Genomic DNA, 214,727 nt, shown 5'->3' with positions numbered 1-214,727 from the left:
GAAGAAATTATTTCTTCCTCTGGCACAGCTTGACACTGTCCTCTGGTCCTGTCACTGGTTGCTTGGGAGAAGAGACCGACCCCCACCTGGCCACACCCTCCTTTCAGGAAATTGTAGGGAGCAATAAGGTCACCCCTGAGCCTCCTTTCCTCCAGGCTGAACAACCCCAGCTCCCTCAGCCACTTCTCACAAGAGTTGTGCTCCAGACTCCACCCAGTCTCACTCTGGACATGCTCCATCACCTCAATGTCCTTCCTGAGCTGACAGTCCCAGAAGTGGGCCCAGTAGCAATAGTGTGACACTGAAATGAGAGCCCCAGCCTGGGTGTGGATCAAGGCAGGGCTTCTTGATGGGGAAGGAGCTTGATTGCGAGCGAGGGGTGCCCACACTGGGAGCCAGGATTTGGGGAAGGAGCTTGATGGCGAGTGAGGGGTGCTCACACTGGGAGCCAGGATTTGGGGAAGGGTCCTGGATGGGCTAGTAAGGGACCCCAGTGGGCAGTGGGTAGGGGGAACTGGGAAAGACCTCTGATACCTCTGGGCTGTCTCCTGGATCACATTTGCTCAAAACTCACATTTGCTTTTTTTTTTTTTTTTTTTTTTTTTTTTTTTTTTTTTTTTTTTTTTAACTATATTCCTATGGTTTCTTTATTTTTAAGCACAGATCCTATGTCTATGTATGTATATCACAGAATCACAGAATTAATTAGGTTGGGAGAGATCTCTGAGATTATTGAGTCCGACCTATGACCAAAACCCATCATGCCCGTTAGACCATGGCACTAAGTGCCACATCTCATCTTTCCTTGAAAACCTTCAGGGACTGAGACCCCACCACCTCCCCGGGCAGACCATTCCAATGTCTAATCACCCATTCTGTGAAGAAATTCCTCCAGAATACATGTCACTTATAAAGAAAACACTTGTGCATTTAATTTACAGCTAATTCACACCGTATGTATTACTCCCTTGCAACTTGCAAATCACCTTGGTGCCTGAGAGCCCCTCTCCCGTGCCGGCTCCTGGAGTGGGCCCACTGCTGTGACAGTGCTTTGGATTGAGTTTGGCTGTAAAGGAGCACAAAATGTTTATGACATCCACATGTGCAAGCAACTGTTGCCATGTTGCTATTTTTATAACTATTTTACTGCATAGCACAAGCTGAAGAATAGAAAAAGCCATTTCCAGTGTGTGTGTGTGCACGCACTCATGTGCAAGTAGGACAAAAGAAAATGTTTGATCAAGCTACAACGAAAATATGTCTGAAAACTTGGAGCTTTATTTAGAATTTAATTTACGCCGAGTACTCAAGTTAGCAGAAATAGTCATTGTAAATTATGTGTAACTGATATACAAAGAACAAGAGTTGTGTGTGCAAATATATGAATAAGCTGTCCCTCGTGGAATTAATTATGTGCATGCCTCTGCTTGTTCAGACCACTGAAGCTAGATGTAGTGTGTATGATGGAGGAATGGAACTACAGTACAAGTATTATATTGCAAATATCTAATTTTCATAGAAAAAATTCTGTGGGTGGCTTCCATTTCAGCTAGGTAGCTTTAAACAAATAGAAACCTCAAATAAGAAAACTAGACACGTTAAAGGTATAAAACTGACAAGAGGAATTGCTTTAATCCCTTATTTTAGTTTCTAAAAATATCTCTAGGGTATTTAAAATCATGAAGAGAGGGACTGTAATGGAGAAGAAGAAACTGGTACAAGAGTTCTGTATTTTTTTCATTCTACATTCAAGTTCAGTGTTTTCAATCAACAAGATCGAGCTACCAGTTTAGAATTGTGAAAGGCAAGGTAGCTATTAAAGTCATGTTTAATAATGAAAGTGAAGTGACTTATCAATTTAGTCCAATTAACATGACAGGACAAGAAAATTCAGTAATTAAATAAGGGAAAAGAGAGAGAGAGAGGGAACTTCTGGAAGGTTTTTTGTTGTTTTCCCTCACAGAGGTGTGATGTACATGAGGTGAGGGGTTCACTTGATATGCTTTGGGGTTTTGAGGTGCTTGTCTCTATTAGCTACTGGTATTACAGACTTAATCTGGATGATTACAAAGAGACTGTCTCAAATTCAGTAAAGTTAATATCTATTTCTTTCTGCATTTGCAAACCAACTCTTAAAATTCCCAATGAGTTTAAAGGAATTTGGGCAGAGAATTTTTTTTTTTTTAATTCAGACTGAACTGTGACCATATTTTGCAGTTGCTTGGTATTGGTTTTTTTTCCCCAAAATACGTAGCCTATCACCTATTTATTACTATTCCTGAATTGAATTGCTGTCCATAAGTGAACAATCATTTTTCCTTTGGGTTACTCAGAATAATGGCTAATTTGTTATACATATTTTTTCATATTTATGTAGTAAAAGTATTTTAGGTGCTCATGCATGGATAAGCAGTTGCAACAAGACAACGTGACTTTATAGTATGTGGTAACAGAACACAGAAATAGGGGAAAGCACAGGCAGATCTGCTTTTACTGACAAAGGTGATAGGGCAGAACAGGAGGTTGCTGATTTTGTAAATGATCAGGCTACAGGTGCCTTGGGAAATGACACCCTTTGTTCTCTACCTCAGAGGCCTCCTAGTATGTCCATGCTTTGGCCAAACACCACAGATATAGGAGGTTGTCATTGTATTTCTTTAAAAACCACGTTACAGAAACACAGATTTGCTAGGGACAATAAAATTCAGATTAAATCTGTTTCTGTTGGATGCTGTCATGTTCTGCCCACATGCTTCACCATCTCTGAGGTAAACTCTTCTGTGGAAGAATTTTATCACTGTCTAGCAACTGACACTTGGACCATAATGATTTGCTAAATCATTCTGCCTTTTTTTTACTTCTCAATGATTTTGACAGTACTTTACTGAAAAGCCAATAGCACAATAGCTTTTTGTAATTTAACCTCTTGTTCAATGGCTGTGAAAGATGAAATATACTAAAACCAATGCCTAATATGTGATATTTTTAATCACCAGAGTTTATAATTTTCAGAATTCAGTCATTCTTTGCCAGTGATATTAGAAAAGGTACTGTGCTGTATGGTTTTTTCACAAGGGTATTTTTAAAAACTGCATCTATATGTAATAGACTCACTTAATTTACATTGGAAGGGATTTCTGGAGGTCATCTAGTCCAGCCTCCCAAAGAAAGTAGATTCAGCTAGAGAATTACTTTCCATCTCACATGTTTGTGCAGTTCTGCTACTTACAGAACATCCTTCAAAGAATAAAAACACAATCGGGGACGAATTTAAAATTGCCTATGTTATACTAATGATACATAGAAATTAGTACAATTAACTTGGTTTTGAGGTTATTCAATACATTTCACCTGGAAAGTGAAATGCAAAATATTGCAGATAAATGCTGGTTTCATTTTTTTCTTCTTGTAACCGGAAATATGTTATCAGTGTTTATCAGGTGAAAGCCAGAAGCCTGAGGAAAGATCAGTAGGATATCCCACCTGCATTCCAGCTATTGCTCCAGAAGAGTGCAGTAACCCTGTAGGTCCAATAGCTGCAAGCCCTGTGCAGATGTTTCAAATACTCAGCACTGTCTAAAGCATTCAGGAATTTGAATCACTTCTCTCACTCATGCTATTAATCTTCCTGATGGCACTGATAGCATCCCAGTGACCCTTTACCAAGTTCAGGAGCAAAATTTTGGGAGGTGTATTTTTTTTTTCCAATAAATAATACAAGTTGATCCTATATCTAAACAGTTCAGACTATTTTCAGTTTGAAGGTAATGGTTAACTGCAATGGTTAGGCTGCTGCCTGGAAACATTATTAAATTTTTCTAGTATTTTGTGTGATATAAGTTCATATATGATACACAATGATGGGTGTACAGAAAGAAGATAAAACAGTCCAGACGCAACCTATGACGAAATTGTCCCAGTAGACTGCATCATATGGATGAACCACCTTGTTTGAATCCAGCTTCACTCTGACTTGACAACTGAATACTACCCTGGAGAATAAAGACCACCATCACTGATGTGGACAAGCCTTCTGGAGAGGAGGTCCAACAGCTTCATAAATATTGTCTTATTGTTCTATCAGCACAATTTGGACATATCTTTAATTTCAATATAGCCAACTCTTGCCTTTGTTCCCTGGCCATTCTGCATGCTGGAGTGTTCCTGCAGTTTGGCTTCCAAGTCTGATCAACAGCTAGAAAAGAAATTATTGTCTGCTGCAGCTATTTTATGGGTGTGTAAACAACATTCTGCAAAGAACATCCTTATGGCAAATGATCCTGTTCCTCTGGTCTCAGAAATTTGCATCCTAATCTTTCAAAATGTTGTATGTGCACTTCCACAATGGTTATGGTTTATAACTATTTTAATATTTATATAAATATATATTTATATAAATACAAAATATAAATATATATAGTACTATTGATGGTATTTTTCATAAAACACATTTATGCATGTTTAAAATTTTTAATATGAGTTCCTAATGAAGTTGACTACCTTAACCTCTAAGTAATAACTGTTTTCTAGAAGAATATCTGCAGAGCTCTCTACAAGTTGAAGTCAATACTGTTCTTACTGATGACTGATCTGGTGTCTCTGTTAGTTCAGAGAATTTTCTGTCAGTGAGCTGTTTTGTAACCTCCAGATACTGAAAAAAGCCCTTAACTTTTCATTTTCAAATAATATTTAATTTTGATATCTGCCAATGTAATTATCAGATGTAAACTTTCAGTGTTCTGTCTTTTTAATATGCTGACAATGAGACTGTGCTTATGTGGTGCAAGACTGAAACACAGAGAGATGCACAAAAGCAGTTCTGAATCAATTTCCTTGGCTGTTGGAGGCTCCGTATCCAGTGCTGACCCCTAAACACTCTCTGTGGAGCCAGGTGGGTTTAGAGAAAGTGCTCAGAGACCATAAGCATCCCCAATAACAAGTGTAATAACTCAATTGGTCAGTTAATGCCATGAAGATGATACATGTCCTGTGCTGAATTCATACTGTAATATTAAATAGATACAAATGATTATATGCAATATGAAATGAAAATAAAGTCTGAAGAAGAGTTTGAATTTATACATGAAAGAACTTGCATATACATTCATTCAAGGGAAAATGAGTGCAATCTTAGTACCAGGACTCTTAAAATTATTATCTGAATTATAAAAAAAAATTATTTATATAATATTGATCATACATCCTTATCTAAATATGGGATACATTGTGTGTCTCGGCTACCTGGCACTGAAATTGGTTCTTCCTGTGTTCTGCCTTGGGAGAAACTCCAACTTGTCTCACTGATTTGAGATTTTGTTATCCTGTGACTGTTTAGTCTATCCAAGCTCTACAGACCTGAACTGTGTGAATGAATTACTTACACACTATGTTACTGCTACTGTTCTTATTCTACAATTCTTGCCATATACTCAGTACTGTACCTAGGCTAAAGCTTTGAAAAAGTAGCTAAACCAAGTAAAAGAGTTAGCAACAAGTGACTTATGGACTCCATAGCAGTGCATCAAAGGCAAGTAATGGATTAATTCTCCATTGTCTCTTAAATTTTTGTACATGGAAAAAGCCACCATTGCAGCACTGTCCTGCACAGAAAATAGGATCTAGACTTGGACCAGATCTTCAGGATCAAGTCCACTGTTTTCCTCTTAGGTTTATGTAATAACCTTAATAAATTTGTCATATTTTTGTCAATTTGCAGCAGTATGAAAATACCATAATTATGTTTCTGATTTTGTTTCTTCTTTCTTGCATTCATGTTGGAAATGAAGGGAGCAGGTAACATTGAATGGTGAAAAGCTGGAGGAGAGGCTTGAAGAGCAGTTTCATGAATTTCAAGGTTTTTCACAAACTACATAATTGTTACTGATTTAGGAGGTTTTTCTGCAGGTGGTAGGCATGATGATTTCCCTGTCACAGAGGAATAAAATTTAGACTAAAATTTTCTTTTGCCCATATTCTCATTTTTCACAGTGATTTTGTGCAATGATATGTAGGAGTATGGTATGTATATTGATATGTATTGGCATTATTTAAGCCCATGACTAACAAAGATACATGCTCAAGTTGACAAAACTGCACTAGGAAGAAAAATAGAGTAATTCTGTTACTTGAGCAAGTAATAGTCTGTGTAGCAAAACACAATTTGAATCCTATATGGACCCTTTAGAAATCTGCAAAACATAGAGGAATTGCTTAAAAAACATCAATTATAAAGAACATTTAGACAATTGGAATTCTAAGTACACTGGCACCTTTGAGAATTTTACTTTTTGTCTGTCAGCATAAATTTGTGATTTCTTTTTAAAAAGACCAGCACAAATTATAAAATCACATATCAATAGATCCCACTTCCACCTCTACAGAAAAGTCTGTGTTTTTAAAAAAAATGTGCTAGATGTGTTCTGTAAGTATGCCAGCAGATCTTAAAAAGAATTGTCATCCTAGACATTTGTTCTACCTTCATATAGTCTGGTGTATGAACATGGCTTTAATCCATACTACACCTCCTCTCCTCAATGTATCTGATAATTGCTCCAACACCACAGCAGGCTAACTTTTAAAACCCTCAGTTATAGGAGTTTGTTTTGTTGGAAAAAAGTAGTACTTCATGATTGCACAGTCTCTAAGCACCAGCTGAAGTATTTTTGATACATTTACCGTGTTTATATTTCCCCAGGCTCCAGTTTGATTCCTTCTTAGGTGAATGTTTACAGTAGCTGCAGGTGTCAGAGCTACCTGATTGTTTGCCTTAAGGGAACAGAAGATTTGCTGTTAGTTAAAGGTTATTGATACAAGGGAGCTCCTTGTTTTGTGTGGATTGAGGATTAGAAATATTTTTCCATTAAATAGTATATGTCTCATGCAATAAAAAGAATTCTACTCTCATACACACCACACACACACACACACAGAGCACTGGCTTTTTTTATTTAAGCTCATTCAAGGTGATATGATTTTTACCTAAAAATACAAACAATAAAATATAAAATATATGAAATGTAAATAAACAAATACATTCAAAATATAAACAAATATATTGTTTTGTGGAAAAGGAACATTTTTAGACAGTCCTAGAGACCCAGGAAACATGTAACTTCAGAATGGAAAGGAGAGTTGTAACAGTAGAACTTTCAGATTTCAAAAACATTCCTTTGGAAAAAAAGCATTTCATGTGTTTAAAATACTTTGTTCAACAGGGGCAGGAATAAAATACTGCCTAGTCTGTAATCTGATAGTTTTCTACAAGAGTTCCTGTGTCTGTCAGTGCATTGCTGGGAATTTGCTTGAGTTGGATATATATCTGCAAGCTTTTTACACAATATCATCTTAGCTCTCAGAACAGGCTAAGCCATATACCATTAGAACATTATTAACTGCCAGTAATATTTATAATTTTTAGTACTAATGTTAGGTCACTAGTAAGCAGTGCTGAATATTTAACTCCAGAGTAGATGGAATTGTAGTTAAAGACTGGGTTTTTTCCGAAATAATTGTCAGCAGAAAAATTCACCACAAATAAGAACAAGCTGAACTGCCATTCATTGCAACTGGCTTTCTGGTTTGGGGTTTTTGTTGGGGTTTTTGGTTTTTTCCCCCATCTCTATTGCTATGCTAACCACATATATAAACAACTCTGGCATACAATGTGTGTGCTAAAATTAAACAGTACATCCTGAACAATTTTGTGTGATGTTTTCCCATACTGCCTAAAAGAACCAAAGGAGTCCCAATTAATATTTTGGAAACAGTGTCAACAAAGGTAGAAGGCAATTCTACAGAATTCTCACAAAATTTCAAAAGTGATTCAAATTAATATATGGAACTGGCACCTGAGACTTGCCATGGTGAAATAAATGTGTGTTCTGTAACCCCAAAGCATCCTCATCCCCCTCATCAAGGCAGTCTGACCTCATGGCCCTCGCAGAATAGCCAGCATGGACAAGTGCCTTTGCAGCCTTCCTGATAACACCATGGTGTGACACCTCTGTCTTCAATGTTCTGATGGCCTTCAGAACTTCACTGCAGGGCTTTAAAATTCTTAATTGTGCAGCTTCTCATTATACCCCGACTCTCAGCAATGCATATTCATCAGCAATCCATTATCACTTAAGTTGTACAGCCCATGTCATTTTGTATCACAAGGATATTGGAGAAACAGTAGATAAGAAGAAAGAAAAAAAAATAAAGTAATAGACATAAAAGACAAGATAAAACCTACCAGAAATAAGTGTCCCTGGCTTAATAATCCATTATGAAATGTAATTGTCTGACGACTTTATTCAATACTCACAAGCAGAAGACTTTTATGGAAGGGAAACATAAGAGTTATAAAACTTAGTATTGCCTGACTCATGAAAACTGTCTCACTTACAGAAATTCATAATTTTCTGTGAACTTGCCATGCTGGAAAAATTAGCTGTCCTGAAAGGAATTAATTGAAATCAGTATGCAGTGCAGATTGTACACTGAGTAGCCAACAGAAAATGCAATTTGCAGCTCTGACATCTGCTAGGTGGCCAAAGCACCCCAGCACCCTCTTCCTTGCCTGTCTGGAATGAGAACGTTAAGAGGTAATTTTTGGGCAGTGGCATCAGTTCCCAAAGGGATTTAGTCTCAGAGGCTCTCCAGCATCAGCACAACATGTCAGTTCCATCAGTTCTTCTGTGTGTACTTTCCTCTGAGAAGGAGGAATGTATTATGCCCCAAGTCCAATGCGTGTAGAGGACTCCAAATTGTTCCTCTGTCAGATTTGTGGCAGCAATTTCAGTTCAAGGCTTCCATGAGCAAAATGTAACTGCTTGTTCACTGGATATACTGCAATGGTGAACCTACCCTAACGGCTTTGGTTTGGTTTTAGGTGTCAAATTTGTTCTAGGATATCTAGATAACTTAGAGCCTTTCTTGGGAGCCAGCAACCAACATTAGTCTCATTGGTTTCTGTGAATTGTTATTTCCATCAATAAATCCTGAAGCTTATTAAAGAATTTATTTTTATCAGTGTGAAATTCAAAGCACAAAATAGTAATGGTGGAAACAAAATTAAGATCTACTGACTCTCATCTTGATGCCCAAATAGTAGAAATCCCTGCAATTAGAAGGGAGAAAAAAGGAAGTGGATTGAAAGATATTTTAATAAAATAATTTTAAAAACTTTTAAAGCACTTGAATACATACAGTGAAGTTTGAACCTGAGAATAATTCTTTGAAGTGCCTGACAATTGGTACGTTATTATAAGTTGGTATGTTATTATTTTTGGTATGTTATATATATGTTATTGGTATGTTATTATTATTATTGGTGTGTTATATATATGGTATAACCGATTCAGCATTCTTGACTGGGACATTCACAGGTTATAGTGATGGTTCCCATGTTTTCTCAGAAATGTTTAAATAGCTTTTTATTCCAAATTTTGACTGTGAAGCAGGACATTTTTCAGAAAGACAACATACTCTTCCCTCAGCTTGTGCTATGGCAAAATGAATGTGAATCACTATTCTTGAAAGATGTCTCTGTATTTAACACTACCTTTGGGACAGAATTTTTAAATGGGAAGATTGCTTTTTTCTCTCGGTTTCACAACCTAAGAACTTCTTTTATATCTCATTTTGTAAGGGCAGACAGCTTACTATAAGAACATTTAAGAAAAACTGGAAATTTAATTGAATCCAAGTCCATACTGTGAGAATGTATTTTCATATTTATATGACAAAGGCACAACTTATACAAATAAGCAATTGTAATTAAAAAATGCTGTCAGAATCCTAACTATTTGGACTGGTTTTGATTTCAGACATAAAAGATCCTTAATTTTATAGAAAAGATGATGGGACCATGTATTATTCAAAGTTCTTAATTGTCAATATAAATATTGTGATCTTGTCCAACAGTGAGGGGATTGTATTCGTTTTGGCAATATTCAAAATGCAATCAACCATAGATTATGAATGCCTTTAGACACTGTGCAATGGTGCATAAAACCAATCAATTATCTTTTTTGACTAGGCTTATCTGGCACTGAGACTGGAAACCTGTCTTATTGTGAATTGTATGCACCTCAAAACTTCACAGAAGTTATTTTCTTGTTTCTGTTTGCTTAATTAGTATACATGACATTCCTAGTTGATCTGGGCATGGGAATCTTTACCATCCAATTTTCACATGTGTCCTACTTCTATGAAAGTTATCAAGGAATTAAAGAAACCCAGTATACCACTCCTTAGAACCTTATTGTACATATCTTCTTGTCTCAGTCTCATGAGATACCTCACCATATTATTAATCAAAGTAATGCTGCATGGAACTCATGATTGTGTAGCATACTATGAGATTCTTGCAGCATTTTGAACCTCACAGGAAAATAAACAACTAAATGTGTTTGCATTACAGTTTCCTGAATAATTACTTGAATTACTCCACCAATATAGGTCAGTTTGGATCTTTGCCACCATTGCTATTTGTAATTCAGATTAGAAATAGGCAATTGTGCCAAACTGTGCATACTGTCAATGTGCTCATATGAAACTCAGCAGCATCATCAGGGCATTTCCTTGAATGCTATAAAGTGGCCTCCCACAGAGCAATAAAGGAGCCAGAGAAAGATACTGTATTCTCTGAGCTTCCCGCACACCACTCTGCTTTATCCAAAACACAACCCCCCTCTTTTCTTGGTTAAATAAACCATTTGTTCAATACTTGATTCCAATCAATATTCCAATTCCCGGTTTTATTAAAAATGACACTTGGCATTTTATCACAACTGTAAGGCATGGAAGTTTTCTCCACATTCCTTACTATGTGTTGCATTTAAAGGATGCTCTCTTCAATCATACTATTACTGCCATGACAGTTCAGTCATTGTTATTCATGAGGACTTCTTGATGCTTATCTGCAAGTTGTTCAAAGAAGATCACACAGCGATGACCCTGGAATGAGAATGAATGAGGCCTTTGTGTTCTAGAAATCTCTAACAGCCAGCACAAAGCTTGTATTTTTCTCCTGGGAGGAAAAAAAAAGATAGCTACCTGTGGCCATAAGCTTCTGTGCTTGTACATAAAACCTGTTACTAATGCAAAATTAACTCTCTAGTAGATAAGGTGGAAAAAAAAACCCCTCAAATGAAAGTAAAAAGTATTTGGTCCAAGTTGCTAGAGCAGAAGAAATACTGAGTGTCAGAGAAGGCAACGAATATACATGATTCAGAGTCTTTGAGCAACACTTTAAAGACATTCCAGGAGAGCCTAACATAATTAAAAGAGCAGTAGATATAGATAAATGCACTAAAGGAATAAGCAAATAGCACACTGGAGGAAAGTGTAAGTATTCCTGAAGCACAGCTAAATATATTAGCCTGCCATAGCAAAAATGAGGTACTGTTTAAATATTAAATTTTAGGTTAATGGATAGCATTACCTATAAAATAGTTGTTGGAAATTAGTAAGGAGGAAAGTCAAACTGTATTCTCCAGAAGTAATTTTTGGACCTCTATGCATAAACAATAGGGAAAAGTTACCTGTCTTGCTAGAAAAGCAAGAATCAAATGGATACAGATGGATAATATGAAAAGCTTCAGTTTTCTTTTTGCCAGTACAGCAGTTGAATCACAAAGTTGATGAGAAGCTCTCAAAAAATTAAAAAACATTCTTGGCATTCTGTATAAAATGTGTAGCTCTAAGGGGAAGTTAAAATAATATGGAATTCAACGATACATTATGTGGAGAGACTAAAAAGATTGAGAATCTTCAGTAGTGAGAGGAGAAAGTGGGGAAGACAAGTGACAATGTCATGAAAATTCTGGATAAGGTAGAAACAAAATTTCTGTTCATTCTATCTTATAATATGAAAACTTGAAAATAAAAGAATATCAGCCTAAAACAAAAATTAAAAAGCATTTATTTAAGGACAAAGTAGTGGACTTCTGGCACTTGCTATCACATGGGATTTCAGGACATGAAGAGGTTCCAAAAGGAATTAGACAAATGGATGGACAGTATCACAACAGGGTGACGATGTACCTCTGACAGCCCTGACACAACAGTGGGGTGGTGTGTCATGGAAAGAGAAAGAGGAATGGACCTCTGAGAACTGCTGGGTTTGTTAATCTCTGAATAATTTTTTTTTTCCTGTTGCCACTGATAAGGACAGAAAACTTGGCTGGATAGACCATTGGTCTGACCCAGTAAAACCTTTCTTACATTCTTTAAATTAAATTTAGAGCTTTAGGTAAAGGCAAGGATCAATCTGTTAAGCATTATGAATCCTAAAAGTGAATGTAAAGCTTGGATAGTTCAGTTGTTAAAATAACTTCTGAAATCCATGTTACTTATTTTGGCCTCATAAAAGTCAAAATTGGGCTTGCCTAATAAAAGTAATTTCAGTAAATTATGTCCTCCCCTTTACAGGAATATTGTTGCTTTCTGAAGAGTAAGAATTTCTGGTTACTTAGTTTTACAGATACAACTTGTGTATTTTAAGATTCTTTAATGTATCATATAATAGGAAAGTACTACATGGTTGCATGTAGTGCTTACAGATTTACTGCCAAGTTTAACTTAGAAACCAGCATAAAAAATGTATGATACCTCTTCAGAATTACAGTGATGTTGATAATATTTCCCAACACTACTGCAATGTGGAGAAGTCCAGGCTATTTAACTCATTTGTTGGCACAAAAAGGGGTGATTGTGTGAGGTTTTGCTGAGGATGAGCTCACAATAGATCTGCAAATTTTCAGCACATCAGCTATAATTATACACAGATGCAATTCTGTCTCAATTTTTTTTTTTTTTTAGTATTAAGAAAGACACTCTAGCTCTCTCTTTGCATGCTTCATGAGAAATATAAACACAGCAGACAAAATGCATTTTTCAGGCAAATGCATAACATACATTGTCAATAATGCTGTCTTCAAAATTCTTTTTTTGCTGATAGAAAATTCAGTTGAATACTCTGTTTCTAAGGACATCTCAAAACATTCATCCTATGACACCAAGGGAGGAAAAAAAGCATATTTTAGAAATCAATTGTTCTGCGCTCGACTAAAGAGAAAAGTTTTGATCCAAGGCTTTTTACCTAACACAACTTAAGTATATGCAATGAATCCTCGAGCATAGAAGAGCCTGCCCCAGTTGTGTTTCCATTTTGTAGTTCACTTGGCTGGATGGGCTGAAATATCCGGTCAGATTGGCAAAGCCCATCTTGGTAATCTCTGCTCTGCAGGTAGATTGAGGTGAGACACATGAATGATTGATGTCTGCTTTAGTGAGCAGTGCAGGCTAATGGGAAAGCATTTCTGGCATGAGTTAGTGCTGAGAACTTAACAGCCACATCACACAGTTCAGAAAGGTATTTCTGGGATGGATGGATGGATGGATGGATGGATGGATGGATGGATGGATGGATGGATGGATGGATGGATGGATGGATAGATAGATAGATAGATAGATAGATAGATAGATAGATAGATAGATAGATAGATAGCCTGGATCTGTGCTTTTGGAGCATATATTCTAGATTAAATTTATCTAGAAGCTACCTGGTTTCTATGCTTTGAGATTGCTTTGTGATGTGAAAAAAAGCATGATAAATACTGCAGAAGCACAAGCTAAAATTTCAGTGATGAAATGCTGCCTTGGGTATCATCAGCATTTGAACTTTGTTACAATCAATGCTTTAAACACAAAGGTCTGATGGTCTGAGTTACTTAGAGGCCGTGCTTGAGAAGGATTTTCATCAGAATATTGCTTCTTACCATTAGAATGAGATTGAATATGGCTACAAAACTGTAAAATACCTGAGCAAAATCATATTTTATAATACAAAAATATGTATTTGAAAATATAAACATTTGTTTTAAGTACATTTATCTACCTTATGGATGGCACACAACATAGGCCTTGGGACCCACCTGAAGGAAAGAACAGTTTTGTGCATATTTCACAAACACCGACAACAGATTCTTGAAAGTCACAAACATATTTCGACACTTGAATGCTCAAGGACAAATTTTACAGTTTATTAAACTGCCATATCTGGAAAAAAAACCCCATGATAAACAGTGCTTTTTATCGCTGCATAACATTTTGTCCATTTTCATCTTTCAACAAGCAATGGAGTCAGGAAGATCTAATGTGTCCATATTTTATTACAACCAAAGAAATTTTGCATGGTTTAGAGAACATTGACACTAAATTAATCAATTCAAGCTGGTTTAGGAAAAGACCAAGCTTATATAAATATAAAATACTCAACAGTCTACTCAGTGACAAAATTTTGAAAAAGGGAGGCCACTAAAAAGTAGAAAAATAGATCCTTTTGAATAATGACTCAGTTGTGGAAGAATGTTGCCCATACCCATCTGTGTCCCAGACAGAGTGAAGAAGATGGTTTATCTCCTGCCAGGACAAAAGCCAGCACAAAAGGAAGATCTTACAATAGAGCATTCTCTTGAATCTTCACTTATGGTACCCCATGGAGTCTGTAGTAACAATAGAGAAAGGAAATGTGACAGACTGAAAAAATTTCACAGAAAACCACAAGATGAGAATTGAAGGTTTTTTACTGAATGGAGCTGTAGGTATGTGTTTGAGTGTAATCTGGTTGTGTTTATGAAAGAATACCGTATCATTTTAAATGCCCTATTCGCAAAACAGTAAGTCAGGAAAACCAAATAGAAAATAAAACTGAATCTATGAGTCCTATAGCGTGTCCTTCATTATCTATATGTCAGCTAAACTAAACTGTTGCCAAGGGCAATTTCTTTGTTAGACAAGTAGATACATAAATATGGGTAAAAAGAGATTGACTCCACACCACATAGATCCCCCACTCATGGTTGTGATTGATTTAGTTAACCTTGAAGGGCATCAGCATTTCTTTTCCTGGTGTACTCTCCAGCATCTGCTTTGGATGAGGAGGTAGGTTCTGGAGCTGTCATGGTTCAGGAGGTGGATTCAGTGTTTCATGGTCTCCCTCTGGCCCTGCTCTGTGCAGTCCTCCCAGCAGAAATTCCCCCAGCACAGCTCTATGCCATGTCCTTATCCATCTTTTAGCCACTTCTCAAGCAGCATGATTTGTGGGGAGTGACGTCCTATGTAGAAAACTGGCCCAGAATGACAAGTAAATAACAGTTACACAAAAAGGAAAAAAAAACCCCAAAAAAACCAAGGGGGGAGAAAAAAAGGAAAAGCCCAAGAACTCAGGATTCTTTTGTCTTTAAGTCATAAGATTTCTATGAAATGGTTAAGATAGAGCTCATAATTTGGTATGAAGTGCTTAGTGATGATGTGCAGCTACTTGGCATCCCATTTAATAGTATGCCACATCCTTTTATTCACTATATTCTGTCTCAGATTTTCTAATTAGTTTCCAATCTTTGTGTTAAATCCTTGTTTATTAGTAGAATTTCCAGGGTTTTTACTTTTCAGTGTTTTCTATAGCACTTATGAAGCATGAGGAACAATTACATGTACCCTTATGTGGTTTAAAATTCAGCATTCACTGCCTTTCTTCCTTGGTATGCTCCTGGACTGTCACACTCCACTGGTATGTGGGGCATCAGTATAATTGCTAAGGCCTTCTGCAGATTCATGTGTTTGCCTGATGAAATACAGAAGAAATATAGAAATATACCTCTAGGGGATGGAAATTTTGGTCTGAAACCACAGTGCTCGCCTGAACATGTAACCTTGCTCCCAGTTCACATCAAATGACACCAACCTTCATCCCACAAGTTCTAGGGAGGCATTTATTTCATGTCCATGAAAGCACCAACTTCCCAATTTGTGCACAGCTTTAGAATCTAAGACAATGTCTATAGAACTTATTCATAAACCAGTACAGTTCAATGAGATCAGTCTAATGAATCTGGAATTTACACTGCAAGAGGATTCTAGAGAGAATGCAAAATTGGATTGTGCAGAGGTACAAATTATCAGCATTCAGTGAAAAATTAGCAGCCAGCTTGAAATAGGCCCAGTTCTGGTTATATGATCTTTTTTAAAAAAACCCAAGAAACAGAGGCAAGGGGAGTCCACCTCAACAAATTCAGTTTCTAGAAGTACCTACCTGCATGATGAAGCAAAGCTTGTAAAAGATCAAGACAGATATAACTATTGTTATTAAGGTATTCTTCACTCTTACACTGCTCAGAATTTGACAGCACTGTTGTTATATTAGGTTTTTGTCATGAATGCCTTGATGTTTTGTACTCTGTGTATAGCATGCCTCATAGCATATTCTTAGAGATAAAAATAACTCCTTTGTGTTCAGCTGAGTAGCTTGGCATTGTCTGAGAGACTGAACAGTGATAAATGAGAGAAATAAAGAAGACTTGAAGATCTCTGAGACCTAGTGTGCTTTTACCTTTACAGGGGAAAGTTCTAGGTAGTATTGTAGTTGAGAAGTCTTTGTGGTCAAAAAATGAAATCCCAAACTTTCAGGCTGCAGATAAGATACATATTCTTAATAAGAAGGGAGAAGGTCCAGATTAGCAGAAGGGATAGATCCCATAACTCTGAAGAAATTTTCCTTCACATTTCAGTGTCCTTCTGGAACACATGTTTTGGTCAATACAGGTGATGAATTTCAGTACAAAAGAACCTGGATGTATTGTATAAAACCAGCTGGCAATATCTTCTTGCCCTTCAATCTTAAACAAGCCTTGAGAAATGAAATAACATTTGATTTATGTTCTGATTACTCTTCCATTTAAGAAATAACATTTGAATATTTTTTATGTGTATTCATTAAGTATTTTGCCATATCTGTAGCCTTTAGAATTAATAATTTACATATATTTTTGTGGCTTTCATAGTCCCAGATTCTTGGGCTGTAATGGAAAACAGTGGTTTAATGACTGTCTTTTTCAGATAAATGTCCAGGTGATAGAAAATAAACCATCCTTGTGAACCAGCTAAAGTGGACAGCTGATTTTCTTAATCTCTTTTAGAGACTTCATCCAAAATCAATTTTCCATTTTTTTGTGTTTCTCCTACAAACACAAAATCAGAAACAAGAAAAATTTGCATTTCATACACTTACAAAAAGAGTACTTATCTTCTTTTTCTTAACAGTTATCCCTGAAACAAAGCTATACTGTTAAGGAATTTACAGTTTGTGACACAGAACAACGTACTCAACTTGGCCGGTAGACCATGTGTGGAAAGCTAAAAAAATTTTCATGAATAACAGGTCCCAAAAAGCAACATCAATTGCAATCATTACTTTCTTTTAAAATGAACTTGGCCAATTTTAAGAGAATTCTTCCAAAAACTTGTTAAAAAAAAGAAAGAAAAAAGAAAGTATGTAGATTATAATTTACTTTTCGAAAGGGAAGAAAATATATATTTTGAAATGTTTTATATACATGTTTATTATCTGTACCATATGAGTTGTGTTTTGTCCCTAAGTGTTCTATTGATAATTTACATTAAGTGCTTGGATGAGGATGGGCCCTTTGGCAGGAGTAAGCTAGCATGGAGTACATAAACCAAAAATCTGTTTCATTGGGTGAAATACATCTTTTAGTTTCTTGAGACTTTTGCCTCAATACACAAAAGTGCAGTTTCAATTTGGTTTAGTATTTCTGATGCCATGTCTTAAATCCTTTACTTTTCCAGTCTTAACTAACAGCACTTCAGCATTTCAAGTTACTCTTCAGCAAGCTAGATCCTGCCTTACTTATGCACAATTGCAGTTGAACTGTGTGAGAGTTCCTGCTTCTAAAGAAGCACACATTTCAGTCCTGACTTGTGTCAAGCATTTTTGGATCTTCCAGCATACTGGATGCCAAAATACAATGCTACATGACAGTTCTGCAAGCAAACAGAAAGAGCACTCACTGCATCCTCCATTTTAATTCCACTCTCATTAAAAAGCCTGTGATTTTAACATATGCATTCACCCAATATTATTACTTGTATTAGTTGCTTGCATGAAGTACTTATTTTCTTTCAAAGTAACTGTTATTTTTAGTATTTTTTATTTTTAGCAAAACATATCAATCAGGCAAATGAATGCTGGTAATATTCAGTTCACTCTCCTGTGGGAAAGGACTTTTGCTTGTCTGCAGCCTCATGAAGGCTTTGTACCTGACAACAGTCTCAGTAGCATGCAAAACATAGGAATTATTATCCAGATATATCTGTCAAGCAAAGCCTAACACTCTAAGCATTAGCTTTAAGACACACAGACTTTTACTGTTCATATCCCAACCAAATAATTTCACTGCTTCTACCCTTCCAGGTACTTAGTGGACCAGTAAAATTTACAATCAACTGAATATTTTGAAAAATCCAGGGCCCTGACCATTTCATGTAAATAAAAACTGTAGCATTCATTCAATAGTGGTAGAGTTTTAGTCTCATGTTCATGGCCAAAACTTCTGTAGCCCAAGGTATGTGTTGTGCCTCCATGTCTGGTTGCTGCTCCCCATGCAGTTTAGTCATATCTAGGCAATTTCGATTGAATGCAGTTTTCAAAGTCTGTTGTGACTTTTCAGCATAAAACGTACTTCATAAATGTAAAATATTTTATTATTACAGCTGCCTCCAAGAGAGAAGCTATGTTTAGCTGAACGTTCAGAAAGAAAATTTACAGAAATTTATTAGAAACTTAAATTTTGCTTCCAAACCACACTCACTAGAGATTCAAACTATTTGTCTTGAGTTGTACCTGCCAAATTTTGATGACACGAAATTCCCCCTCCCCATTTAAAAGAGAGGGATTGACCACAGTCATACTGCAGACATTAAAGTAACCTGCATTATTAGGTTTTCTCCACATTCCAATCTATCTGCCTTAGGGTATTAAATCCTGCTTTCATCTCTGTGAGGTTCAGTATTGCCAAATCCAAGCCATAAGGCCATGTCTAGACTACAAACTGAAAAGTGGGTTTGACTGCACATATGGGCACCCTAAGCCACATGTCCCACAATTTTTCCATCTCTACTTTCATACATGGCCCACTCGCAGCTTGGTTTTAAATAATTTACACTGTTACAAAGAAAGCCAACCTCCCAGTACTAGCTGATGAACCATTACTATGATTGATTTTGCCTGGGTGTGGGCCAGGCAGGCTGCCTGAACAAAAGCTTGGCCCACACAAAGCCACTGAGTATAATCAACGTTTCTGAGAGGAGTGAGAGTTTTTCCACCTCCTGGCACTCATCTAAATAACGCCTCGGTATTAGTTTAAGGGCTTGTGGTGTGAGTTACGGGAGAGTTAAGTCTTGAGAATATTCAGAAATCCACACATGCCTGACAGTAGAGAGGCAAATCCTAGACATAAAATGCATCGTAATGGCCCCAAAATCATGAGATTAGATTAATGAAATATTTTCAAGTACGCCGCCATCTTTTGATGCTGGAGCCCAAACCAATTAAGGTTCAGGATAAAGTCTGAACTTTTACCATGCAAAGATTATGTGTGCCACAAAGCTGAAGGCTAGATTTGGAGAGCACACTCAGTGTTTCTGCTCCTCACACGGTAATAAGGTAATAAGGCAAACAATGACTGACTTCAATCCTCTGCAACACCCCTAGCCAAGAGTAATCCTGAAGTATGATTACATTAAGCACCCTCTGTATTCCTGGGACTTTCTTCCTGCCTTTAATCTTTCTGTGTGGGATAATTAAGATATTTTCAAGTTCTTTCAGGTATTATAGCTTCACAAACTGCAGTAAGTCTTATGTGGTGACGTGGCATTAAGTCACTGCTACATTACTTATTGTATCAAAATAAAGAACTGTTAGTGATACAAAAAGGACCAAATGGGAATGGGAGGATTCCCAAACTTCTCTTTCAAGGACAGTCTCAGATTTTTTTTTTTTACATAGTGGCATTACTGCATGTGGCATGAGGTTGAAATTGGAGCCTCAGTGTTGAGTGCCCATAGGAAGCAATGCATATTGGGGGGATGGATATGATACATTCACTAATGACCTCAAAACAGACTACACTTCTAACAGGAAGAATGAATGAAGTCCTCCCTCAGATGTTTGGAATGAGTACTTGGGAAGGACTGCCATCACATAATTAGCACAAGTCTGCTGACACTAGTAATAAACATAAAGTAATGGAAACAATGAAAAGATGTAAACTATTTAAACAAGTTGGATAAATTAAAAATTTTATAACCATGCTATTCATAAATATGATGAATGTTTCTTTTTAACATGAAAATGTGAATCTAGTGCTAATTGAGCCAAAGCTAGTAAAAAGACCATTCAGATGGCTGCATATAGACAGTTAAAGTTCATATTGGCCTTTAAGTCCAAACTTGTTACCTAAAAGCTTTCTGGGCTGGTGGTGACATATCATAGCTGTATTTACATTTTAGACTATCAAATCTCATGTGCCACCTATTGGAAAGATGTTTTGGGTTATTTTAAAGTGCGCACTCAGAACCTCAGAACACAGATCATCAGAACTTGGCCAGCTACTCCCTTGGTGAGTGTTTTACTGCATGGAGGCTCTAAACACAACTCCTGTGAGGTGACTGAAGGATTTCCATTGACTTCGGCAAGGATCCCTAATGCTGAAGCAAGAAGTATTGATGGCTCTTTCTTGTGACAGTTTAGAAAACAAATTATCTAACTTAAACAGTTTATTTTTTAAGTGTTTTCTAGAATGTACAATAAAATGCATTTCATGGCCATACATTACTCTGTCCTTAGTAACCATCATATTATTTTGGTTTTGTTTATACTTGTTGATTGAATTAATTGTAATAAAACAACAACTTTCCTCACTTTACAACAGAGAAAGGAATTAATTAATAAGTTCACTCCAGTACTTCAGATCTGGTCCTTTTCTTAACAGACCTTATACTGGTACTATGTCTACAAGAATTATGGATTGGGTTGACCAGAATAAAGAGTTTATTCTGTGTAAGAGATCCTCTTTTTGGTTCTCTATATTATTAGAAAGAGCAAAAGACATCTATTCTATGCACAATTTGTAAGAGGCTACATATATAAATGTGGTTAAGTTCAAATAAGAAGCAGTCATGAAACTTTATATCAGCCAGAGAGGGCAAACCCTCAAAGTTCAGGTAGGCATTTGAGCTATAACATTTACTAGCATCCTCTACACCTATAAAATACAAAACTTATGCTATAATTTCTTTTACATATAGAAGTAATTTTTAAGTAGTTTTCCTTTATGTGATTTGCATAAAGTAAGAAATCCATCGTAAATATGTTTCTTCACTGTTGTAAGGAACTCTATAGCAACAGGTACTTTCATAGGATCATAGGAACTTGTAAAATCTCCCCAGAATACCAAATCTATAAAATATGTCCCCAAATTGCCTCCTTTGATTAATCTTGACTTTTAATAGTGGCAGTTCCTAATCAACTGGCTCTTTCCTCCATTGTGCAAGTATGCAGCTTTTATAGGTATTTCAAATGCTTTTCCTTCCTTGAAAATTCAATTGTGAAAAACAAATCTCTGGAGAGAAACACTCCCCGAGTGTATGTGTCTCCTCTTTTGGTTGCTAAATGTGCTTCCCACACAGAGGAACCAGGTGGACAGACACAGGAATGCCAGGCAGTTGTTATCACCCTTCTCATGCTCCAACAGCTTGCCAGAGTTTGCAATGGAAAAAGAAAAGGAGGGAGTCGGCACAGGGCACTAATTCCATTCAGCTGTGCAAGAGGTGGATGGAAATGAGCATCTGTGAGGCAAAACTCTGAAGGGAGGCTGGAAGACAAGATTTCATGATCCTACCCTCCTAAGAGGTAGCAAAGGTACCCTGTAATGAGAAAAAACAAAAATTAAGCAAAATACTGTCTCTTACTGACTGTTTATACCAAGGCGGCTTGGTACATCCAGCCCTACAAAGTGAATGGGCATCTCCAAGACTGACAGGAGGCCAGTCTGGTTATCATCAGGGGAGAATCAGGCCAGCAATTTCCACCTGCAGGATTTTCCATTTACAGTAAATGTTTTGTTGTTCTAATCAGGCAGGCATGAATATGTGAGATGAGAGCTACATTTTAGATGAAAACTCCAAGAAGGAAGGCCACTACTCTGTTTTTTTTCAGAGTGAAAATTTATAAGAGATATTCCTCCTGAAAAACAAACTCAGATGTTGACAGTTATGAAAGCTTTATTTGTCTAACATTTCCATGCTAGGATACATTTTAGAAAAGCAACCCTTTGAAAAGCTCTGAAGAATTGCAGAAAGACCAAGTGAACAAACAGAATGTTCTGACATTTCCTTTCTTGAATACTGTTTATAAGTCATCTAAACCAGTTTGCCATTCCAACGACTATAGACTGAAGTCCCAAAATAAATGTTGGTCACAACAACCAGGCTTTGCATTGGAAAAAGAATGTCTTAGTTGCCTGAAGGTTACAGGCATAAATAGAGTCAAGATTTTGAATATTGTGTAACATGCGTTTGTTGTTGAGCCTGTTTAGTTCCTGGACAGTGATGTGAGATGCAACAGTGACAAGAACTACTGTTATGGCCAGTTTTGAGCAGAATGGACAAAGTTTAATTTTCAAAGAAGTAGTAATTTTAAAATAATCATTGCTGATTATCTCTGCTGACAGCAGTTTCAGTAAGTTGTTTTGTAACCATATAATTTTAACTACATTTTAATTCAAAGTGCTGATCTATTGTGACCATATAGATGTATAGAGCATTACATGAAAACTGAAATCCCACTGCACTTCAGGCCAGAGGATTGTTTTGCTTAAAACTCTGTGAAGCAAGTACTGCTAATAATTATTTTTTACCATGAAGGCATACTAAGTGACTTCTAAGCTTAGATAAGATGAGATAAATAATCCTTTAAAATCTAAGGCAAGGATTACCCTATTGCTGGTGAACTGCAACTATTAAAAGTCAAGTTTAATCAAGGAAAAAATAAGAATAGTAACATCTGGCTAGATTTTCTTCTTTCTCTGAATTTTCTTCTGTAAGTAGACTCAGAATGGGAAGACTTTTTTCTGACTTGGATTGAAGAAAAGATTTTGAAATCTTGACATTTATGGCTGCAAAGAATTGCCATTCTTGTTCTTTCCTGAAGTGTTTTGATATTAAATTTTACATAGAACCTGGAGAATGGGTGGAATGTACTGAATATTCATTCCCACCTCTCAACTTCATGTCAAAAACATTTTTCACACTCTTCACCAAACAGACTGCGCATGTGTTTCTATGTGTTATATTTGTGACTGGCATGACTCAACTCCAACAACAAAACGTTTTCACTGTAAAAATGCCTAAAAAACCATTAGGCATTTAGCCCTAGCATTTTGGAAACTTAACTCTCAGTGTGCATTTTTCCACTCTATTAGGTAAGGTTTGGTAGTCAAAATAAGTTCTATTAAGCTTTAGTTCCGTAAAAATGTAGTTTTAAGAGATTCGAGAGCATTCCACTGAGATCTCAATCAACTCTTCCTGTTTTATTTTCTTTTTACATGTGAATTCAAGGTAATGAAAAAGAGAAGTCTGGAATGGGCAGTAGTGTCTGTGTAGTCAGATGATACTTAGCCTTGTGTCTTAATTTCATTCAGATTGATTCATTAATTTATTGCATGAAACAGTTTGGGACTAAAAAAACAAAACTAGGTGAACTAAAAAAATTAGGTAAAACTAATTTCTGATAGGAAGGAAATATTCTCAGTAGCCAAGAGTTAAAACCAACACATCAAGATAGATCCTTTAAGAAAGAGACAGATTTCCATTTTAATTAAGGTTCCTTTCCAGTGTTTAAAACTGTGTCTGGGGTGATAATGTGAAAACATTTGCTGGATTGTAGCAGATCCCATATCTGCAAATAAGAAATTCTCAGTACTGACCAAATGCACCATCATATCTATCAGATGGATTAATTTTAATAAAATAAGCTCTATAGACTTTGATCAACTGTATTGCAGTTCATGGGTGAAACCCTGATACTGAGTGTGCGGTAAACCTGTGAATTTTTTGTGCAGGATGGGCCATTTTTGTCTCTTGGCAGGGAAAGGATTATACAGTATTACAATTATTAAAATTCTAATTTGGGGCCAGGTTTTGCCCTCAGGAGCTTCCTTAATTTCAGCAGGGACTTGTGCATGTTTATCTGATTGAAGAATTTGGACACTATCATTCTTGGTGAAGGTAACTTTTTTCTTTAACAAGAATGTGCACTAGTCAAAACTAAAATCTGAACGTAGCAGGGACAAGTTTCCTACCAGGAGACAAATGTCAGCAAGTGTTCTGTTTTGATAACCTAAAGTGATTTCCTTGTAAAGGGAGTGGGAGATGGAGCAGAAGGAAGGAAAGAGGGATCTTCTTCCAGATACCTTGTAGGCTTGTTTTTAAATTATGACTTTGGATCTAACAACAGGTTTGGCAAGTGTTTGCCTTGGAAATCCTGACACCGTGCCAGATTTTTTTTGCTGGTTTGTAGCAGAGTGTGCATTTTTTAAATACACTGTAATCATTTCAGACCACATAATTAGAAACACAAAGCAGTTTACTGAAACATAGTGATATATTAAGAGTTCAGTTAATTACACATAAAGAAACAAGTCAGACTTCAAAACCTTTACTCAGTTTCTGGTTTATTTGCAACTGGGGCATGCTGATGGGACTTTGCCTGTTTAACACTGAGTAGGAGTTTCAGAATTTTAACCTGAGGGTAAAATTTTCAAAAGCATTTAAGTGACTGGCTCACTGAAAATCAATAGGACTTTCACTCCTTAGGGCAACACTTTACAAAATATGTAGATACCAAAGTCCAGTTCACTTCAGTGTCTATGTGTGGTAAAAAAAAAATTCCACCTTTCCTCTCCTAAATTTCTTTAAAAGAAAAGTGCTACATTTCAGTGTCATCTAAGAGTTTCCGAAATGTTATCACCAATGAACAGGCTGTTATTCTCATTATTTTTTAATTTGTAAAATGTTTTGGTATTTTTTCTTCTTCAACACATGCAGAAATCATAAAATATGGTTTGGATGATAAGCCACATTGTCTTCAAACTTGTCTTAAAATCTTACTGCAAATGTTCAAGAAGGATTCTTCACTCTACTGTAAATTTTCCTAGAATAAAAAAAAATTTAAAAATCCCCCCTTTCAGTCTATTTAATGTCTTTTTTGATAAAAGTATAATTTACCTCCTTTGAAGCCACAGCCTGACCTAAATTATTTTGTCTACATTATGTATAAGAGCAAGCAGAAAAAAAAATTGTAATATGGCATTCAGGGAGATGAAGAAGACCTAAATCAGAACTAATTAGTAATTCTTATTAATGAGAATATATGTTATGTTTTCCATTGAATCTCTCAAATGTAATTTACTGAGAAAATTAAAAAGTGTCAGTATAGAAAAACCTCAGTATCCAAAAAATCTTTGGTTTCAGAATTTGCAGCATGGGAGGGTATCTTGGTTCTCTAACATGTTTTCTGTATGAGCTTTAAAACTATGCTAATGTTGCACAACAGCTTACAAGTTCTCAACAGTTGCATTTATTACGGTTTTACCTCACTTTCAGACAAGTTCTCTTATCAAGCTCCAAATCACATTTTAGGCAGCTTTGAAGTACATTACTAATATACTTATTGCTTAACAGAAAATATCCTGACAGTCCTTTCTGTTTTAAGGTGCAAAGTAATAAATGTCAGCTTATTTTTTGCAATCATTTATCTGAGCCTGGGCTTACTCTCAAAGTATCTGGCTTCAAAACAAGTCAAAAGTGCAGTGGTCTTCTTCTTGGAACTAACAATAAAAATATAAACACAAATTTTGAACCTTTCTTTCCAAGACACCTTCATTCTAATTCAGGCCCTATTCTGTCATTATTAAAATTGGGCAGGCCTAAGTTTTATGAAAAATTGAGGATTGCTTCTCTTTTTTTTGTGAACATTCTGTGATCATGTGGTTTGCAAGTCTCTCTGGCAGTCATTTGTACTTGTCAGTGCATACTCTTCTATTCCCTGTGGCTGTTTTGTGCTGCTAGACAGGTGTGTGCACTCTGCACAAAACTTTGCCCTTTGGACATCATTAGAGTGTCTAAGAAACATGGAGAATGGGATCCTGACAGACTTATAAATGACCATGAGGAAGGGAATTCTCTTTTGGGATCATTATGGAACGTATGCCTTATATTATTCCACATCCATTGAGAGAGTATGGTTTCTCCATCACAGAAAATGCAAAAAGCAAGATTTAAGGTGCAGATAACTCTGGATACCATTCTCTCTGAAGAGTGATGGATGGCTTTACCACTCTTTTTAGGTTCACTCAGAAGCAAGGCTGTTAATACAGGAGGAGCAGATAAGTTGAAAAAAGCGTGTAGTTAAATGTAGCACTTTATCCCTGGCTACATGTACAAGCATTTAAATTAATCTGGTTAATGGGTTTCTGCCCTGTGTCTTCCCCACAGTCACTTTTCAAGTACCTGAATAAACAAGGGTCTTTTGCACTATGCCAAGCAGCAGAATGAAGCTCTCTTGTATCCTTGGGAGCAGTGAAACCCAGACTCCCGGACCCTTCACACTGAGCACTCAACCTCTCCAGACACTCAGGTATAGTCAGTATGCCCCAGCTAATCTTAAGCATGATAATGGAAGATAAAGGAGAGGGAATTTACTGCCTAGGACTCAAAGCTCATAGAGTTTTATAGATCAATAAGAACATCCTGAGTTATGCCCAGGGGCAAAAAGGAAGCCAGCACAGACTTCAAAGACCTTGTGTAATATATTCCTTATGGCCAATATTACAGATTAAGCAGAGCAATGTTCGACACAAGCCATCAAATCTGACTAGAATGGGAACAGACTATACACTGTATGTCTGTTTCGGAGGCTATGAGGATAACTTAGAGTCTTCACTTTTGAGAACTTATCACAACATTTAACTAATGATAGCAAAATGTATTTTAAGTCTAGAAACTCATTCTGACTTAAGAAACACCTTTTTATTATGAAGTTCACTGAGGAAGAATGACCAAATTTATCTGATCAGAATTCCTTCAAGCAACTTCTAATCTCTCTCAGGGAGACTCAGAAAAAGTGAAAGACTGCAAGCTCTAGGTTTGATAAAAAAGAATGACAAACTAACTGACAAACTCCTCAGAAGCCTGCTTATCTTTCAAAGCAGGGAAGCTGACACTACTGACCAAGAAACTGAAATCACAATATTTTCATGCAATATATGTAACAAGTGGAAAACATAAATAAAATAAAAACAATGTCTACTCTGTGTCTAGTGCACAGAAAAATGAGGTAATCTGCATTATCTTTCTGTGGCAAGTTCAGGGCCAAACTTTTCCTTTAAAAAGGCAGTAAGAGGCTTTTCTTGAGATCTTCCTTCTCTAAGTGACAAGACCAAGAGATGTACCTGACAAACCTAATGGTTTAATCTAGACTAAATTTGAAAGGATACATTGAAAGCTTTCATTCAAAGTTGAAAAGATTGAGGCCCAGCAAGCTCCTTGTAGACCCAGCCCTATAACGACCCCAAAGTCCCATTCATTTTCCCTGTGAGAAGATTATATAACTTATTTCAAAGAAAACAGCTCTCAAGGTAACCTCTGACTTTTTAAAGACTTGTGTAATGTGGGAAAATCTCTCTACTAGAGATATCCTGACTGGTATACACAGGTACTGTGGATAACTGGAAAACTGGTTCCATGCTTTTAATTACAGTGGCTCAGTTCAGCACAGAGACTGCCTTCAGGGTAGGTGAGATGTGTAAAAATCTCTATGATCTGTGAATTTTGAAAAAAAAAATTAAGTAGAACTTCAACATCTACAAGGTTCACTGCTGTTGAAAAAAAAAAGCTCAAATATTAATGATCTGCAATGTACATTTCTTTTTTGATTATTTGCTTAAGAAAACTTTTTTAAAGGGAAGGTAAAATGGACATCTTTGCTTTTGGGGTTAGATTAGATTCTCCATGAGAGTGGAACGTGGCATTTTGTAAGGGGTAAGCAGTGATCCCATTCCTCCATACATTACCCTGCTGAAAGATCTCACTCTGCCTTGCAACATTCTTGTTATTCCAGAACTGGGTTGGGCTAGTCATAATAGATGCAGGCAATCAACTCAACTTCCCCACACGCAGCTCTGCCAGTAAAACTTACTTCACCTTGCAACACTCCTGTTCTTCCTGTGTCCTTTAAGCAGAAGCTATCAGTTTGGCACTCACTGAGGATGTGTCCTTACTCCTGCTGAAATCCAGGATAACTTTCTTAGTGATGCAAGAGGAAAGTGTTGCTAAAATAGACAAATGTCTGCTTGTGGCCAGGGTGAAACAAAGCTGTCTTCTCTGAATGACAGATTTTGATCCTGGCAATAGATGGAACTAACCTGTGTTCCACTTATGATTTTATTACAGCAATAAAATTCAGTGTGATTTTAGATACCAACTCAGTTACAGAGAGTGTAAATGAGATTATAGTCTAATCTTTACATAATATGGCCTTCTGCAAGGCTGGGCTTTTTCCCAAGAAAAGGATTTCCTTTCTAGTTAGAACACTAGAGTTTTCAGTGTTGATCACTGGTGTTTTATTTATTTTGAAAGTCTATGGAGCATTCACCATGATGCAGACAAGCATTGGCCTACTGGTAATATCTCAGTTTATCTCACGGGCATTTGGATCTGGGCTATGCAATCTTATATAAAATCAAGTGCATGCCACAACAAAAAAGTATGCCAAAGTAAGGATTATTCTTCCAAAATTTTGGGAAAAAAAAAGATTTACATGTTTTCTCTTTGTTTCCTTTATCACATGAAATAATACATTAAAATATAAGAACGCTCTAGGCAATGTAAAAAACGAAAAAAGACTAGTTTGGTGAACAAGCATGGTGTAAGGCTATGAATATGGATACTTTTGTACTAAGGAGCCTAGAGGAGACACTTTTTATGTGTGGTGATACAGAAATACAGACTTATAACTCTGCACACCAGGGAGAGAATATTCCCCTAAACCAAGTAATTTCCCTTGCAGTACTCCCTGTTGATCAAAGCTGCATAATTTAAAGCATCTAGAGGCAGCTTTAAATTATTCACAATATTTTTTAAAAATAATTTTGGTATATTGCAGACAGTATTTGTGTAACTAGCAGTCTTCTGTAAGTTCTATAAATTTGCATCCACATAGAGCTCAGCTGAGTTTGAGAAGAGGGTACATAACTTTGCATGAGTTGGGCAGGAGAGACTCATTCTGACACCATCTTAGTCACAGGGCATGCAGGACCACAGGGAATGGCAGGGCAGAGCCGGCAGCCTCTAGGTCTCAGCCTGAATGCTGCTGTGCGCCGGTTCCTAAGAGTTTTCTGATACCCTCAAAAGCCCCAAATAGGAATCCTGCAATTAGTGCATCTAACTCCTCCTTTGCTGCAGTCTTCTCTCCTATTGGTGAAAGGTCTTCGCAGCTCATGTAGGGACCCCACCCCTTTTGTGGGTTTTCATTCTGAAGCTATCCACAACTTTACACCTGAATGAATGCCAAACCTCTCTGAATATATAAAGGAAACCTGCAAGAGCAATTTCAGTTACACAGAAGGAGCAGAAGGAAAAGATTTCATCCAGCATTGTCAGACAGCCTGAACCAGCCATGCTTCTCCCTGCCATTCACTTCTACGGCTTTCTCCTGGCTTGCATCTCCACGAGAAGCTACTTGGCTTTCAAGAACGATGCCACAGAGATACTTTATTCTCACGTCGTTAAACCCGCTGCGGCGAGCCCAAGTAGCAACAGCACGTTGAATCAAGCCAGGAACGGAGGCAGGCACTACAGCAGCGCTGGATCCGACCGTAACAGTGAGTATCCCACCGGCGGCAGCCCCGCCCGGGCCGGCCCCGGCAGCGGCAGCGGCAGCGAGCCCCGGCCGGAGCCGCGCACCCCCGGCAGCGCCCCGGCCCCGGCCCGAGCGCGGCGTCCAGGAGCGGGGCCGGGCACGGGAGATGCTGCCGGTGCCGGTGCCGGTGCCGGTGCCGGGCCGGGATCTGCCCCGCCGGGCGGCTCCGAGCCAGCCGCCCCGCCACCCCCGTGCTGGGAAGTCCTGTAGGACCGGCTCGCTCGGGCAGGTTACTTCCTGAGCGAGGCTCATCCAGGAACGCCGGGCTCTATGGCATCTATCCGGCAGGGAAGCGAGATAAAGAAAAAGGAGAGAGAGGCATTTCCAGAGCGCTCGCTTTTTTGACTCACCTCCCACTGCGGGCAGGGGAGGTGTCTGGGCTACTTTTCAAGTGCAATAAAAAACTCTGAATTTTGTTCCCGCTGTTTAGTTTTACTTCCTGCCGTAGCACTTACCCGCTTAACACCTCCAGCAAAAGTAAACAAATCAGCTCGTAATTTACCTATGATCTCTGCTCTAACTTGCCTTTTTTATATCCAGTCTTTTCCTTCTGAGTTTTATGTACATAAGTCAGATATGTGGGGATGTGGAAACCTGCTGACTTTATCTGTTCCCTACCCTGCACACCTCCTTAAAATGGAAGAAATCCAGATAGAGAAACATACACACACACCAACCCACCCACAGCAACTTGATAAAAATAGAGTCATCCCTGGAAAGTGAAGGCAACAAGTGACACCGATACCTTTCAGCTAAGCCAGGTGTGTCAGCTTTTATGAATGCTAGAGGGTTTTAATGCACAGGAAACATCTCATCATTATGAGATTACTGGGACAGCCCAGTAGGTATTCATTGTCACTGAGCTGTCACTGGTGAAAAGCTGAGCCGGGGAAGACAGAAAAACAGAAGGAAAGACAAACTCAGATCTGTGACCAGATGCTTCCAGGTACATTCCTGAGTGCAGCTGCAGGAAGGCAAGCTTGGATCTTTTCTGCAAAGCAGGCAGTAGAGCAGCCCTGTCAATATTCCCTGGGATCAGCCTGCAGATTTACAGTCCCCTCTTCTTGCCCACCCTGAGACACAGAGGACAGGGTGAAGCAATCTTAACGCAGTGCCTCAGTTTAGAACTTGCTTCCAAAAATCCAAGTAGAAACAGAAGCAGCTTGTAGCTGTGATATGTAGATGCACCTTCAAAGCCTTTTATGATTCATTCTGAAATGTTTCTAGTAATTACTTCTATTTTAAAAGCGTTAGTTAATTGCATTGTGTGTAGAATCTGTGCCGTAATTGTCCTTCAGAAAGAGGGAGAGCACAGACAGTAAAGATTGCTTATTAAAATTAAGCACACTGTGGGCGTTTATTTCAAAGTATAATTACTGAAATAAACAGTTGTGTTTATTGCAGGGTGCAGAGCCGCACACAGAGACGGGTACAAACATGCCTGTGTGAGAAGCTCTGCATGTTGGCTCTGTCAGCTGCCTGAGAGAATTTGCAGGATCCTCTATGTTACATATAATATACAGACTACTACAGTTACAAAGACGGTGTTCTCTTGAGGGCAAAAGCACCCCTCTGAAACTGTTACTGCTAATCATTCAAACTTCATAGGCAGAACCCCATTCTGTGGTAACTTCAGCTGTTACCACTTCTGCAGTGTCTGCTCAGAGCCGCAGAGTTCATGGGAGAGTTCAGTCCACTCTAACAATGGAACAAGAAGAAACACACTGTTTGAAATTAATTTAAAAGCATTTCAACTGTTTCCAAAGCAGTGTTTTCCCCCTTGCTAATGATCCAACATAATTGTTGTAAACATCACAGAGCAGATTCCCTAGACTGAGAACGAGCAGGAAACATTTCTTCCCTTGGGGCATTTTTTCTCTTCTAAAAGGTATGTCCCTGAGAAGAAGTACAGAGAATAAAATTGCCTCTTCTACCACAACTGCTGGAGTGCATGTCATTAGGATTTCTTTATGCTGTGGTATTATCCAGAGATACCATCAGCACTTGAGGCCCTTGTGTTGGGGGACACAGCAGTAAAGAGATGTCCTGTAAAGATTACAGCCTGCTTTAACTTCTGTAAAACATACCTGGTTAATGTGAAAATGACTGGTTAAGGAAATCACTCCATTCTGATCTCAGTGTTTCTTGTTCTGTGCATTCTGCAGATCGCGTTCAGGTTGGTTGTCGGGAGCTGAGATCCACCAAGTACATCTCAGACGGCCAGTGCACCAGCATTAACCCCCTGAAAGAACTGGTGTGTGCTGGAGAATGCCTCCCTTTGCCACTGCTGCCCAACTGGATTGGAGGAGGCTACGGAACCAAGTACTGGAGCAGGCGGAGCTCGCAGGAGTGGCGATGTGTCAACGACAAAACTCGCACTCAGAGGATCCAGCTGCAGTGCCAGGATGGAAGTATAAGAACCTACAAAATAACTGTGGTCACGGCCTGCAAGTGCAAGAGATACACCAGGCAGCACAATGAGTCCAGCCACAACTTCGAGGGAACCTCTCAAGCAAAACCCATCCAGCACCACAAAGAAAGGAAAAGAGCCAGTAAATCCAGCAAGCATAGTACAAGTTAGAAGTCAAACATCTTCTGCTCTCTCATCTCCCTCTCCTTGTGCCAAAATTGAACTCACCTGTAACCATTTGCTTTACCATTCTGACTGCTTAAAGACAAGTCTGCCATTGCTGTGTTCTCAGTTGACACTACATGCTTATTGCTTTGACCAAAATCAAAAGGGGCATTCTCAGCATATGGACTTTTTGGGTGATTTTCCAAATGCTCAAGATGGGGAATAATACAAGCCTTCCAAAACCACACTATAAACTTTTACAATTTCTCCAGCCATGGAAGAAAAGAAAATTTGCCAAGAGTATTCACTGAAGTCAATTTTGCAAAATTATGCTTTGTTGTGTGTTTTCCTGAGAACATTTATCAGATCTATTGCCTTTTATATCATGTTTTATGACCTTCTGACAACAGCTTAAAATACAACACTGTGTATCTGCTTTCAGATTAATTCTAAAAAAAGTGCTTTGCATGCTCACCTTTCTCTTATCTCAGTATACCAAAAATTAAAATATGCATGGCAGCAATCAAAAAGTAAAGCTGAACAAACTATTTATTTGTTGTTGTAATTATTTAATGAGCTTTTATGTGTATTTCCCTTCAAAATTTCCTTATGTTTATAGCTTTTCATATGTCTCAAAGTATTTTCCTATGATTTGGGGCTGGATTAGAACATACATTTTGTAGATAATGTAAAATAGACATTTTAGCATTTAGGTATATATATTTTAATTTTGAACATTCATAGACTTAGGTGTTATTTTGACATGGCAACATAAACCTGTATTTTTCATTCTTCATCTTGTATTATTTTTGTTTAAAATGTGTGCAATCAAAAAACAGATATGACTTCCTTTCAAATTCATTGGTTTCTTTTTTTTTTACAAAAATAAACACTGCTAAAAATGGTATTGTCTGGCTCTCTCTATGAAAATGCACACATTTCAACCAGTCACAACACTTAAAAAAAGGGAGAATATTATTTGGTTTTAAAAGTCTATCCATAAAATTTAGCACTGAAACGATCTTTCTCAATGTAAAAATCTTATATGACCATTTAACAGATAGTGTTTATTAATGGTACAAGTCAGGTTCTTATTTAACAATTCTCAAGCTCTAGATTTCAGAAGAAGTGTGTATTTGAGGAATATTACAAGCTAGTGAGACACCACTATTTTTTTCTTTTCATTAGTAATGATCAAGTCAGTATAATGGTACAAATTACATATGGTTTCATTTTTCTATAGAACCAATAGAGTCCTGCACTTTTATTCACAAAATTCTTATAGAATGTACCAGAAAATTAGTAATTAATCTACTTTTCAACACATAGTGCATGAATCACCTGTTCTTAATCTTTCAAGCTGTATTTAGACACTGTGGGCAAGATTTCATCATGGGATTCTGCTGTTCTTAAATCATTAACTTTTACAATCCATTTGCACCCAAAGTAAAAATTACACAAGAGGAGAGTAATGAAAAATCTTACCTGATAAGGTCTCACCCAAGTTCTCTTTGACCTTCTTTTTATCTCATCCTATTTTGCATTTTAATTCCAAAAGATTCATCATCAAGTTCTTGGCAGAGATCTCGGTCATTAATGTTGAACTGCTTGAAAATCACTGCTGCTGCCTGACTCGACTTACTGAATCCTAATTTTTATTGACAAAATGTAATGATTTTCCCTCAAAGTTACTTTCAAGAATTCACGTTAAATTTGCCATATGTAAAAGAGAGATACACTTTTTTATTCAATTTAAGTGATTCACATGGTAGTACAGTTAAAAACCCCCATGGCATTAATGAAGTAGTTGTTCCAAATTCAATTTTGACTGTGAAAATATCAAAATTATGAGACCAGAGACCATTTATATTTAAATTCTCTGATCTTAAAGGTGCTTCTTTTAAGCATAAAAGGAGAGATGATGAATAAAGGAGTTAGCAGGGAGAGAACTGAAATTACATTGCTGCTAGGCATATCAGCTCAGCAGACTTAAAGATTTTTTTATTATTTTAAAAGACATTATAGTCTCATTCAATCATTTCATGACAGAAATTTTCTTCCAAATGCCAAACATCTATCTATTTTTAAATTGCTATCCAGCTACTTATTCAACATGATAAAAACATAAAATATTCAGATAATGGATTGAAATATAACCAATTTTAATGCCAACAGTCACTAAAAATCAGTAAAGCTGTTCTACCTGTTCTGTGTTTAACTTCCAGATATAAGAAGGGTAAAAAACTGCATATCTTGCTCATAACTCTTCTTCAGTCAATGAAATTGGTCTGTAGGAACAAAATACATGTTTAATATCAGTTTACATTTAGAAATAGGGATAATAACTTCTAGATTGTCCTTTTTGGCAGAACTACCCAAAGGGGAATAATCTGACACACTTCTGCTAAGATGACTTTATGAAATTTGGCTGCACATGCTATAGAATGACCATGGGGCCCATTTCTGAGTCTGGCGTATTTGAGGGAACATGAGGGAAGCCAGCAGGAGCTGTGTCCATCAGCAGCAATTTAATTTTGACGTGCCACTTGAGTTAGCTAAGGTCTCTTCTTTGGCCTCAAGTGGCTTTTGTGGGAGAGAGCTGCAGGAAAGCAGCATAGAATATGTTAATGTAGAATTTTCTGAGGGAATAATGTTTCTCTGTGATGCAGCTTGTAGCTCTGAATGCTTCAATGTGGCCTACACAGTCTGCCTTCTATTTCATCCTGTTACATGTGAACCCACAGGGGTCTGTCCAAGAATCCAGAAAAAAGGCATTACACAAGTACATCTAGCTGGTTTCTTGTGGAGAATCTCTAACATGTAAAGTTGCAGTGGGCAGGATATGGGCCTTTGCTCTTGTGAGGTCAGTGACCAAAATTTCTCAAAGACTCAGTGGAAGAGTATTGCTTAAACTGAAATAATTTTAGACATTATACATCTCAAGTTTGCTTCTGAGTTAAAAAGGAGAGAAAGCATGTTAAAATTTTCACCTAAAGTATTAAGTCAAACAGGTACAAGAAGTATGTAAATGTTTTGAAAAAGTACAGTGTAGAAGCAGATTAGATAATTTTTTTAATACATTAGACTATAAATAGTCTAGATTTATTACACGAAAATTATATAGAAGTTGACTTTCTCAGTGATGTTCAATCATATAGGCAGATCAGAATTCCACATGCTTTCTTAAAAAGCATTCAAACATCTAAAAAAGAACTTAATAATTTTATAATTTCTCATACTTGCTTCTTTAGAAAACTAAAAGTGAATAAATTAAAAATAATCTGTTAATCTGCCATCACTATTTCATTATTTTTGAGTTGATGAAATCTGCTCCCAGCTAAGGGGTAAATTGTTTTATAATGAGTGGAAATCAATTTTCCTTAGACATTACTAGAAATAAACTTAGCCAGATGCTGATTGTTTTGATAGCATGGAGGCACTCAGAGGCACACTTCTAAGAGGCAGTGGTAGATAGTATGTGCCATTAAGACATTTATCAACTGTGGAAGTCATAAGGGCCTGACATTTGCAATCTAGACTAGAAAGGCCCTTAACTAGTTTATTTATTCAGTTATTTAATAATAGTAACAAATCTGCTGCTCTTGCCTTTCCAGCAGCCTTGGAATCAAAATCACCCAATCCAAGCTCAGTCATTTGTTTGGAAATAAAGCAGACATTTGAATAACAGCCTTCAAAATACCTAACAGATTTCTGCTAGTAAATCACTTTAGTCCTTCTAACCTTGACCTTTATATCCTTCCTGAAGAGGTACAACATTAATCAAGAAAGGACTGTTCAATACATTCCACTGTGAAAGTCTTGTTGCTACAGTATTAATCTGGAGGTGTTCAGTCGAAAATTATAAGGAATCCTTAGAGTTGGAAGGTATCCTATTCTCATGATGCATTTCCTTTCCCGGAGGCCAGGCAAGGGGCTTTGATTTTAAGTTCATTGACATACATATAAACATCACTCCAGGCTAAACCTGAAAATTCTCTAGAGATTTATGAGCTAAGCAGACATTCTGTCACTGGATTTGCTAATTTTGCCTGAACGTCGCCCCCACAACAAAAAGCCTGCCCATGCATCTTTCTGAAAGACATCCAGCCCTTCAGCTCACTCCTTCTGTGACTTATGTGGACTGACACACTAGGAAAGTGTGATTTGCAAGAGTATTGCCTACCACTGAGTTAATATTCAAACATCTACCTTACTCAGTACTTCCATGACAAGAAAATACTCTTAATTTTTAATTAAGGCTTATTGAACAACATGCCATGAAAATAAGTAGTCTCTACTAATTGTTGAGAGAAATCTTTAGAAACACTGGATAGTAACTCCATTTTGGGAGTTTGCATTTTCTTACCTCCCTTTGGTTTGACATGAAAAGTGAAAAGAGGTGATGTTACGTTTTCTGAAGTTCAGGTCTTCTTAATGCTTCTTTACAATCACAAAGAAAGAGGATGTCTTAATGGAAATTAAAATCTGGACAACTTCTTTATAGGGATGTTTGTGGAATATGGTACTTCTTGAATGTAATGGAAAATGAAATGAAATAAAATAATTCAGCCATCAGAAAAGAGGCCTAATTTAAGATCCCCTGAAATGATAATATAGTTTTGTTTACTAAACTGCAATGGTAATTCATGTCAAAAAGTGATTTTTACTACCATCTGCTTAAGTAAAAAATACTAAATCACAAAAAAATGTTTTGACCACTTTCTTTACTTCTTGTCCCCTGCTCTATTTTAGTAGTTGTACAATAATGTATAATTGTCTCATTGTTTAAACTCTTAGCTGTTCTGAATTACATTACTACAGCAGATTTTGATATATAAATATTTAAAATCTGTTTTTAGAATATCTGGAAGCATTATTTTTTAATTTTGACTACTGAGAGGAAAAGCAATGCTGACTTGGCTTAGGAGTTCCATATTTAATTTGTTTTGTTAGGCCCGGTGAGAAGTGACTTAGTGAAGAAGCTGTAAAGCAACTTAATAAAAACATAAACTATTCTGTGAAGTCTGGTGTTTGGTTGGATAAAGAAGAGCTATCCAGGCACAGTCATTAAAACTCTTTTACATAAAACAGTGGAGAATTGAGAGAGGGCCTAAGGAGAAAAGTACTTGCCTAGCCCTACCACAAGAACTGAGAAATAGAGGGACTATGCAAAAACACTCTGCAGCACAAAGACTTTGTTTGAATTGCAGCTGAAGCAAGTTTAAGCATCTGTGGCTTGTTAGATTATGATTTTATTTATTTGCTTACTTATTCATTCACTTTGGGATGGCTTGGAGAAAGCCTTTTTAGAATCCCTATGGCCATTAATTTGGGATGGAGAACAGAGCCTGTTTCTAAAATGCAAAGCTGCAAAAATTTTGGTTTTAGCAAGGAACACTTGCTTTTGGTGTATTTTTGTTGTCTTCATTGAAATGCCTGCTGAAATTTTGCTTTAGTGCATCTTTATTGCAATTTTTAGGACACTAGCCAGAACAGCTTATAGCACTTGGGAACTGGTTGTATCACTGCACTGCATCTGTTTTCAGATATTGACATTCCTGAACCTGGGTAGGTCTACAAGAGGAGAAAGAAGAGAAGATGGATCAAAATAAAGGAACAAAATGGCAGGTGGAGGACTGCATATGTGTGTTCTTCATTTTATTCTGTCCTCACAACTTTTCATGAGACTTCAAAAGACTTGTTCCATCTGCAGATTGCCAAGCCCACTACCCCTGGGATGTAGCAGACTGTCAAGTCTGAATACACATGGCAGAAAACCATGTCTGACTGTCTCTGTGCCTTCACTTCCCAAGCAAAGGGAAGAATGCACAGCACAGTGTGTCTGTCCTGTTCCACACTGAACCAGGGAGACTTTAGAATCTGCTGTCTTCACAGAAATGCACATTCCACTGCACTGTTCATATCTTCTGATGAGTGACCACAGCTGCCTGTTTCTGAGGAGAATGAATACTGCCCAAGCTGACAAGATGCATGCACAGGTTTCTTAGAAAGCTATCAGTCTGCCACACATCTGGACTTGCTTGTTGAAGAATTTGGCTCAAAATCTTACTTATCACCTACATAAAATATATCAAATACCGTATACATGTATAAAATTACAGTAATCTGATTTTGTACACAAGACCATTAAGAATACACTAGTGAGTTATACATAAAACCTCTTCTAGGTGTTATGCAACTACTGTCCCCATATTTTGTTTTTATCTTTTTGAAATCAGTTATGAATCTTGACATGTCTCCCAGAAGAAAATGTCTGCAACATCTTTTGCCAAGAATAAGGTAAATATTAAGGATTTCCATTTTAATTTGCTTAATTTAATACTTCTTGGCATACGTCTTCCATAAAAGCCCATATTAGACACACCATTCAAGCCACTGTCTGAATCTTCAGAACATAGTAATTTGTGGTAGTCTTATCTCAAATACTGCAGTCCCTTGCAAATCTGTTCATTTCTGCCCTTCCCTTTGAAACTTCTGGCTCTAGCAAAATCAAATCCTCTTTCCCATGGTGTTTCAATGATCAGGCTCGTTTCTTTACAATAGTGACATTACCCTTCCCACAATTCCTTTTCATACACACACCCCACACACACACAGAGGCACAGGAGGATGCATTACTTGATCTATTTTCTGAAGCATCCAGTACTGAAGAAAACAAAATATGAAAAAACACAATAGTATTGGCACAGGTAAGTTCCAGGAAGAATTTTTAAAATAAAATTGGTTGGACTGCAATACTCAGAAAAACAGTAGCATGATAAAGAGCATTTTTCATCAAGTAGTTGGCTTGCATCCAGTTAGATTGGTATTCTGGAAAATGGTTAACCTTTGATGGTTGCCCAGCAGTGTATCCTAAACAAGCTGAGTCTGTGTAAATTGTTGGACGACAGGTAGCCACATTTCTGCAGCTGGGAAAAATCTGTAACCTTGATCTTTCTAAAAATTGAACAGGATCAAAGGATTGACCCTTTCCAATCTGACATTTTCATGCTAGAACTGCAAAAGTCAGCAAAGGATAAGGCAAAGGACTAGGACAAAATTACTGTTTTTAGGGACTACCATCCTGCATGTTTTGCTCACTATAAAGCAACTGTTTGGAAAGAGAAAAAAGATTCACATATCTTACCACAAGGCAGACTGCATTTTAAGGCACATCCCTTTACCGACTACCAAAAGGGTTAGAAATTAGCACTAAAAAATCAAAAGAAGAGGAGAAAAAGGACTACTTGCACTTGATTGTTTTATCTAATGTATACCATATAAAGAGGCAATGAAGACTAAGTCCAGTTTTTGTGTTGGATTGTACCTTGCCTTGTCTACTGCAACTTCAGTCCTCAATGGAGTAGTCAGAACCAGTCTTCATTTACTGAGTAAAAGCTGACATGAACAGAATCCCTCCTACGTGAACTCTGGCAAACCGACTTCACCTTTATTTCTTACACATGGGGCCAATGAATAACATTCCTGGTATTCTTAAAGTAAGGACAATTATTAACATGACAAGGGATGCAGAAACAATGCTTTCATTGCAGCAATAAACAGTAAAACGTGTATACCTATACATAACAAATCTGCAAATTTTCATTGGTGTTATTTGATTGTCTCAATCACTTGAAGTTTGGTGAACTGTTTAATACTCCTTCACAAACATTCAGTGGAAATAACACAGAAGATGGTAAAGAGTAAAACACAACATGATAACATACACACATCAAAATTAAAACAAAGATTCAGAGCCATGAAAATCCCAACTTTATTCCAAATCTAACTTCAACTCTTATGTACTTTCTCATGTTTGATTACATCATTCTATATCACTGGCATCTTGACATCTGTGGCTCAACACCACTTAACCAGTTCATGGACTGTGTCTGCTTTGAATCATCTTGGGGAAAGGAAACTACCATCCGTCTTTCCTCAGAGGTAACTGTTTCTTCAGTCATGACTGGACATCAGTCAAAAATAAACATTTGCCTTTTTACTGACATGATAGGGCACTATCCTCATGGCTGGTGTGGCTCTCATGTCCCAGTGACAGAGGAAAACAGCCACAGCCATTTCCATCCCCCAGCTTGCATGCCTTCATCAGTGTCACCATCCAGGGCACTGTGACAGCCAAGGACCCCAACCCACAGCTCCTATACACAGCACACTACAGGGTGATGTTAAAGCTGAGATGGGCCCACCCAAGCCTGGCGCTACTGAGCATGTGACCAACACACCTACAGTCTACAAAGACCCTTCCAGAGCCAAGTGTCTAAGACTAGTCAGCCATTTCTAAAGAAAAATTACAAGGCCTCCATCTCATTGCCTACCTGCCCAAGCACTCCCCAAAGCAGTAGCAGTTTTTTTTCAAATGTTTAATATTTCTGAATTTCAAAAATTCTCCTGCAGTCAGGGAATTTCACTCTCATGATTTATTTGATTACATACTAGGGTAATTCTCTTATCTTTAAATTCCTTTACTTTGTGTACACAAAATACTAATCAGCTCCTGAAATGACCTTCCTCATCCCAGAGGCCTAGATGATTATCAGATAGAGAATGGATAAACACTTCAGGGGAAATATAACATTTTAGGGTGAAGTTTTAAAATGCATGCCAAACATCAAAATCAATGTGTGTCAATTTTTTTTCCAGCACTTGCACAGCACACAAGCAAGATGCTTCCTCTATGCCTCAAGTATTCATAGAAGAAATTTAGCTATCAAAACCATGTAAAACAATGTCAAATGGGTTTACAGATGTAAAGCACACAGGACACAACAGGTGAAATGCAATGCATGTTTTTCAACATACCTACAATGACATGCAATCATGAAAAAACTCCTTTGTATTCAAAGGCCACATTTCCTTTACATTTCTAGCATCAATAATCTCTATTTACACTTCAACTAGTAAAAAAATATATTTTGCAGAATTGCCTATGAAGGAAATAGCACACAGAATTCCCCTTAGGGATCTGATCTATAGGTGGCTCTACACACACTGTATATAAGGCATGTAAGCAGTCTTTGATATTTGATAGTCAACATTCACATAATTTAAGTTATGCATGTGTGTAACTCCCTTGCTGTACATGCTGGTTTGATCTCAGTTCCACATACCAATAGGAGCAAATCAATAGCACACTTTATCTAAGTATTCCACACATCTATAGCATCTTTCATCAAAGAATCTCAGACCAAGAAATAACCCTTAAAAGTCATATTTCTAAAAATACAACTATAAATATATGCTAATGTGAAATAAGATAAGATTTCCCTAAAGGTGCTAAATATACTTGGCAAAGAAAATATTTTTGCCCTTTTCAACATTGCCCCATCTATTATACTGCCTCAAGCTCTGTGTTCCCTATGACACTATATTGGCTTGGAAACCACTGTCACCACAGAGCAAACACTTCAAGGCAGCTGCTGTGCAACAAAGATTGAAATGGTGAAGATGTAAGTCAGTCTTAAAGGAACATGTGGATGGCTGATCAGCCCTCAGACTCAGGCAACAGCTAGAAAATTGTGAAGAGCATAAAATAACGATTATTTCTTCTAGTGATCAGTCAGAACTGAAATAAAATATCTGGAAAAAAATAAGCATGCTTTCTATGAAGCCTAAGACTTGGAGATCTTGTGCAAAGTGCTACAAACAGCAACGGACATGCAAGATAAAAACTGAAATTCTATCCTTTGAGGGGCTTCCTAATCTCTTTAGATAGGCAAGGAACCCATGTCAGTTTCTGTAAATAGTGAATTCTAGTATTTGAGACAGTTATTGGTGGTTTCAGGAGAGCCAAGATTGCTGTCCTACTTGAACACAAAACCTGTCTAAAGAGAACTGGCATCCCACTTCCTTCCTTACAGCTCTGGATGTTCATTTTATGGCTTGCCACCACTGAAGTAAAAATGTATATATCTGGATAAAATTAGTGAAATACAATCCTGCAAACACAAGGTTCTGGTTAAAAGCCTGCACAACTGCTCAGAAGGCTATAGATACCATGTTAGCTTCAAGAAGAGCTCTCAGATTTGTAATATTTTTATCTTTATGCTGTCTTTTAGAAAAGATCCTGCACCTCCACAGTATATTATGGGGTTTTGTAATTTTGCTTTTACAATTTACTTTAACTTGCAAAATATTCTTCAATTGCATGCATTTCCCTTTAAAATGCTAGTGAACTTTGCAGCTTGTCAGGAACAGGCAAATTAATCTTATTTCACCTGCATTAAAAATAAAATGCTTCAAGAGTTTTGAGAAAAGGACAATTTCTCAGCTATACCCCACCTACAGAAGACTCAACGGCAATTTCAAATCAAGAAATTTTATTCTTTCACTATTTTTTCCACAAAAGCCTTTCAGAATGATATCTACCACTCCCATAGCTTAATGTTCTCTAAAAACCCTATTATGAGTTTCAGTCATAGAAACAGATGATTTTTTTCTCCCAGGAGTCAAATTGTCAGGTGCATTTCACTATTGTAATTTGATTCCAATTTGTACATATCTTCTTTCTCCAATAAAAAAAAAAAAAAAAAAAAAAAAGGAAAAAAGCCCACTTTTCTTTTCAAAGATATGATTGGCATATTTACTGCATAATTGCAAACTACAACTGTGGTTTCAGATGTTATACCCCTGCACAGAAATGATTGATTAGCCTGCTCTTTACTTGCTTTGAGGTAAATGCTGCCTCTGTCCCTTTTTATCCAGAAAAAAACTGTGCAAAATTGTTCTTCCAGTATGTGTGAATTTACATTTTACCCACTTCCAATGTCTATGTATGAGCATGCATATATATTCACAGCAACTAAAATATTATATTGATTAAATACAAAATGTATAATGGAATGGAACTGAAGATAAATTATGTATGCACAAAGTGTTGCTGCATTCACAAAGTGCTTCACTGCATGTTAATAACAAATGAATATTAAAAAAATGTAAACCCCCAAATCCCGGTTTTCTTAATTCATGGTAAAGCATAATATAAATATATATGAATGTTATATATGCTCTTCCTTCCACATCATTGTCTAAGAAAACAGAAAAAAAAAAGGAGAAATAGCAGTAGCAAGTTAAGTATAACCAAGATGCCAAGAATCTGATGGGCTTCTGGAGAAATTACCAGGGGCTATCAACACAAGTCAAGAATCTTTTGACTCCACAGGGACTGCGGAAAGCATGAGAACTTCAGAAACATTTCATGTTCAAGTGCAGCCAAAAGCAGCTTCAAAGTTCTTTTTGGCTGGATTGTAAAATCTCACCATGATATACAACAGATTTGAGGACACTGAAGTCTGCATGCAGCAAAGTCCACCCATCAAAAATAATTTATTCTGGATTGATCAAGTGTAATACCCCTAGCATAGTAAGGGAAATGGACTTCAGAGCAAGAACACAACCAAATTGGCACATGTTCCTTCACAGAAATTAATATTAATGAATGAGATGAAGTGGGGAAACACTGGCTGGACAAGAAAGAAGACACTGGGCACAACAGATTGTGGGTATAGGTGATGACATACAAAACCGCAGTGTCAAGAAGGAAGGGGAAAGTAGTTCTGAAGGCTGTTTTGGTGTTGGCAATGTCTCACTTACCTACTCCTCAGAACTCATGTACAGTGGGAGAAGTCATGGAACTAAAAAGAACTTATTTTGTTCCTTACAGAAAGTCAAACAAGAGGTATGTTTTTTATGAATGAATGCATGAAGACCTGAGGCAGGAATTCAGAATATGTTACACTGAAAAAAATTGGAAAAATGGGAATGCTGCAGAATAAGCTTCCATGAACACATTTGTATAGAACTGCTGCAAGAAAAAATCAGAATCTAAGATCATCGTGGATATTAAGAGGTGCCAAGCTTAAGAAGAAAAATTAATTTTGGGCATCTAATAATAATGAAGTGATGCTGACTCACGGTGCAAACTTGGAAGTCCTAAAAGAGACAACAAATATATGTCATCAAGAGACAACACACAAATATATGTCATCAGTCAGGAATTAGGTAGTGAAATGCTTTCCAAGAAAAGAAAACAAAAGACCTGCTAAAAAAGAACATAGTTGCTGAACCAATGGATTAAAAAAAAAATCCCACATGCTAAACTGTCCTGAAGACAATGAGACCAGCACTCATTGGGAGGAAGGCAGTTCAATTTCTAGCTAATTCCTTCTCTGGTGAAAAGTCTCCACTCCAAAAGCTTGACACCTCAGCATGCAAAGTGCCTGTGCTGTGCATGACTTTCCTGCTACTGCAGGTATCAAAAATACCTGTGGAGTCTTGCCTTTGCTAGGAGGGATCACTGCACTCCTATTGTATGGCTCCTACTTTTGATGCCTCTGCAAGCCCATATCATCATTTTACTCCAGTCTACTATTGGCATTGCAAAGCAGCCCAGCTGGCACATAAACTTTCATGCTTACTCCTCAGAAAGGTCTCTGTATGTGATTTTCTTAGGTTCCTCTTAACACAACTAAGAGAACCCTGAAAAGCTGTAAATAACCTATCTTCTCAAAGATATAAAGAAATTTTGCAGACTCTAAAGATTTTGCTTATTTGGTGCATGTAAGACATTGAAATTTTCCTAAAAATAATGTCAAAGAGGCAAGGGCCAAGGCCCTGAGTACCCCCACCTTCAAGCCTGGATTACTGAGTTAAGGAGTCCAACTTGTCAAGTACAAACACAGTCCTTCCACTAGTAAGAGCTGTAATGAAAAAGCTAGAAGCAGCCCTCTTCTCAACCCTCCTTTCCTTGTTGTGCTTTGGGAGCTGCTTTTAAGCAGTCTTTACTGTTGGCCTCCTATGTCTGCACCTGGTCTGATGCCTCCCTGACCTCAACCTGCACCCCCTGGCTCAGCTTCCTGGCTTGCCTGGCACCTGCCACCTCACTAAGGTCCTGACAGGTGATCACCAGGCTGCGCCTCCTCTGCCATTTAATGAATATCAGCCCTGGGAATTTTCCAAACATGTCTCAGCCATCACTGCTTACAGTAACACCATGAGACAAGCTGGAACATCCCAGATCCTAGCAGTGAGTTGACTACCACTGAGTTTTACCTGCAGGTGCTGGTTGATAGTGGCTGAACATGAGCCAGGCAGCCAAGAAGGCCAATGGCATGTTGGCTTGTATCAGAAATAGCGTGTGGTACTCTTGCTATTCTTGACAATGGTTAGGCCACACCTAAAGTGCTGCGTCCAGTTTTGGACCTTCACTTCAAAAAACACATTGAGGTGCTGGAGTGAGTCCAGAGAAGGGCAAAGAGGCTGGGGAAGAGTCTGGAGCACAAGTCCTGTGAGGAGTGGCTGAGAGAGCTGGAGAAGAGGAGGCTTGGGAGAGACCCCATCCATCACTCTACACTGCCTGAAAGGAGGCCGGACTCAGGTGGGAATCGGCCTCTTCTCCCGGGCAGCGAGGGTCAGAAAACGAAATTGCCTCAAGTTGCACCAGGGGAGGTTTATGTTGGATATTAAGAAAAAATTCTTCATTGAAAGGGCTGACATTAAAACGGGATGCCCAGGGAAGTAGCAGAGTCCGGATCCCTGGAAGTGTTCCAAAGGTGCATGGATGTAACACCTGGGAAATGTAGTTAAACAGTGAATACGGCCACGCTGGGTTAACGATTGGACTCGATGACTTAAGACCCAGCCAGCCTCTTGGGCTCTAGCGAACACGCAGGGCCCAGGGTTCCGGTTTGCTTTTCCCTGTTTATCTCCTCACCACCACAGGCTCCCCGGCCGTGCTCCCCGGCCCCTCTCCCGCCGGGACCGGGCGGGACGCGGCTCCCCCGCCCCTCAGCGCGGCCCCGCCCCGAGCCACCCGCGCGCCGGGCATTTAAAGGGCCCATGGCAGCCGTGCCCGGGCAGCGGCTCTGTGTGCCCGCCTCGGCCCTGCCGCGCTGCCCCGGCCGCTCCCTCGCTGCCCCGGCCGCTCCCTCGCCGCGGTCCGGGCGTTCCCGCGGGGCTGCCGGGCCCGGGGGAGCTCCTGCGGGGGCTCGCGTAGCGCGGGGGGGGCGAGTGGTAGGGCCCGGTGTGCGCCGGGGGCAGGCGAGCGGGCGGGCGCTGGATTCTTTGGATCGCGGACGTCGTGGGCGAATAAAACAGGCGGGCGGGCGGTTGCGCTGTTGGTGCCGCGGGGGGCGCGGAGCGGAGCCGCCGCCGGGCCCGGCGCAGATGGAGCCCCGCGGCCGCGGCGCCGCGCCCGGCGGCGTGTCGGTTTCGGCCGTGCTGCCGGCGGGCGGGAGCGGGGAGCGCCTGGGCGGTGCCACCCCCAAGCAGTTCTGCGCCGTGCAGGGGAGGCCGCTCGTCAGCTACGCGGTGCGGGCCATGGAGAGGTAACGAGCCCGGCGCCGCTCGGCTTCCGACCGCGCCCCGCCGGCTCCTGCCGGGCCCCGGGCCCCGGAGAGCCGCAGGCAGCCCTCGCTGCCCTCGCCTCAGGCCCTGGGCACTAGAGCAGGTCTAGTTTTCCTTGCGGTGACTCCGTCCCTCCCCGCCCGGTCACACCGGGAAGGGACCGAGGTGTGCCTGGGCCCCCTCACCTGGGACCGAGTCCCGGGCGGGAGCTGGCGCTTCCCCCGCCCCAGCCTGGCTCTAGCGCCGCCATCCCGGGTGGCTCTCCGCCCTCCTCCCCCAGCCTGTCCATGCTTCGAGGCTGTGCCGCATTCCTTGGCTCTTGGAGATCAGCTGTTCAGCTGCAGTGGCTGGTTTGGTGAGCTTTGAGCCCACCGCAGCTGTTGGGGACAGTCACAGGACTGACTGTCCATCAGCCCTGAAAAGGCATTTGTTCTGCCATTGGAGATGGTCTTTATAATGTCCAAAGGCTTCGAAAAATTAGCCACTCCTCACTATGAGATGAATGAACTCACTGATGTCCAGCACTGCGTTATGCTCCACTATTGCCCGTGGAAAAACACGGACATCAGTAGGAAGTTTGAAAGAAAAGTGTTTAAGTTATAGTTGCTGGACTAGAAGCTGGTGGCCTATGTAGTGTGAAGGTGCAAGTTTAACTTTTCCATGTTTATGTTGTAGTGATATCTCAAGGAGTAATGGGTACAAATTGAATGATGGGAAATTTAGGTTAGGTGTTAGGAAGAAATTCTTTACTGTTAGGATGGTGAGGAGCCAGAACTGGTTTCCCCAGGAGATTGTGGATGTCCCAACCCAGGTAGCATTCAAGGCTAGGTTGGATAAGGCCTTGAGCAGTCTGGTCTGGGGATGTCACAGTCCATGGCAGGGAGATTGGGGCTAGATGATCTTTAGGGTGCCTTCCAACCCTTAACATTCTATGATTCTGTGTTGGAGCAAAGGATTAAAGTAATGGGATTTCTTAGCAGCCAGGCTTTTCCTTTCCATAAGGCTGTTGAGTTCTAGGCATGGGACTGATAGTTAATAAATTATTGTCAAATGTTAACATAATATAAGTCTTGTATCTAGTGTCATTTGAAACACTGCAGGTTGGAGCCGAGTGTCGTGGGGCATTCTGGATGTGTTGCAGTAACCCCTAGGAAAACAAACCTTTAGATTTTTAGAGAGAATAAATGGGAAGGATTGGAGATTAGTAAAAGAAATAAAATTGCCAACATGTCCCAAAGTTCTTAACACATGGAAACTTGTACTACTTCAAAATTGGAACTCTTTTTCCATTCCCACCCAGGGAGGCTTCCCTCGGGTCACTTGTTACTTTATGAAAGAAATACTGCTTGTTTATTTAATTTTCAACAGCAGCCAGTTGCAAAGCTAAGCACATGAGTAAGCAAAGCATCCAATCCAAAGCTTGCCACAGCTATAATTTCTGCCAAAATGTCATGGGAATCTACAGAGAAGAATTATATCCTCACTCAGTGTATTGGAGACCTGGAAAAGAGAACAGAGTGAGGTTTGGGAAGGAAATGTTATGCATTAAAAAAACCCCAAAAAACAACACTTTATTTTTACTGCCAGTAAGCCCTGAGAAAATAGCCATACTTTGAGCAGCAGTATTATATTTGTCCTAAAGATGCAAAAAATTGGGTTGATTTCTTGTTGTGCAGTTCAGCCAAGTTGATTGTGACAGTAACAACTTGGTGCTTGTGCTCAGAAGCTCAATAACCCCTGCCAGTGCTCTGTCAGGCAGAGCTTCCTGCCACCTCTGCTGAATTGCAGTGTTGATTGGTATAGATGTGTATGAGGAGCTGGAACAGATCTAATCCAAAGCTAGGAATGGCTTTCATTTTCATCTCAACACTTTCACTTCTGGCTCTGAAACGGTGAAGGATGTACCTTGTTCTTACTTTGTGCATATGTAAGCACAAGCATGTAATATTGTGGAACTGCAGTTTATCACATAATCTATAATCTACCCAGAAATGGCAGATTTTGTGTTTAGTTTGATACTGTGTCTTATGCTTGTTGTTTACCTGATGTAACTGAATGGGTCATTGACTCATTAGCCTGTAATAACTTCTGTTGAACTGGACATCTGGGCTGGTGTGACTGTTTTGGAGCTTTTTTAAATCTAGAAAAGAGGTAGCATTGTATAGACAAAAACACACGAGCAGTTCAAGGATGTGCAGCTATCTTTGCATGTGCTTTTTAAAGATCAGTAGAAGAATATTTTTATGCTGTTCAGCTGAAAGTGGTGAGACTCTTAAATATCAGTGTGGGAAAAATGGGCAGCTGAGACAAGAGCAGACATGAATGAATAAGCACTGCATCCTATTGTGTAGGATAATGTAGGACATTGGCCTGCCAATAGTAATCACAGATGATACTCTGAGGAAGAGGAGATGAACAAAACTAGGGTAAGAAGAAATTGTTGGTTTTAATTGTCACTGCAGTGGCACTGATAGGAAGGTCAGGCCTTAGCTTCAGGCTAAAATTAAAATGTGTTAGAAAACTTAAATGTCTCTTTTTCCTATTGAATTTGTTCCTGCTTTTGTTGAACTATGCAAGGCTTTTGCAACAAGTTCCACTGATTTAGAGTGGCATTCCTTGTTTTTGCTTCTGTAACAACTAGCAGAGTTTTTCCTTCATTTGATTTCTTTTTGGTGTAAGTATGTTTGTTAGAATAGAACCTTTTCAATTCTTTCTCTGAGGCAGGGAGGAATCTTAGCTCTGTATGCACACATGCATGCATATTTTACTGATCTTTAGAGAGGAAAAAAACTAAGGTAAAGATTGATTTTAAAGTATTCTCGCTGTGCTCATATTTCACCAGCTGTTGCAAGTACAATGAGTGGTTATAAAAGGAAAGCAGAGCTGATGTCTTCACTGTCAGAATTAAAACTTTCCATAAAGGTTTCAGACAGCTTTGTTTTCTTTATTGTAGTATCTTAAAACAGGGGGAGGTATTTTAAAATCCCCTGGGGAAGCTCCCAGAGAAGCACCTCTTTGGAAGTGTCTTGCCTAGTTATTTGCCAAGTGTTTTTCTCCACTGACTGGTGCATATTCACAGGGTCTGTAAGTCACACAATTACAGTTTTGTGAAGTGGATCTACTCTAATACTTCTTTTTGTCCAGTTGTCATTCGCTTTTTTTTTCTTTTTTGAAATAGCTTAAGAGCAAAAAATAGTTACAGCAAATTTTATGGAGGTATCTTTTTTATCATGTCTGACTCATAAGAAGCATTTTATTTCTGGAAAAAGTTGAGTGGTTTCTGATGAGATGAGATGAGATCCTCCAAACTTTCTTAGTCTACTGTAAAAGTTCCTGCTTTCATTTTTGTACTGTAAGAGATACATTTGTTTGAATGTGTTTTTTCATAAATCAATAAATTCATAATGAAGCTTTTATGGAGCAAAAGGAAGTTACACTTGCATTTGGCAAATAGATTTTGTTCTTGATGTTTCTTTTTCTCCTTTGGTTTTTAATAAGGTTAGCAAAAGTAATACAATGATTTATCTTTCACCTCTGAAAGTTTCTGTGACAGTGAAAGATCCTGTCTAACACTGCTAAAGCCATCTCAGTAGTGACTGTCTGGTTCTGGCCTTTATTTGCTGGTCTCAGTAGGTTATATTGAAGAGCTTTTTAGTGGCAGTGAAAGAGTTGCAAGAGATTGAGCGTGGGTATTTGAGTCTTATATCAGATTTCAGCGCTGGTTTCTGTGTGAGTCAAGTAGAGGGTTAAATCTGGGTCACATTTGTACCTCAGCATGCCATTTAGGTGATACAGTTTCAAAGTGGGCTTGTTTCATTTCCTCTGCAGCCTGTGTTTTGAAGGAATACCTTAATCTGCTGCAGAGTTAAAGAGCTCCCCCAGTTTCAGTTCTAGCTCAGCTACTGTGTTTGCACTTCTGTTTGAAATTTATTGGAACAATACTATGTTTTACTAGGCAGTAAGTCTGTATGTAGGTGATGAGGAGAAGGATAGCTGCAGGAAAGAAATATATAGTCCTTTCTGCCTCATTGTTTGCTTTCTGCTAGTATTGGGATCCTCCCAAGGCAGTGGTGAAGTGATTGTAACTGGGCATTTGGTCAGACTTGATTTTCCACTTTGGATCAACAGCCTGTGTTGTATGGAAGCAATAGACTTGTGTGTTGTTAAAGCATGTTGGAGTACAGTATTGTCATCTTTTTCATGGGTCATGCTGATTCTTTCTGAAGCTTGATCCAATATTACAGTTATGAAATTGAAATAGTGTTTGAAATGGTGTTTTTAAACTGGATTTGAGCAGTAGACTGGAAAATCCAGTAAACTGGAATCTACGCAGAGATTGTTATTTTAGTATGAAATGTTTCTGAAGGAAAGGATGTGACAAATTAAGGGAGGGAAAAGGGATTCATTTATTGGAGTGTATACTACTTCTTTCTCCTTCTTTAAAACATTTGCAACAGTTCCATAAGCAGATCTTCAGAAGTGCTAGCAACCTGTGTGGTGCACAGCTCTCATTCATTAAAATTTGTAGCGTACTTTACTGGATTAGTACTTTTCATGAGTTTTAGTGGGACAAACCCTAAGCTGTTCTGTATGTAATTAATCTGGAGGATACCTTTATGCTCTTAAATGAATATGTTACATTCCTGAATCCAAGCTCTAATTATAGAACATGGGTCCAGAATGAGTTTAAGGAGGACATACTCAAGTTTACAAATGTGTTTATGCAGACACAGGGTGGAGCTGTGACCGCATCCTGTCACTTTTTGGTGTATTGTACCACTGGAGGCCTTGAGCCATTCCACCCCCTCTGTGCAGAGATTTATCACAGGCTGGCCAGTACTTGTGTTCTCTTCCCTGCTTCTCAGAGCATGCTGTGTACTACCCAGTTGCCTCAAAATCTGTTTCCTTTGACTCCAGAAAGGGCAGTGTCAGTGCTCTTCTGACACAGTCACTGTGACTGTGCAGACTGTCCAGTTTCTGGGTGCTGTGTAAGGCTTCAGTCCTTCTGCAAATCAAAATACAGAGCTCTTGTTCACGATTAGTGTGAAATAGCTCTTTCTGAATTTTGCTTTCTTAAATGACTGACTCTGTATTTAAAAGAACTGAGATGAATCCAGTTAGTTTGCCCTAGTTCCAAATTGAAGTCATACAGAAGTGCTGTGTTTTGTAGTTAAATATAAGAGTATGCCAGAAATCATATGAGAGATTTTTAAACCTTTTGATGGACCTGTGGTGAGGGATAAGTTGAAATGAAACTTGAAACCACATGATTCCAGATTTTACTTTTGGGCAACTTCAATACTTAAAGAATGCTGAGAATATGTTAGTTTGGCTGTATTTTCTGCCTTTGCTAATAGTAAAATGAACACAAGGACAAGTATTTTTCTTTTGAAGAATGCTAATAGAACTTTATTTTAAATAGTTATTTTACAATTCATTTAAACAGTTTTCCATGGAGTATTATTAATTACAACCCCCACCCCCATTAATAAGGTGGAAGATGCTCTGTTGTTTCACGTAGTTCTAGGCAACTGCTTTGTAACACAGATTAATTTTGCTTTTGAAGTAAGAATGGTTCCCAGGCAATGTCTTGTCATGTGTCATTGCAGAAATCAGTATCTTGAGCCTCTGTATTTCTGAACTGTGAATTTCATACTTTTATTTTTCTAACTGTAAATATTCAGTTCTTAGTACCTTCATTCTTTTTGTGTCTGCAATATTAGTTCCAGTAGCTTTACTAGTTTTAGTCAGTGTGTTGTACTTGTCTCTCTTTCTCCCTGGCTGGGCATGTAAGCTACATATGGATAATTTGAACATAGTAATTTATCTTTTAATCATTGCTCGTCTGGTGACTTTCTTGTCTGACATGCTAAAACGTTCTTCTGCCATCTGTGGGGACACAGGGAACACAATTACTTTTTTTAGTGTTCTCTATGTAGGTATTTAGAAAATAGGACACTACAATGGATTTGGATTATGGTATTTCTGTTGTTTTGAAGTACAGTATGCTCCATATTACTAGAATTTGTATTACTAGATACTTTGACAGAAGTATGATTTCAGCCTAGTTTCACTTGTGATTGGTTTTCATTTTGTGGTCTGTGGGTCATTCGCTTCCCCCTGTACAACCCCTCAGTTCTAAAGCAGGGCTGATGCCAACAGTAAAATCTTAGAGATCTCTGAAAATGTATTTTTGATATGGTATTATTGACTAACACAGCTATATTTTTACATTGTCTAGCTTCTTACAGCAGAAACCTTTGTGTTTATAAATATATATATTTTTGTCAAACTACAAGGTAATGCTTCTTGTCAGTATTAAAGTGTTACGGTTTTCATTCATTACCATTCTGTCAATTACTGCTCATGCCTGTCTTGATAGTGATCTTTGTTTCAGACTTTTTCTTGATTGTCTTATTCCCATGTACGCTGTGTGCTTCACTGGAACATGGAATATTCCAGGCCACAGGATTTACCAGTTTATTAGAAACTGACTAGAAAACTATTCCTGTTTGATTTACAAGTTCTGTTTGAAGTTAGGAATGATGCTGGAGTAAGAAAAGTTTTCAAGGCTTTTGAAGAGTTATCAGAATGTGCCCCTCTGCAAAGTGGTTGTTGGAAGCAAGTCCCTTCCCAGAACTCCAGTGTCATTGGTATAAATCTTCTGTTATAGCTCTCCCTTAAGGGGTGGAGTACAAAAACGTGGACTTGGGTATATTGAGAAGGGCTTTATTTAGCCATCTTGATTTTTTTATTGTTATGAATTTCTTTGTTTCACATATCTTCACTTTTATTTAGTCATTCATGTCTACTTTCTCTGGTTTTGTACTGATTTTTCTAGGATAAGTTGGATATCTGACATTGTTGTGGTGGTCTCTCCTGAAAATATTGAAACAATGAAGACTATCATTGAAAAATATGGCCACAAAAGAGTTACGGTAGTAGAAGGTGGAATAACTCGTCACCGGTCAATATTCAATGGACTGAAAGTGTTTGCAGAGAATGAATTTTCCAGCCATTTGCTCCAGAAGCCAGAAGTAGTGATTATCCATGATGCTGTGAGGCCTTTTGTTGAAGAAGATATTGTTTCAAAAGTGGTTATGGCTGCTAAAGAACATGGGGTATGTACTATACAGCAATGGAACTCTGTAATGTGCTTTATACTGTACAGCTTAAAATCATGATTGATAAATCAGGAATTTTCTAGCAATTTTATTAATGTGTGATGATTTTTTTTTAAAGTAGAACAGATCCAGATTCCCTATTACACAGAGAGGTCAGGTGGGGGAGGTTGACATTTTTAAATACTGCAGGTATTATTTGGTACAGGGAATAATTGTTGCCATGGAGACTGTCAGTAAGCAATTGAATCAATCAGCAATTTGTTAGTTGAAAGGTAGGTTATGTAATGATAGTTTACCCCTTTTTCCATGCAGAATTATCTCTAAATGCTAGAGCAGTTCTGTTAGTGAGTACTAATAATAGCAAAGAGTGTGTGTACTGCATTGGTTGACTTGAAGTACTTGTGCAGACTTTGTGCTTTCCTCTCAAACTTGTATGCAAATCCTGAATAAACAGCAAAACAGCTGTCTCTGTATTAATGCTAAATTGTTCTAGAACCTGTAAGCATTGCAGACTCTGGAAAACAGGGTATGTGGGAAGCCTCCAGCTGTAGATTGGGTGTTCTCCTGTTTAACACTGCATCTGAGGACTGGGATTACTCACAGAAACCAAAAAGATTTCTGACAAAGTAAGATAGATGAAAGAGAAGAGTTGGTAAGAAGTTGTGTTATGCAAGGTGATAGGAGAGGTATGCACTAGCAACAAGAGGAACTGTTAGATGAACTGCCCAAGTCAGAGATGTAAGAAATCATGACTTAGCCACAGGCTTGTTTGCAAAATTTAATTATCTTTAATTTGTTCTTGAATTCTCCATTAATGAGATGCATAATGCTTCCCTGCTTCAAGGACATGGTTTGAGGTAGAAGTCATTAGTGACAGCAGATTGTTTGGGTACTAGAAAACTCGAAAAATGTACCACTGCTTGTCTTCCTCCAGAAAATGTGGTAAAAGATAGTTGACAGGTGGTTCACAATGTGCACAGTGGATTAATGAGTCCAAAGAATGAACTGTGGTGTTTCCTTAGTGCTCCTACACTTTCATAGTGTAGAAGGGGAATATATAGCTTGTTAAAATGTTTATTATTGATGCCTTAAGCATTGTCATGAAAATCAAACTATGTTAAGTCTCTCTGAACATTATGTTGCAAAGCAAATCTAAATATATTGAGCCTCTTCTTTTTTAGATAGACTTAATAAGAAATGTCAATAAAAGAGAGACTCTGCACTATAGTTTTCAGTGGTCTGGAACATAGATTTCCAGTTATTAAAACTTAAATTCTGTTTGGTCAAAAATTTGTTAAAAGTCTTTCTCATATAGCACAAAGTAGCATTTAAGAATTGATTTTCTGCCAAAGACTTCTAAATAAATCCTCTTTGTAAATCAGTTTTAAATGTGATTCTTTGAGAGTGGTAGAAGAATGGAGTTAATTGTACTGGTTTTGGGTTGAAATGAGAATAACTTTTCTCAATGTGTTTGTGTTGTCTTTTCATGTTAAGGTATATCATACTCATTTGAGTTTAACTTATTCAGTTTTTCTTGAAAGTTTTGTGACTTTAGTGTAATATTTTCTCCTGGTTTTATTTTTAATTGAATTAAGGTATTTAAAGAAAAAAAGTAGGGGGAACCAAGGCAGTCTCCATGGACCTTCTCAAGTCAGTATTCTAGTTCATCTGAACTTCTGAGCAGTAAATATTTCCTAACCTGGATCACTGAAGTATCATTTGATCTCAAAGAGGTGATTGTGTACATGTAGAATAGTCTATTCCATTGCATGACATTTGACTGAAGTGTGTGTGGTGGCTTTCTGTGTCAGCTGAGATCCACTGGCTTCAGCAAGGCTGGGCCATCAGAGAGATGTGTGCTCAAAGTCTCTAAAAGCTGCCTGCTGTTGATATTATGTGACAAAGTAATTGAGTTAAGGAACATGAGAAGAATTTCATTTTATGTAACAAATTGGAAAACCACAAAACCACCTTCCCAGAGACAGGTGGCTATTTCTACTTGAGAACTGCAGAATTCTGAGGAACTAAATGGAAAGCTGTGACTTTCTTAAAACTGGTATGCATGGTTTTGAATATCAGAAAAAAATTGATTGAGAGCAGCTATCATATTTAGTTCTTCCTATGGTCAAATTCTTTGCATATCTAAAAGGATGTCAGTTCTTCAATCTTTCAGTACAAAAAGTAATTACTTCCTCTTGCATTATGTAGAAAGGTACAAAACCTGGCAGAAACATCACATTAAATGACTTATGTTAATAGGGGTAATGCTGTATTGTTATATGTCTGCATACCAGATAGATAACATAACTATGAGAAGCTTTAATGTTCTTTAAAATGGCAATTGATCAAGTAAGTTATTCACTTCTAGCTGCCAATTGTCAGACAAATAAACTGCTTTATTGCACTTACTAATCGGTTTGTTATTTGCCTGTGGGAATAAAAATGTGTACCTTAACCAGAACTAATAAATTATGCCTTAAACCCCCAAACAACTCCTTGATTATGTCAAAATATTACTTTGTAAGCAATTAAATTCCATTTATGTTTTTGGGGTAATTTTGCAATTAAAATTATATGTTTCTAGAAACAAATTCTTTGCAGCCAGTAAAAGTTGGGAAAAGTGGAAGCCTCAGAAGGCATCAGTCCAAAGCCTCTAGCAATATCTCATTGCCAACATTGCATTTTAAACAAAACTAAAATGAAAAATGCTTACATGGAAAAGAAATCAGGAAGGTGGGGGGGAACTTGTCAGTTCTGCTATTGAGAGTTTACAAAAAGTAGGCACATCCAAAGACTTTTTTCCCTCTGGTTAACATAAACTAGATTTGAAAGTACAATATGTTATGTTGAAAGGACTAAGTCAAAATGGCACTCTTAAAAGCTGGTTTCTGGAAGCTGTCTAACATCATTACTTTATTCTGAGCTTTAGCAAGGACCTGAACAAAGCTTACATGCCAATACAGCTGTGCAGTACTGCTCAGTCTTGTGGACTCCTACCCAGTGGCAGTTGGTGAAGGTAATACCCCCAGACAGAAAACACTTCGTGTTGTGCTCAGTCTGTTCCTCGCTCTTACTGTAGTAGAAGGCTGGAGCAGAAAACATGGAACCCTGTAGATCCTCTTTCACCCACTGATTTTGCTGTCCATGGTTGCTGAGTTACATTAGCAAAACTTGGTGGGTGGCAAACCAAAAACCACCTCTTTTTCTTCACTGACAGTAAAGGAAGATTTGGGTGGATAAATAAGATGATCTGGTGTAGTGTACTTGAATGGGGACAGAATGCTGTCTGACCTCTTACCCCCTCTGACCTTTCTTTGCACTTTTGCTCTTGGATCTTTTTGTTTTCTTATCTCCTATGGTTTTTCCATATATAGAATATTTTTACACCTGGTCTTTGTCCTCTTTGTTTCATTCAAAGATTGATTTTAGCAAGCAGCAAAGGCTGCATCAATGACAAGATTGTTTTTGATTCATATTTATACACTGGGTCATCTGAAGTGTTTTTGATTCATATTTATACACTGGGTCATCTGAAGTTATCCTTTGCTGTGTTCTCAGAAGTTCTGCTTTCATTGTATGCTTGGTGCTTTGCAGTGCTCTCCCTGTCTTGTCAGACCCCTGTGCAAAAACAGAATTAAGAACTGATGGCATACTACTATTACCATCTTGACTGAATGGAATGAGTTTTGTACTTTAGGAGAGTGACTAACATCAGTGTAAAAGTAATTATTAATGAATTGTAGGGGTGTTACTCGTCAATAAAATAGCATTTAAACACCTACATGCTCTTAGCCTACTAAAGCACATGGAGGACCGGGAGGGGATTAGAGGGTGCCATTATGGCTTCACCAAGGGCCAGTCCTGCTCCACCAACCTACTGGCCCTCCATGATGGAGTGACTACATCAGTGGCACGAGGAAGAGCTACGGATGTTGCCTCTCTCATCTTCCCTAAGGCCTTTGGCACAGTCATCCACAATCTCCTTCTCTTAAAATTGGAGAAAGATTTGACGGGTGGACTGTTCAGTGGAGGAGGAATTGGTTGTCTGGCTGCATTCAGAGGGTAATGATTAACACCTCAATGTCCAGCTCTAGATCAGTGACAAGTGGTGTCCCTCATGGGTTCCTGCTGCAACCAGTACTCTTTAATACCTTCATCATTGATGCAGACACACTGGCATCAGATGCACCCTGAGCAAGTACATAGCTGACACCAAGGTGAATGGTGTGGTTGATATGCCCAAGGGGTGGGTGCTCTGCACAGGGACCTGGACAAGTTCAAGCACTGGTCCTGTGCAAACACTGAGGTTCAACATGGCCAAGTGCAAGCTCCTGATCAGTAAAGGCTGGGGAATGAAAGGATTGAAGGGACACTTCAGAAAAGTGCGTACTTGTGGATGAAAAGCTGGTCATGAGTGACAGTATGCACTTAGAGCCAGAAAGCCAGCTGTGTTCTGGGCCAGGAGAGTTGTGGCCAGCAGGTCCAGGGAGGTGTTTATGCCCCTCTACTCAACTTTCATGGGAGCCCACCTGGGGTACTGCATCTGGCATTGAGGTCCTCAACACAGGAAAGATGTGGACCTATTGGAGCAGGTCCAGCAGAAGGCCACAGAAATGATCAGATGGATTGAACATCTCCTACGATGAAAGGCTGAGAGAGTTAGGGTCAATTAGCCTGGACAAGAGAGCTCCAGAGAGACCTTATTGTGCCCTCTGAGTACTTGAAGGGGGCTTATATGAAAGATGGTGACAAACTTTGTAGCAGGGTCTATTGAAATAGGACAAGTGGTAATGATTTTAAACTAAAGTAGAGTACATTCAGACTAGATAGAGACAAGTATTTTTTTTTACAGGGGGGTTGTGAAACACAGGAAGAGTTTTCCTAAAGAGACGATGGATGCCCCATCCCTTGAAACAGTCAAAGTCCAGCTGAACAAGGCTGAGTAACCTGATCTCACTCAGAGTTTAAGACATCTGTGCTCATTGCAGCAGGGTTGGACTACATGACCCTTAAATGCTCCTTGCAACCCAAACTATTTTATGATTCTACATTATTGTAAAGATCAGGAGCTCCTTAGCAGCCCTGATTGTATGAAGAAATGAAGTGTGATTATGCTGTTGTACAAAAAACAGGTATACAATGCATTTTTCCTTTTTAATGGATAACTATTGAAAGTATAATGATATTTCCATAGCTTATGGCATTTTTGGTCCCATAGAAATTAAAACCATCTAAGCCAAGTTGTTAATTGTTTTCTGTGTTAAATGGAGAACTAATGCATTGTTAGTAAATACTTGTAGTCTTAGTCCTAAGAAGATGTAATGTTTGATGGTGGGAGGACATTGGTAGGGGAAAAACAACTCTGTCATTTCCCAGTCTCAATTTAAGTGTTTTAGATAATTAATCACATTTATTATGAAGGATGCAACTCACCCAGCTGAAATACAGAAACTATAGACAGAAACTCAAATTGCAGTCTCCCTTTTTTCTTGGCATTATTTGTGTGTTGCACTAATAGAACCAGCCTAGTACTAACACAACTAGTATTTCTAAAAGGTGGCTTAATCCACCACTTTTTAGTTTCTGGAAATCTACACACATTGTTTTTTACCTTCCTTTCTTTTTTTTTTTTTTTTTAGATGGGCTTAATTTATTCTGAAAATACATTCTGAGCATAGTTTCCTGTACTTAAATGGTTGTTTGGGTCATTTTTTTGTAATGTCTATAAAATGTACTCCCTTTAAATTTAGAGATGTACCCCCTTTAAATTTAGAGAAACAGCATATATGGTACTGCTGTTTATTTGAGGCTAGTTAAAATCTGTGTGCTTTATCTGAGAAAACAATGTTGCATTTGGGAAATGAAGCAGCCTTATGCAAAGATCAGTCTATTTAGCACTCAGATTTCCCCTTCCTGCTGCAGATAAAAGGTTTAAAGAATAGTTCCTTAAAATAAGGGAAATCTTATCTTGTCCAGCATCTGTGAGAAGCTGAATAAAGGCCCTGGATCATTCTAGCAACTCCTACATTCCAAGATGTGGAAGAGGTTCTTAGCCATACTTCTCTGACTAAAGATTAGGCATGTAAATTTTACTCCTTTTCACCAAATATTGCATTGAAAAGAAAGATTATCTGAATTTTGAAAGAGATATGTTCTCAGCTGCATTTTGGCTGAGTTTGTAATCTAGGTGTTTGTGGCAAGGACAACACCAACCCTGCAGGTTAGGTGGAGCTTCTGAAAGCCAACTTGGCCTGTTTCATCTGCTGTAATCGTTTGCTGGACTGGTTCTGTGCTTATGCTCCTGTTTCCAAGAAGTCAGTGGGCTGTAGTACAGAAAGAACTAAAACTGCCTTGAGGAGCCCTGGAGCATGTAGGAGAGAATTCATGAGGTATCAAATCCCCACATACATATATTAAAGTCACTGTTTGAGCCAAACTGACATGGCAAGGTGTAGTGATCCGTATTATTAGGCCCTTTGTAACAGAAAGTGTTAGATGAAGCCTGTATAAAGAGGTGATTTGAAATTTTGAATTTAATGAATTCTAAGGGAAAGAAACCTGAATCCAAGGTTTGCTGCAAGGAGAGGCACAAGGAGTTCTAAGAGAAGCAGCTGAGCAAGTTCATAAGGCAAAGACATTTGATAAGCATGTGCAGAGTTGCTTAGGGCACTGTGTGACCACAAACTTTAGTGCCCACAGGGTTTGGTTGCTCAGGACTGTATGCGTGGGAAAAGAGTTGTTAATTAAACATTGCAGTTTTGCATTCAGTTGATTAAATTGTGCAAGAGTCTTCCTACAACACATTGAGCTTTTTTTCTTCTACATAAAATGATGCAAATCATGTGTTAAATGATACGCAGTGGATCAGTATCCTTCACATCATGATGTTGATTTTGTGATGATGCATGCTGTCTGGAGGTAAAATATCCTTCTTAAAATATAAACCTCCTAAAAAAAAAAGTTTAACTCCTGTGGCAGTTGCATCAAGATTTTTGCTCCACTGAATACAAGTGCTAACTTGTCCTTATATTGATTTACTGTAATATGCAAAATCCTTGGTGGCAGAGTGCACGCTCACTGATTGCTTTTTGCAATGTAAATTAGTATTTGGGGTATGAAAGATATCTTGCTGACTGTAAGTTGTGCTTCATTACTTGTTAGTGCAAGGTAATACTATGCAGTCAAAATAAAATAAACAGTTTTGTTAATTTTAGTGGCAACAATTATTGGGTTTGTGTTTCATTGATTTTTAGAGCAGATGTTTTGTTTAAATTTTGCCACCTAGATTTGTAGTACAGCACGAGTTAGAACAAGAAAGTTCTGGTAGCTCATCTTATTGTCAGTTATGTTGAATGAATGCCAAAATGTAAAGCTGTAAGTATGATTTAAAATGCTTCAAAAATTACTGAAAACTGATGGTGGATTACTGGCCATGTGATTTGCTTTGAAATATTTGAATTGCTTAGACCGAATTATACATCTTATGGAATCCATTGTAATTGTGTTTAGTGTACAACTATTGCTAACAACTGAAAAGAATAAATAGGTCATAAGAAAATCTTGAAACTCTGCACCAGCATGTGCTGCTCTTCAGGTGAGGGATGCCATGGGTGGTGTGTATCATATACTTAATATTAAATTGTTAGTAGCGTTATACAGACTCTATGCCAAACTTTAACATATTTTAAAAAAATGTATCTAGAAGAAAAATCACTTATTAAACAAGAGCATGTTGTTAAACATTTCCAGTTAATGCGCTGTGACTAAAAGAAAAAGTTAAATATGTTGACTAAGGTAGTAGGATCTTTTTTGGCTAATAATGTGACAAAAAGTATTTTATGTAATGTACTGTGCTGTTGTATCAATGGAAAACACTAACTTCCTTGACCATTCTTGGATTCTCACAAGGAATGCACAGATAAAGAATGCACTAGAAGAAATGCTATGTTATTTGTATGACACATTGAAAATGTATATATTGGTTTAATCCTGTGAACTTTTCTATTTTATGCTTTATTGTTTTAAAAATTTATGTCAGTAATTCATGATACAAGAACAACATAAATGACATTCTTATGACTTACTTTCAGTCTGTTTAAAAAAAAAATCCAATCTTGATATGAAATCAAATGTTCACATAACTGTTGTGTCATTGTTTGCAGTACCACTCTTCTTCCTTTTTCCTTAGTGCATATGTACTTGGTTTTCCTTCTTTTCTACTTATGGTACATTTTTGAGCTTGTTTTCAGTGCTATGTGTTGAAAAATTGTACCCTGTTATACATCTAGTTCTGCTTCTTTCCTCTGCTTTAAATATCTATATTTTTTAAAAAATATATGTATTCCTATTATTCTGACTTTTTGAGGGGAATCTTTTCTATTTTCTCTGAGAAATCTTATTTGTTCCACAGAATAACATTTAGAATTTAGCATGTGGTTGATCAGGCCAAAACAATATTTACTAATGCTTAGAAGTAAAGGCTTTAAATACAAAAGAACAGAAATTATGTAAAGTAAAAAAGAACATGTGCAATCTTAATTTTTGAGCAACAGTTGCTGTTATTGTCCTTAGTTTGCTCTAGCTAATTGGGGTTTTGACATGTCTATATGTACATGTGCTATCACCAATTACTCAGATAGTATATTCTGATAAAGGTGACCTCATTAGAAGAAATATTTTCTTTTTCTAAACAGTGTCATAAATATACATTACATTTGTTTAAGGCATCCTATGTCTTTGAAGTCATTTCAATGTACAACATAGTGTCAGCTCATTAACATTGGATCAAAGTGTATATTAAATTTCTGATTAAACATCCCCTCTCTTTCAGCTAGGAATAAACACAATTATAACTTCTTCCTTCCTGGTGTTGGTTTAAGATTAACATGTGCCCAATTTTAGTGAGTTTGACTGTTGCTTCTAGCCAGCTGGGTAAACAGACTTTAAGGAAATTAGGTGAAGTTTAGCATACAAACCTTTTTTTCTTAGTGTTCAAAACTCCTTACATGTGTTCTAATTAACCTTCTTTTTGTCTGGCTGATGATTAGGTTTAATATCTGTGTAAGACTAGGCTTGTTTAACATTTCAACCAATTCTGTCCTTGGGCAATTAAAAGCTGCCAGTGCAAATGTGTCAAGATAGCTGAAATTGCGCTGGCTGGTGATACTGCCTACATAAAGGAAATTCTAGTGCTCACTAATGAGACTCAAATATGGCGTAGCCATAAGGATTATGAATTTTGTCTTTTGGTTTTTTCTTTTGCCCAAAAAAATTCAAAATAAGGTAATTTAAGAATTATTCTTTTTGTTAAAGAAGATACCCTTGCAGAAAGAAGGTAATCCTTTTTCTTCAGACCTAATTTCTAATGGATACACAACCCAGGTTGCAGATTGTGCTTGTTTGTCAGTAGAAGGAATAGGTAGAAGGAATCCTGGCCCCACCACAGCACAGTCACATAAGTTGTGTCTCTCCCATGCTACATGGGAGAGTCTGGGTGTGAGTGTGGGTGAAAGTATGCTATGCCCTGGCCTCAAACTTACGTTTCTGCATGCTAATGAGAGCACCTCTACCTTTATTGTGGTGCACTGTCCTTTACTGAGTCATCTTGCTTGTCCTGTAGTCCTGACTGACTCCATGCTGTATCTGGTCCTTCAAGAGAAGTGTGCAGCTGGCTTGGGGGGTCTTTTGGACACAACATCTACAAAATGAGTTATGGGGGCAGATGGTGACAGCTTTGAGTTAAGACCATGCGACCAAACTGCTGCCTTGCCTTGCTATCCAGAAAGTAGGTGGGTTCTGGGTGCAGAATGAGGTTATGAACTCTGAGGACTATGTGCAGGCTTGTATTAGTTCAGTTTGGAAGCTTGGCTAGTTTGGGCTTGAACAAGTGTTCACATCCAAGTTTAGAAAACTTTGCTCGCGTGGTTGAGCAGTTGTTTTCAACTGCACTTCTGTAAAGGCGTGGTGGCTTATGGCTTGTGTCATGACTTTGTTTCTGCCTCCATCTTGTCCCTTGAAATAGAGTTGTTTTGCTAGGATTTCTATAGATTGGAAGAGGAAATACCCTAAATCTTCCATTTCTGCACTGGAATAATATAACTTATCATAGATTAAAATTTTGGTTATAGAAAAAAAAATGTAGTCCTAGATAAGAGCTGGATACAAAATACAGAAAATGAAAACCAAAAAAAAAAAAAAGAAACGTACGAAGAAAAGGTTAAAATATGGTATTTTAATGCTATACCGTAAATGTTTATTAGAAGTAATTCTCTAATTGCTTTATTTTACAAAAAAGGTTATGTGCCTTTTCTTTTATTAGATATAGAAGGAATCTGAAAAGAACATCCTCTTAAATATGTGAAATATTTTAATCTTATAATTAACTTTTTGAATTTTGCTTTGAAGGTTCTATTTGATAAATTTGAAATAGGAACTCTTTCAGTGGAGACAATTCTTCTAACTCAAATGGTAATTACTGATTGTGTCTGAAGTATGTTGATTACTGTAGATACAATTAGTTTGAATGTAAATGTCTGAATAGAAGTGCAGGTTTCTACCTGTTTCATGTATCAGAGATACTGTGTTTATTTCTGTATTTTTTTTCATACTGTAGATGGCTGTGAATGCCCTTCCTGGAAAGTAGTTTGATCTGTGTAAAAGAATACTCTCCCTGTAGTAACATGTGGAAACAGTTTGATGGAAAAAAATGAGAAGAAATTAATCATAGTTATTCTGAGCTTCTTTTGCTGGTTCATAGCCAGACCTAATTTAGACTGAAATCCCTATGAGATGGTAGTGTTTGGAAATATATAAACAGTCTTTCACCCAACAAAAACCATTCCAGGACATATTTGTAAACTGTTAGATACCTAGCTTGTCTAAATTAACATTGATTGTTATTGTTACGTAGTTCACCAGTGTCCTAATGCAATTCTTGTCTTCATGGCAAAGCAAGATAAAATTGCTTGTATGTTTACCAAGTTCACAGTTATAAAACTGACTTTAATGGTGTTCCAAGATAGATATAGTGGCCCTACTAAGTGTGACAAGCCCCACCATCTCCAGCATACAGTTTCAAAGAAGTTAGCTGCTTTGAAATGATGAAAATGTATTTCTAATGTACTTCTGTTTTCAGTGTATATATGCGAGCCAAATTTATTTTTTCTAAGGCAGGGTGGCTAAATTATTTGTGAGTCTTGATTCAGTCATATTTTGCTTGTCAGAACTGAAAACAAGTCTGAATAAAGAATTAAAATGTATAAATATGAATATTGAGAAAACATGTAAAAGCTTAAGAATAGGAACATTCTTTTAAACTTAGCACTCAAAGGCTTGTTTTTCTATGTCTCATGTCAGGCCTATTCCTAAGTAATATTAAAACATTGAATTGTTAGTTGGAATGATTTAAATATTAAAGAAATAAAACATAAAATATACACTTAATAGTACTAGACAGCTGAGAAGATAGCATAGGGAAAATGAATTTCAGGGGAGGCAGAGGCTATGAATGGAGAAGAAAAGTATTGTTGGTGTAATCAAAAAATGAAAAGAAGTCATGTTAGAGAGATGGAAGGCTTTGCTCATTTATGACTAGACTCTGTAAAGTTGTAAGCTGTCATTCCCACTCTCTTAAGCTGAGGGTTCCAGGCTGGTGGTGTGGCTGGACTTTTTGGGTCTGTGTTAGTACTTGGGGCTTACTGGGGACAAGGTAAGCATGCCAAAGGCACAGCATACTTTTGTTTTAGTAGGCTAGCACAGAGGATCTGTGGTTGTCTGAACTTGTTACCACACTGTTCTAAAACAAAAGTAGTTCTGACATTTTTTGTAAGGATTTTGTGCCACTGCAACTTTTTTTTTTTTTTTTTTTTTTTTTTTTTATTCCTAGTCCATGTCATTCAATTTGTTGAGATTTGCAGCAATTTATCATTGTTCTGTTTCAGCACTGGCTACCCAGAATGACCAAATCAGCGATGTGTGTTGGTTATCATGCTCTTTTGGACCTTTTGGCTCCATGATAACTTGTTCTTGGTGTGTTGTGCTGTAAGTGGGGAGTGCTGGTCCCTGTTGAATACTGCAGTGTGTTTTGGATATCTGTAAGCTGGATAATTTGTTGCTTTTGATAACAGCTCCATCTCCCTCCCTAATCCTTATGAAAATTTTAATGGGTTCTGTTTGGATTTTACTACCTAATATAACCTTATTATAAATAAAATGAGGATTTTAATTATTTATGAATTTTCAGTAAAAGTAAGCTGTACTTCATTATGTTAGCCAAATTGTTATGTTGTGTGTCAGCTTCTGTGATCTAAAAATTCATATTTAATTTTGTAATAAAACATGTCATTGATACTTTTTGGATTCAGCAGTCCTTGAACTGATTTTGCTGTCTGATCTTAAAGCTCATCCTGGTTATGGATTCGCTGAATACACACATCTAAACAGTATGATAAATTGAGAACAATATGTTACTGTTTAGTGAAAAGATGGGTTAGTACACCTTGGATCCACTGGAAACACTTGTGATGCTTTGTTATACTGACCTTCCTCATGCACTTCATTCTCTACCTTTTTTTCAGTCACCATTGAATCTTTAATTCTTGAATACATGTTATGGTCTAGGCAATTATGCAAAAAAATGAACACAAGAGACAGAACCTTTTTGTAAATGTTTTTGATTTGTACAGTTTAAAATGAGTCCCAAAAGACACCTGTTGTTTCCAAAAGCATCTGGAAGTGGGTTCAGTTACACCAGATCAATGGATGAGCTTGCCTCTGAGGGACAGGACTCTGTCCCTTCCCCTGAAGTTGATAGAATTCTGCATTCTTAGGACATTTTAGCATTGCTTTAAGGAAGTTATAGTTTAAAAAGTTGTTGTTTTCTTCCAATATTTTATTTGCAAAAGAAAAATAACAAGTTAGTGGTATTTGTTTCAATGTCTGTTATGCTATGAAACAGTATTTTAAGAGCTTGGTCACTCATATTTGGATACTTTAACTGATTTATTTAACAAAATGTGCAAAAACGAGGAAAAGAAATGCATTTCCTGGACATGCCAAGATTAGTGCTTGAATGTGTTTGAAGTAGGGTGGCTTGAAGGCTGTAAAGTGCACATTTAAAGAAATTCAGTTTAACTATCCACTTCACCTTCAGGAAGGGTGTGTGATGCATTTTCTGTGTGATTTTGAAAGCAAACCTACTTGAAGTCTGGCTTAAAATTATTAGAAATTGGAAGACAAGTACTCTTGAGTAGGGAAATGTCAGTATAAGACTCAGGCACTTGCTTTAGACTCACATATCATATGTATTTTCTGCTATGGTAATTCAAAGTGCAAAAAAGACTTTTAGAACTACAGTGACATTAGCAAGTACTTATAATTTTAAATGAGGATAGGTTTTCTTTGTTTTATTAATTTTTAAGTTCATGTCTGAACTCAAGTCCTCACCTGAGAGCCAGGCTAAATACTGAGAAAGTGCATTCCTGACGTAAAGAGCAAGTCAATACTTCTCAAATTAGAACAAATAAAATTCAAATACCTGAAACTCAGTATATATTCTCTTTTACTAATATAGAAATAATTTTTATTACTGATTTATAACTGCAAAAACCAACATGGCAATCCCCTGCCAAGATTAAAATGCTTGCTGTTGTAACTGAATAGATGTGGACTAGCTGAATGATTGTGTTCTCCACTTACACCCCACAATTATCAGGGACAGAAGTCCATTTAGATGCAATACTGCCTCATTGTAATATTGTCCCTACTGTGGCCTAATATTTAAGTTTCTGAATGAAAAAATGTAGTCTATAGCCTTGTCTTAAATTCCTAAACTCCCCATTCAGTTCATTGCAAGGCTGCTAGGTGGAATTCAGAAAGGCTTTGTGCTTTTCAGAGTGGGGGGAAGGTTTGTGCTAACCAGAAAGAAGTACTGCAGAATGAGGCATATATCCTTAAAACATGCCCCTCCTTAGCCTGTATATAAGACAAAACTCACAGCTCAATTCTTTTGATTTCCCATGCCAATTGTTGTGCCTAGATCACGAATGAAGATGCAATGAGCCAGTTTTGGAAGCAGAAGCACGAGTGGTGAGGTCTGTGTAAGCCAGCAGGGGTTTGGCAGCTCTGTTGCCTTATAGCAGCTCAGGGATGTTGCCAGCAGTACTGCAGATGCAAAGATTCCTGTATTTGGGACTCAGCTCTCTTGTGCCTTATGAAAAAAGTACAGGGCCACAGGCCAGTGTTTTCTCTTTCTTGGTCCCAATTTCACACAGTTTGAAAGTGGCCTTAGGAATTAATGCAGTTCATGTGTCACTGAGGTGGCAAATGCAGCCCTGTGATGGGTCACATCATCTAGTTGAGACAGCTCATGTGTGTTTGTGGGACAGAAAAAGGTCCTGTGGAAAGTGAGCCAGTAGTGAGCAAAACAGAGTCAGTTTCTGTACCTTGTCTCAAGATTTTAAGATTTTGACTCAGTGCTGCATCTTAGCAAGTGTGCTCAAGCTCAGCTTTTGGGGTTTTGGACTGCAGCTCTTTATCATATGAAATTTTTCTGAACAGTTGAAACTTCTTGGCTTTACTAGGTACCAGAGCTCTCCATTCTGCTTTCAGTCATGGACTGAGTTGTCTTTTTCTGGAGTAAAAGCTGAGGCTTTCTTTTAAATCAAATGACTGCTTATTGTCCTGTTTTTGCATACACAGAATTTCTCTCCTTTGTGTGATCAGAAGTCAGCCGTGAATCTTATTCTTTGTATTAAATTTCATTTTTTCAATCAGTGTCAGGTATAGTTTGAGGGGACCCGCTGCAGAAAAAAATCTTATTGTGCCCAACTTGTGATTTCCTATTGGAATGGCAGGAGGAGAGGGGGAAAAACTCACCCTGCCACGCTGGACTCAGTTATGGGGTATTGTAAAATAAAACTCTAGTTGTTTAAAAAATGCACTTGTTAAATGTTAAGTGCCGTGAAGCTTTCAATTACTTGAGAAGTTAATTGCAGAGTTTAAAAAAAATATTGCATTTGGATTTAGTAGAAATTAGGTCATTCTGAATTGTTTGGAAGAGCTAGGCCTCAGCAGAGCAGGAGTTGTGGTTCAGTATTGTCACAAAGATACCAATACAGATATTCATAATTTTTTATTGTGCAATAAACCAGATGGCAAGAAAACAATGTGTTTCAGAGTTCTTTTAAGAACATAATTCTGAGTATTCAATTTTATTTAGAATTGCAGTTTGGTTTTTTGTTCCTTAGAGTGCATGTTTCACTTGTGAGATTTGGTTACGCAAGTCACATTGTATTCTTCTAGCCTGTTTTATGCTGAAAATGTAACATGACAGGATTGTTAAAAACTGTAATAAAATATTGGATCAGCCTAAGGAAGCCTCTTTTGCTAAATGGCTTTCTGGAATGGTAACTGTTCCAGAAAAAAAAATTCAAATATATAGCTCATTACAGAAAAACTGTGGGTAACATGCTGCTCTCTCTCTTTTCCCATGACCTTCTAATTTTATAATTTTATGTGTATGTGTGTGTGTGACCAATTAAAGTATGACGGCACAGCAAAATAACATAGTCCAAATGCCCAGCAGCTGGGATATAGATGTAATAATCCATGTCCTTGAATCATAGGAAATAGAGAGGGGACAAGTTGCAGATAATTTAGTCTCTACTTCTGCTATGCATAGCTTTTGCTCTAAGTACATCTGTTAAATTTACACCTCATTTAATACACTGACATATTACTAAAATTATAGTGGTGTTTAGTTTTCTCAGTTTGTCTTTTCTATTAGAGAAATAAAATTCATCCTGGCTGGGACAGAAAGGTGGCCTAGATGACTTCTTGAAATTCTTTACAGACAGTTCTAATGTGATTGCCTGCTTTTTACTGACCTTTCTGTACCACATTTTGTCTTTGGATGATAGTGTTTTGCTCCATGTAGCTTTCGTATGGGTATCTCTTTCCATGTATTAGAAAGGAAAAGTGCTTTTCAGATTTTGAGAAAGTACTTCAGATATTTCTCTTCTCACATTTATCTTTTGAATCTTGACTCTTCCTTCACCCTGCCCTGGTTGGTTATGCATATCAGAACTATTTGGGCATGAGAAATTGGTTCACATCTCTGTATTCATTCTGTAAAAAAATGAACTGACAAACTGTAGTTTGGAGCTCATAAAGTGCTCAACATGCAAACTGCTTTTGCCTTTGTTTTATTGTTTAGTAGTGTAAAATGGGGAGGGAAGAGAACTTGTTCTTTCTCTTCTGAGGTTGCAGGAACTCTTTTGTCTTTTTCTGCCATTTTATGATTATCCGAGGTCAGAAATCTTCTAAGAATGGACAGGACTCATATTAGGGCAGGATTTGCCAACAGTGATAAGTAAAATTGCTCATTTGTAATAAGGGACCTATTTTTTTTCTGTGTCAAAATTCACTAAACCTCAGAAAATATGAGTCTGCAGTAAAGAGTGTCAGAATTCACCACTGGGAATTATTCTCTAGGCATACTCTTAAGATGTTGGATATATCCACATATGTTGAAATAGCATCAATTATTCTTTTTTTATTCATCTTAAAAATTCATAATTAACAGAATAGTGTGAAGATGCTGTTCTCAATGTTTAGCATTGATGGAGAGCATGATGGAGCAGTGGTTATCATTGATGGAGAGCATGCTTTTTTGCCCTGTGACTTGGTAAGCAGTGTTCTGCCATTACATTCTCTTCTTCATTATTGTATGGACCACTCTTGTCCCAAGTGTCTTAAGCTACAACCAAAGCACATGAGCATTTGATAAGTTACTGATGAATTGTGGGTAACTTTCTGCTATCAAAATGCCTAAAGCCATGTAGGAGAGTTCTGTTTCAGGGATGCCAAGATCTTTAATATTATATATTGATGAAAAAATCAAAGGTAAATAAATGTTCAGTTTATTTCAAACCTAAGCAAACTAAAACTGAAATATAAGCATATAAATATCTGCTCTGCAGCACTGTGCTGCTGGATATTGAGTACTTTCAGATGTATCTGCTGTGTTCCCTCTGATTTCACTGGTAAGTGTGGTAACTCAGTATTTCACAGGGTGAATTCAGCACAGAGGAACAAGCTCAATTTTCTGAAACTTTTCTTGCAGCTTAGTTCTGATCAATTCAGATCTATTTAGATCAAGTTGAGATCTGTGAAAGCAATAGGTGTTGTGGATTGCCAAGACTTCTCAGCTGTGTCTGCTGCTGTTTGCTCTCTGAATAGGCCTAGACCTGTCCTCATGGAAACTGCCTACAGTGTATAGAGAAGAAAGTCTGAAGAATGTATGTCTTAGATCTGTACATGTATTTGCAGTAGATGTTTATGAAAGGCTTATGGTTTCTTTCTTTTTTTGGTAAATTTTCCCTTGAAGTGTTCTTATACAGTCTTCCATTGCTACGTTAATCTTGAAAGTCTCATACAGACTAAGTAGCGTGATTTACAGATTATGACAAATAGAAAAGATAAAGAAGGAAAAAACTGAATTTTCAAGCTTTTTTTGACAAAAGCTTTGTGATATAAATTAATATGGATAACATTTAGGTCTCTCATTGTGTTTTGTTCCACAGGCAGCAGGAGCAATTCGTCCTCTAGTTTCTACTGTTGTTGCCTCTGCTGCTGATGGCTGCTTGGACCACTCACTGGAACGTGCCAGGTACAGAGCAAGTGAAATGCCTCAGGCTTTCTTGTTTGATATAATCTATGAAGCATACCAACAGGTGAGATATTAAGGCTTTCTAAGACCTTTTTTCCATTTATTTCAGTTAAAAAAAGAAAAAGGTAACTTTATTTCTCTTCTTTCAAGAATAGAGCTTCAGAACCTATTTCAGATTACATCAAACTGTATGCTTATTACTTCTGAGTTTTTAAAAAAGGCTTATAATTCTAATTTATTCAAATTTTTGATTAGTTACCTTTTAAATACAAGAGGGGGTGATAGGTCTAAATGGCTGGAAAGACATTATTGTGTATTAAATACTTAAATGAGTGGTTTATATGTTTCAAGTTAGGTGTCTGTATAAAGTATTGTCGACTGAGAGTATCAAAGGGTTTTGGATGCACAGTGTAATAATGACATTTTATAGTAATTTAGTGGGATACAGGCTGTTCTAAAATGCTGAGATAATATAACATGCTACATCTAGGTAAATGTTCATTCTGTTTCTTGTTGCATGTGTATTACATACTTTGATTAGTGGCTGAAAATAGTTTACTTGTCTCTGTTGTAATTTTTCATTTTTTCCTAATATATTACTTTGAAATTAACTTTATTCAGGAAAATTAAAGTTGTGGGTAATGTATTAAACCCTGACTCTTTTGCCTTAATTTGCCCTGAAGACTGCTTTCATTTGCCCCACCCTGCATTCACAGTTTACTGGAAACATTCCAGGCTTTCGTCTCAGCGCTGCTTCCTTTTCATTCATCACCTTGTGGAAATTGCCTGTCCAGGTATCTTCCAGACTGACTGGAAGCAGAGCATTTCTTCATTTGTCACTTGGAAGCAATTATTTTTCATGTTCATGCTGACAGTCATGCTTCCCATCAGTCTTTCAATTCTAAACAAGCCCAAGTTTCTGATACTCACTTTCAGAGAGTACAAAGCTTAGAAATCACTAACAAGAGAAAAATGTGAGGACAGGCAATGAAGAAGCTGTTACTTAATTGCTCAGTAATTGTTTTCCTTAGAAATGTTGGCACAAATTCTATATCATACCCTTTGTGCTTGATACTTGAAGATATTAAATGCTGAAGATGAAGGCCTATCCAAAATGAAGAGCTACTCAAGTGATTGGACTGGCTTCAACCTTTTTGCTTCTGACAGGAGGCAGGGCGTTGTTCTTAGTATATGACACACAGCTGATACTTCTGAGATTCTACCTTGAATCTAGTGGGTATACTTATAAGAAATGTATCTTCTATGTGCATAAGAACACATCTCAAGAAACCACTGCTGCTGTTGGTTATACAACCCTATTTGATGTGTGTATCTTTTAGCAAATTTCATGTTTATGTGCTGTTTCTTGCAACCACCTTCCCCTCCACCCCCCAAACAACCCAGTACTTTTTCTACCATGTTTTTTTATAATTTTCAAATATGGTAGAGCTGGCAAATACACAAAAAGCTCTTGTCCTAAATGCCTCACTAAAAAGACAGCTATATTTGCAGTTCCTATGCTCCTCTGAATAGAGTTTTTTTCTCACATATGCTTTCCATCAGTCTTCTTTTTTGTATCCCTGCTCTTTCAAGAACAAGCCACCAAAGTTGTTAGAAGCAACCAAGGCTATGGTTTCTTGTCCCCAGTTTCCTTTGCTTTGGCTAAATTCTGGTCATTTTAATGCTCTGTGCCTGGACCCTTGGGAAGTATAACACTTTGCTAAAATCTCTCAACTCATATTGTTTCCTAATAATTTATGTTTCAATGGTGTCTAGCTGTCCAAGTCAAGGATTAAGACCCTATTGTTCTGGGAACTGTACAAGCAAATAAAAAAAGACAGATAATCGTTGTCCTGAAAAACCTAGTCAAGCTACTGTAGGACAGATTTTTGTAGGAATGGATGCAGTTTATGATGCTTTCTAAATGTTAAGGTATCCATAATCACTTCCCATAGCCTGGTGAAGGTAAGTACCATTGTACAGATGAACAAAGACGAGAAACTAATTTTGTTAGTCATGTTGCAAGTCATTCACGAAGCTGGGAATGGAATTTGTTTTGGCTGACTCTGCCTGGGATCATGATCCCATGCCTGTATATTTTATACAGTTGTGACCTTTATGCAACAACAGTGTGGGGGAAAAACAACAGTCAAACATGCATTCCTTGGAAAGAAACTGTCCATTTGAATTAGTGCTTTGAGTAACACAAGCTTTGCAGTTACACAGTGGTAATGTGGAATACTGCTTTCAAACTCCATCTCTATTTAAGTGCACTGTCAGATGTGAGTAGGTAGGTTCAGACTGTTGACTTCCAGATATGTTTGTGAGTGTAAGATATCTGAATATATTTACCACAAGTTGCAAAATTTAGTTAAAGGTCACATACCTGACCCTTACAGCTTTGCTATCTGCAGTTTTTTGGCTTTTCTTCTCTAATAGCAATCTGGGAAGAGCAGTCTAGAGGTGTTTCTCCTTTTATAGCTGTTTTAAATTTGTCTAGAGGTGCTTCTCCTTTTATAGCTGTTTTAAATTTATCTAGAACTAGAACAGAGTAAGGTATTAACACTATTAATATATGGAAAAATATATTTGTATGATTTTTACCAAATTAAGTAATTTCCTTAGAAAACATTTTCCATTTCTAGCTCAAATAAAAAAAGGATAGTAGTGACTTGGGGAAAAATACATGCCCTGTTGAATCTCCTCTAATTGGTTTTATGTACAAATATCAAAAGTTTGATTTACACTAGTATCTTAAAATATATATGTACTACAGGGAATCCCCTTCACAATTGGTGCCAAAAATCCAGGGCAGATTTTGAGGAATTCAGTCAGGTTGTTCACCTGCATTTCATTGTGATGCTTTTAATTTAGTTTTCAGTCTTACATCTTCCCTGTTGCCTAAAACAAGTATTCCAAACAGATCTTTGTTCAGACACATATTACTTTCTGCTTTAACTGTTATGATGTCAAGACTTCTGACTTCATAACTATTAACTTTCAAATTTATACAATTTATAAGCTTTATAACATTTATAAAAGTTACCAATTTTATTTGTACAATGTGTATCTGGCTCAGGGTGGACAAGAGAGCAATGCAAATAACTGCAAGGGGAGAAAGAACTGTATTTATAGTGTTTGTGGGTCTTGCAGGTGAGAGGCTTTATGTTAGCCTGGGATTTTCCTCAGGATTTTAGGTAAAAGGACATATAAATTTGTTTAGGGAATAAAAAGGACATATAAATTTGTTTAGTGGTGTTGCATCACTACTCTTAGTTCTGCTACGTCCTAATTTGTGAGTTCTCCTTTCCTGCACAATGTAATGAACCATAATAAATGGACAAATAAAAAAATTTAAAACCAAAAATGCAAATCTCTAATAACTAGTAAAACCTCTGGAAAAGTTCCAAAAAATTGGCAGAATCTATGATTTACTTCAGTTCTGAACTATCTGGGACAAAATCAGCCAATTGAACTCTTTAAAAATTATTTTTCTTTTATTATGTTAATAACAATTTCCTAATCTTTAAAAATACTTGGTTTTTTTTCTATTTTTATCAATCCCAATGAAAATCAAGAAAGTTTAAGTGTTAATTGAAAATCCATCCTATCCAAAGATAGCAAATAAGGTATAGATTCCTTAGACCAGACTTGTTCATTTTTGCTTAAGGTAGTTTCATGTTTCTGTTCCACTTCTTAATTTAAATAGGAACAAATGTGGAGTATGAGCCTGCAAGCCTGGGAGGAGGTGGGTGGAGGAAATACTTCACTTTCCAGAAGTCAAGTGCTCCCTGGAGCAGTACCTTTTAAAAGAATTAGAGTATCAGGAAGTCAGGTAGACTACCATTTTCCTTTAATCAGAGTAGGCTGAGACTGATTTTTGTAATACTTGTTTTTGACATATTGTGAAATGCACAAAGATCTCAAAGGTTTTTTTGGTCTTTTACACAAAGCATCATGTTGTGTCATGTCATGTGTTCTGTACAAAGTAATGCACCAACTATACATAAAGGCTGAAATACTCAAAGCATTGAACACTTGAAATACATCTGCTAAAGCAAGAAAGCTAACAGGAACATTTAAAAAGCATTACCCTTCCATGATCTGGAAGAGAAATAACCAAAAATGGAAGCAGAAGAGGAGTGGAGTAGGTGGGAGATTCTGACCAGCTTCTATGTCAGATATGCAAACAAACAGCCCTGCTGAGATGTTGCAATGGTTAAGGAGTTGTCAGCATGGGTGTGGAGAATACCGGAGAGTTGCTCACCAGTGCCACCAGTCCAGGGAAGCCAAGAACCTTGTGAGAGGGAATAGTTACCAACAGCTGAAAAAAGAGCAGGATATGTTAGAATGCTGTGTGCAGGAATCCTTGATATGTGAGTGGTATGGCAAAGTCTGATCACTAATTCAAAATTAAGGGTTAGCTTTTTAAGAATCTTATTTTAAAAGTACACATTTTTGTTCTGCTGATAATTTATACATTATTTTACAATTTTCCTCAAGATCTGCTACATCTGTGGAAATTTATTGCAGGAATTACATACTTTTTGGGGAGGGTGGGGTGTTTGTATTACATGTATAGTTAGTTTAATCATCTGTCCATAGTAGACCTTTTGCAGAGCATGGAAGTTTATATTTAGCTAATCAGAACAATGAAGCTGAAGTGAAAAAAAAAATAGGAACAGGAAGCAGGAATACTCATTGAAGGAGAATGAGCTTCAACATGTTTAGAGACATTTCTCTGATTCATGTTTGTAACCTCCTTACAGATATCCACACAGATCAGTGTGATCTTAGGCATTCTCTCTAATCTGTGCAGAAAATATGTAGGGATTAGTACATTTTGGGGCTACACTGAATTAGTGTAACTCTTCATAGCCAATATTAAGCACTCTTTGAATATTAAGCAATTACATTTACTTATGGGCCATTACAACATCTGCCTGCATAGGAGAGAACAGCTATATATAAACATAGTAATGACAAGATACACAACAATAGTGTGTCAGAGAGAATCATTCGCATACTTTGATGCTGAATTCTGGGAGGCAGATGTTCTTCCACTCCCCAAAAAAATCATTGCAAGATGTCCATGGATTGGGTGGAGATGGGGAAAGAGATAGTCTGCAAACTGTCCAACCTGGTCATTAGTGGAAGAAAAGGAAATCCTAAAATGGTTCTCCTCTAACAAACCCCTAGAAATGTTCAGGGAAGATCTTGCCAGACTAAGAAAGGAAGTTGGCTATTGTTAGGGCCATTGTAAAATTATTTGCTCAAAGTATTGTCTTTTCTGTATGTAAATAATAGGGAGTGTATTCCATGTGGATTTTGTAAACTTCTAAAGTACTTTTTGAAAGGGCACAACATTACTGGCATTCTTTTTCAAACATGTGTGAAGCATTTTAGTAGCATTCCCTCTGTAGCAGGGAAATGGAGTCAGCTGTAGCAGTTTAGCAATATTTTGGCATAGGTAAGGCAAAGTCCTTCGAGGCAAAATGTCTAGACTGATTTGGGGATTTTCCTGTGGCTTCATTCTTTGTTAAAAACAGCAATGTCTGTCAAATTATTATTGCCAGGAGCAAAAAGCGATTAGATGAACGGTAGTAGACAAATTGTTGGCTAAAACCTTGGCAACTTTGGGAGAAAGGGTCAGATTCTGAAAAAGGACTGAAGGATCAAGATATAAATGAGACAAAATTTGGGCTTTTAATTCTAGTGCTGGAATCCTGAAAAACCACTGCTCATCTGCTTGCCAAGACTAAAGATATCTGAATCTTCAAGGCGCCTCAACCTTTATTTTTAACATTCACCAAACATGAAACTTTGTGTATATCAAGGCATGTAAGTTGTCATCAAGGTTTACCAACTTAATATTTTATCTCCTGTAAGCATTCAGTTGGGGATCACTTTTTTGTCTGATTCTCTTCTGTCCTGAGTTAGTGGTATGGGTCAGAGCTGTTCATATTTAGTGTAGTGTAAAAGCTCTGAAAAAGAGATCACCATTGTTTGAAACATATGACAAATAGTGCACAGAATATATGTTTTATTGTAAATTGTACTGGGTTGTTTCTTGGCCTTGGTCCTTTTTTAAAAAAATCAGGAATCTTTTATTAAGTGTATTGTCTTGTGATAATTTATATTCAAAATTCATTCTTATTCAAAGTGATTTTGCAGTTTTTGTATGCTCTGTGTGTGTGTAGGTCCACTTCCTTTTCCACATCCCCAGGCTCTAGTCACCCACTTTACTTTTACAGTTTATAGTTATATGTCCAGGTCTTAGAAATATATGCCATGTAACACCATTATTGTATTTGTCCTAATTCTGCATTCTAGTTTGTGTCTATAGGTATTCTTCCTTCTCATTAAAGGTATTTTGAAATACTGAATCAAGAAGTGATTTGTGAATTAGGCAAGAGCTGGCTAGACTAACAGTAATCTTGTAGTATGATTTGTATGAAGGCAGTACTACAAACCAGTGTTCTTTGTATGGAATCTTAAAGGCATCATTCTTCCATCTGTTTACAGTTTTAGTGTAACTACCTACTTGGTTGGTCCAAGTTAGCTGAATACTCAGCTGAATAGTTTTTTGAAGTTCCTAGCCCTGGTTTTAATTATTGGTGTACTACTTGTATGAAGATGGCAAATATCTGTGACTTTTCCAATGTACAATCTAAGCATATGAAATAATCTTACAAAAAGGAAGCATTTCTGATTTTTCATAAGCCATTAGGATTTTAGATATAATGGTTTGACAAGGAAATCTGTCTACTACTAAGTGTTAGGTAATCTATTTCTTCTTACATGAGAAATTTCACATTATCAACAGCACCCTTTCATTGTTGTGGTCCATTTCAGCTTTGATTTCATGACTTGTTTTAGTCACATTTGAAAAAAAATGTTTATTTGGAACTTCAGTAGAACCTGAGTTCTGTTCCATTTAATGCACACTGAAAGCTGGTAATTTTTTCCTTGTTTTGATGCAAAATTGCTATGGCGCTAATTTTTTAATAAGGCAGTTTTGCAGAGGTTCTGCCTTTCTCCATTCATCAGGCTGATGCATGCAGAGTGTTTAACTACAGTGCTGTCAACCTCACCTAAATGAATATCCTAATTTTTATATTCTGCAGGTTGTAACACTGAGATATTTTCCAAAGAGATATGCTATTCCATCTAGCATCTTTTTAACCTGACAACTTTACCCTGAGGAACAGGGAGGAATAAATAATTTTTCCTATCCTTAAAGCCTACCCAATTCTAAAGAATACTTTTCAGGGTAAATGTGCTAAAATAAATTTTGTTAGTAATGCTTTCTTTTATTCAAAAAGTGAAGCTAGATTGGTGGTCTGGAGAAAACTATGGTAGTTTAGATAGTTCTGTACTTGATTAGTTCTTTGGCACAATGGTAGAGCCAGGATATTGTCTGAATCCCCACCTTGCCCTAATTAAATTCTGCCACAAGAATGTTTGGAGAGATTCTAATGCCTTGCACAAGAAAAAAAAAGGTTTTTTGCTAATGGGATAATTACTTCCATTTTATGTCACTCCTCATCCTGTAGGATCTCAAAGAACTTTGCAAATTCACATATTAGCTCTTGGAACTGTTTGCTGCAGTGGTGCAAAGCTTCCACTCCATGGGTGAAATTTGGCATCTCTATGGCAGTGAAAAGACATTTTGTCTTCAGGTATAATTTGGAAGGTGTATGCTAAGAAGACACAATGCAAATATTCAAGTTGGAAGTTAGATTGGATTATGAGAATACTGTTGTGTTACTGGCTTTACCCTGGTAAGTGTCCTGTATCCATGAGAATCACCTGTTTGGCACAGGCTCAGAAAATGCTGAATACTGAGTGGGGATCCTGGTACCCTGTGTATGGGAGACCACCCACCTAAATTGTCATCTGCTGCGTGTTCTGAGAGTAACAGAGGAGACAAGGTAGTGAAGCTAGAGGTTTTAATCTCTTGTTATTGACAGTTTGGTGTATTGAAAGGCAAGGAAAAGGACCATTTAAAGTCTTGCATAATTCAAGAGGTGATTTTTCTGAAGTAAATTGTTCCAAGAACAGTCTTATCTGTTAAAAAATTTTAAAATTTAAAAATGCATTTTAGCTTGGCCTGAATTTGGCTCGCCTTTGCTTCCAACCTTGATTAAATTATCTGTTGGTTTCTTAATTTTATCATGTGATGTATTTAAAAATCTCTTTATTGGGAGAATGTGAACAATTACGACTTCAAATATTCTTAGAATAACCTAAATAATCTGTCTTTTCTACATGAGGGCAAGATTTTTCTTGTCTTTGTCTTGTCCAAATAATTGCTTCCCAAGTATTTTTCCAATTTGCAAGATAATTTAAAAAGTGTAAACAATGAGTCCTAACACAGTGTTTTGACTGCTATTCTTGTCACATAGAATATTGCCATTTTCTTATTTCTTCATGTTGTAACTAAAATATGGGTCTATATATTTAGTATACTTGGAAGCAGCATGAGTACCAAAATGTTGCAATGAGCAATCAGGAAATGTTCAGGGGCTTAATGGCAGATTGCCATGAAATCATGGCATGTACAGGAAAGGCACTTGCAGTTACTGCACTGAAAGATTTTGGGATATATATACAGATCGTGTAAAAAAAGGCTTGCTTAATTCTGTTAGGGAGTGAATTTCTTTATCTTTGTTCTCCTCACTAATACTGCATCTGGATGTTTGTCACAACAGTTTTACTAATTAACTACAGTAAAAATAGTTTCAGAGATGAGATAATCTGGTTTATGTTGATCTCAATGTTTCCTCATTCATGTTTCCTCCTTCTGTTTGCTGCTTCTGCTGTCTCTTATTTAGCTGTGGCATATTGATGTAGACTGAGTACTTTCTGCAAATCCACTGTTGGATTCAGCAATTTTTGGTTTCAATGGTAATGAGCATGGCAAAAAAAAATCTTTATAAAATATTATAAAAATGGGCCAATTCAGGTTCAGTGAGAGTTTGTGTCTACTTCTTTTCTTAACTCAGTAAAATGTTCCTGATGATGAATGTTCATGATGTATTCTGGCATGTCAGCCATGGAAACTTGATTTGCCAGGATCTGGAAAAATCCTAAGGCTCTGCTATTGTTGATTAGTTATGCATTTTAAGGGCAAGTGTTCTGATATTGTTACTGAATGGATTTACATGGGAGAATAAAATGGATAGGCTGCTGACAGTGGAAAAAGTGCTAAAGATTACACAGTCAAGGGTTAGGGAAGTGAAAACACTGTCTCTACACAGGCTTTAAAGATACCTGTATAAAGGAGCATATCTGAAATTTTTCTTTCAGTTCATGCATAAAAGAATATTGTTTTGTGTCATTATAAACTAAGGAATGATGAAAATATAAGAAAATAAGAGTCCTGTATTGAACCTTTTTTTTTTTATCTGTGCTGGTTCTGTTTTATGGTTGCCAGTTTCCATATAAAGATACAGTAAATTAAATACCAGGGACACACAGGCTTCATAGCTGCTCTTTTCTCTAATCTCTTATTCTATGTTTACACCTTGCATTTTAGGAAGTAGTAGTATTTTTCAAAATGTTTTCAAACAAATTTGGAGGAAGAGGAAGAAGACTTTGTGTATTCCTAAAATCTGTATCTCATTCCACTTGTAGCACTTTATTCAAATATCCACTCTTGGAAAACAAACAAAAAAAACTACCCACAAAAAAGTGTCCCCAAAGCTACCTATTAGAATGCCTTTGAATATTCAACAGTACAAAAGCATTTTTAAGTAACATATTTCCTTCTGTGTCATTTAAAGAGCTAAACTATTATGTTTTCTTTCTTTTGTGGATATGTTTTGTGCCAATATTTCCAGCTGTTTCCATCATTTCAAATCTGTGGTCTGAAACTTAAACTATGTCTATTGTTTCACAAAGCTATGTGTGCATGTCAAGTTCAGTTAACTGTACACTGTCAAACTTATGTTAAAAAGGCTTTCAGTAATAAAGGGGCTTTAGAAAGAATAAGAGTTTTAAACAGATTTTTGTATTGTTACTTCAATCTAGATGTACACTGAATTACATACAGAAGACTTAGAATGAGAATGGTTGTATACCTGGGTCAGTAAGAATTTTCTTCACAAGTATTCTGGATTTCTTGTAGAATCGTAGAATATCCTGAGTTGGAAGGGACCATAAGGATCACTGAATCCAACTCCTGGCCCTGCCGAGGACATCCCCAGTAGTCCCACCACCTAAGAGCATTATTGAAATGTTTCTTGAGCTCTGCCAGGCTTGGTGCTGGATCACTTCCTTGGGGAGTTTGTTCCTCCCTCTGGATGAAGAACCACTTCCTAACATCCAACCTAAAGCTGCACTGATACAGCTTCAGGCCATTCCCTGGGGTCTTGACACTGATCACCACTGAGAAGGGATCAGTACCTGCCTCTCTGATTCCTCATGTAAGGAAGTTGTAAGTGCAACGAGATCTGCCTTCAGTATCCTCTTCTCCAGGCTGAACAGACCAAGTGACCTCAGCCCCTCCTCATAGGGCTTCCCCTCAAGGCCCCTCAGCTCTTTGTTGCCCTCCTTTGGACACTCTCTCATAGTTTAGTGTCTTTTTTATATTGAGGTGCCCTAACACTGCCCCCAGCACTCGAGGTGAGGCCACCCCAGTGCAGAGCAGGGCGGGACAATCCCTGCCCTTGACTGGCTGGTGATGCTGTGCCTGATGCAGGACGTTTTTAATGGGTGCTCTTTAATAATGCTTAATTTGTTAACTAAATTTCTTAGGGCAGTATAGAAGCTTTTGAATTCTGCACTTTAAATATGGATTTAAAATTTCACATATGAAGATGTTTAGCATGAGATGGTATATAAACAGCTGGCCTTGTGCTGCTACTTCATTTCATTGTTCTCCTCTGACATCAGTGTATCAGACTTCGAGAACAGTACACTCTGGCAATATGTTTAGGTTGAAACAATTACAGATAATTAGAGTGGTAAATGTCATGATATACAAGTGTTAGTGAAATATGTTTTTAATTATTACTTTGCTTTGTGTCATATTTCATCCCTTGAAGCAAGCAATGCGCTCAAGATGCCTTAGACCATTTATGGAACTTCTCCAATCCCTACTAATTATCTGTGATTAATACTTTGCTAAAAAGTTGGAATTGCTTAGTTTTGTCCTAGTTGCATTAATTACCTGTATATTTAAAAATGATATATTTCAAATGATATATAAATTCTTCACAGCTGAATTTATTCCTGAAATTTTCTCTTCCATTCTGAAGCAAAAATAAAAATGCATGGTTTTCTTTTAGTCTGTATGTTGTTCACATTAGTGGAAATTTTTTGTGTTCTACCAGAAAATTTTCCTTAAAAAAAGTGGAAGAAGGAATAATTTTGGTAATAAATATTTGGAATTGAAAGTTAGTAGGCCATTTCTGGTTTTACTGGCACTTTATCTCTTCTTTACTTAAGGGATCACTGCATTTTTATGTATTTTGGAGATAGAGTTCCCTCTTCTTTTGTCTTCTTTATTGACCTTTTTTGTATCCTGTATATTTAAATTTCTGCTTAGTATAAAAATGTTCCAAAGTGGTTTTTTGAAATTCTTTCCTTTTTAAATTACTCTGTGTTCTTGTGTCCATTTTGTTTTGTAACTCAAGCTAAAAAACTGTAAAGAGCAATAACTTTTAAAGTACTTTTCTAAGTTGGCTGGCAAATTAAAATGTCAGAATTCAATGATTTAAATAATATAAAAGTGATAGTTATGTTTTTTTTTTCTAGGATGTCTGTGTGTATGAGTATTGGAATTCAGATGTGTAATGCCAATGAATTTCTTGAATTTCACCGATACATTATAAAACAAGAATAGAAACTAAAAATTTTCTTCATCTGTTTTAATAAACTTCTTCAGGAATTAATAGAATGACAGGTTGTATTGCAGTACTCTCTTTTGGTTCTTTAATCCACTGAAATTTTTACATGCTTGACAATTTTGGTTTCTAGAATCCTGGAGGGGACTGGAAACTATTGAGCACAGTATCTTTGAAACATGAATTTGTAGACATGTGGTTAAATTTGACATGGTGAAATTGTTTGTAAGGTAAAGGTTATGTATTGCAGAGCTGATTGTCATTCTTTAAGGACTTCACTGGCATCTTGTTTGAGGTTGATTGAGGTCATAACAACCTAAGTGCATTAATAAGATGTTTCACAGAAGCTTTTACTGAAGACTCTTGAAGGAAATTTAAAGATTTGAGACTTAGTAGAGTAGATTATTTGTTAGAAGATAAGAAACAAGGTCAAGTGCATGACCAGTTTCATTGCAGTAAATCACCACTGGAGTTGCATGATGGTGTGTACTGAGACTTCTGCAGTTATTTTGTTCATAAACAATTTGAAACAGGAAGTGGAGGTGTGCATTTTTTTTTTCCTCATAGTAGTGATGAGGGCTAACTGAGAAGGTTTGTAGAAGGATATTATGGTAAAACTCATAGTTAAGTGTAAAAGGGCAAAAGGGTTGATCAAAGTTTTAAAGTAGTTTCCACACATGAAATGACTGAATAGATATTGATCTCTTTATCTGTGGAAAGATGTGAGATGTGGTGGAATATTTTGAAGAGTTGAGAAGGTGTTTTTTCTGTCAGAATACCAGAGCATGTGATGAAAAGAGTGATGAATGAGATACTCCCTGCTGCAGTTGCTAAAAAATACTGCTATTCAAAAAATAATTGGGTAAATTTAGTTTTCCTGTAATTCACTGAGTGCTGTTAAGGCAGTTGCTTCTGGTTCAGTGTGTCCCTCAGGGACTTTTTATTATAGGGATTTCTGAAGGCAGAATAATAGCTTTATAGGAGGCAAAGGGAGTATTCTGGGAAAGTAAGAACATATTAATGCCTTGTTCATTATTACTTATTGTTGACAATTCACTCTGAAATAGAGACTGGACACAGTGGGCGAGCCAGCCTGTGATCTTCTGAAATTCCTCCTGTTTTTTTTTTAATACAAGATTTTATCTTAAGTTATCCTTGTTACATGGAATTTGTGTTTCTGGATGGACTGCTAATTTAGCAATATGAAAATAGAGTAGAACTTCCTTATCCTAGGCTAATTCATCTTGAGGTAGTCCTGACTGATAAACTCCCAGTTCCTGCTTTTTCACCTGTGTTTTGGCTCAGGATATTCTTCTCCCTACTCAGTTTTTCCTAAATGAGGTTCTTATAATCAGTATCAATAGGAAGCCAAACTGCTTGGGAAGGGTGTGTCAAGAGAATAACATATTTTCTAGATGACTAAAAGATAGCTAAACATTTGTTTGGTGTGGTTTGTTTTTTTTTTTTAATCAGTAAGGCTCACGTAGCTGCGTGGGACTGCTATTTTCTGTGCAGATAACTGGAGAAAAAGATAGAGGGAATCACATAAGGAATATGGAGGTTCTTAGTTACTACCATCCCTTTTTTGATGCTGCAATAACCAAAACAGCACTTGAAGGGTCATGTTTCTTCATCTATTAAATTGTTCCTGTACTCTAAAGTTGTGTCACTGGAAGGTCAGTGGTGTATTAGTGCGGCCTCTCTAAACTCCATCAAGAATATTTTTATTCATGTAACTTCTCATTCATTTATTTAACAATGTAAAGGTTTAGCAAAGTACTTGCAGCACCTAACTGAATTAATCTGTGCTTATAAAGTGTTTATTTACTTCTGTAGGACTTTCCTGAATAGCCACAATAAACTTCTTGGAATGGTTTTATTTCTGATCCATGCTTAACCTATGTGCCTAATACAGATGTGTTACTGTGGATAGGACTGTTGAGATGTAAGGTTTCATTAATGAAAGAAAAAGTGTTATTGCTTAGAAGTATCTAAGACTAATTTAGTATATTTTTTCTTTTTAATTGCTACAGTGTACAGACTATGACCTGGATTATGGAACTGAATGTTTGCATCTGGCTCTGAAATATTGTAAAACAAATGCCAAACTTGTTGAAGGAACAGCTGACCTCTGGAAGGTAAAGACAATAATAATATCTAGTTATATATATATATATATATGATTTAAAATTAATAAAATTTGCATATTACCATAAAATTTCAGATGTGTTTTCAATTGTAATTTAGGCTTTTATAGTTCATTTTTCAGAATTGGTTTTGTCTCGGCTCTTTTTAGAGCTCATTATTGTAGAGAGGCTTGGGCAGGTGTTACTTGAGATAATCAATGAGGACAGCATTTTCCTGTAAATAGGAAAAACATCTAGGTATTTGAATGACCTGAGAATCTGTAAATCTGTAATCTCCAAAACTAAGAATTTTCTTTTATGATATGAGCTTTCTCATGCTATTTCTAGATCTTTTGTCTATTTTCCTCCACTTTTCCTATGAGGACATCACTTTTTTTTTTTTTCTCATGGCAAATATCTGGCTATCAACAATTTTATTTTTAGGGTGGCTCATTACATTCAGTAACACTGTAATATTTAAGACTTCTTCAAATAATCTTTTACATATATTTAAGCATCGTTTACCTTGTCTGGTAATCTCGCAGTTTCCTGATGAGTGACAAAGCAGCTGTGTGTACAGATGCCAAAGCATATGTCCCTTCTACTTCAAAGTATTGCATGTCATTGATTTGGATGGTGGGACATAATTCATTTTTAGTAGCTGTTGCATCAAGCAGTTTTAAAGTTTTTTATATTTTATTTTATTTATTTTATTTAATTCATTACCACATTGAAGGAGCTGGAAGCAGCTTAAATCACTGCATCTGTCTTTGACAATAAATTTCCTCCAATGAGACATTATTTCTAATATTATAACCATAAATCTTCAAATCTTTCATGAAAAAGAAAGGCAGTTTCCTGAATCTGCAGTGCGAGTTTCCTGTGCACTTCAACAGCAAAATTTACTTGTGCATTGGTTGCATGCAGAACTTATTTTGATGTCTTGTTGGGGATATATAGCCATTCTGAAACAGAATATGGTCTGTTTTCCTATTTAGTCTTCTGAGGGACAGATTATGTCATGCGTATTTACATAACACAGTTTTTTGGATGGTTTCATCTTCTGCATTGCAAAGCATGGTACTTGTGTGAAGGGCAGCAAAATACACCACTAATGCTCATTTAGCTCATTAGAGTGTTCATCTGGTTCTTTGTTATCTGTAGGTACTACTGGTTTCCAGCTGATAAATGTAGCTTAGAATGACAGAATAATTTAAAGTCTGAATGAAATAGATAGATGTCATTGAGTCCTACACCTTGCTGAAAGTGGGACCAGGTTAGGCAGTGCAGGGCCTTGTCCAGCTAAGTTTTGAATATCTCCAAGAAGGGAGGTTTCTCAGGCTCTCTGGGGAAGACAATTCTAATGAGTATCACCTTGTATGGGAACTTTTTTCGTAATATTTCGTCAACATTTCCCTTAATCCCTCTTGCACTGGGAAAGGAAGAAGGGCCAACAGAAAGCAAGAAAAGTCCAATTTATTCCTCACTATGGCCATTAATTAACCCTTCCCTGCCTTCCATCTTCTGTAATTTGGGCTGAACAAGCCAAGTTCCCTCACACCATCCTAACAGCCCTCTACTGGCTTCCTCGTGTTCCTCTTTGTGTTGTACTGGGGAGCCCAAAGCTAAAAGCAGTACTCTGGAGTGTTCTCTGAAGGGCCAAATACAGGGGAATAATCCCTATATTACTTGTAATAAGTACTACTTCTGTACTGATACAGCCCTGTTGGATTCCTTTTCCCCACTGCTCCCCACTGCTGACTCATGCTCAGTTCAGAAGGTCCTTCTCTCTAAAGCTGTTTTCTGTATTTCAGCATCAGCATGGACTGCTGCTGCCCAGGGTAGTTCTGTCCCAGATGCAGGATTCTGTGCTTATGTTTGTTATAGACCACAAAGTTTCTCTCAGCTCCTTTCTCTAGGCTTTCAGGAGCCTTCTAAGTTACTGTTGGATCCTTGAGCATATTGAATGGATACTTGTTCATTTGTTATCATCTACTAGTTTTCTGAGGGTATTTCCCCTTTCTCAGGTTGTTAATAATGATATTTGTATTGTCCCCAGTATCAGGCCCCAAGGAATAGCACTAGTAACCATTCCCCAGTTTCATCTGGACTTGAACTTGTCCACATGTTGTGCCCATCTCTGTTAAAAAAGGGACTTGTTGAAGTGTCAGTGTCACCTCCAACACTGTTTATGAAAAAGTTAAACATCCTGATGCTCTAAACTTTATAGCATGTGGGATCCATTGCAGTAGCACTGGACTTTAGAGAGGCCTATAAACATTTGGAAAATGATAACATGTGGGAAGGGAAGTCCTCTCCCTATGCAGGAAAGAGCAGCAGAGACATTGTGTGATAAACTGACTGCAACCCCCATTTCCCATCCCCATGTGTCACTGGAGGGGAGGAGGTGGGGAAAATTGGGAGTAAATTTGAGCCTGGGAAAAAGGGAGGGGTGATGTGAAGAAATTTTAATATTTGGTTTTATTTCTCATTATCCTACTCTGATTTGATTGGTAATAAATTAAACTAAATTAAACTAATTTCCCTGAGTTGAGTCTAGTTTGTGTGATCTCTCCCTGCCAGTATCTTGACCCATGAGCCTTTTGTTATATTTTCTCTCCCCTGTCCACTTAAAGAGGAGAATGACAGAGCAGTTTTGGTGGGTACCTGGTCAACCCAGCACAGTCTCAGTGTTGACAGTGTTGTGCAGTGTGACAGTAGCAAGAGCACCCATTTATGTGCAGGCACTGTGCTGCAGGCAGTGCAGAGCAGTGAATATTTTACATGAACACAGAGGTGCTGGTGCCAGGCCATTGAAATACCTTCTTGCATGCTGTGCCCTAATTTTGTAGCTAAAACTTGTTGATGTCTTCTGTGGCTTGTAAAGACATTAAAAATGGAAGGCATAAAAATGACAAGGTCTGTAAAATATTACATTGTTTCTGCAGGAAATACTCATTTTAGTTTAGAGCCTACAGAGAAGAACAGCTCCTTCTTGAATAGCGCCTGGTGTTGGTCACTCTGTACTGAGGTGTTTGGCAGGTGACCTAGAGCAGTACCATTAAAGAACAGTCATGCTTGGTCTGCAGTTTCATGAAATGCAGAAGACTGCAGTCACCTCAAGTGGTACTTGCTTAAAAAATGATTTGGAACTATTGTTGTTACTAATCAGCTCTCAGAAACACAATTTTCTTTCCTTAGCTGTCATAATACTGTAATTTGTAATATATTGTTATTATTTTCTGATAGGTTTTTTAAACCTGAGCTAAATGAAATTTCATATGCCAAGGACTGATATTCTCTCAATGGCTCCAGTCTTATATTTTCAAGACAAGGCCAAGAGATGTTCCATTCAGATAAATAAGAGCTGAAATAAATAATCATTGTTCAGTTGAGGTTTCAGAGGATGCATAGCAGAAGGACTGCAGTCAATTAACAGTTTGTGTATTGAAAACCAGTTTCATCCTATGTGGACCATGAATTTTTAAAGAGCAGATCAGATAATTGTAAAAATTCAGTTTATGCATGAGGTGCGCAACCTACATAACATTAAATGACTCAAAGGTGTGGAAAATTGTGTGTGTTTATATATTCTTGAATTAACATTAATTATTCTACCTGAGCATTTGTACATTAGAAAGATTAACATTTCAAAGTCATTGTTAGAGCTAAAGCAGGAGATAGGTTTTTTTTATTTTCTGAGAACAAATTACAAAATTAAAATAATTTTTTGTAGTTAAAACAACCAAGTGATTCAAATTACTTCAGTGTTATAAATATTCATAAGTTCTATTTTAAAGATAGTTATTATATAGATAATTATAAGATACATGGGATCAGGATAGCAAAAAAAAAAAAAAAACATAAAGTCTCTATCAACACCACATTTTCAGTTTCTTTGTGTTTGATACCTTGGAAGTAAAATTACTTTAAATATTCTAAATAGGCTAAAAATTAACTGACAGAATGTGTTTGTTGTATTCTAATATGTGTGTGTGTGTGTGTATTGTAGATAAAAAATTCAGTATAATAACGCTTCTTAAAAATTGAGACATTTATAGACAATGTTGACAGTGTAAAAATTCCTCACTATTTTTAAAAAACAACAGTTTATTTTCTAATCCTACAAGACTATCTCATACAAAGGAGCTCTGTACGATGTTGTAGTATAAGAGGGGAAAAACTTCATTAAACTGAAATGCAGTACATTTGTGTGTGTGTGATCATAACCTTGTATTTATTGTGTAAAGAGTTGTATTTTTGCATTTAATGTACATTTTTGTAAGTCTGAACCATCCATCAAACTAAATCAGTTTGAAGAAGAATTTTAAACATCACATGGAAGTAATTTTGGGGAATAACTTCTAAAAAAACATCTTCCTAGGTAGTGAAAACTAGTAGTCTGACAATTAACAAAAAAAGACACACAGAGAAACAAACTCTTCTGTTGATTTTTGAGGCTTTATTAAGGTACAATAGATTGTTAATTATACAGAAAAGTAGAGATATTTAATAAGTAAGACTGTTCTGACTTTGCTTTAAGCAGGTCATGTTTTCATATTTTGTGAATGTGAGGTATTTGTGTTGAGTTTTAATATTTGGCCTAGTGATATGCTGCATTGCAGCAATAACATTCTGAAAATCTTGGATCACTGTATGTTCAAGAGGACAAAATGAAAATTAATATTTTCACATGAAAAATGAGAATTTGAGTAATTGTGAACCTGTGAGTTTGATATTGATCAACAAAACAAAAGGGTGCACTGCTACAGGCAAAACTTGATCAATAAAGTCATGGGATTAAAGTAATTAATGTCAGGCAACATGGAATTTATTTATTTTGTGAAATTGACTTCAAGACTTTATTGCAAGACTGTAATCTTGGCTGATAAAGATGGTAGTGCTGATACAACGTACAACTGGCAGAAGTTTGACTTGTTACTGCATGACATCTTAATTAAAAATAGGATGACTGTAATTGTACTAGTTCTTATTAAATAGATGAAAAATTAGATAATTGATATATTTCGAAAGATAATTCTCACCAGTTTCTGCAGAAACTGTTATTGTCTCTAAGGTATTTAACAGTTGTCTGATAGAGTTTGCAGACAAAGATTTAAGGATCTGTAAATAAAAATGTAATTGATGAGAAGTAACCTATTTATAAGGATTACTTAGAAAATATTTTCAACAAAGAGTATGCTTTTCATTGCAGCTAAATATAAAGAGCTGATGTTAAAAACAAATGAAGTGTAGGTCATATTTAGTGAATTGTTCTTGGAAGGCAGTGACTTTAAATGTAGCATAGGCATCCTATTCAGAGGACAGGAAGTTTACACTGTGTGTGGGCAAAATACTGTATGTCAGAGAAACAAAAATATGAAATTAGAAAAGAGATGTTCAAGTATTACCAGTGCATCTAGAATATTATGGAGAAATCTGGGCTCAAGCTCTGTGCAACTGTTATAAATAGGGAACATTTATGGCATTGAATTTAACATCTTAGTCAAATTGAAAGAGTTGTAGAGAAATTCTCCCTCCTTGACTGCTTAGGGGTGGTTGCAGATGGTATCTGGAAGGGTTTTTCTGTGAACTCTCCAATTTTCACGAAACTTATAGGAGCTTGTATCTGAAATTATCTTATAGGATTAAAGATTTGGAAATAATTACAAATGAAGGATGTGATATGGACTTTGTTGATTTATTTCTCTACAAAACAAACCATTTACTGATATCTGTATCAGAATTTCAGAAGAGATTTTTTTAAAGGTTTATTCTTTAGTTTTTATTCTTCTGTGTTGTTTTTCTCGAAGACTGCACCTATTATTTTTTAGATCAGACTGCTGAAAAATATTTTTGCACCTCAAAGAGACTAAATGTTAGTGTATGAGACCATTTCTAACAGACTTTAGTCTTGTTTTTTGATAGGTTTTGATATTGTAATCTGATTCACTTTACTGAAAGTTCAGTATAAAGGCCCTCGAGAATCTGGTGAATAGAAACTTTGCAGCAAAGTCAGTCACTCAGTTGCTCACTCCAGCCTTAAATCTAATTTCAAGATATTGATTCTTCCCAACAGTAAGTAGTAATGTACATGTCTGTATGTAAAGTCAGACTCCAAAGATTTATCTGGGTAGATTAATTCTCTGGCTCCTCCTCCTCCAGGACAAACTGTAGGGAAGTAAGTTAGTTTTTAATTTTAAAATAATATAATGCATTGGGGAGATCATGAGATGTTATTAGTCTGTGTCTGACTATAATCCAGAGCTTAATTTATGAGATTGAAAGGAAAGTGATTACAAGAATCCTTATGTTAAAATCAAGTAATCACTTGGAGACTAAGATGCTGCTACTGTTAGTGGTGTCCTGCTGAAAGATTTACCTTGCAGGACTAAAGCTTTTGGAATCCTGTTCAGTTCATTTCAAAAAGAAAGAAAAAATATTATTCAGATTGAAGAGAAAAAAATTCAGAAAGTCCAGTAAAATTTTATCTAGCATAAAATGAATTTACGGTAAAAACAAATACAAATATTTAATACTTGTGTCAGTTCAAGTCACTGCTTGTCATTGTGAAGACATTGCTAGCAAAGACTGCCAATGTCCTGGGTAGATGCTGACTTTAATGCTCTGTTATTTTATTTGCAAAGTCTATTATTGTGACTGTCAGCCTTCATGAGGGTACAAAGACAGTTATGAAGGGTGTTTTTGCAAGTACCAAGTAAATATTCAGCATCTTATTGTTCATCTAACTTGATCTTATTAATATCTTCAAGAAGAATTTGATGTTTATCAATTCTCTGAAAGCTCACACTGTTTACTTGTAGTCTCACTGACTCCCACTGGTTAATTGGACTCTCATTAGCAGTAACGGTATTGCGCTACTGAAGGATTGCACCTCTATTAGTAAAAGCAATAACAAGGTTTCTCCCTGGCTGTCAATGTGTCCCAACTCCTGTTAAAAATTTCTTCCTAAGTCCTGTTAAAAATTAATCTATTTGCAGTAAAATTACAGTACAACGGATGTGTAAAAAAATTGATGCATTATCATGTTTTCATGATTTTTCAAAGTATTGAAAATAGTTTTGGATTTCAAATGAGTTCTAAGCAGATTTAAGTGTTTGGGAAAGAGGTTTTCTCAAGTCTCCAGTAGTTTCTGCAACTTCTGTTCTCATAAATTGCCGGTGATATTTTACCAAATTTAAGAAATTGACAATATCACTTGTTTATGGTGTTTAAAATGTAAAGAATTGCCTTCAGGGCATTGTTTTATTGGTTTTACATTCCTTCTTGCTGTGTTAAATCTAATGAGGCTTGTCTGTCCTTTAGGTGACCTACAAGCGGGATCTGTATGCAGCTGAATCAATCATTAAGGGTATGTGTTTGTCCTTGTGACTGTCAGTTTGCATATTCCTGATTCTAATTAAGAGTTTTGTGTGTGATAGTTTGAAATGTCTTTAAGAAAAGTTATGTGATGGATAAAATGTGCTTAGGCAAGTTGTTTTAGCTTGTTTACTGGTATCTTTCTATTAGGCATATTTATCTTTATTTACTTCTCTCAGAATACAGAACCTTATAAAGGACTGTGTATATTACAGTCAAATAGAGATTAATTTTGAAGCACCTTATAAGGAGTAAGCAATTTTTTTTCTTTCATTTTCAGGTCAATTCTGAATATATTTAGTCTTTCTATTCTACATAGTGAAGTGAAAATGAAATATTAACTCTTTAGGGCTTCTTCACTGTTTTACATACAGGCAGTTGTTGCCTAAATTGATATAGCAGTTATTTGATGTGGAGGTATTTCATTAATTTCCAAATATTTTGTTGAACAGTTTGTTAACCTTTTTTTTTTTCCCTGGTGGCAGTGGTTTCATACCAGTTTAACACTAAGGCTGGATTTAGCCTTTATCTAGGTGGACTCGCTCTAAAAACAATGTAGGAAGGAAGAATTCTCAAATATTGTACAATGAGATAGTTATTGTAAACTGATAGGCAGTGATTCAGGGGACCCTTGCCTGACTCCTCGTTGAGAACTGAGGGATAAAACCCCAGAAACTGATGAAGAGAAAGGGACTTCCCTTTGGATTAAAATTTCCTTTCCAGAGAAATATTTAAGGAAATTTGAGGAAAACCTGTGTGCTATTGAGGTCACAGAGAGTGACTGGCTAGTTGTTCAGTCTCGTTATTACAGCGGGTAAATATTTCACATTAGAATGCCCTGTTACAACTACTTAACTGAATTTTTCAGGCACAAATCAAAAAGATGGAAGTGGAAAGCCTGGATATTTCTGGTTCTGACAAGCAATGGGTTCCAGTAAAGATGGAGCCAGACTCTTCCTCAGTGGTCAAAAAATTAGACTTGGAACAAAACTAACCTTTATCCAAATGAATTTCCATGCTCCTGTGTATACAAGGGCTTCAGTAATGTCATAGATCTTTAAAGGAGATTAGTTGTTACATTTGTTATATATATATATATATATATAGACTATATATGTATATCTAGTATATATAGACATATATATATGTATGTCATGCTACCACCTTTTTTTTTTTTTAAAGACTCTTAAAGTGCAGTCTTTTTTCAGCTAATGCTTATAGTAAAAAGCTTGTGTATCTTAAAGTAAAAATGAAGACTTTTGTGGTAGTCAGTCAGGCTAATCCCTTTACTTATCTAATGTCCCTTTGCTGTGGCAGCATGCAATATATCTGCTTCAGTTACCACAGTATTCTTATTATGGTGGTCTCTATGACAATCTGTACTTTAAGATTGTTGAAGTTTAGATTTGCTTCTTGCTGCATTGCATGAGTTCAGGAAGCAGAAGCTGTACATGTTCTTTGCTCATTACGCAAGTAGTATAATGAATCCTTCATAGCAAATTAGGACACTGCATAACAGAGCTATCTTACATCATTAATTATCTTTAATGGGGTTTTGAATTGGCACAGTTAGTCCTCCAAGACAGCAGTTTGAAAGTTGTGCCTTATCTATTTTGTGCCCTTCAAAAGGCTTAAAATCTCAGACCTTCAGGTGACTATAGCATGAATTATTTTGGTAGTGGACACTTGAGCCATGTAAAATAATATTAGGCAGATGATTTATGCACAGTTAATTCCACACTTAAATCATATTTAAGGGGAGTATGTATTTTTGTCCTTTGGAGTATCATCCTGATGTACCCCTGTATGGCCTTGTTTTGTTTTATGGTTGTTAGTTTTACAGAAGAAATCTTATTAGCTCTATTCTGCTGTGTTGTGCTGCACCTGTGGGAAACCTTCAAGGACAGGTCACCTTAGAGAATGGCAACCATCCCAACAAGCCTAGGCATGCTCAGTTAGGCCTTTCCTAGAAGCTGGGTAATTGACTATATCACAGTGTCTGCTTTTCTTAAGAGTTCAGAACCCACTATGTGGTGTTATATTGTAGAATCATGGAATCATAGAATGGGTTAGAAAAGACCTTAAAGACCATCTAGTTCCAAGCTCATGGCCATCAGCAGGGGCACCTTGCGCTAGACTGAGTTGCTCAGAGCCCCATCCAACCTGGCATTGAACACTTCCAGGAATGGGGCATCAACATAATCTCTGGTCAATCTGTTCCACTGCCTCACGAGCCTCACAGTAAAGAATTCCTTATTAATATATAATCTGAATCTAATCTAATCTCAGTTTGAAGCCATTCCCACTTGCCCTATCACTACATGCTCTTGTGTAAGTGATGTGCTCTTGCTTATCACTTCTTGTGCCATGTAGAGTGCCTCAGGGGGAAGTCCTACTTGACTGTCATGTAGAGCTGCAAGATACCAGCTCGCTAAATGCTGCCTTGCATGCTGTCAAGGTCCTCTAGAGATGGCCCAGAAACTGAATGCATGGGCTGGGAGGGTGCTGGGTACTAAGGGCTCTGACCTCACACTGCTCCCCACTGCTGTTTCAGTCTTCACAGCTGATTTGTTTATTATTAAGTTTATTATTGTTTATTTATTTATTTATTATTGTTTATTTATTTATTATTTGTTTATTATTAAGTTACTGTGCTGGATACATGTTTTATCTCTGGATGAGTGCAGTAGTGATGAAGAACTTCTGGGTGTACACATTTAATTTTGTGACTACGATTCCAAATTTTGTCATCTGCAGTTTATTAGTGATCAAAACTTTTGGTTTTCCTCAGGAATTCAACAAATTCTCCCTTGCTAAACTTGACTCAGGTGGAAGTAAGAAAAATATACATCCCTACATGCATTTGTTTTACCTTAAATATTATATGCATGCATATCATTCTTCAAGGCAACACAAAGATACATTTCACTGATGTAAATAGACTAATGAGTTATTTTTCTTTTGAGACTGTTTTCTTAAAACATTTCTTTTTAGTTTCCTGACTTCTTCAATTCTCTTTTATAACTTCTGTAAAAAGCAAATATAATGCTTTTCTTTAGTTAAGCAGGTATAAACTTGTAGAGTATGCAGACAAGGTGGTACACGCCTATTTTTAATAGTCTTGAAGTAAGAAAACATTGTCTTACAATAAGGGTGACTCATCTAGAAATGTAGTTAAGATCAGGCTAATACAAAACATCCTAAAAAAATTCCATTAGGATTACTGCCCTGAAGATAGATAACTTTGAACTCTAGTTCCAACATGTAAACTTAAATGGTGCTTCTCAGAAGTTTGTAACTTACAGTTTGACTCTCTGTCCTCCTCCTTCTTGTTTTTCTTTTCTCAAGGGCCTTACTTTATAAATTACTTTTTCACAAGAGCATGCATTTGCAGATTGGATAATTTGCCATCACATTTGGCTAAAAAAGTATCTGTTGAGGCAGATAAAATGATGATTTTTGCAAGTTTTTTTGCCGAGAAAAAGATTGTAATGCCTTCAAAGTGTTTATGACTTGTGTTCTGTGAAGAAACTATGTGACTGTTTATAAAAATAAAAATTGAGATAAGCCTTGTTTAGCAAAGACAGAGATTTTATCTGCATTTTCATGAGCATGCTCATGAACAAATGGCTGTTCTAAGCTCTGAGCCAAAGAAATAGACTGGCAGGTGGGGAATACTCATTGGAATAGCTACTGTCAGGTGAAAAGAACCCTCTTTTCTTGCCTTCTACCACAAAATGTTCCTTTCTTTCCTCTGTACTAATATTGATAGGGTCAGTGTCAAGTTTGATTTTTAGTTTTTGTGGCTACAGAGACATGGGGAATGGGTAAATAAAAAAAATTTTGTTAGATATTTTTGGTTACCTGTATTATTCAAATAACAACTTCAACTATTCTGTTAGGTGTGAATGAATGCTTGGCAGTATTTATTTAATTTTTCTTATATTTACAGTAGCAGCATTTCGTATCAAAGGTGTTTCTAAAGATGCCAGAGGAAACCATCCTGAATTTCCTGACCAGTGAAGCCATTGCTATGTAGAAAGTGCAAATGGAATTCTGATATATTAATTTACTACTTGGAATTCACTACAAACTTCAAAAGCATTTTGATGATTAGGATGTGCTTCCAAAATAATAGGAATTGTAATACCAAACTAAGAATGGTGTGGTACAAGCATGTTTCCAAAAACAAGTGTATGTACACATGTATATGTGCAATTAAGAGAAAAAAATTTATGTCTGTAGGCTAAAACCTATTTGCCATTCAGATGCATTTTTTTTCTTATGGTATTAATTCTCTAGGATATGATATTTATTATCTTTATTCAAACAAAGTATTATTTTAATTGCTGCTTGTTTGTGGCATGCTCTTCAAGGTAAACTTCTAAGTCTCCCATCAGAGTACACTTAATACACCATCTAACTATGGTAGTTCCATAAACATGAACACATTTTAATTTATAATTGTGTATGATTCTAGGATAAAGACTGTGGCAGGTGTTGCTGCATAATTATGTGATCTAAAGCTTTCAGCATATCAAAGGAGGGTGTGAAGAAATTGAAAATTAGGTTTTCTGATGTAGAAAAAATAGGTTTGATGGAATAAATTGTGAAATCTTGTATCAAATTTAACTTTAATGAAGAAAACCCCTGATAGAGAAATTTAATATTTAAATTTGACAGTGCAAAGTTTAAGCTATTTTTTATTTAATGCAAAAAATATGCTCTGAGCGTATGTTAAAAGTGTTGGTAGGGATCAAATGTGATCCATGTGAATAGGGAACACTACTCCATTATCAGGTACAGCTGGAATGAAGCTGGCAATAATTGGCTGATGTGTGTTAGCAAGAGGCATTTTCCAGGAAAACAGCAAGTTTAAATAAGTAGAGGAAGCCAAAGAAAGGTAGAGAGTTTGATATGTAATGTAATAGTGAGAGAAAACAACTAAAAAAAGTGTTGGGCAAATGAAGAAAAAGAAATTATGGCAGAAAGTAGTTAAGTAGAACTGTGGTTCATTGTGGGAGGACAGAAGGAGGCACTAAAACTCAACCAAGGGAAGTTCCAACTTGATAAAAAGAATTACATCTTTCACCCTTGACAGACAATCAAGTAGTGAACAGGTTGGCAGAGCAGTAAGGGGCTGAGTGACCTGGCCTGACCTCGTGGGTGATCCTGCTTTGAGAAGGAGTTTGAATGAGGGACCCTCCTGATGGCCCTTCCAGCCTCAATTATCCAGGGGTCCAATGGAAAACAAAATGTTTTTAGCTGAGTATTAAAATTCTTTATGACATGGCCATGTCATGGCTTTCCAGAATGGATATTTCATTCACCCGAACAGAATTCTGAAAACCAGGAATGAAATGCTGCACACAGTGAGTCTCACTGGCAGGCAGCAAAGCCCATGGAATCCCTGGAGTTACGAGCCAGCACTCCAGCTGGGCTCACTGCGTTCAGTGTGACTAGACTGAGTGACAGAGCTCCATCACCTTAGCAGAAGTGGGACACAGGCAGTCCTAGGGAGGAAAGCTCCACTCAGTCTTCCTTCCCTCAGTGCAGCCAAGGACCAGTCTAAATTAACATATGGATCTTTTTTGACCACTTGAAATAGCTTGGATTTAAATGGTAGTTGAGTTTCAAGCCTCAACTAGAACAGAACTGTTGCTTTACTATGATGATTTTATAGAAGATGATTTTCCAGACTTCCTTCATTCATTTCCTTGATCATTCAAAAGCATGCAGCATCTTTTCAATGTTTGTATTATCATTACTTTAAGGTTCTCCTACTTTATTAACATACTTTCCCCTTGCAATGTTTTGTTTCTTCTCTGGATAAAAAATACAGTTTTCCACACTTCATTGTGTTTTCTCTCTTCTTTATTAAACCCAGCCTGCAAATCTCAGTTGCTTTTTTGTAATTGCCTCTCCTTTCTCATTTATATTACAGGAAATTAGAGATCTAAGAGGGCTGGAGAGAGTAGTGAGATGGGTTTTTATAGCTGCAGCCTTTGAGCGGTCTTTTGTGAGAATACTTCTGACACTTGCTGTTGATTACAGACTTCTTTTTAAAAAGAACTGTTTGAGCCTAAGTTATGGTCCCTTTTTGGATTCCACAGCCTTCTTCCACATGTGAATTTTTGTAATAGCTCCAATCTGACCTTCTTCATTAAATTGCTTAGTTCAATGGAGTCTGAGTTCTTGAAATCTGATATGCTAGTCTGGTTTATTATGTATATCTATTTTGTATCTGCACTTTGTGTACAGTACTAAATTCAAGTGGCTCTTGCTCTGATTTCAATCTACCCATTAGTTTCTTTCTGCTGATAAGAAATTAATTCAATATGGTTTCCCATTTTTCAGACTGTAAAGTTATTCTCTATTAAGTAGAAGCCAACTGTGATGCATGTTCAGTATACTTTTTTTGCTCAGTGAATCTATGGGAAGATAATTTCTCCCACAGTTGTGGTATCCTCTGATTTCCAGTCCTGTGAGAACTGGCCATGCATTTTTTAAATTCTCACTTCCATCTGGTTGTGATGGTTTATAAGCAGATGTTTATTGTTCTCTCCCTTTCTTCCTCCCTCCCCTTCTTGCTAACTTAATACAAACTCAGTTGCCACCAGTATTTTTGTTGTCACATTATAAATATTAAACATAATAAATATCCATTATTCAAAAAATCATTCTAATTATCTGTTGGAATTCTCAGTGGTTAAATCACTTTTCCTGGTCACAGAAAATTGCTTAAAAATTGCAAGTCACTTTCCAATAGTGTTAACTCTACAGCAGTTTTAAAATTAAATTTCAGGTCTTTATGTCTACTTTTATAAAGAAGTCTATGAGTTTACAATAGAAAGTGAGATGTTTCTGCACTACTGAGGTTATGCATCTGATTGAACTTATTGTGTGGTATGTAATTATAGAAATAACTTTCCATATGCAACAAATACATATTGTTTATATCCAGATTTGTTTGAAGACCAGTTACCCCATCTTTTTATAATTTTTCTTGTCTTTCACTCCTAATTTATTTTGTGGTGGTGTTTGGTATATTTCTGTCTCTGGAGTTTCATTGAAGTCTGTTTTAAAAATAATTAGACTTTACATGTATGAAATTTCTAGTCACTTATGGAATGGCTATCCCAAAAGTATTGGGAATCTTGTGGTTTGTTCTCTGTGTTAATTCAGCTTCTAAAGGATAAAGGCCTTAAATAGACTTGAGAGTTTCAGACTTGAGTTTTGATTTGTTGGCTTAAAGAAAGGAAAATGTTCACTGAATCTAAAACCTGTTGTCAATAACAAGAGAAATTACTAATTTTGTGAAATACTGGCTTTGTGGAACAAATCAGGCAATAACTTGCAACTGCTGTTCCTCATAGCAACAAAATACTGTATTTTGCCCCTAGTGAAAGATCTAGGAAGTTGCCCAGGCCAAGATGTTTGTCACAACTTTGCAACTTTGCTATTGAGGTGAAGAGTTACCTCTGCTGTCTCCTTAAACAGTATCATTAATTCATTTTTTGTCAACTTTTTAGTATATATTGTTGAGAATATGACTTATATTATCTCCTGGGGTTTTTTTTCTTTCCCCCCCGCCTCCCCCTTTATTTACTCAATATTACTGACACTGCATTTAGTTATCTGTTGAAGTGATATGAGAGATAAAATTTTCAAAAAGTTTTCTTGGTTGTCATCTAGTGTCAATGTGGACCTGAACAAATATCTTTTAATAAATTTAAATGGGCTTTGGAGGCAGACCTGTAATGGTTTCATGTTGTACAAAATAATATAAAATATAATTTGAATTTTGAGATGTATATTATATAAATTATATAATTACATTAACTGTACTGTGTAGCCTTTAAATTTACAGCTGTTGATAATATTCTGTCAAGAAACAACAATATGTGGATTGAAGGTAATGTTTAGCAGATTAGTAATTTGGATTAATTTATTATTGCATGAAGTCTAAGGTTCTTTTCTTTATCACAGACAACCTATCACAACAAGTTTGTGTTATCACCAATGTGAAGGAAACTCTTGCACAAGTAGGTTTCCTCCTTCCTGAATCTCTGAAAAGCCAAATAAAAGTAAGTACAACTCTATGGCTCTCAACTGTCTGATTAATTTAATGTTTCTGGTTGTCACTACTCCTAAGAAATTATTTTAATAATGTGAAAACAGAAACTGAGACTTCCTGTGTCACTGTAGTATTTATCACAGGGGATTCACATCAGGTGTGGGAGTTACCAAGAAAGAAGCATCTTCTCTCCAGTTGTGCTGTAGAGGGGCATCTTACAGATCCACTTAAAATATCCATATTAGATTAGAGGAGAAACTGAATGCAGACAACAGAGAGGAAATTTTCTTTAGATTTTATGAATTTAGTAAACCCAAGTTGTTACAAATATGTTACAGTGGAAATGCTTTTGTTACTTTGAAGTCTGACTTGGGGTATGAACCAATTAGAGTAGGTTGTTTTCCTGCAGAGCTGTGAATGCAAAATCAAATTAATCAGCCTTTTTGTGGAGCAATAGGGGTACATTTCTCTCACAGTGAATGCTCATAGGAGTCTTTGCTTTAGGATATTGATGGGATGTTCTACTGGCATTTAACTGTCTTTTGCTTTTTCATTATTCTTTCTACTAGAGCTATCATATTTCCATTTTCCAAAGGTGATTGACATTTGGTAATTGCTTAGACTGGCGTTGGGGTGATTCCTAATTATATAGTATGTGATGATATCACATGTTCCTGTTACCCAGAGAAACAGACAGGAATAACTGTTCAAAAATTCAAGCTTTCTGATTTGCATAATGTTACTTCTGCAATGGCTTTATTCATGTCTGTTGATCCTCTGCATGGTTTGTTAATTATTAGAAGGATATGTTTCCCTGTGAACCTGTATTGCTGTCCTTTATCTGCAAGTGTCATTTGACATTGCATTGAAAGTTTTTGTTCAGGAAGAACTGTATTTAGCATGGAATCTTGCTTTATATCTATTAATTGTCTGCATCTAAAAGTGAAAAAAATTAGCAGACTTGAATAAGTCTGAATGGCTGTATGATGGGGCAGAAGTATGTCTCCATTTCACTGACACCAGATGCATTGCTAAATCTCTTTTTTATCTCTGTGTAAACTATTCTGCTGTTAGTAGGAGGACTCACTTATCCCTATGCTTTTAAACAGTAAAATCTCTTGAGTTAATTTTTAAGTTTACCAATATACAGAATTTCAAACCTTAGAAAGAATATATGCACAAGCCTATTTGTTCTCCAATGAAGCACAGTACCTTGTGTGAGAGAGATTTGATTTTTGCAAAATACTTATTTTAAGCAACGTAGGTGTACTGCACTGAAAGCTTTTCAAAGGTATAATTGGAAGGTAATTGATCTAAGTAAGAGACCAACAGGGAATCATTCTGTTGAGTACATATTATCTGGGACCACTGTTTTAACATTTTAGATACTTTTGACACTCCAGTTCTCTGTAGCAACCGTATTTATTTGTGGAATATTTGTTAACTTCTACATATGTCCTTAAAGAAGAATTAAAAAGAAATTTTCTTAGAAGGATTTCTGAGAGAGGCTCTACTAACATGATAATATAAATAGCAGGGGGAAAAAAAGAACTATAAATTTAACTAATAAGATAAAGAAAATAATTTCTAAAAATTTTTTAAGGCTACAGCTGTTTCTTATGAAGTACTTTAACAGTACTTTAGTCAGTGTTACTGTAAACAGTATGACTAATGAATCAATGTTTTGTCTAAGATATCATACTGTGAAAGACATAGCTTGAGTTTTCCCTTACATTTGTTGTTTATCCCTTTCCCTTACATTTGTTGTTTAGCCCTTTCTTTTTAGCAAACAAACCTAAATGGGAGCTGAAGGTATTTTCTTCTGTGACTGGGAATCATGTATTCCTGTTTCTTTAGTGACAAAGTACTGCTGTCACATGAAATGGAATCAACTGGATGAAGCTGTGTGCCATTTTTGTGACTGGATAATTATCCATGAGTAGGATATTAAAAAAATTGGTTGCTTTCAAATAGAAAAAGAGTTAGCATTTCACTAGTAAAAATTCACCAATTTCTTAGTGATTGAATTGTCCATCTGTGGCATTGGTGTTAATTGTGATTTTAAATTCTGATATAATTTAAATAAATTTGCAGGTTCCAAATGTTCTGGTATTAGTTTTTGACTTTATGGAAGTGGATGTTAAATAAAGTTAAAAATTCAATACAGGGCATCTGGTAACTAAAAAAATTTAAAGAATATCACTTTTTACTAGGACCAGAAGTAGTTAAGGAAATCCATATACTCCTTTCTATTTAAACACTGAAACATTATGTGAGAATCACTTTTTACCAAGGTGGTATTTTCAGGTAATTTTTCCTCTCTAATGTTGCTGGTAACATTGATGAATATTAATTATAATTTGAAAAAAGTACTATTGCATAGGATATTAAATGGCAAATAGAATAATAATTAATTTTAGTTAAATGATGATTTATTGAAGCTTCTACCTAGGCAATTGTGCTTCTTTTCCAACAAAAATTTTTTATTTCATTTTTGCTGGATTATGTGGCGCTCAAAAAATGCTAGTGTGTTACTTAATAAAATTGTTGAAGTTAAATCAAATTATGCACTGAAGGAATTTTTAAATGTTCAGCAAAACTTAAGTGTCATGTATTCTAATACCTCAAGGCAAAAAATAAAAGTAGGCCTTCTGCCTTGGGTCATGTTCCAAATACCTTCTGAAAAGACACTGGCTTGCAGTAGGCTCATGTTCATTGAAGTATGTGCAAGGTTGTAGAGTTACCAGGGATTTCTGCTTTTACATCTTCAGAGATTCAAGCCAGGTGAGCCCTGGAGTGCTGCATTTTCCGAGTAGTTTTGGAAATTCAAAGTAATTAGTACCTTCTGTGACTTTTTAAAAAATTAATTTTAAAATATTAAATTTCAGCTATTTGTTTCTATGCTATCAAATTTTGAGCCCAAAATGTTTCTAAAATATTTAGACTATCACTATCAACATCTTAGTTTCAAATCATCTTCCTTTGCAAACAAGTTAGCTTCTGATTATTACAAAAATTAACAAATACAGCTTTACAGAGCACTGCAAAGCCTTTTTAAATGTTGTGTTTGGTACTTTTGTTGGATTGGAGATTAAGTGGCATTTTAAGGGAGCACAGCAGTGTATTACTTCTGTTGCTTGCTGTGATACTTAACATGTGTTTTGGGAAGAAATAAAGCTCAGTTGTACTGTGAAACAGTGGGATTTGCGGATTTAATGGAAGTAATATGAAGATTTTTTTTCTCCTGAATTTCAAGATTTTTTATTTGCTTCAAAGTGTTATCTTCTCTTAGGGAACAGATTCACCCTCTGCTACCTGGTTTACTGTTGTACTTAAGGCAATATCAAAGCTGATAACGTAGTAGAATCTATTTTATATTTTAACAGAGATAAGATTATTTAGCTTGTGTTAAAGTTTGCAAAATACATATGTCTGTGCCTAAGAAAGTATTTTAAAATATTTGTTGAGGTAATTATTTCAAGGAGAAACTCTAGATGAGTCTTGTACTCTTGTTCTGGGCAGAAGCCTGGAATACCAGTGCACCTGGTCTTTCTTGCATACTTATTTTATTTTATTTTTAACTTCATGAAGACAAAATATATATATCTGAGTATTGTAGAGGTTTTCTCAGAATTAGAGGTCTAAAATAATTAGATAATTTTATGGACAGTGTTTTCATCTCTCGAAACAGTTGAACATCCAAACCCAGGCAGCAGCACTCATGTCTGATGCTTCCAGGGCTGTTTCTGGAATGCCTACCCTGGGCAGCATACTTCAACAAATGTTGTGCTCCTTGCTTCACTGTTGAGTGCCCCAAAATTTTGAGCAAATTTGTTTTTGTAGTGGAAGTAATAACTGCCAGTTTTAAATAATTTAAATGAACAACTTCTGCTACAGTGGTGGAAGCTTTAGCAGATAGTTTAGAATGAATTAGAATTTTTTACTTTTTTCTTTTTCTGTCTAATCAGGTTGAAGCTATTTCAATGTCTCTAAGCAAAAATGATAGCTGTCTACAAAACATCCTTTCAGGACAGTGCTACAATTTTGTTTGTGTAAATGTAAGTAGTGAGGATGCGTGCTTTTATTTTACACTTAAACTTACTAGTAATGGTAAATAATAATTAAATATTTGAGTAATAAGTTGTTTGTTATTTTTGTCATCATGTGCTGTGTTCATTCTGATATTTGGTGTTTCTAATGTGCACTAAAATCGACGTTTGAGATACTGGTCTGTCCATTCTCCTCTGGTTCCACACTTCTGTCACTGTGTTGTTAACCAGATGTGAATTCTTGAACAAGAGGGATAAAATCTGAAGTAGTTTAAAATTTCCTCTCATAACTATTGTATCAAAGTGAGTTATTATAAGGAGAGGCCTGTGATATGTGAAGTCACCTAACTGTGCATTCATTACTACTGTGTCTAAATTAGTGTTTCCCATTCTGCACATGTGCATGCCATGTGATCTGTATTAGGGTCCATGTATGGGAACAGGTTGATTTTTAGATGAACCATATCTGAGACCAATCAAGACCCTTAAGCTTTTTTTATTTGGTTGTGTATATATATATATATATATATACATGTATATATATATATGAAGGGTTATTAATATTATTAATCTCATTATTTTTCAAACATCTAACTTTACCAGAAAATATCATGAAAGTATATATTAAAAACATATTAAAAACAATAAGCTAATCAACCAAACCCCATCCCCCTCCCACCCCAAAAGTAAAAAAGTGATGTATATTCTTCTGGTAAATAACAGTTCTTCAAATTCCATTTTTATGGAATAAATGTTGTTTTCAGTAATTCTAAACATTTCTTTTTATTTAGGATAAAAGGTGGGCCACTCAAGAAACCCAGGAACTAGTAGATGTGTTGGAAAAATCAACTATTCCTCTCTTATATCCAGTTGTCCTTATTTTGGTAGGTAACTTCTGCAAGTTACTGTAGAAAACATCTCATTTATTCTTTTAAAGTATTATTTAATATAAATATAAGTAATATGTAATATAAATAATTTTAAAATTAGACTAGATTTGCACTGCTGCTAACTCAGAATAAAATTGTAAAATCAAACTGTAAATTGGTCTCCAAAGAAACTCATTTTCACTTCAACAAATGTACTGCATGCTGTCAGAAAACAAACTGACACTAGCAAATGACAGTTGATTAGTTATATATTTCTGGAAAGGCTTATTGTGGCTGGCTGGTTGTACTGAACTGTTAACTCCTGCCTTGCTGTTGTACTCTGTCTCTGTGGGGATGCTGCAAAGCTTGTGCTGTGCTTGGAGGCTCAGTTGGAACAGAATTAAGTGGCTTTCCCTTTTGCTATGTGTGTGTGGTCCTGATGGCTGCAGTGTTTTTCATGCAGGCCATGATGCCTTGGCCTTCTTGGCCACCTGAGCCCACGCTGGCTCCTGCTCAGCCACTGCCAACCAGCACCCCCAGGGCCCTTTCCACTGGGCACCTTTCCAGCCACTCTGCCAGCCTGTGGTGCTGGGTGTGGTTGTTGTGACCCGAGTTCAGGACCTGGCACTTTGCACTCTCAAACCTCCTAGCCTTGGCCTCAGCCCATGGATCCAGCCTGTCCAGATCCTTCTGTAGAGCCTAATCTATCATACCTATTATAGCCTCACCTATTGTATGCTGTTCTCTTGGAGTGAGTTGCTGTGATTCTATGAATATCAATATTTAGCATTTTGTTTCCAGACCATCTTATTTTCTTGACCCTGTTTCTGGGAAACTTCAGGGTATAACCTTATTTTACTGAATTATCAAAGATAAATTACTTCTGCCTTTCATAATCAGAGCAATTACATATCTCCAATTCTGTTGGTCATTTGCAAAGCCACTGGATGTGCAAAACAGTCCTTTTTGCACTACATTAATTTTCATTAGTCTTTTAGCAAGAATATACAAAACCATTTCTATCTTTGTTGTATTTTGAGTGTGAAGATAAAGTTGGAATTATTTATCAACTAGCTAATGCTAAGGTGTCAAAAGCATACTTATTTTGCCCAATTGATAGCACTTTCCAGTCTGGACTTTCAATTAAATACTTTTTTGAGTGTGATGCTGGGAATGTGAAAATAGTTTAATACTTGAAGCTATAAATATTCTGGTCTTAGTATCTCCTAAGAAATAGTAATGCAAGTAATTCTTACACTATCTCCCCATGAAACTCAGGTTTTGCCCCTGAGATACTAGGTCTTGAAGTCATTGTAGAACCCAGAACCATTTTTAATGAAAGTATATTTGCTTGAAAAGCCTGAAGCATGCATGAATTATTTAGGTAGACTCCTTTTAAAATAGGTGTAGGAGAAAATAATAAATTTAATCCCTTTAGTATACTCCACATGCATCAGTTGTTTCTGACAACTACTTGAAATTTCTAAGAACTAGACATTGGAAGAAAATCTCATAACTAGGTGGAAACAGTTGTGAATATTTAAAACACTGATAGAAATACATTTGTTAAAATTATGTTGCCTAATTGCACTTGGGCATCTGGTGGATGTACCACACTATCTTTTAGAAATACCAGAAGGGAAGAAGAAGAGATCTTGTAGGTATGTTTAGAGTGCCAAGAATTAGCTTAACAAATCATTGTCTCCTATTAATCACTGGAAAGTATTGGAGTCCTTTAAACTTCTGAGCTCTAAAACTCATTACAGATGTTATGGTAGACAGAAACTTCCTTCAGCAGTCTTAATTTAAATTCAGTGTTCGGTGTCCTCTTCTCTAAGGCTCATGAGTGGGATTTTCATCAACTTTATTCTTTCCTGTATATATACCTTTTTAACATAATAACTGAAATAATTGTTCATGAAAAATCCTGTAGTACACTTTCTTTCAATGTAAAAGGACATATTAATAGTTCTCAGACAAATGTGAATCAGAATTTTAAGCAGTGTATTGACATTTAAATGCATAGGTCTTAGGTACCAGCTATAAGGGAAACATGTTTTTTTACTCTCAAAAGTAAAACTCTTGAAAGAATAAATGGGGAGAGCAGCTGACTGCTTCTATTCCAAACTCATAACTAGGAACAGTCTAATGCAATTGTATTTGGGTAATTGGAAAGTTCTTGTCTATTTGATTTTATGACAAAAAGCAATTTCTTCATAATAATATGATAATTAAGGAAAAAGTCTTTTTTTTCCCTTCCAATAGTCATCTTCTTTAGTTGTAGAAATGACAGGTGTTATTATTGTGCCAGACTCTCTGTTTAACCAGCCCAGTGAGCATTGATCCAATAAAAAGATGAGCTTGCACTGGACACGATGACTTTTTTCATGTTCCCACCTATCAGTTGCCCCAGATTCAAAGTCTATCCATTATCCTGGTGCCTGACTGGATTGTTTCATGGCATTTGTAAGCTGAAGCAGCAATGGGATCACTCTATCTGGACAAAAAGGAAGATTAATGTTGCAGGAGAAATAGGCATCACAGAGGTAAACTTGAGGCAATTATTTGTTTGCATCAAGGCAGTACCTTCAATTATGCTGTAACCTGACAAATCATATTCTTAAACTGACATTGCTTTTTTGAGCAATACATTTTCATGTTTGTAAAGGGTATGAATGGATTTGATTTTTATGTTGTTGCTTTGCTCAGGGTTAAAAAGAAAGGAATGTTAGTACTTCAGCTCTGTAGTTGCAATTATTTGCATTTCAGTACCAGTTAGTTTGAGAAAAATCTCTTTTCAAAGCTGTTAAAGAGGTTAATGGTAAAGAAGAGCTAGGTTAAGTTCTCTCAAAATAATAGGTTTAATAATTTCTTGTAAATAGCTGTAAATGAGTAGTACTTACTTAGCCTTGTTTTGGGTAGAAAATAATGAAATAATGAGTGTGTGTGAAAATTAATCTCTACTTGTGTAGTAGAAGACAATAGCTTTGCTTCTGGTAAGTATGCATTTAGGAAATAAACAGCTTTTTTTTAAAAGTGCTCCAAGGGAAAATGAATGGGGACCTATTTTCTGTCAGTGTAAATGGAACACAAAGTACAAATAGAACTTGAAATAATTTTCCTTTTAGGAGTAAAGGTATTTCTGCTATTAATAGACATTGAAACCTTATATGTACAAATCATCATACTTAATTTTGATTTCTACAGCTAATAGAAGTTTTGGAGGGAAGCTGATTAAAATGTGGTATATGTAAGACTTGGGAAAGGATTGAGCTAGTTGGTACCTCCCTGAAATACCAGTTACAGAAGCACAGACTATTCTGAGTTGGAAAGGACCCACAATGATGATTGAGTCCAACTCTTGGCCCTGCACAGGACGCCTCAAGAATCACACCTTGTGCCTGAGAGTGTTGTCCAAACACTTCTTAAACTCAGTTCAGGTCCTGTAAGATCTGCCATGTTTGTGCAGCATCCTTGATGGAAATGAGACCTGCCTTTCCCTGCCCAAGGGCTCAGGCTTCTTTTGAGGTAGTTTCTGCTTTTTAAACTTGAAGTGTTATCTTGAAATTAACCCAATAAAAGCAACTAATTTGCTATACTGAAAGGATAGTACATTTCCAATTAAACTTTAAAGAATTTAGTTTTGTCTTGAAAACCTTCAAGATACTTATGAAAGACACGTGTATTCTATAGTCCTCTGATAGTAAAAAACCCAAGCAAAAAAACTCCTCTGAAAGTTAATCTAGAGCTTATAAAAGAATGTTGTTTGTTTTCAAATTTAATTGAATATTTTTAAGATGCATTACATGTTCTGGCATATTGGTTTCTTCTGCTTTGAAAAAAATAGTTTTCATGTCCCTAAATGTGTAAGCAGTGGAATTCAGTAGTAAATAGAAGCTAAGAAAAGCCTTTTTTAGTCTGTATTTTTATGTATGCTTAACACATAAAAATCAGATACTAAAAGCCATCAGTCTAAACTGGCACACTATGGAAAAAGTGGATTTTGTTTTTTCCTCATCTGTTCTTTTGCAGGTGCACTTGGATATTCCAGAAAATAATTCTTTCAGTATTGGGATGGAAGACCTAACTACAATCAAGAAATTTGCAAGAGAAACTAAAAAGAAAAATATTTTAGTTTATGGTCTCCTTATCCAATATAAGGTATGTAATTATCTTTCTGTGTGCAAATTATCTTCTTTTGCAGTTTATATGATTAATGATAGAATCTTCATTTAAAACAAAATCAAAGGGAAATAAAAATGACACGAAAAGGATTTTTTTGGAAGATTCTTGCCTGTTCTTGTTCAAAATTCAGACAAGCCTGTAGTTATGAACAAAAATGTAAGCTTTTTGATTAGAGAGGAATAAATGATAAACACCTTTTAGAAATGCATGAAAACATCAGGACCCTTTTTGCTTTTCTGCTTAGGAAATTGCTTTTTCTCAGCATTAGAAAAAGAGAAAAATAGTGAAATACATTCAGCCAGTGGTTCTGCAGTGTTTTATGTCCCTCATCAAAATGAGTTTGGTACTCAGGTGACAGGAAGGGCATGGTGTATAGGTGTTGAAACAGTGTCTGTAATAGCAGCAAATTGCCTCAGCTGGAGGCAAAAAGAGTTTGCACTCCAACATACTTTGTACTCACAAAAGCTATTTAAAAATAAACCATTTGCCTGGGAAACATGTTCTGTCAACCAGAAGAGTGGGCTGCCTTGCCTCCAGTGCAGATAAAATTTTTCAGCTTTTTAACTCAGCAAACTGAAGTTTGAAGGAAGAAGCAAACTAGAAATTTTAATAAAGAAGAATAAATGTAATTTTAACTGCTTTTTTTTTTAATTATATCTTTGGGTTTATATATAATTGACTACATGTGGCTTTAATTTTAAATATTTTTCTGGTATACCAAGCACTTGATTTTTTCCCATCAAATTCTGTTGCTTTATTAAGAGCTGTGAGTATCAATACCTATCAGTTTATGTTTTTATAGACTTTTAATGCCAACACAATATGAACATTGCCATTATATGACATTAGTTCATCTCTTGTTTGTAAAACACCAGTGGACATACAACTGATCAGTTTTCTTTCTGCTGCTATCAAATCCCATTTTTTCAGGCTGAATTCTGGCTTCTTTTGATAAAAATAATTTGAATAACTATTGAAATATAGCTCTAAGAGTCGCCTTATCATGGTAAAAAGGAACGCTTCAGATATTGCTGTGGTCTAACTGCAGTTTTTGCCTTTTTGACTTCATTGTGTGTATGTGATTTTATATTCAAGTGAATCAAATAGACACATGTGGATAGCAACAGTTAGTAAACCTGACTGGAAGACAGAAAAATCTTTTATAATCTTCAGCGGATTTTGATGTGCATGGCAACAAGACATTTTAATATTAATGGGCACATATAAGAGCAGTGGAGATCTGAGTGGGAATTCTTGATCTGTGGTGATAAGAGAATTGCAGCAGACTGCTGCCTCCATTCTTTGAAAATAAAAGCTAGAATCATTATGTAAGATCATTGTAGGGAGAACCATCACTTATTAGCATGGAGAAAGTCTTATATAGAGTAAAACACTTCAAAAAGTAAGTAAACTATTTCTAACTGTCTTGTTTTATAATGGCTTTAAAACATGTCCCTGCTCACAGAGACAGGAATATAGTCTTGAGTTCCTGCTGTCTACTTTGATCAATAACAAAAGAATAGGTTGTACACATCATTTGTATATATGTGATATATGTATCAAGTTTACTTTTGGCTGCAGATCTATATAGAACCTTATTGTTTCTAGGTAAAGGCCTATGGAAAGATTTGATGTATGAATCTAGAAATTACATAGCCCCAAATTTATTGCTGGTCTGGGTGGGACTGAGAGACTGTGAACAAAAGCAAATTTTTACATGAAAAAACATTTTTAAAATAGTTTCTTTTTTTTTTTTTTTTTTTTGACTCTGAAGTCCAAAGCATAATTTCATGATTTCAGTCACCAAGGTATTTTACTTCTAGTACAAGCCATTAATAGATGAACCTGTACATGAGTTCCATCATTCATATAGGCATGATGAGGAGTCCAGAAGAAGTAGAAACACAAAAAAGCACCTGTGCTAATGCAGGATACCCTATTATTGCAATAACTTCTGTCACTAGATGCATTCTAGAAGTCCCAGAAAGCTGTAGTTTATTTCAGGAAAAGAGTGATGACAGGTTACTTCATGGAGCTTTCCTCTAGCTGACAGGTTTATATCATCACTACCAGACATACACAGCTGATAGGTACACATTTCCTAATTTAAAAAAAGGGGAATTTATTGAGACAAGGCCATGGTAATGTTCAGGTGAAATTATGTTATGTTTCATAGGGTTATTTGATTAAGTGGGTGTAAGGATATGTTGATATAAAAGAAAATGGGGGCAGTCTTTTGGATTTTGCATTAGAAAAGCAAGTTTGTTGAAATAAATACATTTTGAAAATATAGCTTTTTTATGTTTTGGAAGTGGAAATTAAATGCTTGTAGAATCATGGAGTTCAGTTTTGATGGTATTGAAGGAGCTGTGAAGCCCTAAGAAAAAGTATGAGCCTTTACTTTCACTTCTTACAAGCAGTGTTTGTTTGGTATGTCGAAAAAGATGCAAAGTATTTTTATGATTATTTGATATACCAAGAAACTAATCAGGAGAATGAGAAGAAAAGGCTTTAATGTGCTGTATAAATGACCTGCTTTTAACCTTTCATTTGCCTATAACAAGTGCATGGTACACAAATAGTTATTTGTCTTATAAACATCACGCATAGAATACCACATTACTGATATTGATATACAGATCCACTTCATAAAATCTCTAGTTTGCATGCTAAAAATACAGTTAATTTAATTTCCATTTATGTTTTTTTTTTCTTTTCTAAAACAGTTCTGCAATGCTAGAAGTGGTTTACACATTCAAAATGCAAAGGGCCAAAGAGTATTCAGTATCTGAGTCTGAACTTAGGGAATTTGTTTTTGACCATTTTTCAGATAATTTGAAGGAAATAGCTGATAAGTAATGTGAAGTAAAAATAGGGAGAAAGGTCCATTTTTTTATGGATGATATTACTGGCAAGGGTTGATGAAAATGTTAGTAAAATTCCAATTCCTTAATTTAATGAGAAGTTCACATTGAAAATAACAGTGACTGGCATGGTATTATATATTAGAATAAGAATCTTTGTTTTAATAATCATATCAAGAAGGATGTAATGGAGAAAGCAAATTCTGAATATTAGGATGGAAACCTATAAAAAGATGCCAAATTATTAGTAAATAATGTCGTACTTAGAAGGAGACTTAAGAACTGCTAAAACCCCAAAGAATATGAAAGCGAATGTCAAACCATTGCATGCATGCAGGGATGGATATATATTAAAACTATTGATTTCTATCATTGGAGGCACAAGATTTAGGAGGATACCTCAGCTGCATGTTGTTGTTCTATGTTCTGAACAATGGAATTATACTGAAATTGGGCCTTGATCTCTCTCTCTCACACACACACACACACACACACATATATTATTATCTTTAAACATGTGCTAGGTAGTTAATGGGGTTATGCTTGAATATGACAGTAATGTTTAAAAAAAACCCCTATTTTCTTTATTTACTGCTCTTCTCCCTTTAAAAATATTCATAGTAATAATAATAACAGTCTTATGACTGAATTACAAAAATGATCAATAAAATAATAAAAAGAGACAAGTAAAAGCATTTCCTAGCATGGGAGTTCAAATTCAACAGCTTGTAATGTTTACAGAAATAAAATCTTGGCCTGTAAGTTTCAATAAAGACTGTTACTGTTTGGAGGGATTAAAAAGGAACAGTAGTAATCCAAAATAACGCACATTTGGATGTACATAGTAAACCACAGAAAGCTTTAAAATAAGAAAGTAACATTAATATATCTTGGTTATAGAACTGTGTGAATTCAAAATAATCCTACTTCAGAGAAGCACTGATAGAATGTTGTGTCAGAGCAGCAAATATGTGCTGGGCCTTGCCTAGGGTACAGTGGGCCCAAGTACTTCTGCCTCTGAAACTTCTGTTTGGTTAAGATAAAGGAACTATTCACTGACAGCCAGAAAAATCACAGTACCTACACTAAAAAGAGACAAATGATGCAATAGAATAATTGTTATGAAGCTGCTTGAAACTGAAAGGAACCTGAACTGTGGGTGTTTTCTTATGCAAACATACTGAACACTTACTGTAGCCTTAAAGATTTTTTGAAGACAAGAGACTCGTCTGCAGTGTGGTTGATGGCTCAAGAAATACTTAGTGTGCTAGAAGTGTTTTATGTCTGTCTTGGTAAACCCCAAAGGTAAACATTTATGATTTCTTTTTCATCAAAGATCCCTTAAAATAGTATTATGGGTAAACATTAAGGCAGTGTTTCTCAAAAGAGGGAACACACCCCTCAATGGGATAATCCACAAACTAGAAGTTGGTTTGGCAACCAGTAGTGCGATAATGAGCCTGGAGGGCAAATGAAGCAAAATCACAAAATAAAATTTTGGAAACTCATTAAAAACAAATAGGTTCTGCTGTACATGACCCCTGCGTGCTTCTCAATTCCTTAATAATCAGCATAGAATTGGTCAAATGATTGCAATCTGATTAAAATGACTGGGATGCTGCCTGGAGACAGCAAAAATGACATTTTAAAAAATTTCAGCTGCAATGATGTAATAGATTGTAATGCATTTATTTACTTACATTTATTCCTAGAAATCCTTAAGGCCAAGTAATTACTGTTTAGTATTTTCAAGAGGTAGAAGTTGAACTTTTAAATTTTGTGATCCTATGGACTATTCACTCTTTCACCAAGGAAAATTGTGCAAATTATGTGATGAGCCAGAGTGGTCTTGTTTCCATGGAGTTTAGGACAAAAAAGAAAACCAAATGAGTCTGAACCTTTCTATATGGATAGGCTCATAAAAATCAGAATCTGTAGCTTTCTCAATACAAATTCGTAGGCAGTCATTCACCAGTAAAACCAGAAACTGATATTTATGGAGGCTTTACACATTTTTATTCTTAATTATTAGTACTATCTGCAATCAGTCATGGATGCGTATTTTGCAATAAGTTAAACTGACATGATGAGAAAGATTTACAAACATGGCTTTGTATTTTGAACTGAAATCTATTTGATCAAGCCAGACTTTTGTATCTCTTTTGTACCATTCACAGGATGTCAAGAAATTAAAAAAAGAACGTCTCTGGAACATTAGTCAATTAAGAAATGTATAAGGTCAAATTTTACCAAAATGCTTTTGAAGTTTTGGGCTTTGAGTCAGGAAAGGTCATAAACACAGAACTTTGTAACCTCACTTTTGCTTGCAGCACTCTGGTGCATGACAATTTGGGGAGCACAGCTGCTTGGCTGCTCATTTTAGTAGATATCCTGAAGCTTGATACTGGATAATATTGATCAAAAAATTGGGATTGCTATTCTTTTATTTCAGAGTTTTGTTGTGTCTACCTTGAATGCATGCATATGTGCTCTTTTATTTCCTTGCTTTCTTCTCTTGACACCTTTCTCAGTTGTTCTCGTTTCCCCTCAAGTCTTCCTCCTCTTCTAGCCAAAACAGGTAACAAACCAGCAGATTTTCTCCAGATTTGCAACTCTTCTAAAAGCACTCAAATGAATATTTCCGCAAACTAATTTCTCAGTGCAGTACCAAATTCCCAGTCTGAGGAAGATGGGCTTTTAAGAAAAATAATTGGTAACCTTTAGGGCTTTCATTAAATAACTGTAGGTTTTTATCTCAGAAAGGTCAGAAAGTTGCTCAATTTGTCTCTGCTATTACAAGTTCTGGGAGTTTAACAAGCTGCACAGAAAACTATGAGGTTAATATTTTATGCCTTTTACACATGACCTTTTTAGACTTGCTTCAGCTATTGAACTTCTAATTGGAGAAATCAGAGTTCTTCCATCAACTTGTCAGTCAAAGTGATTAAGGCATGTAGGCATATCCTAAAAGTCGTGACTTCATAAATTGCCCTTTAAACATCCTTGCTCTTTTACCTCAGTTCAGCCATTCTGACAGTGTTATTCAATAAAGGTTGCCAGTTGTTTCTTTTGTGGACATTTTAATTGTGTAATACATATTCCTCTAAAAATAGCTCCTTAATATGAAGAATTTTGGGGAACAAGTGGATTTGAGGTGAACTACCAGATTCTCAAGTGAAAAGGAAAATATGTGATATACAATATAGGAACTTGAAAAGTATGTTACTTTAAATTATTCTGGATACATTATTGTAATAGGAAATAAACATTGAATTGGAACCATTTGCAAAAACAAATACTATGAGCATCAAATCTGAGTTTCATCTTCAAATCTGATAGTATGAGTTATTCTGATTTTTATTTCTTATTAAAGCTTTGATGTTGACCTCTTATCTCTTAATGGAAACATAAACATTTAAGATGAAAGGACTTCGACACAAAATTTTGTTTGCAAACAAATGCCTTTTAACTTTTCTTTCCATTGCTAGCCTGCCTGACAGAAACCTCTGAAGACCATTACATCTGTTTAAGGGCAGTTGCACTTTTGAGTTGTTAGTGCTGCAATTCTCCACTTAAAGTGGTGTTTGTACTCTTTTACTGTCTAAGCTGGACATCAAAAATGAATCTTCTCACTTGGCTTCTATGCTGTCTCCCAGAGGCATCATTTAGTAGGTGACTAAAATACCTATAGTACAGAATACTTCTGGTTTTTTTCTAGCTTAGCTCTGATTACATGAAACAACAGTAACAAAGAAGCTTTCTAAAATTGTTTTGTGTGCTTAAGAAGCATTTTGAAAATGTTAACAGCTTGCTGTTGTGTTGGTTTCCTAATGAGTTTTGTATTTTGAGTGCACTTTTTCAATTAAAAATATGGCTGAAATTCTTCAGATAACTTTTCCAGTTTCAAAGCAAAGTTTAGTTTTATGGTGAAAGTATGTAAATGTTGTAGCAATTTTCATCACTACATTGGACCAGGAAAACTTAGGAAGTTCTTCAGCCATTTAAACACAAAAATTCTCTTCAAGCTGTACATTTTAGTAGTTGTAACAGATCTTCAGGCTCTTATAGTGTGGTAATTCCTAAAATTTGTGCAGCAGAAGCAGTAACCATCAAATCTATATTGGGAGTATTAATTTCCTCTTTCATCCTCTACTGCTATATGTTAGCAGGAGTCAAGTAATCCAGCCTCAGGCTAACTTTGGGGTATTTCTTTGGAAGGGCTGGAAGACCGGTCGTTGGGGGTTCTGTATGTATTTGACACTAAGCCTCAAGTCTTATTTGTTGTTTATGTCCAGTTGTTCAGTGAAAGTCATCCATTATGCATCACACCAAATGCTGAAGTATTTAAAAATGTGATATAACACATGGCAAAGGCCCAATAATGTCAAGAATGAAAAATGCCCCAGCATGCACAGCCATCAGATCCCAGTGATAGCTGGTCTGTCCTAGTAGCTGCTTTGTACCCTTGGACCTTTTTCAGCTTTGTCACCCGTCGCCTGTGGAAGTATCTGTCCTGATACATCCCAGGTTTGGGTTTTGCTGCAGTGGGATTTATTATACTGCAAAATGTCAGCATCAAAGATGGCCATAATGGACCAGATCAGAACTTTCTCTAGGTCATTGTCTTGTGTCCAACAGTAGCTGTAAGGAAATCCCTAGGAGAGAATCAGACCAGGGCAAGCATATCTGACATCGCTAAACTTTCTCCTTACACTCAGTAATTCCTAAGTATTTCCTGAGCCAGAGAGGTTTTCTGTGGAAGTATTAGCCCTGATGGGTTTCTGCTCCATGCTCTTGTCTTCTGAGATCTGTGTAAACTTTTAGCCTCCAGTGTGTCCCCTAGTGAGCAGCAACATAGATTGGAAAACAAAGAAAGAGGTGGTTCTTTGCAAAGTAGTGCCCTAAGCACAGGAGCTTGCTACTGTATGCTGGGATCTCATAATTTAGAATTTGAAATAGAGATGAATTGTTTTACAATCACTTACTTTCAACTTCATTTATCATTTTATTGTCTAGTTACTCAGTTCATAATGAGCTTCCTGCATTCCATGCCAGTCAGCCACTACCCTAATGGACTTCATATCATAAGCAAACTCATATTATTACTTATTATTTTTTCCAATTTTTTAATGAATGTGTTGAACAACATAGATCCTATAACAAATCCCACCTGAACTTATGTGAGTTCTGTTCTGAGGACTAAGCATTTTCTCCTACCTGCTCTACTTAGTCTTTTGAGCAAGGATTTATCCCTGGCAGGTCTTCTGTCTTATGTCTTGGAACCTTAGTTTTCTTCAAAACCTTTGGGGAGGAATTTTGTTGAAAGTTTTGGAAATCCCAGTAAATTCAATCAACTGTCACCCACTCCTTTGAAGAAATATAGTGAGAATGCACATTCAAACTTAAAAACAAAAGCATGTTGACTTTCTCATAATCTTAAATTGCTCCCTGCTATTACTATTGAGTATTTAATTCTTTGTTAAATTTTCTGGTACAGAGTTACAGCTTTCTATTCTGTAGTTCCTGTATCTTTTCAGAATTTTCTTGTTTTAAATTGGAAATTATTACCAGGCTTTTGTGCCTGCTAAGGCAATTTTTAAACTAGAGATGATGCACACCACTAGGAACCTGGTGCTTCTCTTCATTAGTGATAAGGCCAGAACAATCACAGTGCATTCTGGTGCTGGCTTGTGGTTGCTGAGGGCTATTTATTTTAACATTCAAAGATAACAGGAGCAAATCTCGTGGCATCTTCATCTCACCAATGTTAAGTTTCTAAACATTTCAGCTGGCTTTCATCTCAATATGTTTTGGAACATCTGAATATGAAAATATGTTCATATCTCAAGACTGTGAGATGCAGAGTGTTTGAAGTTAGATGAAACTGTTCTCTTAAGACGTGGAAATGTGTGGATTGAGGCTTAACAGAAATCAGAGAAAGATCATAGGAAGTCTCCACTGGGTAGTGATTTTCATCTGAATTTTGTTGTGAAGTATATCGGGGAAGTTATTTTCCAGCTGAATACTTGGATTGAATAAAAGTGGAAAATGTCTACATTATAGATTTTCCAGCATTTTCAGTCTGAACTCATTAAATTTGATTTTAAAGTATTCTTTGAGAAGCTGCTTTCCTAAGCCAATTTTTATTTATCCTCAAAACTAATATTTTAACCATATTCCAAGCATTACAGTATACTTTCTCACCAGGTCAGAGGTCACATTTTCTATTGAGCATCATGGCCCATTGCTTTGCAATGTACTTATATAAATTGTCTTGATTTATAACTGTTTTGCTCTTTGAAGTTTCTACCCAGCAGCATCTTTTAAAAAAGGGGATTGTTTACATTTGAGTTTTATTCAACCTGCGTGGTACTGGCAGCAACATGAATGCACATTTTTGGCAGAACCTCTGCCTTCAATTTTTTCCTTGACTCAGTCTTTCCATTCTTATGCAGCTATGAGCTCAAGTGTTTTTCCCTTCTTTATTTAATTCCAGTGTTCTGTGCTTAAATTGAGTAGACCAGGTGTCGAATTTTGTAGGCAAAATTGTAGCAAATGATATGAAAGATGGAGATAATGTGTGATTTCTACTTAAACAGCAGCAGTATAATGAAGTATGCTTTGTAAGGCTCACTACATGGCAAATTCTATGGTCACTTGCTCCCAGAACTGTGCAATTATAAATGTTTTTCCTGTAAGGTCTTTCATTATTCAAAATGAAATAAAATGGGTTCAGAACTTTCCTTCAGCTAGGTCAGATACCAGTTCCATAGTTCAGCTTTTGATTTTTGTCATCCAAGTGTGCTCTATGCTTGCCATGTTCAAGGCACAGAGATTCTTCCACAGAACTATGGCATAACTATGTTTAAAAGCTCTTGAGTTCATAAACCAAAATATTGATCATGTCAAAAGGGAGAGCATGTGCCTTTTCCTCTGAAGTGAACAGTTATTTTTTTATGGAACTATATGTTCTCTGCATGTACTGTTTCTAAATCTTTTGGAGAGAAGATTAATCTGCTTTGTTTATAGAGGTTCAAAATGTTTTGGGATTATTTACAGCACTCTGAAGTTCCTTTAAGCATGTTTGTTTGTCAAAATTCCACTTCCTAAAGTTTACTCCAAACCAAATTTTAAGTAGTTAGCTGTTACTAAATGAGGGCTAACCATGCACCTACGTCCAGTTGATGTAAGATTTTGTTGATTAATGTACTATAACTCTTAATGGCATGTCATGCCACCCCACTTTTTTCAGGCATGAATTGAAAAAAACCTCTTTCTCTCCTAAACAATATAATCTCTTTGCTGAAGTAGTTTATCCCAAGAGTGAGAGTGGGGATGAAATTTAGTGGTGTAAGAAAACAGCCACTGAAAGTTTTCCTAGACAGGTTGCATGTCAGTCACAGCAATAGCAAAGGGAGGATGGCAGTTCTGTCAGCTGCACTGCGGCTTTTGTTGTTAACAGGGTTTGCATTTCTAGTGGAAGGGCCACTGTGGTTTCATGTGCCAGCAACTGCTTGTAGCCATGTCTCTAAGAGCTTGAGACAAGTATGCTTCTAAAAGAGATGGATTTCAATGTCAGTGCTGAACAAAATGAGTGGCTAATAATGTTGCTTTTTCTTCACGCATAGAAAAATAGGAATTAAGTGACAGAAAAAAATCATCATCCAACCCCTTCGCTCTACATGCAAGATTGTTCCTTTAAGGAAACATTGTTGTCTTTGCCTTCCTTCTGTATTGGTTTTAGTAACTTTATCAATCTTGCCTATGTGACTTGATAAATCTCATCTGAAACATGTTTGTCTTGTATACCCATCTATTTCAGCTATTCATTGCTTGGCAAGCATTGTTATGTAATTAACGCTGTATATTTTTCCTTTTCTAATTCTTTATAGTATGAATTAGGCCATTCTCTCCTTCTGTTTGAAAAGGGCATATTTTGTACTAATTGATATTATAGCATTAAGACAAACTGCTTGGAGACTCACTGGCTCCATGCCTAATTACCACCTCCATATTCTTGGTTAAGGGGAACATGAGCAGCATCCTTTTGAACACAGAGACATATAGAAATGTTCAGGGTTATTATTGAAAAGCAACTGCTCAAATCAGAGTAACATACTTCTTTTTTTTGTAAGTCAGGATCTTTCTTCATGTTGCCTTTTGAAAATAATGTTCACTCTTGCCTCAAATCCACAAACTAAGACCACCACAAACTAAAGTGCTACAAAGGGGCAGAGCTAAGATAGCTTTTTCATTACAGAAAAAGAGAGTGGGAAACTTGTTTTAAAATAAAAAGTTCTTAAAAACTGTGAAGCACTGTTGAAACTACCAAGGGTTGGCTTTGGCTTTTTTTCCCCCCCAAAGATTCTGTATCAATATTCCATTTTGCTAGAAGCAGTACAGCTGTGTTTAAGAGAGTACTTGTCAATATAATTAAGGATGTGAAGGATCAGATTCACTTGGGATGGGAACATTGGTCAGTGGACCTTAGAGTGCTAATTCATAGCATAAGCTTGCACCAAATTATGCCAAAATCAGAATAATATTCAGTGTCTAGCCTAAAACAATGCTAAATCATTTGAGACAGCATCAGTTTAGTTTGAAATGGAACATTTGCACATGGCTCTTAACATTGTTTCCATACAGAAGTGCAGCAACAAGTTTCATTTTAATCCTAGGTGAAGTGTTTTGCAAAAAAAGCCCTCTGTATCCTGATAATGTAGCAACTGTGTCTCCTCACTGATGTTTTTCAGCCAAAGAATACACGCATTCAAGTGTACAGGCAAAAGTGATGTTACTGCAAAGAAGCACTAGAAACTTTATTGGTTTTTAACTGAATTAGAGTTTTTTAGTTTAAATAGAGAAGTATTTTCACTGAGAGTGATAAAATTTTGGCACAGGTTGCCCAGAACCTGGAATCATTCACAGTCAGGTTGGACAGGGCTCTGAGCAATCTGATCTAGTTGAAGACTCATTGCAGGGGGGTTGGATTAGATGACCTTTAGAGGTGCCTCCCACCCAAACCATGCTGTGATCCTATGATTGTGTACTTTGGTATTGGGTTAAGCTAGTACACTTCAATGCTACTAGTCCAATGGCTCTTTTTGTTCCTGTGATTTTATCATTCATAGCAGCATGTTTATTATTTCTACAAGCTTTAGTAAGCACTGTAACTTGATATCTTTATAAATTGTGTTTACTCTAAATTCACGTTATCTGTAGGACCTGACTTTATTAGGTAATCAAGGTAAAAACAAGATGAATGTAAAATTTAACACAAGCTTTCCACTTAAAAATAGAATGCTTTTTTGGTGACATTAGGAAAAACTTTCTTGGCTGTGCATAGAGGTGGTTCTCAAAATTGAGAAAGGAATATTCTTATTTGTATAGTTTTCTTAGTAGATGAAGGTGGATTTACTCTGTGCAGTGTGATTTGTTCACTTACTTAAAAATACTTGTAGCCTGTCCTAACATTGTGTTCTGTGAAAAGTGAGCAGTGTCTTGGCTCTATATGCATTAGGCATGCTTTCTTATGTATCTGATGAACTCCTCCTTCTGTGCAGCCACTATAGTGTCCTAGCTTCTGTCCATTCACAGGGATCCTTGTTACAGTTCCTGCTACTAGAGACTGTCCAATCAGAACAATGAGCCCAGGTGGGGTTGGAATCTACAGTAAATGAATTAAATTTAATTTTGAATTCTTATTTCCCACTTTTCTTTGCTGAAGAAGGTAAGCTGCATCCTGGTAGGGAGAGCCAACATAATACTAGGAACAATTTTTACTGTTTTCTTGTGAGACAATGCTTTCAGGCACATGATGTAATTTTGGGGGTTGTCTTGTGATTTGGACTCAATGAACCTTGTCAGACTCTTCCAGCTGAGGATATTATATGATTTGATGATTAATCCAGATTTAGCCAAGTGATTCAGCTCTATAACCCTTCTCTCTTGTACATACACTGTTGATGTTAGTGGAAGCTACAGCTGTGAAATTTGCAGACGTTCCTCTGTATTCGTCATGGATTATTGTCCATGGGTTTCAGCTTTCTTTGTGGCTGCCCTTTCCACAAAGACTTTGAACAGACCCCACAGAGGCTTTGGCATTTTTTCCCCATTTTTTTCCCCCAGGGAATACACTGCAGCTCATTGCTCCTATTTGGTGGTAGTGTACAATATGTTTTAGTTGCAATAGGGTTTTCATGTGTTCATAACCACCCTCAGCTTGGGCACCTGGTGTCAAGAAGAGAGAATAAGGGGTAAAGAGACACCTCCCTTATGGCAGGGGGGAGAAAAAAGGCAAGACAGGAGGGAATGTTGCAGGAGAAAGAAATAAAAAAGACTGGGAATTGGGCAACAGCAATGAACTTGGCTTTTTATGGCATGGGTGGAGTAGACAGTGGAGTCCATGATCATTTTACCAGTCTTGGTAGTTTGCCACGCTTGTTAGTGCTGTTCCCAATGTGTCTTGTGGATTGAAAACTGAATAATCATATGCTATTAAAATGCTTTATGCAAAAATATCCTGAAATAGTCTGCACAGAAACTCCTTAATTTTTTGAGTTCTGACTTGTGTTAATCTTTGTATTTTACAATTGAAAACTGATACAGTGAACTGTTTATTTCCTCGCAATTTTCTCAAAAAGGCATCTAATGTAAAATTAATTATAAGCTGGCTCATTGAATGTAGAACATGGTCCATAACTCTTCCATTGAGAGCAGGAAAAGCATTGCAATAGCCGCATCATCTCTGAATGAGGGAAGGCTCTTCCACTCCTACTGCCGAAATTTGGAAACTCTATCAATACATACTTCATAAATATAGATGAAAATATCACTCACGTTTTTAATCTTTGTAGAAGATCTAAAGCATTTAAATTTAAATTTGCAGTTCAGATGATGTATCCCCACTTGGCAACTGTAAAATAGGTCTTCTTTTTAGTATTCACTCCAGGGATATTTATTTAGGATTCACTCCAGCGAGCAAAATAAGATTAAAGATATGATATTAAAATAAGATAAGAGGTTTCTGAGGGTTGTGCTTTGTAGGCATGTTTGGAAATATTTGCTCTAATCTACTGAGACAATATTTTACTACATATGAAAGATATCTTGAAGATGTGATTTAGGACAATGAGCATACATTTTACATAAACATGTTTTATCCAGTAAAGACCAAGTATTGTCTTGAATTGATGAGTTTATTATCATGGCAATAATATAGATCATAGTAAAAAGATATTACAGGAGGAGAAAGCCAGAAGATTTAATCACTGCAGTCCAGAGGTGAGTTATTTTATATACCAATGAGTAATTATTTTATATACCAATGAGATTTTATAATGCAGACTGGATTCTTAACCCAGTATAAAAAAGTGTTGATTTGCAATCCCTGCAGCATAAATAGTACATTTCTTCATCAGTCAGCAATACTTTTATTACTATAATTATAGTCAGAGGCAGTAGGATTTTAGGTATCTTTATCCAGATGATAATTATATATTTATTACTCAAGTTTCTAATGTTTATTTTAAACCAAGACATTCCTAAACATGCTCATCCATGCAGGAACACTCAAGGCCTACCAGGAGTTACAAATGCACCCTACACTTAAACATGGCATGCTATTGTGTTGATGAACAGTATCTGTTCATCATGGCATAGAGAAGGCTAAAGTGGGAGCAACTACAAAACTGTTCTTTTTTGCTTGATCAGTCAGATATAAGTGAAAGTATCAGTGACACAGATCATGTTCTTGCTATTCCATCTTTCTCACTTGCTGGAGTTTATCAGCACCTTTCGGTAGAAAAGAAACTAGGATGCAATGTTTTTAGTGTAAGCTAAGAGGAAGAGTGAGCTGTAGTAAAAATTCAAGTAGCAGAAAGGAGTTGTAAAAGTCAGAAAATAGGGTTCTCTGTAAAATTCCTGTGAAATTTGCCTACCACAATCCTTAATTTCTGTGCTTTTCTCCACCCTGGAACTGACATCAGTATCAAGTTAGCAAATACTTAGTGGCTTGCTTCAGCTGAAGCATTTTAGCTCAACTGCCCTTGTTGAAAACACCATGTGATGATGAATAGCAGTTTTTGGACATGCAGTGCAGTTAATTCGTAAATCTCCACACAGACACTCTCTTCCAGACGTATAGTAGCCCCAGGCCAGTATCTGCGGAGGAGTGGAATGCGTACAGATTCACAGCTTTACTTCACAAGTTTCTTGTGTGACTCCACATTTTCCTCCCCACAGCATTTTATGTCTTTTAAGTCTATTGTGTCTCAGAGTTTTTGAACTGTTCATGCTATTAGTTTTTTCTCTCCACACCCTGTGATAGGTGAATAGCCTTCTGCATAGCTCTTCATACATACTATTGCAGTTATTAATGCTTTCATTGTAAGTGAACATTATTTATGAGGTACTTGTGGAGTGATTTATCTCTTTTCAAGTATGAACAAGCTATCAGGTTTAGAAATAAGCACATTTATATTCATTTCTCTGCATCTGTGATTGATGACACGACCACGGATGCTATGCTCTGTGTGGGGGAACACATTCTAGGGAATGCTGTGTCTGGCCAGATCTGGAGATACAGATCTTAGTCTCTGTCATCCTTTGTAAGAAGATCTGGGAGGAATGAACATACAGGATCAGATTTGAGAGAAAGAAAAAGTGGTGAGGAATTCTCCATCATAAGCTTGGAATAGAGAAAATATTCTACCTCACTCTGAGCTTTAAGGCTGAATAATGGGGGTTTGGTTTCTGTTTTGTTTTGTTTTGCCTGTTTTTTACCTTGTAAGATTTTGATTTATTCCATTGCTTTGATATTCCACAATTATGGTGTTTAAGAAAAACATTCATTTAAAAATAAGTGGCATGCAAATTAATTATGCAGTATTTCAGAATTTATTTTGATACCTCATTCTAGTATTTATATATGTTTATAAACAATGTGGGGTTTGGATAATTATATTCAAGGAAGTTGAATTTAAAGTAAGCTGGATAGAAGCCTGGAACCTGTGAGTTCTAGGAGAATGGAGGTTGTGAGAAGCAGGATTTTGTTAGTGTTATGGTCCGTGTTGACATAGTAATGGTACTTCAGTTTTTCAATTTCATGGGGATAGCTTGGGAGCAAGAGTTTGAACAGGAAAGTTGTGGAGATTCCCTCAATTTATGCTTCTGTTTACAAAAATGGAATTCCTAACAGCTACTCAATTATGAAAATAATTGTGCCAGACTACTCATCATATTTCCCTGCATATGCATGTTAAAAAGCTTTCCTTAATGACTGATGAAGATGTTCAGTAGAGACCCAATTATTGTCTGAGATGCTGAGGGAAAAATAATTTCAGTATCAATCAACTGAGTTATGCAGTGATGCTGGTATATCCTATTGAAAAAAACCCCAGACCCCACTGTTATTAAAGACTGGTTGATGATGCTATAAAAATTAACATTAGCAAAGTAAAACTTTGAAAGACAATGGAAAGTTTAGTATTAGTGATGATAGCATTTTAAAGTAAGATTATAAAAGTGACATAAAGCAATGGTAGGGCCCTTTATTCCTTTGGAATTGCAAAATTTAACCCCCAAAATAAACACACAGATTTGCTAAGACTTGCAAGAATAAGAAACTTCTCCCATAAGACTTTTAGATATTTTCTGGACGTTTTAACTGTAAAATTCTGGGTTTATACTGTGATTCATCAAAACAAGCTTTGGAGAAGCCTTTTTGTTATGCATTGCTGCTTTAGGTTGTCAGATTAGAAATGTTTTCAGGCTGCATCAGTACTTGAGCAGTATAGAAGGAAGAGCCCCAGGTGGATCTCCCCAAAGTAACCCTCTGGTACTAGTGTTGTAGTATCTTAGCATAGCTGACAAATATTAAGTATGTTTACAATGTTTTGCCTCATTTTTTTGTTTGTTTTTTTGTGAAATTGTAACACTAGTATAACAAAGGGAACCTCTGTGAAATCATACTAGATTGTATTGCTCCATGTGGAATATACTACTGAAATATTCTGCTCATGCTATAGACCAATAAAACCTCATAGTCTTTGCTGTTGACATCCCTGTCAGTGGTCACTGTCCTTCCAGTACCAGTTCCACTGGAGTTTTCATGAGTAATGTGAGCATTTCTAGGTTCAAGACTTGATCATATCATACTGCTTCATGTGAGGAAAGATGTTCTCCATACAGAGTTATGTACACACTTTCAAAAAATACAGCTTGAAAAACGCCCCCGGCAGTCTTGATTATATCTTTGCCTACTGTAACTGAAAAAATTATAGACACCTGAAATTTATTATGAGCGTGGTGAAATCACAATGCCAACTCATAGCAGAAGGCTTTGACTGTAAGCCTCTGCATCTTGAAGTTCTGCATATGCTGTGTGCTTTATCCATGTCGCAGGGTGATGCTGTCTCATCCAGCTGGTACCAGACTAGAGTCAAAGCAGCAGTGGTGCTAAAGACTCCTAGAAAACGTTCTCTCCTCAGACTCAAGTGGCTCCATGAATTCTGTTCATCTGGGGTATTGTCACAGAGTGTTTACTACAGATGGAAGAGTAGGAAAAGGAAGGAACTCCTGATGGCTTTATGGTGGCAGTGTAACAAAAGACAGGAAGACTCAAAGTGGAAACAAAGATGAAAAGAAAGGACTGACTCCATATATGAGGCTTATAAAGGAGATTCATGCCATTGCTTCTGCCACCTGGTGTTACCATGTCTGACAGACAAAAGGATGATGTAGTGCTTCACTGAGTATCCACCTGATATATCTGCTCTTTGGAAACCAAAGATTTGTGACATAACTGTCCTTGGAATTGCTGGAGTGAACACACCTGATCTAGACCTCAGATTTGAACTAGACTGAAGTAAAAATCTGCAAAATGTGTATTGCTTAATTACAAGGTCCTCAGCAGCATCATTGCATTGGTCTGCTCTTACTGTGCTGCTCTACCTGGTGAAGACAGCTGAATTTAGGAAACTCCTAAGAAGATACTCTTTTCCTGGGTTCTTTGGGTTAAAATATTGACCTGAGTTTCAGTTTCCTATCCCTCCTGCACTGGAAAGTAGCAGCAACTCTCCTCTCCCTACAAGAGCTGCTTGCCTTTCCATCTTGCCAGGCAATCGTCCCTTCTCCTTTCATCTTTTTGGTACAGGAAATTCTCTTCTCCTCTCACCTGCAGCAGCATCCTTTTTATAATCAAATAGTCCCTGTCCCTTACTCCTTTCAGCAACAGAATTACCTGTTACTTTTATTATTTACTCTAAATTATTTTCATTTCCCCTATTTTCCCACCTCTGTCCAGAAGTTTCCACTCAGCTCCTATGTTTTTGGCTACTGGTATGGAGCAGAAGTGGTCTGGAATGGGTGTTTGGCTCAAGTGAAACCCAAAAAGCCTGGATGCAGCTAGTATAGAGACTCTGCTTGGGAGGAGACCTCCTCCAGCCCAGTGAGACACCCATCTGATTGACCTTCTACCCTCCGTGCTCCTCACACAAGTTGTCTGGTGCAACTGGTGCTTAAACAGATGTTTAAACTCTGTGACTCTTCCAGGGGATCCTGTGCCAGATGGCAGGATCCACAAAATGGATCCCTGTCACTCTCACTCGCTGTTATTGGACTCAAACACAAATACAATCTAAATGAAAACAGCATTAAACACTTTAGCTAAAAGGTACACAATGCAATTTCTTCTTTTACTAATTGGATGAACTCTTTGAATCAAGATTTTTATAATGTTAGTAAAACTGCCAGCTCTTATTTTATTGCTTTTTATTGCCTCAGGCAAATATATAATTTTGATATTTAAATAATTGGCATGAAAAAGTTGACAGTTACTAGAAAAGTTATAACCGTGAATCATCAACTCAGACAATAGCTTTTTTTTTAAACAGGGGTGGGGGATATAAAAGACTTCCAGATGTTATTTTGTTCATGTCCCTCATCAGATGAGAATATTCTGAGCAGGCTGCCCCAAGCAGGTAGTATTTCTCAAATACTGATTATCAGAAATTCTTCCTGACATATCCCAAAGTTCACTAAGCACTCTCCACTGGGTATGTGTGGTAATCTGAATCATTCTGCAAGAGCAGCATGATCCTAAGTGGAGCTGGTGGTTCCTTTTAAGTGCTGTTCATGTGCTTTTACAGTAAGATGAGCAGACTACACAGACCCGAGCTGCCTCGTGGATATTCAGGATTGTGCTTGGTTATGAGGAAGACAGTGCAGATAGTGAAGGTACTGTGTGCCTGAAATTGAGTGCAAAGCAAACTGTGATGGGAAATGCTTCATGAAGTTCAGTTCACAATTGATAAAAAAAATTATGTACGTAAGGATCTTGTCTTGGTAGGAACAGTCTTCATCATCTGCTTTATTCATGGCAATTAATTTTTATAGACTGAAGATGAAAAAAGTGTGAAAACAATAAGCATTGTTATTGCTCAGTAGTATTTTGGTCATTAACTAGAGAATGTTTTAAAATGTGAAGTAGTTAGAATGCAGTTACCAAAAAAGCATTTTGTCACAGTGTGCAGGGATATTTAAAGCCAGCTGGCATTAACATAGCAGCTTTGTACAGTTTTACCCAGTCTGCTTGTCAGCTCTAATGCTCAGAGGTCAGAATGTGTTTTTCTCTTAAGTGTAAACATCTATCTACAAAGGTAGCCAAGGCAGCTGGTGACTTGCTGGTTTGATGAACAATTGTAGGGCTTGTCTGTGAATAGTCACAGAGTCATTAAGATTGTTAAAAGACCTCCAAGATCATTGAATCCAGCCTGTGATCCAACACCACTTTGTTAGTTCATGGGACTAGGTGCCACAACCAGCAGTTTTTCTTGAAGACTTTCAGGGATGGTGATTCCACCACCTCCCTGGGCAACCTTTTCCAATGCCTGACAGCCCTTCCTGTGAAGAAATTCTTCCTGATGTCCAGCTTGAACCTCCCTTGGCACTGCATTTCCTCTTATCCTGTCACTGATTGACTGAGAGAAGCGGCTGACCTCCACCTGGCTACAACCTCCTTTCAGGCAGCTGTAGAGAGTGATAAGGCCCCTCGTGAGCCTCCTTTTCTCCAGGCTAGGCATCCCCAGCTGCCTCAGCTGCTCCTCATAGGACTTGTGCTCCAGACCCTTCACCAGCTCCGTTCTCTGGACACACTTCAGCACCTCAATGTCTTTCTTGTAGTGAGGGGCCCAGAACCTCAGCACTGGCCTCGCCAGTACAGGTAGATGGATGGTGTCCTGTTCTTGCTGGCCACAGTCTTGCTGACACAGGCCAGCATCAATAATAATCTTGTAACAAGCAGATAATGTGTTCTGTCAAGGGTTTGTTAAACACCTACATAAATGCCATTTAAACTTTCTTGTTGTTGATTGAAAGTTTTGCTGAGACACACACTCCAACTTAAGCAAGAAGGACTGTGTTTGATATGACATATAAGAGTAAACACCTCTATGCAAAATAACATTCTAGACATTATAAGAGAAGTAGGCAATTCCAAGAGGTATGTTAAGAGAGCATTGAGGATATGCATGTGCAGTGATTTCACTGGTGCACTGAGATGTGTTGTATAGCTGAGAACAGCACTGCTTAGAAAGTATGATAATAAAGTACATTGTGCTTTTGTTTTGGTGTTTTGCTCCCAGTTTTGCTTCATATGCTGATAAATGCTGACAGTTATGTCTCCAGGTTGATGCCTGTTACAGCACTGTCAGGAATGTTTTTCAGATTGGAAGGGATGTCTTGAGATCTGAGCAAGGATTTTAAACTGAGGAGTAGGAAAGAAATGCATAGCTAGTGGAAGCAAAGACAAGTAACCTTGGCAGTGTAGAGGAATGCAGTTTGGATGTGTAAGGATGGGATCAGGAAAGCTAAGGCACAGACTGAACTGTACTTGACAAGGGATGTGAAAAATACTTCCTGAGAAATGATTCAAACTTGGAAGTACGGGGAAACATGGTATGGCACAGGAAGAGTTGAGTTTCTTTCCTCAGGTGTGTTTGCTTCCAAAGTTGCCTGAAGTGAAGTTGACTTCAGGCAACTTTGGAAGTGCACAGTTAAATACTGATTGGTAGCAGAGGTTGAGCAGATTGAACTAGAAAATATTTTTTCATTAACAATTGTCTTTGCCTAACAGAGTGGATTTGATAGGTATGGCTTGGGAATAGACTCAATAAACTCATGCAGTTACAGATAATGCAGGGGGCATTTTTAGAGCTCTTTTCTTCATTTGTTAAAATGAACTTGTAGGTGAACTGGCAGTATCTGTGAGTTACATACAGTATGTGTCATTTATCTGTTGTTTCACTGTATACCTTCCATGAATTAAGCAACAGTATCTGGCAGGCATATTTCATTTTTCTGATATGCTCTGTCAATTGTTTAATAAATCTAGGCATTTAGCAAATGCAAATGAGATTAATATTAGGTTGACCCTCGCTGAAGCTTATGGAAATTCTTAAGTCAATTATGCTCAGTTAGGTGTTAGGATTCTTAAATGTTCATGTTTAATTGGTTTACCTTACCTTGGGGGACAGGTGTAGTAGTAAATACTGCAAATGGAGACTTCTAATGTGCAGAGCCACTCTTTTTACTGACCACAAGGAACAATGGAAACTTCTTCCATTTTAATTTGTTTTGTCTCCATCCTGATATTGGGATACTTCAAATTCTGCTGAATTCTTACTAGATATAAGTATCTAGATCAGTGTTTTCAGTTCCAAAATCTTCTATGCACAGTTTACAAAAGTTGTAAAAATAACACAACACAATATAATTGTAAAAATAAATTCTTCTAAGAATTCTCATTTTTTTTAATGTAAACTAAACCACCATATATTTGAACTTAATGCTTTGCATTGTAGAACCTTCTTTGCTACACTAAACTATGGAATCAAGATGCCTGGAATCTGAATTTCCTTATGTTCACATTATTTACAAAGATTCTGAGCAAATTAATTAAATTGAAGACAGACAATCACAGGTCTTTAGGAATATATCTGTTACTTAACGTGTAGAACTTTTACACAGACACTCAGTAAATGGGAAATTGGAAAAAAACCTGCAAGAGAACGGCAGGCAGAAAATACAAGGCTGTTTGAGTGAGCAGCTATAGCAACTGCTTTGAAGTACAATTTGAACAAACTCCAACCTCCTCTTAGGTACCATTTATAGGAATTTAATTCTATCAAGTTCTGTTGTAATTTTCAGTTCATGACTGACAGCTAATGCAGGCACAGAATTACATATATTTCTATTATGAAACAATATTTTTTACAATATATAGCTTTTATTTTCAGTGACTATTTAAGTAATAACTTCATAAGTTATCACAACAGACAAAGTGCAGCATTTATGAGAAATAAGAATCTGTGGGACTTAGTTTGGTGTTTTGCTGCTTATATACATCAGGGCATATTTGCCTTTAGAATAGATTTTTTTAAAATGCCCCTCTTCCACACAAAAATTTTTCTCTGCTAGATGAGATTTTCTCACAAATGCAAAGTTCTCTATGGAATGTTAAAAGGAGAAAATAATTTCTTTTCATATTATGGATTATTTGATTATTACATCCAGCTATGATATCTAAATAAATGGTAGGTGATAGGCTCCTGATCTGAATCACTGTGTAGGAAAGGAGAGTTTCATTTATATCTTTGAAGGGGCGTGAGGGGAAGAAGCTTCCTGATTTAGCCATCCACTTTATTGGAGGTAATGTTAGAGTAGAGTAAGTCAGACAAGTTAATACAGAGAGTTTTATAGATTTTTTAGGTTTAGTGATTCTGTGTTTTAGCAGTTTGGCTTTTCCAAAAGCAGAATATATCAGGAGCATAGTGTCAAACACATCAACTACTTGACTTGCAGGTATTGTTGGATTTTGAAAATTATACTTCTGAACTCACTCATCCTTTTCCTGTCCAAGATCTATTGAAAATAATGAAGTTTTTCTGTGAATCTGTGTTTAATTCTAATATATTTTTGGATTCTCTCATCTGATGTAGCAGTGAATTTTACTAGCTATGTTAAAAGCTGTTCTCCCATTGCCTAGTTTTGTAATTCTGACTTTTTTGTGGATTGTGTCAATCTGGTTGTCCAAATTTAAAGTTTTTGTAGCTACATCCCTTTTTCATCCCTGTAAGCACTCAGAACTGTTAATGTTGTACAAAAGGACATTTTAAAAACACTCTGACCCATATACAAGCCAAATTCCTCACCTTTCTTACATTGCCTTTGGAATCTGATTCCTGCTTTTATTTATGTAATGGAATTCTATAGTTTGCTCATTTAAGCTTCACAATAGTGTTACACCTTCTGGTCTTCATTCTTTACTTTTCATGTAATGTCTGAAGCTACAGCTGAAAAGCAGAATTTGCCAAAGAGTGAAAGCAATACACAGATAGCAGAAGTGGACAAAATATACTTTGGGTGAACACATTATTCATGCTGATTTCTGCTTCTGATGGCTGGCATTTGAAGATGTAATTGAAATTTTTTATAGTAGAAACAAAGGTATGCATTTTACATGTTTTATGAAGAATGATTTTAACTGTATCTGAGGTACAGATAATTGTCAATAATGCTTTGTCTTAAAGCCAATGAGATTTAGAATCCCAGATTAAGTACACCATGGATAAATTTGTGACAAATGAACAATTCATATCAGCCATTTTCACACCTTTCCAAGAAAGATGCTGTTCTTGGGATGCCATCAGAACCTTGCAATGCAGTGGCCAGAAGCCATCCTCAGTTATTGCAGCTGAAGTACATGGTGTTTGTTATGTGTGATATCAGAAAGTACATATCTACCCACTGTAAGGCTGAGGGAGTTTGTTATTCCCCACAGCCTCTGCTGGGACGTGGCTCCATCCAGAGAAATAAACAAAACCAAGTCTTGGTGATCTGCTGATGTTGAATCTTGGATGTGTCTCTACATAAGGTGGGACTGGCAACCTGGGCAGTAGCTAACTAATCTGTTCTGGTGATTTGTGATGCTTTTTATGTTTTTGCTGTTCTTTCAAGAAAAGGAACTGATTCCAAAATTAACTTTACAAGATTCCACAACTTACAAACCTTAAGTGCAGTTGCAAGTGACACAGCAGTCTGAATTACCTGACTTAAATACAAGGATTCATGTACTGTCTTTTTTAATGAATGCAAGCAATTAAGCTTCTTGAATTTTGACTGTTTGTTCATGAATGAGTGCTATTCTTTATATCTGAACTTTAAAAATGTATTATTTTCAGATTCTAAGTTATCAAATCAGATGATATTTAACTGTAAACAGTGGGTGCAGGCAGAATCTCACAATCATACAATTCTTCTGCTTTGTAATGCTGCTTATCAGACTTTTCTAGTTCTTTTCATCTGAACTGTATTTCTCTTTGCCTAACACTTTTAAGAAATTGAAAAGTAACTGATAGCAATTGCTTTTATAAGTAGCTTCAGTCTTCTTGATAAAATTAATGTCCTGGAACTGGTGTGCAATGACATGATTCAGTCTATTTCTTGTTTCCTTATTTTGATGTTTATTTTCCATTTTATATCAGTAATATAATCCAGGCATTTCAGTCCAAAACAGTACTTCTTGGGTGGTAAAACTCAATAGGTATTTAGTTCCATGCCTTATAAATCTACTAGAGGCAAATTATAATTGTCTTGAAATACAATGCTTGTCATAACTTATTACAGTTTATGTATTATCTATTGTGTAAATACAGTATTGGTTCCTTTAAGCACATACCAAAGTCAAAGCAGAATATAACGTCACAGTGGCCAACACAAGGACACAGAAAATTGTCTGGGGTCCATGGCAGATTTCTCAGAACATTATCAATTAAGCACAATAAAGGATTGCTTCTACTTACTGATTTGGATTTGAGCTCCTGGTATTTACTGACTCCAGAATATGAATTTGATTGTTACATATTTAAATATTAGAAAAGAAAATGTTTCACTGAAAGAGTGGTCAGGCTTTGGAATAAGTTGCCCAGGGAAATGGTGGAGTCACACTCTCTGGAAGTGTTCAAGAGGTGTCTGGATGTGGCACATGAGGATATGGCTTAGGGATGATTCTGCTGGTGCTGGGCTGATGGTTGGGCTTGCTGGTCTTGAAGTTCTCTTCCAGCCTTGATGACTCTGTGATTTGTTTACTTAGTATGATGGTAGTTGCAGAAACAAGGATTCATATACAATGCTTTTAAGTTTATTATTTCCCTAAATGCATCCTAATGAGGTGGAATTAATCTAGAAGTGCTTTGGGAAAGATGATTTTTGGCATATTTACAATTTATAAATAGCTCTGAATTTTAAAATATGTTTTTTCTGATATTTAGGTTGATGTTTAGAGATTTCCTGATTAATAATTTTAAATGTCATTGCAAAATTATAATGCCCCTAACTGATATTTATTATCATTTTGTACAACGCCCTTTTTATTTTAAAGTTTGTTGGAACAAATTAATTCTAGTGTACATTCATAAAGCTTTGAGATTGGTCATGAAGAAATACACACAAATTAAAATTGACACTTCAAATTTCCATCCTCAGAATCCTATAAAAGTATATTGAAAAACTTAAAAGGAAGAATAAGTCAGATAATTTACTCTCAATAAGAATAATACTCTTGGCATATATATGAATTGCCACTGAAAAAGATTTCAGTAGTGAGTTTGAACTTAATGATTCTCTCTGTAAAACTAAGACCTTTGTCTTGAAAGTTTAGATTATGGAACTCATTGCTTATATTGTCCAGGATATTGGTAAGAGAGCAAATATTTGGAAAAAAAATCAGGGAAGTGGAAGACAGGAAGTTTTTTCTCTTACATGTTTCTATAATATTGTCTAGTTTATATAGTGTAAAAATGTGTGCTGCACCATCACTGTTATAGGAAGAGTAAATCACTGATGCATGGACACAAGAATATTTTTTAGGTGAAAATTAGCCTAAACAGTTCAGGAAATCCTTTCTGCTAGTGTCTGATCTGGTTATACAGAAACCTGTTCAAAATAGTCAAAATGCAGTAACTTAGAAAGGATTTTTAAATCTGGTCTTTGGACTGGAACAAGTCCACAAACAAACTAAAGCAAAAGAAGCCTGTGTTTTCCTAATGGACCTTGAAGGGAATATGTTGCTGTTGGAGTTGTTTGACTGGGAGAATGGAATCTCATTTTGAGCAGCAAAAGTTGAAGTTCTTACCAGGTAAGCTTCAAGTAAGTAATGGAAAGAGAATCTCAGCAGTTATTGTGAAGGGGACATTGTGACTGAGGACAAGCTGGAGTGTCAAGAGAAGAGGCTGTGGCACGTCTGTACTGCTGCAGACATAATTCTGCTGACTGAATGGGCAGCAGATTTATGGAAGCAGAACCTGCAGGGTAAAAACTGAGGCCAAGAGCGGGCACAAGGGAATACAGTTTGTTGAAGACAAAAGAGATATTGAATCAAGAGAGGATTTAGTGGAAATGGAGTCTGAGATTACTTCTTTTGTCCAGAGGAAACTTTTAAAGCATGTCCATGAAAAGCCAAACCACACATTTATCTAATCAATACAGGCTGAGGAGATGAACAATGTGAAATCAGTGTCCATGTAAAAGGATACATGCGCTGCTAAATGCAGCTGTGAATTTGGAAGCAAATACTGAAGCTGGAAGGAAAAAAAGATAAAAGTGAGTCAAAGTAAGAGAAAAAGTAAAAGTTGTGCTTTCTAGTTGGAACTAACACCTAAATTATTTGAACAGCAGAACTGGTTTTTAATGCTGGATAAGGCTTAAACAGAGCTACATTCCTTTCCTTTTTTACCAAATAAATCTATGACATAATAACTCTGCAGGCTCTCATAACTGAGCTCACAGGGTGAGTGCTGGGATTCATATCTGTGCCATCCAGTGTTCCCACTTGACTAACTGACCTTTTCATAAGTATTATTTCCTCGGTAACTGTGGATACCGAGACCAGAACTCTGCAAAATTAAGCCACTACATTTCCCTTAAACATAAATGTTGTAATTGTTATGCAGTTTCTATTAAAAAAAAGTATTGACTTTTTAAAAGGAGTTTAAAATTCCTCAGCAGTATTATATCCAGGAACTGTAATGGTTAGATGCTATCAAGATTTTTGCTATGAGATTGGAGGCTACTTAGTGTTCTGTTTGCTTTCATTTTTGACTGTTCTATTCAGAGAATAAGCCAACAATTTTGTTAAACCCTCTAAGTTATTCTTCAGTTTGTTTTAAATATTGTTCAAAATTAGCATATTTTAAAATACTTTAGACATTTTGCAAGTGAATTATACAAGTCTCATGATAATCATGATTCTTGCATCACTTCTAAATAGTGGCAACAGCAATTTAGATGAATATTCAATTTTTATAGGGAAAGTTAAAAAAACCATTTCACGTGCAGGTAGTCTACAAGAGTCTACAATATCACCTCTTCTACCTTACTATTTTGGAAAAATGGAAGTCCATTTTCTTATGAAAAATATTAATGCTATCCATCACTGTGAAAATAACATTGGTCACTTGTTCAGCCCATGCATTTCAATTAGCTTTGGATGACCCACATTTTAAAGTAAAGACTGAGTGATGTGATAAACTCTTACATATCATGTTTAATCATGCCCTTGGAAACTTCTATAGATAGTTTCTTCAATGCCTAGTACAGAAGGTACTAGGGAGAACCAAACTTGCCTGTGCAGCTAGTCACAGACATATTTTAAGTTGCAAGTAGGCACAAGATGGTTTTAGAATTTTTGAAAGGAAACTTTGGTAACAGTTTAATTGAAAGTGTAAAAGGTCTCTTAGTCTCTTCTGTTATGCAACTCAAGATACAACATACCCGAAGAAGACGATTAACACTGAATGATAATCCCATAAAAACATATGTGTTCATAGCTAATAAAATATTTAATATGCCTTATTTTTAATAGAATATCTTAATTATAGGGTGAAATTAATCTATCTGCTAAAACAAGACTCATCCCCTTTTTATTCTTATTTTATTCTATTTCTTTCTGTTTCTTTTAAAATCTTTAAAATAGCATTTCTTCTAAAAGCACAATATTTTTTTTTATTTTACTAATTTTACCACTTGGATATATTTTCATTTTGAGTGCTTTTGTTTGTGTATAGACAGGCTATTGTGTTATGTGATTTGGGCTGATACTTGTTGGCAGAAAGAGAGAGAATTCTGTCTTGGCAAACTGATTTTTATGTAAAAGAACATCTGTGAGCTCTATCTTTGTGGTGTAGCTGGACCCTCATAGCCTAAGAGAAAACTAGAATCTACAGGCAAGCACATCTGTCCCTTTACAGCTATAAGGATTATACATTATGAGTTGAAGGATAAGGATTTACTGGTGAACCCTGAGGAATGCTACTAACTGCTTTATCTGTTTGCCGTGGTTTTGCTGCAAGGCAAGTTATGTGCTCTTTTCTGCCTGCCTATCACTGGGCTTCACTCAAGGGGTTTTTATGGAAACTGGCTATTTACCCTCCAGCTGTGCCATGGTTTAATCAGTAGCTATGGCAGGAGAGAGTCCTCCATTTGATTTAACAGTAGAAAGATGATCAGGTGGGGGTGAGACTCAGAGTAGCCATCAAAGCAGGAGCATTAAGGTTGGAGAAGACCTCCAAGTTCATTAAGTTCCACCTTTGATAGAATACCACAGTTCCCACTAAATCATATTGCGAAGTGCCACATCTAATAATTTTTTTTAATACTTCCAAGGATGGTGACTCTACCACTTCCCTGGGTAGCCTGTTCCAGTGCTTAACTGTTGTTAAAATTTTATTCCTGATTTCCAACCTGCACCTCCCCTGATGCAACTTGAGGCCATTTCCTCTTTGTCCTGTTACTGGTTGCCTGAGTCTGACCCCCACTTGGCTGCATCATCCTCTCAGGGAGTTGTAGAGAGCAAATGGCTTTACATCCATCCACACTTCCTTGGGAAGAGAGAGTGTCGGGTGTTCGCCATTCCTCTTGGCTACCCACTGAAAACAGAGCACTTTACCACAGTGGTTTCCGAGTGTGTTTTTATACTTTCCTGCCCCGTCTGTTGGATTAGGTGCAGACTGGTCACTGCTGCTCTCTGAACCTCTGCTCACACCAGATTTTAAGACTCATCCTTCCTCTAGGATTAATCATTCAAAATTCATATGCTCCCACTGTTGCTTAGCTGAAAACTTTAAGTAAAGGACAGATGCTCTATTTGCACTGACTTTAGACTATGGACTAAGGATGACAAAGAAATAAAGAATAGAGAAACTGAGAGTTTGGATCAACATTTTCAGAAGTTATTATTATTATTATTTCCTTGTGCCTTCTGAGTAGGGATTCATTCAGCTCATGTCCTAGAGTGCTGGTCAGATAAATTGTCCTGTCTTAAGTGAGTAGGTAAACATTGTGTAGGTAAAATACCTCAAGGAAAACAATAGAGTGCAAATGCACTTTCTCCATTCACAGCAGTTTTGAGTGTCTTTGAGCATACCTGTGCTTTGAGGTACTTTGCTTATGGAATCACTCATCCTTGCAAGAAATTTAAGTTCCTTTTCTGCTTATGACATTCACTGTGTGAAGACTGCTTTGCAGCTGGAACAAGTTTGTGTTTTGTGCAAAAGAATGTTGAGAACAATCAGAATTACTGCAAAATTGATGTGTTAAAACCTAATATTGGTGTGAGAGACAAAGGGAATAAATGTTATTACTAAATTCTGTTGTAACTTGTTTTACCCCTGCTGACTCCTCTCCTTTTACTCTCCAAGGAGAGATGTCACCTCATGTCCTTGTAACTTTTGTCTCATTTCTGGATGCTTTTTCATCACCCTGTGTTGGTTTTTTTCGTTGTTTTTGGGGTTTTTTTTGGTTTTTTTTTTTTTTTTTTGTTTGAGTTTTTTCATGTAGTTTGTGTTCTTCTGTTAAATGTAAACTTGCTTGGCCTTACATGAAAGTCTTGAATTGCAAGGAATTTATATTTTTGCATTCCAGCAGGGTGTAGAGCCTCAGTTACAGACAGGAAAATACAGAGATGGACATAAACTATGCCTTAACATCACAGACATGTAGTCAGAGAAGTAGAATCTGAGTGATGAAAGCTGTAGGATGGACATTCAGGTGTGATTCAAAGATGTTTGTATATTTCAGTGTGTAACTTGTACACAAAGTTTTTATGATTTATGCTGCAATCAATCTCTCCTCACAGAATGATGAGATGATGCAACTTGAGAGCCACTTTGTAGGCAACTAGCTAGATTCAATTAAGAGTATCAAATTAGGGAAATCTGTGATATCAAACGATTAACAGTGAGCTTCTGAACAGTCACTCCCTCTCACTGTGTCTTGCTGCCCAAAACACTGACATCTGAGTCACTTTAAAGCTGCTTTTGAAATTTTGAGAGAACAGTTTAAAACAAATTGCATATTAGATCTCCTGTAGCAAAATACAGAGTTTAAAATTGAAATTCAGTCTCTGCAACTGCAAAGTAACCAGGCTTGTAATACTGTCATTGCTTTTGGTTTGTATTTCTGTAACCAAGATTGGAATGTGGCCTTTACCCCACTGAACTGATTTTATCATCCTAAAAGTTTGGAAGCCACAGGGCTGGATGTGAACAATAGCCCAGCACATGTCTACGCATACTTTGTCCCTCAGTATCTCTTGGGTTTTGTTTACTTCTTTCCCCAAAGAAGAATTTCTGTTGTTGTTGCTTTTTAGAAGGCCATATGGTTTTTCTGAGCCATCTCAAATAAAATATCTGTAATCAAAAGGAATGTTTCCAATCAATTCGTTACTGCAGCCGTGTGCTTGTATTTCAGATTATTCACAGTCTTTAGGAGTTGTATAATGAAGATTTTAAAGACTGAATGGACACATGCCTCTTCTTATTTTGGAGAGCTGAATGTCTGTTATGCTTATATTACATATAAAGTTAGCACTTATAGAAGGGAAGAAAAATGTGCTTTAGACTGGAAGAAAGGGAAAAAAAAAAGCTCACATTTCCTCTGCACTGATTTTTAGCATCCCCCCAGGAAATTCAAATGCATCACTCATTCTTTCCAAAAACCTTACAATTTTGTCATTAATTAAAAGTTGTCCAGTCTTTTTATATAACCCTGCTAGTCACAATCACAAATTGTATGTCACAAAGTATATGAAACTGTTGCAGCACATTTGTATGCCAAGTTCTGTAATCTGTGATAGTGAAAGCATTTCATGTCTTGTACAATGTTATCAACTTAGATGTTTGTGAACTACTGTGTTAATTATTTTCTTGAAAAGTGACAAAACCAATCAATGTTGTCAATGCAATATGGTATAGAAAGGAAAAACCTCTAATAACCTAATCTAATAGAAAGGAAAAACCTCTCTGTTGAATATACCCTAAATATGTACTTTTTGCTTGTGCTAGAAGTTTATTGAAGAAGTGCTGTATTGTTTCCTCTATTCCCAATAGGTAGTTTTTGGAATTTTTTTGTAATTTATTATTTTTCTTTTGTAATACAGTTACACTGACGACCCCAGATCTCACTGGGTAGAAATGTCCTCTGTGCTTCTTTGAAGATTTTTTTAAATTACTGATTTCACCTGCAGTATATGGCACAGTTATCTGTCAGAGCCTCTGACATTGATATAATCTCACCTGATCTTTAGCAGTGGGTTTTTAAAAATATTTTCAGGGTGAGATAGTTGTCTATTAAAACTTTTAACGGTGATTTTCCCTTCTGACTTGCTCCCCTACCACTTCTCTTTGTCTTCTCTACAATCTCATTTTTGCCTTCCTTCTCATTGCCAGCTAGGGCTAAAACAACAGTCATCAAGTGAAACAGAGCTTGAAACTGCTGCATTTCTCTGTTTGTAATAGGAGAAAGCCAGCTAAGCTGTGCTGAGCTGCTTTTGCTCTGCTACCAGCCCCCATATGTCAAATGCAGTCGTACAGATCCGTAGCTGCTCCATCTTTGCTTGGTGCCTGGAGAAGTGCAGTGGTCTGTGAATGATTTGTGTGATGAGGATGTTATGTTTTGCAGGAGGCCAGCACCTGTTAACTCATTTTTTCTGTGGTGGGTCTGCTCTGTATTCCTGGCTAGCTGCAAAACTCCGTGCTGTAGCCAATGAAGTATTGATGGACTCTCACAGCGGACACGACAGCAGATAACTCATGACACAAACACTCTGAGGGGAATGCTGTTATAACTTCTTCACAAGGGAAGTGCAGGAGCAGGCACTGATCTCTTCTCTCTGGTGACCAGTGACAGACCCAAGTAATGGCATGAAGCTGTGTCAGGGGAGATTTAGGTTGGATAACAGGAAAAGGTTCTTCACCCAGAGGGTGGCTGGGAACTTAGACAGGCTCCTCAGGGAAGTAGTGACAGTACCAAGCCTGGCAGAGTTCAAGAAGTGTTTGGAAAATGTTCTCAGGCCCGTGGAGTGATTTTTGGAGCTGTCCTGTGCAGGCCCAGGAGTTGGGACTTCAATGATCCTTGTGGGTCCCTTTCAGCTGAGGATATTCTGTGATTCTATGTCCTGCTGCTGTGTGGAAGGCTAAAATCCTACTTCCACTTGAATTTATTAGTGCTATTGAATTGATCCACAACTTTCTGAAAACAGAGGAGTGACTTGCTACAGCTTCAGTCGACTTCAGACAAGTCTTAGGTTTTCAGCAAGTCACAGTGAGCAAGTTTTTCAGAGCAGAAAGCAAGGTTCCTGTGCCTCTGGAACATTTCAACTTTCCTGTACTGATGACAAGAATAATTTTTTCCTTCCCCTTAAAAACCCTGATGGTGTTGTTTTTTGCAAGGTTACCAGAGAGACACCTCACAGACCCTGTGGGTAGCACAGTAACATATATTAACATGAATACATATTATGTTAATATTAATATTTCATATTTGGTAACATACTGTATTAAGAGACCACCTTTAAGAAACCTCAAACACATAATATAGTTTTGCAGACAGCCACATCTGTTAAATGGCCTATTTCTGCCAGTACTTTTGTACCAGTCCCATACAGGTGGCAGACCTGCTGCTAGCTCAAGGATTAGGTAGCTTTTGGAGCAACTTAGAGGGCAAGATGATTCACAGGCATTGTGCTGTCACTGCTGGCACACTCACTCTTGTAAAGAGCTTCCATCAGATAGTGGCTAAGTGCTGAATGAAAACTCTTGCCTAAGATGCAGTGATTGAATGTACTGAAAGTGTTCTTCATAACAAGCTCTTCACAGAATTTTTTTGGTCCAGGAATTTTTATTGATCATTCGGCATGATCACGCAAGCAGTGCTTTTTACAGGGGGAAAAAAAGATTGGAGAACTGAAGGAAGGAACTGAATCCTGGCCACTTACATGCTGTAGAATATGCAGATAATGGAGCTGTTTTAAACCTGCTGGTCTAGGGTGAATCTGTCTATTCTTGTCATACTAAAGAAAGGAATCCTATTTGAGTTTTTGTTAGTTTGTTTATTTGCTTGTGCTGTTTTGTTGGACTTTTTTTATTTTTAACAAATGAGTAATGTTTATCTTCAGGTTTAAATCTGTGAATCTTACATGAAAAGATAAAAGCAAAAGCACCAGAGACTTAATCCTCACAGACTCCAGAGATTTAAAATATTTGTTTGTTCTCAGTAGATTCACACATTTTAAATTTTGATGGCTCTCCAATTTCTTTGTATAAGCTATAAGACACATGGCTGATCAAAAGTGTGAGAGAGAGTTACAGTACAGTATTTATGCACAATTTATCCAGATTTGGCTTGATTATCGTGAATGTATGCCCATTTAACTACAGGGAATTAACTCAGATCTATCAGAGTTCACTAATTAAGTGGTTTGCTAAACTTCATAAGCACAGTGACAGCTTGGTTCTTCCTGTGCCACTCACTTTTTTCCAATCCTCATTGCATCCTCAGTATCTAGATTTCAAAATTATTTCTATTTTGAGGAGTATCCACTAATGAAAAATTAATTGCATTTTCTTAGTTCAGAAAGGAAGGCTGTGTGTACAGACGTTCAATTATGAACCTGCTCTAGTAATTTTGATCCCAGCTACCTACCTGAACTCAAGTGCTACCTTAATTACTTATGTATTACTTGAAAGAAAACCTAAAAATATCCACAGAAATACTTTCCTAATCTTTTAGAATGATCTGCATAGCTATCTCCTTATTGAGATAAATTGTTGCATTGATATCATGTATGAGATGACACTTATCAATAGATCCTTTGGCAAATGGATTAAAAATGTGATGTGGAAGCATTTTAAGAAGAAAGGAGACCTCAGATAATTTGTACTATTACAGAAATGGAGGTTTCTTTAATGTGTAGATGCATGCCAGTACATATCTTGAGGGGGGAAAAATGCTTCTTTGTGAATCTACAGATGAATTCCTCCTGGTATGATTAAACAACAAACCATGTTAGGGCATTGATTTCTGGTAGTGGAAGAACCTCAGTCCCTCTTCAGAACAACTGCTTGAATTGAAAGTATTAATTGAGGAAGAACATTTCAAGTGTTGAGGTTTTAGAGGCTAGATTCTCCACTCAGTTTCTCTTGGAGCAGATGAAACACTCAGTATGTGATGTCAGGTGAGTTTTGGAGGGATCTGGTATAGCCTTAGTATAAATTGCAGCATTCTGTGGAGTTTTAGATTAGCAGCAGCTCCTCTTGTACAGCCGTCATAGTCCTTAGCAAGATGCTTCCCAGAACAGAGGCTGTTTCAGCACTTTTCTGCCCATTTCTCCTGGGGGCATGAGTTCCTTCTGTTGGCTCCAGCCTTTTCCCTAAGGTAGCAAGAATGTGCAGTACAGCACAGTTACTGTCTTGTAGTGTGGTTCATCCCTCTCTCCTTCTCTGTTTTAGTGGGAAAGGTGTCTACAGAGTTAGTTTTTGTTTTTTTAATGACAGTGCTTGGCTGTGGTAGCAACATGGAATTTATGCCTTAATCTGGGGGGCACTGTTTGATTGTGGCTCTGTGTATTCTTGATGCATCTGGTAGGGATAGAAAGGCTCAAGTGTCACTTCCCAGTGGTGTGTAGGCTGTATCCATATTGGTAAGAAAAACAGGCCAGGGATGGTTCTGTTGTCCTAGGGCTAAAAGGCACAGCATGCGTCATCTCCATATGGCTACATTCTCATTCCCAAAAGAGGGTGGCCTCATTCAGCCTGTCCCTTGGGAGCATTCCTTGGCCTGTGCTGTCCCCTGAACCGTGCCCAGCCATTGTCTGGAAACATGTTAGCTGTCAGGAGCCAAAACTGTGCCAGGGAGCAGGCTTACAATGGAACAGCAAGGGCAGGAGCATGCCTGCATGCCAGCACATGCTCTGACCCTCTTTGTGTTCCTGGTGCAAACATAACTGTGTTCATACTGATATTGCCTAAGTTTAGCAGTGTCTTTAAATCCTGTTCTCAGGCTTTCTGTCAGCCATATAATCAGGACTATACAATTCTATTAGTTTTAAAAAACTTTATTTAATGGAATGTCAAATAATATTAGAGCAAGACAGAGTGCAAATAATGGAACACAGCAGTTTATTCTTTCAGCAGTACAAGACAGAGGTGATACCTGCAGAGGCTTTCTTTTTTTTGAGCTGAAAAGGATAAGTGTGTTTTTCAAACTATTCTTAAACAAAGCTAGTACATATGTACATTGAAATGCCTATATGTGAAGTTTCAGTTGGGGAAAAAACCGAAATCCTAAACAGATTGAAGCAAGGAAATTAATTGTAAGGCAAATGTCAGTAAGTATTCAGATATCCTCACAGTTTCTTAAATAAATGCACATTTGTAAAATATCAGATTACATATTCCAAACACAACTTTAACTCTGTCCCTGTAGCCATTCCCAGTCTTAATCTGCAGACCAGAGAACCCCTACAGTCAGAAATTATACATCAAATAAATTCTGAGTATGAGTTACAGCCATCACACAACATGGTCACATTGGAATATTTTCACTATTTAATAACAGACAAAGTAGATATTTTATTTTGGAATCAAAGTGCTGTTATGTGGATTTATGGTTTCTAACATTGGCAGTGTTTCTGAATACTTTTTTTTCCAAAGTACATAAATATAAAGTGGTAAAAGTTTTGGTTTTAGCTTATAAATGTAGTTAATAATCCTTTCAAACAATAAAAATTTCTATTTATTAATGGCCAAGAAATGGTTGGGGGGTGGTTTTTCTTTTTACAGGAGAATCATTTCAGTCAACTGGATGAAATGAGTAGACAGTGAATATCACAATGGTTTGAGGGGAGTTCATGGCACACCAGTTGATCATGTGGAACTTCAGTTATTAATCCATTAAAGTCATTACTGCCTCCAAGTCTTCAAAGGTCACAGTCTTTTTAAAGGATTTCTTTAATGAGGGCAAGTGCTATTCCTGTTTTCTCAGAGCAGTGTGTGCAGGGCCGTGCAGGCACTGCCTGGCGCGCTGCAGGGTGCTCTGTGCCTGGGACTGGCCGTGCTGAGCAGTGGGTGGGCAGGAACGTGTGAGAGCTCTCGGGGCTGCAGGAGAGGAGGATTTGTATTGATCCTCCTGCTCTGACATCCTGGCTTTTATCCTGGTTACAATATAGGCAAACATGTCAGGCAATTAAACATGTGAGGACGTGGTTCTGCTTGGTTATTTGACTTCCTGCAACTAATAAGGAGATTTTTGAAAGATTTAGTGCTATGCCATTGAATATAAAAAAAGTTTGGAGGCCTGTATGTGCAATGGAGTTAGGTGTGGTAGATTAAGTTTGTCCTGGCATCCTTATTGAAGCTTCCCTGTAGGCACTATCAGCTGTAATCAGCATTGTTGCCAGAAATAACATTGCAGTGTCAAAACCATGAGTGTTTCAAGGGTATAGTCAGAGGACTTGAAGTGTTCACTTGTTTGTTTAACTTTAAATTAATAAGGGCCCACAGGATTATTTTCCTTTCCCGGGTTGTTGTTAAGTCCTGTTATTTTATTTCTTTTAAATTTTCTTTAGAACAGCTTCTGGTGTTCAAATTATGTTGAAAATAACTGCTTACAGGCAGAGTGATGGCCTAAAATAAATAGAGTCCTAGCAGGATTTTGAAACAAGACAATACCTAAAATATAGTTTAGCTGTTTCGTCAGTCATTGAACAATGTGTTACCTTTCAATAGCTAAAATTTTTGCTAAGTTATTTTCTGGTTTTTTGTTTGTTTTTGTTTGTTTGTTTGGGGTTTTTTGGTTTTTATTTTTTTGAGGGTGGGTGATTGTGATAATGACTAGAAATTATGAACAAAAGTTTTAAGTTATACCCAGGCAGTGACCATGAGATACTACGATAATGATTCTTATCATAAGAGTGAGTCTTGATTCTCAGAAAGATACAGGATAGACAAATTGAAATTCCTGGAGGAGTCCAGTTCATTGTGTTATTCACTACCTCCTTCCAGTGAGACTTTGGCTGTGAGAGTAAAGCAAGTTGAAGTCAGCACGTACTTGATTTGATTTCTGTGGCACTGATTTCTCCTGCACTCAGAGGCTGGCTCCTGGGCCCAGGTCCTGGACACTCTTCAGTGAATGGGTGACCTTGAGATCAGAATGGGATAATGTTACTGGGAAGGACCCTTTAGCACAAATCTAAAATTAATAATCCCTATGATAAATACTTCAGAGGATTGCCTCATTGAAATCCTCAGTAGGTACTTCATGAGGCAGTTAAACCATCAACTGGAACTGTATTTAAAAAAAGAATATATTTTCTATTACATTTTTACATAGTTTTCCTAAATGAGATGACATATACTCCTTTAAAGAAAAACACTTATGGTTATTTCCAAAAAACAGACATAGAGTGACCAATCCTACACAGGGGCCAGTAGGTTTCCTGAAGAGTTATAATGATGGTATTAATAATCAGATTATTAGAAGTGAAGTAACTGTAAAGCTTGCAGTTCTAATTTGTGCTGCTTACTTACTGTGTTTCTGGTTTTGAACCAATTTCAATTCAGCAGTCAGTTTCAGTGGTTTTTAGACAACTTCTACATGCAGGTTTCTGTGCATATTATTCTGCCACATTGCCTGCCTTCCAAATATTACTCATAATTCTTTGCATGTTTTTCCTTAAGAACATGGAAATTAGCACTAAAGCCTTAGATTTAGCTTTAGAAAAGGCTTTTTTCAGTCTAAAGGAATCTTAGGGTGTCACTTTCAATCTCTCCTGTGAAAGTTAAATTTCTTTCTCTTGCTTCCTTTTATGTTCAGAGACTTAAATAATTTATTACTGCAAAGGAATGTGCGGTGAATCCAGTAACCAACAGAGGATGTGGAAAGATTTATTGGGAGAAACATTAAGAGCATTCTGGGCCAGGTGTATTTTATTTCTTTTTGTGAAATGGAAAAAAAAATACTATACACCTCCAGCCAACTTCAGATATGGCTGGAAGCCCATTTGGAAGACAGTGTCTGTAATTGTGAAGTGCTTCTTGAGATAGACTGAACAAAAAGTGATGAAGGGCACAAGGAGCTTTGGCACTGCTGAATAGCAAGAGCTGCATTGCTGGATTCTGAAAGCAGCTGCAGCGTTTGCCATCTGAGTGGTTGTGCATGAGACTTCTGCTCTCCTTGTGCTTTATCCAGCACTCCATATCCATGGGAAAAGAGGGACTGAGTGCCCTGCTGAACCACAGCAATGGAGTCTGAGTTTGCCTTTGCACCCTTGGCCCATGACAAAGGGTTCTGAAGGAGCAGGACCTCAGCAGCCTTCTGCACTCCTTGTTTAACTGAAAAGGCGTCACTCGAGCAAGGCACATGTCATGAACGTTTTTATTCTGCCACAGTTTTGTAGAACTCTAATAAAAAAATTTTACTGCATATTGAAATATATAACATGAATTTGTGAGAAGTGTAATCTTTTGCGAGGTTACAAATTTAATTATTTGATGATATTTATGACAAAATGCTAGGCAAATACAAAAATAATTTTTTCAAGAATGATAAAAAAATCAGTTATAAACTAGCTATTTCTAATTCAATCCAGTTAGAATCTCTGGCATGTTTAATTTCATTTACATAAGTAAAAAAGTTAATAAGAGCATTATCGTAGAATCATAGAATAGTTTGGTTTGGAAGGTCCTTGGAAAGTTAGTTGCCTATTCAGACCCTGCTCCAGTAAGCAGGAACATCTTCAACTAGATCAGGTGGCTCAGAGCCCTGACCAACCTGACCTTGAATGTCTTGAGGGGTATCCACCACCTCCCTAAGAAAACTGTTACATTGTTTTACCTGCCCATCACAAAAACTTTCTTTGCTATATCTAGTCTGAATTGACTCTATTTTAGTTTAAACCATGCCCCTTGTCCTGTCACCACAGACCCTACTAAAAGATCTGACCACATCTTTCTTGTAGGCCCTCTCTAAGTGCTGAAAGGCTGCACAAGGTCACCCCAGGGCCTTCCCTTCTCCAAGCAGAACAATCCCAACCCTTCTTCATAGGATGGGAGGTGCTCCAGCCCTCTCATCATTTTTTGTGACTCTCCACTGGACCTGTTTCCTCACTGAGAATGTTCCAGGGACGCCTTTTCCCATTCAGTTTTTTCTTCTTCACCTGCAACTTCTTAGTCTCCAGTTCCCCTCTGTGCTAGCTGAATAGGCAGGTCCCTTCAGCAGTTGCCTTATTTATTAAAGAACATGTTTTGATATTGTGTTTTTGTATAAGTTGTGGAAACAATTTCTTCTTTGTCCGTTAGTCCAAATTTCTTAAGTGTTCTCTACAAATTCTTCCTTTGTGCAGCATCTTAGAAAAAGAGGTGAAAAGATGTGGAATCAAACTGCTTCATCCTCCTACCCAAGGCAGGAAGATCTATCTGTGTCACATTTTACATGGATGTGAGTCTTATGTTATAGGACTCTCCTGATGAGTTTCCTTGATGTGTCCAATAATCTCTTCCACTGTATACTCGTCCTGATCTATTGCTTCCATCATGGAATAAATGGATGGATAAAACCTATTGTTTTATCCATCATGGCCATGGAGAACAGCTCTTGATTTCTCTTTGTAGATTCCCGCTACCTCTAGAGTTTTGTAGACCTTTCTTTTTCTCTGTTGCTTCACAGAAATTGTTCTCTCCTATTTCTCACTCCAGGGATGTGTCCATGCCTGACTATACCTATTTCTATTTCCCCAGTGCACAAATGGAAATCTTACTGGTAGCAAGAGGCCAACCTTTTATAGTCCATACAATTAAGAAAACTTGGTAATTAGACACAGGAATCTTTCAAATATGAACTGGAGTGCTCAATTAATCAGTGTTTCATTTTATTGCTGTTTCCTGTGTTGGTTTCTATACTTGCCTATCAAAACCAGACTACTTTTTGAAGTTATTTGATACAAAAATCAACCTAAACCATTGAAATCACAGTGCTTGAATGCCTTTGTGAATTCAAGTAGTTGGTAGACTACAGATGGGACTCAGTAGGTGCCTAAAGTTGCAGGTCTTTAACTCTGCCAGTCAATTAAATCCTGTATTTTGTTCCATGTTTTCAACCCCAAAAATTTTAATGCCTTTTAGATTTTAAAATTCAGTTAGGAAGCCAGTGACAGAATCAAGTTTTTTGGTGGTCTCTGAGTAGATGGAATTCTAGCAGTTTTGCAACAAGAAGATTGGAGAAAACAGTTATTACCATGAAATTGCACTTTCTTAAAATAAAAGTTTTAGAAGTTCTTCTTCTAATAAATAGCTTTGTTTCTTCAGCAATAATATGGTAATTTGGCATAATTGAAAATGGTTTTTAAATATTTACTTTTTCCACTTTTGTAAATACATTGTTTTCCCTACTCCCTCATTTTTCCTTTTCTCTTTGTTCCAGGACCCTTTGCTGCTTCAGGAGACAGTAAATTCTGCTGCTGCTCTTATCATGGCATTGATAAAGGACAGAAACCCAGAGCTTATTGGCCAGCTGCTGGTAGCATAAGACCATAAATCATGTGTAGGTTTTGGAAATGTTAGTTTTCATCATCTGTTCACCAAAGGTCTTAAGTAATTTTATTCTTTGTTGAAAACTCTGGATTTATGCCATTTATTATTAAGATCATTTAATAGCATATTTTTGATATTTAAAATACAGTCTAATATTATGCATAAAGTGTAAAAGGAAATACAAATAATTCTGAGATACACTGGGTATATACTGTGAGGAATGATACTGAAATGTTTCTCAAGGTACTGATCATTTTAAAGGTGCACAGAGGACACCAAAGCATTCATGCAAAATGGTCTTTAAGTATGTATGTGTGTTGTACTCTAGGACTGCATGAATTAAGTTTTATTTCAGATAGAGCACAGCTCAACTTTATGTGAAATTATTTTAAAATTGCTGCTGTAATACCTCTTAGTGAGTGAAGAGTTCCTTACAGAGTGTGGCTTTCCTGCCATAAAGAGAAATGCAAATTGCAGGAAGTATTGGAAAGGTCAGGTGCCCGTTCTCTGTGGAATGAAGGTAGCCTCAAATCAGAGAAAAGATACACATGGGTACAAGGAGGTGCCAAGCCCCAGTTTTCCAGACGCAGTGAGCTCTGGCTGTAGCCTCCGTGGTGCTGCACTTCTTCCAGTGCCCGTGTGCCATCATTCAGAGCTCCTGTAGCTCCACTGAAATAGGAAGAGTCTGTTAATTCATGCATAAGAATACAATTCTCATCTCTTGCTGGTTAGCAGAGGTCTGTAGTAAATAGCAGCAAGGAGAGCAAGCATTATGAACTCAAAGATACTCAGCACTGATAGTCAAGTGCAGACCATTGGGACAGGAAGATGAAATGGTGAATGGTTATTATGTGGAGTGTCTCCAGGTATCACAACCACTAAGAGCAATACAAGCAGCGTCCCTGAAAACGTGTCTTTCCCTATGCATCAGACCCAGGATTTTGTCTCTCCTGCAATTTATGAAGGGGCTAGGTTAGTGTCTTACATATTTGATATGAATAGTCTTGGAGAAGCATCCCCACTAGAATTGTCCAGTGAGTCCCTGATTCAGTCTATCACTGTCAGTTCAGCAAGTTTCCCTCTATAAACAGCATCCCTCCCCTTACTCCCACCATGTTCCACTCCCTCTGGTGCTCAGACAAAACTTAGGATAACAAGCTCCCTGCTTGGTCCCTTTCCCTTCACATGACTATTTATATCTCTGGTTTAAATCCATTTTAGAAGCCAATCTTGGTCCCAAACTTCCTTCATTCCAAAATAAAATAAAGAGTTGTCAGCTGATGGTTCTATACCCAAGGCATACATTTTATTCCACACACAAGTCATGCAAAGATAACTAACAAATTTCTTGTGCATCATCTGCTTTCTTCTTTGCTTCTTTCTTCTCTCTGCTTTGATTAATAATTTGTCCTTTTCTGACATTGTACAACATAAGCATTCATATTAGCTCTGTGTATGGCTATAGAATAGGCATATTTTATTCATACATATATTCATGTCTGTCCATATGCAGAGCACACAAATAAATGAAGAACTAAAGAATTTATTACTGGTATTCATAATTTAACAGGACAGCTCTCACAAATAAGTTTTCTGAATGTGCTTTTACATTAATAAATTTATGAAGGAATTTGTCCCACAGGCTTTTAAAAGACATGATGAAAGATGTCTCTTTGACTGTATTTTGTTATTCTTGTTTGCTTGAAGACAAAAATGCAATCTGTGATGTGTTTTCCACAAATAATAAGAAGGTGAATTTATAAAACCCTTCATGTTTTCTATCCACTCTGATTTATACACCGTGATACTACATTAACATTGGTTTGTGTGCAACATCATTTGCTTAAACAGAGCTTTTATTTTTTAGGGTTGTTTTATTTACCTCAATCTCCTAAGAGGATTTCAATCCAATTAAAAATGATACCGCAGTGAAGTGCTGTAATAAAAAAAAAAAATATTATGGTTGTTTAGTTGTTTATAGATTTATTTTTGAAAAGAGAACAGACAATGCACAAGAAAAAGTAAGTTTTGGGTCATCCAATATACTTAGTACTAATCCTAAATGGAAGATAATAAGCTTTATTAGTGTACTGTTAATCATTGCATTATGGCTTTTTAATCTTTAGCAATCTTTTAAAATAATCTACAAAGACTGAGAAGTCCAATTTGCTGGAAGCAAATACACCAACAACAGAACTACTAGAACAGATCACAAAATACTAAAACTGCAGTAAAAAAGAAAAGAAACTAGGCTGTGATTAATGCTATTGTGTATCCAAACCAAATTTAAATGGTTTTTGGGTGATTGTTAGTACTTACAATGGGAATAAAGATATAAAATGAAATTAAGAAACTGGCTGATCGTTTTTTGTCTGTGCATAGCTTCTCACAAATAGCAGTATACATGAGAAACTTGGCAGCCTTTTGTACACACATGCTGTTTTGAATTTAACTAGTGAATCAGTCACCACCCATATTGCTTTGAACATTTGGACAGAGATAACAGAAAGTAAATAGAAGCTCAGACTCTGCCAGCCTTGCTTACCTTACTCCTTAAGCACTCTAATTAGTATTCCTTGGGTAGTGTTCATCAGAAAAGAGAATGCAAAATGTGGCCCAAGAAATGCTTTTCACAAATGCAAAGTTGAGTGAATTAGATTTGTATACTGAAACTAACCCACTTCATGCAAAATCTGAAATCTGTATTACTTTGTCTTCAGTCAGTTAGGTAGAAGATTTTCTATTCAGTCTTTTTTGTTTAGCTTTTCAGACAACCTAGCTTGAAAAAAAAAGGCTTGATGGTACTCTGAAGAAGAAATGAAAAGAATAGAAGATGGTGGCATTATTAACAAAAAAACCCCAACACCCCAAAACTATACCAAAAAGCAAAGAGAAAGAAAGTGAGATGTTACCTATTGTAATAAGTGGCATAATAGAGTCAACTTTCATTAAGCTCATCTTAAAAATTAATGTAGGCTGCAGAACAAAAATCTTTTGGATCTCATGGAGCCTTTGGTGTATTCAGATTTGTATTTCTATGTGACATCAAAATATCATCATCCCCACAGTGTTGTTCTATGTGCCATCCAAAGAGAAGCTTCTAAAGACATAAAGTTTCCAATCACTTAGCAATTTCTGAAGATACAGCAACTTCTCCTGTCTGTAGGTCATTCCACCAGAGAAGGGTCACACTTTGGTTGCTCTGTTCTCCCTGCCTCAGACACTTGCCACTCCTCACTGCTTTTTGTTTGGCTTTTGTTTCTGAAGACAAGCACATTCACTTTGAGACCTGAAAAAGTGTTTTTTTATTTTGTATCTCCTTCCTCTTTACCCATAACATTGATCTGAAAAATTGTAGTTCAGCTTATCAACCATCCACCAATGTGCAGACAATCCCTTCATTGCTGTTGAGGGAGGTTTGGGAGTTCAAGAATAGGCTGATGCTAACAGTGTTCCTGTAGGCCAGAGTTTGCAGCAAGATTATTCCTGCCCAACTCAATCCAATTTGCACCTGATTTTGAATAGTCTGTAAAGGCACACAGTTTGATGACTAATGCCCTGCTCTGGGTGCCTACAGTGAGATACCAAAGGCAGAGTGAAAATGGGTTCAAATCTTTGTGCCCCAGTGCCTGCACTTTCAGCTTCAGACTGGTAATTTTTTATGACGTCTGTCTCCCTCAGCCCATTTCCCAGCCCAATTGTTTACCAGAATTCAGTTTTTCTTGTGCTTCTGGCAAGCACCAAGGAAAAGAAGCAGTCACTGACACTGCATTTTTTCCCAGTGTAGCTTGATTTTGATTGACAGGGCTGTAAAGCATTTGTTAAATATTCATTTTCCTTCATTATTTCTTCCAGGAATACTCAATTAGCTTAGAGATCTAAAAAACACAATTTCAGCGCCTGTGCTGAGGAAACAGTCCCAACTGTGAAGATACTTTTTGTGATAAAGTTACTTCTCTTGCAAACACAAACCTGGGGAGCAAAGTGGCATTTCTTAATACATTTATTCTAAGGTTAATTAAAGTATGCTTTCAATATTTAGATTGAAATGGATCTTGTCCTTCATCCTGCACCTATCCTGTCTCAGAAACTAAAATTATAATTCAGTTAAAATGCCACAACACCGAATTATATAACACAGTTACCAAGATAAATGAGAGAGCAAGAGACTTGGACAAGAAAAAAGTGACGTGAATTTAAATAGCATAGAGAAGAAGGAGGTAAGGGAGAATATACCAGAGCTCCACCAGATGGCAAAACCTGCAGGGGAGACCCCTTGAATGGCACAATGGGCTAAGGGCTGCAGGCAGGAATGCTCTCCAGGTTCAGTAGCACTTCAGATGGCAGCTCAACAAGGCATTTCTCTCTTCAGCAGCCATTTTAGATAACTCTCTCTCTTGAGTCTTTCTTTGTTGTTACTTCTGCATCTCTTTCATTACTCTGCCTCCTTTGTTTTTGTGCCTCACACCAGTCACTTCAAATTTCAAATTTATTTTTCATTTCAGCCATTCCTGTTTTCTCCTGTGCTCTTTTCCCATCCTTTCCCCTACTTCTGTTGCTTATTCTTTCTCCCTGTATTTGTCACTCTTTTTCCATTCCTCCCGGCCCACCATGGTCGAAAGGGACGATCCCCCCTCCCTTCCCTTGCAAGACAGGCCGTGGTCTGGCATCAGAAACCCTTCCTCGCTCCTGGATCGAGAACTGAGGCGCTTGGGCTTTGGCACCTCCGCGCCGCTCACAGCTGGGACTGAAAACAGATGTCACTTCCGCTGCCAGCTGCGGGCAGATGAGCAGCAGCTGCCCCAGGGCCAGACCTCCTGCATGGCAGCTGCTGGGCTGACACTGAGAGCTGCCTGTCAGCCCGAGCCAGGCTGCAAGCAGAGCCATCCCACGGAGGGGGGACAATCCGCCCCAAGGCCAGACTCCCCTTCCCCTGCCTCGGTAGCCAAACCAGCGTTTGTAAAGTCAGCGCCTAGTCGAGGAGCCAGATTTGCAAATCTATCAGAATGGCAACAGCAACAAAAAGTGAAAGAAAAAAAAGCCAAATCCAGGTATGGCTTACAGTCCTGGTGACTGGAAAAAGTGTGTTTTCACTTAGTAACCAGTGGTTTTGCCAGGAGTTGCTCAGAGACAAAAAGCAAGGAACCCCACGACGCTGTGTTCAGCAGCTCCTTTCCACAGCAGAGACGTGGCCTCACTGAAGCCCCACCGAAGTCAGTGGGACTGAAATTTCCTTGCAGTGCACTCAAGAATGCACGGCATCCCCTCCCTCCAGGCATCTTCAGCTAAGTCACACATAAACATGCTGGTTATGCTAGGGGCTTATTATTATCATCATCATCATTATTTTTATTGTGCTGCAGTTCTAAGTGTGTATTTATGCTGTGCTCAACTCCCTTTGCATTTTATGGGGAACATTATGGTCTTCATTATGCCCACTATGTTTTGGAATTTAGTTGTGACTCCAGCTTAAGTACCCACAGGCCTGTGGTACGTGGGGTTATAGGGACACTTCTGAAGTTCAGAATTTAAAGTCTGTCTTGAGCACTCACTCTGAATCCAATGACAGCACAATAAGCCTAAAACAATGATTTTGTGCAGGGCTAGAAAAAGACTTGGCCTCTTTTGGACACTGTATTTTGTCCCTCTCTCCTGTATTCTGGCATTTAGGGCTGTGCTGCTGTGTAGAAATTCAGACAAGGAAGCTGAAAAACTGTTACCTGTCTGCAAACTAACCCTGCAAAAAGTGGCTAGCTCTCAGCAGAGTCACCAGGTGAGATGCCTTTGTGGGAGAAGGTTCATTGTAATTCCTGCTGCAAAGGGATGTGCTGGAGGCTTGTAGGGCTGCAGCAGCAGAATCACAGATTTGCCTAAACGGTGACTCAACTTCAGGGCAAGATGAGAGTGTGTTACTCTGACAGTGTCGTGCCCCTTCGGCAGACAAGGACGTGTATCCATGGGTGAAGCACAGGAGGGTCAGGCACTGCTGGGTGTGGCTCCTCTCCTGGGCTGTCAGTGCAGTCTTTGTGAGCAGCAAAGGAAGCCTGGCTGTGTGTTGTGACATGCAAACCTCTCTGAAAATGATAAATCTGAAAATGCTCAGAGGTGAACTGCATTCCAGACGGGTAGGTCAGGATAAGAAAAGGAAGGAAGGAAACGAGGTGTCTCTCACCCCTTCTGGGAGTGGCTGCTTACAGCAGATCAAAGAAGCACTTTTATGATGGATATTTCAAGAAAAGCTGCAAAATGCCTTGAGTGCAGAGCAGAAAATACTGATTACTTCTCCTTGGTTGTTTGGTTTTTACTTAATCTTTAAAGCAACTGGCTTCACTGACTTTGGTCTTTAATCCTGCTACCGATTGTGCAGCTTTATGTAGGCAGCTCCACAGCCTTGGAATGTGCAGAATTTGTCCAAAGCTTTGCAGCACCATGGTTACTTTTGGTTACTTACAGTATAAGAATGGTCATTACAGCGGCAGCAATGCACCCTCTGCTGGTGTTCATCAATATTTTATCCAAAATCTTCCCCAAGTTAACCACCAACAAATACTGCTGATGGCAGAGGAAGGGTCAATGTTTTTCTCTCCATCTTTTCAGATTCCCTCCCAGCAGTGATAAGCTAAGGTGTTGAGATGGGATGAAAAAACTCTGGGCATGGTGTCGGCTACAAAGTGAAAAACAAAGACGCAACTACCTTCAAGAGGAGGCTGGAAAACACCCTTGGCATGTGGGCTAATGGAAAAATGGGGATTTATGCTAATCAGGGTGTGTGGGTGGAGGATGGCAAAGCATTTGTTACTGTCTGGGACGGCTCCTGCCAACAGGTATCAGCCTCAGGCTGAATTTTTGGTAGTGGTTTTTGCAGACCTTTTTCATTCCTCTCAAAACACACACTGAGTAAGATTCGTTTCAGCTTTCCGGAAAACCCTAAATTACAGATGAAATGGGCATTTGAACAATTCTGTGTTCAAATTATGAATATTCAAGTGGTTGATTTGAATTCTATTTTGTACTTTAGTGAAAACCTCGGGTCTTTTCCTTTTTTTAAAAAAAATTTATTGTTTTAATAATTATTAAGCCAGATTTGATAAAAACCTTAGAAGCATCAGAAAAAACCTATAAAATATTATCTGTACTGCACTGTGATAGATGTGGTCCATGACTCAAATGAGCATTAATGAATGGCTGGGCATAATGGCAGTAAGTGGGAAACAGATGAATGTGAGCACAGCCTACACTAACAATCTTGTATGCAAATCAAAAAACTCCTGTTTTGAATGTGAAGTAAAATGGGAAAGAAATCTCAGTAAGAAAAGAGATCCACTAGATTCAGCGAGGATAACAGAATGATTATCATAAAGAAATATCCTTTAGAATGAGTCTAATAATTTATGTTCTTTATTATGTTTGTGTTTTTCTGCAAGAAAGGATTCACATGGATCCTCAGAGGATCTTTAGAAACAAAAATGCCATATTGTAGATATTTAGTGTGGAAAAAAAATAAACTTGAATGAAATTTTGTTGCGGGTAATAATGCCTTGGAAGTAAAGAACTCTGCTCTTCAGTAGCTCTTTCATGCCCTCTGCAGTTAAAACTCTGTTTTGTATCTATGCAGTCAAAGTCTGTTTTTCCTGGTTGCAGAATTCAGTACCTAGGGTTAAGGAAAACTGTAAAACTGTTGCAAATTCTTTTGGGTTGCCTGTAGGCTAGGTTGTGACTTTTATTATCCACTCATATTTTACAAGCATTGCAGAAATGCAGATGATCCTGTGCTTCCACAGAGGTGCCTCTTTCACAGCAAGAGCTGAGAGCACAGAAATAAGCAGAGATGCCCTCCCATGTGAGATCCTTGCTCTACATGCAGGCCATCCATCTCAGATCTGGAATTTCATGCATATTTGCTGTCAGGTAGGAGTTATGTACAGATAACTGTATAAACTACTTAAAAGCTACTGTGAGTCTCATCATTACATGTGACTTTTTTTAGCATCGCTTTCAGAAAGTGTTGATCATATCTTTGCATAGAATTATCTGAAGTGATTCATCCTACCCAAAACAGTTATAAAAGCAGGTGAGAAAAAGTGTCTTATTTCAATTGATTGTACCTCCATTGCATTCAACTTATTTCAAAGACATGTCTGACTTTTGGGCATAAAAAATTGTGAAATAGTGCACCATAGCCCTTCTACTTATATTTGGAGAGAAATGTGCATAAAAATTTCATTGGATGAAAGAAAAATAGTTTCTACAGTGCCAAAGGTCAGTCCTGAAGTATCTAGAACAGGACTCTTGGGGAGGAAAGAATAAGCATGATATAATTAGGTGAAAGAATGAATAACAATAACAATAGCAGTAATAATAATAATAATAATGATTAAAGGAATTAAAAGATGCAAAAGTCAGAAATGCTGAGAAGGTGATCTGCTATTTAAAACATCAAAGATATCTTATTTTTCATAGCAATGACATTTTCAAGAGTGACTGCTCGTTACTGATTCTGGCATGAGCTTCCACTATATACTAGAACAGGTTCAAACAGGTATATTTTATATATGTAATTGAAAAAAGGATAACTCCTGCAAGCTATCAGGGCTATGGCTCTCACTGCCACTGCTGTGTTCATTAGTAGAAACAAAATTTGAACCCTAACACTTATCTAGTGAAAGTATCTCCAAAGAAACAAATATATTGCTATACACTGAATGTATTGCTTTGGGCTCCTGATCTTCACTGAGACATTAAAGTGCCAACCACTTTTACAACAGTGACTGCTCTCCAAGGAATTCCACAGCCTAAATTAACCATCCAAGGAGTGAGGCTGGGCACAGATGCTGTAAGGAGGCTGAGGAAGGCCAAGAACCCAGGCACTGCTTCATGAAACACAAAGCCCCACAACGGTGAGGCCAATGCCAGATCACAGAGACCCCTTAGGCCCCCACTGTCCTGCTGCCCTATTTTCTCCCCATTAAAGAGGAAAGTGAGTGTGGTGCACATGGTCCCATGTTTCAATAAATCAAGGAATCTGGTTTCCTGGGCACTAGTCCTGCCCAGGGAAACTGAGAGCTGGCAGGTTGGTAAACTTCACTATGCTTCAGCCCCTCCCTCTATGCAATATGAATAATGGCTACTTCACAGCAGCATTTCTTACAATGAATTCATATTTATGAAGTATTTTGTAAATTGAAAACCATAAATGCTTGAAGGAGCTGTCTTGTAAAATTTATTACTGCTGAGATGATACTCAAGTGCTGAAAACAACTCTGTGTATTAGGGAGGCCTTGATTAACCAGCTGAACAATGGAAATCTTGTTTTGCCTGCATTCATTTTTCAGTGGCTCTAGAGATAATAGGTGGTATTACTCATGTGCCTGAAATACAGGCAAGGACCTTGGACTGCAGAATTTGTCAGTATATTGAATTTACTCAGCCATGTTTCTCATTTGACTCATTTGATGTTGTGCAGTAGATTTACAAATGCTCATCCCTATTTATGTTGTTTATGAGCAACATGAATTGAGCTGAAATCCTTCTTGGACAGACATTTGATACTATGCTGTTAAGAACTGGTGTTTTTTTAAAGCATTTAATAGAGGACTGGACTTCCAACTTGTGTGTGCAGCACCCAGGGAGTAGGGCCTGCCACACAGGTGTGTGTAACCCTGCCAGCCCAGGCTGTGCCACCACAAACAGAGGTGGAACGGGCTGGGGGACCTGAGGAGAGGGCTGGGGACAGCAGCTCTGTGGCATTCATTTCCAGGCAGAGCCTTCTCCTTGATCCCTGAGCAGACTTTGCTGCAGGTGCCCTGCATCCCCAGCCCAATCCAGCTCCCAGCTCAGCCCCTTCCCATCCTAACAGGGCTGGGGGTGGAAACATCAGCAGGAAACATCCCAACATCCCCAAACGCTCCTCACTGCTGACTGCTCTCTGCTTAGGGCTAAACCTGACATTTTGTAGGATGAGGAGGAGACAACACTTAGGAGTATTCCACCTGAATGAATCTTGGGAAGAAAACATGTTGTCTACAAAGTTGAAGTGATCTCTGGAACCAAATTGGAATAAGTCAGGGGTTTTAGCTCATTAAAAACACATAGGCTTCAACCAGTTCACCAAAGCCATGGCCCAGCATTTCTGTATTTCTACGCTGGCTTCAGAGGAGAGCAGATCAGGCTCTTGTCCCCATCGTGCAGCTGTCCTCTGCCAAGTGCCAGAGGAACAACCATCTTCTCCTTCTCCTTCTCCTTCTCCTTCTCCTTCTCCTTCTCCTTCTCCTTCTCCTTCTCCTTCTCCTTCTCCTTCTCCTTCTCCTTCTCCTTCTCCTTCTCCTTCTCCTTCTCCTTCTCCTTCCTGTCCTTCTTCTTCCTCTCCTTTGGCACTGAAGCAAGCAGCAGGCACAGGGAGGAAGTTGGACATCTCTGGAGTCTTTGTGAAAGATGTTCAACCAGGAAGACTACTCCATTGGCAAGATGTGGCATTAAACAGCAGAATATTCCTCCCATGGGGCAATACACTATTATAGGGAAATGCAGTTTAATGCAAAAAAACCCAAACAAAGCAAAGCATTTGGAGCAAGCTGCACTTGGATGCCAAACTGTTTTACTTTGATTGAAAATACTCTGATAGATGTTTCAAATTTTCCTTTTTCTCTCACTACTCATAACAAAATTAAAAAGAAAATGCCATTTTCTGGCCTTTCTAGAGGCTGAAGATATTCAAATGTCAGACTTCACGGAGGGACAAAAAAAACCCCAATCTGTGCCCCTCAGCTTTGCCACAGAATGGTGGTGAGAGAGATGATGGAGAGGTGTGTTGGAGGCAGCAGTGCAGGAGGAGGGGGCTGTACCAGAAAGGGAGGGATGTAGAAAACAGCATCTCTGGAAGCACCTGAGAACCACAAAGAAAAGGGCTGAAACCCTAAAATAATGAGCAAGAGGAGAGAAAGTAAGCGAGGATGAGGTTAAGGTTGCTCCTGGGACAGACGTGCAGCATTTCAGCGGGAAGCCCGCGATGCCCGCGGTGGCTGCGGGGGTCGGGGCGGCCCCGAGGCAGGAGGAGCGGCGGGGCTCGCCCTGCAGGGGGAGTCGAACACCGGGAATGGAGCGGCGGGAGCGGCCGCCAGTGCCGGGGCTCCCGCGGCGCTCCGGGCCCGGCGTGAGCGCGGCTCCGCAAACACCGGGAGCCCGGCCCGGGCAGCGCAGCCCCGGCAGCGTGACTGAGGCGCTCCGTGTGGTAAAGCACATAACGTGATAAAGTGATAAAGGCTGGGCGGTGGGCTCAGCGAATGCAAAGCACTTTATGATTTAATAAAGGCGGATGAGCTTATTCAGCTCTATGATACGATGAGGAGGATGTGCGTGTGCGGCCTCCTGGCATGCACCAAGGTTCAGGTTGGGGATTTCCAGCTAAGGAAGGACAACCTAAAATCTCTGCCCTCTGATGTAGTCAGTCAGACCCAGGCTCACCGGTACATCCATCTAACTTAAGCTGTATTAAAACTTAAAGTTTACAAGAAGAATGTATATTGTTTGGCAAATCCTACACAAAATTTTTAAAAATTACATTTGTGATATTCATTATCCTAAAAATTATGTCATACAATCACATATTCATGGCTAAGGATAGAATCAGCAAAGGCTGAAGATAAATATCTGTTCCATACCAAAGTACTTATTCTCTGGCTCTCACTTGCCCGCTTTCTTTGGGATGATGTGTGCAGGAGGTGTGGGCCCTTCCCAAGTGGGTCCAGAGCAGTTTTGTGAATGACAGCCTGGAGCCAAGGGAGCTGCACCTGGTATGCAGTTTGGGGAAACAATTACCAGCTCCTCACCAAGTGCCAGAGGGTCTGAGGGAGCTGCAAGAGCTGCCTGTGATCTCTGTCTGGCAGACACCGAAAGCACACGCACATGCACAGAGGCACGTTCAGAATTGCACCTGCACACGAGCTGATTTACAGCCCCAGGGTTTCAGCCAGGGCCAGTCAGGGCTACTCTCAGTTGTCATCAATCTCTTTATTCCTTTGCACTGTTGGTTGCATCCACTTATTTTAGTCACTAGTGCTAGAGGTGTAGTTAGAAAGTGCCTCACCCCAGCTCAGGGAGATTCATAGCTCCAAGTTGATTGGACTCCTTTGCTCAATGTCAAAATTGTCTAAAGACCACTTACATGTGAGATGTTTGAATATCCTGCACATACCAGATCTTCTTACACACTTTATCCAACCTAAGTGCTGACTGCTATCAGTGCAAAATCCTTAGACAATATTCTGGCTGTACCAGCTTGCTGTATTCTTGATCTTTCTCATTAGATTAAATACAAGTGCTAATAAATGACAGATTCCCTTTCTCTATCTGTGAGCACATCACACTTTTCAGATAGACTTTTTTCAGATTTCACATATTTTATCCAGTCAGCTCTTTCCAATTCTGATCTTTTTGAGACAGAGATTGAAGTTTTCCACTAGTTACTGTTAGCATTTGCTTAAACAAGCACACAATAAAATTTAATTTTCAGTGGCTCATATGTAACATTTTGCATGGGAAGGTCCCCAAGTACTTGATAAACATCTATTAGAGGTGACAGCAAGCAATGTGTAATAGCCAGGGAGAGCTGTTCCTATTTTGCTGAGAGACAATTTGTGAGTCTTGATTTACCCATAGCCTTGACAGTGAGATAATGCAATTACACTTCTTGACAGCAGCACACTACCAAGAATTGCTGCTGCCTCTGCCCTCACCTTTCCTTAAAAAGTGATCCCTTCCCATAATAGTTCATTGGCTGTTTCTGTGGAAGACTGTGACAACTGTTATGAAAGATTCAGCTAGGTGTTGCATAAGAAACTAACACAACTAATTTTGGTTTGCAGGTACTCCAACTAAAATCCATAGTGTCCACATTGAAGATCAGGAGCTTGCTCCAGATAGAACTGTAAAGCAGCATGTGGTTTAACTATCTCTTTCTGTATGCTACTCACAGAAAGAGAAAACAGCTGTTGAAATTGCAACTCTTCCTTCAGTCACGGACAGCCCAGGGAAGCTCCCCTGAAGCTGGCAGTTTTGGCCACCTGGAATCAAGTAAACAAATTGTTCATGGAGTGCCACTGGTCTCCACGCTGATACAAGGACACATTGAAAGCAACTGAGGAATCTCAGCTGTCTGTGTGAAAGCCCAAAAAGGGTATCATTTAATGCAATGGTTGCATAAATGAGAAAAATAAATGGAGGCAGGAAAAAAACTTGCCTAGATATCCTCCACAATATCCTAGTGGTCCAGCCATACTTTACAAGGTGCTGCTTCTGAACATTGTAAACATCATCCCCCCCAAAAATCAGCCTCCTGTGCATTGTTCTCGGCTTGCACTCATGAGCACTGCCTTCTGCAAATCTTACCATCTCACCTGCAACCCAGGCCTGGCATGATGGTGTTAATTTGATTCTTCTATTAGCCTGGCTGCTGTTACTTGTGATTCCTCTGCAATATGTTCCTTTTCATGGTGTAGCAGGAGAAGGAGCAGATAACAACAAACAGCTTGTTGCACAATCCTGAAAAGCCTCAGGAGAGTCCTTGTGGGGGAGGTAACTCAGAAGGGCACTGATACAGTGAATAACTGTGGGCTTTCTTCTCAGGAAAAAAGGTTCAATCCATTCCTTATAAATATACCAAACAGTTTGAGAGAAGTATTGATTTCTGACCAATTTCTCCTCTTTGGAACAATCCAAACTACTTAAATGTTGGCCAATCCCTCAGGTCCTAAAAGATAACAAGAGCAGAAATTTTGACAAGTTGTCCAAGGTACTTTATCAGATTTCTCCTGAGGAATAGAGACCAAAAAACTATATGGCTCAGTAGTCACCAGAAAAATCATTGCACTCTTATCTTCTGCGGTGGAACAGGATTTAAGTCACAGGTACAACCTGTGGTAATCTCCAAGAAGTTACTATAAGGACAATTCTTAAGATAAAGGCTCACGTGTTGTTTTGGTTGTCTTGCCACACTGTAGAGATTTCTGTCCTTTAGTGATCTGCGTGCAGTTCAGGGGTAGAAACCAGAGCAGCTTCAGGGAGGGGCAGAACTGGGGCCCACTGCCAGCACTTCCCCCTGCACACACTTCTCAGAACGGCCAAGGCCCTCCGGCAGCTCCTGGTCACACTCCTGTCCTGAATCTCAGCCTCAGCCACGTGTCCTGCTGGACAGGCTCCCTTCTGCTACACCAGCTGCAGAGCTTCTCTTCCCTTCACAGGCTGCTTTTGTCAGCCTCAAATCCAACATCTCCAGTGCCATAATATCATGAGCTTCACACGTGCTTTTCCAGTGGAAGGCCTCTTTCCTACTTTGGATTACTTTTTCCTGGTCTTCTTTGAACTGAAAAATATCATCGACCTTGGTTTCCACAGAAGACCAGAGATCTCTTAAATCCCTCTTCTGTTTCCTAGAAATACATATACTACCTACACCCTTTCTTTTTTTTACTCTCCTGCTCTATAATATCAGAGACAATGCTTTTCTTCTCATTTTTATGCTATCTTCTTCCTCCTGGTACAGCCACTAACTTTACCAACTGCACATGGAAAGGGCCCTCAAGTGCATGGTGCTCTGAAACTCTGTGCTGCTCTACTGTCAACAGAAGCCTGTTCTGATGTTAAGTTTACAGAGAGATCAACAGGTGCTGTTATAATTCAGAAATACTCAGTTTTGGAGCTAAATCTTCATGAAAAAAAAAATTTCTCAAAGGTTGCCTATATTTATATCATATGTACTTTGTCTATAAATAAAATCTATAATCTTTATATAAAAAGTGTCTGGATGCAAATATATGCATATATATATTTGTTTGCATTTTAATGTCCATAGGTCTTGGAGAAACACATGTAAACAATATGCAGTTTGGGGAACAAGAATAGAACCTGTCAATATTTAAGATGTTAATGTTTAAAACCAGACTGCAGGTAAGCAATAAAAGAGGCACCTTCATCAGACATGTTCACAAATATACTGATAACCTAAGCCTGGAGAAGCCAGATGTCAAACATGAAAGAGCAGGCAGGAAGCTTCAGGAGGCTGAGAGCAAACATGAAGAGAAGGATCTGAAAGGCCATGAAGAGTGAACTATGTTGAAAATTAGATGGTTAAACCTGAGTTACACTGAATAAGCTCCAGTTTCTTATTTGACTGCATTGTGGGTGGACCAATACAAAATGTTTACTCTCAAGACTTGGCAGACTGTTATCTTTCACCTAAGAACAACTTGCTGAGGCATTTAAAAGCAGTGCTGAACACCGAGGAGACAAAGATGGCAAATATTTTTCCCCAGTTGTAGGTTTTGTTTTTTCTCTCACTAGTCCCTAATGCTGTCATAGTGTTTGCAAAATGAAGAGGTGTGTAGTGTGGTATGGCACAGGTATTATGGAGTCTTTTTTTTTATGGTATCATTATGGTAATATGGAGTCTTTTTTAAAGTTTTATGAGATCTAGAAAGCCGTATGCCAGGTACAGTAGTGGAAGCTGCATGGCTCTGAAGAGCTCTGCCTCTGTACCCCCATATGTGCTAAAAAAAGCATATTTATCATATACCACACTATGTCTTCCTCTATTTTCCTTTCCATTCATTTATAAAATGACAAATATTTCAATTATATTAAATACATTCTAGCAGAACTGCAAAGTATAGGACAGTTTGACTTCACAAAGCTTTATTTGCTTTATCAGGAGCTTTTTACTGTACCTATATGAGAGAGTCAATCCAAAACCCCACCTAAGCCAGTGGGAACACTTTCCAGGTCTTTAAAGGGTGGCAGAGCAGTTCACAGGGTGGGTGAGATGATTAGCTTCAAATTCAATGTTCTTGTGCAGACAAACTTGGATTTTCAGGTTTATTGTCTTACAATGAGGAAAAGTCACTTAGGACAAAGTGCCTCGCTCAGCTGATAAAGTTTCAAAGAAGGAACCCTTTCTGTTTAAGCTGACTCTGTATTTCTCATGCACATTTCCAGATGACTCTTTGCCCCTGTTTTCCCCTCAGGTTTGGTTGCAGGAGGTCCTGCAGACCCTGTTAGCACTGTGGTGTGACCCAGCCTCCTGTGGCAGCAGCCACATTGCTGCCATGCTGTGCTGTGGCCACTACAAGGAAAATGCACTCCTGGGAGATTTTAGCTTAAGGGGAACAGAGGGGAAGGCTGAGCAGAAACAGGGATGCAGAAAGGCAGGAAGAAAACAAGAAAATACTGAAAACCTCTAAGTGAACTTGCAGAAACTTCAGAATGGGTTAAATGGTTCTGATGGTTCAAATGGTGGGCTCTGAAATCTAGTTCATGCACCTCCTTGGTAGTTATTATGCCGTCACCATGATTTAGATAATGAGTGAATATCTTTTTTCAGCATTTGTCTTAATGGTCTTGTCCCATTTCAACTAACTATTTGCTAAACCCTCTTTTTGTTCAAAATTGATAAAGATAGGATCTTCATGTGAAACTATTGGAGAACTCTTTATGTTACTTAAATAGTGTTATTTTGCAAGTATGATTTCCTTAGATTCATCCTGCCATATTCTAAATCTAATCTGAGGTCTGGATGAAAATATTTAGGCCCCTTCCCCAGCTATCTCCCACTGCCAAACTGGCCAACCTTCATCTGCTTTTAGGAGTTCAACTTTTTCACATACCACTAATTAATCCTAGTGATTTGTTAATAAAAGCTCCTCTCACTGCTTTCTTTTCTACCTTATGTCTATTCACTAATTTATATCAGAAATAATCTAATAGAATGATCTGTCCCAGACTACTAATTGAAGAAAGCTGGTTCATTGACTCCAGAGCACGGAACACCAAAGGCCTTGCATTTCTCAAAATCTGAGGAGCAGAAAGTCAAGGTGGAAAAGTCACTAGCTTCACAGGTTTGTGCATCAGAGCTTACTCCCAGATGGCTGGGAACCCTCCTGGCTCTGCTTTTTGTCCCCAGTGCCTGAGGGCAAAGAGCCTGAAAGTGTTTGGCTCAGACAAAGCCTTCCATGGACTGGAAGCTGGTTGGGTCAGGAATTCCCACCAGGTTGCAGGTTCTTGCAATGAAGCCCAGAAAGTACCAGTTAAACATGAGCTTTTCCCTGGAATACCTGGCCCGAGACCTGATGAGCCAGCACAGCTATTAGTGAAAGTGATGTTTTTTCTCAGTTTTGCAGTTGTTAAAATAACAATTTAAGCCAAAGGAGAAACTTCTTTGAGGTACCCTCCCTCTGTAATTCTTTCTAATGCAATTTTTTATAATATCTGACTCAAGAGAAATTTGAAAAGTAATCATTTGTATTTGAGCTGGATCCAAGTTCTTGAAAAGTCTTGCAAAGGCAGAATCCTGGATTTTGGCCATTTCTTTCTGGGTGGTAAGCAATGATCAAATTAATGATTTCAAATTAGTTCAAAATCATCTTGAACCAAAACCAGCACAATTACAAGCAGATGGATAAACAAGGACAATGGGAATTCACAATTTAACTGGCAGCTAGTTATTTTAAAACACCTCTGGTAAAGGGAAAACAAACCAAAAGATTTTTAGGGTGTATTCAGTGGGGCAGTGTGATTACATTAGCTAGAGGCTGTGAGATCCTCCCCATGAGTGACACCACTGCAGGCACTCAGTTGCCCAACATCTTTCAGGACAATCACAGAAACAAAACCCTGTCCAGTGGTAACTGCAGAGGGGAGTCTCGAAAATAATTTCAGAACTTTATGATTTGTGCTTTTTTACAAAGAAAATTGTGTCTGACACAAAAAACCCACAAACCCACAACCCTGTCTCAAAAAGTGGTAGACTCTGCCTCTCCTTAAAATAATGTCCCACTGGTGAGAGCTGTCCCGGCCTATGGATGGGCAGCTGAGACATTCCCAGAGTGTTCCCAGGAGCTGAGGCCAGTGAGTACAGGGCAGACAGCTCTGCTCTAGTAAACACTCTTATCCTTCACAACCATGTGTCTGCTTACAAATTGTCTTTTGGGAATGGCTGTGGAAATCCCCTGCTTCTGATTTGTGCCTGGGAGTGGTTTGAAGGGTAGTTGGCAGCAGCCTTGAGGCTACTAGAGATGTCTCACTCTTTAACACCATAAATGATCATAATTTAATGCCCAGGACAGTTCCCAGGCCCTGTTTATTTCACAAGGATACATGTGAACTGAGAAGAAAATGAAAATGAAATATTTGGTTTGTTGAGTATAGAACTGTCATGTTCTACAGGACATTTATTACAGAGATGGATTAAACCAATGTGATACTATTGCCTGGTGCAGAACTACTAAACTCACAAAAGAATCCTTTCAGTAGCATTGGTATTACTTCAGAAAATCAGCTTGTATCCAGCACTTTGCAGTTGCAATCTTAATTTTGCCAGCATCAGCAAAGAGCCAAATTAATCTGCAGCAGACTCTGATGTGACCTAAGAAGCATTTGAGATGGGTTTCATCAGTGATCATGGCCCAAACTGGAAAGCATCTGTTAACTTCTTGTCTTTTTTGTGCATCTGTTATCAGTCCCTGGTGTTTTTGGAAGCTGGATTTCCTTGCACACATACCAAAATGCTCACTTCAATCTCCTTCGTGCGGCTCACCACGAAGCCCTTGATTAATGCAGAAAGGGCCGAACCTGAGGAGGGACGATCAGCCCAGACTGCTGCTGGCTTCCACCAGCTGAAAACAAAGCTTTTAGACAATTCAGGGCAAGTCAAAGCCTACAACACCTATTTTAAAGCTCATCTGTCAGCGTCAGTGACAGAACGTACATTCACCTCCACAACCCTCGTCTGTAATTTTGTCAGGGTGGGTGAAAGGGAGTGAATACAATGGCTTCACCTCTTCTGATTCTTAATGATCCTGCCTTCCCCCAGCCAGCCTACGCAGAGATGTTTGCAGCCATCAAATGCACAGACTGCCAGACCTAGGTGTGTTGGGCTGCGCCTCCAGGGATCCTAACCAGATGGAATTTTAGGAGAGGACACAGTTCATTTCAGAGCAATCCGAACGAGCAGCTTTCTTTTCTTTATTACACCATTGCATTTGGCAGCAATCCACCAGAGGCAGATTCTCTGCTCTCCAAGGAATGATCGGCCCACTCTGTCCATTTAACAGGACGTTCAGCTCAGAAAACCCAGTCGCTGATCACACATGTGGAGCAGATGTGCGAGCATGCGTAGCAAAATAAAAAATAAAAAATCCCAGCAGCGTACTGGGAGAAATGTAGCGTAACTACTGAAAAACAGTGACACAAAGGCTCTGATTCTGAAACAGTGGTTATTGTTGTTGTAAGGAGGATTTTTCTTATTACTCTTTCTTAGGGAGGAAAAAAAAGCGTAATAAATCCTTTATTATTTTTCTCTTTGGAGGTCAGGGAGGATTATTCATGTTATACTAATGTGGCTTCTTTGTTCGATTTCACAGACTTCTCTTTACAAAGATATGATTCTAACTATTTTGACCAGACTATCTTGGGGCCCTACCTCTCAGGAACTGAGTGCTGGAAGACTTCCACTGGTAAAAAAAACACAGCCTTTTAAAAGAGAGGATATCAGAAGTATACATCTTTTATCCATGCCCCACACACTTGCATATAAAGGGAGAGCACCAGCTGTTTTTCTCATGGTGAATAAGGGTTACTTGGGGAAATCTGACTTCCTGTTTTTACATGGACAGCTACATTGTTGCATGGCCAGTTAATTTTGGTTAGGTCAATAGAGCAAGTTTAATTATTGGAACCTACCTTATTCACTCAACCTTCACACTGTACAGAAGAAAGAAGGATTTCTAGGAGCTCCAAACTGCACAGAAGCTGAAAAGCTCCTCTTAATTGCATGGCCCCTGCTCAAACATATAAATCCCTTTCTTTTTATTTTTTTTTTTTGGTGTGGGGACAGCAGGGAAGATGGGATTTGCTGAATAGTGCAGTTTGAGAGTGCAGACAAAATTTCTATCATAGTTAAAACTATACTGAATGAAAATCTTATAGAGATGTATATTTTTATATATATCTATATATAAGTATATATATATATATATATATATATATATATATATATATATATATAAAATAATCCAAACCACCACAAACTCCCAAATTAACATATGTAAAACACTGGGAGAAGCATAACTACTCCTACAGATGTTGTGGCAAAATTGTCCATTTTGTCCACAGCAGCACAACTCAAACAACAAAAGCTTGCACAGTGTCAAATTCAGAGAGCAATCCCATTCAGCTGCAGGAGGTTCTGTGAGCACACAGCTCTCGAGTTGTGGCTCTCATAACCAGGACCACTGGTGATGGTGGAATGAAATAGTAACTAATCCCAGGTACAATCCTCTAAGAAACCAGGAGTATTTCTGTCACTCTAGGATGTTCATTTCTAATTTACTTTAACGGGAATGCTTAGGGATTTTTTTTTATTAGGTTCAGTCACTGGCTAAGCCCCTTCCTCCATTTCATATGGTGTTACAAGCTATGGTGGATTTCTAAATCTTGGTCTTGGTTAATGCATCAAAGGACATATGGGCTGATTTCCTTCAGTTTCTCATAATATGCATGTAGCCAGCTGCATGTTATTACATAACTTTAGACTTAAAGCAACCAGATCATTCTAGATACCATGATCTATTTCTGTGTTTTTGATACAGTAATATTACAGTGGGAGAAAATCACCAGTGCTGTTACACAGAAAGTTTGGGGGTTTTTTTAAATTCATATCCTTGTTCTTAATAAACATCCCAAGGAAAAATATTCAACAGCAGCAGGCAGTAATAAAGAGGCAAAAAATGGCAAAACCACAGTACTGAGGAAACCTATGTGAAAACACTGGTTGTGTCTTCCTGGTTACAGAAAACAAATAGAACTGTTCAAAGTGCTTGCCAACAAGGGCCTGCCAAATAAAATATTGTTTTATGAAGTCAGGAAAAAACTAATTTTAAAGGTTATTGTAGGTTATTTGTGGTCACGTCTTGTGTTCATAAAACATGATGTCATCTTGAACCCTTCACTATTTTTATTTCAGCCCTATAGGTCTTTGTCTGAGACACTATCTCAGCAATTGTAGAAATTTAGAAGTTATTGGAAAATACTTACAAGAGTCTGTACTAAAAATTTAATAGGAATAAAATAAATTAGACACAAGCCAACAGAATGCAAGAAACTATCAATGCAGCTTTATTTTAGAGGAGTTTATTTATCTAATCCAGTAATTTGGAATTATGAGATCACACCAGTAGCATTAAATTAAATCATTTGAAATGAGAGATTTGGAGAATTGTTTTCCCTACTTATGTTTGTTTCAAATTAGATTAACACCACAAAACTGCATCATGGCATCTGATTCTCTGCCTTGTCCCTGGGACACGAGGGGAATGATTATGAAGGCCACTAGGATAAACATTATGTCACCTTCTGCTTTTTTGGTGGAAAAAATTCATTCACCTCAATGAGTGAATCATCCCACGAGCCAATCTAAAGTGAACTGAAAATGATGGAGAGGACAGAAGTTAACGTGATGGTCACAAGGAGTTAAAGACTCTTCCTGGCCACCATTGAAGCTTTTGCTTCATTTCTTTCTCTCTGTTCTATCTAACGTTTACTGACCCATCATAATGCCAGATGGAGTACATGGGATTTTGTTTTTTTCAGAATCAAGGCTTCCTATAAATGGTTTCTCCCACTTGAAGCTACCTAATTAACAGCTGACTCAGGCCTGAACACTTCCTTGAATGTTGTGGCCACTTTGGGGATTTCTTCTTTTTAGCCACTGACAGCCTCTTCTCTGGCACTCTCACTGCTGAGACAGTTTGTCAGAGCAAAGAAATGCTTATGATATCCCTTGTGCCCCTTTGGGCTTGTGTGCCTACTAATTTTTTCATTAGGATAAGAATACCCCTCTAGTTCTCCTTCTTGTTCCGTTTAGGCTTTGTTTTATGGTCATGGCAAGTGGCTTGACATGAACTAAGTCTTAAAATATGAGATTTTAAGATAGAACTCCTCATTTTCTTTCTGAAGCCCTTGACTCTGTGCTATCCCAATCAGTGATGGTGGAAGCAGCCTGCACTTGGAAGAAGCTGTGTGCTGGGACCTGCCCCAAAGGGAGCAGTTCCTTCTGGCTTGGCTTGTTGTGGGAATGCAAGGAGATTCATGGTGGGTGCTATGGCATTCTCATGGGGTACCAGAGCATTTCTCCTGGTGCAATTCCTGGCTGCACTATTCTCACTTCTTTTCTCAAAATATGTCTGTCTTTAAATTTAAAGGATACTCTGTGTGGAGCTTAGCGGCAGTGAGGGGGGACAGTCTGTGTCACTCACATGGGAGGGAGAAGTTAAGGCAGTTTTCACCCATTTCAGCCCTCTCTCTACCCTGGGCTGCTGCAAGCACTGAGGCAGTCTTCAAATTTTTGTGGAATTTACGTAGCCCAGAGGCCTGGGCCAGTGCTCTGCTGATGACAGTGTGGTTCCAGGTCCCTGAAATGCATGTGTTTGGGCTCTATGGCCCCATCTCCACAGGACGGCCCATTTGATTCCTGAGGTCAGCAGTGACTTTTAGAGGGACACCTACAAGCCTTCCTCATGGCTGCCAAAGGAAATCCTCCTTCAGCTGATTTCTTCTGAAATTTCCAGAAGTTCCTCTCACTACATGAGCCTATTTCCTGCATAAAAGAGCTGCAGTCACAGGACAAATTTTACTCAATATATCTTACCTATAAATGACATTTTTTCTCCTAGATCAGCTTCTAATACCCTGCTGATGTTTGTTTTTCTGTCATGTTGCCAGTTGGAATTCCTGATGCTATTTCCACGCTGAACTATCATATTTGTGGAATGAATCTCAAGACTACAGTTTTTATTGATGGCTTATCTTTTGTATTTTCTGGGCAAACATCTTACTCTACCTACAGTTGAGTCAAACTTCGATTCCCACTATCAGTTTCACTCCCCCCAGGTGTCTCCTATCACCCAGATTGTTTATATTTTTCTTTCTACCAAGTGGAATTCATACTTGGGAAACCAAGAAAAGGAAAACTTGGGATGAATTTAAAGATTCTTCCATTCCTGTGGTTAATCAATAAGATTCATGTGCAAAAGAGGAAAGCAGGCAGATTATGTTTTCTGGTGGTAAAAATGCTTGATTTGCTTGTTTTCCTCAATAGCTAAATTCAAAATAAGGCAAAAATGTGACATGTTGAGCCACTATATTTGTGTGTTTCTTAAAAGAAACTTGAAGGATCTCTATTACTATTTCATTTCAGTGGCTGAACTATTTGGTCTCTATCTAGGAACATTCCAGCCTAGTCTATTGTATTCAAAGTACAATTTCTAAAGCACTGAATAATCATGTAACTCAGTTCTGGATTCAACCACTTTCTATCTTCCTCCTTCGGCTACCCCCTACACCCCTACATTTACAGAAAGATTCATGGGCTTTTCTGTGGTTTTTTTGTTTTTGGTTAGGGTTCCATGACATGGGGTGGTTTTTTGTTTTTGTTGTTTGTTTGTTTGTTTGTTTTGTGTGTGTGTGTGTGTGTGTGTGTGTGTGTGTGTGTGAGTGTGTGTGTGTGTGTCTGCTCACAAGCTAAAAGAGATTATCTGTTCTGGTTTTAAAATGGGGGAAAAATAGGCAGTAGGAGGTCTCAGTATTGGACACAATTGTGCTTTAAGGATAAGGTAGGGATGGGATGAAGAGGAAAATAATCTAGCTGCCTAATAATTTCTCTGTAATGTGACTGGAAGCATGTATTGTATAAATCTATAGTAAAAGGGGGCCATAGCCCTTGCATTTTAATATGCACTTATGCCATAGCTAATAAAAATAAATCATACAGTATTTGCCATAGGAAATTGCAATTTTCCATCCTGGTGTGCCACAGAAGATTTGGTCTTGATGATCTATTCCTGTGTTGGGTACAAGTAAATAATTAACATTGCATAATTCAAACAAAAAGCATAGCATTGATTAGAAAAATAATTCAGCCATTTCTGAGATAAATTATGAGAACTTATCTTCTTTATTTCTAACTCTTTACTTTTCTAGGGCAGTTCCCTGTAGAGGCTCCTTAAGGTGTAGGAACTGTATAGCAGATATTAGTTATGGGAAATCTAGCAGTACTTTCTGCCTCTCCTTGGAGAAAGTATAGATCCTTAGATACTTTAGAAAAGGCCCCACTTTGATCCTACCAGGAACTGGCCTCCCTGACTCTTCCTACAGGACTTTTTCTGGATGAGGACTGTCATTAAATTCACCAAGATGGGCCCACCACTGGCCAAGGCTGAGCCAGGCAGTGACGGTGGGGATAACAGATATCGCTGGGGTACCAGATTTCACAGGATCACACAGTGGGTAAGGTAGGAGGACATCACTGGGGATAACAGATATCTCTGGGGTACCAGATTTCACAGGATCACACAGTGGGTAAGGTAGGAGGACATCACTGGGGATAACAGATATCGCTGGGGTACCAGATTTTATAGGATCACACAGTGGGTAAGGTAGGAGGACATCACTGGGGATAACAGATATCTCTGGGGTACCAGATTTCACAGGACCACACAGTGGGTGAGGTGGGAGAATATAACTGGAGGTCATCTAGTCCAACCTCCCTGCTCAAGCCTGATGCCCTAGAGCATGTTGCTCAGGTTTGTGTCCAGATGGATTTTGAATATTTCCAGGGAAGGAGACTCCATAACCTTTCATGCCAACCTGTTCCTGTGTTCAGTCCCCTCACAGTAAGGAAGTTCTTCCTCACATCCAGGTGTTGCTTCCTGTGCATCAGTTTCTGCTATTTGCCTCTTGTCCAGTTGGTTGGCACCAACCCAAACTGGAGAAACTACACACCACGAGTTCTTCCAGAACTGCACAAGCAAACTCTGTGGTGGTTTCAGTCTCCTGCACACTCAGTGAGAAATTTGCATCAAAATCTAACAACTGTAATGCAGAAGAGAGAAATCCTTTTGACAAGTGCTGCTACTGTTAATAAGTAATTAGACATTATGTATTATGAAATTCTCCTTAAGAATATTTCACAAGTACTCAGAAAGGGACAAAGGCCAAATGGTATTAATTAATTTAGTTTCAGTAGGACAAGGAGGAATTTAAGTAGAGATATCTATCTATCTATCTATCTATCTATCTATCTATCTATCTATCTATCTATCTATCTATCTATCTATCTATCTATTTATCTATCCTCTGTGTGAGTGAATGTATTTGTCAGATCAAAGATGTCCTTAAAATATCCAGCAAAGAATACTATTTCTGTTATGTGACTAAATCACTGATTATTATACAGATGTAAATATAATTGCATTTCTATATGGTTATTGTATATTGAGAAATTGTTGTTGCACAATTTTCATTTTTCACTGGGATTTGTATGTGTAGCAATGAATAAGAATACTTGATGATTTATGATTGATAAATGGATATTTAATAATTTTGTCTCTTCATCACCATTCTAATGAACATCTGCCAAAATGCCTTATTTGTAAATACTATTCTGGGAGTGTGTGATGAAATCTGCCTCGTTCCTGGTATTAATCTCAAATACAGGTCATACAGTGTGGCAGGAGCAGAAAATTTGGGTGTTATAAACACAGTCATGGCACAGTGGAATTAATCAAAAGATGCTCCTGATTTTATAGATAAATTTTATCTCAGTGTATTTGAGAATTTGTTCCACTACTGTAATGTTACAAACTCTTGATCCATATCGAGGTTGCCATGGGCTTTTGCCCAAATCAGCTGGGAGCTGGGTCAGCGCTGTGTGGGAGTGCTGATCTGCTGGAGGGTAGGAAGCCTCTGCAGAGGGGTCTGGGGAGGCTGGATTCATGGGCCAAGACCAAAGGCATGAAGTTCAACAAGGCCCGTGCTGGGTCCTGCACTTTGGTCACAACAGCCCCAGACAGAGCTACAGGCTGGGGGCAGAGTGGCTGGAGAGCTGTCCCATGGAAAAGGACATGGGGCTGACAGTGGTTGAACAGGAGCCAGCAGTGCCCAGGAGGCCAAGAAGGCCAAGGGCAGCCTGGCCTGGGTCAGGGATAGAGTGGCCAGCAGAGCTAGGGAACCTGTGGGCGCTGAGGAGATCAAACCAGGGGAGGTTTGGTTTGGAAATCACGAAGAATTTCATCACAGAAAGGGTGATTAGAGATTGGAATGGACTGCCCAGGGAAGCAGTGGAGTCATTGTCTAGGAGACATTAAAGGAATGTGGCACTTAGTGCTGTGGTCTAGTTGACATGGTTGTGTTCAGTCATTGATTGGACTAAATGATCTTAAAGGTATTTTTCAACCCAATTGGTTCTGTGATGCTGTGATTAGGTCAGTCTCAGTAACAAGTCTTACCAAGCAATCCATTCAATTTACTTCCTGCTTATTCCATATTTGTAGCCCAACACAGTCTGCTCCCTTTTTAGAGGACTTGTCTGAAGATATATTAATATATTCATATATGTGTGTATGTATCATTACCACTATTGTTCTGAAAGTAAAGGTGTTAATCCCTAGCAAGTAATATCCTGTACAAGTGGCTTTGTAGAACTTCTGCAGCTCTTTTGTTTCTCTTCAAGTTGACAGAGAATTGTGACACAAAGTAGGAAAATGATCATTGCCATATTTGTAATGCAAGAAATACTTAGGGATTTGTAATATTTAAGAGGATATCTACTAGTAAGAATCATATTTTCAAGTCATCCAAAGTGAATCTAGTTTGTTCTATTTATTATGCAGCTGAATACTTAGCCTGTGGACAGATGTTCAATTTGCAGACAGCTGTGTTAGTTTAAGATGTTACTATCCCCAGCTGCTTGCAGCCAGCCTGTTACTGAGGGCCCCAGTCCATACAGCTCTGCACAGCTTTACTTGGAGTTCTGAGACCAGCCAGGGCCAGGTCACCTGGGCTAGTTCAAACCATCTGCAGTAGCCAGTGCTGTTAGGAAGTGCTGAAGGCCATGAGCTGTTATCCTATGGTGTCTTTATTGTAGCAGAGAAGCAACTGCACAGTGGTGAACCCCGAGTCTTCTGGGAGCATCTTTGCTGGGCAGACCAAGCGTAACATGCCTTTCACAGAAAGGCACCAGCCCCGAGTCTCCTACACGTAATCAGTTACATATAGATTGTGAATAATCATCTCCTTTGTGGATCTTCAGTGGGATCTGGTATGTAGGAAGCAATTCAGGTACCTAAAAAATGTGTATCTGATATGCATGCACCTATAAATATCTAATGCCATTTCACCTTTCTTTTTTTTGTTGCAATGTGTATGTCTTTGAAATCTCAGGGTTAAGCTGGCAGCAGACACCTACTTTTAGTAATCAGATTTTCCTTCTCAGTGTTGAATAGCTCTCACTGACCAAGGGTATTTGTTTTGGAGAGCTACTAAAAACTTTTATACAGCACAGTCTGAATCCAGTGACCTAAAAATTGAAGGATTACTTTAGTGATGTTTAAATAATTTCAAATTCTGAATTCTTTGTGAGGAAGACCCTGAAAGAGAGTATTATAAAAATAATGTCTCTATAGACATAATAAAATATTGCATTAGCCAGACCTTTTCCTAGAGGAAGTAAAAACACTCTTTCTTGGTTAGAGTCCTGAGATCTGTTTCTCATAATGTGATATTTAGGAGCAGCTATGAAATGTCAATATTAATGCTTGTATCATTCTAATTTTACAGATAAAAAGAAAAAAAAACCACACCAAAAGCCTTGATTTTTTTTTTCTTATTATCTCATACATGTCTGAGAGTTATGTGCCTGATAGCAGTGTGAAACAGAAGTGTATAGTCCTAACAGAGGACTCTTGAGATTGTCATATATGGCAAATGGCAAAGGGCAAATGGCCCCTAAATTACTGGTCTACTCTTCTCAGGTGTGGGATTGGGTCAGTTCTTTTGTGCAAAACCCTTTGCTTCTGGACAGAGTGCTTGTTACCTTTGCTCTCTGGTTTGCACCTGTAATAGTGGAATCCTTTAGTTGCACTGGAGTTCGCATCAGAGTTGCTGAAAGAAGAGGTGTAGATATGACACATCTACTGGCCACTGTGTTCTCTATGCAAGTCTTCTCTGCCTGAACGTATTTCAGAAAGCTGAGGGATAGTCTTCACAATTTCAAACAAACCACTGAGTTTTAACTAAGTGATTCCACATGCTGCTTGAGAAAGACTCTATATTTGCCCTTCAGTGCACTGAACCTACAAATCATGTTTGTAAGACCTTTTTTTTTTCTGTTTTTGACCTATCACTTTAAATTCAATGTATCTATTTTAGCTGCAATTTAAAACAAATTGTCCCAGTCTGATGAGGACTACTTACTTTCAGTGCCAGAAAAGGGCATATGTCACAAGAAATAGTCTGAACACGTACTTCACTGCTGCTTATTTGACAGATGACCTTGATGTGGATCTCCACTGGGGGCTGAGGCTGCTTATGTCCATGTTTGGTTCAGGTTGTCTTGTTACTATTTCCTTACACTAGGGCAAAGATACAAGTTCCTCTAATTTTTGTCTCAAGGGTTCTCAGCATAATCCCGAAAGAACAACTTAGATTTTAAAGGGGGGAATCTAGACCAGAACTCCCATTTGTTTACCACTCATTTTCAGTGTTTTACAAATACCCAGTATCCAGACATCTCAGCCTGTACTAAAATAGAATGAGACTCATGAGGTACAAAGAGACTGAGGAAGCCACTGTATACTCCCAATACCTGGTTATCTCCCTAAAATACTAGGAAAAAAAGAAAAAAGAAAAAAGTTTGTATCAATATACATACAATCTTTGGGTCCCATATGTTTCCCACTTCAAGGCATAATTATGAAACAATATTATAATAAATGATAGTTGTATAGTCCAATACAGAGAAGGAGAAGTGAACCAATTCTTTAAGACACATTTTTTAGTGTCCCTTCTGCTTTAGGTGTCACGGGATGTTGAAAAATTGAGTTCAACAGAACCATGGAAGATGAGTGAGGATGGCTGTGTTGCTATGTGGTCACAGATTGTCTGTGGACCAAGAAGAATATAATTGAGTTTTCACTATAAAGGCACTGAAAATGCTTCATATAAAAACTTCTATGTATTCTCCTTCCTTTTTCCTGTCCCTCCCTCTCTGTTCCCTGTCTAGAGACTGTCAACACTTATGAGTAAGTAAAACAATACTTCTGAGTATTTTGATGCAAATTGAAAACACTATGACTTAAATTTAAATTAACTCACCTAATAGTTAATAGTTTGAGGGCATGAGCAATGCAAATAATAGAGAAACACATCTCTTAATTGTTTCATGGCACAAATGTTTTAATAATTTTTTTGCCAATGGCACCTATAAACTGAAGATACACATAGATATAGACATGTATATATTCATATATGTGTGTGTCTCACCTACAAGCAGGGCAGCCAGATTAATGAGGCTATTTTATTCCAATGATAGTGAATTCAAGTCTTTGGGCGGAAAAATAATCTTTTCAAATCCTAAGTTGGTTAAAAACAAAACTTTCCTAGTTTTGATTCTAGATGCTAGATGTAGATTCTAGATGTAGATGCTAGATCTAGATTCTAGATGCTCAAGAATCTTGAGTTACATGGTATTTTTGTTAATTTTTAAGTAAGCCCACATTTTCCACAATATTTTAGGATGCTTTTTCTATGATACTGTGTGTATGGTATTTCATACTGGGATGACAACATTAGGAACACATTCAGTGGCTGCATAAAATTTTATCCAGACAACAGCTCAAAATTATGCATTTCACACTATTGTAAAGGACAAAGGATCAAGAACAGGCTTCTCAGACACCCACTGACTGGACTAAAACACCTTTTTAAAAATTACCCTTAAAGAAAGAAAATAGGGCATTTTCTTAATGCTTTGTATATATTGTTGCTAAGTTTTTATTACAGAGGTAGAAAACAATATAGTTTTCTTTGCTTATTAATGTTTACTCTGTTTCCATTTTGCTGCATACTTGTGCCATGATTCAGCCCCTAGAAATAGACATATTCTTCTGGGCTTCTAATGCTCTAACATCTTGGCTCTCACAGCAAACAAACTTTTTTTGCAACAAGTTGCCCTACCTACAAAAATACTTTCTGAAGGTTTTGTGATTTGGAGTTGCATTAATCTGAATGATAGGCTCCCCTCAGCCTGCTTAGCATTATACCTCATTCAATAGACAGTTTAATGGATGATCCACAGCAGTACAGTACATTTTTGAGCTCTGGGAATTACTCTGTACAGCTCGAGATTTGGGACTGGATTTGGTGGCTGGAATCCAAAAGCTTTTTCCTTTTTTTTAAGTACCAAACATTGCCTCTTGCCAAGTGGGATCATTTTCCCATCTGTTGAAGGGTTTTCTGCCCTTAGTAACAATATGCATTTTTTTCTGGCTCCTTAATGCTCACACTAGTAAAAAATAGAAGCAACAGAACTGAGCAGTAATGTCAGTAAGCAACTGAAGTTAAAGGCATCAGGGAATCAGACCTATAGGTGTGAAGGACCAAAAGAAGGCCTGTCTGCATCTGGAGGGGCTTAATGTAACCTCCATTGTTTCCACCTCCTTTTAAGAGATGATGTCTCATTTAAAAATGGTTGAAAACCCTTCCCCTGAGATGTTTTCTTGACTAACACAAAGTTTGGAGGGGGATAAGCTGAGATGGAAGCCTTTGAGAGCAGCATTTATGCCACATCCCTAAGGACTCCTGAGTGGGAAGCCCTAGTGTGGAATGTGCCAGGGACACAGCATGGTGTGCCCTTTGACTCTGCCCAAATACTGCTGCTGGGGAAGCCCTGACCCTCACAGAGGGGCACTGTGGCTGAAAGAGCTGAAAGGGGACAGGCTGGTGACAGCCCAGCTCAGCCAGGCACAGCTGTCACCCCAGAGGTGCATCGGCCTTGGGGACACCAGGGGCACCGAGCTGGGACCTGCTGAGCTGCTGAACTGAGTGCTGGACCTGCCACAGTGCAGTCCTGAGAAGGCTCTTTGATCTTGGATCCTTAGAGTTTAACTCTCCACTGTGGTAGGGTATGCATTAAAAAGGGCTAATGTGTATAAATATGGACACACCAAATATAAGAGATGTGTGTTAGGACATTAAATGTACAGGCTCCAAAGAAATCACTCCAGCTGTTATTCCCCAATAACTGGAAAATGTATTTAAAAAATCATTTTCTGTGGCTATTTTTGTCGCAACACATTCCAGAACAGCTGTCATAACACTGGGAATTTACTTCCACAAATATATTCCAAAAAGTCCCCTTTATCTGGCAGCAAAAGACTCAGAAGGAGAGACTACAGTGCACAGAGCAATAATCCAGATGCACAGGATAAAAAAACTTCTGGTCATTACTGGGTTAATCATAACTGTTCTGGAAAGTCCCAAAAATTGCATGTAGCTGTTTCAAAAATCACGGGAATATTTTCAACATTTCCACTGGGTCAAAGCAAAAATAACTATACTTCCTTTTTAGGTGATTATATTCAGAAGACTGGTCTTGCTAGAGTGACTTAACACATCCATTACTGCAATTATAATTTAGTGATAATTACTCTGTAGAATTCCAATGTTCTATTACCACAAGTGAGGGCCCATGGAGGAAAACAGCATCCAGCATCTCCAGGGCCTTGGAATGAGTGCCTCTGATTTTTTAATTTCCAGACTCATTGCACTTAGTTTGGGAGAGGCTATACATGCATTGTGTAGGTTAAGAGCCCTCTCTTTGCTGATTAAAATGAAGCACTGTCATTGATTTATCAGATCCAATATGTCTAATTAATATGGAAAACAAGTTTGACCTCACATTGGTTAAGACAGATGACTTCCTTATACAAGTTCTAAACACTTGTAGGCATTAATCCAAAGCTGAAAAGCAATTTGTGTTTTATGAAAATCTATTTAAGGTTCCCTTCAAATAGAATAAATCAAAACAAACAAACAAAAGAGAGAAAACAAACAACCTCTTCACACAACTCATGTGTCCAGTCAGAATATCGACCCTCTATGATCAGTATGACCAAATCCATGCTGGCATACCACTATGAGGATGTTCAGAGGATGTTCAGTGCTTCAGAGACCATGATCAGTGCAGCATTTCAGAGAGGCCTGTTTTAGCACTGAGAAGGCAAAAATATGAGTTATCAAAACCTTCCTTCTTTTCATGCTTTGGTCTCTCAGTGTGATCATCAAGGCATGAGAAGCAATACATTTGTCCATAAGCAGAGTTAAAGACATGAATATTGTAGGGGTATGTTACTCCTCTAAGGTGTTGTCTGGCTGTGACGTTAACCAGCTTTTGAACCAAGCAAAGGCACAAAATTGGTCACATAAATATCTGTAATTGCTTTCACAAGACCACAAATAATCCAAGTACTTGATTTCTCACTTTCTTTATTTTCCCACGAGGAGCTAGGGCCTAACTGAATCCTTCACTTTCCATCCCGTGGCTCTAGGAAGGAGGTGGGGGAGAAGGACACACTTGTCAGCCTCTCTGATGTAATCTGTGGTCTGGGTTTGCCCATACTTGAAATGACAGTGATTGGAAGTTACGGCTCCTTCCCAGCTCTTGCAGGCACAGCTGCTGGCTCACAAGGCAAGAACTACACAGGAGGAAGAGGAAGAGGAAGAGGAAGAGGAAGAGGAAGAGGAAGAGGAAGAGGAAGAGGAAGAGGAAGAGGAAGAGGAAGAGGAAGAGGAAGAGGAAGAGGAAGAGGAAGAGGAAGAGGCCTTCCTATCATGACAGATGGGGTAGATGTATACCATAACATTAAAAAAGGAGAAGGGTTGAAAGAGAAAGAAAAGAGCTACTGTATTTGTGACAGTCACTGAAAATCTGACTGAGTCTTTTCATCATGCCCTCATTTTCACCTCAAGGGAGGATCTGTTTTGCTGTCTTTAAAAATTTGGCCACCCCAAGGAGGATGTTGATGTTCTCACTGTGTTAAAAGTCAGCCTTGTCTGCACTGATAGAGAGATCTCAGACAGCTCTGCAATAGACCTTGATTTCCAAAAAAATATTGAGCTACAACACTTAAAGGGCCTTCAGGTTATCCAAAAATAGCTAATAATTTTTTTTCAGATGTTGATGTGCCTTTGTTCAATGACAGATTTCTGGAGGCAAATGTTACAGAGTCAACTAATGAGCCATTTCTTGCAACACTTTCAGTTTGGGTTCAAACCGGAAAGCACAGATCCAAGTTCTGCTGCCTTGGGGATATTTTTCAATGCGAGGTTTGGATCCAGCCCACTATAAAGAGCCACTATACATGCAAAATTTTGAGATTGCTGTAGGTTTGGACTCTATCCACTGTTAAAGTTCAAAAGGTTTTGTCTGGGTATTTTGACGTGGGCCTATCTCCATTTTAGTTTTGGAAACAAAAAAGCCCCAAATACACATATGAAAGAAAATCCCCTAGCAAATATGCAACTTGCCTATCATATGTAGAAACAATTTCAGGACTCTCAGTCCTCCAGGTAGTTTCTTGTGCACTGACATCCATTGTTTTCAGTGGACTCCACAGGTAAAAATTATGCACCTGGGAACAGCCATTTGCAGGATCAGGCTGTTGTAAAATGATATGCTGATGAAAACTTAAAAGGTTGCTGTAACACTTGATTGGATTGGTGCAGACTGTTAGCAGAGGCTGTCTGGATGCAGGCTATTGTCACTCTCATTTTAGGAAGCAATTTAAAAAAATTACATTTCTTCACCCTTGATTTCCAGGACATTTCTTTCTTCCTCTTCTAGGAGGAGACAGTTTGGAAGTGCATGTTAGCAAATCCAAATGCTACAAATGAGTTTTACAGTCCTCAGGGCTGGCTATTCTCACCTCATGAATCCAGAAGTGTCTATGAATTTGAAGGATTGTTTTGGGGGGGATGATCTCATCTCCCAGCTTTACATATTCTCTAGTTTCGTTTTCCCTGCAACTCATTCCATGCAGTCAGCAAGCAAGCCAGACTTTCCAGAAAAGGACAAACTGCTATTGCTTCTCTTCCTGTTCCTTTATGTTTGCTGCTTGTGTTCATCATCTTGCCATGAGGCAATAGCTTTTGTCCAGGGGTAGTAGTTCTTTCTTATGCTTGTAACATTTAATGCGCTTTTCATGTTCTCAAATAGTTTTACTATTCCGCAGATCAAATAAATTCCAACTTCCAGAGGTGATACAATGAAAGCTTCAGCTTCAGAAGCACAGCTGCAAATGAAGCCTTAATTGACACTTTACATAAAGGGCTGAAAATACCTAGCTAGTGAAAATGCAGTAAATTTGAGAGGTCAGAGCAATAGAGAACCCATCTTCCACAGGGTGTAACACATAAGGTTAGGAAACATTCCTGTGAAGCAGACTGTACGTGATGTGTGACCAAAAATATTTCTATTTTTATCACAGAAATAGTGAAAAGTGAACAATACTCTTTCCCTTTGTTATTAAATCCTTTCTGGCTGAAGGTTTTACCATCTTTAGTTATTTAATTTTTTTTTTCTTGTGAAAGGAGAGGTTTTTTTTATGGTGGGAGTTCTTTCAAACATTTTCTGTGTAAAGCTCAAGAAAAATTTGCAGATGTCAGGAACTAGTTCTAGAAGTTCACAACAATTGATGGATCAATTGTAAAAGACCATAATGAGAGTTACAAAATAATCTCCTCAGAACTTCCCTATAGCCCAAATTTCATATTCCTGTTCCAAAGCATGAATGTCAGAAAGCTTCTCAACATGTTCATCAGGCCTTATTTCACAGGAACAAAACAACATTTTTCTTCCCAAGAGCTTTTCTTGGAAAGAATCACAGTATTTGTTAGCTTGAAAAAAACTCCAGAAGTGGGTCAGAGGACAACAGAATAAAACATGGAAAATTACAACCCCAAATGGTTAAAGATTCACAAGTCTATGGGCAGGTGGCAAGAGGGTCAGATCCTGAGTAAGTTAATGCAGTTTCAATAATAGGTGGTATTATTAGCTCAGCCTGCAACTGGTATTCTTATGGGATGTCAAATATGGGATGTGACGGAAATATTTCATTATATAATAAATGGGCCTCTGTGAACTAAATCTCTCAACCTTTTGCCGCTGACTCATCAGTTGTTTCTGAAACACTGTGTCTTTGACATTGCTACAGAGACTGCCAAGAGCTGCCTCGACCAGCGCCAGCTGGTATTTGTGATACAAATGTATTCCCAAAGGGCATTTGCTTTATTTTAGTTTTCACTATACCCCAGTTATGCACTCGTTCAGGTTGTCTGTTTTGTGCACTTAGGGGCAATGCATTTCGGGAGGGTTTTGAAAAGAAGTGTCTCAAAAGTCAAGATAAATAATTATATTAAGAAAACATTATTTGGAAATTTTGCTGTGGCCTTTTACCTACATTTAATAGTGATCCAAAAAACCAAAAACCCAACCAATCACAACCACTATAAAAATACTTTTGTTTCATTACAACACAGCAAAGATGTACAAACCATTTTAATGCTGATTTTATAAACAATAGAGCATACAATAATATTCTGCATCCTATTAAATTAAGAAAAGCCCGTCTAGTAGTTTTCTCACTCGGTTTAGAACAGTTTGGAAAAGGACAGAAGAAACAGAAATCACAAGACCTATAATATTTCCTAGCATCTTACTAAAAACTGTCAACATATAACTGGAACTATCTTAGAGGCCAAATGACTCAGAGGCACACACTTTTAATGACTGCCGGCCAAAAAAGGCAGAATAAATGACACAACATTATGACTGTGCAGGATCAGTGAAAGAAGTAATGCTTGATTTTACAACCAGCCTCTGGGATTCATCGTCACAGAATGCCAAAACTTTACGCAGGTTAAAAACCTGAGTAGCTCATTCAGGAAAGAAAAGTCCAGCAAGAGCTACTAAATATGAGAGTAAAAACTCTACCCCAGGAACTCCTTAATGTCATAATGTAGGGAGAATGTTGTGTGAGCTTCTCCTGATCTTTTACAGGAAGAAGAGAGGGGAGGGTGCTCATTTTCCCAGCACTACTGGTGCAAGGTGCTGTATTGTTCCTCTGAGCCAAAGAGGCTCAGTAGCTTAATAATTGTGTTTGTGCAAAGGGAAGAGAGGGAAATCATTGCATGTTGGCACTGTGGCTCAATAGTAAAGTCCTTGGCATGTTCCTTGCTTCTTCTATCCTGTTTTCCTCGATTAGATATGACCTCTTGGCCTTTCTGTGTGCCAGTCCAAACACTCTAGTGATGGAAAACACTTAATTTATCTCCTTTCAGTTTGTACCTGTATCATCCTATTATGGTTCCTGGTTCTACTTCTGTTGGTATTTTATTGCTAGCTAGGGTCTTGCAACAGGAGATATACACAGACCACATCAAAGAATAAAATGTTACTTGCAAGTTGGAACTACTACTCTAACAGTAGCAATGACTTCTCTAACATCTGTTGTTTTCCAAAGCATGCTGTGCATTTTTTACCCTACCTATGTATGAGCAGAGACTGAATTTTCCTGAAAATTCCTGCACCACAGCAAAGCCAGAAATGTGCAAAATAACTCACAAAATGAAAATAATAGGAGATTCATAAATGGGTCTGCATTTATGTGTTTTCCAGAGACTGCTCTGAAATGTTGTGCAGCTCATCACCAGGGCTCCTTTCTTCCCATTTCTTCCCCATGCTGTTTGCCTGGCTCCCATGACCACACAGGCCCAATGTACAAGCTCAAATAAAAATCAAGGGCACAGCACCGATGAACAATTGCTATTTTCTTTTGCCATCTGATCACAGTTTAGCTACTACTGGATACTGTTTTCTGGCAGTCCTTAACAAAGGAATCCAATCAACAACATTCATTCTGCACATTGCCTAGTTGGCCCTGTCTTTGATGAAATAGCTGACCCTGTATTTCTGAGAGAAGTTATTTTCAGTAACAAATATCCCATTTTTTTTCTGGTAGCTGGGGAATAGGAATTGACATGATTTATTTCTTTGGAAACAAGTAATGGTTAATCAGCAAAGATTTGAGGTTTTTATTTAAGATTTCAAATCTACTTTTGCTTCAATCTTTTCCAAATCTTGCTGACTACCATGGTCTTGGTGTTCAAATGTATTTTATGTAGTCTCCTCACACCCCTAAGTAGTTCTGCTGCATTTTTGTGACTGAGCGTTGCCATTCATCGCTTGAAGCAGGTAACAAGAATTGTGCATTCCTTCAAACAGAGGAACATCCCCAAGGCTTACTTCAAGTTCTGCTTTGAGTTTAAAGCCAAAGTTTAAAATCTGATTATTGCATCTTCTTTTTAAACATGCTTTTAAGTCTGTTCACATGTGGAAAATATTTTCAGTTAGAAAAACATAGTTAATATATTTATTCCTACAAACTGAATATGTGACACGTGGTACAAGAAACTTTCATATGTATGAAAGCTATCCATATGAGTTTTATTGCTCCTGCTGTTTCTTATGTGAGTCTGCTGCTGATGTGGCTAAATAAAATTTTGCCCATCCATCGGTTAGCAATAGACAAGGGTTTATGAATGCATATTGCTTCTCACAGGCTCATAGAAGATCCTTCCTCTAACCACTGATGTTCACTTAAGGACCACTTTATTTTTCTTCTGCTGTTGTTTTGTTGTTTTTTTCCTCCTTCTGTGTCCTTAATATATGTTTGTTAAAGAGTCTGTTACTGTACATGGTATTGGCCAAAGTCTTGTCCCATTTTAGAAACTGCAAAATTCATTTAATTCCTCAGGGTTACATGGAGCTGTTTCAAATTTATGGCAGTAAAGGAAGATGATAATTCTGCCTTCAGTGCTCATCTGTTCCATATAAACTCCCTGAACTTGCAGAAAAAGGTCTTACATGAACATGCAGGTAACTGAATGCTATTGACCTTGCTAAGAAAGCTTGTTATTTTTGTTGTTGTTGTTACTATTTCTTATTATTATCTGAGTAAACAGAGTTAAACTAAGGAGGACATGGTAACATGCTGTTTTAGGCTACTGACTTCAGAAAACCTGGTAAGTGGATTAAGGCAGAGTAAGCAAGCGGAGTGTTAGGACTAGTGCTAGAGAGAATGCAAGGTCAGGTCTGTTTTGATGAGTTCATCTTGGTTCCTTCTGTGATCCTCACTGTGGGTGGTAGCTGTCTGAGTTCCCCAAAGCGTTTACAGCTGAAGTCATCTTAAGACAGGTGGATTTACTTTGAGCCTTGCCAATTTCATATTTATTTTCCTTGAATTCCACCATAGTCCAAATTGTCCTGCTGTTACCTTATGAAGAGAGATACTTGCCAGAAACCTCCCTTTCCAGTATCTCTGTTAGAGATTTCCTGCATTTAAAAGGTGATGCATACTGAGTCCTGGATTATTTATTACAAAAACCCACAACCACAAAACAAAAACAAATAAACAAGTTCAAAAAACCCCCCCAAAAAACAACAGCTCCCAGAAAACCCCCTGGCAAACCCCAAAAGTCTTGGCTTATCTGTATAGGGTAATTCTCATGTGGGGAATCAAATCTCTCAAACAAGATGATCAGTCACTATGCAGTAATGACTGTAATCTGTGTTGCAGTGACAGCTTGAGCTGTATTAGATGAGACTTCCCAAATTGTGAAGAGTGTGGTTCTGCGGACACTTAAGCATGTCCACGATTCATTGGTACTGATTCATTGGATTCATTACCTGCTAAACATCTCCTAATTGTTTTAACTACACACAGAAGATGGGATCATTCCTTCAGCTGCACTTTCTACCATGTCTCCAGCCTGTCCTTGCTCTCCTGTCACTCCCTTGCCCTTACCTCTGTGGGAGAAGCCCTGGGCCCAGGCAATTACTGACTGAGTGCACTGGGAGAGCACACAGGCACAAACTTCATACCCAGCTACACCACATCTGTAACCACAGGGTAAACTTGAATTCAATCCTTCTGTCACATTTATAACTTGAATTTCAAAGCCCTTGCCACATTAGAAAGAAAGTGCTTATTACAGGATTTCTGGTAGTTTCTTAGGGCTGCATTATGGCTTCTCTGATGGGGTTTATGTAGACAAAAGAAATGATGAACAGCTCTGCAAGGGACTGTTTTGATACAGTTGGGAATTTTAGCTGTTCTTTGTATTAAAATTTGGAGATGGCTCCTACACATTCTTCTCACTGCCTAGAAGTTAGGCAAAGAAGAGAAAGGCAGTTAAGCTTTAGAGAAGAATAAAGACAATAAAAAAAAAACACAGGCAGAGATTAGAAAACAACAGAAACACCATTTGACAGAAAATGAAAACAGTTGGTACATGACTTGAAGGCATTTCAGCTCCTCAACTGGTTGCACGTGTAGACAGCTTTGACACAAATATTTGCTTGCTTAGATTTATAACAAAATGTACCCAAAAGGGTGACAGGCATTAGTGTAGACTCAGGGACTGAGGTAACCCAGCCAAAACAGCAGAAATACAAGGCATTGTGGGAGCACATGAGGAGCACGTGTGCAATGCTGTGTTTGCCCTCTTTCCCATCTACACAGAAACACACTCACGTGTAATTCAGGTGTATGTGCCCTGGTATCTTAGCCAAGCACATCACACTTTAAATTATATATATATATACACCTATATATACACCCATATGTATGTGTGAATATGCATATAGGTACTTATGCATTTCCTGTACTGTATACTCACATGTTCTATGGCTGGCATTGGTGTATTTCCCAAAGTGTATCCCTCTTGGACCAGGAACACCTCTTACTGTGTGGCAGGGACAGCAGTGGCCACCAGTATTCAGCCACAGCTGCATGTGGTGTTCCTCTTTCACCAAACATTACCCAAGGGACAGCAATGCTGCCATGCTTTTCTGTCTTCAAGTATGAAAAATCCCCCCACTTTCAGCTGGGGTCAGCTGCGAGCCACCGTCTGGGAAATTTAGAAGAGCATGTGTCATTTAATGAAGCTTAAAATCATCTAAACCCCTAAAACATGCAGGATGGAAAGTCACTTTATATATTGGATGTGATGTATGGCTTGCAACATGCAAGTGGCTGGGTGTCTGCAGGATGAGGAGTGCTTGGAAAAGCTGGTGCTGGGTTGGAGGTGGGCCAGGCACCCAGTGCTGCTGGTGGGGGAGTGTTTGTGTCTGGGGGCTGTGCCAGACACAGGGCACAGCTCCATGTTCAGCTTCCCCAACCACCCAGATCTCTAAATCTGGAGTTTTGTTTCAGGGCTGCCTCTTGTGATGATGGGAAGATTATCTGCTGTGGTTTATGCATGTTTTTCTATGACACAAAAAAGGAATTTTGTTATTCTGTAGATTGTTTCTGTTTCTCTTTTTGTTTTGGTCTTTTGGCTTCTCTTTTTTGTTTGCTTTTCTTTTAATTTTATTTTTGTGTGTGTGTGTATGTGTGTCTGTATCTCTCTTTTTCCTTTCATGCTTTTTCATTTTCTCTTTTCTTCCTTTGCCTTGCTACTGCAAGGGTTGAAATGAGTGAGACTCCTAATACTTACACCCTGAATTTGAGGTCACTTAGTAAAATATTTGCTGAGCCTCAGGGTCTGGTCTGTTAAAAACCTTCCCTATTATGAGAAGGACTTAAAGCACAGATATCAGTATGATGTTTAATAAACTTTCTCTTGAAAAATGTAAGATCAGTATAAACATTAGTCACCTACAGCCTGAAGTTTGGCTGGCAATTTATTTAATGAAAAGTTACTTAAAAAAAAAAGTTGGGTGGATTTCATCTCACCTTGCTTAAATTATCTACTGTGCAGATGTTTACCCAAAGCTTGTCCCCACAGCCTCCTTTTATGGCTAATGCAGTGAAATAGGCACATTCTTCCTGAGATTTATTAGGCTGATTTCAGACTAAGAAATTGCACCCTAGAAGATCTTGACTATTGCATGACTTGCTTCAAGATGACTTTTGCTCCGAAATATTATAGCTTCACCAAACAGAAATTGAAGGACATCCGTAGTTTGAAATCCAGTCCTTAAACGTGAGTCATAAAACAGAATTTAAAAATCTGCATTGATCTGATTACCTTTGTGTAGTTTGATTATTTAACGCTTCCTGACAATAAATTCAAAATTGTCTTTCTGGGTTCCAACATCAGCTACAGAAAGACATTATCCTTCTTTTAACTCTGTCTTGTGGTAAGGAAATGTATTTGGATTCATTATACACACTGAAAAAAACTCCAACCTATAAAGCATCAGTTTCCCATCACTTAGATTCACTTACTTGTAAGAAATCTTAATTGAATAGTTGCTGACAGTGATTTATATTTGTAGATGTTTGTCTGATTAAATTTTAACTCTTAGTACACCACAAGCTCCTAAAATCTCTCACTCAGGTTATATGAAGAGGTGTGATCATCAATAGTGGTTTCTAACTGGCAGATGACAGGAACTATTAATTTTCTTTCTTTTGCTTGACATTCTTGCTGCTGTTTTCCTAACATTTTTTTTTCTGAATGAAATTTTTGTATAAATAAAATCCATAATTTTGTGTCAAGTTCATGAATCCACCTCCTAAGGAAGACATGAAAATCAGCTAAATAACCCAATAAAGAAAAAATGAGATTTAAACACAAATGATCCAACATATATATATGTATGTATATATTCATTTATAGAATATATATTCATTTATATGTGCATAAAAAAACCTCTGCTCATGATTGGAGCTGAGAACATTTTGGTTCCTATGATAGATTAAATCTATTAAACCTTCTTCAAATCTTCAAAAAATGCCTACTTTTCCCAAACATGTCACAGATGATCTCTGCCCTGTGTGTGGCCAGATGGAACTCGTGGTGCCTGCTGTTGGACACTTTCAGTCAAGCTCTACCAGTGGTGACACCCTGGGAGCTGTGGCAGACAGCTCTGGGGATGTCCATGGCTGTGCTGTGGGATGCAGGCAAGGAGAGCTTTTGGCTCATGGTCTCTGAGAAGGAAATTTAATGTCCTTCAGCAGCACCCCTGTGTGAGATGCTAAAGATGCCCTGATTTATTAGAGCTGGTTGAAAATTTTCTGGTGGAACGCCTCTCTGATGGAAAATACTGATTTTACAGGATTGAAACATTTCACAGGAACATTTTGATTCCATTGAAAGTTTCAATGGAAAGCAGGCAGGCAGGCTGTCCGGCAAGCCTGTGCTCCTGGTTGCATGCCAGCCTGGCCTTCCCTGGCTCCCTGCTCCTTCAGCTCCCTGACACCCCAACCAGGCCTCTGCCTCAGCACTGAGGTGGCTGGGGGAGGGAAACATAAACTGGGGGGGCACTGGTCCCTTCACAATCACTTCTTTCCACAGAAGAGGAAGTCTGTTTTGTAGGTTGATCTACTAGCAAGGTGATACTGACACTATTTGCTTTCCTTTTGCTTGCACATCACACACATTGGAAATATGATCACAGGTAGAAAGAATTCAGTATATTCACACTGAAGTAACGATGCAGCTGTTAGTGCCTGAAGCATTTATTCCCTAAGATAAGGTCCAAAAAAAGTCACTGTGCCTCTCAGGATGGTGAAAACAATTCACATTTTATCTCTAGACATACACAGAGTTGTCTCAGTAGAAACCCTCCAAACAAAAGAGATATCTGTCAAAATGTGTATATATGTGTGTGCATGTGTGTGTGTGTGTGTGTGTGTGCATGTGTGTATACATATGTGTACATACATATTTTTTTCTCACACCTTGTTTATTCATTTATGTATTTATTTATTATATATTTATTGTTGAATTTTCTCAGGTGAGGATAACTAAACTCATTTTTGTCTCACCCAGCCTTGAAACTAGATTTAGGGGGAAAAGAGAAAGTGTTTGTTTAGAAATGCCTCTAGTACATTTTAATAGACACCATAGAAATTTATAAGCCTAGATAAAAGAACTTTCCATACATGTTGGTTAATATGCCTGCTGACTTGAGCTTTGTCTTAATGGTCATCACTTGAGCTTAGAATTCTGTTTTGGGCCATGGCAGGCACCTGTAGAAATCAGTTGTCTCATCACTGCCCACACAGACTGCGTCTTCTTGTAGGTTTTACTGGCATGTGCAAGCTAATTTTCACACCACCTGTATACAGTCAGTAAAACTACTAACACAGAATTAATAGTTTCTGAAGTATTTTGGGTGATTTGGATTAAACAAAGGAACAAACAAACAAGAATGTCCCAATGTATGTTCTGCATGCTACCACCTGTGGAGAAATACACAAGCTATGAGTTTTTATGTGCACATGCTTACAAGTTTTGACTTCCATTGAGGTGTCACACTGCTGATTATTTCTGTGCTATTTCCTCAAATTTGGTAGGTGGCACACTTACAGTACATCCAATCAGTGAATCAATAAATAATGAAACCTGTATATTAAGAAAAGTTTAACAAATAAGTGCTCATAATGAAAGTCAGTGTTGTGGGCTTTTTCTCCATGGTTTCACTGGCAATTGTGCTTTTGATCTGGGAGCTGTTAGGAGCTGTTGCACCACAGATGAAAGGAGTTAGAAAATTCCATATCATAATGCAGTTAGATCAGTAATTCATGGAGCAGGTAATTCACAATGACTTGCTGGTCCTTTGATTGCACACGGTTTATGACTATTAGCAGTTTCCCCTTTCAAATTTGTATGCTTCCATACTTCCTTTCTGACCTCTTTTTCATCATTTATAGTCCAATTTGGTAGTGAAAAAACATAACTGGTGCTCAAGTGCATGGCTGTCATTCAAACCTCAATGCGTTAGTGAGCAGTTTGACATTTGTGACTATGAAAAAAAAACATTAAGCAGGTGTACAAAACACTAACCAGGTCCCTCAAACAATGCTTTATGGGATTCACAACTTGCCTCTAGGCTATAAACCTGACTCAGCCTGAGTTTTCAAGGTAGATTTAATCTTGATATTTACACTCCAAATGTATCTTACATTAAAACACAATTGCAATATAAATGATAGAAACATATTTTAAATGGAAGGTCACAGGAAGAGACTGTGTTACTGCAGGACACTTGCAATGATGTGTTCTTTGGGGTTTGACAATTATCTGTCCTCTGCTTGCAAAATCAAGGGCTGCATCTTCAGCCCCAGTGAACTGGTTTGCTCAGAGGGGTCCTGGCTCTAACATTTTCTTGCTACTCCTCTAAGGGAGTAAGGTTCAAATTAAAACAAACACACAAAAAAATGCTATTTAATCGCTTTTAACATAGTCATCTGCTGTACAGGTGTGCACATATCACATTTTATTTCAGTTATACTTACCAGGTTTCTGGGAACTGCTGTTGCGGCTTTACAAAGGTAGAGAGATTTCTACAAGTTGCAGGAATAACATCAGGTAAACATGTTAACAGAAGTTACTGTTTTGTCTCTAAAGGACTAATGTAATGTTGAAGTTGCTAAAAAAGCTCCCCAGAAAGAACATTGAAAACATTTGAGTAGTCAAGAAGGAATAAGAACTGTGAGTCTGTGAACTAAACAGTTCTTTAAGGTGTTCAATTAAACTAATATTTATGTATATATGAATTTAGAAACGATGCCAAAGTTCTCCCATGGAATCCCTCCCAGCTTCCAGTAGGCAGCAGGTTAGGGACTTCCTTCTCCAGAGGGCATCCGGATCACAGTGCTTAGTAGCCATTGATAGACATATCCTTCATGAATTAGTCTAATCTCCTTTTGAACCCTGTTATACTTTTGGCTTCTGCATCATCCTCTGGTAAGGAGTTTCATGATTTAATTGTACATTGTAATGAAAAGTGCTTCCTCTTGTTTGCCTGAAAATGGCTGCTCAAAGTTGTGAGTGGGAGCACACATGCCTGCTGTATCTGCTCTCTTTTGTTTAGAAGACAGAGTTAGTCGGTTCAAAGCCTTGTTCTTTTGTTTCTTATGATAAAAAAATCTATAGCTAACAGAAAGCAGAGAACGACATTTTGAGACTGCATCAGTACCAATGTATATGGACCAAATAGCTGAATATAGAGGCAATTCAATTGCAAATACTATTTTTTTATATTGTGCCTGGGATTGGTATGACACTTGTGAATTTTGAAAGCAGGAGTAACATAGGAAGGTTCAGATAAATGTTTTCAACACATGTGCACACACACATGGGTGTACATTATCAGACTGTTTCTAAAGTGATGTGTGCTCATGCCCTTTGTGCAGCTTTTTTTCTTTTTTCAGAAATGTAAAAAGATTTTGTGGGCAAAATGTGGCAAATTCACAGAAAGCGCGGAAAAGACTACACAGAAAAACTGAAAAGTCAGCACGGCAGCAGCTTGTGAACCATAACAGCAAAAAGAAAGTGGACATTTGCCTCCTTCTCACCCTCTCTTTTGCTTTGCACAGGGTTGCCAGGTGGTGCCCATGCCCTGTTTGAAATGGCTGCCACAAGGGCACTCCCACATCAGCAAATGAAAATGTAAGATGACTTACATATTTTGCTGCTTGTGTCATTCTATGAATTAAGTTTTGCTTTTTTTTGCTTCTTGGAAAAGATGACAAAAGTTTTGTTCAGCTTTGTGAAGGAAAAAAGTACGTTGTTTTAGGATTACAGTATATTTTTAAAATGCAGATGAAGGCTTCCTTGAGTTTGCCATTCTCTCCCTCTATGAATTTAAAAAAACCTAAGTAGAAAGAAAAAGAAATATACAAACAAATATATTAAAATTAAAAATAAAAAATTAAATGCACAAAATATTTAAATAGTTTTTCTAGAATAAGTTTAAAATGTTTCAGGCCTTACTGAAACATGGCATTTTGATATTTTCTTGGATAAATAATACACAGAGTAGATTATTTTCCTAACATACTTTTTTTTGAAATGTAAATTATTTAGTCAGAATATTTTTTACTAAATAATTTTTTCCTTCTTAAACCAGGTATTTTTTCCTGCTCCTGTTTGTATTTTGTTCATTCCTTTTTCTCTCAGTACCACTAATTTTTTGCTCACAGGTCTACAGAAAAATTCAGCCTTGACTCTTGGTGTTTCCATGTCAAAGCCTTGTTGAACAAGCTGGATATAGTTCAGTATGTACAGAACAAAACAAGCCCAACTATTTTTCCTAACTTGAGAGAAAAATAAACCCCACATTTGTTTTATTTTTTTTTTTTTTGGTCTCCTTACTTGATTTTCCTGTTTAAGAGGGCATAAGTCCACTGACTGTTATTGCTAGAAGACCTTCAAAGCAAATAGTATTTTTTTCATTAATGTGAATACATTTCCTAGCATAGCAAGGCCCTAGTCCTTACTAACCTTTGAGGCAGTTCTGCAGAAAAGTAAAAGGATGAATAATTTTAGAGAGACCTTGGTGTTTTAGGCCTCACTCCACATTAAATCACTTTTGGGGCCTGAGGATGGTGGGCCGTAGCTGAAATAGCTGAGTAATGAGCTGCACAAATGGTTTGGGGTTCCTTTTCTGTCCAAATTAACACTTCTAGGCAGTGAAATTCTGATAAATTCCAACTATCCAATGGGCCACAGGTTACGGACAAAGAACAGATAAAATTTGTCTCTGGGTAAGAAAGAAGTCATCTGCAGGATGTAAATGAGTGACATTCTATTGAGTCTCCTTACTGTTTATATTATTTTATTGGATATTTTCTGGGTTGTCTACTAACAGAAAGGAAAGTTGAGGTTTTTAATGAATTATTAGTTTATTCATTATTCAGTGAATTAAAACCAAATCATTATCACCTCACTGACAGAAAAAAGAAGTAAAAAAAGAAAACAAAACCTTCTATATTCTTCTTTTTCCTGCTAGTTCATACTCCAACTTTAAATGGTTTTGCATGTTTCATGATGAATGTATTGACAAATGACTCTGAATCTGAATCTACCATTTTAGATGTGAGAAAGAGCAGACTTTTCCCAAAAAAAAAAACCCCAAAACCCTAAACATGAGAGCTGATGCTCCTAGGACTTTAATTTCAAAGGTTTTGAGGCATTTTTAAGATTTCAATTTAAAAAACCCCACAGTGCTTCAGCAAAAGAGCTGATTTGAGGTTGTAGTGTGAAGACTACCAAGACTGTTATAAAATGGGAGTGGAAACAAAAGGTAAACAGTTTTTTCCTAGGTACAAGAAATCTATACTTTGTTTACCAGAGCAGCTCTTGGAAACTGTTGGAAAAAAATGCCCTGTAGCTTAGCAAGCCTAAAGAAAGCAATTTCATAAACATAGATTTATTTTTTTTTTGTTGTTGCTTTGCAGGGTAAAAAAATCCCAGAAGGATTAGTCTTCTGCTCAGAATATTTGGCTGTTTCTTGCAGGTGTTTGGCTTTTAAAATGTTTGGGCAGAACACCAATAATTTGGTTTATAGATTACAGTGTTGCCCAGTTTCCTGCATGTTATTGCAACGTGGAACAATACCATTAAACCACCCCACATCTGCTATGGACCTTTTCTGGGGTTTTTTTTGCCTTTTTAGACTCTGCATCTCTTCACAAAACATTTAAGTGTGTCAGCTGTTTATCCAAGTAGCTACAGGACATGTCTTTCAAGATAGCTTACAGACACATCACATTTCATCCTCCTAAAGGGGAAGAGGACAGGAAACTTAATTTCAAAGGTCAGCATCGCTGAAACTTTCTGATTTCCATAAAGATGCCCGACAGTGACATCATATCTACTCTGTGTTCCCATGCTTTATGGCTGGAACTCCATTGCATGATGGAGATGTTGCAGGAGAATGACTGATCTTGACTTTCACCAGTGCTGTACTAGGCAAAAGTAACAAATGGTGTCATTGCTGAAGCTTGTGAAACAATATTTGCAGTCATGGCTGTAGCTGGAGCCAACAACAGAGGCACTGAACCAGAACCTACATAGAACCCAAACCTTGCCAAAGTCACATGTTATTTTATTTATTTGTTTTAACTTGACTAAGTAGGGTTTTGATCATCTTACCATGGCCCCTGTTCGTAAGAGTTCTATGGGCTTGTGAGAAAATAACTCTTTGGTGTTTTTAAATATGATTTCAATTAAATATTGTTATTCAGAACAAATGTTTCCACCTACCACATCATGCAACTGCAATCTGTGCTTTTGCTTTCAAGTCTGTTATAGTGAACACAGGTTAAATGACCACATAAAATAATTAATAGTGGCCTTGTGTAAAAAAAAAAAAAATACATTGAGAAATAAGACTGAAAAATCCTAATCTCTAGTGTACTTGACCAAAACAGCATTCTGTTGGCCAAATTCTAAAATACTGGCTTTTGAACCGTGACTGTAATAAGCTTCCCAGGAATTGAAAGCAGGCCACTTGCTGCAGGGATACGTTCTCAGCTGAAGGGTGCATGTTGGAAGTGATTATTAGTGTTTTTAATTATATCACAGCAAGTACTGTAACAAGTCGATCCATTATTTTTTTTAGTTCCATTTCTCAGCCATTCATTCTGTTTTAAGATGTGGCTGTGTTCTGCTCAACACCTGACACATGCTTCTCAAAAATGGCTCCATTTCAAATGTAAGTGAAGTGATCCCTGCACAAAAGGCCTGATGCACAAAATTATTGAACCCTCATGTTTCTGATGGAAGTCAGGGTGACTTGTTCCTTAAAGACCCTTTCTGGACATTGCCACCAGTGGCAGTTGATTGGGTAAAAAAAGACTATATGGTACATATACATTATCACGTTTTTATTCTTTATGCTAAATCACAGTGAAAATTCTAATGAAAAAAAAATAAAACAAGGAATAGTGCAACTTGTAAAATAAAGCTTTTGCTAAGTACTCGCAGTCTTCCCAGCTTTATGAGAAACGCTGCCATGAGCCATCTTTTTAATAACTTTAGGAAATATAATGTTACAAAGTTACAAACATTTATAAAAGCCCACTAAATGTTATGTCAGACTTAAGGGTCTGACCTTTTTAACCTCAAAACTACAGACATTTTAACCAACCTGCTTTCATAAAAGAAATATTGATAGACCCGTAACTCTTGTGAATCCAGAGATTACTGGCATAAAGAAAAGAAATAATACATTCTGCAATACATTGCAATAAATCTGTATACAACATAGTTTATAGATTTGTAAGTTTTAGATTGTCATGATAGCTTTCAGTGTTTATCAACAACATTAAAAAAGCTCCAAAAAACAGTAAGCAAACCTGGAATACCACAAACCAATCAATAAAGTTTAAAAGTTTCAGTGAAGCTAACCTATAACAGGTCCTTGTTTGGAGAACATGCTCAAGAAACACATGTGCCTTTAAGAGGTCTTGAAAGAATTTACACCCATGGACCATTACCATTTCCAAACACCCTGCAGCTTTACCAGCCCAACATGTGCTGACTGTATATCACCATGACCCTTTCACTAAAGCTCTTTTGACTGGAGTGCTTTTAATACCCACTTTCTCAGCTGAGCTCAGGAGTGATTTGTTTTACATGCCACATTAATCCTTTCCACATTTTCTGGATGAGGCAACCACAATTCCACTTGTGAGGTGTTTCTAAAACATAGTTATAGGAATAAAGCAGCAGGGTCCCAGACTTGACAACTTCCCTTCGGGCGGCTGACAAAGTGGGCTATCGTGGCTGGTGTGGGAGCTCGCGCTTGTGCCCGGCAGCCGGGGTGGCCTGCTCTCCATGCTTAGCCAGAGGCCCAATTACTGTTGGCAATTCAGCCACAATTAAAACCCTGTAGGGATCTACATAGATTTAGTGTCCAATGAATGCTGATGCAGATTAATAAAATGCAGCTCGTCTTTTATAAGCTTAAGATGAAATGCAACAGAGAGAAGCAAAACTGAAAGTATAAACCGCAGCTCCGTAAAACCCAAGAAGTTTATGCCTCACACCTACGTGATTGGAGGAAAAGAGCATTTTATAAATGGGCAATTAGTGTTCAGTGTACTGGCTTTTATTACGTGGTAATTTTACAGTTTTCACTTTAAAGACACCCAAAAAAAAAATCAAAGGCCAAATGAATTTCTGTTGTATGCATTTATGAGCTTTCTGCATTTATAATGTTAGCTCAATCTTACTAATGTAGGGATATGAAAATTTAGTGTTGTCAACAAGGCTAACAGAGTGGACCAACCAATTATAAAACTGTTTTTACATGTCAGCGCTGTGCACGTTTTATTAACAAGTTAGTATTATACTCCATTTTTTATGCATTAAATCGAACTGTACAAGTAACTGCAGGACAAAAATTATGTTTCTACACAATTTAATTTATTGCTCTTCCCCCATAAATTTTACTTACAAGTTCAATGGTCTGAGCTGAACTATAAATTACAGTGAGGTGAGTCTTATATGTAACTTGATTTACTCTGGTAATTTCTGAAGGAAGTATCTGAATCCACATGCCTGTCTACAATTGTCTTTACAGCAAGATGAAGCAATCATATTAAAAAAAGCAGTGGCTGATCAAGAGTTTTCTGTTAAAGGCTTTTACGCTCACACACAAGGCTGTTCAACAAAACTTCAAATAAAAAAAGTAGCTCCATGAGCCATTCATGCTGCGTGGCAGGTGTCACCAGATGGTGCCATTTCAATCTTCCAGATTTTTTTCTTTTTTTTTAAAATTTATGTACGTAAATAAATATTCACTCCTGAAATGCTACACTAATTTTTAAAATTTGTGTTATTAGTGGTGTAGTGTGATGGGAGCTGTGTTATTGGCAGGTGAGGTTGCTATTGCTTTGATCTCGTACTAAAATCTGTTCTTTGGGTGGAATTGCTGCTTGTAATCCCAATTTTACTGAGGAGCTGAGACTCTTTAACAAGGGAATTCCTTGCACGCTGTTTGATTCTCTCTGTTTCAGTTCTTATTTATATGTGTAAATAAACCAAGTTATACTTAGAATATAACCAGAGGACACGTAACTGATTTCTCTGAACTGTGAAGACACCTGCAATTTCTCTGCAGGAGGACAATGAAGATATCTGCACAAACTCTCTTTCTTTAATTTGCAATGAGATATTTGTTGATCTTTTAAGATATGCTAATTACCTGCAGCTGGATGCTGGGGGCACCCAGCTTTTTTACAGGTCTCCTGGGCATCAAGTGGAACCTCTCTGCCAGCTTTGCCAGCTGTACATTAAGACCTTATTGACTACACCTCTTCTGGGTTTTCCTCTTTTCTCACTATTTGCTGGTGGAGAGCTCAGAAGCACAGAAACATCAGCATGTCTTCTTCACATTTTCTTTTTGAGAAAGTATTCTGACCCTGAACTCATTCTTCCCACCTGCGTCTAACTGGCTAGTTAAAATAAATCTCAAAGCTCTTGGGCAAGAACTATGACTGAGCAACTGTTTGTTGTTAGTAGGAGGGCAAGGTGAAGTATTCCAAAAATAAATTTTGCTGTCATTGAGGAGGTGCTGGATCTAGTGAAGAAGCAAGAAAACACCATTTGTGACACAATGCTCATCATTTCCCCAGCACATGGACCGTGTTCCAGTATCACCTGTGATCTGAGAGTGGACATTCCCCCCAGCAGGGCAAAGCTGATGTGTTGTACCAAAAGCCCAGGAGCACTCTGACTCATTCCAACTTGTGTCTGAAGCTTCTTCTAATGCTCTGCATTTGTGGGAGACTGCATGGGTAGCAGCAGCCTGCATTCCAAAAGGAAAAGGACCACCTTGCATGGAATAACCAGTCAGCTGAATATTGCCAGTCATGCATCAACCCCTAATTTCACAGAATGAAAGAATCATGGAGTCATAGCTCGGGTTGGAAGGGATCTTGAAGATTACCTTGTCCCAACCTCCCTGCCATGGGCAAGGACACCTTTCACTGGACCAGGAGTCTCAGAGCCCCATCCAACCTGGCCTTGAACACTTCCAGTGTTTAGAGCATCTACAACTTCTCAGGGCAGACTGCTCCAGTGGCTCACCACCCTCAAAGTAAATAATTTCTTCAAAGAATCTAATCTAAATCTACTTTCTTTCAGTTTGAAGCCATTCCCTCTTCTTCTGTCACTACATGCTCTTGTAAATAGTCTTGCCTCAGCCTTCCTGTAGGCTCCCTTCAGGTATTGGAAGGAAATTAGGTCACCCCAAAACTGTCTCCTTTCCAGGCTGAACAAAATCTACTTTTCCCAGCCTTTCCTCACAGGAGAAGTGTTCCATCCCCCTAATCAACTTGGTTTCCTGAAGTGTAACCTCTGTGGTACCCTCTAAAGACTCAACTCTCCCCAGATAGAAAAACAGCAAAGTTCTGGCAATGGTTCCTGTGGGAACAGAATAGACTGCGTGGCCCTTGGATCACCATGCTCCTTTATGGCTGGACATGTGCTGCCCTGGACCCCCTCTGGCAGGCTCCAGGCAGACTGGCACTGTGGTGGTGTTCACAGGGTCCCAGGACCAGGGAAGAGACGAGAATGTTGACTCCATATTTCAGAAGGCTGGCTTATTATTTTATGATATATATTATATTAAAAGAAAATTATATATTATAACTATAATATGAGAATAGAAGAAAGGATTTCATCAGAAGGCTTGAAAGGGAAGGAAAAGAATTATAACAAAAGCTTGTGACTGTCAGAGAGTCCAAGCCAGCTGACTGATTGGCCGTTAATTAGAAACAACCAACATGGGCCAATTAAAGATCCACCTGTTGCATTCCAGCAGCAGATAATCAATATTTACGTTTTGTTCCTGAGGCCTCCAGCTTCTCAGGAGAAAAAATCCTAGCAAAAGGATTTTTCATAAAACATGTCTGTGACTCTGGCACAGTTCTGCAGGACATCAGCACTGTGCACTGATATTCTGATCACTGATATTCTGCCCAAGCCAGTGCTCATGGGGCACTGTGCCCACACTGCCAGCCTTGCTCAGCTCACACCGAGCGTGGGGCTGACGCAGCATCAGTCTGACTGCTCTTGGAGCTGGCTGGTTCAGCAGGAGCTTGGCCCTCCTGCCAGAGCACAGGCACTGTCCTCAGCCCTAAAGGGCTGCACTGAGCACTGTTTTGACCACTCTACCTTCTCCCATATCTGTACCTTTGGCTCTTGAGGAATAATTTTATTTCCTGAATTTTCATTGACTTTTCTTTGACTTTTCTTTCTTTTTATTAAAGAGTCTCCCTTCCATAAAGAAAGCGCTTTTATACACATTGAGGGGAATGGCCCCCCACACCCCTCCCAATAGGTCTAACATACCAAAATTATTTGTAGTCGCCTATACATGGTAACATCACTTACTGTGTGTCACAGAAATTAGTCACAGAAAATTCTGGGCTGTAAATACTATCCAGACAAATAGCTTTTTAAGACGATAGTCTAGATTGAACAGAAGAAAACGTTTGATTCCTTTAACAGGACAACCTCCTGAGGTTTTGAGTGAACTGATGACTTGTTTTTTTTAAATATCTACCCAAAATGGAAATATTTTATCAAATAACTTGTTTTGTAGAGCAAACAGAAATATGTCCTAATCTGCTCATCTTTGGAAATTATTACTTATAGGCTTGGATTGCTTCTCTTTTTATTGTTTTCAGCAGCCATTTAATAAAAGCTTCCTGATTACTTACATCTCAGGATACAGATCGTGATTGTAAAAAAGACAACATGAAAATGACAATTGTTGAGCTTTTTAAAAAACTCATATACCTTTTGATCACTTTCAAGATCACATACTTGCAAAATTCTTTTATATGCCAGTTCAAAAATCAACTCAGCTGTATTTTGTGTTGGTATATAATCTGAGCCACAAAAATTGCCTACTTCTCTTTTGCCTTTGGGCAATTTTTCAATCTTAGCTAAACCAAGTCCATAATGTACGCCTGCTGGCCAACATTCCAGGTAAATGAATAGCTTTTAAGGAAAAATTATGCTGTTTTTCAAAAGCTTGACATTTTTAAAATACAAGTCCAGAATTGAAACCTTCAATAATTTTTCCATGCCTATATGTTGCAAGCAGAAAAATGTTGCACAAATGAATACATCTGGGATTATTTTCAAGCTGTTATTTCCCACTAGGGAAAATATTCAGAAATAAGGCTCATTTTTTTTTTTTTCTGTGCTGAAACTACAAAGAGGCCAGCCATCTTGATGCTTTTCCAGATTTTTTTAATGGTTTTACTGATATTGTATAGTGACTTTACTGCCCTGTTCTCTATGCCCTTATATTCACCAATAGTAAGCATTTATGTTGGGTTTATTCCAGTTTTTAAATCTGTTTTGTGGCATTTATGACCTAAAGCTAATAAGGACATTCAGTATTTTCTTGTAAAATATTGAAAATACCTTTTACCATGAAAATAAGAGGGAAATGTTTTTAAAATTAAAAAAAAAAAAAAAGAAAAAAAAAGAGAAGTGGCTTAACCAAAGGCAGGAACGGAATGGCCCTTACTTTAAACTCAGGCTTTGCCAGAGCAGTAAAGTGCTGTTTTTTAGGCATCAAGGAACTGGCAGAAGCTCATCAAGCCCAAAAGAAGCCCAGCAGAGGTTTGGCAATACCCAGGTACAAACCTGTATTACTGGACCAGGTTAGGTGAAAAACTTTGAATGACATGGATCTTTATAAAAATGCGAGTTGGTTGAAAACAAAACTTTCCCACAGCAAAGAGTTTGGATCGATTTTTGGACATTTAAAATCTGGAAGAATTTTTCATTGATCAAAACTGTCTATTTTTATCCTCTTTGTAAAATTGCGTCCTGCTTCTCTGGCTTGAAATTACTTTGCCCTTTTGGAAACCAAACCAGCTGAAACATAAAACATGTAAATAGCCTCACACAAGAAATCTTTTAGGATGTAATTAAGCACAATGCTGCTTAGGAGGAGACTTTAAGTTAAAGAAGAATCCCATGATTGCAAGCTGGGTTGTTTCCATGGTCTTTTTTCCCTCAGAAATGTGAATATTGTTATGGAGCATAAATCTGGTTGCTTCCTAGCGTGCATTCAGTGATTTCATATCCCTCAAGTGTCATTTCTGGGGCTTATGTAAAGGCATGATCCTTATGCCCATTTTACAGACTGGAAGCTGAGGTGCAGAGATGCCTTGCTAACCAGGCTGGTGGCAGAACTATTGTCCTTGAACCCCACTTTTAAGGCAAAAAATATTGGCCAGTGCTTCCCAGGTGATGTGCAAGACCTGTCCTCCTCCTTGCTTTTTAAGTGCACTGCTGTCACTTAAGCAGCGATGCTTCCTCCCAGCTTATGTTTTCTCTGTATAATAGAGGATTAATTTAAATAAATGCCTTATTTGCATTCGCAACTGTAAAAAATTGCCTACCAAGACCCCAGGTGCCCCAGCGTGCCACTTGGTGAAATCACAGTAACATTGAAATCATTATTCTGACAGGAACCCAGCCAGCCAGACGCCTACAGAAGCGCTTTTCCTCTCCTTCGCTCTGGGAAGCACGGCCCGCAGCCTCTCCAGAAAGCTCTCCAGCTCCATTCATTTATTTATTTGCTGCACCGCCAGGTCACTAAATTCTGGTTTCTGCGGCCCGGGCGGGGGGAGCGCTGTGCCGAGGCCCTGCCAGGTGCCCCCTCCCGCGGAGCCGGCGGCGGGGGGAGCAGCTGCAGCTGGAGCGGAGCCTCTCCCGGGAAAGGGGGGCCTGGCCCCACATCCAGCACCACCGGGCCTGCCGGGCCTGCCTGGCCAGCCAGCCCGGCCCGCTGTTTACAAGGAGTCGCCTGCGCTCCAAAGGAAAACGCGACAGCGCGGGCCTGGCTCCGCGTGGGTCTGCGCCTGCTGCTTCATGGGCGATGCGTAGGAACTGGGAAGAGTTTGAGCTTTTTTTAATTTTTAATTTAAAGGGTAGCGGCATTGCGAAATAGGAAAAGAAAGAAGAAAAATGTGTCTACGATGAAGATCATTCTCAAAGTCAAATTATCTACAAGGCATTCCTAGCCAGTAGCTAATTATTGCTCAGCTCTCCTCCCGCCCTGCTTATTAAGAAAGTTTGATATAAGTTCCCGTTTGCTGTTCAGAATAGCACAGATGGAAGGAAATGAACATGCCATTTGCTTTTTGTGACCTCAGGGGAGTGGAGCAAAATATGGATGTGAAAACATTGCCAGAACCCGGAAAGTTATATTCTTTCATTCATTAATTTTCCTGCTTCTCTATTCCATATGCTCTCCTTTCCTTCAGCTCCATGGAAAAGTATTGACGAGCCAAACGAGTAATACAATTAGAGCTTATATATGACCTGAATGGTGTATGGGGCTTGAGTGGCCCATTAGCCAGGGAGGCTGCCCTACAGCCAGAGCCGCTGGGAGCAGCACGGACTATGGACACGAAAGTCACAACTCTCATCCTCCAGAACATCTTCTGACATATTGTTTATGGATTAGTGCATAGGAATGGTTCAACACTGCAAGAAGTCACAATGAATAAATAGAAAGGACCAGATTCTTCATAAGGATGTACACATGGTTCTCATTTTAAGGCCTGAACCAATCCACTTAAGTTAATGTAAATTCTTCTCCAGACTTCAATGGGAATCTAGCCTTTCTGGCTAGCTCTAGTAAAGGACTTAGGCACCTAAGGCAGGATGTAGGTGGAACAGCATCCAAAAGCACTCTCCAGAAACCCGTGCTTGGCTGCTGCCTAATCCTGGAGGCGCCTAGTCCTGCAAGGCACTTCCCTTTTTGATTTTAAAGTTTTGTAGGTGACAACAGTCATCCAGATCTTGTCCAGATCAGCTTGGTCTGAGCAGCTCATCAGCCAGTTCTTTCTTTGGACTGGTCTAAAGCCAGGAACTAAGCAGAAGACGCCTAAGACTTTTGAGGGCCACATCTGGTAGGCATTTTCGAAGCATCCTGGCATACAGTGATAGATCAAATGCTCTTCATATCATTCTGCTTTAATACTGGAATGTCAAAAGGCATTTTTCCCACCCAAACATGAGAAGAACAGAAGAGTACCTTTTTTGTCTTTTTGTGAATGTAAAAAGGGTAATATGATGTAGATTGGAAATATGTTTAATTATTCAGGGTATCTTCATATTCTTTTGTTTTTCCTCTTCTATGTGTTTAAAGGGTAATTTTAACTGCACTTTTACTGCAGTGAAAAACAACCACCTAAACAGTCTCATGCCCAGCAATGCCCACATTCCTTAAATCAAGGTGAATGGAATAAATGTCAAATGATTACAAATGGATAATTTTTTTTCACATCTAAGTTTGGAAATAAAACCTTCAGTCTGCATTAAGATTGCAACTCATGAACAATAAGGAACCCTATTTGCAGAAGTCAGCTGCTTTTTGCACAGGTAAAGCATGCTGCTTTTGAGACATGGAGGAATCTTGTGTATCACATGAAGACTGCAAGGTTGAAGTGTTAACTCTGTGTCAGATATTTGGCAAAACAGAAATATAGCCACAGAAATAGAACATTTTCAACACATCCTGCTTTGAAAATCAAATATCTTGGCTTCTAAATGGTATTTTTTCATTAAAATAGAGGTTTTGCTGTGGTATTTATGTGTCAGGAGGAGCCCATTAGTCTATGATGATATACTTTTTCCATTGACATTATCTTTTAATTATATCATTCTGAGCCACATCACTAGTGGAGGATTGATTTTTACAACCCAGTTTACATATCGCTTCAGCATCTAATTCTGAGGAGGTGTTACACACTTTGAGGTTTTTGCTTCCCTTTTTTAAAATAATTTGGAACTCATGACTGCTTAAAAAGGCATCAACAAAGGTGCCTGTCTTTCCTTTGAAGTCATTTTTTGCGGAAATCACAGTCACTGACCAAAAGGTTTCAAAAGATTAAATTGTGCTTATTTTACGACATTTTAAAACAGCAGGGTTAAATGCTGGGCCAGCTGCCAGGCAGTCAGCAGCACCCATACTTTCATGTTCAGCAGCCAGACACATCTACAGCACTTATTTCTGAGTAGTTATTCCTGAAATATGTCACTCAGAACAGCGGAGGGGTTTTAGTATTTGTGTACTTTGATGACGGGCGAATGAAAATGTACTATATATATGTATATGCCATGAGTGTAATGAGTTAAAAAAAAAAGAGTTAAAAATAAAGGAATGTAGCGGGCAAAATAGACATTTATAATTCTCTTTGTCAACACCGGCTTCTCTCTGTAATTGGAATCAACTTGGAGAGCCACAAAATCATGGCAATTGGGCAGCCACAAAATCATGGCTATTGGACACTCGTGTCCCATAGTGCATTTTCCACATGCAGCAAAACATTTTACTGCTTGCTGCTTTATATGGAAGCTGTATTGGACTGAGGCTAGTTTAAACTCACAAAACTATTCAGAAAGGGATACATAAATCTTGACATCATCTTTGATGAGAAACCCGAGGAGAGGAAGGACACTCAGACACTGTCTGTCCTGAGCAGCAGTGCTGTGGGCTTAGTGGATCTTTTTTGAAGTTCAGCTCTGTTGCAGTCAGGAAGTGATTTACTCCATTTTACAAATTTTCATTCTGGTCTTTTCTTTCTAATCCTCATGCGATGCCTGGTTTCCCTTGCCTTGGTGTGTTTTTTTTCATCTGCCTTTTTCCATTTTGAGGACTCACGGGCCAGACTCTCCGTGCTGGTTTCCGTCACTTTGTATTGTGCAGGTGTTCCAGAGCCTTAACTGGCCCCCAGGGGATGTTCCCTATGTAAGGAGCCATGCAGCCAGTGCAAGGTGGTATAAACAGCTCCTGTGCCAATTCTTCTCCCTGTGCTGGCACACAGAGTGACTGAGAGACTCACAGAAGCAGAATAGAGTGCTCTTGATTCTTAACAGGGGGTACACCTCAGGGACTAAAACACGAGCTTATCTAAGTTCTGCTCAGGCTGGCACAGGAGCAGCTGTAGAGCTGTGTGACCATAACCAGCTCCCCATCTCCTGCTCTGAGTGGATCTTGGCACAAGGAAGAATATGGACCTTTTATTCTTGTCCTGCTAGCTGGATGAAACCCCACTGTCTACACATCAAAGGGGTTTGATGGACTGCCAAAAATAGTAACCTATACGTAAAACATGTGCTCCATTTATAGCGATCATTTGGAAAGTTTCCTGCTACTGCAGAAATTCAGATTACATTGATTTACTGTTCAGTGCTGCAATATACTGAGAGGCTTTTCAATGAGTTCTATTGTATGCATTTGCAGAAAGGCTGGGGAGATTTCTTTCTTCCTTCCTTCCTTTCCCTTTGCTATATAATACATAATCACGTGAAGTACATCTTTCTGAGGTTTTGCACAGTTATAGTGAAGTGAGTTAATATCTACTCTACACTTTGAAAGACATTGTCACCTGTGCTGATGTTTCACCCTTTGAAAAATGAAGTGCTGTTTCTTTTGATGTAAAGAGCATCTCTCCAGTATTTCTTGGATCATTTTATTCTACCTCTCAGTTTATAGGCTGTTAGCTATGGAATATGTCCTGCACATTTTTACAGGCACATCAATGCCTTTTGTAGGAACAGGTATTAACATAGCAATTAAACAGGAAGGTACACATGAGAACAGACACCCTGTGTCTGAGCACAGGTCTGAATCAGCATTGAGCCTATCTGTACTGTGGTCAGCATACTCTTTCCAAGCCCCATCTATAACTACTTTTAGAGTCCTTCCTAGAGGAGTCTTAATACCACTGAACAGCTTGCATTTATAGATAGCCGAAGCTTAGGTTTTTACAACATGAAAACATGATCTATTGGGAACCGATACATATTAATGACATGGATGAACTGATGTGGACACTTAGAACTAAATCGGGGAGCATAATAGGGCTACATCCTATGCTGAGCCAACTTACACAGATCCGGTCTCTGTGTTAACCAAACAGGACTGGATATTTAGCTAATAACCAAGGCTGAAATGAAAGGAGATCATCTGTAGCTCTTATGACTCATGAGAAAGGCCATTAATCCATGTACTCACATATGTATTGTGAAAAGCTTGCTAATATAAGAAGAGAATAAAAACCTAAGAAACAAGAGGTGACAGTAACTGCTGGTCTACAGTCTTTAATCCTCTTTGCAAACAGTGGCCCTCTTTGGTTGATGACAAAGACAAACATGGCCTTCATTTCATAACTCATATTACGTGTCATATTATTCTCTCAAATATACAGAAACGGCCCTTTACCCTTTCTGGTTTTATTTTTATAAAGCCTTTTCCTTCAGACCCTAACTGCTGCTAGGCACCACAAGAGTTAATTATTCTATCTCTGGATACTATTAAATTCAGCCCAATTCACTCCTCTGCTTCCCGTCTGTTAACGTCCCATGGATCAAAGCTCAATGTAACTATTTTAGGCCAAGAGTTCAAAATGCTACCATTCATATTATAACTTAACAGGAATGCATGAGTTACTTTTCTTCAAATTAATTAATGCCTTTCTGAATTATAGTGTTTCCTTCTCCTTCTCCTTCTCTTTCTCCTTCTCCTTTGTATCTGAACAATTAATTCAGGTTTTCCCATTTTATAGTCCTGATCTCAAAGTTTACATCAATTTTCATGCATCATTATGTCACAATCATTTGAAGGAAAAAAAGTAATTCAATTAAACACACCAAATTAGAAAAGGTTGTAGCATTTTGGAAAGAAACGTGGATTTAGGATGGCAGCAAGAAAAAGGTAAGCCTTTTGCGTGCTACTTTTCTTTTACATGTGAATTACAAAGCCATTTTCCTTTAGAATTCCTGTCTGTGACCTGAGGGCTTTGCAGAGCAGGGGCTGTTTGAATCAGCGTCGCGGGCTTTCCCTGATTTCTGCCTATCCAGGAACGCTCCGGCCGATCGCAGGACTTCACCCCGCGGTCGCTCCCCTGTCGATGGCCGCCAATGTGCTCCCCACGTTGCCATTCCGTGACGCGCATTCCCTTCCCACATTCCCCCGTCCCGCGGTCCCGGCGCGGCCCCGGGCAGCCCGCGCTCGGGCGCCCCCTGGCGGCTGCGCTGCGCCCGCCGCTCCCGCTCCCGCCTCGCCGGCCCGGCCCGGCCGTGGCTCCAGCGGCTGGGAACGGGCCCGGCCGCCTCGGGAACCGGCCCGGCTGCCTCGGGAATGCAGGAATGCCGCTTCCCGGCTCCGGGCTGTGGGCATGCCGAGGGGCTGCAGGAGGCTGTACCGCCCCAGCCTGCCGTAGGTGACGGGGAGGAAAGAGGAGCTCGGCACAGGAGAGCGCGCCGTGGTCAGAGCCCGGCGTCCCTGACACGGCCCCTGTGGAGGGCAAGGGCAAAGGAGCTCGCAGCTTTAGTTTAAGTGACAGCTCCAGCAGCACGGAATTATTAATTAGGAATTCGCAATCTCTCACAGCTCCAGCAGCATGGAATTATTTATTAGGAATTTTCAATCTGTCAACTGCTATACTCAAGGAGGGGTCTCTGAAGTACTGAATCCAGCTCTGGGGTCCTTAGCACAAGAAGGACATTGACCTGTTGGAGCAACTCCAAAACAAGGCCACCAGGTGGATTAGAGGCACCTCTCCTGTGAGGAAAGGCCGAGAGAATTGGGATTTGGATCAACCTGGAGAAGAGGAGGCTTTGGGGTGATCTAACTGCAGCCTTCCAGTACCTGTAGAGAGCCTATAAGAAAGATGGAGAGGGACTTTTTCCAAGAGCCTATAGCGACAGGACAAGGAAACCTTTAAACTGAAAAGGGGGATGTTTAGATTAGATACTAGGAAAGAAGTGAGATTGGTGAGGCACTGGAATGGCTTGGAGAAGTTGAAGATGTCCCATCTCTGAAGGTGTTCAAGGCCAGTTTAAATGGAGCTCTGAGATACCTGGTTTAATTGAATGTATCCCTGCCCATGGCAGAAGGTTTGGGACTAGATGGTCTTTAAGGTCCCTTCCAACCCACTCAATTCTATAATACATATTTTAATATATTTCCAAAAGCTAATTAAAAGCCTAGGCTATGTAATTCTGCAGCCTTTGTATCAGGGTTGTGAATACTTCAGAAATAGGGCATTGAAGTATAGGTGTGAGGTGAGAGATTGCAAATTGTTAATTAAGATTTCTTTGCTGCTGGCAAAGTATTTATCCATGTCAAATATCTACCTGAGTTAAGCTGTATATAAAACTAATTCAAACGCCTTTGATCTCAGCTTACCCAAAATGCCCTCAGATGGAAGTAAAAATTTTGCAGAAATAACAATGCACTTCTGAGGTGGTGCAGCTCAAACGGTGTAGAGGGACAGGCAATGGCTCCAGCTCAAGGACTGACATGTCCCCCTCCACAGCCCACCATCCCAGCCTTTTCCAGTTCCACCCACAGCACCAGCTCTTTCCTTTCCCCCTTTTAAAGTTGTTGCCTGTGACTTTTTATTAGCCATTTAGCCCTGCTCAGCTGTACAGCATGAAGAATGCATATTTTTCCTTCTGCTTTATCAGTAAAATTTGGCTGCTGCTTGATGTACAGAGGGGTGAAGAGATGATGGGAGGGGGGATAGCCCAGGCCAGCTGTGTGTATACTGACATTTAAGCAAAGGCAAGAAAGGCAGCCTGGCTGCAAAAGGTAAAATATTACAGGCTATATCAAAAGGTTTGCATGTGAACGTAAGTACACAATGCTTCTTTCACAGGATTCCTGCTGTAAACTTTGTTCTTTACTGGCTGATTCAATCCTCTGTAATGAAAAAGTTGCCCCACTCTGAACTTGCCTGACTTTTCTTTCTTTTCAAAGAATGGCAACAACAGAAACTAAAACAAAAGACAGAAGAAAGTATACTCCAGAGTGTGTTAAAAGAATCTTTCTTGGAAAATGAAAAGCTGTGGTACCATTGGGATCAGCCATTCTTGGAAAATCAAAAGCTGTTGTACCACTGGGATTGGCCCTTCCAAACCTCTGAAATTCTGCCACAGCCTCCCCAGCTGCTACAGAAATTCATTTGATACAGCACTGCATTCCCTTTATGGTTAATTCACACTTATCCGGTGGGTGACCTCTGCAGCTCGCAGACAGACAGGGCAGTGAGTGTGAAGTCACCTGGATGCAGAAGCAGTAGAGCTGTGTTTGTATCATCTGTATTCCCCAGTGCAGAGAGGTGCCATATGAAGTGTCAGCTCTTTTTCTCTCCCTGTCTCATCTGATCTTGTTGGTTGCTGTAAAATAAGTGCTGCACTGTTCCAGTTTTTGGCTAGCCAGGGTACCCCATTCACAGCCCTGGGTAACAGAAGCCTGAGTAAACCACAGACACCATGCACCCATGGAAACACCTGGTGATAATCCCTATGGCATTGCTGTTATGCTTCCTAATTTACTCCTTGTCTCAGAGACATTATTTCTTTGCTCTGAGCAAATCTCCTTCAAGAAGCATGTCTTCTTCTTTCCACACCTTTGTTTGCAAGGTATGCATGTATTAATACATACAAATTGCTTCCTGAATTGTTGACTGCCTTATGACATGTCATAATCTGATGGAATCCAGACTGTGTTTGATTCCTGGTCCATGTTTTAATAATGAATATCATCATGTGGCTTGACAAACATCTACTTTTTGAATAAAATTATTTTACCTTACTTGTACAGATTCGGGAGACTCCAGTGATACTGCAGCTTTTCATTTTCCAATAAGGATTCTCCTAACACAGTCACTGTGCTACACCATGATACAACCCCAGGAACACTCCTAGAAACCTAGAGAACTGGAAAGTATTCAATCAACATATCAGTTTATTGCTAAAGCAAGATCATATTCCAGTGGAGAGAATATGAAAACCAATATACCAATAGACCACAGTCTTTTATTAACTACTGAGTGTTTTAAAACACAACAATGTGCAAATTCTTTGTGCAAATTGAGTGCCAGGTTTCACTTTTGGACATTGAATATTGCTATTATGATAGATTTTAAAAGGTTCGGTCCAATAAATACAAAACTGACATATGTGCACCAGAACAGTAGATTCTAAAAATGCACATGATGCACAAAGAGCCCAGAATATTTATTCTTCAAGTATATGGTGTCTCATATGTTGTCTGATAGCTGTTAGGAATGCTCAAAGAATTACTTTCTAATCGTGCTCTCACAGGATGTCCTTTTGTT

General features: G+C 37.9%; 2 protein-coding genes across 2 annotated transcripts; both read left to right on the top strand.

The window, feature by feature from the left end:
- Positions 1-29,442: 29,442 nt before the first annotated feature.
- On the top strand, positions 29,443-33,307 carry SOSTDC1 (sclerostin domain containing 1). Its single transcript, XM_063152447.1, has 2 exons — positions 29,443-29,789; positions 31,993-33,307. Exons 1-2 carry the CDS (start codon positions 29,585-29,587, stop codon positions 32,406-32,408), a joined length of 621 nt encoding a protein of 206 aa, XP_063008517.1. The 5' UTR covers positions 29,443-29,584; the 3' UTR covers positions 32,409-33,307.
- A 13,276-nt stretch (positions 33,308-46,583) lies between these two features.
- On the top strand, positions 46,584-153,229 carry CRPPA (CDP-L-ribitol pyrophosphorylase A). Its single transcript, XM_063152433.1, has 10 exons — positions 46,584-46,744; positions 53,605-53,884; positions 71,470-71,619; positions 85,441-85,545; positions 92,860-92,905; positions 100,903-101,000; positions 104,959-105,048; positions 105,831-105,923; positions 109,941-110,069; positions 150,767-153,229. Exons 1-10 carry the CDS (start codon positions 46,584-46,586, stop codon positions 150,869-150,871), a joined length of 1,257 nt encoding a protein of 418 aa, XP_063008503.1. The 3' UTR covers positions 150,872-153,229.
- Positions 153,230-214,727: the final 61,498 nt, after the last annotated feature.

The sequence above is a fragment of the Melospiza melodia genome, chromosome 1 (genome assembly GCF_035770615.1).
Source record: "Melospiza melodia melodia isolate bMelMel2 chromosome 1, bMelMel2.pri, whole genome shotgun sequence".
Lineage (NCBI taxonomy): Eukaryota > Metazoa > Chordata > Aves > Passeriformes > Passerellidae > Melospiza > Melospiza melodia.
Note: the sequence above shows the minus strand (reverse complement) of the source record. Positions and strands in the feature narration are given on the sequence as shown.

Coding starts and splice junctions, on each gene's coding strand:
- SOSTDC1 (XM_063152447.1), top strand. CDS start 29,585: ATGCTTCTCCCTGCCATTCACTTCTACGGCTTTCTCCTGGCTTGCATC. Junction 29,790..31,992: donor CGCTGGATCCGACCGTAACA/GTGAGTATCCCA, acceptor TGCATTCTGCAG/ATCGCGTTCAGGTTGGTTGT.
- CRPPA (XM_063152433.1), top strand. CDS start 46,584: ATGGAGCCCCGCGGCCGCGGCGCCGCGCCCGGCGGCGTGTCGGTTTCG. Junction 85,546..92,859: donor GAACAGCTGACCTCTGGAAG/GTAAAGACAATA, acceptor TCTGTCCTTTAG/GTGACCTACAAGCGGGATCT. Junction 110,070..150,766: donor GTCTCCTTATCCAATATAAG/GTATGTAATTAT, acceptor TCTTTGTTCCAG/GACCCTTTGCTGCTTCAGGA.